The 288,358-nt window shown below is 42.1% G+C and overlaps 7 protein-coding genes and 1 long non-coding RNA gene across 69 annotated transcripts in view; 4 read left to right on the top strand and 4 right to left on the bottom strand.

The window, feature by feature from the left end:
* The window catches only part of LOC139759915 (uncharacterized), a 30,864-nt gene extending 15,758 nt beyond the window's left edge, over nt 1-15,106 (top strand). The window contains exon 2 of the long non-coding RNA XR_011715167.1: nt 14,405-15,106. This is a non-coding gene — a long non-coding RNA (uncharacterized lncRNA). The remainder of the gene's footprint in view (nt 1-14,404) is intronic.
* LOC139759914 (sestrin-2-like) lies at nt 2,275-110,800 on the bottom strand. 10 transcript variants are annotated; one of them, XM_071682529.1, is made up of 11 exons: nt 110,531-110,800; nt 46,673-46,921; nt 43,743-43,891; nt 34,202-34,354; nt 15,234-15,416; nt 14,676-14,825; nt 14,383-14,516; nt 13,404-13,569; nt 9,301-9,491; nt 5,774-5,921; nt 2,275-5,510 (listed from the first exon to the last, which is right to left on the bottom strand). In XM_071682529.1, exons 3-11 carry the CDS (start codon nt 43,770-43,772, stop codon nt 5,424-5,426), a joined length of 1,242 nt encoding a protein of 413 aa, XP_071538630.1. In that variant the 5' UTR covers nt 43,773-43,891; nt 46,673-46,921; nt 110,531-110,800; the 3' UTR covers nt 2,275-5,423. The 10 variants fall into 10 exon arrangements, with proteins under 10 accessions (XP_071538630.1, XP_071538629.1, XP_071538631.1 ...); XM_071682528.1 differs by lacking the exon at nt 46,673-46,921; XM_071682530.1 differs by lacking the exon at nt 46,673-46,921 and having other exon boundaries at nt 14,676-14,822.
* A 9,509-nt stretch (nt 110,801-120,309) lies between these two features.
* Nucleotides 120,310-142,652, top strand: LOC139759903 (centromere protein I-like). The gene is given in 16 exon segments (XM_071682464.1): nt 120,310-120,554; nt 122,495-122,635; nt 124,345-124,445; nt 125,335-125,472; nt 127,331-127,458; nt 128,508-128,691; nt 131,656-131,765; nt 133,136-133,299; nt 133,474-133,634; nt 135,418-135,598; nt 136,444-136,598; nt 138,461-138,585; nt 139,678-139,726; nt 139,728-139,817; nt 140,719-140,895; nt 142,317-142,652. Coding segments are annotated over 16 exon segments (2,037 nt in total). The 5' UTR covers nt 120,310-120,511; the 3' UTR covers nt 142,407-142,652.
* A 2,310-nt stretch (nt 142,653-144,962) lies between these two features.
* Nucleotides 144,963-155,322, bottom strand: LOC139759913 (protein KTI12 homolog). 2 transcript variants are annotated; one of them, XM_071682524.1, is made up of 6 exons: nt 155,260-155,322; nt 150,965-151,098; nt 150,189-150,365; nt 148,875-149,037; nt 147,439-147,537; nt 144,963-145,570 (listed from the first exon to the last, which is right to left on the bottom strand). In XM_071682524.1, the coding sequence occupies exons 1-6, from the start codon at nt 155,305-155,307 to the stop codon at nt 145,445-145,447; spliced, it is 747 nt and encodes a 248-aa protein (XP_071538625.1). In that variant the 5' UTR covers nt 155,308-155,322; the 3' UTR covers nt 144,963-145,444. The 2 variants fall into 2 exon arrangements, with proteins under 2 accessions (XP_071538625.1, XP_071538624.1); XM_071682523.1 differs by lacking the exon at nt 155,260-155,322 and adding an exon at nt 154,039-154,383.
* LOC139759911 (U6 snRNA phosphodiesterase 1) lies at nt 154,991-166,444 on the top strand. The gene is made up of 6 exons (XM_071682522.1): nt 154,991-155,106; nt 155,866-156,174; nt 157,405-157,535; nt 159,404-159,596; nt 162,418-162,577; nt 163,698-166,444. The coding sequence occupies exons 2-6, from the start codon at nt 155,867-155,869 to the stop codon at nt 163,893-163,895; spliced, it is 990 nt and encodes a 329-aa protein (XP_071538623.1). The 5' UTR covers nt 154,991-155,106; nt 155,866; the 3' UTR covers nt 163,896-166,444.
* Nucleotides 166,445-167,596: 1,152 nt separating this feature from the next.
* LOC139759904 (uncharacterized) lies at nt 167,597-172,990 on the bottom strand. The gene is made up of 5 exons (XM_071682465.1): nt 172,861-172,990; nt 171,341-171,540; nt 169,809-170,493; nt 169,352-169,512; nt 167,597-167,837 (listed from the first exon to the last, which is right to left on the bottom strand). The coding sequence occupies exons 2-5, from the start codon at nt 171,530-171,532 to the stop codon at nt 167,703-167,705; spliced, it is 1,173 nt and encodes a 390-aa protein (XP_071538566.1). The 5' UTR covers nt 171,533-171,540; nt 172,861-172,990; the 3' UTR covers nt 167,597-167,702.
* Nucleotides 172,991-173,818: 828 nt separating this feature from the next.
* On the top strand, nt 173,819-213,251 carry MRG15 (MORF-related gene 15). 3 transcript variants are annotated; one of them, XM_071682467.1, is made up of 9 exons: nt 173,819-173,882; nt 177,511-177,625; nt 179,319-179,414; nt 194,841-194,900; nt 205,457-205,739; nt 209,943-210,136; nt 211,498-211,670; nt 211,929-212,013; nt 212,194-213,251. In XM_071682467.1, exons 1-9 carry the CDS (start codon nt 173,834-173,836, stop codon nt 212,276-212,278), a joined length of 1,140 nt encoding a protein of 379 aa, XP_071538568.1. In that variant the 5' UTR covers nt 173,819-173,833; the 3' UTR covers nt 212,279-213,251. The 3 variants fall into 3 exon arrangements, with proteins under 3 accessions (XP_071538568.1, XP_071538567.1, XP_071538569.1); XM_071682466.1 differs by lacking the exon at nt 173,819-173,882 and adding an exon at nt 173,919-174,207; XM_071682468.1 differs by lacking the exons at nt 173,819-173,882; nt 194,841-194,900 and adding an exon at nt 173,924-174,207.
* A 6,128-nt stretch (nt 213,252-219,379) lies between these two features.
* Nucleotides 219,380-274,560, bottom strand: Tm1 (tropomyosin 1). Of its 50 annotated transcripts, none has more exons than XM_071682510.1 (11): nt 274,401-274,560; nt 259,997-260,159; nt 256,972-257,097; nt 235,132-235,265; nt 233,779-233,896; nt 231,577-231,647; nt 231,207-231,282; nt 229,590-229,652; nt 226,625-226,694; nt 223,137-223,260; nt 219,380-221,608 (listed from the first exon to the last, which is right to left on the bottom strand). In XM_071682510.1, the coding sequence occupies exons 2-10, from the start codon at nt 260,108-260,110 to the stop codon at nt 223,178-223,180; spliced, it is 855 nt and encodes a 284-aa protein (XP_071538611.1). In that variant the 5' UTR covers nt 260,111-260,159; nt 274,401-274,560; the 3' UTR covers nt 219,380-221,608; nt 223,137-223,177. The 50 variants fall into 50 exon arrangements, with proteins under 50 accessions (XP_071538611.1, XP_071538606.1, XP_071538608.1 ...); XM_071682505.1 differs by lacking the exon at nt 256,972-257,097 and adding an exon at nt 256,744-256,869; XM_071682507.1 differs by lacking the exon at nt 256,972-257,097 and adding an exon at nt 256,744-256,869 and having other exon boundaries at nt 219,380-220,040.
* Nucleotides 274,561-288,358: the final 13,798 nt, after the last annotated feature.

The raw sequence follows: 288,358 nt of genomic DNA, 5'->3' as shown, positions 1-288,358 counted from the left end.
ATGTAATACAGATTTTTACTGGAATTCACCAGCAAAAAGTTACATTTCACAGCACGAAGTAACCTTAAGTGAGATTGTATCATTGTCAGTAAACAGAAAGGGGTACAATCATGAAGAACTCATACCTCCAGAGGAGTCTTGCATTTTCCAGCTACTTTCTGTATTGCAGCCTTAGAGCTACAAGAGTTCCATAAAAAAAGACCTGGCATTATATAATTGTTATACTGATACATGAGCAATAAATTCTTAAAGCAGCTAATTCAAATAGATTCTGTTGTCTTTCCCCCAATTAAACATCAGTTTTGGATGAAACTATAAGTTTTAACCAAAACTCAGATTCATTCAAAATAGTTTCTTTTCTGGGAAATGAGTTTTCAAATTTTTCTTACAAGGGATTTTACAAAATAATAATTTAACCATGTTAGAGGGCACCAGATTCACTTTAGTTGCTTTTCTGACAGGTGTTTTCAGCAGTATCTTTAACCTAAGTGCATCAAAACCAGCTTAACTTTTTGAAGGCCAGTAAATATACATTATTCCTTGCCCATGGAAATGGGTATCCATTCTCAAGCCGTTGTGTGTAATGTTCAGTCCATTGACATTATGTCAGCCCCTATGTATGTCTTCACTCAAATTCCCTCCAACCCTTGCTTGCCTTTCACCCTCCTGCATGTTCAAGCCCTCAAGCACTTTGTCATGCAAGTCCTCTCTCATTCATTCAGCATGTTCAAACCACTTCAGCATATGCTCTTCAGCTTTCTTAATCATACTCGTCTCATTACCGTACCTTTCACTTGCCCTATTACTACTAACTCGATCAATTTTCCTCACACCTTATACTTCCCCAAATGCATCATTTCCATCACATCCATCCCTTCTCCACACATCCTTACCTGAAGACCATGCCTTGCATCCATGCAACATCGTTAGGATTACTTTACCTTCAGACATATCCATTTTCGTCCTAGGACCATTGCCTCCTCACCCACCCTATGATCATCTCTGCTTCCATGTCCACTTCCAAGTAACTGAAACATCACTTCCTCCAAAGTTTCTCCGTTCAAACTCATATCCCAACTAACCTTTCTCTCTGCATTTTTGATAGGATTATAATAATTAGAGCTTCCTCATCAGGCATATAAGGAGGGGGAAAAAGGTAGACAATGTATATAACAGACAGGAAACAGCTTTTTTTCAAAAACAAAATTAAAAATTTTAAACCACTTTGTGGGCTTCTTTATGAATTTACTCAAAGAAGATTTGTTATTGCTTTTGCATTACTTTAATATTGGACTTCGAAAGTTTCATCCTCCGAACTAAAACAGTGCATTATGAATTTTTTTTCATACTTGATCACCATTCCCTGCGTTTGCAAAGTAGAGCCAGGAACAGACGAAGAAAGGTGCATTCACTTGCATCCATTCTCAAAGTCACAAAGACGTCAGTTATATACACACGTAATTGTACCCAACTCCCTATCTCCTGTTTAACAAAGAGGCATCAGGAATAAACTGAACAATGACCTCATTTCCTCATCCAGTCTCTAGTTTTCATGCTTTATGTACAAAAATCTTTCATAAATGTCAACAACAAAGTACTAGTATTTACCTCTTCATTTAAAGTGAATTCAAATGTACTAGTTTATTACATTCTTAGTATGTCATCTTCTATACACTTCAATGCATTCTTATCTACTTCTTGCCCTCCTGAATGTTCAGAAGACACCCCAAAGGCTACTTCACTCTTAGTCTTCCCTTCTTCCTTGCTTTCTCCTGTTATAACTTTCTCCAGTTCTAACATATTTTAACATGTTCTAGTAATGCCACAAACAAGTCACCCTTTCAGTTTTTTCTCAACCTTGAGAACTAACACCTGGTCCACACATTCCCTACCCCTCCTAAAACCATACTGCTCCTCGTGAATTAGCACAAGACTGTCATCTTGAATACATTTTCCCATACACCTTATCAAGTATACAGTGTTCTGTAATTTGAACATTCATTTGTCTCCTTGTGCTTTTATATGAGGGCACTATACATCCGTGTTGCCAGTCATCAAGCATTTGTATTCAAAATAGTATTTTAATACCTAGGAATGTCATCAACAGACTTGCTTACAAGAAAAATTCTGTACCATTATCTTCATATATATCTTCATGTGAAAAGTTACTGGATATAAAAAAAAAGTTTAGCCAGTTACTTTTGATTAGCTACATCTGACTTTCAAGTGACTTTTTTTTAAAGCAAAGCCAAATGGTGAAATGAAAGAAAAATGTAAGTTCACCTGAGGTTGTAATTCAATACTTTACTAGTCAAGTCCTTGGTGAGGTGGATCAGGAGCCTTACATCACAGGTTTTGTTATCAAACAATACAACAACAGACTTAAGTGGATTTTAAGTAAACTGATAAAAAGGGACTTGAAAATCTTATGCCCACAGCAACAAATTCTGTTCAATACAGTATCTTACGTCAATATCCCACCTTCAACAACACACAATATTACTTTTACATAAACCTCCCATCAGTAAAATTATACTTTTCTAACAAGTTAATAGTAAAAGTCTACATACAAAATCAATGAGCAAAGGCTTACAGTGGATTAAATCATAAATGTAATAAAATGATTCAACTATATTTTGGGTTATATATCAATTAATTAATGAAATATGGCACCTCTGACCTATTTCTTTCCAACATATTATTAGCTAAGCAAGTTTAACATATTCCTAATCTCAACAATGTTTTCAGGACAACCGACTTTAAACTGGTCTTTTACCAACATTTCAACACAACAAATCAAAGAAAATTAAAATATTACTCATATCCTGGTTGATTTCAAGGCTAAGAATTCAAGCTGGTTCACTTTAGTCTTACAAAATATTTCAGTCCCAAGTTTTAAGAACTAAAGATGGACCATTAATAAGACATAAAAGTTACAGACTTCTTCAAAGTATCTGTAATAGAACCACTGCATCAAAAGATATGGTGCACTGATAACAAGAATGGAGCAACAACAACGACAAAAAATATGGGGATACACAAGCAGTAATGTGAGCAATAACCCAGCTGCTTTGCTGCATGCATGGAGCTTCAGATGAGTGGAAATTAAAAATATAATGGATAAAGTGAAAAACAAAATGAAACCCTACTGCATATACTATGCTAATGCAATAATAAATTATATGATATGAAGAATGAATGAATTAAAAAAATAGCCTATAACAGCACTAAAAAGCAGTTTCCGTAATACTAGGCTCAGGAAGTGCTGAAAAAACTCAGCAAAAATCAGCCTAGTATTACAAAATACTTGAGAGCAAATTTAACACTGTCCAAATGTAATTATTATGTATTTATAACTGTAGGCTTCTTTAAGAATATTTGACAAACACACAGCTCCATTATTCAGAAAGTAATATAATGCTCATCACCACTAATAGCACAGAAAATGCCTTCCTGTTTACTACACAATTTTATTTTTTGAGCAAAAATTAAACACTAAGCTGAATCTATTAAAATTAATAATTAAATGGAAATTTTTTAAGCTATGAATACAAGCATACACAGGTTATGTACATGGCACTATCCTATTTGTATTTTTGTCATTGGCTGAAGAAATTGTCACACTTTCATGAAATCTTTCATTGGAGGATGAGTAAGAAAAATGAAAAATGGTTACAAAAATAGAGTATTTAGGTAAAGATTTCTCAGCAAGGTAAAAATCTAAACAATCATGTGATGGTACAGTGAGAAAACAGCTTTTTGGTTGAACCATTTTGTCACAGTATTCCTTTACAAAAATATCTGACATTGCTGGGCTATCAAAACCTAAATCACGACAATTGGTTTAACTGACCTTGTCAAAAAAGCTAGAAAGAAATATTGCTGGAAAGACTTCTTTGAGTATATGACATCTTAGTATAATAACACAAAGTAAATTCTTGGGAGGAATATAATTGATTTGGCACAGTACCCAAAAAATTACTAATAAATTTGTGTTTTAACCACTGTAACCAAGACCTTGCAAAATTAGCACAAAGCATGGCTAATAAAATAAGTTTGACAGCTGTGTTTGAGAATTCAGCTTATTTTGTTGAAATTATGGAACTAGTAACATTTTTATTACCTGTGCTTTAAATGTCTGGCTCCTGATATAACTGGCTTCAGTATGCTCAAAACCACAAGAACAAGTCTTCAAACAAGCTGATGCCTGACACAGGAGAATCAGTTGTCCTGTGTCTTTAGGCCAATATACATATTTTTATACCATTGACGTTTCCCTGTGCACCGTCAGACAGATAACTTTCTTAAGATACCAGCAAATTCAAAATCTTGATCACTGACATGGATATTTCACCATGACTGTGTTGCTAAAAGCCGGATACTGCATTGTCTCTCCCTACAAGGTTTGGTTCCAATAATTATAATACTTTTTATCTTACATAGGAAAAAATTCCCTTTGATTATCAAGTCATACTGTGATTTCAAGATAGTGATGGAATAAAAAATATCAAAAATTGTTAAAGCTCTATAATGGTATAAAGGAATTGATAGGACCTGAGATAGCATGCCAATTCTTTCCCATCAGAATTATAAGTAATATATAAAAATGCAGTTGTACAGTAAGTTACAGATCTCGCTTCTTTCAAAGACAAAATCTAATGTAGACCTATTTACAAAGGTATCAAAACATTGACTGCAGCATAAAAGAAAAAACTAATTTCAACTAAGTTGGTTATACAGCTTATAAAGAACAAGTTGACCCATACAGCAAAATTTCCTGAAATGGTAACCAATAATCTTACCATTTTAAGCACAAAATTGAAAACAGAAAATACATTAAAATTATTCTTCTGGCTCACAGCAAGACACTTCATTAAATGTAACAGCATTTGTCTGTGTATGTAATATATATACATATATATTTTAAGATATATATACATAAGAATATATGCATATACAGTACATATATGGAGTTTGTTGGCAGAGCCAACAATCATTTGAGAAAGACTTTATGGATGCAAACAGGTTTGTAAAGATCATGACCACTTAGCATACATGCTTAAACTTCAGTTTCTATATCTTTTATCAAACATGATTCTCTACTTATATAAAGTAAGTTTTTGTGTTGATTTTAAGTTTAAACTTTCACGTGAAAGGTAAACTTTACTTTCTAAGTGTAGTTTATTTTGCAAGATAAAAATACCAATGTGACTTCAGTTGTTTTCTTCATAACAGGAAAGGAAGACATTTCTTGAAAACCTCAGTACTGAACAATAAAGGAAGTCATTCTTTCCATTTTCAAGATATTTATCTAGGTTATCAATATTTTTCAGTGAAATGCCAAATTACTTCAGTCTTTACAATAAAGATTTTTAGAAATTGAATGGTTGTAAGAGGATGAACATCCCAAGATTGGTACAGTCTCACATTAAGTAATGACCCAGTGCTCGAAGACCATGAAGAAGCTCAGCTTGTAATCGTGCTTCCAACACAAGAATCATTACATGAATCTGAAAGATTAACCAATAGTATTAAATATAATTAACTGTCATTTTTTCATACCCTCTGCTAATAAATGAAAAGGGAAATATTTCAATGTTTACTGCAGGTAATCAACAATGCAAAAAATTCAAGTTTGCCTCAACATGCATATAATATCGTATGCTTTCCTGTCAACAAAATATGACATTTTTGCTTCAAGCCTTGAATACATCATTTCATGTTCTAATCACAAAATTTTCAACCATGCAAAGAGATTTAAGGAAGTACTAACTTTCTCACTCTGCAAGAAGCCCTTCATGATGGTTAATGATGGATCTGCACATGTCAGTTTTTCTGGATAACATGCAACTGTTTTCAAAAACATCTTGAGATTTCTCTCCAGGAGCTGGTTGATTTGGCTGTAGTCATAGTCATCATGTCTGTAAATTATCATGTATCTTTTTCATCATAAAAGATTTGAAAATAGTTTCCAATCAATATATTTCAAACATTAGAAAGTGACTCAGAAGATATAAATAAAAGAATAATTAGCTATATTTAACATATATATATGGGGAGGTGATAACAAGTAGTGGTGATGTGAGAATGAGATGTACTTAGTATTTTGAAGGTTTGTTGAATGTGTTAGATGGTGGAGTGGCAGATATAGGGTGTTTTGGTCGGGGTGGTGTGCGAATGAGAGGGTTAGGGAGAATGATTTGGTAAACAGATAAGAGGTAGTAAAAGCTTTGCGGAAGATGAAAGCTGGCAAAGCAGCGGGTTTGGATGGTACTGCAGTGGAATTTATTAAAAATAAAGGGTGACTGTGTTGTTGACTGTTTGGTAAGGATATTTAATGTGTATGACTCATGGTGAAGTGCCTGAGGATTGGCAGAATGCATGCATGGTGCCATTGTACAAAGGCAAAGGGGATGAAGGTGAGTGCTCAAATTACAGAGGTATACATTTGTTGAGTATACCTGGGAAATTATATGGGAGGGTGTTGATTGAGAGGGTGAAGGCATGTGCAGAGCATCAGATTGGGGAAGAGCAGTGTGGTTTCAGAAGTGGTAGAGGATGTGTGGATCAGGTGTTTGCTTTGAAGAATGTATGTGAGAAATACTTAGAAAAACAAATGGATTTGTATGTAGCATTTATGGATCTGGAGAAGGCATATGATAGAGATGCTCTATGGAAGGTATTAAGAATATATGGTGTGGGAGACAAGTTGTTAGAAGCAGTGAAAAGTTTTCATCGAGGATGTAAGGCATGTGTACATGTAGGAAGAGAGGAAAGTTATTGGTTCTCAGTGAATGTCAGTTTGCAACAGAGGTGCATGATGTCTCCATGGTTAATTTGTTTATGGATGGGGTTGTTAGGGAGGTGAATGCAAGAGTTTTGGAAAGAGGGTCAAGTATGCAGTCTGTTGTGGATGAGAGAGCTTGGGAAAAGAGTCAGTTGTTGTTCGCTGATGATACAGCGCTGGTGGCTGATTCGGGAGAGATACTGCAGAAGCTGGTGACTGAGTTTGGTAAAGTGTGTGAAAGAAGAAAGCTGAGAGTAACTGTGAATAAGAGCAAGGTTATTAGGCACAGTAGGGTTGAGGGACAAGTCAATTGGGAGGTATATCTAACCAGGCAAATGAGCCCATTGTTCATTTGTTCTTGAGAAGACCTCCCTAAGGCTGAAGCAAAAGGATAACGGAGAAAAAAAAATGTACCATAATAACTGCCAAAAATGATAAAAGCAAATGGAAGATACAATTTTGGAGGAAGGAGGCTGCATGTAACAAACATCTTAAAATTCAAAAGAGTGAGATATGTCATAGACAAAAGAGAAGGCTGGGTGGATTATTCATAAATGGACTGTCAGAGATCATTAACTCAACAGCATGGGAGGCTCATTAGGAAACTGGATCATCAAGCAGGAATAAAGGTGGAAACTCCTTCAATGAAGAGTAGAATATCTAATAAGAAGGGAACAAAGAATGCATCACAGGAGCCTCCTTAAATCGGGATGAGGTCACCAGCTGCATGCAATAAGGTTCTGTTATGGGACCTTTACTCTTCTTGATATAAGTAAATGACTCGCCTGAAGGTATGGCCTCTAATCTGAATATGTTTGCAGATGATGCAACTACTACAAGGGAAATGAGAAGTGAGTAGGATTGTGTCAACTGACATGCAAATCCCAACAAATGCCTAAGTTGGTCTGAAATGTGTTTGATGAAATGCAACCCTAGCAAGTGTAAAGTAATGAGGATGAGAAAAGGTCAAAGAATGCCTCAATATGAAAAGTATAATGTCAGGAAATAAGCTTCATGATTTTGTATGTCAAAAGAACTCGGGAACTGACATCATCCCCAACCTATCACTATAAGTACCACATTCAGAGAATATTTAAGGAAACAAAACTGTCTGGTGGCAGATATTAGAATACTTTTCAAGTACAGTATATGGACAGAGAAATCTTTAGCAAGCTGTTCATATCCTACATAAAGCAAAAACTAAAATATGCTTCATAAATTTGATCACCATACCTAGAGAAGCACAAAGAACTATAGAGATGGTCCAGAGGGCAACAAAGATGTTACCAGAATTATAAGAGATGAGTTACATGTAGGAAAAGGCTTGCAACCTTAAATTTGCCTTCCAAGGAAAAGAAGTGCGAGGTGACCAGAAATCGTCCTATAAGTTGTTAAACCAGACTGCTGAAAGAGAAACTGAGCAGTTCATCAAAAGAAATTTGTTGAGTGTATCTGATAAGTTGTATGGTAGAGTAGTGACAGAGGATGAAGGGATGTACATAGCATCACACTGGGGAAAACCTTCAGAGAGTTCCTGATGTAATCATAAATATGTATATCCCTACAAGGAGGAGGAATGATGGAGCAAAAGATGATTTGAAGGCTCGGAGCCTGAAAATGCAGGGGGGTGTGAAGTGTATAAGGAAAGAGTGGACTGGATGTGATTTACAAGGATCACATGCTGTAAGTGGGCAGAACCATGGCATTTAAAGTGGTCGAAGAACCTCGGAAAGGTATGTGGTGTCTCAACTGTGCATAGGGGGCTCTGGTCTCTGTGCATCAATACGTGACAGCTAGAGAGTGGATATGAGTGAGTGAAGCCATTCTTAGTCTGTTCCCAGTGACACCTGGCTAATGGCAAATGTATTAAAAAAAAGTTCCTAACCTAAACCAAGTAATTAATATCAACCAGCCTCAATGGGAGGATAAGCAGCTGGGGGAACTGCAGTCCAAATGACAAGGAGTTGAACCCAGGCAGCCCACACATGCATCATGGTCACTAATGCTAGCCACTACACCGTGCAGGTCCAGTGATCCCAAATACCTTTGAGGACTTGGGTTCCAACCAATCAGGAGAGACTTCATAATTTTCTGGTAGGACCCCATAAATGCAACAAATGTAGGCACAGTATTGTAAGGGAATGGTCTATAACATCTACATGAAGTACATATAAGTAATTAAAGTCTTCTCTGTGATTTTCACATCAATCAAGCTACTAATGTACCACTATAAGACACCAAAATATACAGGTAACTTTTCTTCACTTCATGTGGCATGTAAACAAACATGCTTTTCTAACTAGATTAAGATGGTAAAGGAATATATTAATCTTAAGATATCATTTAAGTATAAGAATATTTAGTAGACCATAAATGGTGATGTCATGTAAATATGGCCAAAGAAAGAATCGTCAAACGAAAAGCTAAATATTTTTCTCATTATAGTGTGTCTTGGATGACGGAAAATCAAATGATAAACTAACCTGAATAATAAATGTGAAAACGTTACTCACCTTATACCATATAGACAATGAAGATAATTCCACACCCCTTGACGAAAGAGAAATGTGTTCACATGAGTCTTGTGACCACAAGTGTAATATGTTAGATTATAGGCAGTTTTGAACTTTTCATCTAAAAGATCACCTACTTCATTGTACAATTCGCTCACAAGTGAGAAACCATGTTCCTCCCATGAACAATCCTGAAAAAAATAATAAGGCTGAAATTGTAAAATTCTTTACCACTGAAAAAAGAAACCTTCAACACATAAGTTAAGCAATTTTCCCCTCATGATGTTTCGTGTAGATCATAATGAAAGACTCCAAATGTAGTGGGTCGTGTCTACTATTTAAACACTCCCTAGTGCAGATTTCAATATGAATTAAATTCTCTGCTAATTCATACATTGTGTAGACAATCAATTCATAGAATACATGGAAAATGGGAAAATGACTCAATTGCCAGCGAGTGGGAGAGCTCAAATGGTAGAGTATCAGCCCGTCCTACAAACCACACTTAATTGTGTGACTCTGCAGCCAGCAAGAGGGAGGGCTCTGGAGGTAGTGGATAGGCCCCTCCCCATACCCCACCCATCTCCAGTAATATCCTATCCCCTATCCTACAGGCAATCCTTTGGGTAATCCTTTGGGTAGTAAGCTGTAGACAGCAGCCAACCAGGGTAGCACTGCAGCCCTGACTCAGGAGAGTTTAAGTGTGCCAAGAACTATCTTGCACTCACCATGTTAGGACTGCTGATATGTATTTCAGTCTTATCAAAACTGGACTACTGGGCTAGCTCTACCATCTCCCTACAAGCACCGTAGACCAACTCGAATCCGCTTATTATTTTCAAATACGTTCTCTTGTCAGCACAATCTTCTTAAATGTAATCAAGGGAGAGCCCAACAAACTTATACCCTTAAGTCCCTGGCATCATGGGAGCTTAGAATCTCTGGGGTCCCACCGTACTCTACTGCCAATGAGAGGGAGGGTTCAAACAGTAGTAGTACCAGCCCCTCCCTTTCCCTCTCTAACAAACCTCCCTCATTTTTATTCACCATTCCAACATTCATGATATTTCTAGCAATCTGTCATCTGTTGACTACCACCTGCATCTGTCTAGTACCTCTTCGAATATCTTACTTATCTCCGAGACCCTAATGCCTTTCTCATATCCAACTATAATCTCCACTAATGATTCCAGTTCACAGGTGGTGTCTACGCTTAGTCCAATATCAACACACTTGTGACATGCACTGTGGAGTCCCCAAACTCAAGAGGTTATCTAGCTCAAGATCCATCACCTAATTACCTCTTTCCCTTTGTTTTGCCAACTGCTTTTCTAATTCTACAAATTTTGTTACTTTCTTCCTACCAATAGGCTGTGACATCTCACCCACAAGCCAAGATCCACCTACCAATCTGCCCTCTTGTCTTTCCCAGTAACAATGACCCAGCATATTTTAAAAGTCAGGTTTTAACTTCCTCTACATCTCACAAATACTTTACTTTGTCTCTTCTTTCATCCTTTCACTGACCTTTTTGCAACTTATTTAAGCCCTGGCCTTAAAGTGAACTTCTGATCATAACTGAAATTTCCAACATAAGAAATATATGGTCAAGTAATAAGAATTAATTAATATACATAAACAAGCTTATCCTGGGGATAGGGGAGAAAGAATACTTCCCACGTATTCCCTGTTTGTCATAGAAGGCGACTAAAAGGGGAGGGAGCAGGTGGCTGGAAATCCTCCCTCTCGTTTTTTTTTTTTTTTTTTTTTTTAATTTTCCAAAAGAAGGAACAAAGAAGGGGGCAAGGTGAGGATATTCCCTCAAAGGCCCAGTCCTCTGTTCTTAGCGCTACCTTGCTAACGTGGGAAATGGCGAATAGTATGAAAGAAAAAGAAAAGATATAAACAAGCTATGGTTGTAATACAAAAAGTGGTGGGTAACTATCTAAAAATGATACTGATTAAGCCAAATTAATCTCACAAAAGTAAGTCAGTACCTTCAGCATATCAATATATTACTATCCTTTACAGCATCCCATTTTTGCAGGCTGGGAACCACCTACACCTACACACCCCACTTAGCCACTTGATTGGATATGTGCCCCCAAGCATTCACAGTACTAAGGCAGAGACAGTATTGGTTAAAATAATTCAAATATCCTCCTATTGATCTTATACAATTAACTCATTCTCTGTTTTCATACATGCTTCAGTTTTGTCAGAGAACTCACTCCAAAGGGGTCCTTGCAATGGGAAGTACAGCCTTAAAACTGCAGCAGCTCATGAAAAAAGGGATCCTATACTAACACTAGAACCCTTCTAAGAAAGTTGGCATTAGTGTACAATACATAAATAGGAAACAAGCAATATCACATTATTTCCCTCATTTTACTGATTTTCTTTCCCTGGAGATATGGGAAAAAGAATACTACCCACGTGTCACAGAAGGTAACTAGGAGGTGCTGATGTGAGGGGCTGGAAATCCTCCACTCCCATATTGACTATTTAAATGGAATAACAGCCAAGCAAGGATTTTTCCAAAAAGGGCTTCTTGGTGCTATATATATATATATATATATATATATATATATATATATATATATTATTTTTTTTTGCTTTGTTGCTGTCTCCCGCGTTTGTGAGGTAGCGCAAGGAAACAGACGAAAGAAATGGCCCAACCCACCCCCATACACATGTATATACATACGTCCACACACGCAAATATACATACCTACACAGCTTTCCATGGTTTACCCCAGACGCTTCACATGCCCTGATTCAATCCACTGACAGCACGTCAACCCCGGTATACCACATCGATCCAATTCACTCTATTCCTTGCCCTCCTTTCACCCTCCTGCATGTTTAGGCCCCGATCACACAAAATCTTTTTCACTCCATCTTTCCACCTCCAATTTGGTCTCCCACTTCTCCTCGTTCCCTCCACCTCCGACACATATATCCTCTTGGTCAATCTTTCCTCACTCATATACACACATATATATATATATATATATATATATATATATAGATATATATATATATATATATATATATATATATATATATATATATATATATATATGAATCAAGGCATGTGAAGCGTCTGGGGTAAACCATGGAAAGCTGTGTAGGTATGTATATTTGCGTGTGTGGACGTATGTATATACATGTGTATGGGGGTGGGTTGGGCCATTTCTTTCGTCTGTTTCCTTGCGCTACCTCGCAAATGCGGGAGACAGCGACAAAGCAAAATATATATATATATATATATATATATATATATATATATATATATCCCTGGGGATAGGGGAGAAAGAATACTTCCCACATATTCCCTGCGTGTCGTAGAAGGCGACTAAAAGGGGAGGGAGCGGGGGGCTGGAAATCCTCCCCTCTCGTTTTTTTTTAATTTTCCAAAAGAAGGAACAGAGAACGAGGCCAGGTGAGGATATTCCCTCAGAGGCCCAGTCCTCTGTTCTTAACGCTACCTTGCTAACGCGGGAAATGGCGAAGTATGAAAGAAAGAAAGAAAGATATATATATATATATATATATATATATATATATATATATATATATATATATATATATATACATATATATATATATATAGGGAATAGGGGAGAAAGAATACTTCCCACGTATTCCCTGCGTGTCGTAGAAGGCGACTAAAAGGGGACGGAGCGGGTGGCTGGAAATCCTCCCCTTTCTTGTTTTTTTTTTTAATTTTCCAAAAGAAGGAACAGAGAAGGGGGTCAGGTGAGGATATTCCCTCTAAGGCCCAGTTCTCTGTTCTTAACGCTACCTCGCTAACGCGGGAAATGGCAAATAGTATGAAAAAAAAAAATATATATATAATATCACTATCATACATTATATATATATATACTTTCTTTTTTTAATGGTGACTGATGGGCAAAACATGCCCCAATCAAAGCCATCTTGGGCGACTGAGAAAAGTGAAAGAAATTCATCAGGATTCCACATGTTTGTACATCAGACTCAAAAAGTAGAAAGGTTATATGAAGAGGAAAAGACAAAAGAAGGAAGAAAATTCCATAACCATCTAGATCTATAGCATACAAAGGCAATGCCCTTACTTGTGATTTCAAAGTGGGGACTGGTGACTTCTCTCCTCTCTTGTGAAAATCTACATACATAAAGTCTGGATCTGGTGATAAATGGCTGTACCGGGTATGGCCAACATATGAACACTCTACTTCTGGAGTTGAAATGTCAGCTGTTTGCTTCTTGAGCTTTTCAAAACTGGAAAAGAATACCAACAGTAATCATTTGCTAAATTTCAAAGTGTACACAGAATTCAAACATCAAGCATCCAAGTAAAACATATTTCTCGTAAAATGATTTAAAAATATATCAGGCAGGTTAAAAGCAAGGATTCATGCACTAGATAGAAAGAACTGGAGGACTGTAGTATGTATGATATGATGTACAATTAATGGGCTGAACCAAAGCTTATAAAGCAGCCAAGGTAAACCTGTGAGTGACTTTTCAATGCCCAGTAGCAGTCCAAACTAATTTATAACAAACCACCAACTCCCCAAGTAACAATAAGTAACTTGCACCTGCTTCACAATTCACCTATCTTTACTTACAGATCCCCCCTACCCAACACTCCAAGTAATGACAAAACATAATACAAACATCATCCTAATTCACATTAAATCCAAATCCACCAGACAACCTCATCTGAAACTACACTCCTTAGGCACATTAGAGTTATCCTTTCTCGTCTGCTTTCTGGACACTACCCACCCAGCATTACATTACCAATTCAAGATATATGAAAGCCCTTCATGCTTAAGATGCAACTTCCACAATGAAGACAATAAATATATATATCCTCAGTTTTCCTGTGCTCATCACACACACACACTGGCCCAAAGAACTTAGAGCTAATACAGAAGGTCCAGAAAATAGCAACAGAGATAGTACCAGAACTAAGATGGAAGGTTACATGCCTTAAATAGGTCCACTTTGAAAAGGAGAAGGGTGAGGGTGACCTGATCACTACCTTTAAGTTTTTAACCAGGCCTTTCACCAAGTGTTTTTATTTACCTTTCTCTCGTTTTTTCTTCAGATACACAATTATAGTCGGACTGAGCAAGTGAAAGAGACCTCATACGTTCAAGAAGAATGTCTACTCCTCCCTCACTAAGTTCTCGACTACTTGGTGACCCTGATGAACAAGCCTGTTTAGAAAAAAAGAATGATGTACTTTAATACAAATTTTACATGATGCATGCAACATAGAAAAAAATGGTGCATTATTTTTAAATTAAAATATCACTTTCATTATACTACTGAACATAGTAGAATGCAAACTAAAACAGAATAAGATATGTAGATACCTGCACATAGGTTGAAGACTGCACTCGCACATCTCCAGAGGCAGCTTCAATCCCACATCCATGCACATACGATGACAAAGCATGGAACTGAGCCAGTATGCAAATAGCATGTGTCAATTCACTAACTGACCAACTGCTCTTCAGCAACTTCTGAAAAAAGGGATATATAAATAAATGCATAAACATTGACTGAAATTTATTCCATACCATATAATAACAAAATAATAAAAAAAAAATTCAACCAACCAAACAATGCTCCTCAACACCAAAGTTAACCTTATTCAGAAAAATATTTAAGACTCATGGCACTAGGTTAAGTCTGAACCAATTAATGAAAAGAATAGCTGAAAATTTTGTGAATATATGTAATGTATTACAAATATATGTGTTGCTTAAATGTGTGCAAAAGTATAAAAATACAGAAGTTATCACACCATGTCTCATCAATTCCTACCTCTGAAAAAAAAATCTAATGACTACAGTTGATTATTTGCTTCTTGAACTGGGACACATAAGGATGTAAAAGTGGGTATGATATGTGAACATGTACACAATTACCTGTACATAGTGTTTATCATAGAGCCAGGGCTGATGTGCTAGTATAAGATTAGTGTGGTGAAGATCTTGCAATTTCTTGGGTGCATACTGAAGGCCCTGTAGCCACTCCTCTGGACCTCCAGCTTCCAAAAAGGCAGTTTTTTGCTCTTCCACCAGGAAGCTGCAGTCATGTCGACTCGCCGCCTAAAAAGAAAAAAAGGGGAGATATGAACACAAGCTTGAAATTCTAATGCAGTTCACAGAAAAATAAAATACTTAGTTTTGATCACATAGTTAAGTACTATATCGCTCCTCTCCTTCATAAAATACATACAGCACTTGGTGTTCCATTATCCAATTTATTTTCAAACAATTTTTAGTCCATCAAAACAATTTGGCATATACAATCAAGGCCTCCTAGGTAAGGTCTTGACGAAACCCAAAGCTAAGGTAATGGTGCATTTAATGTTTCAGAAAAGGCTTAATGTATATCAAATACAGAGGACTTTGGGACGTTGAAACCATGGTGTGATCAAAAGTATGGTAAATTTTATTCAAAGCTTTTATTACATCAATAATGCATGTGTAAAGTATATGATGGCTGTAGTGAATGGTTTTTAGTTAATGGAATGCATCAGAGCATGAAAACATGACTTTTTAATGTTTATATGAACTGAGCAATGGGGCGACTGTACAGCACAGTTGAATCAGACAAGATGGTGGGTAGAATGGTTAAGTTGCATTGTTTGGGCATGTAGGAGAAGGATACTTAAAGGCAATGTATTTAGAGGTGGGCAGTCTTGGTATAATATTATATCAGCATGAATGGAGATAAAACAGTAGTCATATAGTCCTACAACTACTTAGGTTGTGGCAGCTGTTAAGTCTATAAATATGTCAAGAGTATTGAGATGTTTACCCTTGTGTATGGGGATTCAGATTTTGGATTTCATTTCAAAGTTTTATTCTCAAGAAAAAGGGAAGAGATAAAATACTAAGAAGCACTCAAGCTGGGGGCCACAAAGTCATCAAAAACAGGTAATCACTCGATAAGCTATGGCAAAGAAGCCCTCTAACTTCCCAGACTAGAGAAGTACATTGACCTGTAGAGGTTAAGAGGGAAATGGTACAAAGTTTCAAAGTTTCAAGTTCCTCAGAATCACATGTTAATATTTATTTAGGCCAATTCTTCAAACCAAGCTGCAATGTAAAATCTGCATATGCCATAACTGGAAGTAGGTTAAGAGGAGAGTTAGCAATGTCATGATTATTTTTTCTGTGATAATAATAGAATAGAGTTCACAGGAAACCTGAGAAATAAGCAAACTATATGTTTACAACAATATGTAACAAAAGATCGTTCAATAAAATTTAAGTTTTAAGAACTGGAATCCCGTGAGTGTTAAGCTCCCTTCCTGTGGGCAAGAAACAGTAATTACATTTGCATATGCACACATACTCACCTCAAGTACTTCATCTACATATAATGTACATGTCTTAAAGACTGGATGTAATACATTATTACTTCCATTTTTTACCGAGCATCTTCCAACATGGAGATTATATACTGGTTCTTCTAATAGCTTCTAGGAGGGCCTGTAACTCTCCTCTCCTTAACCCGTTCCTTCATCTACCAGTGTTCAAGCTCTTCCTAGAACTTTCACAAAGTCACCATAATCAGGACCTTCACATGAACCTTCCCTACCTCAGGTTCTTCCTGGGATGTCAGGTCCCCTCTACGATTGGTCCACCAACTCCTTAACCTGGTCTGTCTGAGTCTGGGCTTCCAGGCTCAGGAATATGTTTGTAGGTTACAGGGCCATAAACTGCAGGTTTACTGGCTCAAGCCAGGGGCGCTGCCCAAATGTAGGTTTGACTGGATACACTGGGGATGAAATGAGTAATGCGAGGGAAGGATGTATGCAGACCTAACTGGGGATGTACGACGAGAGTATGTCAGTGGCCACACACCCCTGGGAAAAAGTCTGCAACACCAGGAGCACCCAACCATTCGTCACGCCCTCTAAAGTGGCCAAGTACCGCTCTGACTCAAGACTCACCACGCCCCCAACTAGCTAACTACTGCCCAAGACACTCATCACTCCCCAACTGGGTGAGTACTGAACGCTCACTGACCAGACACTCGCCTTTCTATGTCATCTCGCGAGGCACATCGAAAACCATACAGTACCCTCCCTTGGAGGCCAAGGCACATCCCGCTCAACCCCATCAATACGAACCTCGAATATCGAGACCTTACCGTTGGCCTTTTTGAACCCTAATGAACCAAGCCATCATACCATGGGTCTTTTCAGATGTACTAAAGGGTCGTAACGTCGTGCTTATACCATGCCGCTGTGCCCTCGGGTTGCATCGTCATGTTCAAAGGGAGTACCGTCGTGGCCAGGAGGCTAAGAACCCAAAACAAATGTCAATGTACAAACTAGTTTGCTAAAGGTCACGTGATGTCAAGATCAAATCTCAAGTTTACTCTAACGTGGACTCAAACCACCTAACTGCCACTGAAGACATATATCCTTCTGTAAACCCTCAATTTTCTCTTGGGTAAGCCAGCAAGAGGCGGACACAAGACCTTCATTTAGGTCGTTTTAAAAAACTCTTTGACCGTCCACATTCCTGCGGTGACAAGAGAGAGAAGGGCCTTAGCAACACTTATTAGGCCTACGGGACCCAGTACAACCTCTCTCTCTCTCTCTCTCTCTCTCTCTCTCTCTCTCTCTCTCTCTCTCTCTCTCTCTCTCTCTCTCTCTCTAATCTACAGGCGCTTCTCGATAGCCATATCCTGGCTGTTCTCTTTTTTTTTATAACAAAACTCGTCATAGATACTCGTATCTCTCTCTCTCTCTCTCTCTCTCTCTCTCTCTCTCTCTCTCTCTCTCTCTCTCTCTCTCTAATGAACAGAAAATAAATCTTTATCCCTGCCAACGAAAGATCAGACTACGCTTCAGTTTCCAGCCCGAGGGGCGAATGTGAGGTTGTTTGTGAAGAGGTAAAAAGTGGGTGGGGAGGGAAAGGTTGGGTTGGGAAGGTAAAGAGTTAATGACTGGAATACTTGAGGAGTAAGTACGGTGGTAATGAGGAAGGAGGTCGCCTTATCGCTGATGATCGCCCCGGTCTTCCCCAAGATATACTACCAAGAGACTCGGAGCATTCTGGTTGGAAAAAATTATAACGACACAACACCAGTACCACCTTCTACCAAAACCAGCGCCAACCATCACCTGTCACCTATGGCAATCCTCATAACCCACTAATTACCTTCTGTCAACAGAGCACCCCACAACAACCCAGCTCCTCTTTCAGCAAATTCCCCAAAGACTCGTTAACCCCTCGAGCATGACGGTGCGAACCCTTGGGTACGAACACCTGGTCCCCCTAACCTAAACTTTCAAGTGTCTGGTCATTACGGCCATGCCATCAAACACATCGCACCATCGCTTGATGATAGTACTATATACGTTACCATTTTTCCAGTTCAATGCCCATAGACCTCGTGAACCACTTCCCTCTAAACCTGCTCATCTGGCCCATCACCGCAACAGATAACGACCGCCCAGAGACACCCTACCCCAGAGGGTGAAGCACCATTACCTACCCAACATTCCCCTAAAATTCCGATCGAACTCCTTCCACCACAGGTCGAGAGTAACGGTCGTATATACGCTAAAAACTGTGGGACTTCTGCCAAATAGCATTCAGTCCCCACCTGTCGAGTATGGGATGATAACCTCGACCCACAACTTCCTCTCCCAGCCTTAGTAACACTAGATGTGGGACGGCTAAAGAATCAGTGAACACCGAGACGCTTGCTATCATACGGGTCAATCAGCTATAATAATTGCACGAAATGCTCCAGACGCTTAAGAAGTATCCTAACTTTACCCCCCCGGATATACCAAAATATTCTAATTTGCCCCATATGCCAAAGAAGTATTCTAATTTTACTCCCAATACCTTAGAAGTATCCTACCCTTTCCACAAATACTTAAGGATCCTAATCTTACTTGAAAGTATCAATTTTGCCCGACACGGTAACTTTTCCCCCAAATACTTGAGAGGTATTGACTTTACCCCTAACTTTGCTCCAGACACTTGATAAGCAGGCTAATTTTGCCCCCAAAACTTGAAAAGTACCCTAATTTTACCCAATATATTTGAAAAGTATTCTAACCTTATCCCAGATATTTGAGAAGTATCCTAACGTTGTCCCAAAGACTTGAGAGGTATGCCACCTTTCCCTACACTAACAATTCTTTCGTCTGTATATCCCAACACCAATACTTTCTAAATAAAATCTTGAGGACTACATCTTAGGAAACAATTTCACACTACGCATCGACAAGAATAAATATAAAAAACAATAATAACCAATTGGCCACTTCCACTGAGTTTCCAGTTCATACGTACTAAAACACTCAGCTACACACTTCCAAATCAAAGAATAACCTAACAACAACACTTGTAAAATTATATAAACATGAAAAACCCGCACCAGCATACCATAAACTCCACTGGCTCGCACTAATACAGTCCTTTAACAATCCCACAACCACTAAAGCAATTCCAAACGACCTAATTAGGACTATAATAAAATCTTACCGAACCAGTTCAACACTTCAAAACAATCTTCGCCCATCAACGCCATAACCTGAAAATTAAGTAGGGTCAAATGCCTGGCCATCACACCGAAGAGTCGTACCTGGTAAAGTCTTCAGAGAGGTCTTCCCCACAGCCCGGGCTGAGCCCAGGCTGCTGGATTGGGTAGTTAGTAGACCAAGGAAGCCGCAGCCCTCAGGCCCACACTGCTCATAGGGCTGACTGACAGTTAATGTGTCCATGCTGACTTTCATTTGTTACCTCTGAAATTAATTTCCTCTGTAAACAAGTTAGCAATATTCGCCCCCACACACAGCACATTACCCAAGCGTACACCATGTCAGTCTGAGGTACGAGTTCTCGATACATGATAAAAGCAGAAGCACGCACAAAGGTAATTTGCAGTCATATACAACGGGGCACACAAATACAACACTTTTTTTTTTTAATAAACTTTTAGAACATACTACTTGAGCAACAACCTCATCCACCATAACTTCACAATCAAAATAACCCACAGCTTCCTTTCACACGCCCAACCCAACTCGCAAACTGTTCTGACGACTTTCGTAAGCCATAACCCTATCTACACCTAAATACTAACACGGTACTCTATTAGCGATCCTAACAGCCCACAACTTACCCTCTGACAATCCCAACGAGCTAAAACGTCGTCGGTAAGTATCCCAAACCACATCACGTTGCCCCTACGTTCCTCAAGGCTCACAACCTCTCTGTGTCTTCCGGACAAATACAGTATTAAAGAATGGGTTCTTGGCAATGCTCCTCCTCCTCTCAGGGTGATGACCCACGATGATCAAGTCTCTATACTCACCAGCTCCGTCCTTGGCCTGAATAGCTCAAGAGACGGACGAACGTAGGCTTAAAATCAACGGTCTCTGGCCACCCCTCCACATGGGTTGTGACCGTCGGGGAGTGGTGGGGAGGGTTGTGGGTGAAAGCCAAATGAGGGTTAGTGGTGAGATGCCATAGAGAAGTAGCGGGTGGAAGCCACAGGGTGAGGGATGACTACGTAGATGCTCCGTCATACGAAGCGTCGGCCGTATTGATTACTGAACTGCTTAAGCACGGCGGTACGACCCTTGAGCACGACGGTGCAACTCACGTATGAGGAAACATAACCTAACGCCACCTTACGAGTTGTATTGTCGGTGCTCAAAAATGGCAAATTAACTGTACCTCTCCGGTGAATAACGTTGTTACACAGTAAAACTGCAATGAGTGAACAAAACAGTACAGCCTTACCTCTTCAAGTAGTAGGCCACTTGAAGTAGGGGTCTTCTATGTCATAATCTAAGACAACTGTAACAGACTATGACAAACATTATGACAACACATACCTATGTCAGGCTTTATCACAAGCGAATAAGAAGACATGGCGTTCAAATCTGTGATGGGTATAGAGGAAAAATTGGCTGACACCCGATGATAAGTCTGTAAAGCACAGAAACAAAACAGAAATGCATTCAAAAATGAGGGGGAGTAAGTAACTTTATCACAGCCGGAAGAAACACAGGAAATGATGCCGGAATCTGTGAACGAATAAGAACTATAGCGTTCGAATGACATGTTACGTAAAAGCCAGGGTGGACAAGGCCACTGCTATGCTATCCACCCGCCAAGGCAACCAACAACAGGATATACAATGTTATACGCAGGAAGAGATTTCTCATTGTACGAGATACGACAGACAAATGGAATAATAAGAACCTGAGATTTGCCATAAAAGGAAACCTTTAAAACATCATTGTTAAATTCCTTGTTTTTTTTACTGTTACTAAAACTACATTCCACCAGGAAAGTGTAAAAACCAAGTACGTATTAGCAAGAGGTTCTCTGGCTGGCAAGGATCATCCATTCATAAACAAAAAAAGGAGCAAACCAGATCCATGAAACTTTAGACTGCCGAGTAAACAGGTATCTCAATACTGTCCTACGCTCGCTCCTGCCATGGTAGGCTTATCTCTACAGCCAAGCTACGGCACACGCTCCCTCCTCTAAACTTAGCTATACTATCCACCCTACGCTTCGCTATTACGCTCCCTCCTCCAATACTAGCCTCGCTACTGCGCTCCCTCCTCCAAATAGGCTACGCTAATACGCTCCCTCCTCCATAGATAGACTATTCCTCTGCCTATGTTACACTATTAGGCTACGGTATTACGCCCCCTCCTACGATGCTAGGCTATCCTGGCTACTCTAGTACGCTCCCTCCTCCGTTGCTAAGCTATCCTTCTTCCTGTGTTACGGTACCTACGTGCCCATGGATTAATTCAATGACTACTCGGTCGACCGAAATTAATTCTGAAGGGCATGTCGCTTTTCTCACCGTGTCAGATGATGATAATGGAAGGAAAATGGAATTTTCAGCATTGGGTCCTTATCATCATAATACTTCTGGGTAAATAGTGTTTTATCATTCAGAGACTGCTCGAAAACATACCATACCATGAAAATCTGAGAAAATCTGATACAGAAAATGTGAAATTAAATTGTTGTGGGAACAAAAATATTGTGTGTGTGCAGGTTATTGATTAAGTCTCTGCTGGTAACCCAACACGCTTTAAATCTCTTGAGCACAACAGTTGTACGGCCCATAAGCACGACGGTCCGACCTATGGGGGGTAATATCCTGGCCTTTGACCTAATCCTTAAAGCTCAGGTCAGAGGTTAGGCCATTATCCTCAAATATCGTACCTTCGTACACAACAGCCCTACATCTGTGGTACGTGCAGTAAGTACCGTTGTGTTCGAACTGTAGCATAACGCTCAAGAGGCGTACCGGGGAGGTCAAGGCTCGTGCTTTCCACCGGCACCAGGTCGGGCCAGCCATTACATCCCATATGGATGGGTCTGTTACAGGCTGGGGAAAGGTCTAACCCTTAACCCCTATGATGGGATGCAAAACACTAAAGTCGATGGCCAGGAGTCAGGGTCAGGGAAGGGTATTCGGCCCTGAGTGTCCACCCAGGGCCATGGCCCTCAAGCCAGAGGTCACCATCAACGCGGGGGTCCACATTATCAGCACCTCCCCCACACCCTCACCCCTTACCGACCAGGGTCACAGCCTTGAATTGTTTGTTCCTCCTGAAAGTTGACCACTTGAACACGATGACATGGTCCTCGACCACGACAGTACGGCCCTTGAGTACGATGGCCAAAGCCCTGGTACACGAAGGTGCTTTCCTAGGGTAGGATGGTACTACAGCCCTAAAGTACGAAGGTACTGCCCGAGAGCTCGACGGTACGAAACTAAAGAACGAAGGTGAGTTAAGGCCCTAGACCACGACGATCCGGCCCTACAGCAAGATGGTCTGGCCTTTGAGCTTATCCTTAAAGGGTCAGGTAAGTCATAGTGCTAAGATTCAGGTCATCGTACCCAAGGTTTACGCAATCGCAAATCAAAACATTTTAATTGGTCATACTTAAGACGTTAAGGAATGTAAGTGAGCAGAAAGTATCCCTCAAGATCTTTTTGCTCATCATACACTTGACAACAATTATTCTTACGATTATTCATTTGCATAAAAATGTGCTGCATCATGTCTCCACCTTCCTCAACAACTTGGCTAATTCATTGCATTGAAAACGCTGGTTAATATAATATTGATACTCTTCAACTACAGTAAAATTTATCAAGGAAATATTCTTTAGCTGACACGAGTGTCATACTTCGAGTACTTAATAGAACTATATTCATAAATACTATTCAGACAATTTATCATGTGAAATTCCTTTCTGGCTCCCATTCAGGCCAATTATCATAAGTACACCACCTTCACGAGTGTCTTCCAACAAGCCAGTCAGCAGAATATAAACTGATGGATGGTCCTCCTTTTGACATTAATGTGAGGATGATTCTCCCTTACTAAAACATTAGCTTATATAAATTTACTGGCTAGCCTGCCTACCATCACATAACCAAATAGTAAGAATGATCCTTTGACATTACACAATGACTTAAACTGTTTTTATGACCCGTTGCTGTACGTTCATCTCTGAATAATCGCATTAAAGGACAGTATTTGCGGACTCTACTTCCATTTATCTACTTGCTATTTCCGCAGCTGATGTCCGACCGCTGGTCGACCCTGCAGCACCATGTTTTCCCCCTTGTTTAACCGAGTGTGCGTCCCGTTCTTCACCCCTCGCCACCCGTTCCCCCCCGACATAACCCCACACAATCCCCTCATTCACCCCTGCGAGCCCTAAGCTTCGCCATATAACCTTGGCCAATGACACTCTCACCTCGCTCTCCCCTCCGACACCCCCAATGGACCCTCACGTTCACTCGCGGAACCATTAGTGGGGTTCAGGTAGGCTACTATTCTTAGCGAATACTGGCCTAAAAATACCACAAGTGGTCGTCCGACATTCACCGCGGACCCGTTCAGCCCAGAGCCAAGACCTTTTACCAGGCAGCTGCGGTACGAGTCCCAAGAACCGACAACATCGCTGGCCTCCGCCTCACTCAAAGAACACAAGCGCAAGAAATGTCAGGTGTTCCCACAACAACCTTCTATACACTGAACGAATCTACGATCATTTATCTGTGCTACAACAACAAAATTTCCAGGAAACTAACCCAAGTATATACAGTATATCAAAATGTTTGCAGGTCAGGTTTTTCTCGGCGTTCCATCCACCAACAGCCTTACCGTTACCAACTACTGCCACCTACCGGCAGCAACACGCACTACGCCCATAAACACAACAATGGTTTTAATACATATATGCTTATTTTTCCCGTAAAATCAAAAACGTTCACACAAATAATACCTTATCAATCTATTATCCACCATACAAGTACGATTAACGACTGAAATATGTTATACTATGTTAAAATAATACTTTTTTGGGGGGAAAGGTGTCAGTTATACACTTAAAAAACAGACCAAAACAAGGGCGAGATCTTTAAATACGAAGGTACGATCCTTTGAGCAATACAATGGTACGACCCATTGAGCACAGTAATATGACCTTTCAGCACAATAGCACGACCCTTGAGCACGGTGAGGTACGACATTTCAGCACAACGGTACGCCTCTCGAGTATGACGGGAGAGCCAGGTCACAAAGCTCAGGCCAGCAAAGCTAACTTGTACCGCCGTGCTCAAGGAGTCGTCGTGCCTTCAAGTTCATGGGGTCGTATCACTGTGCTCATGGGGTCGTACTTTCGTGCTTTAGGAGTATGCCAACGATTTAGCAAGACAGCTACGCGTCTCCTCCTGGTGGTTACGTGAGCAGTTGTAGGGCGAGTGTGGCCTCGGCCGCCGTATACATTACCTACTCCTTAAAGCTGACATCTGAGCCATGTCCGCCACACACCTGCCTGCCTCATCACACCTGCCACGCCCACATCTGCTTCCTCTGCCAACCTGCCACGCCCACATCGGCCTCCTCTGCACACCTATCACGCCCGTATCTACCTAATCCACACCCAAACCTACTTCCTCCATACACCTGCCACCCCCACATCCACTTCCACTAAACACCTCCTATGCCTACATCTGCCTTCACTACACATCTGAAACATCCACATCTGCCTCCTCTGCACACCTATCACACCCACACCTGTGACCCCCATACATGTCTCCTCTAAATACCTACCGTGCCTAGTGCATATCCACTGAGCCTACACACCTAACAAATCATTCAACACATTTGTCTAGTTCATCTACCAAGTAAACTCGTCACATACCTGCCATAATAAACCTTAGGCTCAACTCATACCTGCCCCACACACACACACACACACACAAACCAGCTAAGCTCCCAGGCAAGGGAAGACTCATGTGCAGGCAGGCGGGGGAGTGGGTCGAGGGGCTGCCCTTTGGTATAGCCCAGGGCACACCTGCCTGCTCTATATCACACCTGCAGGGAAGAATGAAGGGGAGGTGAACTTTGCTAATGAGGGGTACGGTACGTCTGACATCAAGTGGGGTGCAGTAAGTCTCACACTAGTCGGGTTCGGTACGTCTGACATGAGTGGGGTGCACTAAGTGTCCGCTGCAAGTGGGGTACTGTAACGTCTTAATTCACAACGACGAATCGCCACATGGGGAGGGGATCGGAAGGGGAGGATATCCACACCCCTTGCAACAGAGAAAATCGAACCCACAACCTTGCTAACCACCAGCACACGAATTCCCGACCTGGCCGACCAAACCACTTGTCAACAGCGAACTTAACAGTCCACAAGCAAACCATATAAAGTTTACGGCCGCGACCAGATCGTCCCACCTCCCCCGACCATCTCCCCGCCCAGGAACTGTGAAATGCATCCAGACCATTCCGTATTCCACACACTAGCGTTTACGGTCGCCCCTCACACTGCCGTTAAAAACACTGCGAAGAAAACATCCACCACTGTGAAGCGTTGAGAGTTCTCTCCCACAGGAGCGTCACTAATGGTCGTCACAGAAGGAACATTTCTCTCCCACAGGAGCGTCACTAATGGTCGTCACAGAAGGAACATTTCTCTCCCACAGGAGCGTCACTAATGGTCGTCACAGAAGGAACAGTTCCCTGCAACACAAGCGTCACCACTGGTCGCCATAGAACACTATTTTACCCCCGGTAATACACAAACAAAAGAAGGAAAAAAAATATCCTCTCGACCGTTTAATTAAAAATCCATTCCCATTCAATCGCGCTAAAAGCCCAGCCTGGCCGGACCCCCTCTTCTCCGCCTTCCTCTGCAACAAAGAAAGACTTCAACAAAACCGACGCTAAGAATAAAAACCGGGGGAGAGCAGCGTCAACGGAAAATGTGATAACCACGGAATAAAACACGCAGATGCAGGGTGTGGAAAAACCTTTAAAAGAAAACCGCGAAATCAAACCACACAGCCTGAAGGAAAATGGAATCTTAACTAGACTATGGGTAACTATTCAAAATGAATCACACCAGGAACTGGTGTATACAATATCTTATTCTTTCAACACCCTAAAGCCTGTGTATATACAACGCCGCCATGAATCTCACATGTATGACATTTAAGTGACCTGTAACACATGTGAAGGACATACACAAATGAATGATAAAAAAAACCGTAAATATACATTTTTTTTTAGGAACTGAAAGATGACTAAGACTAATAGTCACGTACACATAATGGCGAGTATAATGAGGAAGTGCATATAAAGCAACAAATAAAAACAGTTCCATTAATCACAGTGAGCGACAAGATTTAAAGAGATTTCGTTGCATATCCTCAGCATCGTTAACCCTTATTTAAAACCCTATTTTAAGTGATGAAAATATGTATCTTATATGCATGCATGCATATATATATATATATATATATATATATATATATATATATATATATATATATATATATATATATATATATATATATATATATATTCCTACGAGTCCACGGGGAAATGAAACACGATAAGTTCCCAAGTGCACTTTCGTGTAATAATCATATGCGAACTTACCGTGTTTCATTTCCCCGTGGACTCGTATGAATATACTTGATCACGCGCTCAATTGTGATCCTTTCCAATATATATATATATATATATATATATATATATATATATATATATATATATATATATATATATATATATATATATATGTATGTATGTATGTATTCTTTTCGTTTTGAGTGGCGGGAAGACACATGGGGTTTTTAAACTCTTGTAAATGTGACGGGGGGTGATGACGTGACGCTGCAACACTGCCCAAGAGGGACGATAACAATTCAACATGGACAAAACTGGTGTTACTCTCAAAGGAAGATCACGTGATGCCCGAACTGGTTCGTGGCGGTTCACCTTCACATAGCGGGGGGTGGGGGAGAGGTGGAGCCACAGGACGCCTCACTGGGGGTGTGGGGGGGTGGCGGGGCGCCGGGGGCAGCTTTACGAAAGAAGGGGAGGAATGTCGCTGATGGGGAAGAGGCCGTGGGATATGAATGGGTGGGAGAGCAGGACGGCGGGGGTGGAGGTGCGGAGACAAACGGCGTTAGATATTGAGGGCGGGGGAAGTTGAAGAGGGGGATGAGGGTGATGGGGGGGGGATAGTTACTGTCACTGGATATGGGTAAAAACGACGGGTTGGGGCGGCGTGGGCGCGGAACCTGAGCCATGTGGATGATGGCGTGGTGGTGTGAGTTTCCGGTGTTACAGAAGCGTGGATGTGATGACCGGGTGCTCCACGCCACCTACCGTGGAGGGTGTGGCAAAGGGGAGTGGTGTAAGGTGGGGTGGGGGGCGGCGCGCACCATACGCCCTGGCGTGGTAGGGCGAGGAGGGTGAACACCAACACTCCAGGTGAGTGGCCATCCTGCGAAGAGAAAGTTGCCACCGACCGCCGTAGAACACACACACACACACACACACACACACACACACACACACACACACACACACACACACACACACACGCACGCACGCACGCACGCACGCACGCACGCACAACGTCTGAAGAGTCCGCAAAATGGGTTCGGGTGACCACTGGAGTGCCAAGGGATTCTGGTCCTAGTTCGTGGACGATGCAGAGGTCATGAGAGAATCGGAGAGCGTGGAGGACTGCATCATCTTACAAGGGGACCTACACAAACTCCAAAGCTGGCCAGATGTACGTGGTGGATGGAAATTCAACTTTATCGTCAAGTAATGAGAATGGGATGCGGTGAACGAAAGCCTCGCCATGATTACCACCTAGCAGGAACTAAGTCTTTTGGAGTTGTGTGTGTGAGAGGGACTTGTGCGTTGATAATGTCCCTAGCCTGTCACTAACATACTTCACAGTGGGTAGAGCAAAGGAGAAAAACTGTCCTCTGCCAAATATTGGAATAGTTTTCAAGTGCACTGGATAAGGAAATATTCAGCCAATTGTTCATATCTTACACAAGGCCAAAACTCGAATCAGCTCCTCGAGTTTCATCGCAGCTGTTTGAAGAAAGAACCACATCCATTACTCAGTTGAAATTTAGGTCTCTCTCTCTCTCTCTCTCTCTCTCTCTCTCTCTCTCTCTCTCTCTCTCTCTCTCTCTCTCTCTCTCTCTCTCTCTCTCTTGCGGTCCTGCGGAGCAAACTTTCCATCATGGGGCAAAACTCGGTTCCCGAACACGTGTTCCTGTTGCCAGCGCGCGTGCCCAGTGTACGTGTGTTTTCAACAACCGATCACACACACACACACACACACACACACACACACACACACACACACACACACACACACACTTCCCGACAACCCTGGCCTACATACTCATCGCCTCACCTTTCATATTCTCCTCTCGCTGTACTGGCGACTCCCTGGCGCCACACACATAAATACGAGCGGGAAAAAAATATTTAATGTCAGATGACCCGTGGTCGGGGTTGTTAACCATTCTCAAGGCTGAAGTGTGGCAGGTGGAGGAGGTTCTGATTGGGTAGGGTAGTGGTAGGTGGTCGGGTTCTGATTGGTTACGTTAGTGGCAGGTGGGGGTTCTGATTGATCAGGGTAGTGGCAGGTGGCGGGGTTCTGATTAATCAGGTTAGTGGCGGATGGGGTCCTGACGGTCGGGTAGTCTTCACGAACCCAGCCTCATACAAGAGCGAACATATCCTCCCTCACCTTCCCTACGCCAGTCACATCACAAGTCCTGTACAGCAAGTGTAGACCGCAGGCGATGATGGCTAGTCACCATCCTCTGGCGCCGATGTAAACGTGGTGATGGATTCACACACACACACACACACACACACACACACACACACACACACACACAACGCGCGCGCGCGCGTGTTACATATCACAGCGGTGTGTAGGGAGCGTTGTCATCAACCATCATCGCCGCGCCCTCCCTTTTGGCACGTAACTTCACCCACGTCAGTGCATGCCCCGCGCCTTCTGGCAGCCACGCCTCACCTGACCCACGCCTCACCTGACCCATGCCCTCCCTTGCCAATGCCACGTCAAACCCTATTGCCCTGCTCGCGCCCCCTCCAACAACCCAGCCAGGGTTATACAAAAAACGAACTCCAAGGGTGCCCGGGTTGTTGAGGTCCTCGCCCTAACTCACTACGGCAAAGCCACATCCCTTCACCAAGGCAGGGGGGATGACGTGGGTGAAGTTACGTGCCAAAAGGGAGGGCGCGGCGATGATGGTTGATGACAACGCTCCCTACACACCGCTGTGATATGTAACACGCGCGCGCGCGCGTGTTTGTGTGTGTGTGTGTGTGTGTGTGTGTGTGTGTGTGTGAATCCATCACCACGTTTACATCGGCGCCAGAGGATGGTGACTAGCCATCATCGCCTGCGGTCTACACTTGCTGGTTGACGGAGGTAGGGATGAGGAGAGGGAGGGTTGAGAGGTGTAGGGGAGGACTACGAAGCCTCCCCTGCACCTCCCTACCCTCCCAGGAGACGAAGAGTCGCGATGCAGACACTGCACGTTAAAGCAGACGCTCCAACACGCATGCAACAATTAGGTCAGGGCGGCAGGTGGCGCGAGGCGAAGGAGTGCATCTCGTGCTGGGGGGGCGTCTCCCTGTGTGGGGCGGCCAGGCCTTACACACACACACACACACACACACACACACACACCACTACGCATGTCCCTCCGTGAGGAGTCCTCGACACTCGCCATGCCAGCGATGGTCAGCGACTGCATGCGGTGGTGGTGGTGGTGGTGTGGTGGCGTCGTGTGCGCTAAGCTCACGCGATGGATTCTGACGGTGGTGGCCACACCTGCAGGTAGCCCCCCATAGTTATCTCTCTACACCTCGCCTGGCGCCTACCCTTCCCCACAGCACTACCTGTCAACCTGTTTCTCACCACCACTACCACCCATCCCCTTCCCCCGCTCACACACACACACATACGCACACCCCGTCAAGGGCGCGTGGCCCGACAAGTCGTTCCGGGGTTGTAGGGTACTCGTTGCGATTTAATTAGGCTCGTGGAAGAAGTAGTGGAGCGGAACGGGTTGTAGCCCAGGTCTCCTCCGCTCGACCAAGGGCCCAGCCTGACGTGGCTGGCTGGTGGCGAGTCAGTAATAAGTCCCGAGACTCTGGCTGGAGGGGGGGAGGGTTATGTCTCCAAGGTCATGCCATCATCCATGCTAGGTGTACGTACAGCAAGTCCAGCTCCTGCTCAGGAAGTAAAGCACCTACCTATACACACACACACACGCGCGCGCGGGCCAACGTCACTGCCCACGTAACCTCCATAGTCCCCCCAACCTACGTCATTCGCAACGGGGAAAACTAAGGCAATTCAAAATGCTCCTTACCTTCTCCCATCTCCCCACACGAACATATTGGGACGGAGTTCCAGTGACGCTAGTGTGACCTCTGACCTCTCTAGGGAAGCGTGGAACCTACAGATATAATAATTACGTGCCTCCAGGTGTCACACATGCATCGCCATCACTTGGCCAGGGAGGGAAAGCGACAATAACACGGGGTACACGATATAACTTCACGCCAAATGACGCCCCCGGCCCCCCGCCTGTCACAATGTATACACTGAACACCTGTCTGTCTCTCTGTCTGTCTGTCTGTTTGACCCCCCACCTCCCGCCAGGGAGGGGATGGAAGGCCCATCTAGCCGCCGCTGTACAACCTCTGTCCGCAATGAACCAAGATGACAGACAATCAAAGTGATCGCACTATCTTACACACACACACACACACACACACACACACACACACACACACACACACACATTAAGGAAAGCCCCAAACGATAACAAACAACCCAGCTTACCACAAGGGAGTAAGAGTAATACAAACCTCTCCTAACTTCAGCTTAGGCCAGATTACCTTGATTAATGACGTCTGTATCAAGGACCTAATAAAAACATGGAAGTGAATGCTAATCATTTCGAAAAATCAAAGGGGGGTGGGGGGTTAATTGCTCACAAGCCACAACCGTGAACACAATACCCAGACCCAGCAACAAGTCTCAGATCTCATCAACAAGTTATAAAGTTCTCTCAGGCACATGCCACGGTTTATTGTCAGTCCCTTCGAGTGGCTGAGACATGTCCAGGCTGAGGCTGGGATATGTCCAAGCTGAGGAGGCATGTATGTCCTGGCTGAGACATGTGCTTACACATGATACGAGGAGAAAATCCACCAGCGTCACGCTGCGTTGAACTTTCAGCCGAAGAATGTACTGGGGAAAGCTGGGAGTAACAGTGGCTGAGGATTCCACGAAGAACCTCACCCATACCCACCCCGACACACACACACACACACAACACACACACATACTTAAGAGGAGGCCAACTGTCTCACATATCAAAAGCACACTGACCACCATTGGCCATCTAAGACTACCAACACGCTAGTATGATTTCGAAGTTTTAAATCCTTTTGGTAAGCTAAGGGCTTCGAGAAGCTAGGGGCCCTGACGAGTTAAGGGCTTTGGCAAGCTAAGGGCCTTAGCAAATCGGGTTTAATGGAAGCAGCATTTAATACAGACTCCCCACATAAGTCCTTTTAAGACTCGACGGTCATTCAAAAACTATAAGCAACCGAAGACTGTGGGTTGGGAGACGCCCCTGGCACACGTTTGGCACACTGGTGCTGGAATCTATGATCTCTGTACGTTGTGTAAGACGGTTCACGTTGGAGATGGCAGAATAGGGTTTTGGATTTACGTTGGAGATGGCAGAATAGGGTTTTGGATTCACGTTGGAGATGGCAGAATGGGGTTTTGGATTCACGTTGGAGATGGCAGAATAGGGTTTTGGATTCACGTTGGAGATGGCAGAATAGGGTTATGTTCCACACAGGGAATATTCAACTTGGGTCATAAGGAGGAGCCATGCGATGCCTGTAATATCACTGACACATGCACCAGAAATATCCAATCCCTGATTAATCTTTTAACTCTTTTATAACTTACATGGTTACTGTGATGACCTCCCAGTTCTGTAATATCTATAATACCTCAGCTATGTATTTTACGACGAATGGCTGCCTAAATTCAGTAAAACGTTCTTTGTTTATTTAGTTACTTATTGCGAAATGTCATAAACACATATAACTGAAGCTTAGCCCCTAGTGTGTACTGCCGGGGATCCTAGTGAGGGAGGGTGGGGGAGGGAAGCTGGGGAGGCTATGTTGGAAGGGGGCCGGGGGGAGGGGGGGGTTTGGGCGAGGGGAGGAGGTGGATGAGTCAGGCGGTGCTGGAGGGGCCAAAGGACCTGGAGGGAGGGAGGGTGATAGAGAGGGCCTGTAGTGGCCTAGGAGAGCGGGAGGGAACACACGCATACACACACACACACACACACACACACACACACACACACACACACACAATTGACGTACAGACGTACCTGCGAACGAACCCGCAGACAAAAGAGACGGACGGACGAACGGAAACACGCCGTGATACACAAATAAAGGAAGACGAGAAGAGGAAAACGTACCACATAGGAAGCCAATAACTTCAACATACAGGAATAAATGGCGGGTGATCTGGAGGAATAAGGTGAGGGGGTTAAGACCCCAGGGAGGGAGTGAGGGAGGGTAGGGGGCTGGTGGCACAGCCATGGCACTCACCCAAACCAACAAACCTAGGCCACTGAGCCCTACATCCTGGGGCGGGATGTCAGGAGGCTGTAGGTGGTGTGTGTGTGTGTGTGTGTGTGTGTGTGTGTGTGTGTGTGTGTGTGTGTGTGTGTGTGTTTTGAGCTTGCTTGGTGTCACAAGTGCCTGGCTGGAGGCCACATTTACCCCTCCCCCCAACCCGACCTTGACGTTAGGCAGGTGGGCGGAGGAGGGGCCAGTGCTAGGTGGGAGGAGGGAGTTGGTGTGTGTGTGTGTGTGTGTGTGTGTGTGTGTGTGTGTGTGTGTGTGTGTGAGGGAGGGGCGTCGTCGCAGATGGCATCCTGCTGGTTTAAAACGCCCTTGAGCACGACGGTACGACCCCTCGAGTCCGATGGCCACCGGTTGTCGTGGAGGAGGTGGGTCGTACCGTCGTGCTCATAGTGTGGTGGAGGGAAGGGAAGGAGGGGAACACAACGTACTGTCGTGGTCAAGGGGGCTTGAGAGAGAATAGGAAGGCATGCGGGCTGCGCGCATGACGACCCCGCTCAAAAATGACAAGTGACACTGGCGAGCTGACCCACCGTAAGATAGCATACCCAGCGAAGCCACGGGAGTGATGCCACACGACCCAATCATCGTGGTGTGGTGAGGACTGCCAAATACCATGACCTACCATGACGGTGGCACCATAAGCTACCATGACCAGCCAGGAACATCGCCCGTCCCTGCTGCACCACGGGCGCCGTAAACAGCCACGGGAAAGGAGCTTACCCCTCACGGTACCGTATGATACATTCGTGTGTGTGTGAGTGAGTGTGGAAAGAAGACTCGAGTCCTTACCATGATGGCGATGTACCGACGGTGCAGGTGTGGCAGGGGTCCATCGCCGGAGAGGAGCTCCTGGTGGAGCCTGGAGAAGGACTCGAGGTAGGTGGGGTGGTCCTCAAGCATGTGTTCCACACCCTCGCCCTCACATGCCAGGCCTAGGTGACCCTGCAATCCAGACACAGAAACAACACCACGGGTTAATAACAGTCATGGCCGCCTTGTTCAAACACATCAAAAAAAAAATATCATCAAGAAAATATAAAAGTGTATATCTAATCCTCCTAATTTTACACAAAAAGGTTCCAATCTCGTGGGAGGCTGCTAATTCCTCGGATCAAAGGTATTCTATCTACAGTGTTTTGTAGTCTTTAGGGACAAATACACCGTCATTATCAAGAGCTTGGGTTACGATGACCTATCACCTTCAGTCAGGCTTGATTCCTGGAGTACAAATGATTTCAGCTGTCGTACTTCAAAGGTCAAACGAATCGCGTCGCACTGCATGTCGTCGTAACCAAGGGGTTGGGTCGTCATGATGAAGGGGTTGGGTCGTCATGATGAAAGGGGTTGGGTCGTCATGATGAAGGGATTAGGTCGTCAGGATCAAAGGATTGGGTAGTTGTTCTCAAAGGGGTTGAGTTATCGTACGCCAGAAGCTACGTCATCGTACTCAAGGAGTTAAGTCGTCGTACCAGAAGTTATTAGTTCACAACCCATCTACAAAACTGTGGTTTACCACAATCTACAGTAACACTGGCTTATGATAATCTAGTCTGGTATATCATAATCTACAACACTTGTGGTTTATCAAAACCTACAAAATGTGATTTACCATAATCTACAACGAGCAATCTATCATTCCTAATCATTCATAATTCGTAACAATCTATCATACCTAACAATCTATCATTCCTAACAATCTATCATTCCTAACAGTCTATCACTCCTTTCAATCTATCATTCCTAACAATCTATCATTCCTAACAATCTATCATTCCTAGCACCTGTCATTCCTAGCAATCTAATTCCTTTGCAATGCAAAATTCCAAAAAAAAAATACTTTACTTCTCACACACACGCACACACACAAAAGCTATTCATCATTTCTTTCACTCGTTTCAAAATCATGGGTGTCATGCCATTGGACTACCAACACACAGTAGCCAACCAACTTGGCAAGGATGCCACCAAACGTTCCACTGCTCTAGTTCATCCTCCAATTATAAAATATATATATATATATATATATATATATATATATATATATATATATATATATATATATATATATATATATATATATATAATTCCTAGGAAGGTCAACTGCCAATGGCTACTAATCCCACTCGTAAACAAAGGGAACGTTTATGAAAAACGGGACAACGTTGCAACATTGATGAAAAACGGATCAACGGCAGGAACGTTTATGAAATACAACATAATGTTTATGAAATACAGCATAGCGTTTATGAAATACAACATAGCGTTAATGAAATACAACAGCGTTAACGAAATACAACACAGCGTTAATGAAATACAAAACAGTTTATGAAATACAACATAGCGTTTATGAAATAAGAGACAACCCAGATACGTTTATATATCAATACGAGAAAACCCAGACACGTTTAAATAACATTACGAGACAACGCATCAACGTTTCCCAGACTATTTTTTTCAACGAGTGTACGGTACGTTCCCTCCTCCTGGCAATCTAGGCCAAGAGTTGAGCGGGTTCTACAACACACGAGTAGCCAATAAGAATCCACGTGTGGTAGGTACACAAGGACTGACCAATAAGGAGACCGCATAATTTTTCAAGGTACATGGGAACTGACCAATGAAGAGATCGCATTTTTGTTCTGAGAGAGACAGAGAGAAAACGAAAAAAGATGTTTTTGGCAGTGTTGTGAAGGGGTGATCCAATTAAGTGCTGTGTCACAACCTTACAATACTAATGTGGATTACGTCATACCTTCAAAGGTTGGCAATGTCTGAGTTAACTTGTGAGTCACAAAGACACCACACCCACTGAATAAACTACATTATATAAACCACCTCTACATTTATCTATCCATCTATCTGAGTAGACTACGTTAGGAAGTACCTGTATAGATCTATCTGAATATACAGAATTAAGGAGGTATTTCTATATCTATCTACATGAATATATGACCTTAAGGAAGAATCTATGTCAGTATCTATCTATCCATCTAACAATATCGTCAATTATATCTAGTTCGATGGCCCGCTCCTACCAAATCGCCAATTCGTTTACGCAACACCTTGAAGAGAGAGAGAGAGAGAGAGAGAGAGAGAGAGAGAGAGAGAGAGAGAGAGAGAGAGAGAGAAGCTATCACTGGCTAGGTGTAGATGCAGTTTAGAACAGCTTGCACTTTACGACACATTATCATCAGTGTGGGAATATCATTAGCATAACGAGAGACAAGCGCTCTTCCTGTGACTTTCTGGGCCAACCTTGGATGGCTCTTTATAAGTAAGGGATGATCTACTTTACAAGTTTCAAGTCCTGGGTTTTACTGCTGGTTACGTCCTAAGGTCTAGACAAATCCGGGTTCAACATTCCTTGCGTTCTAATTGCTTTCCTGGCAACGACTTCGACTTCGCCCAAGGTCTCAACCCCCACACCCCCACGCAATGACAAACTAAATCAGGTTTTGAAAAGTTTTCTATATATAAAGCTATTACATGTGGCTTCGTCTCAGATAATAATAATAATAATAATAATAATAATAATAATAATAATAATAATAATAATGATAATAAATCGCTGCTCTAACCAATCTAATTTTTCTTTTGAGATAATTAATTACAGTCAGCACATTATGTGATTACTTCGTTACTCGCTGATAAAGGATGGCTTCCCCTCTTTAACAAATTGCCAAATTATCTAAACAAGGTAATTACTGGGCCAATTATACTCTCTCTCTCTCTCTCTCTCTCTCTCTCTCTCTCTCTCTCTCTCTCTCTCTCTCTCTCTCTCTCTCTCTCTCTCTCTCCTCAGCTAACATTAGCCCTAGTGTAAGGGAGTAATTCAAATTACCACGTCGCATTCGCAGTCCATTTTACGTGGGTAGTGTGAATGACACGGTGAAACACAAATATAGTAATTAAGTCAATCTGTGCACCTTTTTTTTCAGCACGATGGCATGGGGCCTTCAGCACGAAGGGTACGATCCATGAGCACGACGGTACGACCTTTGAGCACGACGGTACGACCCTTGAGCATGACGGTACGATCCTTGAGCACGACGGTATGACCCTTGAGCACGGCGGTAGGATCCTTGAGCACGACGGTACGACCCTTAAGCACGACGGTATGACCTTTGAGCACGACGGTACGATCCTTGAGCACGACGGTACGACCTTTGAGCACGACGGTACGACCCATGAGCACGACGGTACTCGAGGGTCGCAGCACACAGCCGTACCGAGGGATTTAAACGAGGGGCCAGGCCAGGCAGCGCATGACACAAGTCAAGATGACCTTGTGCTCAAGTGATTCTAACAGAGCAGAGTGGACACACACACACACACACACACACACACACACACACACACACACACACACTGCGCATCAAAGGTAATATTGCTTTGTTTACAACCTTCGCAAACCTGTCTTGCACAGAGCCACTTCACTACTGAGTACAGTAATATTACTACCTATAAGTGTTACTTAAAAAACATATCAAAGGAAAATAAAAAGGGGAAAATATATTACCAAAGTTCAACAGAGACATGATGATATTTTTAGCACGTTAACAATATTCGACGTATTCATAATGAAGATAACAGCAGAATATTAAATGAAGGCTACTGGGCTATATTTACTCTCACTGAAGGAAAGAATATTGCAAACAGGAACAGAATAATCATCGAATATTGCACACAGGCACGGAATAACTATTGAATATTGCAAAACGTACAAAATAATTATTGTAAGATAAAGAGAGAAAATATTACTTTATACGTAACGAAATGAATATATTAATCTCAGACATGAGAAGGATAATATGCTGGTAGTCACAGAGCAAGTGTGAAGCGAAGACCCGAACGCTTTCGTGTTAAGTGTGAAGCGAAGACCCGATCGCTTTCGTGTTAAGCGTGAAGCGAAGACCCGATCGCTTTCGTGTTAAGTGTGAAGCGAAGACCCGATCGCTTTCGTGTTAAGTGTGAAGCGAAGACCCGATCGCTTTCGTGTTAATTCACATCTTCAGCCCACATCCGCGCTCGCCCCACGAACACCGGCATATCTAACTTCCATGAAATATATCAATGTTTTTAATAAGAGCCTTTTCCACGGATGCTATTTATCACTGTATCCGGACGCATACACCGCTTTCTGTGGTTCTATATCCTGTAAACATGTTCATTTGTTGTACACTTGGTACACTGTAATACTGTAATCAATTGTAAACATGGTATACAAAGTACTCTATTTACACATGGTCTACAATGTAATCCATTTCACACATGGTCTACAATGTAATCCATTTCACACATGGTAGACAATGTAATCCACTCTACACATGGTATATAATGTAATCCATTGTACACATGGTACACCATGTAATCCATTGTACACATGGTATATAATGTAATCCATTGTACACATGGTATACAAGGTAATCCACAACACAGTAACGTGGTACAATGAAATCCACTATTTAACAAATTATTATTTTCTAATGTTAATGTTAGAGAACACCTTTATCTGTTTACCGCTGGCATTTGCACAGCAGTGAACCGTCAACAGGTCTTTCTTTTCACTGGTATTTCAAGTCTCGCTGTGAATTTCACTGTAGGCCTCTCGCCTTGCACTACACTGCTGAATTAAGCATACACGTCTATTAGGTTTACAGTGATTCTTCAGTCCGGTTTAGCAAGCAAAATAACCATACTTTTTTTCTTCTTCTTTCGTATATATTGTTCTCCGTTTCCCGAATCCGCGAGGGAGCGCCGGGAACAGACGAGGAGGAGGAGACCTCGTTCGCTCACGTCCCATTTCTCTCCAACTTTGTCATGAACGAACAAAGTGAAGTATTATTTCTGAATGGTAATTCACCGCGGGAAACCTCGCTTCACCGAAGGACTTTCACCACAGCTGAAACACACGTGATCCGCGTGTTTACTAAGAATGTATACTATATATATATATATATATATATATATATATATATATATATATATATATATATATATATATATATATATCGAGCGAAATCCCCATTGTGGGATTTCCGTGTTAATCGACCATCTGAGATGCGGTCATTTTTGACAACACTAACTCACCGAAGTTTTCCTGTACCTAATCTGTATCATATCTTTATCGCCGTCTGACTGGGGCATGAACTTCAGATCTTCTGTGATCAATTATACTCATTATTCGAGTCCGAGGGTTGGAATCTTGTGCACGACGGTACGATCCTTGAGCACGAAGAAGGTACGACCCTTGTGCACGACGGTACGATCCTTGAGCACGACGATACGACCCTTGTGCACGACGGTACGATCATAAAGCACGCTGTTATGACCCCTGACACGACAGTACGACCCTTGAGCACGACAGCGCCGCCCTGAACTATGGTGGTCTGGTCTTGGAGGTCTTGATCCTCAAAAGACCTCCAAAAAGGCCAGGCCACCAGTGTCAGGTCAAAAGGCCAGCCCAGCCGGGTCAGGTCAAAGGCTATAGGCCAATCATACACCCCTTTCCCCTTCCAAGGTCGTACAAGCCTACAAGTTTACGTTTCCCAAACGTTTTCGATAAACAAAAATTTTCCTCGAGATATTAAAAAGAATTCCACAATAAAAAATTGATAAAAGATTTTTCTTTTACCTGTTGGGCAATATCACTTTATAGCGTATGGTCCAGACCACCTCGCTCGGACCATGGGGGGGTGTCTGTGTGGTCTGTGGACCTTTGTCTGAGCGTCTGTGTCTATCACCTTTTCAAATGCACTCGTCAGAGCTGCTGTTCACCCCTCCAACTCGAGCAGAAGCCTCCGTCTGCAGACGTGCGCGTGTGTGTGTGTGTGTGTGTGTGTGTGTGTGTCTCTTACAGACCAGCACACAATCTTATCACAGAGATAACGCAATCACGAAACAACATCTTCCTGACCCCCTTTTTTTCCCTCCCCCACCCCACCCCTCTCCCTCCACTCCTCTCAAGACTCCGTTTCCCCGCGGCTCATTAGGTCGCCTTTGATAAAGAGAAAAATAAAAAAATAAAATCATATGTTATTGCGATAACGACCTAAGAGGCTCTCTCTCTCTCTCTCTCTCTCTCTCTCTCTCTCTCTCTCTCTCTCTCTCTCTCTCTCTCTCTCTCTCTCTCTCTTCCTTGCAGATTTCCACGTCTCATCCTGGGACACACACACACCACACACACACACACACTGGCTGCCACCACACACCAGCACCTCGTCACCACCATATCACCATCACAAATACCACAGCTCCCAACCACACCACCACCACCAGCTCATAACAAGAGCAAGCACCAACTGCTCCCTCACCCAACCACACAATATTCACAGACAATAAATTCCAATCCCGCAGACAATGTGGGGGTCCACGCTGAATATAGAGTAGGGGAGGGGACGAAGGAGAGGGGGGTGGAAGGCCATTACTGGGAAGGAGGGAAGAAAGTGGGGGTGGGGGGAGGGGGGGGGAAGATTTGGGGAGTTTACTGACATGGAGGTAGGGGGAGGGAGGGGGGGGGAAGGCGAGGTGAACCCCTGACACACGACGGTGCCATGAAAGGGTCAGGCCAGAAAGTCAAGGGTTGTACCACAGTGCTAGGGGTCAGGTCGTGGAAGGCCAGGGTCGTTGTTCATTCGTTCTCAAGGGTCGTATTAGTCGTGCACAGTGATGGGGGACCCCCCCCCCAGGTCAGAAGCCACTCGTAGGGTCACTATCAGTCGTCCCACTCGTACTCCCGGATTTCAATTCTTAAATACCTTTTTAAAGGATGCCCTTGGCTTTTAGGATTTAAGATATCCTTTAAAGGATGCTTTTATTCATCAGGTAAGATACCCTTTAAAGGATGCTTTTATGCATCAGGATTTAAGATACCTTTTAAAAGAATGCCTTTATATATTAGGATTTAAGATACCCTTTCAAGAATGCCTTTATACATAAGGATTTAAGTACCTTTAAAAGAATGCCTTTATACATCAGGATTTAAGGTACCTTTAAAAGAATGCCTTTATACATCAGGATTTAAGGTATCTTTTAAAGAATGCCTTTATACACGTCAGGATTTAAGGTACCTTTTAAAGGACTCCTTTATATTCGAGGATCGTAAAATATCCTTGAAAGACCATGTTACGTTCTAACGTCTTCCAAACTCCAGAAAATCGATCTAACTGGTAATATAACCTTAAGATTTCTCTTTGTTTATATTTACCGATTTTTCATCAAGTTTTGTTTAATGCTAGGAACTCTGTTTACTGTTTTTATGTAATCATCTTTGGTAAGCTTATTTAACTGTTGTATTTACTGAGTGTTTCTGTTACGTGTTTTCTTTCTTTATCATAACCAATGTGTTTCATTTACGTTTTTCTTACTGTTATAATTAATGAATGGTTGGTTCTTTTAGGCTATCACTAGTACAACACCCGGACCGTGCTTTTAGGTTTTACATAATACCATAACAATCGAGTATTTCTTTTAGTTTTTAGTTAACTACCATAACAACCTATTGGGTTTTAAACCCTTGTCCCTTTTTTGCCCCCTTTTGTTTCATTATCGACTTCGATGCGGCGTTTACATCAACGATACCTGGCTCGTCTATAAATATATGCCTGTCTTCCCCCCCCATCACCACCACGAGGTGCGTCATGCGCATTTACAGCACCAGTCAGCCCAAGGCCTCTGTCACCTGCAATGCGATATACGCCACCAATACTTTAATTAAACGGTCACACTTGCCTAATCTCTCACACGTGTCACGTGGGGGACTTATCACACGTGTCATGCGTCGTCACACGTGTCGCACGTCGTCACACATGTGGGGGGTTGGGTGGTGTCTGGGTGCCTGGTGTCGGGTTGGCTGGTGTCTGGGTGCGCAGTGTGGGGTTGGCTGGTGTCTGGGGGGTTAATATGGGGTTGGCTGGTGTCTGGGTGCGTGGTGTGGGGTTGGCTGGTGTCTGGGTGCGTAGTGTGGTGTTGGCTGGTGTCTGGGGGGTTAATATAGGGTTGGCTGGTGTCTGGGTGCGTGGTGTGGGGTTGGCTGGTGTCTGGGTGCGTGGTGTGGGGTTGGCTGGTGTCTGGGTGCGCAGTGTGGGGTTGGCTGGTGTTTGGGTGGGTAATGTGGGGTTGGCTGGTGTCTGGGTGCGTAGTGTGGTGTTGGCTGGTGTCTGGGTGCGTAGTGTGGTGTTGGCTGGTGTCTGGGGGGTTAATATGGGGTTGGCTGGTGTCTGGGTGCGTGGTGTGGGGTTGGCTGGTGTCTGGGTGCGTGGTGTGGGGTTGGCTGGTGTCTGGGTGCGTGGTGTGGGGTTGGCTGGTGTCTGGGTGCGTAGTGTGGGGTTGGCTGGTGTCTGGGTGCGTGGTGTGGGGTTGGCTGGTGTCTGGGTGCGTAGTGTGGGGTTGGCTGGTCTCTGGGTGCGTAGTGTGGGGTTGGCTGGTGTCTGGGTGCCCTTGTTCCTCATGGGTCGTGCCGTCGTGCCCAAAAGGGTCGTGCTGGACGCGCTAAAAGATGCACGTCGTCCAATCCTTAAGAATGAACTTGAAACTCGTTTTCAAGAGCAGGGCGGACGACACGTCGCTGCTGTGGAGACAGCACATTAAAAATGGACAGACGAAGTGAATAAGCTGTGCCCTGGTCAAGGAGTCGGGCGTATCGGATGGCAAGTGGATAGGATTGTGTGTGTGTGTGTGTGTGTGTGTGTGTGTGCCCCAGACCACTCAGGGACAGCACATAACAACAGTTCGGGTGTGCAGTAAACAATATCAAAGTCATTAACCCACATTACACAAAGGTTTGTTGTTGTCCCAAATTTCTAACTTAAAGATGGAATGGCGACAAATATAATTCAATTCACACATCCATTACTGAATATTCTCCACTTACATTAATTACATTTAAAAATATGTGTAATATGATACTCTAAGAACATTTCTATCTCATTAATATGAAAAATAAAATAATCATTAACAGTCTGTAGTTCCAAAAGAAGTTGCAAAATAACTTAAAAAGAAAAACTTATTTTCTAGGTAAACAGATTACCTAAACAGTCTACGCCTGACCTATTAAATGACTGGTTCCACCTAAGGTCAATAACTGATGACCCCTACTTACTTACTTACTTACTAAGTTAGCATTGTCCCCAAGCTTCCCCCCCCCCCCCCCTTCCTCCCGCCCACCAGAAGCCAAGCAAGGAGAGAGAGAGAGAGAGAGAGAGAGAGAGAGAGAGAGAGAGAGAGAGAGAGAGAGAGAGAGAGACATGGACCTCCCACCTCAAGCTACAGGCCAGAGGAGCTGTACCGTCCTCCAGCCAACCACCAGAGATTAAAAAAACATTCATGTTACCATAGTTACAATGGTAGGTGTAGTAGCCATGGTATATTACTAAGCAGTGGACGCTCTGACCATGGTTAGGTTAGGAGGGCCACAGGCGCAGTATGTAGACTCCCCTTCTGGCTAATGCTGACGAGCCCGGCTGGTGGGGCGGCGCGCGCCTGAAGGAAACGAGAGAGAGAGAAAAAAAAATATTGTGGTTAGTACATGCGATAAAGCCACACCTGTGGCGGAGTAGGGGTGGGGTAAAGGGGGAAGGGATGGTACGTAGTTTGACGAGAGACCTGAGCACCTGCGATGGGGGGAATGAGCACCTGTGTTGCAGAAACACAGAGGCGAACAAGCCCAAACACTTGTCTCTTGATCGAGCATCTGTTTAACCATGTTGGTCAGTACTGCGATACACGACCCTAGGGCACGGGAGTACGACCCTTTAGGTACAACGGGCTACCCCATTAAGGGCCGTGCTGTCGTGCTCGAGAGTCGTAAGCACCGTCGTGCTCATGTCTCAAGGTTATGGGTGAGGGGGAGTGAGGTGAAGTGAGGTGAGGTGAGGTGTTAAGATGCAGGTGTAATCATATCGTCCATGCAAGTTGAAGATGGCTCCGATACGAGCACTTGTAAATGCAGGTGTGAACAGCTGTAAAAGTGAATGTGGGAGGGAAAAAAACACACAAAAAAAAACAGATGTTATTCATACATCAGGTGTGAGTCAGGCCATGTATTCTGTGGGGGAGGTGAAGGCACTGGGGTTCGAACAAGGGTATTGGTGACGACGTGAACTCATGCCCCCCCCCCCCCCCCCTGTACAGTCTGATTCAGGTCAGGGACTGAGGACACACACACACACACACACACACACACACCTGTCACTGCTGGTTTCACTACCAAGATACTTAGCACATTTTTATGCCTCTGTCTGAGGTGTGGGTATGTGACCCACTATTTCTTGAGGAAGGTAAGAGAATTCTGCTTGTTACACACACACACACACACACACACACACACACACACACACAGTGGGTTCGATAATAATTTACTGTTTACGAAATTTGCGTACGTCATGTACATACAATTCAGCCACGGGATTAACTTACAGTTCACCGAGTTTGCGTACGGCATGCAAATACAGTTTTGATACAGGATTTTATTACTAATTACGATAAGTTACCGGATACATGATCACAAATGTTTTAAGAGTTACACTATCATGAAAGATACAAAGTTGATTACTTCAGGGTCTGTGTTGTTAAAGTTTTACAACCTGGAAAAACAGATACAAGGGAATGTCTGACTGACGGTTGTAAATTCCATAAAACAACGTGAACTACATCGGTAGGACTACCTCGTTACAACTCGCTCGACGCACCATCCCCCCCCCCCACCAACCACTACAACCAATCCGATACCATAAACACCCCCACCACTAGCACTACTATACCCATCCCCACCAACCACTACACCCACCTCTACCACTCCTAACAACCACTACAAGCACCCCCAACAACCAGCATAACCCCCAACGTTAGTTACCCCAACCATAATAACTACCCACGATCACCATCCCCACCACCATAACCCCCCACGATCACCATCCCCACCACTATAACCCTCCATGATCACCATCCCCACCACTATAACCCTCCATGATCACCATCCCCACCACTATAACCCCCCACGATCACCATCCCCACCACTACAACCCTCCATGATCACCATCCCCACCACTATAACCCTCCATGATCACCATCCCCACCACTATAACCCTCCATGATCACCATCCCCACCACTATAACCCCCCACGATCACCATCCCCACCACTATAACCCCCCACGATCACCATCCCCACCACTATAACCCCCCACGATCACCATCCCCACCACTATAACCCCCCACGATCACCATCCCCACCACTATAACCCCCCACGATCACCATCCCCACCACTATAACCCCACACGATCACCAACCCCAACACTTTTGATATTCTCTTCTCCTTCCCCCACCCCCCTCCCCATCCATTACCGTAACTACCCCTCCCATCACCACTTCTCTTGGCCTCCTCCTCCTCTTCCATTTTTGGAATCCCCCTCCCCCACTCCCTCCTTCCCTCCCTCCCTCCCTCTCGCCTGGCACCTGACAACTTGTTTTTCAATGACACTTCGACAGATATTTGGCAACCTCGAGGGTCGGACCGCCGTGTCCAAGGGTCGTACCGTCGTGATCAAGAGTCGTCCGTTCAAGGGTCGTACCATCGTGATCAAGGGTCGTACACTCAAGGGTCGTACCGTCGTGCTCAAGGGTCGTACCTTCGTGCTCAAGGGTCGTACCTTCGTGCTCAAGGGTCGTACCTTCGTGCTCAAGGGTCGTTAATCAGAGAAATACATCCCCCCCTCAGCTCACGACCTCAACCTACCCCTCCCCCTCACCAGTACAACCGGTGTGTGTGTGTGTGTGTGTGTGTGTGTGTGTGTGTGTGTGTGTGTGTGTACGATCCCTCCCCCCCCAACCCCACACCCCTGAGTCACCGGCAGAAGATAACGCCGCAGGGGGAAGGGGGGTTAGGGGGGCCCAACTCTAACCCCCCATAACAACGACGAGATACGGTATGCCAGCGGTTTCTGTACCTGTTTTTTTTTTTTTTTCCTTTTTTTCTTAAGACGAGAGACAATCCTTTACAAACGAAGTCAGCGATCACGTCGGGGGTCTGGAGGCTGTAGACACAGGGGCAACGTGCGGGCGTTACAGAAAACCCGATATCCTGATGCCGATTAATGTGAATCGGGTTCTTCAAGAGACGAGTGACTAGTCTTAATTATGGCCTCGTGTGTGTGTGTGTGTGTTGAGGGGATGGGTGGCTGGGGAGTGGAGTGGGGAGAAGATGGCTAGCTGAACGAGGTTCTGGGGAGCAATAAGGACCATGATACAGCTGGCGGAAACCCACCTGGGGTGATAAGGTGATGTGACCTCCACTCCCCGACGTCGCCCGGCCAGTCACGTCTCCTGGCCCCTGGGAGCTGGGGAGCTTCCTGCCCTCCCCACGGGGGAGCTAGGGAGCTTGATGGTGTACTTTCCACAGAGCTGAGTAGCTTACCGGTCCCTTCACGGTGAGCGGGGAGGTTACAGCTCTCTCAAGCAGCAGGGGCGCTTAAATCATCCCCCAGGGGGGAGAACCTGGGGACCTTACTGAACCCTTCGAAAGTCAAAGGAAAAAAAAATCCTTTACTTTTCTCTCTTCCAAAGAGGACAATTCTCCCCCCACGGTCATTAAACCTCTCTCCCTTGAGGTCTGGGTGACGGACATAAGATCCATGAACCAACCCTGCGTTTTGACCTCACGACAAGACAACGACAGGATCGTCCGACCCTGGGACAGGACAGGACAGCCCAAGCACCCCCCCCCCCCAAGCCCCCGGAGAAAATCGTGAACCCCCCCACCCCAAGACAGGAGAGTCCCAAACCCCTAGAGAAAATCCTGACCCTAGGACAGGACAGGTCAACTCCGGGACGAGAGAGAGAGAGGGAAAACCCTATCCCACCCCACCCCCATCTACTTTCACCACACCCTCCTTCACCCCCAGGGACGGTCGGGCCCCCTGAGGGAGTGGACGCAATGCGGGCCTGGTCGATGGTGGACTGAAGCCAACGAAGTCGGGTGGGTTCAGTCGGGTGGGTTCAGTTGGGTGGGTTCAGCCGGGTGGGTGCAGTCGGGTGGGTGCAGTCGGGTAGGTTCAGTCGGGTGGGTTCAGTCGGGTGGGTGCAGTCGGGTGGGTTCAGCTGGGTGAGTTCAGCCGGGTGGGTTCAGGACTATGTGTGTGATTAAAAAAAGGTGTTCACTCTTCATTGAACGAATAAGATACCGACTCACGTTCTCATCTTGTTATAATGAACAAAAAAGGATCAATCAATGTCGGGTTTGATACCACGAAGGAAGGAGAGGTGCGGGTCAGCAATAACGAGAGGATCACGGGTCTATGTCAGGGGTCTGATTCGACCAGGGATCATGACTGGACGACTTATATGGACGAGGCTGATGACAGCGGTAGGTAGGCCACTGGTGTGGTGGTGGTGGTAATGGTGGGATGTGTGGTAGAAAAGTGTGGTGGCTGTGGTAGTGCAGTGGTAAAGTAAGGTACAGAGAGCGCTGAGAGGCTGTTGGAGGAGGAGGAGGAGGAGGAGGAGGGGTTTGGAGGAGGAGGAGGGGTGGGGGATTATTATCTGGGTCCAGTTCCACTCGACGTTGTTGTAGGGGTTTGGGAGTAGTGAACAGCAGTGCGGATGATGCTGGGGGGGAGGGCAGAAGGGCGGAGGGGGGGGGGTTAGAGAGAAGGGAAGGGGTGTACTGGTGACGACCTCGAATTGGTGTGTGTGTGTGTGTGTGTGTGTGTATGAGTGTTGCTGAGAGAGAGAGAGAGAGAGAGAGAGAGAGAGAGAGAGAGAGAGAGAGAGAGAGAGAGAGAGAGAGAGAGAGAGAGAGAGAGAGAGAGGCCCCTAGCGCGGGGCGGGGAGACAGAGGGAGAGAGAGGGGAAGGGAAAGATAGCTGGCGAGGAGGGAATGAGGCGATCTGAACATCTCTGCCCATACACCACTGACACACATTTCCGAATTCATTATTCACTTTATATTTCATTTTCTCGGTCTACATATCCGGCTGAGGTACATACATATGTGGGAGCTGACGTCTACGCTCCCCTTCAACACCAGACCATCGGAAACCGGGTCGCCAGAACCAACTCGAGTACAACGGGACGACCCGCACGAGGTTACGACCCTTGCGCTCGAGTCGTACCGTCATTGCTCGATGGTGGTGTATCCGTCAAGCTGCAGGGTCGTACCATCAAGCTTAAAAGGTCGTAAAGTCAGGCTGTAGGGTCGTCAACGCGTGCTTAAAGGTCGTATCGTCCGGCTGCAGGCTGGGTAGTGCCCTAGTGATCAAGGGTCGTACCTTCGTGCGTACCTTACCCCAAGCGACTCGTAACTTAAAATTCAATTCATATATATATATATATATATATATATATATATATATATATATATATATATATATATATATATATATACCACAATGGTCATGTTTAGTATGTACGTATGTATGTATGTATGTATGTATGTATGTATGTATGTTAGTATGTATGTGCGTGTGTGTGTGTGTGTGTGTGAGAGAGAGAGAGAGAGAGAGAGAGAGAGAGAGAGAGAGAGAGAGAGAGAGAGAGAGAGAGAGAGAGAGAGAGAGAGAGACCATGTATAACACAACCTCAAACCAATAACTTGGAAAGTATCTAGAAATATTTTGAGAGTAAAATTTGAAGGGACATTCGAACAAAAAAAATTATCAAAAGTTCTAGAAATATATATATATATTCATTTATTTTGCCCCCAAAAAATATAAAGAAAGAACGAGAGAGATAGAATAGCTTACGCAAGATACACGGGAGGTTAATTAACCTTACACATCATACGATCAAAATTTTAATATTTAGGGCAGAAAAAAGAGTATGTGATTCTATATATATAAAAAAGAGTCTGCGGTGTGTGTGTGCCAGGAATTGGCATCACACACAGAGCCATTCGAAAGTCCAGCAGGATAGATAAGAAGTTTTCTTATCTTGCTAAGATTACGAGTTTCCAAGCGGGTGAGTACTGATGCCCTATGAAGAACACTGGACGAAAAGGACATTGAGATAGTCCCGGATGAACCCATGGCAAACAAGCTGCGCGCGCAGTGTGTGTGTGTGTGTGTGTGTGTGTGTGTGTGTGTGTGTGTGTGTGTGTGTGTGTGTGTGTAGCGGCAGGCAGCAACAGTGTTGTGAAACAAGCAAGAAAGACGGGCATACACCACTCTCACATCATCCACTGAGAACACGAAAGAGAGAGAGAGAGAGAGAGAGAGAGAGAGAGAGAGAGAGAGAGAGAGAGAGAGAGAGAGAGAGAGAGAAGCGTGAGAGCAGAGACTGCGGGAGGATGGGCGGGGGGGAGGATAATGCGAGCGAGTGAGAGATGGGGTGTGGAGGGGAATGTTGGGGTTGTTGAAGGAGAGTACACGAGGCAGACAAGGTGAGGGGCGCGGGCCAGGCTGAGGGCGTGTGCACCCACCAGTGTCATGTCTGCAGGCACATCATCACCATCATCATCATCATCATCATCATCATCATCATTATCATTATCATCCAAGTCCGAAAGTCAACCCCCAACCCAACCCATACACCAACACCCCTCAAAAAAAAAAATCGCCCCGCGGGGTGACGCCTGTCTCCGTCACACACGTCACGCCCTACCACATCTGTGTGTGTGTGTGTGTGTGTGTGTGTGTGTGTGTGTGTGTGTGTGTATGTGTTGTCCCACCATGACCAGGAACTCCAGGATACATCAATCGTCCTTACAAAGGTCAACCATGCCTACCAGTCACACACACACACACACACACACACACACACACACACACACACACACACACACACACACACACACACACACACCATAAGCGAAGGTTCCTTGGTGAGCCAATAAGGTCACACCACCCCTGGTGCCAGCGTGAGGTCACACAGCTCTCGAGGTCATCCGTGAGGTCACAGCTCTTAAGAGGCCCATCCGTGAGGTCACGACACTGAGGCTGCTGTGTGGTGGTGGGGCTGGTCATAACACTGTCCCATCCTAAGGTCACCCACTCGTATATGTATCGAGGTCAGGACCGGCCAGACCAGTCTAGAGGTCACAAGGGGCTCGAGTGGCGGGTTGGTTCCTGTTTGGTCAGGGAGTCGCGCCATCAACCAGGAAATTCATCGTAAATAAAAAAAGGAAAAAAAAAAAAACACGAGCAGGTTCAGACGAAGGGGTGCATTTGTGATGTGCAACAATCCTTTCAACACATACGTATATGTATCATAATTGTGTGCGTTCATGGACAAATATGTGTGTGTGTGTGTGTGTGTGTGTGTGTGTGTGTGTTATCACTGGCACAATCAGTACACACGAACGCTCATACTACCAACCTGCGAAAACAAATCATACATAAACTTTTCCACCAGACTTCCAAGACGTAAATATGGGAGCTTTTTAAAAACCTGCATCTTGGCTCCAACTGCCTCATTCCCCCGTGATGACGGGGCCCTCCATCACATATGGGACCCGCGCCAACTTGGTCCCCTCCAACACCTGGTGAGATAAGCGTTCTCCAACACCGCCAACACCACCAGCGGTGTCGCTGGCCATGATGGAGGAGGAGGAGGAGGAGGATGAGGTTATAAACAAACAAGGCTATACAGCATCTCCAACACCGTCACCATCGTCAACGACAACATTACAATCATCACCAACACGAGCGCTCCACCCCACCCCAACTACTACCTACCCCCTCATCCTGACGACCACCGCATAACGACCCAAGCCTCTACGACCTCCCACCACGACTAGAGGGAAGAGGGGAGGTCGGGAGCTGGGAGCTGCCAACAAGACCTGACGGTGTTGCTAAGTATCAAATTAACCCCTGTCGAAGCGCGCCGCACACCATGGCACATGACTGGCTCATGGCGCATGACGACATTCTCATAACAATAATCATGTCATCGCCCCTCTCCCCTCCACCCTCCACCTCCAACCACAGTCCCCCGTCTTGGCCCTCCAACAACTCTCTCCACAGTCGTCCTTAAAACTCCTGGTATCGTCCCGCTGTAATGCAACATTCCTCTACAGTTCCTCCCAAGACTCCTTCCGAACTTGAGGTGGACAACGTTCCTCCGTCAGCAGGAAGGCCGCCTTCGTCGAGGCCAAAGTGCCACTCCACCAGAACCCACAACACCACAGATAAAGGGCCCGCCGTGGCTCTGTTGCGTCCTGGTCTAGAGCGTCTGGTGGCGGCGCCGCACCTCGAGCCAGGATGCAGGGAGGGGTGAGTGAGTGGGGAGGACCTTGGAGATGACCCCTAAAATGTCTCGCGAGGTCCGGCAGGCTGTGAGGACAGACCGACCAAGACCAGGCAGGACTGACCACCCTGCCTTGTGTTTAGAGAGTGTCTGGCTCTTTCTTATGAGGGCCTGGTTGGGATAACAAGCCCAATCCTCCAGGTCCGGAGCTGAAGTCCCCACCATCGGCGGGCCGCCCTAGAGCATAGGGCCCGCACCTCCTGAGTTATAGGCATGTTTGATCTCAACAACAACTGCGTTGCGCTGGCAACACGTGCTCCTGGCCCGCTTGGGGAGCAGGCTACATTATTGTGTGTGTGTGTGTGTGTGTGTGTGTGTGTGTGTGTGTGTGTGTGTGTGTGTGTGTGTACAAACTTGTGAGTCAAAGACACGATATACACATACATACACACAAGGTTTAGCGCCAGGAAACCACAAGTGTAAAGCTACCCGTACTTACAGATAGTGAGTAGTCAAACAGACAGTAGAGAAAGTTCAGTAGATAAATGCCCCATGAGTTGAAAATTACCTCCCCGTACAGTGAAGAAAAAAGTACGCCATTAAAGGCATAAGGGAAGACCGTCTTCCATGGATCGAAAAACAAAGTGAAGGTGAGGAGCCCAAACGACACACGTCTCCCGCCCTTTCAAATACTTCGTAAAAGCAGCCAGCGGTTCCCCAGGGTTCAGTCTTTAGGCCACAGTTATCTCTCAGCTGTGTGCACAATAAAAGTCTTGCCAGAAGGTCTCCAACTAAAGGGAACCTGGAAATATTTGCAGATAAGAGAATTGAAGAGCATTTAAGCAGTGTCTGCGACAACATGGAGAGACATCTTGAGACAGGAGAATGAAATGAGGCCAGATAGTGACTAGGCCTAAATGAATCTCCGTGTAATAGGGACTTCAGGAACAGATAAAATGTCTCCAGCCTGTCACAGAATATCAACCAACGAGAAGTGCAATATTCTCAACGTATCAAAATTACCATCATCAAGCACAAATATTAGATGTTCAGGAAAAAAGGTACTTAATGGCAGGTATCTGACCTTGTCGAAACGTGCATTACCGCTCTGACGACACCCTCCTATCTTAGGAGACATACAGACATGCTAGCATAGAGGTCCTAGGAACACCTAGGTAGAGGAGAGCACTAATGAACTCCCTCATGATCCATACGAGATTAGACAGAGAATCTGCCACTACCATACCTTTCGCCCTTCCGAAGCGACAGTGAACCGTGTTCTTCAAAACGAACGAATCAGCTGCTGGAAATGATGGGTCGAGTTGAGAAAGACTGAATAAAAAAAAATCTTACACAGTGACAGGACGCTGGAGGACTGAAACAGGTTACTAGAAGGCACAACGAATGCATACAAACACTGAACATTCGGCAAAAACCACAATGATAAGAAAAATTAGATATGGGAACCCACAAGTGTGTAAGCCCCCTTCTTGAGTTCAAAGAGGTCCTCAGTTACACGTCCACTGCCACGATTTAACGAGTTGTATAACAGAGAAACATCAAGACATGGGCGCCAGGCCCCATCAACAGCGGAACTCACATCCCATACCTTGCCAATAGGTAGTTGCACGAACTAACACACACACACACACACACACCCTGACCATGCCTCACACACATCACATCACTCTTACGAGCCTACATCAACACCAGTGCAATACCAACTGGGAAAACAGAATCTCTTGTGAGAGACACGAGCAGGTAACATGACGAGTACATCTGAATACCTAAAGCCCAGGTCAGTGTGTACAAACCCTTATCTGTCACTCGCCTCACACCGCCACTCGACCGCCTTCTGCCTACATTGTCCTTGTAAACACAAGACACAAATTCCTCGTCGCCACCATTAAATAAAGTGACGCTGACATATCGCCCCCAGGTGGCACCACGGTAGACATAAATATATCTGTTCTAGTACCTCCTACCTTCTGCCAGGAGTCTTATGACATGTAGCGACAGAAAAATAAACACACCTGGCTTAGCCTGCCTGCTGCGTGCGTGTGTGTGTGTGTGTGTGTGTGTGTGTGTGTGTGTACGTGATATGCATACACACAGGAGTAAGATTTGGTACACATATGGAAGGTTAAGAGATGGGATATTCCAGACACAGATATATATATATATATATATATATATATATATATATATATATATATATATATATATATATATATATATATATACAAAATAATGATTACAACAACGGACGTGAACAGTAATTTTATGTAAGGATTTTTTTTGTTCTGCTCGAGAAATGAGCCACTGATATAACCTCCTGACGCCAGAAGTAAATTATGTGTCCAGCAAGTCACTTCCTTGTTCAACAACAACAAAAAAAGTTTAATTCCCTTGACAGTGAAAACATCCCGTGATTAGTCTTAAGTTCACGTGCTTAAATTTCTTCTTACACGAGCTTATGTAAACTTGGCTCTCGGTCCCCCACGGTGTTAGTAAAGGACAAAAGTGCCGAACACCTGACTCAACCAAGACATACAAACGTCAACGCAACACACAAGGGACAGAGCAACGCCTACCACACCTTGAAGCAACGGGGCAAGTGGTATAATCCACGACCCCAGCCTGCGAGCACCCAACCAGAGCAACCACAAGCCAGGCGCAGCTTGGGGCGTCTCCTCCAAGCGGTGGCACTTTACAAAAACAGACAAACACTCAAAAGAAAACTGGCAGGAGGGAGATCCACGCTGGGACACGCTGGACGACGCGTGCCCCAGGCCAGCCAGCCAGCCAACCCGGCCGCCCGCTCGCCCCCGGACACTGGGACACACACACACACACACACACACACACGGGAAAGTCTCCGAGGTTCCCTCAACAAACATGTTTTCAACTTACTGAGGCGCGTAAGCCTTCCGTGGCACCGACCCTCCGCAGAGGATGGAGGGAGGGGAGCTGCCGGCAACCCTGGCAACACATCCTCCCACACTCTCCTCGTCCCTCTCTCATTAACACACTCTCCTCGCCCCTCTCTCATTAACACATTCTCCTCGTCCCTCTCTCATTAACACACTCTCCTCGCCCCTCTCTCATCAACACACTCTCCTCGTCCTCCCACACTCTCCTCGCCGCTCTCTCATCAACACACTCTCCTCGCCCCCCTCTCATTAACACATTCTCCTCGTCCCTCTCTCATTAACACACTCTCCTCCCCCCTTTCATCAACACATTCTCCTCGCCCCTCTCATCAACACATTCTCCTCGTCCCTCTCTCATCAACACACTCTCTTCGCCCCTCTCATCAACATACTCTCCTCGTCCCTCTCTCATCAACACACTCTCCTCGCCCCTTTGAACAACACACTCCCTTCGCCCCTCTCATCAACACACTCCCCTCGCCTCTATCATCAACACACTTTCTAACCAGACGTGCGTGCACCTCCCATCGACGCACCTCTCACACACACTCACACATCTTGCCTCGCCGTCGTCACATCCTCTCAAAACAATTTAGATGGATTAATGAAGTACCTATAACATTATCACTAACACATCCACCGCGTATATCACACACACACACACACACACACACACACACACACAACGTACCCTTTCCACACCCACTCCACACGGCTTCCTCCTCCTCCTCCTCCTCCAACCCGCCCCCTCCACACACCTCTCCAACACAGCCAACCCTTACATATGTACCCTCCCACCTACCGCGTTAGTCTCCCCAACGCACCAGGAAAAAAAAAAAGGAGCCAAGAATTAATCTGTCACCGTCCCAGGGGAGATAGATACCCCAGTGTCGTCAACACCTTCGGGTCAATGGCCGATAGTCAGGACGTACCGAACAAGGTCATTAAGGCCATTAATTCGTTAATTTACCCGACGGCACACCTCTTACGAACTAACTGATATACTTACCTTTTTTCAATCACCGTTAATGTTTGTCATAATAAAAACATATTAATAACCCCGATAATAATCATCTGCTCATTAGTCACCGTTTTGGCCAAACCACAATTATTAATCCTCCTAATTACCTCGTCCATCACATAGTCAGTCGCGTTGAACGGCAATATAGTCACCACCTTACCACTAACTAGAAGCATGCTTGTTTAAGCCCCCTTGATAACGGCGGAGCGACCCTTAAGCACAACAATACGACACTTGAGAACAACGGTACGACACATGACCACATTGGTACGACCCTCGAGCATGGCGGAGCGACCACCGCACGACGGCACGACACCTTGAGCAAGACGACGACAGTATGAGACTTTGACGGGGCGGTGTCACCCTTGAGCACAAGGGGCACGACCCTGAAAGCACGACGGTATGACCCTTGGATACGACAGCCCCGGTCTTCGGATTAGAAGACCTTAAAGGGCGTCAGGCCCAATGCCATCAAATCCAAGGGGCCGTACCGCCGATGTGCTCTGGGGCGGCTATACATACATACATACATACATACATACATACATACATACATACATACAAACTCGAAAAACAACAACAACAACAAAAACAACGACAAAAGTTCTGGCATCACAGGCCTCTAAGTACGCAAGTTACCTACCCTAACCCACTTTACACTAATTCAATTTCATCTCTAATCAAATCTAACCTGACCTAATCTTGCTTAGAATAGCGTATACGGTGGATAGTAATGAATCTACTGGTGATCCAGGGCCCTAGTGGTCACACGTGGAGGGAGATCAGGTAGGAAACTAGACATTAACAGGTAGTTTACGATTGTTTTCATCCACACGACCCCTCAGCAACCCCCACACGCGCCGCCCTACGGCTAGGTAACACACACACAGCCTGGCGAACACCCTGGCGAACCTCCTGGCGAACTCCCTATCTCACGTCCATCCTTTGGGCAGTACGAAGTGTCTTACACTTGTCATGGCACACAAGCGGGAGGTTAGCAGCGAGAGGTGGTCCCGGAGCGGTCTCTTAAGAGCCTTGGGAGCCCACACCCAGCTTCATAGAGGACTCTGAATGGGATCCATAGCCTTCTGTGTTACTGTGTTACGCGAGGAGGACCGGCGCACCTTGTGTATGCTTTGCGCTGGGGGCATTTATAAGACTTCATACGGAACTCTAAAAAAAAAAAAAAAGGGTGAGGGGAGGGTTTATTTAGTGGAATCTGAAGTTGTTTTATTCGTATTGCCAACATGGATATAAGTGGTTTAATTAGATCAGGTGGATTTACTCCCATATGACCTGGCATTGCCGTACGTGGCACCGCTCGAGCTTTTACACAAAGCCTCCAACAGGGATTATGCACAAACCCACCAGTCTTCCCTCCTCTCCTCCTCCACCACTTCCATTAAGCCACATCCCCTCCCAGCTATAAAGGGCATCGTTCCACCGCGCCAGGCCACGCCCTACCATACCAGGCCACGCCTCATCGTACCAAACCACGCCCCACTGTTAAAGGCCACTGATCCACCATATCAGGCCACGCCTCACTGCACCAATCCACGCCCCATTGTTAAAGCCCACGTCCCACCATACCATACCACGCCCCACCGTACCAGGCCATACCTTAACGCACCAAATCACACTGCACTGTAACAGGCCACGCCCTAGCCACAATAGGCCAAGCCCCCGTCGTACCAAGCCACGCCCCACCGTACCAGGCCAAGCCCCACCGCACCAAGCCACGCCTCCACCATACCAAGCCACGCCCCACTGCACCAAACAACGCCCCATCACACCAGGCCACACCAAATCACACCAAGCCACGCCCAACCGCATCAGGCCACGCCCAACCGCACCAGGCCACGCATCATCTCACTAGGCCACGCTCAACCGCACCATGCCACGCCCCACCACATCAGGCCACGCCAAATCACACCAAGCCACGCCACATCACACCAGGCCACGCCCCACCGCACCGGGCCACGCCAAATCACACCAGGCCACGCCAGATCACACCAGACCACGCACCATCACACCAGGCCACGCCCCACCGCACCAGGCCACGCACCATCACACTACGCCACGCACCATAGCACCAGGCCACGCCACATCACACCAGGCCACGACACATCACACCAGGCCACGACACATCACACCAGGCCACGCACCATCACACTACGCCACGCACCATCGCACCAGGCCAAGCCAGATCTTGCTCAGCTCTGCCTCCTCAATCGGTCAAGAAAGCTTCACAACAGGAATTGATTTGTAGGAGTGAAGTATGATCCCTGGCCAAGGTCACACACAGGACAGCACCACAGCAAACAGCAACAGACAGGTCGATCAGTTCCCTCTCTAACTGGTGCAGCAGACAGCAGCAACAGTCGACAACAGACAGTTTCATCCGTTCTCTCTCACTTGTGCAGCAGCAGAGAGCAACAGAAAGTTCGTCACTCAGTTTTGCCCCCCCCCCCCTTTGACCGTTTGTAACAGAATGCAACAGACAAGTCGACGCTCGGTTCTGTTCACGCAGTCAGTCAACATGCCAATCTGATATCATCTCCCTCCCTCCTCCTTGAACCATCACATTCTCTCTCCTTCCCCCCCTCACCCATCAACCCGCTGCTCCTCCCTCCCCCCACCTCATCCTATCCATCCCTCTGCCCACCTCAACCACCACGCACACACTCTCTCTCCTTCTCCCACCACATCCTATCCCCCTTCCCCCCAACTCGCCATATCCTCCCATTCCCCCCACCCCCATCACATCCTCTACCCTCCCCCGTTCCCTCCCCCCCACTCCCCGACTCGCTACATCCTCCCCCCTTCCCCCATATCAACCCAAGAGAACCAGACACTGGCCTGCTGCGCGGTGGGTCCGTGTGCCAGGGTCAGGGGGGACGACGCCCCACGCCACCCCACGCCAGAGCCCGAGCCACCACAACCCAACACCATCCTCGAGGACAGCCGTGCGACCCTCGGGCACGGCGGTACGACCTCTGAGCACGACGGGACGACCTGAGTGAGGCGGGATGACCTTTCAAACACGATGGAACGACAATCTTGGATTCGATGATGGCCGGGCCCCTGACCTAACCCTTCAGCCTACACCACGCTTCTAACCCCTGCTGTGAGGTCAACACACACACACACACACACACACACACACACACACACACACACACACACACACACACACAGACTTCGTCCACTCCTTCGCCTCGAGACAAAACAAACGATTGCAAAAGAACAAACACGTATTCACCAAAATCATTCCCATTTCTTCTCTTCACCTCCCCATTTTGTCGTACAACCTTATCATGAAACGAACTTAATGCCTATTAGCCCAACAGATACGCATGCGTCAGTCCTATGTAAAAAAAAAAAAAAAATGGATACACATGCAGACGAAAACAAAACACAGAGCCAATGGCATACAAGGACACGCCTGTAAACGAAGACACACACACACACACACACACACACACACACACACACACACGAATCCACAAGACATACACCACTTAGGACCTATTGAGGTTCGAATCCACTTCTTCATCTTCCACAATACCAGCTGCAATGGGGCGACAATGGCTCTCTCTCTCTCTCTCTCTCTCTCTCTCTCTCTCTCTCTCTCTCTCTCTCTCTCTCTCTCTCTCTCTCTCTCTCTCTCTCGTGTCTGAGCCAACAGAAGGTCACAAACCACCTCTGCCTCACTCAAAACAACGCCATTATTTTTTTCCCCCCCACCTTCCCCAATTGTGCTAATTTAAGCCAAGTCACAATATACCTCCAGCTGTTTTTCTTTCTCTTTTTTATGTGTGCGCGTTCGTGGATATGTGGGAGAAACGTGAGTTCGCCCACGCAAGCATCTCCTTCGCAGTCCTCTGACCCAATAGGTGGCCAAGGGAGGGATCCCTCAACCCCTCGATATCGCCCAAAGTATTGCCATGTGAAGCGATGGAAAAGACCATGCGTCGGGGGATATGTGCACGACCCTTGTAGTCTACACATTATGGTGTTCCCTCACGGATAGGTCTGCTTGCTGTTAAGCCAGAGGGAGCGGTGGTAAAGGAACACTTCTGCTTTACTATCCCATCTCCATCCATGAGAATTAGTTGAAGATGGTGATTACGATCCTCCAACAGATAACCTCGTCACCACACCAACAGGTTTTCTGTTATCTAGGTTTCCCTCCGCTATCTAGCATCAACCTGGACACGAACACACACACACACACACACACACACACACACACACACACAAACAACCCAGTCTTCCAGGAATGACCTCTTCAGGGACCTGACCAACACCTCCTCCTCCTCCTCCACCACCACCACCTAACCTCAGCCCCTCCCCCCAAAGGGAACTTTCCACGCGGCTCCTGACACCACATGACGACCCCAGCCCGAAGGTGACCCTCCTCCTTAAGTGCGTGGTTCGACGGCAGCTACAGGAGGGAGAGGGAGAGAGGCAGGCAAGTTAGCGCGCAAGCTTCACACGGGTAAGACTTAAGTCCGCCATCCCCTGCATGAGGCCCACGTCTGTCACAACACATGACAGTTTGACAGGGGTAGGGGAATGGGAGGGGTGTTATCCCTCCCACTACAGCCTCCATAACCCGCACCCCTGCCCCTCCCTCCCTCCCTCCACTTCCCCCAACGTATGTATCATTCACACACCCTCCATGTGTCACCGACACTGGGGTTAGAGACGGTTCCCCTCTCTGGATACATAACACCTAGAGCGTCTGAAATATAACTTTAATTCACACGATCTCAGAACCAGAGTCTGTTTATGGCATAAAGCAAGGACTGGGAATAATCCCCGGAAGCTCTCGGGGTATATGCAGGGAGGGAACACACACACACACACACACACACACACACACACACACACACACACACACACACACACACACACACACTACGACCGCTTAAAGCATCAGTCATCACCGCCTGAAACGACCCTATGGAAAGGGGCTCGACGAGAGAAGGGGAGGAGGGAGGGAGTTTGGGGGTTTTTACCTGCGACAATACTTATTATGTAAACATCAACACAATCTCCCGCCCCGCCCTCCCGCGATGCCCCAGACCTCCCGTCCCCCACGAATCCCCAAGACAGTCACCTCTCCCCTCTCTCTCTCTCTCTCTCTCTCTCTCTCTCTCTCTCTCTCTCTCTCTCTCTCTCTCTCTCTCTCTCTCTCTCTCTCCGGAGCGATCCGGTAATATCCAGCTCCCGAGCGAGGCTGATACCGGCCGGCCACTCTCTTCCACCGCCTGATAAAACTCGACCCTTGGAACGCAACAGCCACTGACCCCTGGACTCGGTAGTAGTGACCCTCCTAGAACGGCGGTGCGACTCCCAGACGGGGCGAAAAGGGGGGGTACGACAACTCCCCCCCTTACGTTCTTCGTACACAAGGGGTCGTACCTTGAAGAACCGTGCTTAAACTATGCCCCCACGGTCGTACCGTCGTGCTCAAGGATCGCACCGTCGTGCTCAAAGGACCGTACCTCCGTGCTCAAAGGATCGCACCGCCGTGCTCAAGGATCGCACAGCCGTGCTCAGGAAGGTTCAACTGTGCGAAGGCACCTGCGCGCCTCCTCTGCATGCATGCATGCACTAAATCCGACACCAGTATGACGTCACTAACCTGGACACCCAAGTCATGGCCGGTAACATCTGGATATATATATATATATATATATATATATATATATATATATATATATATATATATATATATATATATATATATATAACGCCTTCGCCAACATCATTCCCACTGACTGGAGAATGAATGTCTGGTCCCAAACACAACTGAATATGATTCCTCAGAAGAATAAACTAGAATAAACCAAAAGGAAAAAAAAATAATCTGGGTTGCATGCATGCCAGACCTCGACACCATCACATCAGATTACGAAACCCATCATCGTCTGCTTCACGTTGATCTGAATATGCTTATCAAAACATCCTAAAATGACGGGTTGCGAAAGACCTTCGGGAGACAAACTCTACCATCAACAAAAGTATATTCTTTTTGCACTTGATGCCATGAAACCCGATGACACTATGACTGGGTTGATTTTGTGCGGGTTGTAAAACGTCAAAATAAACCATCTAAAAACTTAAAAGAACTACTTAAGTACAATTATATATTTTGGCTTCAATGAAAAGGTATCTAAAAACTCTTTGTACGGAATTAAACACTTTTCACTCAAAAAAATACATGAATATTTAGATTAACATTTTCGTGTACGATTTCTCCAGTATTTATATTACTTCTATTGTCATTATAAATGATAATTTGACCCCGAGATTTCTGTATCATGCACCACGATAATAATGTAATTGAAAATGCCATATATTGAGAGTAAAACCTTTTGATAAAGAATATACACAACAAAAAAAATCGTAAGATTTACTTTTACCACAAAATACAGAGAGAAAAATAATAGATTACACTTAATTTTTTTTTTTTTCATCTATTTTCAACGTTTCTCGTTCCCAATCGTCTCACGCGAAGGACTTAAAACTTCTTGAGCGCAATGGTAAGAAACGTGGGTATGTGTGATTACCTGGCCTTTTTCACCCCCAGTCCTTAAGAAGGTCGGATCAGAGACCAGGCCATCACCATCATAACCCTTTTAAGGGAACCATGCAATTCTCCCTATATAACCAACAAGACCTTTAACCAACTTCTCATTCAACTTCCCTTAAAACTTCAAGCTCTCTCTCTCTCTCTCTCTCTCTCTCTCTCTCTCTCTCTCTCTCTCTCTCTCTCTCTCTCTCTCTCTATGACCTTTTATCTTTTATCCTCTTGGCTTCTTAATTTCACATTTCTAGCCCAAGAACTGCTGATGGAAGAGTCTACTCTACCCCAATCTAGCTCTCAGATACACCTCACGTACATTGTGCCTCTCACACAATGACAGACGTACGCCAGTCATACTCTCCGTCTTGGCGTAGGGTAGATTTAGGAGTAAGCTACGCATGGTATTAACCCAGCCTTCCAAACGAGCCCCCCACAGTGAACAAATTAGAGAAAGAATCATTAAGACTTCAGGCATCCTGTTTCCATCACGCCCATGTCACATGTGTTGCAAACATCCGTGCGTTGAAATTATACAACACACACGTTATCCAATAAAGGCGGTGGTGGAACGCCTTTATAATAATAAAAAAAAAGTCTTCTGACTTCAGTGAAGGCAGTCATCCTACATGACTAGCACTCTAAAAACTGGATTCTTAAGAGCAACACCAAACAATGAGAAGACGCCTCTTCCTGCAAATAAAACAAATACAACCTTATCTAAGACTTATCAAACCAGAACCCCCCACCCTCCCACTCTCCTCCCTAAACCTAATTACACAACGAGATTACGAAACATATATGCAATGCCTTCACATTCAACCCCACAAGATGGAAAACAGACCACGCGTCTGGACACGTCATAAAACACAACAAAAAGAAGGGTAATATATGCATCTCCCGTTATTCCCTTACTGACAAAACATTCTGGTGGTGCTAGGCTGGACGCTGAAGGGGGCCCTTCTCCACAACAACTTGTCAGCACATGTAATATACCCAGAACCATCAACCAACAACACACGCTACTCCAACAACCAAGTTTATTTACTTCCGCTTTGCTACGTTGCATAATCCTTTCTCGTCTACCTACCTCAAAAGAGACTGATACAAACACACACACAAAGGAAAATTGCTTTCGTCATAATGCAAGAGGAATGCGTCTCTGGTATGTTAAGCAGGCGGAACGTATACAACGAAAATAACGTAAGGCGGAACCTTGAACAGAAACCTCAGTTCGGGGAATCTGGCAGCCACCACCACCATCATAGACGAATCCTCAGAATAACAAAATAAACAACTTACACAGTCTTGCAGTTACTTGTACAGGTAACTGCGCACTTTATATTTACATCTTTTTTTTTTTTTTGGTCCAGTGTGGCGAGTATAAATGTGAGCTTTCGTTGTAAACATCTCTGTGACCATGAGAAACTGGCTTTACTAAAGCCATGAGATCGGGATATTCCCCTAAGGAATCCCAGGTGCCCCGATCGCCCCTCCCACAACGTCGACTTCGCTTTGGCACGAAGGTTGCCACCCTTGGGTATTGAAGGCCTGGCCTTTCACCTAACCCTTTAAGGTCAAGTACAAAAAAGAAAAACGGGTTCATGCCATCCCATCAAAGATTCTAACCGTTGTGCTCAAGGGCCTTACTGTCCAGCTCAATTCTTTTGAGAATATTCGGAAGACCTAACTGGACGAGAAAAATCAATGGTCGGAGTCTGTTTTACGACATGGGTTTGGTCGCCCCGGCACACATAAGATGCATGACTCAACTCGACCGACCTTCAGACTTAACTTGAGCTATGATAATCTGTTTCATAATTATAAACGGTAATCTTTTAAGTTTCCTCGAAGTTTACGATGATGGTGCATTGTAGACAAAAAAGTGCACTTTTCAGTTTCATCTTCAAGCCTACGTTAAACATGTTCTAGTAAAGAACATATTCACCAAACCTGAAAAAAAATCACTGAAACGAATGATATAGCTATAACCTTTGGCAACACTTCAAATCGTCTTCAAACTCACCCGAGGATCCATGGACTGATTAATTCACAATTTTTGATAAACAACCTCCATGGATAAGTTATCAGATACCAAAGTTCCGTATAACATGTTCCTGCATACTGCAAGCGATAAAAAAAAGTCTGTCAACGAACAACACAACACAGACCAGGCGATGACAAACCTCTTGGTCTGACGGCCTAAAAAGTGGGGATATATAATGGTACAATTACTTAATCAATTGAGTTCTAACAGTACGAATTATGGAAATCAACATGCGATCATCGAAAGCAATTCTCCTACGGTGCATCCGCTCACATTCTGTCTTTGAAGCTTTCTATATTCTTCGCTATATCAAACCCGAACCCAATTCAAACATAAACACACTTACCTCACTTGGAGCTACCCCAGACGGATGACTAGGCATATACCCTGAGTAATACTAACTTAAAGGAAGCAGCAGTCTGCATGCGGTTCATAAAAACGTTACTGCGCATATGAATAACACCAAGGGCATACTAATCCAGTTACTACGTTACACTGAGCTAACATTAACTCGAAACCTGGCAGCGCAGGCTGCCCTATATAGAAACCATTAATCACTAGTTTCGAAGTCAGCATGGGTCCATCTTAGCCCAGGTTATAACGAATGGGCAGCTATATTACACTAAGTCCAGCAAAGCACGGCTACTACGATGCTCAACATGGCTATCACTCACCTCGTAACTATATACATTGTACAAGTTTGCTTGAGAATGGTACAGCGGCTCATCTTCGACCCCATTTTACACTGTGGCGACAAGTATATGAAAATGATACTTTAAAAGTGACAACATATTCACAATGGATACGTAGCGCACATTGCTGTATCCCGAGACTGCATCAAGACTAAATCCACCACTGAGACAATCCCAATCCCACAGCATCTCCAGATTGGACGCTTAACATGAGAATAATAACACAAGCAGATGTAGCACAATCTTATGCTCTATGGTAACACCTGCAGCATATATACGTCACGTTCGGCGACAGGAAGAAGATATACCAACAGAAAAACCATCAACACAAATCAGACCAAATAGTACCACATTGGACTTGGCTCCCGGGGATGGGACTTGCGTCGCCAACTCTCTCGAAGCACATGCTGCCAAACACGCCCTCGCAACCCACCAATCCCAGAGCGACGAACAGTTGACGTCACCAAGAATGTTGCGAGGCTAACCAATTGCGCGCCAGCATTATCGTATGACTCCACGTGCGGATGCTTTTTTTTTTTATATTCTACATATTTTTTTCTAGTGGGAGTTCAAGGACTGCCTACAGTCAATTAACCAAATGAAAATATCGTCAGTTTATTTACTGTAAACAAATACTGTCAAGCCTAATGCATGGACGACTACCAAACATAAACCAACGACTTCTTGAATACTCTCTACCCCCCAAACCAAACTTCAAAATGAAAGACGAAAACAAACCAATTTGGCTGCGATTCTACTGAGGTCGAACAACAGCTTGTTTATATCATATTACGAATGACGAAACACAAGCCAACGCTGGGACAAAGCGAGACGCACAGCTGGCTGGCCACCGTCCCTCCTCACCCCGCCTCTTACACCATATTGATTCAAAGTGGTACCAGTGTTGCAGAGGAACAAAGAACACAAGACCATTGGCTTCCATGGTGCTGCTGCTGCTGCTGCTACTGGCCTGGTGTGTGGTGGAGTAGCGGAGGAGGGAGGGAGGGAACTTTTTTTTTCTCTTACCAGGATACACAAGGCTACGTTCAACATGCAGCCTACTGACTTATTCACCATTCTCTTCTTTCGTCCAACGCTAAGAAAGTTTCTTTGCTTCTACCTTTTTCTAATCAGAGGATATACCTAACAGCATCGAACCAACACTGTAAATCGTAACTTAACACCACAATTATTTCTTAATGACTCATTTGATGCATCAAAAGTGAAGAAGTCGGTGCAAGCAACGACACACACTGGGATGCATTCATCGTTGGCGCTCGTTGCCCGACAGCCCCTTAGTGCGCCTGGCACAGTACTGGACCAGTCGTCGGACGACGACGTGACGACCATGCGACGAGGTCGTCGTCACACACGACTAAAAAGTCACCACCCGATAACGTGGTGACGAGGGAAAAAAATATGAGATCATGGCGCTTTTGAATGACGTACATCGTGTTAACTGCTCCGCTCCTTACCCAAATTAACCAGGCTTAACTCCTGATTCAACACTAGGCTCAACATAAACCCCTGATACAGCACTAGGCTCAACATGAACCCCTGATACAGCACTAGGCTCAACATGAACCCCTGATAAGCACTAGGCTCAACATAAACCCCTGATACAGCACTAGGCTCAACATAAACCCCTGATACAGCACTAAGCTCATACAACACTAGGTCAACATGAACCCCCCTGATAAGCACTAGGTCAAATGAACCCCCTGATACAGCACTAGGCTCTATGAACCCCAAAACAGCATAGGCTCAAATGAACCCTGTCGCACTAGGTCAAAATAACCCCTGTACAGCACTAGGCTCAACATGAACCCCCGTACACACTAGGCTTAACATGAACCTGATATAGCCTAGGTCAACATGAACCCCCGATACAGCACTAGGCTCAATATGAACCCCTGATACAGCACTAGGCTCAACATGAACCCCTGATACAGCACTAGGCTCAACATGAACCCCTGATATAGCACTAGGCTCAACATGAACCCCTGATACAGCACTAGGCTCAATATGAACCCCTGATACAGCACTAGGCTCAACATGAACCCCTGATACAGCACTAGGCTCAACATGAACCCCTGATACAGCACTAGGCTCAATATGAACCCCTGATATAGCACTAGGCTCAACATAAACCCCTGATACAGCACTAGGCTCAATATGAACCCCTGATATAGCACTAGGCTCAACATAAACCCCTGATACAGCACTAGGCTCAATATGAACCCCTGATACAGCACTAAGCTCAACATAAACCCCTGATACAGCACTAGGCTCAACATGAACCCCTGATACAGCACTAGGCTCAATATGAACCCCTGATACAGCACTAGGCTCAACATGAACCCCTGATACAGCACTAGGCTCAACATGAACCCCTGATACAGCACTAGGCTCAATATGAACCCCTGATACAGCACTAGGCTCAATATGAACCCCTGATACAGCACTAGGCTCAATATGAACCCCTGATACAGCACTAAGCTCAACATAAACCCCTGATACAGCACTAGGCTCAACATGAACCCCTGATATAGCACTAGGCTCAACATAAACCCCTGATACAGCACTAGGCTCAATATGAACCCCTGATACAGCACTAGGCTCAACATGAACCCCTGATACAGCACTAGGCTCAACATGAACCCCTGATACAGCACTAAGCTCAACATAAACCCCTGATACAGCACTAAGCTCAACATAAACCCCTGATACAGCACTAAGCTCAACATAAACCCCTGATACAGCACTAGGCTCAACATGAACCCCTGATACAGCACTAGGCTCAATATGAACCCCTGATACAGCACTAGGCTCAACATGAACCCCTGATACAGCACTAGGCTCAATATGAACCCCTGATACAGCACTAAGCTCAACATAAACCCCTGATACAGCACTAGGCTCAACATGAACCCCTGATACAGCACTAGGCTCAATATGAACCCCTGATACAGCACTAGGCTCAACATGAACCCCTGATACAGCACTAGGCTCAATATGAACCCCTGATACAGCACTAGGCTCAATATGAACCCCTGATACAGCACTAGGCTCAACATGAACCCCTGATACAGCACTAGGCTCAATATGAACCCCTGATACAGCACTAAGCTCAACATAAACCCCTGATACAGCACTAGGCTCAACATGAACCCCTGATATAGCACTAGGCTCAACATGAACCCCTGATACAGCACTAGGCTCAACATGAACCCCTGATATAGCACTAGGCTCAACATGAACCCCTGATACAGCACTAGGCTCAACATGAACCCCTGATACAGCACTAGGCTCAATATGAACCCCTGATACAGCACTAGGCTCAATATGAACCCCTGATACAGCACTAGGCTCAATATGAACCCCTGATACAGCACTAAGCTCAACATAAACCCCTGATACAGCACTAGGCTCAACATGAACCCCTGATATAGCACTAGGCTCAACATGAACCCCTGATACAGCACTAGGCTCAACATGAACCCCTGATATAGCACTAGGCTCAACATGAACCCCTGATATAGCACTAGGCTCAACATAAACCCCTGATACAGCACTAGGCTCAACATGAACCCCTGATACAGCACTAGGCTCAACATAAACCCCTGATACAGCACTAGGCTCAACATAAACCCCTGATACAGCACTAAGCTCAACATAAACCCCTGATACAGCACTAGGCTCAATATGAACCCCTGATACAGCACTAGGCTCAATATGAACCCCTGATACAGCACCAGGCTCAATATGAACCCCTGATACAGCACTAGGCTCAACATGAACCCCTGATACAGCACTAGGCTCAACATGAACCCCTGATACAGCACTAGGCTCAATATGAACCCCTGATACAGCACTAGGCTCAATATGAACCCCTGATACAGCACTAGGCTCAACATGAACCCCTGATACAGCACTAGGCTCAATATGAACCCCTAATACAGCACTAGGCTCAACATGAACCCCTGATACAGCACTAGGCTCAACATGAACCCCTGATACAGCACTAGGCTCAACATGAACCCCTGATACAGCACTAGGCTCAACATGAACCCCTGATACAGCACTAGGCTCAATATGAACCCCTGATACAGCACTAGGCTCAACATGAACCCCTGATACAGCACTAGGCTCAACATAAACCCCTGATACAGCACTAGGCTCAACATAAACCCCTGATACAGCACTAGGCTCAATATGAACCCCTGATACAGCACTAAGCTCAACATAAACCCCTGATACAGCACTAGGCTCAATATGAACCCCTGATACAGCACTAGGCTCAACATGAACCCCTGATACAGCACTAAGCTCAACATAAACCCCTGATACAGCACTAGGCTCAATATGAACCCCTGATACAGCACTAAGCTCAACATAAACCCCTGATACAGCACTAAGCTCAACATAAACCCCTGATACAGCACTAGGCTCAACATGAACCCCTGATATAGCACTAGGCTCAACATGAACCCCTGATACAGCACTAGGCTCAATATGAACCCCTGATACAGCACTAGGCTCAACATGAACCCCTGATATAGCACTAGGCTCAACATGAACCCCTGATACAGCACTAGGCTCAATATGAACCCCTAATACAGCACTAGGCTCAATATGAACCCCTGATACAGCACTAGGCTCAATATGAACCCCTGATACAGCACTAGGCTCAACATGAACCCCTGATACAGCACTAGGCTTAACATGAACCACTGATATAGCACTAGGCTCAACATGAACCCCTGATACAGCACTAGGCTCAATATGAACCCCTGATACAGCACTAGGCTCAGTCCTGATGGATGGTTAACAAGGTGAGCCGTTGCTGTAACTGGTGGTTGGTGGCTTATGGTCCTCAAACGGTGATGCGGGTGCCTGCTAGTGTACCGAGTGGGTGCGGGTGATTGATTGGCTGGGAGGGGGGTTGGCTGGTCGTGTGAACAGCTAGCTACTAGCGCCACCTTCCCCCCCTCAAGTAACTAGTGTAAAGTGAAGCAAGTATAGTGTGTGTGTGTGTGTGTGTGTGTGTGTGTGTGTGTGTGTGTGTGTGTGTGTTGTTCCATCCCTACCACCACCACCCACAACTACACCACATACCATCAATATCACCACCACCACACAGCACCACAGTCCTCCTCCTTCCTCCATCCTCCTACAGGAGGAGAGGGAGGAGGACGACGTCGACCAGCACTGCCAACGCCAGGTGATAAAGAGACTGACCCAGATCTCTGTGGCACCACTGCTGACTGCTTCACGACCCCTACTGGTGTTATCACAATGAGATAACCCAACTGCTCCTTACTGACGGTCTAACGTTAAACCCCATGAGCAATACGGGCCGATTCTCCCCACCCCAGAGGACAAGAGCACATCAACACCATACACCAGGGTGATTTACCCCCCCTCCTCCCAATCTTAGGCCTACACAAGGAGGGGACCAGCAGCAACAAGCTGATCTACATCCTAAAACCACACACACACACACACACACACACACACACACACACAAGATGACCATGACCTCTGCAAATGAAGGACGACCCTCCTTACCCCATCTTTAAAATGAGGGATAAGATAAGAGTGATATAGGGGGAGGGATCAAAACTATTCATGTCAGAAACCTAAAGCGTTTACGAATATCACAAAATTATCAACGTCATTTATGTTACATATACGTATAATCAGGGAGATGGAAAGACTGAGATTAAAGCCAGGGAGATGGAGGGAGAACGTCTTCCCGTTACCGAGATGGAGAGAAAGTTATTCTACTGCTAGACAGAGGAGAGCTTGGGTGTTAAGGACAGAAAGATGGAGTCAATCACCAATCCCAGTCCTGTCGCAGTTTTAGGCTGGAGTTCCCCCTCGGTAAGGGGTGCCAATGAGGCAGGCCACAGTCACTGAGTCACATATAAACAGGCCCGAAGCCCCCAGGATATAAAGCTAACGAGATCCACTCACACGATTAGTTCTCGTTCATGACGGTCCGTTTATGGTATACGCGAGAGGGTAATGTCAACAGGCACTTCACATTTTGTAAACACCGACTGAAAACAAGGGGTTCCTGGTGATGATAAATGTCGTCATGCGCGCATCTGTAAGGAATGATGTCTTAACATTCTGCCATTTTATCGCCTACGAGTCATATTCAAATATTTTGAGCGAGATAAGATACAAGCCGGACTGGGTTTGTGGGAGGGAGCGGCCGGTGGCGGTGTTTCTGTAAACACAAGACACAAGTCTTTGTCATTCAGCGATTTTTTTTTTACTTTTTTTTGGGGAGGGGGGGAGAATAACAAGACATACTCGTCACACTGATTATGAACGGAAAGTTACGACCCTTGAGGAAGGAGGTACGACCGTTGAGCACAACGGTGCGAGCCTTAAACACGACGGTACGATCCTTGAACACGACGGTACGACCCTTAAACACGACGGTACGACCCTTGATCACGACGGTGCGACCCTTGAACACGACGGTACGACCCTTGAACACGACGGGACGACCCTTGATCACGACGGCAAAGGCCATCTCAGGTCGAAGAACTACACTGTGAGTAGAAGAGGGTAGAATCTAATTCCATTTGGCTCCACAGGTGTTTGGTAGACCTGACTCTCACAGGAGAGGTTTATGCGAAGAAGGAAAGACTTGAGTGGAAGAATGGAAATCCAAAACATAGCCGCGCGAGGGAAATGGTAGACATAACGGTCACTTCTCGAATGGCTGGTCTCCACAGAGAAACTGCATGAAGCAACAGGCAAAAACAGTCACTTGGGCCCAGAGTTGGGTACGTGATATGAGGCACAGTGCTGGCTGGCTCAAATGCGTTGTCACGTCGCGACTAATCGCTTACGAGACCCACGTGATGTACCTACTGGTCGGTACTCACTTCGTGGATAAATGTTTTATTTTTTCTCTAACGAAAGGAAAAATGGATTGTTTTCTCAGCGCATCCTAAAGAGTTATCAGACAAGTAGTTATCTCTCCTCCTCCTCTACTACTACTACTACTACCACTGCTATCATTATTATCATTATTATTTATATTCAGTTATTTCTAACGTAGGATTGGACAAAGACATATGCGTACTTTAATACAAGCAACCGCAGACGAAAGCAATGGCATCCAGAGTACTAAATAGGTCCTGATTGTAGTGAAGACGTGGCGGCAAGTCTCGGCCCTCGCGGCTGCTGCTGAACCATCGCTTACAGAACCTACAGCCCCAGGGACACACACTCCCACGTCTTGAGCACGTCAGTATGACTCGAAGACGCCAAGGCATCTCACCCACACATCGTGCCGCCGTCGTGTTCAGCGGTCGGATCATCGGGCTCTGAAAAGTTCCTGGACGCAAACATGGCCTACCAACTGACGCAAAGCCAAAGCGATAATAAATATAAAAAGACGAGGAACTCGGCCTCAACCTAGACGCAAGGACATTCCCTGCTGGCGAAGTGGACCGGACGGTGACCCTCTGGCACTTGTGTATTTACCTACAAAGCCAAATCAAACAGAGGTTAACATAAGCTCTTCATTATCTCTGAACTGTCCACCTCACAACATCAAGATTATTCCCAAGTCTTCAGGGGGAACGACCACACACGACTAAATCCGACTGTACTCTCTCTATGAAATGTGATCAAGGAAGATGGACGACTGCCCACGATGTGGCCATGGGCAGTGGACGACTAACCCACGATGTGACCTTTGACAAAGTCACAGCAACCCACGCTGTGGCCAAGGGCAGTGGACGACTAACCCACGCTGTGGCCAGGGGCAGTGGACGACTAACCCACGATGTGGCCAGGGGCAGTGGACGACTAACCCACAATGTGGCCAGGGGCAGTGGATGACTTACCCAGATGACTTGCCCACGGTGTGGCCTTTGACAAATTCACAGCAACCCACGATGTGGCCAAGGGCAGTGGACGACTGACCCACGATGGGGCTTACAGACAAGCACCAACATTTAAATCGAATCAACTGTACCCCGGCGATGTGGTCTATGAACGACCACGCATGTCTAAATGTAACTTAACTGTACACCAGGGGATGTGGCAGGGAACAACGAACGCCCACGCACGGCCAATGCGAAGACCACGCACGAACAACGGGTATTCGTAAACTAGTCACCGTTAACGCATGGCACACCCAACTGCCCTTCGGAGAGGCATGGAAGTTGAAGCCAGTATCATGACCATGAGGGGGGTGTACATTTCCCAGAAATGCCGCTTCGTCCACATGAGCGTTACAAATAAACCCAGGAAGCCACTGTTGTGATGCAAAGCAAGAGATGGGGGCGTTCAGACGACCAACAGCAAATTTGGTATTCCGAGACTCAACTCCGTCGAGTCTTTGCCTTCACGTTTTCTGCTCTGGAGGCCAGAGATGTTTAGAGAGATCTGGCGAGGCCATACGACACAACACAAGGCCACCACACCACACACACACACACACACACACACACACACACACACACACTGCACAAGCAATAATATTAGAACCCTGTGTGCTCAGCTTCTTTCTACAACGCTTAATCTTAAGCTTTACAGCTTCACTACCTCTCACGACCCGTAAAACCCTTATCAACTCGGGGACCCCCCCCCCCCCCCCATCTTCCCTTTACCCTAATAATGAGGGTCATACAAGCCTCATTACTTTTATAACGATGGTAAGTAAGTCAAGCCTCATTTTATATTTATAGACCTCACTCATTATAGTCACTTTATCATACGGTTTTACCCGCCCAGTGTTTATCTCCTGCAACAGAGGCACATCAACACCAGACTATCTAAAGAGTCGTTGTACACCGACGAAGGTTTGATAGACATCGTGCGTTGTTTGGGGCACCGTCTGTATCAGTGATGCATTGGCGGGGTTTGCCTTGGCGAGCTACGGCCCGCATGTCAACACCACGGCACCTGCATTTTCTGGGACTCAAGAAAAAGGAGAATGATTTTTTTTAAATCGCTTTATCTAAAATGGTGATCACAGCTCACATCACTGTGATGGGTGGGGCAAAGTGAGGATGTGGACTGGTGTGGCTGAGTGTAGCGCTCGTGGCAACTGGGTGTAGTGCTGGTGGGACTGAGTGTACCGGTGGTGGGAACTGGGTGTACATTCTACCCCTCTACAAACTCCTTCCTCGCTCCCTACCACCCCCAATACCTTCCCTTTCCTCCACTTACTTTACAACACGTACATGTACAGCAACACCTTCCTCCCTCACTGTACACACACACACACACACACACACTTCAACAATCTACTTAACCCCCTTCTCATTCGATCACAACGTCTCCATCTACTCCACCACTCCTCCAACCATACACCAACAGTGAGCAGAAACGTCTCCTCAATCAACTTCCTTGAAACGACCGTCTCCTTATCCACCTCCCCACCGTCAGCACAACTCCCTCTACCGCACCTCACACCACCCGACAATCATCCCCCCCCTCCCTCGCTAACGCAACCACAATCATCCCGTGAACGGCCAATGGAAGACATCGTCTCCTATTTCAGCCTTACTGAGTCTGCTGTCCTTGGCAGGCACAGCAACAAGGAGACGCACCACACCAAATGGACGAAACAGGAAACCAAACCAATCCAATACTGGGAAATCGAGAAGGTCGCTAATCTAACTCGAAAAGACATAAGGGAGAACGTATGTTTCAAACGTTCGGAAAACAAGTGACGTTCGCAGAGGTTCGTGCTAGTCTTCAGAAAGTAGGGTTTAGTGCTATAAAATAAAATAGTACAGCGTTCAAGAGACTTAATCAGCCCCTTGAGTACGGCGGTGCGACCCTAAGATACACACGACCGAGCTTAAACCTCACACTAAAGGGCGGTACCGCCGTGTTTAAAGGGCTTGCTACCAATGCGCTTAAGGGTCGTATTGTCACGCTCAAGCTGTCTCTAGCCTTCGAGGAAGACTTTTGTCAGTGGCTGTTGCAACCCTGGGCATTAAAATCAAAAACACTGCTCGCACAAAGGTGGCCCACATCTGCCACAACCCCAACCATAACAACAGGTGAAGCAGAGAAACACAGCTGATTGGACCCAACAAGATATTTAAGGGACGAAACGAGCCTGATTCAAACAAAGCCGAAGGCCGGCCATCCAGCCCAGGCAAAATACGTGCGAATACAACTTACAACCTGACACAGACTCGCAATTTACAATCAAAAGTAGAACTACAACATTCAGTCCAACAACCTATCTATCTATCTATCAATCTAGACAGATAGATGGATAGATAGAGATAGACAGACATAGATAGATAGATATAAAAATATAAATGTCTGTTTCTGAACTATATGTTTACTTTCAACTACTCAAATGTACACTACTTTCTTCAACGTGAAAAAAGAATGCAACTTTTGGTATTGTACGTTTTACCATGCAGGCGTAAAAAGTCCATCTTGTTTGTCTGTTTGTTTGCATGCGCATCCATCCATCGCGCGTGAACAGTGTTTCTTTAAAGTGGCCCAAAACATGGCGAAAGAAACTCCCGCCTCCTGTATACCAGATTGTGTCTGGTATACGTTCTGTACAGAAAGACACGTCCTTGGTCACCGGTATCTAACCGCTCTTATTATAGTATAATCCACATCCGTACAGTACATTATGCTTGTCCCTCACGAAAGCAAGACACGTTCATTCCACGGTCCGGTGAGAACCAGCACATTATGCCCGTACGTTTTGCATTTCGTCCACTCATGTCCTCATATACATTTGGCATCCGGTCAGTCCTGCCCTCAAGTTCCAAGACGCGTTCTGAACGCGTAGACAACCGTCGGTGGCGTCTTCCATTTATATATTATATTTCAACACTTGAGAACGACGGTACGACCCTTGGGCACGACGGTACACGACCCTCGAGCACGACGGTGCGACCCTTGAGCACGACGGTAAAACCCTTGAGCACGAAGGTATGACCCTTTGAGCATGACGGTACGACCCTTGAGCACGACGGTACATGACCCTTGAGCACGACGGTAGGACCCTTGAGCACGACGGTAAGACCCTTGAACACGAAGGTATGACCCTTTGAGCATGACGGTACGACCCTTGAGCACGAAGGTACACGACCCTTGAGCACGACGGTACGACCCTTGAGCACGAAGATATGACCCTTGAGCAAGACGGTACGACCCTGGAGCACAACTGTACACGACTCTTGAGCACGACGGTACACGACCCTTGAGCACGATGGTACACGACCCTTGAGCACGAAGGTACACGACCCTTGAGCATAAGCTTCACTCGTAAGGCCTTCGAAGTGAAAATCTAACACACTAATCCTCTGCCGTGTTCAGCTTGAACACTGTGTTCAACTTGGGTCGCTCTACTAGGAGACAAAGGGCAACACGAGTGTGTAACCAGGCGAGCAAATCAAGGTAATTCCTGATCTAAGAAGGAAATTCTACGAAAGCTAACCAAACGACCTTCTTAAATCATTCAGCTTAAGAGACATGAGAAGGTCGAGAGGTGACGGGACACAAGTATTTGAAGAAAAAAAAACATCATCGAAGCCTCGCTCACACCTACATGCATCTCTTAAAAGTCTAGGTCTGTAGGTTTTCACTTCAATACGAACGCCAGGGCGGTCGATTTACCCCGAACAAGGCAAAGTAATTTTTTTTTTTTTTTTTTAGTTCTTCAACACGACTGTCAAACACAAGAAACGATTCAGTAATAACAATAGTTGAAATGTAACACCCCGAGATAGATTTCGTAATGGCTACGAACAAGCACTACGCTTTGAGTCTTCCTGGCATTTCAAGCACTACGCTTCGAGTCTTACGGGTGTGGCAAGCGCTACGCTTCGAGTCTAACTGGCATGGCAAACACTACGCTTCGAGTCCTATGAGTGGCGTTAAGCTCCACTCCTGTCACCGTAAACTCTGCAAGCAATCTCTTCCCATTAACCTACACGTTTCTCCACATTTACCCCCACGTCTCTCCCCATTAACTCCCACGTCTCTCCCCATTAACCCCCAAGTCTCCCCACTAACCCCCACGTCTCTCCCTATTAACCCCACGTTTCTCCCCATTAACCCCCAGGTTTCTCCCCACTAACCCCCGCATTTCTCCCATGTCTCTCCCCATTAACCTCCACGTCTCTCCCCATTAACCTCCACATTTCTCCCCATCAACCCCCACGTTTCTGATCCCTTGCCACAAGCAGGGTGGGAGGGAGACAACCCCAAAAATGGCCTCTGGCTGTCTGCATTCCTCTAGTACGAGAGGCCAAGACTCCGGCAGCTGGGGTGTGTGTGGGGTGTGGGGTGAGGAGAAGGTGGGTCAGTGGCCTCCACACGTTACTCATAGCAGTCATGCGGGCGTGCTGACCAACCCCCCCCCCCCCCTCACCCCATCAGTTGATCAACCCCCTCCTCCCCCCCCCCCTTGAACCAGCTGATCCTCCCCCCACCCCTCCTTCCTCCCCCCCCCCCCCACCCCACATCACGACCTCCACATCTGCGTCCTACACACCACACCAAGAGTTCGCCCTTTAGGCCCGTGTGACCTTTCTGGTATACTGAAGGTCATTGAACTGTTTCCCCTACGACGCAAGAGAAAAAAAAAAGTTTCATTCTTTTAATTGGCATAGTCGAATAAAGCCCCATAGTCGAATAACGTCCAAGATGGGCGTCTGCCACATCGAATAACTCCCCGCAGTCGAATAAGCGCCCAAGATGGGCGTCTAACATAGAGGGAAAACGAGAATTTTTCTCTCGCCTGAGACCTGTATTTACTTCCTGGCCACTGCGACGCGCGGGAAAGTCTCCAGTGCCATGGTGAGTCTACAACACGAGCTGATGTCTTGAAAGCTGAGCTGATTTCAAGCTGTGACGTGAGGCGAGATGATCATCTGCTCTCCCGAACTCACGAGTGTGAGGTGACGTGACGACACACAAGTGAGGAGGAGGAGGACTCCCGGCTAAAGTGAACGACGCAGGAGGACGGCTGAGCTAAATGATGCCAGCTTACGGCACACGATAACACAGTCCACTAACGCCAGCTTACGGCATGTGGCAGTCGAGTTCAATAATGCCAGCTTACGGCACATGATAATAGAGTTCACTAACGCCAGCTTACAGCATGTGGCAGTCGAGTTCAATAATGCCAGCTTACGGCACATGATAATAGAGTTCACTAACGCCAGCTTACGGCATGTGAACGATGAATCTTCCAACTGTGTCAGTTTATCTGACGTTCAGAACACAAGTCCCGCTTATCCTTGTACCCTAGAGCACGACGGTACGACCCTTGAGCACGACGGTACGACCCTTGAGCACGACGGTTCTATCCTTGAGCACGACGGTACGACCATTAAGCACGACGGTACGACTCTTGAGCACGACGGTACTATCCTTGAGCACGACGGCACGACCCTTAAGCACGACGGTACGACCCTTGAGCACGACGGTACTATCCTTGAGTACGACGGTACGACCCTTGAGCACGACGGCACGACCCTTGAGCACAGCGGTACGACCCTTGAGCACGACGGTACTATCCTTGAGCACGACGGTACGACCCTTGAGCACGACGGTACGACCCTTGAGCACGACGGTACGACCCTTGGGGTTATGATCACCAACCATTTCATAACCCCAAGGCTCGTATCGTCGTGCACTAAGGACTGTACCGTCGTGTACTCAAAGGGGGGGGGGGTAGTTAAAGCTAACAAGATGGCAGGAAAAAAAAAATATGAGATCCGTCGAATATTCATACACGTCCAAAAGATATTCCACCCACGCGCGCGCGATAAATGGGGATCAGGACGTCACGGTGGTGGGGTACACACACTGGGCAAGCAGCGGCAATTCCCCTCCCTCACCACGGGATCACCCGGACTCTCAAACTCCTCAGCTCCTCAGCCGAACCGACCGGATAGTAACGCCTTGCAACCGCAAACTCCCTAACAGAGACAGTTCTGCCAAGCCATCGCCTAGAATCGCAGCGAATGTCAACAAAGGCGTCACATCTGCACTCCTCTTGCCCTGACAAACACCTGCTGTGTTACAGATCATCACACGCGATCGTCTGACGAAGGGCGGCCACACTACCAACGCCACCGCTCCTGATGCAGGTCCTGAGAGGTCCTTGGGTTTTTTTTTTCAGCATGGTATTTAGGTCAGCCTACTAAAAGCGTTCGTTAATAATAAGGCTATGACGACGCGGAGGCCTGGTTTGGCCTGTCCCTCACCCATGCCAGAGACTCTATCACGGCTGCCAACCACCATCCTTACAGGCTCATAATAATGGGCGACTAATGTGTCACAAAGCTGCCACCATGACACCCTTCACTCTGCATACATTTTGGGGGAAAATGTAAACCGTAATTTGGCTCCGATACCTGTTTGCAGCCCCCCCCCCCCCTTTTTTTTATATACAAAACTACGCCAAGTTTCTCGAATGGCAGACTGACAGAGGCGTCGACAACACACACACATGAGCTACTGGTTCCAGTTGAATCTAACAAGCGCATCACAAAGGGGGGCGAAGAGATCCAGGCTGTAATGCAAGCACGGTAAGATGTCTGCATTGCAATACTACCAGTTGCATCGAGAGGTTAACAGCACAGCAGAAAGACGAGCAACGAAATGTAAGGTTATCCAAGTGCCAAGTAAACTAGTTCATGCTTAACAAAAGACAACACGAGGCATGATAATATTTTACGTAGTATTTTCTTCACCTGTCAAGACACCCCCCCAGGACAAAAACATCCCCAGAGTTTATCCCCTCACCCTGAGGGGCCCTCCCGAGGTATGAGGGAGGACAGCACTCATTCTGTAAATTCAGACACCGAGGCAAATAAACGCCAATCGATATCCAGAGGCCAGGAGGTGTTGACTAAATGCCCAACATAATGTTTCCTGGGTCAATGCCTAGTTGTGTGGTGCTGGCTTCTCCTCCCACCACTCCCCGATACCACACTGTCTTATTCTCTCATCCCCCCCCCCCACCACCCTCCTTCACTCCACTCACTCCCTATCCTCACTGCATCCATTCCTCTACCACTCCCGTCCTCTCATTCCCTCCTTGCCTTTCTCTTCCCCTAAGACCACAAACTTAATTTCCCGCGTTCCTTCTTGCCCCTAAACTTCATTTTTCTTAACCCCCCCCCCCCTCTCTCTCTCTCTCTCTCTCTCTCTCTCTCTCTCTCTCTCTCTCTCTCTCTCTCTCATAATGACGTCACGTCGGACGCAATCAGGTCGAACATTATCTGTCTCTCACAAGGCTGCAAACTTTTCAACCACATCCAGCCGAACATACACATATATGCACCGACCACACTGCAAGACCGGCCAGCCATCCGACCAACCAGATCACCGCAACCCAACCAGCCCGGCAGCTAACCATCGACCATACCATCCACACAGCAGCACCACCAACCAACACACACAGCGTGGCCGACCAGCATGGCAGCTGAGGGGGCCCCAATGAGAGGGGGAGGTCAGAGTGTGAGTGCACTTGTCCTTGGCCCCACACTTGTTTGTTTACACCAGCAGTCAGTCAGCTGGCGCGTTATTTATGCAACTTATGCATCGTGTTGACCAGCGTACACACAGTGTGCGCACGCGGCTAACTGTCCATGTACGCAGTGTGAACCACGCTTTGCGGGGGTAACTGTGCGTAACGTATACACCGCGACCAAGGCTGTGTAAACAGTGCAGATTACCCCCCCCCCCCCAAGGAGCGTGTGCCTTCTGTGAATCAAGTCCCAGTGTGTGTGTGTGTGTGTGTGTGTGTGTGTACCGGTGCCGCGGGAGGGTACACATGCCAGGGTACACACATTGTACCACAACTCGACGACCCGTCGTTCCCCCCAACCCCTAACCCCCCCGTGCGCAGTACAAACCTCATCGGCAGAAAGGCAAAGATAATGTGGAGAGCCTCCCTCCTTCCCACACACACACACACACACACACACACACACACACACAAGCACAAAAACCATGACAGTGAACCTTAGATGCGTAGGGTGGTTCCTGGAGAGGCTGGGAAAACACGGTCTTATCTCGTACACATCTCCCGTCATGAAGAACCAATTACTATCCCTCCACTACTGGCCATGTCCCTCTCTCTCTCTCTCTCCTTCTCCCTCGTCATCCGTCAAAGTGAAACAACGCGAGACTACACGAGAGGCTGTGTAGGAATGGCCTCATTACCGACTCCTAAGTCGTAAGAATTATAATAAACCAATTCACTAACTACGCACGCAATCCTGTTTATCAGTTATCATGCCTATCCACACACACACACACACCCTGTACCACGGATAAAATCTTAGTATAAGCCACATACAACCACGGGAAACATTATTACCTGCTTCGCCAACCATACAGGCACATCCAAAAATGGAATTTTACATAATCCCATTAAATCAACGAGAGGGAAAAACACATTCCAAGGGAAATGGTTGCAAAGACCTCCATCACACGACGAGACAGCTGATGTGATGACAAAAACTTGTACATAAAACCACCACAGGTGACGCACACCACAGGTGACGCACACCACAGGTGACGCACGCCAAAGTTCCCGTGTGTGGCCGGACAGCAGGAACTTCACTCACAAAAAATCACTGGCCGGGCGAGAGAATAATACGCGCTACAGGGAAAAAATAAACTAAAATCATATCGTTCCAAATATCACAAAAATACTAGTACGAGAACTAAAAGAAAAAAAATGCCAAACAGTAAAACAAAACAAATATCACACAAAAACACCAGCAGTACAAAATAACACATCAGTAAAGCTAAACAAATATCGCAAAAAAAAAACCTACGAGTCCAACAAAAAACGTAAAACAAAAATATCACAAAAGGAAAACTACGAGTCCAAAAAAAACGTAAAACAAAAATATCGCAAAAGGAAAACTACGAGTCTAAAAAAAATCGAAAAAGAAAAATATCGCAAAAAACTACAAGTAAAAAAAACAAACAAAAATATCGCAAAAAACTACTACGAGTCAAAAAAATTCGTAAAACAAAAAACATCGCAATAAAAAAAAACTACTACGAGTCCATCTCGACGAGTACAAAAAAAAAAATGTTCACTTAGGAGTCTACCTAACCACATAAGGAGACGAGACGATGTGGCGGCTTTCCCTTCGGCAGCGTCTGGTGTCGTCGCCCAAACCCAACAACACTCCTGACATACAGTATCCTGGTATTTGATTTATACAGGAGGGAGAGGTATGTGTGGGGGGGAAGCCCTTTGACATGGTTCTCAGGTCCTCGTAAACAGACAACATTGCCAAGTCGGGGACAACGCCCTCTCAAAATGCCTCCGATGGTACTCCCGCCCAACTGTCAACAACAAATAACAACTTGTGTACGATCCAAAACCTCTCCTTTTAAATGTTTGTTTACCTTTAATCCCCTTTGGCTGGCAAGGTGCGGTCCTTGGGGACGGGGTAGCTAGGCCCCTGGACCACACCGGTGCGATACAGAAGGAAGACGGTACGGCCTTTGAGCAGGACGGTACAGTCCTTAATCATGACGGTACGTACGGCCCTTGAGCAAGACCGTATCAGAACAAAGGGGCAGGCCATCTTACCCCAGGATCGTACCGTCATACACAAGGATCGTACAGTCGTGCTCAAGGACAAATGACAATGTTTCTGTTAGGTTAATACAAGGCGACAACCAAGTCCATCCCTGAGGCGGCTCTGGTGCGCGTGTGCCATTGTTTCTCACAACACTTAATTAGCGCTCAATCAAGCGTTGTTCAGCTCTAATTGGTGATGATAAGTGGTAGGGAGTTTTTACATTTGGTAATGTGCAGTTCAAATGCTCTCTGTCTACTTGACAATGATCACCAGTCAAGAGCTATTCGTGTGCCTTACGACGTTCCTTCGAGTGTTGTTCATCTACCTGACAGAGTAATCAGTCAAGTGCTGTTCGTGTGTGTCATCAAAAATGATCGCTGTTATGCAAGTCAATACAATCGCTCTCAAACTGCTAACCGACCCATTATCGGGGTTTCAAATCACTTGTTGACAGGGGAGAGAGAGATATGCGGTGTGTCTCCTATGTGTGGTCTGTGTTGAAAGTAGTGCATGGACAATCGCATTATACCAGCGGCTTCAAATGCGCTTGGCCGGCTCCCCCCTTGCGGCACGCCGCACCCTCCAACCTCCATACTGCCACCATCCCGTGTGTGGTGTTTCCCGTAGGTGTGAGGCGGGCACGTGTCTCTCTCCACCGTCAGCAGTGGACGTGTCCAGGCTGGCGGTCACGGGCGGCAGTGAAAGGACAATATTTACAATACCGCGATAACGACGCGCTGATAACAATGAACTTGTTTACGGCCCGGTCGTACCACTGGTCGCGACTGGCTCCACCAGCGTCCTATTTTCTTTCCCTCGACCCCCCAATCCACCCCCCTCACACACGCACACACACACACACACACATCCCCAAGAGCAAAGGTCCACAACAGTGATTATTATTTGTGTTACTGGGAGAGAGTTTTACACAAGCGCTGCGCCATCTCCTAATCTTGTCTGTTTGTTCAAAGTCTTTACTCATATGCACACACACACACACACACACACACACACACACACACGCCTAAGCCAGGTACATTTGTGTGTGTGTGTGTGTGTGTGTCTGCACGCGCGCGAGGTCATGGTCTAGGACCACTTGATACACGATCAAGTCTCAGCTGCCACCAATAAAACAATTGGGGCTTAAAACTTCTCCTCACTAAGATATAATAAACCTTCTATTTCTAGCGAAAGTTATACATATATAATGGTACTCAGCATTTTGTTATTGTCTGGTACCCAAGTACTGCCATGTTCCTCATGATGTAATATCTCTACACCACCTTCCCCCTGATTCACTCATCTTTCCCTCCTCATGTCAGCAATGTCCCCTCCTCAATGGCGTTCGTGAACAGAGAGGCGCCCCATCACCACTCACGCCAGCGGATCGACACCCACCATCACTAATGAGTGTCCATGAGGACGACTTGGGTCGCAGCCGCCGCCGTCGTCTTAAATCTATCTCTCGAACTCCCGCCGAGGTCCTTCTCCAACCTTACCACCCCCCGTCTCCTTGCCCAAGTTCAACCTCGACGGCCGCTCTTACACAACCACTTACTTGCCAGACGGACAAAAAAAAAAAAAAAAAAAGAAGTGGGCGATTCATCTCAAAATAAATTCATGTTCCTGAGTCGCATAACCCGGAGTAAATAAGTCTTCTTCCTACCCTCTGAAGGGCGGTATGAACTTGGGGGGGCAGGCCCCACGGTGGTGCTGTTGGGGGTCTTACATGCTTGTTTTGCAGTCGAGACGAGGCGCTGCAGAGCCCTGAGGAGGAGGTGGTGGTGGTGGTGGTGGGGAGGGACGGTGGGATTACGACGAAGGTTCAAAATGCCGTGTGGGTCATCAGAGCCGATGAGCCACCAGGATTGGCAAAGAGGTGAGGGAAAGAAGGAGAGTGTGGCATGACTTTAACACACACACACACACACACACACACACACACACACACACACACACACACACACCCGACGCCAGCCCTCCTGTGTGTGTGTGTGTGTGTGTGTGTGTGTGTGTGTGTGTGTGTGTGTTGCTGGTTGGTTGGCAAGGAGGGAAGGCGACACATGTCTCGACTGTGACGCAAGACGAACCTGCCTGCGTAACAACATAACAGGTAAAAATAAGGAAGAGCAAAATGCGACGCTAAAGTTCATTCCCTGAACACGACGGTGCGACCAGAACAGGTCAGCACGATCCCTGAACACGACGGTGCGACCAGAACAGGTCAGCACGATCCCTGAACACGGCGGTGCGACCAGAACAGGTCAGCACGATCCCTGAACACGACGGTGCGACCAGAACAGGTCAGCACGATTCTTGAACACGACGGTGCGATCCTTGAGCACGACGGTACGAACACCTGAGCATGACGGTGCGACTAGAGCATGAGAGCACGAACCTTGAGTAAGGCGGTACGACCAGTCAGCTACGATGTTACGAGTGGAGCAAGACGGTACGACCCATGAGTACAATGGAACTACCCTTATACGATGACGTGACCCTTGAGCACGACAGCACGACGCAAGTTCTACGACACGAACTTTTAAAGCACGAAGAGACCATTTGTAACGACAGCCTGACCTTTGACCGGGCTCTTAGGCGGTCAGGTCTTCGGCCAAGCCATCACAGTACCTAAGGGTCGTCCCGTTGAGTCTTTGAAAGATTTGTTCTCCCTGATCACACACACACACACACACACACACACACACACACACACACACACACACACCATCCCGGCGCCAGTGCTGAGGTCCTCTGGCGCCATCGAGAGCTTCTGGACGGCGCCCCAGCAAGGTGCGTGTGCCATCTGTCCCGATGACCTGGTGCAGCAATGCCAAACAAACAAGACAGTGCATTCACTCCAGGCAGGCACGCGCCCGGCCCCTCCGACATGGCAAATACAACGCACTCGAATGTCTCCTCCAGAGGAACGGAAAGCTGATTACACTGTTGCCTCGAAGTCTTTTCGCTAGAAACAATGGTGCGACCCTTGAGCACGACGGTGACCTCTGAGCACTAAGGGTGTGACCCTTGAGCACGACGGTGACCTCTGAGCACTAAGGGTGTGACCCTTGAGCATGACAGTGTGACCTTTGAGCATTACGGTGCGACCTCCGACCGTGCAAGCCTTGAGCACGACGGTGCGAGCCTTGAGAACTACGATGCTAGCCTTGAGTACGTCGGTGCGAGCCTTGAGCTAAAACGGTGCGAGCCTTGGGATCGATGGCCTAGCCTTTGACAAGATCCACAAGAAACACGCAAAAAAAAAAAAAGACGGGCTATCATACCCTTGAATCGTATCGTCGTACTAAGGGCCGTACCACCGTGCTCAAGGATCGTGCCGTCGGGCTCGAGGATGATACAGTCATACTCAAGGATGGTACAGTCATACACAAAGATGATAAAGTCATACTCAAGGATGGTACAGTCATACTCAAGGATGATAAAGTCATACTCAAGGATGGTACAGTCATACTCAAGGATGATAAAGTCATACTCAAGGATGGTACAGTCATACTCAAGGATGATAAAGTCATACTCAAGGATGGTACAGCCATACTCGAGGATGATAAAATGCTCAAACCCGACGGGTAGTCAGGTTATACAAGAGCCGGGCGAGGTGGGGGGAGGAGAAGGAGGAGGTGAGAAGACATGTACGCCACCATAACATATACCTGTACTTCAGGGTATCAGTGACGCGTTGGCTAGGGTGGAGGGACCTGCGAGTCACGCCATGGGGCTGAGGCTGTCAACAATCCAGCCAACCCAACAGCCAAACCCTCTGACGCACTTCGGTGTCAACTTCCGACATTACGGGCATGGTTCCTGTGTGTGTGTGTGTGTGTGTGTGTGTGTGTGTGTGTGTGTGTGATCTTCCCCCACAACTGGAGTGATGAACGACGGCACGTCACACTACATATTACCACACCTACAGACAGCCATGGTTACTGAGAGATGTCCAATATAGAAAGTCTTTTTCTAAACACTCTGGCAACCGCAGGCACCCAGGCGGTGCGAGGCTAACCCCCTGAAGTAAAACCCCCTGAAGCAACTAAACGCTAAAACTGTAAATCATTTACACACGAATAGTAAATAACGTACCCACGTCGCTTAGGGTGTGATGGCGGGAATAATGATATCGAAGGAGAACTTCACGAAATATGTCATTTACAATGTCTTTCCAAAACTTCATAAAGGGGTGTGTTGCTGCAGACAACATATCTTGATGTAAAATTAATAATCTTCCTCTCTCTTCATACGTAAATCAACTCGATGATTGACGAGACATAGGAATCATCATCGGTAAATTGGCCGGGATCATTATAATCATTAGGGCTTCATGCTATTAATTCACTTACTGTCATGGTAATCATCATCACGAGGTGGAGCCACACACACACACACACACACATACAACGTTCGCCCAGCCCAGTCCGTTGTTTTGGTATGGTCTAGCAAATGCAAATGCTTTTCTCTGAAGAGCGAGGTGTCGCTACTAGAACTAGTGGGGTGACGGACCGGTTATTGCGTCACGCGCCACGCAACATGTTGTGTGGCGTGCGATGCGTCACACAAGGTCCTGTTATTGACGTCACAGCGCGCGCAAACACACACACACACACACACACACACACACACACACACACACACACACACACACACACACACACAGACAACACACACACACACAGACACACACACACACCACAACCCCTCCTTGAGTACGAAAGTGCGACCCATCGGCGACAGAGGCTACACACACACACACACACACACACACACACACACACACACACACACACACACACACACCAACAGACTGTGTGTGTGTGTGTGTGTGTGTGTGTGTGTGTGTGTGTGTGTGTGTGTGTGTGTGTGTGTGGCAAGACCCCCCAAACACCTATTCCTAGAAGGGAGGGTGTAAGTTGCCCCTCCCCCAAATCCCCACCAACACCCGGCCTCCTCTCATGTCACTTGTGTGGGAGGGAAAGGAGGGGAAGGGAGGAGAGAGGGGGAAGAGAATCAACACCGGCGTCTTACATTTACATAACAACGTAATAGTAATTTTACAACGAAGTAACTGTTTTCGTGGAGGATTGTCCAATGGCTGGACACACAAGATGGGGTGTGTGTGTGTGTGTGTGTGGACTGGATTCTCTCTCTCTCTCTCTCTCTCTCTCTCTCTCTCTCTCTCTCTCTCTCTCTCTCTCTCTCTCTCTCTCTCTCTCTCTCTCCCTGCCCACTTCCCAGTAGCGAGGATCTTGTGCGCGTCATACCCCCGGTGCATGCCATGCCCTTGCCTGACCGCCACAGCCCCAACAGTCTGGGCGGCCTGCGACGCACCCTGGCCTCAACAACGACCAGAGAGAGAGAGAGAGAGAGAGAGAGAGAGAGAGAGAGAGAGAGAGAGAGAGAGAGAGAGTTTGCTTTACTCAACCGCCCACAAGTGGCGTATGGCGGGTGCGAGGGAGTGGTTCTCACTTACAATATGAACCCTGACGTAACTCTGTGTGTGTGTGTGTGTGTGTGTGTGTGTGTGTGTGTGTGTGTGTGTGTGTAATTACCTATCTACAAGGGTAGGGTTTTATAAACCTGGGGCGCCTCCCCTGTGTGTGTGTGTGTGTGTGTGTGTGTGTGTGGAGGGTTTCATAATCCTGGGGCGCCTCTCTCACCTCCTTCTCTTGAACTTTCTCTACTATCACACAAGTTACTTAAACTTCTGCATCCTGCCCAAAAGATTTTCGGAGTTACATCACCACCACCACCACCACCCACCCATTCATCCACAAGTCTTGTGCTGGAGCTGCACTTCATTGCCTCTTTACGAACGAGTCTCTTGCCTAATTTCATGTTTCTGGGCTGCGTGCACGATGAACCCTTCACCCTTTCTTCTGACGACCTGTTGACTGACGTCATCATCACACGGGATTCATAGGCTAAGAAAGATCGTGATCCGTGATCAGGTCACCCTCTGCTCTTCTATCTTCCTCAGTGGGCAAACTTAAGGTCCTGTGACATTTCCTTATCATCAGTTGGGGGACCATCTCAAGTTTCCCCTCCTCAGTACACTTCTCCTAATTCTTTGTGCTTCCTTAAGTCCAATGATCAAACTGGAGAAGCGTATTAATCTGGTTTTGCGTAATTTTGCGTAATTTTTGCGTAATTACTACTCTGCATTGTATGGACAGGTAAACATTCGTAGGGTACCCATCTCTTGAAGAAGAACGTCCATTTTATTCCATTCATCGACAACTCTTATACAACAGAAGTACTTCACATCCTCAGTATTTCTGCTGGGTTGTGCCCTCTGTGTTGTGTCCTCTGGGTTGTGTCCTCTGGGTTGTGTCCTCTGGGTTGTGCCCTCTGTGTTGTGTCCTCTGGGTTGTGCCCTCTGGGTTGTGCCCTCTGTGTTGTGTCCTCTGGGTTGTGCCCTCTGGGTTGTGCCCTCTGTGTTGTGTCCTCTGGGTTGTGCCCTCTGTGTTGTGTCCTCTGGGTTGTGCCCTCTGGGTTGTGCCCTCTGGGTTGTGCCCTCTGTGTTGTGTCCTCTGGGTTGTGCCCTCTGGGTTGTGCCCTCTGGGTTGTGCCCTCTGTGTTGTGTCCTCTGGGTTGTGCCCTCTGGGTTGTGCCCTGTGTTGTGCCCTCTGGGTTGTGCCCTCTGTGTTGTGCTCTCTGGGTTGTGTCCTCTGGGTTGTGCCCTCTGGGTTGTGCCCTCTGGTTGTTCTATCCCTACATCTACTGGAGAACTATTCACTATCTACGTCATCAATGTTTGAAAAAATCGCGGTGATCAGGTCATCCCTCACTTTTCTCTCTTCCAAATTGGGCAAATGAAAGGCCTTTAGCCTTTTGATTTGCAAATCAGCTTTCTTAATTTTAGTATCATTTTTGCTGCATTCCTCCTGACCTTTTCTACTGAACTGCTTGCTGAATATATCTTTATCCATGAAACTTGAAAGCAATTCTTATACCTGCAAGCAGACATTCGGTCACTCTTTATTCTCCTGACAAGCGACAAGCACGGGACCGTGTGTCCAACTCCCAAGTCTCTCTCTCTCTCTCTCTCTCTCTCTCTCTCTCTCTCTCTCTCTCTCTCTCTCTCTCTCTCTCTCTCTCCTCATCCAACCCGAGCGTACACTACCTCAGGCAGGCAGACAAGCTCCGAGCTGTGAGTCTGCGGTGTGTGTAGTCCAGCTGCAGCGGACCTTCCCAGAAGCCCTCATTAGCGTACGAGTCCTGGGCCCCACAGTCTTGGGGCGGGTGTCCCTCCTCCCCAACCCCCTCCAGCACCGGTGTTGAAATGGTTTTTTTTTTTTTACCTCCCCCTTCCCGGGATAGCCCCCGCCCCCCACCCACCCTTCTGCCCCTAGGGCAGGGAAGTTTTGGTTTTCACGGTTTCGTAATCGCCTTTATCTAACGCTGGTTCTCGAGAGCACGGTTTTCCTCTCCTGGGATCCGTTGCGTGTCTTGGCGGTCGGCTGGGAGGGAGTGGAGTTCCCTCCTCTGTCCTTTTAACAGGAAAATGAAAGTAGGAAAAGATTCTTAACATTACACTGCACGTTTTCTGGGTCTTTTGAGGGGTGACTGATGATTTTTCCTTCTCTGGCTTTTCAATGAATCTAGGAAAGGTTCTGGTGCTGTTCATGGTGCCGAGTCTAGACCAAGGGCCCTGTTGTAAGCTTAATCTTCCAAAATCACGACGAGTTTTCACACCCTAAAGATCTTGGTTGTCTTACAGGAATAATAAATCCAACTTCACACCTCATAAAACACGAGTGCGGACCCTGGTGCACGGCGGTACGACCTACAACTATGCTGCCACGTCCCCCCAGATCTTGAAGGGTTGGATATGACAGGTCAAAGGTCGTACAGTTCCGGGTCTGTGGGTCAGTCGCGAAGACCATTACGACCTTGAGTGAGCAGCAAATACTCCGTTTACTCCAACGCGTCCACCCTCAAGACCCAAACATCACCAACAGCTTCGATTTCAAAGCTCAATTCCAGAGAATGTCACATAACCACGATCAAGTTTTGGCGACGTGTACCTGTAAGATGACGCATCAGTACTACCAACTCAAAGCCTCAAGTCTTCATGCTTATTTACTCAACATACTGAGTGAAGATGGAACACCAAGGACAAGAAAGGTTGGCTACATGCAGCATCTGGTCCACTGGCGACATCTGAAATGCTGGCAGCATTTTGTCCCTACAGTTTTTGATATTCCGGTGCAAGCAATATGTCTTTCAAATGCTTGTGGCGTTTTTTCTTCTTTCGCTAGTGGTTACCATGAGGACTGGAGGTATTTTTCTTTTCCGACGTACTGTGTAGTAATCCAGAGTATTGGATTACCCGGGTAATTTCCTTCTCTTAACATGACGGGACGAGTTCAGGTGTGACTGAACAGAAGTTGAGTGTACGTGTTCGACTCCAGGATGTTTGAACGGAGGTTGAGAAAGCATGTCATGCTCTCTCAACATCCGCTCAAATTCCGTGGAGTCGATCGCATGTTTTCCCAACCTCTTAAAATTTCGTGAGGTCGACCACATGCTTTCTCAAGCTCAGTCCAAGGTTCGTGAGGTCGATCATCGACCTCACCAACTTTGAACAGAGGTTGAGAAAGCATGTTATCGACCCCACGAAGTATGTGGGACTTGGTGATGACTGAATGTAACTAGAAGATACAGACTGCAGGCAGTATCATCAGCGTCATCCATCCCTCCAACGCTTTGGTGCGTACCGTAACAGCGTGGGTGAGCAGCAGACGGTAGAATGCAACGGTGGGTGTGGTAGGGATGGGGGCCAGGGTGAAGGGGGAGAGGGGACGCTACAATGGGATGGAAGGCTTGAGGAAGGGAGTGAGGAGGAGGGGAGAGAGTGGGTGGGATGGGTGAGGGAGGCCCGGGTGTGGCCTGGTCCCCCTATGTCCCCAGGGGACACTACAGAAGTCCCACCCTCGCTTCATATCTACGTCTCCGACCAACCTGTGGGCCAGATGTCTCCCCTCACGCCTGTCCTGCCTCTCTACACCCTTCCCTCTACACCTTACCATACTCGTCCCTTCCTCCTACACTATGCCCTACTCGTTCCTTCCCCCTACACTATGCCCTACTCGTCCCTTCCCCCTACATTATGCCCGACTCGTTCCTTCCCCCTACATTATGCCCTACTCGTCCCATCTTACTATACACGTGCCTTCCTTCTCTACTCTCCAACAGTAGTGCCTCTCCCCTATCTCCCAGTGCTTCACCTGTTACCGTCCCAGTGTGTGGTTCTCTCCCCACTCCGCTGGCAAAGTCCTGTCCCTCCCCCACTCCCCTCCTCACTCCGTGCACCGTCCCGTGGGGAGGGGCGTGTCCTCTACGCCGTCATCTCCTCCTCCTTCCTCCAGCTACCCAGGACCTCTCGCTCTCTCCTCTCCTGCGCTGCTTTACCCCACGTTTTCTCTGACGCATCAAATTGCTTTACATCTCCCTCCCCATCTAATGGGCTCTGGTGGCAGCATCTGCTCCCCAGACCTGTTTTGTTGAATACTCTAGCACCATCTCCTCACCTGCTCCTCAAGTCTCGAGACCCCCGACCCCCCGCCCTACACCTGCTCCCTAAGTCCCAAGACACCATCCCACATCTGCTTCCTTGGTCCTAAGACCCCCCCCCCCCCTACCCGTTCCCTTTGTCCCGAAACTTCACCACACTTACTCTGAAGCAGAGACCCTACACCTGCTCCCTTAGTCACGATGCTCCATACCTGTTCCTTGTGTTTCGAAACCCCACACCTGTTCCCTCAGTCTCGAAACCCCACACACCATTCCTCTTACCGCTAGTCTCTCAAACCAAACAATTCCCACTTTTTTTTTTCATTTTCTATTCCCGCGAGACTTCACGCCAGTGCTGGCCCCAAACGTACACCTGATCCACACAGTACAACACTGAAAATCGTATATCAATTCTTCTAAAGCACTGTTGACACACAAGAACCCACACCTGTTTACATGAACCTTGAACGAGGCGATGACCTCACCCAACCACACACACCTGGTCAGCTTGACACATCACTCAAAGATGTAGTCATCGAACCCATCAACTTCACATGACCTCACTTGACCCCCAGCCCTTCTCCTTTACACCTTAAGACCCCACACTTAACCCTCTGCATTACATGACTTCACATGACCACCTGGCATTTCTTCCTTTACAGCCAACGACCTCCCATATGCCCTTCCACGCAATTTGACTAGATATAACCGTAATTACTAACCTGTCATGAACCCAAACTGTTTGCCCTAATATAATCGTTAACTTCACCCTATTTCTCCACGATAGGTAACTACCTTTTCTAACCCAATACCTTATCTTCTTGAGAGAAAATTTACATTCTTCCTTGACTTCCACAACCTTACCTGAACTCTCGCCTCTTGACCTGACCCAATACGACCCCACACACCCATTCTTTGGCCTATGTCCCAAAATAACCCATAATCTCGACCCAGTGACCATACACGACCTGACCTCTACTGTGACCCTGCACAAATACCTTCTCGCCCTCTCGTCTATCCTCACATTTAAGTAAGGTCGTCGTAATGTGACCCCACGTGGCCTCGCATTTCTATATATGTTAGTGCCAGTGACCTCTGCTTGGCTCGTTAATCCTTCGTTACTCCATTACTGTAACATTAGCCGACCCAGCAGTTGCTGCCTCTCCAGTAATCAGCAGACACATGAGCTGCCCGCCCCGTCTGGTTGCCCCAGCCGTCGGCAAGGAATGCACCGCACCACACATTCGCCACCCTCGCTGCAACACACACTAAAAAAATCTAAATCTCATTCGTGTCTCTCTCTCCATTCGAACATGACCAAGTCGACGTCCCATCTTAACCTTCAAAGTGCAAGAGGATATCCTAAGGACAAATACAGGTTAACCCACTCTTATGTTGATGTACCTCATGCATATGCGTGTCTAAAGCGTGGAAATATCCCACCCCCGAAGCCATTTCTGTAAATATATGTAATATATCGGCTGTGTATCCTCAGCCAAATGTCTGCCTGAGTTCAATAAACCATCCTTTATTTATTTTACGAAACGTGACCTAAGGTAACCTTAAGAGCCTCGCCCCAACCTGGAATTCTCCGCCACACCCTGACATGGATGACCTCACCCTCGGGTCGCACGCCGCCCAACCCCAGACATTCCGCTCCATTCATGCTCGCACGATGCTCTAGTTTTTTGCACTGCGGAGGAGGCAGAGCAGGAATGCTGGCGTGAGACAATGTGGGCAGCTGTGGCCATGCCCTTCGTCAGTCTGCCACACACACACACACACACACACACACACACACACACACACACACACACACACACACACACACACACAGGCATATACACCTAACACAAGAGACAGTGACATGATATCCAACACACCAGGTCAGGTCAGGTCAGGTCAGGTCAGGTATCTGGGTAAGGACAGGTAAATGAAGCAAGGGTTAAGTCCATATAAACCTCATCTAAACCCGATGAACTCTCTGGGGTATTCGCTTAATATGTCTTACTCAATGGGGGGGTGTCGTGTACCGTCGGGCTCAATGGGATGTCGTGTATCGTCGAGCTCAATGGAGTGTCGTGTACCGTCGGGCTCAATGGGGTGTCGTGTACCGTCGAGCTCAATGGGGTGTCGTGTACCGTTGAGCTCAATGGGGTGTCGTGTACCGTCGGGCTCAATGGGGTGTCGTGTACCGTTGAACTCATTGGGGTGTGTACCGTCGGGCTCAATGGGGTGTCGTGTACCGTCGGGCTCAATGGGGTGTCGTGTACCGTCGGGCTCAATGGGGTGTCGTGTACCGTCGGGCTCAATGGGGTGTCGTGTACCGTCGGGCTCAATAGGTGTCGCGCGGAGGTCAACTTAAAGCCATAAAAAGTTCTCTGCATACCGGCGTGGGTTGGGGGTTTTGAGGATCCTGTGAGAGAGAGAGAGAGAGAGAGAGAGAGAGAGAGAGAGAGAGAGAGAGAGAGAGAGAGAGAGAGAGAGAGAGAGAGAACCTAGCATCATGTGACGCCGTCACCTAAGGCCTTGGACACGGCATCTCTCTCCCTCATATCAACCAAGGCAAAACACACCCGAGTCTGTTGTTTATAGACACACACACACACACACACACACACACACACACACACACACACACACACAATACCTCCCTCCCCGCCCCAACGAGTGTAAAACTCCCCACCCCACTCATCCACCCTCCTTCCTTCCTCCTCCTCCACTCTCCCCATACAGTAAAAATAGGTATATTACATACAAACACACACCTGCCTCCCCCGCCCCCTCCTCTCGTCTATACCTGCCTCCCCCCTCTCTGTCTACCTGACCCCTCCCCCCCCTTTTTCTCCTGACCCTGTGTGTTACGCCCGTGTTCGTTCACCGTCCGCACACTCTCGCCAAACCAGCAACACGCTGCTTCCTCTCTGCTTTGCTGAACCAGCTGGCAACGGAGTCTCATTACCAGCGGTGTGTTACTGAGGGAGGGAAGGAGAGAGAGAGAGAGAGAGAGAGAGAGAGAGAGAGAGAGAGAGAGAGAGAGAGAGAGAGAGAGAGAGAGAGAGAGAGAGAGAGAGAGAGAATGTCCCTCAGAAGTGCTAAGAGCGACACTCCCATGCCACAAGCAGGGGAAACTCGACCATCTGCGACAACCTTCCTCCCGTCATCACGGCTACTAATTCCCGGCCACCTGATTGGTAGGGCGAACAGCGTTCCCACAACCTGGGGGTAGGGGGGCAGGGGGGGCCCTCCCTCGGGGGGCCCTCCCTGTTTCCCACCCACCCCACTTCTAACACCACCCCCTCCCCTCTCCTCTCCCCCCATTGATAATGATGATCCTAAAAGGGGCGCTGTGTGTCCCCTTAGTGACCTAGTGGTAAGGGGGTGTAGCGGGGGTGGTGGAGCGCTCTGCCCCTCCCTCCCTCCCCCCTTACAGACCATTCACGAAGAAAACAGCGGGAGGGGTGCCAACGCTAGCGATGACGACACCCCCCCCCCTCCCCCCAATGAATAACGACGGAAATGATGAATGATGACGTACATGAAGAGTGCTGAATGATGACGACGACACTGATGAACGATAAAGATGAATGATGGCTCAAGGCTATGACCCTGAACACACTGGGTGGGAGGGAGTCGTGCGCACGCATGATACACGAGTACCTACAATGATGAGTGGGCCAGCGCGTAGCGCTCAACGCAGGAAACTGCATCATATATATATATATATATATATATATATATATATATATATATATATATATATACTTGAGAAGCAAATGGGGAGAGGGTGTGGATCGTGTGTTTCGTGTTGTCAAGCGTTACGTGTGTGAGATGCAGAGATTGCTGACTGTGTATGTATGTATGTATGTATGTATGTGTGTGTGTGTGTGTGTGTGTGTGTGTGTGTGTGTGTGTGTGTGTGTGTGTGTGTGTGTGAGAGAGAGAGAGAGAGAGAGAGAGAGAGAGAGAGAGAGAGAGAGAGAGAGAGAGAGAGAGAGAGAGATTCCATCCCCACAATCTTAGAAAGCGAGGCATCCAACACAGTAACGGTTACCATAGCAACCACTATCACCAACAGCATCCTGCATCAGCCACCTGCCTCTACCACCAACTACACCAACTGTCTCTACCGCCACCCACACCACCTGTCTCTACCGCCACCCACACCACCTGTCTCTACCGCCACCCACACCACCTGTCTCTACCGCCACCCACACCACCTGTCTCTACCGCCACCCACACCACCTGTCTCTACCGCCACCTGAGACCTCTTTCATCATCTGCACCACCACCACGTGTTTCTATCATCACCTGCACCATCTGTCTTTGTCTATCACCGCTAACACCACCTTCCTCAATCACCACCTGCCTCTCCATCATCACCTACATATGTCTGTCTGTCTGTCACCATCTACTCCAGTCTCTCTTCTGTCACTTAAGCCAACCGCACCTGCCTATCGCCACTCAACTGCATTGACACCACTAGTTAACCTCTTATAGCCTGGGTCTCCTTGTCTCTATCTCATAATATCTGCTTAACCTCTCTCTCTCTCTCTCTCTCTCTCTCTCTCTCTCTCTCTCTCTCTCTCTCTCTCTCTCTCTCTCTCTCTCTCAAACCAGAACTAGAAGTAGAACTTGAGGAATTATTAGACAACCCCTGAAAAATTACAAAAACAAAAAAAAAATGAAAAAAAAATCGAACGAATAAGAATGTATGAGAATTACCTTGGCTTCGCCAGCCAAGAATGAGAGCAGTACCTACCCTACCCCAGCCGCGGTTGTGCTGGCAACCCAAGCGCTAGGCCAGAACAGTATACCTGCCGTACCCTAATGGCAGTGGCACTGGTACCCAAGCGCCAGACCAGTACAGTATCTGTGGTACCTCACACGAGGAGGTACTGGTTGGTACCTAAGAACCAGAGGGATACCAAAACCCCACCACATCCCAAGCAGTGGGGTCTAGGAGGCAAGCGTCGCCTCGTCGTCCGGCCAACGGCCTATGGCGTTCGGCCATCACGAAAGCGGACAACTTGCCATAAATCGCGGCTGCTGCCGGCAGAAGAGAGAGAGAGAGAGGCCCCGGGAGACACACCATCACTCATCCCCAGAACTCCGCCATACAACCATTACCATCCATCTCCCGTCCCAGGGCCCCCCACCTCACCTCACTCCCGCCTTAGCAACAGCGGCAGCGGAGAGGAGCAGCAGACGACGACGACGAGGACGACAACGATGAAGCGGGGCGGAAGGACGACGATTTACGACAACCTGGATGGGACGGGGGGTGGAAGGCGGTGACCCCGAGTTCAATTACGACGAAGAGGAAGGAGACGACAGGAAATACCAAGAAAAGAAAATGCAATCTCGAGACACCAGGAACAGCAAAACAGAAGGAATAAACAAGGTAATAACATGACGCCGTTACCGAGGGAGCGAGAAATGATTTCTAAGTTTTCACTAAAAAACATGAAAACGAAAGATACTACCGTACCAGATGGAATAAATGACAATGACAATAATACAATCTTAACGATGAACAAGACGTAAAGTAACTTAAAAACGTGGATACATAAACTGGTACAAATAAATACATGTATGGCCTAAAAACACAGTCCATCCGTTTATTTATTCATTTGTCATTGTGTGGGGTGAAGGGTTATTACGAAATTCTCCAAAACTCACTTAGGACTCAAAAACAATGTTCAATGAAATATTTACACGAATTACAGAAGTGGAGTTCATTGCTGAATGATAAAAATAAAGCCAAAACCGGCGCGTCAACCAGTAAACAAGAAAAGGGCGACGGAGATTTAACAAACTGCTTTAAGGAATCTGGATGAAGGCAAGCGACTGGCGCATACGAAATGAGCGCAAGGTGTTCTTAAGCACCACCACCAGCAGCGCCAGCGCGACCTATTTCCTGAGGAGGAAACGGCGACTCGGCGCTGGCATACGGCTCCTGTACCGAACAACGTTGCCAACATTCCAACGTCTAAATCCTTACACCTCACAGATAAACAGTGACTTGCTGGTCTCATCCTCGCCCTGAAACGATGCCTCAACCTCAAATCGAAACAAGACAAGAGCAAAGCTGCTGTTTTTCGTAGCGTTCATTCCTCGCCCCCCCAAAACGTAAACACAGGATCTCTCATCCTTGGCGAGAAAATATTAATAGGCTGAACACAAGCACACAAAGGCACACGAGTATTGTCACTGTGTTGATGATATCTTGCCATCTCAAGGCACACACTCTGAAAGCTTTACATTCATGGAGTGACGAGACAGCTTCTCTTACCAGTTCTTAAGTACAGGATGCACTTGCATGGAAGGAAGCGTACTGTCCCAAGAGATATAGCCGCACGACGAGGCTATTCTTTTCACGCCTACCCAAACTCTCACACTCATGTTGCCATCCAACCTGAACTTTCAAACTTTCCATAGTTTTTGCATTCTGATAACCTATTTGGCAACTTATTTCCACTCGTAAGTTTAAAATCCAATGCTTCCCTACGTCCTTAATATATCTAAATGTATCTACTTTAAAGCAGGTATTTTTGCCGATATCTTCAGCTCCCTCAGCTACTTTGAAACTTCGATCGCATCAAAAAAACCTTGTTCTACCTCTCTCTGGGAAACGCAGTTTTAGTGTCCATATCTTCCCCTCGCATATTCAAAACGTCAAGATGCATTTCTGGGATCACCTTTCAGATTAGCCCTTCAACGTTTTTTCGTAAAGCTTCCTTAGGTTTAAGTCGTATCAAGTGAGTGTAAGGACTTTACAACGAATCCAACCTCAGAAAGACGTTGGGGAATATAGGAAGATTCTTCTGATGGTCCCATTTTCTGTCCTCCGTAGTCTTTCTAGCAACCCTTAATACGGTGTTCAAAACTGCATTGTGTAAACAAGGTGTGGGTGATGAGATGTAACTCCCCTATAAACATTTACACTCGAACTGCTTAAGCCAAGTAACCTATTCGCTTTATTTCGGACGCTTATACTCACAGTGCCACGGGTCATACGAGTCCCACCTTATCAACAATACTTTCTCACACACATTTCTCAATACGTGTTGTTAAGCACGAGACGCCTATCTCCTCTCCCAGTATGGTATTAACTTTACATTTGTCAGTACCGACTGTCAATTCTCCTCATCGTAAACCATAAGCACGATTAAAACTTATGGACAAGATATTGCCTCTATCCGAAATGTTAACTCGCATCTCTACGCTTCTAATTCTCGGAGGTTTAACTCTTAAAGTAGACAGCCGAGTCGTCCACGAGAAATTGGACATATGTAGCAGTCTTTTTCTTTTTACGATCGACGGGTAATAACGATAGACGGGTAATAACACGACCATCATTCATATCAGGGAGATTCAAGATCCGTTTTCTATGTCCCAGTCAAGTGGTCTACATATGCATTTTAAATCCGATGTTTGGATGCATCAATACGTATGGGGGTTTTACCCCTGCACCTTGAAAGGGGCTCAAATCTTCCACGGTGATTCTGATCCGATTATACCTTCCCTTACTGGCAGAGTCCCTGGCCTCAGAACGGCCTTGAAGGCCAATGTGTGGCAGCTTAAGTCCTTGCCCGGATTCTGAAGTACTTACATCCAAAATCCGGGGCTTCTAGGAGCTAGTCATCCCAGGGACAGCCACACCCCTTCAACCCCGCTCATCAGAAGGGCTATATCCCAGGGAAAGGCCTCTCCAGACCCGCATCGCTCATCCCGGGGACTGTATCCCAGATGCTGCCCCTCAAAGCCCGCCCCGCTCATCGCAAGGACTTAAGCCAAGGACATCTTAGATCAAAGATACCAGAAAGCCCTTGACGCTGATCCTCATCTGATACCGATTTAGAATCTAGATCTACAGCTAGTAATAGCACATGGGCTCCACTGAATAGCAGACTATCTCACTGGAAGGGAACAAAGAACACAGGTGCATCCTGGAAGTGGGGCTTGGGTTTGTTTACAAGCGGCATGCTGCAAGGCTTCGTATTGGCCCCCATTGTTATTCATGTATACATATGACTTGCCTGATGGACTGGAATCGTCGTATCTTAAAACATGTTTGCGGACGGTGCTAAGATCTTGAGGGATATAAAAGAATGCTGATGACTGCATCAGCCTTCAGGAGGACGTGGACATACTCCTAAGACAAACAGATGATGAGATTCAATCCAAGTAAGCGCAAGGTGATGAGCATGGAAAAGAGTGAAAGAAGGCCTCGGTGTGATTATCACATAATGAGAAATAAATCACATGAATCCAGATGTGAAAGAGATCTGTGCCTATCGCCTGAGCTACACAGTGTGAGAACTGTGAAAGAGGCAAACTGCCTACTGGCAAATATATGATTCACATTCGTATATATATATATATATATATATATATATATATATATATATATATATATATATATATATATATATATATATAATATCAAAACTGGATTATGCCTCACCGCACCTTAAGGAGCACAAAGATCTGACTGAAAGGGTAAAAAGGAGCAACTAAAGAGGTATCTAAATTAACAGAACTGAGCTACGAGAGGCTGAGGCCGCCACAGACAGGAGAGAGAAGGGGGAGAGGGTTATGAAACACTAGTGCTACGGTGGTCGATGGCTGGAACAAACTAACCAATGAGACAAGGAATGCTAGCAGTTCACAAAGGTTCAAAAGGCTACTTTGATGACACAGAAAGTTCAGGAGACAGGGCCCCATGAGTATAAAACACACACACACACACACACACACACACACACTGGTATACACACGCCACCGAGACAACACTTCTGGCGCTAGCATGAGGGGTATGATGCAACGGTCTGGTGTCCTTTCAAAATAAATGGGAGTGACAGTCTCAATTTATATTTGCACCACCAAAGAAGTGCTTTACGTCTTCTAATATAACTGTGTGAGGAATGTGATGAAACTTTCCTCGGGTCGACGTCTTTGTCACAACCTTAGATTGCAGCTTTTATAATCTGATACTTTTGCCAAGAAAATGTATCAATATGATGAATCTACTACATGTAGCCATTTAATGCTCTAATAGTTTACAAGAAAGAAAAATGTATGAGGCTTGTATCGGTGGAAAAACTCGACCCCCCCCCCCCCCTCTCTCTCTCTCCTCTTATGTCTTCTCAAAAGCCCACACAACAGGTAATACGTGAGGGGCATTACATCATCATCATCCCTTCGTTTGTCTGTCCATATTGTGGACACATTCTCATAAGCACGGAAATTGAAGAAACATCTTAGAAACTTCATATATCATTAAGGGTAACCCTTCTTTTCTTGGGGGGGGGGGGAGGCATGCAGCTACATAAATCTGTATATCTAATATCTAGATTAACAAATGCTATAACTTAGGAATGCTAAATGATAGTCCTTACAAATCTATAAACATGCATATGTTACACAAAAAATAAAACAAATACGGCAATTTAATAAGCCTACTACCTGTTGTCTTTCCATATTTAACTCGTGGGGGGAGGTGGGGAGGATAAGAATAGGCGACGCAAGTGCCCCTGCCTGGACTAAATTAGAAAACGACCCTTTGAAAACAACCCGATGGCCAAGTCGAGAGCATACCCACCATAGCAACGGGGACACGTGCCTGCATCCTAACTCGTCTGTCAGAGGTATGTGGGACAAGAACCATCACCGTTTAAAAAAAATGAAATAATGATAATGGCCATTCATCATCATCATCATCTTAACGCTAACTCACTCCATATGACCGTCTCGCTTTAAGTAGCCGTCCATCTGCAATGTATAACACTGAAGACCTGATGGTACATCAACTCATCTCAACGTCAGTAAATCTATATCTTTGAAGACGTTTATTATCGTGTTTATTTCTCCGACCTTCTTTCAAGCCTCCTAAGATGTTTTTACTCTAGGACCACCAGTTTAAACATTTCCAGCAATGTAGCAACTGGAGATATAAAAAGGATCATAGCCTACACCCACACAAGTTTCATATCTGCTCCCTGCCTGTCTCCTGTTCGCTCGCTACCACATCTGGTCGTACATCTTCTCTAGTAACCGGACTTTTGGGGACATGCTGCGTGGCTGCTACAAGACAACGCAGTTAAGCACAGGACCAGAAACAAGACTAACGAGAAGCTGAGGAATTTACTTTGATTGGGTATCTGCGCGTCTCGGAGGTAATCTGCGGATGTTTACGAAAAGCAGTCCAAATCTCAAGCAAAACAGGCTCTCATTACTTCGTCAATGCAAGCGTAGTAACGGAGGGATGGGGAGAGGTTGGTGAGAGAATCATTATCCTGAAAATCTGAATCCCAATGGACATTGAAGAAAGTAAATTGCTTACAGACCCATGACAGCGACATTTCTCGAATATCCTACTGCATTTTTTTTTTTTCCGACAAGATAAAATTAAATCTATGATCACTAGTTATTTCTATCATTACCCTGTATCACAAGGACACCTCTACGCTTCAGGATGACAAGAATTTAGGAAGGAATTCAGACACAAGACACGTTGATCACAGGGTCCACTGATCACTGTCATGGCTCGCTCCTGGCAAAAGTAGAAAATAACAACGCACTACGTGTGTTACATATTGCAACCGTCGGCCATAATACATACCTACGTTGCCTATGTCATTTCACCCATGTTTCTGGTACTTAAATGTAGATATTCTAGTCTACTCCTGATTTATTCCTTTTTTACTTCAGCTAAATATAATGGTTATCGTTTCCTTTTATCCCTATACGAGTTTAACTCCACAACATAACACAGCAGAAACTTAAAATTCCCCATACATCTCCCTCAAAAGAACGAACCAGACTCATAAACTTATGATATACTTCCTTATCTTTCAAAAGCCGAATAAAAATGGTAACAATGCTGTTCGTACAGTAATGCAGTTTCAAGAAATTTTCATGCTAAAATTTTATATAATAGTTTCTATCGTCCCCCAAATCCCTCAGTCGCAAGAATGATTTGAACAGTTCGCTTAATATACTGCTGCCTGTGACTGGCAAGTTCATCCCCAAATACTAATCGCAACGACATAAAAACTAACGTTGTCCTTTCTGCTGTAAATTCTATCTCTACGCAAAAACATAATGAATAGGTACACATAGTACATAAAAATCGCCAGTGAAAAATCAGTCTTTACCGTGCTGACCCAAACCCCAATAACCGCGTTTACGGTAAGATTCGTCTACCTGACAGTGCTTCGCTTCAAACATACGACTGACATCATTTGTGCCTCCTTACCTATACGAAAAATTTACGTCTTCCTCTGATATATCTGTCGTTATCTACTCCTCCTGCCTGATGTTTTCCTCATTCAAACAGCCTCATATGAGCCCAATGGTCTGGTGCTGTTTGCATTCATTTGTATTTATACACCTCCCCATCTACAACATCGAAATCAAAGACTGGTATTCGGAGCTTATTCAATAATGAAATCCATTCTTTTTTTTCTTTCTACGTTCCTAAAGAAAACTGTTTGGCCGTCCCTTATCAATCAACACGACGGTACGACCCTTGAGCACACAGAGTCCCGTCACATACTAGGCTGCCACACACCAAGGATCGTACCGTCGTGCTCAGGGGGTTCAGAGCTGACAAACAGCAGTAACCGCGGGTTAGCAACACGTTGCTTATGATTCCCTCGGACCACGAAGGTACATAAGCGCATTTAAGATCATTCTTTTTTCTCGTATTATAAAGTCTTTTTCTCTACAACAGACTTCAAAATACTGATTACCGAGTGTATCTGCTGATCAATGTTATCGAAAATATTAACAAACTTCAATGCAATGGTGATAATCATGGGGTGATTATATAATACTGAGGATTCCAACGGAAGCCTCGCTTCATAAGAACACAAAGACCAAGTGACACACACATTTCCGTCTCTCTAATATCATTCTGATGTACATTCCCAATTTAATGATACTCATGTCTCAATAAATCGTAAAAGGATCATATATACACCCCTACAAACAACACATATATGCACCCACACTCTTGCAAATGTGCAACTTCACTTAACTCATACTTTCCCTTCCAACTTATTTCTAATACATAATAAATTCGATTTAATCTTTTTCTGTGGGTCTTTCTTAGTAGCACACGACACTGACCATATACATAATTACACAAAGCCATATAACATTGTCAACGTCCGTAAAGAGAAGCCAAAAAAAATCTCCATTCAGTCATTGTAGCAAAACTAATCAAAACTACTGCATTTACAGCAACAGGGCAGAAACATATCAGAATCTTCGGGAAACCATCACAAACGAAAAAAAAAAATGGTATGGCTTATTAAAGTACTGAAAGCTGCAACAAAAGCTATGTACTTAGGGACCAACTATAATACAGTAAGTTACGAGTACCAAAAAAAAATATATTATGCAACTACCAAACGAAGTGAAACGACACGGGGTACGAACAGAGGAGTACAATAATCCTTTGAAAGTTCCCTCCCGTTATGTCGATTCTACTCTAGGCTGGTGCGGCGAGCGGGCGAGGGTAGGCCTAAAACTCCCACACCGGCGCACGCACCGCCCCTTAGCCTAGTTCAGTCAATAGCGGCTCGCGACCCGTTCTTCCTTTCATAACGTTCGCTACTGCCACTCCCCTTAGGTTTAGACACAAAGAAAAATGTGACAGGAACAGATGGTCTCGTTCCGCTTAAACGCTTTCCCTGTCAGAAAGTAAGTCTTCGTCAATGAACTACCTACGATCATGAGCTACTGAGCGTACGATCCTTACGCACCACGGTACGACCCTTGAGTATGACGATGGCCTGCTCTTTAACCTGACCCTTAGAGCTTGGGGCCAAAGGATAGGCCATTACACCCAAGCGTCGTGCCATCATGCTCACAGGTCGCAACGCTGAGCTCAAGGATCATACCATCGTGCTCAAGGCGTTGATCTGAAAACGCGCTCTAAAATAGTAGCTGCGCGGTGCACAGTGGGTTCCACAGCGCCACCTAGTTGAATAAGGACGCAGCCATCACCACCGTCCGTCCCCCAGCAATGACAAAGAATAGAGGCTCAACGCCACATAGGATTCGTTGCCTCAACCGACAGACAGGGACGTCAGAAAGTTTTTGAGAAGCATTTTCTCCGTACATAAGCGAGTAAGGAATGTTTATTACACAAGGCAGAGGGAAGGAGGATATGGAGCAAATCAAGAACAGGTACCAAAAAATGTAGGGCGAGAGCACTTTCGGCAGCACAGCAGTAAGGAGAAACATTCTCAGGCCTGTGAAACATACGTATAATGTATAAAAGTACATAGTGGCTAGTGGAAAGAGGAAGTAAACTTTAAAGATCGCACTGGCGTCATTAAACCAAACATAATGGATGAAAAACGATGCAAAATTCAGAAAGGAACAAAATCACTCTTAGGTTTCCCCAAAACATAGAAGGGTACAAACGACCTATAGAGAAAGGGGCGGTACATCCCTCTGGTTAATCAATGATTAAGAAAAAATAGTTTTATTTATGTATCTGATAGTGTGGGTGAAGGTCAGTGAACAGAATTCAGGTGGGTACACTAGGTACAACACGAGGAAAAACTATCCAATTCAAGAGGTGCTGGTAAATCGATCTTTCAGACAAGTGTACCTTTGAGAAAACGACTGACAGAGTCATCCTTACAGATGGGACTTATAAGTCTAATAGATTCATTTACAATGAATTAAAAAAAGAAGTTGATAAAGTATGGCATTTCCCCCTCCCACAAGACTCGCCATTTTGAAACTCCTTTGTCACATGAAGACTGGTCATGTAGCGTTGACAAATAATGACTTACTGGAGACTTGTTCCAATAAGTGACACCTGTAAATCCAATATAGCATTACGATAGAACATAAACTAACGAAATGCTGAAAATAAAGGAGACTGAGACATATACAAACTAGGAACTGACAACGGAAGAAATAAAAGTATTGGGAAAGCTTTACTCAATAATGTTGATGTTAACAGACTGGTTTCAGGTTTAAGTATCCTTTACAGGAAGCCAAAATATATACTTCTATGCACATGAAATCAATTTTAAGGTATCATTTCATGCAAAAGGCGCTAAATAACAATCAGGTTCAAGATCTTTACAAATTTCAAAAAACTGATCATACGACTACACATACAAAACTCTCAGTCAAAAGTATACTCCTTACCTTACCTTTTCATGGTTTCGGAGGTCTTTTACCCTACCTTGGTCTACTATTACAGTTATGTTGTTCCTTACTCATTCGTGCTGTTAAGAGAACGATGCCTTGGCTGTATGATATACTTTCCTACGCTTCTTTTGTGAGGGTATTATCAACCTCTTAGAACATTCGCAGAATCTACAGGTTCGTACAAATAAGGCAACTGTCAGCATATCTCTGACTCTTCAGAAGCAAGAAACCCATAATTAACAAGAAATGTCTCAGAGGTTCGCTTTATTTAGCCCGAATCCGGAAATGCCGACGCTAGAAACATTATTCAAGAAGCGGAAATTACCTAATACTCGTTCTTCATATGGAGACGCCAAGCTAACAAGGATATAGCAAATGAAGAATTTCTCAGAGACACCTTTTGAATAATGTACAATTGTTTTTCAGAAAACGCGTCAAAGGGAGTGTACCTATTCCTGCTGTTGACGACGAAATTTTCTAAAATCAGTGCAGAGAGAAACTGGAAATTAACGCACAATCAAAATCTGCACAAAGACATGTTTACGAATGAAGTTTGCGTTTTTCTGACGTGGGTGACCAATGGCTATAAGGACTACCGTACCATGGGTGGTGGACGATCGAATGCACCGAGGCTTTATGAGACTCATGGACATGAATGACAATGTGCCGGGATACGACAGCACTGAACATCCCAAATCCAGGCCATACATACCACAGCTGTCATTCCACACAAGACGAAAGGTGCACTGGACCGCATCCTAGCCACGAATCTATTAAAACATGCACGGCACATCTCCCACCTCCCGTAAATTCAGTCCTTGAAGTAGAACTAATGCATGCTATTTCATTTGTTCTACGATTAACAAAAAGACCTTCAGCTTATCCCCGTCAAAATAATTCAGATATATTCTGGGTGTGGGTCGTGCACATGCACTGATTCGAGTGACAGTCGCATATACACCCATGTGACTAACACAGTCTGGGTGTGGGAGCCATCAACCACCACAGCAGCAGCAGTCTCCACTATCAACGCTCCTTCGAACATCACTCACGTGATGATGACTCTCCAGTGTGAGAGTATGCCAAAAAGATAAGATCTATGTCCTTTACTTAGAGATAAGAAGTTTCAGGGTTCTCAGAAATGGTCTCCATGTTTCGAGGAGCACCTAATGACCCCGGGCACCCACGTAAACCTGTCGCACGACCGCACCACTAGACCGCAGTACCCACCGGTACTTTGTCTACGTATCCTCTTTTTTTACGCCATCGCCCACAGGACGGAGATGACGATAAACTCGCCGCTCTTGTGGCAAAAATACAAATCAGTATAGCCTGAGCATTGGTTATGTTATACGACGGGGATCAAAAGGCTTTTACTTTATAACGAAAGTCAACCGTCATTTCTCTTTTTTTGAAGAAAGTATTGAGAGGAAAGTCAACCCGTCATTTCTTTTTTTCAAGCCAGTACTGGGAGGGATCCTGAATGCTGGACCGGTCTAATATTCCTAGTTCTGAGGTACAACACTCCAAGACTCGGAACTATGCAAAGCCTTCAAATCGGACCGTCATGTTATTGCAGTATGCCTTTGGGTGAAAACAAAAAGGTCACCACATACGAATTTTCTTCACTATCATGCGTCCAATGAGACGTAGAACAAAATATATTCTATGGTAGAGACATCACCATGTACTTATCAATAATCATACATGTAATTGACATTCTGTATTAGATCAAGATTCATAATGCTATTCTCATGACATAAAAAAAGAGACGTTCAACAGGAATTACTTGTAAAGCCAGCCTGGGATCGCCGCTTGCCAACAATGGCTGAGTCTAAAAGGATAAACCTCTGTTTTGTTTTGGTTTTTTTCTAGGAAAATACTTTCCAGAACAGAAAACTGCTGTGATCTGATATCACCTTTCAAAGTGGTTGATACTACAGGTGAAAAGTGTATTAAGACTTCTCAGTTCGCACCGACACTGCCAAAAACATGAACTAAAAGTTACGACTTAAAACACTCGAAGAGGCAAAGTACTTCAACAGGATTATCAATATACAGAATAATTTACCCATTAGAGTAGTTGAAAGCAGTACCACAGATACGTTTAAGCATATACTTAATAAATATTTGGCTTCAAATCCACGACTGACATTATTTGCACCTTAACAACACAATAAGTATACAGGCCTTCCTCTTCGAAAAAATATGCATGTCTCTACACCTACCACATTCATCAATGTGTGTTTGTTCACTATTACAAAAACTATCGTTGTAACTCAATGGTCTGTTGCTATGTGAATTGTTTTCACTTCCGTGGTAGCGTGAATTCAGTTGTTTCCAGATCCGTGTATAATAGTGTACACATGGAAAATCCTGGAAGGTATTGTACTCAACGTGCTCTTAAAAATAGTTCTCTACTGGCACAATAGACTGAAATTTCATGTGATAGGGATGCACCGAGTACAATGGGAGAAAATAACGTAAACATTCGGGGTCCAACTTTGACGCAGTGCCTGTATCCACAAGAAACAGAATGGACCATTCAGTGGACGGGCATACACAAGCACCTGCAAACTGTATCAGTCAACTGCAACCAGGATGTCATAGTTACGTTCGCCTACGGGCTGCGGCCTCCAATAGCCTGACTGAATACGGGAGCGAGAGAACTCGGCCACAACCAAACTGTTTATTGACGGCCTCTAAAACCAAGGTAATGGTACACAAAAATCTAATTTTTCTTTGTTACGATAACTACCCACTTATATTTTACAGTGTAATAAAATTTGCGCCATTTTTGGTCCTTAAAGTAATAAATAAAGTAAAGCAAAATCAAAGTTTGGGACTTCCTACTTTTTGGAAGTTGAAATTAAGTATTTTCCATTGGCTTTACATGTGTTTTGCACGATTCTGGCCTTCATTTCTACCACAAATCCCTATCTCTTAGGATTAGTCACCCCTTCCTCCATCTCATCTAACTATATGGGGGATTTCCAGTGGGAACTGGAGTTTTGAGTGGAGGAAATCGCAAAAGGAGAAATTTGCGACAAAAATCGTCGGAATCGTTCAAGACATCAAAAACCTTCGGAAAACCAGATATCCGAAAAGGCAATAATACCAAAAGTATTTCCAAATTTCGAATCTGTTCTCTGTTGTTCTCTGTTCACATACACAAGGTTTTTATATCAAAAGGGTCTTCAAACCTCTCGCAGATTGCACTGCCATGTTTGTTCAAATGACGTAACATTGAAGGCCTGTACTAAAACACAAAGAAACTATACAGCACCAATGACGTTCAAAAGCTAATCGCGAGACAGTGCTAACATAAGGTAAAGGAACTGATGACTCATAAAGCATCAGCAATTATTCCTCAAGACTTACTTATCCCGTCTATTTAAATAGCTCTGGAACATTTCTGTCATGGTGTTACTCACGGATGCCTTATATCGTCGATTTGAATAGTACAAAAACAATTGTCATGCTTATTCAAGGAGCTACGTGAGATTTCTTATCTTGCTGATTTCAATGGTATAATTACTTGTTTTGATGGTATGAACGCTTCTCACGGCTGATTAAAGTGGTTCTTGAGAACGATTCGTATACCTTTTACAATTCTTAGTGCTTCTTCTGTAAACAGATAAGCTGGCAAGTCTCATCGACAACAATGTTATAAAAGCTTAAAGAGGCGCTAAGCTCAACTGTGATATGAGTAAGGTTAACAAGAAATAAAACCGTGATGGACTGAAGTCAGTCAGATACATTCTCGTATGTCACACTTGTTCCCCACCACGTATATCATTAACCCACGAATAACAGTATTTGCTGGAATTCTCATAAAATTTCATCAGCATCAGGTCAAGAGAATTTGGAAAGTCAGCTAGTTGCTGGTCACCAAATATCGAACTGTTCGAAGAGTCGACTGAGTAACCTAACCAGTTGTCGGCGGTGTAACCGGACACTAGATCTGCGAACTGACTCATGGTTTAAACAGAGGCTACGTGACCTGCTGTCAGTCGTGTTTGCTACTGTTTCTACCAACACAATCCCCATTAAATTGACTTTCTCATGGTTTCATCTTTTTAAAATCATGGAGGGAGGTAGCCTGCTTCTATCCTTTTCCTTATTTGATCCATTCTTAGTTCCGTCTCTTCCCATATTGATCTGTTATCTAATCAACGTGAAATCAGACCCACTCATTAACACTTTAAAAAGAAATCTGCGGTTACGTGGTGACAAGCTTTCTGAACATTTGTACATAGTAACAGTGGCAAAGCAATATCAACATATCCTTTGCTTCATTGCCTGTATCTTGAGTTACAGTTTCATGAACAAGGGCAACGTGACTTACGATGATGGGGTCAGCGTCTTCTTCACTATCCTCGAATTCACGGTTGACCCAAGGTCCAATGGGAGACATTTAATTCTTGTGATGCACAATTATCAGTTCAGTCCTTCGAAAAACACTGTCTTTATATGGTCCTTTAAGTGCTTTTAAGCCAAGTGCCAACAAAGAGGGTCATGTCATTTTCCTACAAATCAAATTGTAGTTCGGTACGAACAGATGAACCCAGTTCAACACTGTTCCGAACAGCACACTCTCGGCAGCCAAGTATGCACTGTTGTCTGAGCGATAATTTTGGTGTATATAAACCCCGCGCGCACGAGCACTTCAACAGTTGCCAGCTATAAGATTTCATGTGGAAAAAATTTTCAACAGCTGGCTTTCCAATAATTTCCCTCGAATGAGAGAATTTTACGTGATACTTCACTCCTTTATATTTCCAACTTTCTTCATAAAGATAAGGGCCATTTAAACTGTAGGAAAATTCGTTTGTTTAGGCAATGATTCTTCGTGTGTTGCATCATACGAACAAAGGGCGCTCATTTCAACTGCTAACTCTTCCAACAATATTTTCCTGAGAGACAACACATAGATTTAATTCTTTCCATCTATGAAAATCTACGTAGATGTGTCATTGGATTTTCGAAAATCTGACAGCATCCATAATTAGCCGAACATTTTTGACACGAACGAATTCGTGCGGCAAGAGTGGAATATTCCTACGAGCAGGGGCCGGGCGGCTGAATGCATGACTTTGTGAATTGCATCAGCACTGAACTATCCCAATCCATTAGTTTCTATAACTTTCCTCAATGAAGATGGTTAACTCTCCTTCCTGAACATAAGAATAGACCTTATTACATATCACGATTCTCTCCTCTCCGTCATCGGGCTGTGAATAACTCCATGGCAAAGCCAAACTTGAGGTTTATCATTAAAATCATCAGTTTCGAAATGAATTTGGCCGACCAGTCGACAAAGTATGTGAAGCTAAACGATTCTGATTCGACAGGAGAATATCTTATGACTCTATATCAGTTCTTATACCGTATCGTGCTCTGCTTGTTCAAGTGTTTTACAACCCCTAAGATAACCATGTTATAGGAAGAGAACGTACCCTGTGTCCTCTCTGTCTACAGCAAACGTCTGGCTAATAATTGTCTTAGAAGGTGGAAACGTTTCACATTCAACTCATCCTCAAGGGCAGACGGCTCATCGACTTTTTTTTTCTTAGAATTCGCAAAGCTAGGAGACAAAGACTGTCTTGAAATGTTCAGGGATTTGGAAATAAGCCAAAACAGTCCTACTGAGATGTAATGTAACGTCATCTATAATAGGATTTTGACAGGAAAGATTGGGTCATGCAGAAAAGAACAACAATGTTAAAATCAACCAACGTGAAGCTACCTCGTACACAGAAACCAAAAGATGTTCATTTAATACAAAATGCAGTGCGCTGTATTGGGTACAGAGATACGTAACTAACTGAACTGACTGAGAATTTCAAATTCAGGTATTTGATAGCATGCGACAGTGGTTGTTCGATCGATCTTTGGTAAAAAAAAGTTTGACTTTTTGGAACCATACTGTTGCCATAATCATTGTTTTCCTTTCAATCATATATATATATATATATATATATATATATATATATATATATCATATATATATATATATATATATATATATATATATATATATATATATATATATATATATATATATATATATATATATATATATATATATATATATATATATATATATATTTTTTTTTTTTTCAAACTATTCGCCATTTCCCGCATTAGCGAGGTAGCGTTAAGAACAGAGGACTGGGCCTTTGAGGGAATACCCTCACCTGGCCCAATTCTCTGTTCCTTCTTTTGGAAAATTAAAAAAAAACCAAGAGGGGAGGATTTCCAGCCCCCCGCTCCCTCCCCTTTTAGTCGCCTTCTACGACATGCAGGGAATACGTGGGAAGTATTCTTAATCCCCTATCCCCAGGGATATATATATATATATATATATATAAAGACTGCTGTGGAGAGAATATTTTCACATCTCACAGGAGATAAAACGAGATACTCCAGGCTTTCGTGTTTATGTCAACAACTCTTCGAGGACACTGGGACAAAGTCACCCAAAGTAGGTAGACCAGAGAGAATGGACTTGACCCAATAGGCAGACGATTAAAGGAATACAGACTCAGAAAGAGACAAGTGAGCTGATGTGATGAAATATCTAGGATATCTGTTCAGTTGAGGACAGTTCACCTCAAAAACCTTTTTGGACAATATACCCTTCTACCCAAGGCTGCAAAAAAATGAATCAGCATCATTGTTCAAAACCCCGAGTGGAAGGGCAAGCTATTCAAGTCTTTCAAGGTGACTTATCCTCACCTGAACAGGGGTTGTAAAACATTTCATCATAACAGATCACCGGATCCTTCCTTAATGTTTTATTCTACTTATTTGACCATCGGGTCGTGTCTTCCTGGTCTACTTACTGTAGGTAACTTTTGTCACACTATCCCCGACGAGGTAATGACGTTTTCGTCCACGAAGACGTCAAAACTAAGTGCAGACAAAAAGAACCAAAATGCAATATACTAATCGCTGTTGGGTGGGGGCGGTCATCTGTCCGTCGACATATTTGCAACCATCGAAGTCGCGACAGATTACAGTCCACGTCACACACACACACACCGAGTTAAAGCTCGGATGCAGGAATATACACTTGATTTCAGGTGTTTGCATCTTTTAACCTCCTTGTGTTCGAGGTAGCCAGGCGCGTGTTCAAGGTTCGAATCCTCCCATGGTGTAAATACATGTGTGTGTGGGGGTGGGGGTGAAATTATCTATTTGTGACTACGGGGTGAGTGTTTTACATTTCTGGCGCTAAATTTCTTCACCACATATACCTCTCGTACAGACTTCTTAACTTTTGACTACTGTCAGCATGAGCTACGTGTCTTGGCTTCTTCTGTCTCTCCAATATTGCAGTAAACAAGAAAAATATCTCATTCTCGCAAATTCTAATCCAACTTCTTGCTGTGGTTTATATTTGAGACATATTTCTGTAACAAGTGGTCAAGCTGACAGATCGTGATCCCAGAAAGAAATTTAGTTATCTCATGTAACTCCTTTCGTTTAGTAGGGGCAGCTGGAGAGGCTCCGTTTCGCTGCTCATAACTCAGCCCTCTTAATTCTGGCACCATTTTCGTCCTGTGTTGCTGGACCTACTCAAACAGCGCAATATCTTCCACGTGTGGCGTATGCTTTCCCTTGGGTCAAATTATGTCATAAGTATATTCATGAACATCTGTCCTGGCGCTTGGAGGCACTACTGACGCCAGCCAAGATGTGTGGGAGTCTGTGTATTTGCACACACAGGGAAGGGAGTGTAACCCATGGGGCCAAAAGCAGTTATCATTTTCTACAGCACAGTTTCTCTACCTTTTTGTTATACTTTCAAATTCCATTATTTCTCAGTTTGTTCCATTTATTTGCTGTTACAAAAATAGTTCTCATTCTTTCCTGACTTCTACTTTTTTTATTGTGTGTGTCCTCTGATTGCTCTCCTCGCCCTTATTCAATATATTACCATGTTCTTGCCCCAACCATGGATAAGTTTATGTTAACGTTTTCTTTCTTTAGCTTAGCCTTTATTGGTTTTTCAATAAATCAACATTTTCTGGATAGAGATAAAAGTCAAGACATCTATTTTGATTTCAGTATATGCTATCAATTATTTATACCTCTTTAGCCACGCATTTGACACACCATAAACATAGTTCATTTCTTTTACAGCTCTATTGATGTGAACTTCAAGTTGCAGTCTGGTGTGTTGTCAACAACCGGTCTCTCTCACACGTAGATTCTGAGCGAGTTGTGGGTGCAAGTATATATATACACACACACGCACGCATCTATATACATGGTTCAAATATACTTCAAAAAGAATTTGTTGCGTGCGATAGCGTTGGCAGAATCATTCTTGGTTCAAACACCTCGCCAACCCTCAGGGTCCGGGCTGCGAACCCAACACATTAGACAAACATTCCAACCGACACGACAGCCATAATTATACTCTCTCATACGCATTCTTGTATCCATTACTCCTTTATTTGCTCCTCTTTATTCATAATCATGCACATTCCTAGAGTGTTTGTAGAGTACATTCATAAGGAGCGGATTTTGATAACTCGATTCTACCTTACAGTGTAACAAATTAACCTGGAGCTTAATCGCATACCGTTGACCAAAGGCATCAGCAACGCAGGCGCGGACGGGGAAGGCTGTTCACCCGTCTCGGGGCCAACTTTCTAGATTAAATTTAGGTGTCTGACTGGACAACTCTGACGCTAAAAGACGTCTGCATATCTGCTTGTTGTTTTATATAATGACCGTCGTATTAAGAAAGCTAGATTCTCACGGAACAAGTTCGCTCTACATTTCGAGGTAGTTTGATCTCACAGGACCAGACCACAGACGGATTTGGATGATGCAAGAACTAGAAGAATTTCAGTATCCTGCTTGCCACATATTGTTTTCTTTTTTTGACTTAAGTGGATGCACCGTCACGCGATGCTGAGACAAGTTTTTCTCCGTAACTGATCAAAAAAGCAACGAGGCTTGTGTTGATGAGGTACGAATAATCATTACGGTTTAAAAGGCCAGGCTGGAGGAACAGCTGGGGTTGTCGGGTGGGTGTACTGGGAGCGTGACTCAGACCATGTCGGTCTGAGGAAGGTTGTACAGCGGAAGGTGTATTGCCCGCACCCCCAGGTCACGTACTGGTAGCTCCGGCAGAGAAAAGTGGAGAGGCTCTGAAATATTGCCCAAACTCGACCTCGACCGTTTCATGTCTTGCATACCATACCACCGTTCCCCGTTATTTCTACCGTATTCCCCTTCAGCAGGACGGTACGATTCTGTAGATAGATCATGGCCTGGACTTTGACACGGTCCTTAAAAAAAGGATGTGTGACACCTTACGTTTTGGTTGACATCACCACAGAGTTTACGGGTATGTTGGCCTCTTGAGTCCGGCATCTGTCAAAACCGACTTGGGTCGCAAACCCTCTCATGGCCCCAGCTCCCTTTCTAGCCTTTCCAGCCTTCTAATGAGCCTACCCTCTCATGGGACCAACTCCAACTCCCCCTTCTAGCCCTCTCTTGGATCCAGCCTACTTCCCAGCCCTCTCCTGGCCTAACCCCCACTCCCAGCCTTCTTCTAAACCCAACCGTCGGTTAGGCTCAGCTTCCCTCCCAGCCCTCTCCTCCTCCCTTGAAGTGGGTGGCAATAATGTTAGCCAAAGCATCAAGGACGGAGAGAGAGAGAGAGAGAGAGAGAGAGAGAGAGAGAGAGAGAGAGAGAGAGAGAGAGAGAGAGAGAGAGAGCCCTGTTCCAATACAGGCAAGCTTGGCGTGTTTGTTCACACCAGTGGAAGAATACCTCGCCACGAAAGAGAAAGAGAACGTTGTAGCCTCCCCGCAAGCAATGCACTCGATAACCTGGGTGAACCTTATCAACCAGAACAGCCAGGCTACTGGAGATCGTCATGTCAACATCGATATAGCTATCACTACGAACACAGACGCACTTACAGTTAAGTGCAACGTAGTTCACGGATGCTGCCGGTAGCCTAGCTAGCACTGCTCTTCGGAGTATGTGTCACCGTAGACCACAACTGCGGCGATTCTCTTGGCATGTCACTCGGTTTATGGTCGTGTAAGAGGTCGTGTGAAAGACCAGGAGTATTGTAGTTGTCCATCTGGGTAGCACGCTCAAGATTCCCATGAACTGCGGGCCCCGTGTTGGTGACCCTCTGCGACACCAGCGCTCCAGTGAGACCTCGCCCTCAAAGTGCGCGCGCACACACACACACACACACACACACACCTGGCTTAGGCTGGTGTGTGTAGTGTGTGTGCCTACATACATAGGAGGAAAAACATGGTACATACACACAAGATTAAGCGACGGGGAAACTCGAGTGTGGAAGCGAGAGTGAGTCACAGGGCAGTGAGTGAGCAAAGGTTCTGGAGGCACTGAAAAATATGTGGAAGGAGAGATCATGATCTGGGAGGGTGAAAATTGGCATTTTTTTTTTTTTTTAAGGTATAGCAGTCCTGACAACGTTGTGCGGATGCGAGGCATATGGGTAAGGAGAAAGGGGGAGAACAAAATGGGGATGGAAGGATGGAGTGAAAATTATTTCGAGTGATCGGGACCTGAACGAGCAGGAGAGTGAGAGGTGCACGAGATGCAGTGCATGGAACAATATGGTATACAGGGGTCGAAGTGCTGTCGATGAAATGAACAAGGACATATGGAGCTGCTGGGGGAAACCACGGAAAGGTCCGTGGGGCCTAGTTGTGGATAGAGGGCTGCGGTTTTGGTGCATTGCACATAGCATTACCTCGCAAATGCGGGAAACTGCGGTATGAGAAAAAATAAATAAATAAATGATATATATATATATATATATATATATATATATATATATATATATATATATATATATATATATAATTTGATTATTCTGTTCCGAGAGCTGATGTGCGATCCTTATTCCACATCCCATGTCAGTCCTAATTATGGCTATTGATACGTTCGACCTCAAATCGCCAGATGACTCACGCATCGGCAGCTCGACCGTTTCGTTTCTTGTTCGTAATGTTGTCCTATCGATATAGCCACGAACATCAATATTTGTCCTTCCATTAGAATCATATTTGTCATTATTCACTCTGAAAGAACAAGTATATGAAGGGCTAGTATCAGTACAATACACAAAGTCATCGTGTGGTATATTGTTATATTGTTATCTCAGCATTGCTCTTATCTCTTCTTATCTTGCCCTTTGTTGTCGATCTCCTTATATCAGTCTCAAGGTTTCAGAGTTACTCTCGCTTTTAACACTGGATACAGTTCAATGTGTATCCATTATCATACCGAGGGTACGGGTGCACCAGATAAATTATGTAAGCCTTTAATTTTTCTACTTTACCCGATATATATATATATATTTTTTTTTTTTCTTTTTTCATACTATTTGCCATTTCCCGCGATAGCGAGGTGCGTTAAGAACAGAGAACTGGGCCTTAGAGGGAATATCCTCACCTGACCCCCTTCTTTGTTCCTTCTTTTGGAAAATTAAAAAAAAACAAGAAAGGGGAGGATTTCCAGCCACCCGCTCCCTCCCCTTTTAGTCGCCTTCTACGACACGCAGGGAATACGTGGGAAGTATTCTTTCTCCCCTATCCCCAGGGATATCTCCCCTATCCCCAGGGATAATATATATATATATATATATATATATATATATATATATATATATATATATATATATATATATATATACATATATATATATATATATATATTGTTTTCTGATATATATATATATATATATATATATATATATATATATATATATATATCAGAAAACAATATATAAAAGATTTATTGAGCCAATTTATTGCAAGCTGTGGAACATCATCCAAGAGGTTCGATCTACCGCTAGGTAGCTCACATATCACGAGTGTGCTGGTTCTCTCTTCCTTGTAAGTCTTCGACCTTCACTACAGAATTTTACTTATATACCCAACAATACGACACCATCCATCCCATAAGCAGGTGGCACAGCACATTTCAGTATACACCGTGGATAAATGATTTCTTTCCCTATTGGCTACTTCGTTATTTTCGTACTTTTTTTTGATTAACTGGTTACTTAGACGTGACGATGATATACCAGTATGAAAAACATAGAAACTACGTCCTCACATGATATGTAACCATATAGCATGCAATAAGCAGACGCTCATTGTCCTAACAAACGCTTATATGGCCCACCACACAACTGCCAACTCCGGGGCTCACTTTGTACCTGCCTTACACGGTAGTCCACATGAATTTTCCCCCGATGGCTGAAGCAAAATCAATGGGACGAGGCTTCAGAGAAATGTCGACAGAGGCAAGAAGAGTAAGATGTAAGAAGCTCCCCAGAATGAGACTATTGGTAGTAAAAATTCAATATAATATGATCTAGGAATTTATCCAAAACCCTACAAATTTGTTAAATGTCAATTAAAGGAATAAATAAAGAAATGCATGCTATTTTCACTTTTCCAGAGAGGGTACAAGTGACCCCTTGCCTATCTCTTGCTGACGCCCATGTTGCAATTGTATATTTGGGCTTCGCTGGAATTCTGGCTGTAAAATATCAGTCTATTTCTTTATTATTTTACCTTTGAAGTATTCATAGGTATAATGCCTGACGCTTGTCCTGCCTGGTCTATGCGTTCATCTAGGTCTCTGAAAGCATCACGAGTTTGTATGAAAATGTAAACATTACTTGTGAGAAGTCTAATGTTTGGCACTTATTGTGGCGTAATAGAACTTTCATCATACAGTTGCACGCCCTCTTCCATATTCGTCTCTTGTGGTTACTATTTGTCTATAACGGGGAGAGAGCTTTTAAAACACTCACGTCGTCTCTCAAACTTGTACATACGTACTGTCTTTACTCATATGTATGTGTGTTACACATGACCTACGCTATGCGGCTAAGCTATGCTACGTACCCATAACACATAACGGAACAATCCAACTTTTACTCACAAGTCCTCACGTGTCAGTCATACTCAGAAAGAGTATTCCGATGATAACTTGGGTGAAGGGTACATGACTGGTGGAGGCAAGTGTAGGGAGTACAGTGGGTACAGTCCATCATCGTTGGAGGGTGACACGCAGCTGAGTCCAGAGATCCGGAATGGTTCTCGTCCCGGCAGAAAAGGAGTGATGGTAGGAACGCTTATCGTAGACTACAAGGCAAGTTAACGTAAGACGTACACATATACAGGGTATCAGAACTCGTTTGGGTACGCACTATAATTAGTGAAAATACCACATTATGCGTACAATGTACAAGGATGTGAGTTACGTAAATTGGCATGTACAATATATACACAAACAAAACATATACACACTTATCATTAGAGTGTATTTGGAATGGGACACAAAGTTGGGTGTCAAAAAATTTACGAACCTGTAGGCCTTGAGGTCGGCAATCATTTATTTTGGGACATTTGCTTATACATTGTCCTAACTTGTGGGCATCTCATGCACTTGGAATGTTGTAGATTATGGTTTCTTGCGACCTGCCAGCTGTATTCTGACAATTGCAACTTCACCCTCAAGTTCAGGTCGAGCGCTAATACTAAAGCTACCTGGTCTTTCAGCATCTCTCAGCAGGCAAATTGATTCGAAAGTTTATTCTAAATGGAAAAGAGAACCCCATCCATAACTCGGTGTGATATCTGCATCACAGCAATACCATTTGCAACTGCTTGTGCAGGTATATGCAGTCCTGTGTGAGGTATGATTCAACTGATGATATATAGAATGCCACAATGCACAATTAAAGGAACTACTTGAAACACCCATCAATGTTACTCCCCTTAAGGAGTTAGCAATAGATTCAGAATGGAAGAAGAAAAACATAATGGGAAATGAGTACTTAAATGACGTGTACAATCAAGACAAGATTTAGATGAGACCTCCCTTAAAAGTCATGTAGGAAAACATTAGCATGAATCCATACCAGTGGGGCCTGGTGTAAAATCAGTCATTTTCAGCACTGTGTTGTGATCAGTGTGAACTATACATTTAATTATTTAACAATATATACCAAGAACACTTCAATAGTCTTTTATAGTTAGTTACGTTATATTATCCCGCACCTAATAATGGAAAAAACTAATTTGAAACTGTATGGCATCTATACCAAGATGTTAGCAGGGGACGATGGTTGTTTCTCTTCTTAACAATAGCATATGTAGAGATGGACTTGAGTGTCTCTTCTCGGTAGTAACTGCATCACACCAGCTGAATCAAATTCAAAACATTGGTGAATGTAGTCTATGTATCTCGTAATTTACACCGCTTTGCCAGCCAAGGTGGATATTACAGTTGAGCATGTCTTTCACACGTGAAGGAGCTGTAGAATTTCTACTAAAGAGTGAGTTGATAGTAGTTTGTGCAAGTTAGTTTCAAGGGGAAATAGTTATGATCCCTGACAATTGGAGTGGTCTAAACGTAAACAAATAAGAGTGTTCAAATAATAATACAAAAATGAGGGTTTTGATTTTCGTAAGTGTCGCGGTTGAATTCCAATTTAGAGGCACCACAGTCAAAACCTGGATTTGGATGAAACGCATTTTGACAGACTTTATAATGTAGATTGTATAGCTATTCGGATGTAGCTTGTGGTGTATTACTACTCAGTGTCACAAGGTTAGGTAGTCACAGAGTGAGCAGGGCTATGAAGGTCAGGGAAATTATGTGGTAGAGAAGAGGAAAATTTATGAAATTTAGCATTTTTTAACCAAATGCAGCCAAATTTAGTACAGCATACCTTACTCGGCAAAAGTCTAATATAGCTCTGCATCACTAAAAACTTTGTATATCATCTGATTTTCTGCATTATGGGCGGAGTGTTTAGAGATCACAGTAACAGTTGGAGTATGATACTGAACAGTATCAAATAAGTTGATATTGTGGTAGTATGTCAGGGAAATTGAGGGGCTAATTAAAGTAAAAGATTTATGATATTAATTAGTGTTAGATTGGCATTAGGAACAAGTACACTTGGCAGCTTATTATGTAATGAATCAGTTTTATATTTCAAATTATTGATCATACCCTTCTCAAGCTTTCTTTATTGTCTAAAAGACATCATCCATGTATTCGACCAACTTTGAAGTCTGTTGGTTATGGTGCAGGTTGATGGTCATTGTGTTTTTGGATTAGTATAGGAATAAGACAAATACTGTTTAACTCATTTTTGAGTGTTTGGTATTTCAACAGGCAGCACCTCAGAAATAAATTAGAAATGTAAAGTACCAGCCCTTGATACGCTCGCCAGCCTATCAGTGAGGGCCACGTTAACTCGAGCCAAGTCATGAGCGGTCATCTATTTATGTCTGGCACAACAGTGGTGCTATACCCCAACTGAAGTTGATGCCCAGAAATATCAGTCATGATATAATACCTTTATAGCTGAATTTTTTTGTATTTGGTATTGATTCATTAATTGTTATTTGTTTGTCACAGTACTGCTGTTAGAGCTACATATGTTTTGGCTTTACGTACTTACAAGTTCTAAGGACGAGCTTTTGCCATTCGGCAGGGCTTGATTAATGATAATCTTTTTCCGTACAACCACACACATTGTGTGTGTGTGTGTGTGTCAATCCTGGGGTTATTTGGGACTGCTTATAGCCACTTTATCAAGGCAACTTTTGAGTGTTTCTGTGTTCATCCCTTTCAGATTTCGTATTTTACTTGAAAGTACATTGAATAGCCTTTCCATTTTTCTTGCCAGGATCTTGTAAATTTTTGTTCGATATCTTCGCGGTATGTTCCAAGGTATTAGTGAAAACTCATTACTTTGCTTTTTCCTCATGGGGATGCTTTTACACTTAGTACTTGGTATGTTCCAAGGTATTATTAGAGACTCATTTACTCTCTCTTTCTTTGATTCTTCCATAAAGGGATGCTTTTAATCCTAGTATTTTGTATGTTCCAAGGTATTAATGCAAACTCACTCATTCTATTCTTTTCCTTACTGAAATGCTTTTAAACCTAGTGCGTTTGATAACCATTGTTTGTTACCATGTGTATGAAAGTTTGAAATATTAATGAAAAAATTTGGTACATTTTCAGACTTCTTTTGCCAGTAATGAAATAATGTTATATTCAGACTGTTTTTGGCATCATCTGGGCTCTTGTGACTAAAGTACATGGTGAATAGTAGGTGACATAGTATTTGCAACAGACTAAACCCCCACACAAGTACATTTGTCATCTCATTACAAACATCCTTTTGCTCAATTTACTTTGTTACTTTTGATATAGTTACATCCACTTATATTTTGTTTTTATTTGTCTCTTTTCCAGATGCTGGACGTCGCTCTCGGGATATTAATTCTAGTGACCTGAAGTTGGCAGTGCAAGAGCTTCAAGAAGCAGCTGTTAGTGGCCTAAGCAGTCAGCATATTGTGACTCTGTCTAATAAAGTCATTTTTAGAAATTCCTATGGTATGATCTCTGTATCATATTTACTTTCTGGCAATTACTCTCTAATGTACAGAACAATATCTTGATCTCAAGTTGAAATTTATACTTTACCATAGAGGAGTATGTCGTCAGCATGGATATTGCATTTTAAGTATGTAGGATCTTGCGATGTGTTGAATTAGTGTTTGTGATACTGTAGAGATGGTTCCAGTATGCAGACAAGAAAGTGTAATGCATATACATTTGGGGAGATGTAAGCTTCAGATGGGTGTATGTCTGGTAGGGTGGAGTTTAAGATTGGGTTGGGCTGGCAGTTATTTAGTGCTTTTTGAGTCGGTATAGGATGTACTGTATGTATATTGTCAGAATGGAGAAATAAAAGTGTTGGCAAGCAAGAAGGTGAATGGGGAACAATTCAAGGACTGTGAAAGGAGGGTGACAGAAAGTTTAGGTGAAGGTGCAGTAAATGTAGGGAAGCAGTCGTGTGTGAATGAGGTTTTTAAAATACTTTGAGAAAGAATGTTAAAGGGTGTAGATCTAATATTGGATACAAGTTTGTAAGATATAAGAATAAAAGCGGAAATGCATGGTGGACAGATGAGATTAGAAATGCTGTGGAAGAGAAGAAAAAGGCATATGGTAATGTAGCAGTGGAAGGTCATCATAGGAGGTGAGAAGAATATAAGATGTGTAAGCAAAATGATAGAAGCTGATAGAGGAAAGCAAAGAAAGAGTAGCTGAAGATTTTGGAGGAATGTTGAGTGAAAAGTTTAGGGAAAATAGGGTATTGTACTGAAAGGAGATGAAAAAAGAAAGAGGAAGTACGAGTGGCATTGTAAATATGAGAAGTAAGGAGAGGGAGCTGCTGAATCAAAAGGAGGAAGTGGAAGGAAGATGGAAAGAGTATTTATAAGAACTGATGAACATGGGATATTGTGAGGCAGCAGTTGTTACATCCATTGGTGTGGAAGATGGAGGGAATAGGATACAAGTGTTAGGGCAATAGACAGAAGTGGACAGGAGCATTAGCTAGAAGATGTTAGGAACATAAGGTAGGAGCTTTAGGTAGAAGTAGCTTGTAGGAACATTATGTAGGATTCTCTGCAAACACTGTGCTAGATTTGTCCTCTGCCAGTGGCCTGTAAAGAGTGAGGCACTAAAGGCAAAAAAGCTGCCTTGGAGTTCATTGGTTCTGGAGACTATTGCAGTGGTCATCCCTCTGAGGGAGTTCCAGGAGGGAAGAGGCAAAGATGTCTAGAATTCCAACTATCAGCCGTTGATTCTCTTGTGCCCGTTTAACATTTTCCGACTCCCTGAATGTCATTTAGGTCTAGAATTTAGAGTGAGGTGAATTTACTAATGTGATATCTAATTAAACTAACAGTGCTGTACGAACCCTGTTTCAGTTTTATTACAATTTAGTTGTGTAATACAGTTGAATGGGTCATGTTTTACATTCATATCAAGTACAATGTAACTTGTTCAGATGCCCATACAAATTAATCATTATCTTGGGAATATATTTATTGCACTCCAATTTTTTGGAAGCCACAGGAAAACTTGGCAAAATATCATTTGGAAATAGTTAATCTCACCATTAAAAAGATGAAATGTAGAGCATATCTAGAATTTGAAAACTCTGTTTATAAGGACGTATAGAAATAATTCTGTAAGTTGATAACAGTCCCTTCTATTGGTAATATAATGATAGCATTTTCATTGGTCAACAGATGTGGTCACTCGTCGGAAATTACTGTTCTCCTTGATGCCAGAAGGCCATGATTTTCCGTACCAGATCATACCTCTTGCTGTCTCTTCAATAACTGTAATTGTAAGTTTATGAATCAATCATAGGAGAGGTTTGTGAGTTCTGAATTACCTATCTGTCTGTATAAAGAGTGCTGTAGATGAAGATGGAATATTGGGTACTTAGACATGGCAGTGTTGAATGCTTAGTAGTTTTCTGACAATATGAAAGTCATAGGTACATAAGTGTGGTAGAGTTTTTTAGAAAGCATGGTGTAGCCATTCTTTATTTATAGAATTTAAACTGATTTGCTCAAATTAAATATCAGAGTAAGTACATTGGTGGTAGATTTCAAAAAGAATGTAGAATGATAGGACTTGATTAGAGTGAGAAATGTGGATGTTAGATATTGAGTAAGGGAAGAAATGGTATTAATGTGCTGGACATAAAGGAAGAGTGGGTTTTGGAAGGGTGACTAAAAAGCTGTACATGTATGAGGTGAAAAGAATAAGAGGTAGTGAGCAGTTGAACATGATGTAGAAGACTTGCATAAAGAGTAATATGGGAGCTCTGATATGGTTAGGGCATTTAAGGAGAGGGAAACTAGGAATAATGACTAATGAGAGTGTAAACGATTTAGGTGTTTAGGAGAAAACGGAAGGGGAAAACTGAGAGTGAGGTTGAAGGATGGAGAGAGGAATTATAAGGCTTAGAAGGGTATCAGGAGGAAGATGTCTTTAGAGTTAAGAAAGGACATATCTGCATGAAGTGAACCCTTTGTGAACCATCCATCTGGTTAGTTGGAGACTTCATATTCATTACCAGCATTATGATAAGAGTTATTTAAGAATCAGTGAAATGGTTATTAGGGGAACTTCTTCCAAGTAGACAAGACATAAGGGTAAAGCTATCAATATGATATATCACACCAGCCTTTTTAGGATACTCATGATTTGCTGTGTTATATCTGCAGCCAGTGAGCCCTGCATGGCAGGGTGCAGTTCTGGCTTGGATTGGGGGACTGCTTGAATATGGGATCATCTCCAGTCATAATCGATATCTTCACCTGTGTTATACAGCAGTTTTCAACCTGGCATCACACATGAACCTGGTTAGTCATTTAATACATTTTGATTGTTTTGTTGCTTTCCCGTGTCATGTAAGTATCCTTGTATTAATTAAGTTTATTGATTTACTTTAGAGAGATAATGGTGCTGCAGTTTCTTCACATACAGTGTCCACAAAAAACCTTGTCCACACCCCATATATTTTGAATGCTACACACAGCTCAGATTTATTGTGGGTGCAAGTATATGACTTTCTTGGGTAAAATCATCATACCTCTGGTAGCAAAGACTAGTGTCCCTAATAGTGTGAACTCCATCATCCCTCCTCAGTTTACTTCAGACCATCTTGAGGGAAGTATGTTCTTTCTTTACTCCTCTTGGCTGCCAATCAATTTGGGAAATTTGCTTCTGGACGCTGTAATTCTTCCACTTGTGGTGTCATCTTTCTAAGTAGGAGAAAGCCCAAATTCTTGCTTGGAAGCAAAAAAATGTAGCTGCACATGGAATTCCTAGTTGCAGTGGGCTCTCAGAATGCATGATCAGGCAACTTCTTGTTAGTTCTCATGTCCTCCCTGATAATGTCGCCCCACCATCAAAACCTATCCCTGGTCACCTAAGGAAGAATTCTAGATCTACAGATAATCTTCTAAGGTGATAAGTATTGAAGCACCTTGCACTTCAACCACCAAACTCAAGAAAGGTGTACCAGAGCTTGTAAGAAACATCCCTCAAAGAACCATTCATTATCACCTGCAAAAGGCCTTCCACATTCCCTTCTGCAAGCCAGCTGCTACACCCCAACTTAAGAAGGAAATGAAGTGCAAACAACTTGGGTTTGCAGAGAAGTACAAGGACTGGAGTGAGTAACAGTGGAGTACATTTTCCAATGAAAGTTCCCTTAAGTGTGTGCAGTCGCAACAAGGGAGGATGAGGAAGTTGGGGGGACCCAGCCGGTATGACTATTCCACAGTGAAGACGGTGAAACACCCAGATAGTGTGATAGTTGTGCAATGGGTTGGGAAATATTGTACTTTTTGCCTGAAAACACTACAGTGAATGGAGAGTAGTACGTTAAGGTGCTAAAGGACCATCTGCTTTCTTTTTATGAGGTTTATGGCTGTGACCACATCATGCCAGATAGTGCTCCATGCTATAAGGCTAGAAAGGTAATGAACTAGTTTTCAGAAAAAAATTATTCAACTGCTAGAGTGGCCTGAGAACCCCACAGACTTTAACCCAATCAAGAAGTGCTGGAAGCAGATGAAAGTCAAGCTTGCTTCCTGCAACACTTCATCAGTGCCTTGCCTAATTCTAGAGATCAAGACCCTATGGACCCAAAACATGGACCATAGAATACTTCAGGAACCTTATCAGTTCCATGCCCAGAGATCTGCTGATGGTAATCAAAGCTAAGGGAGAATTAAAAAAGTAATGAAATGTAAGAGTGACATCACTTTGAAAATATATTTGGGGCAGACAAGATTTATAGCATGCACTGTAGTTTAGAGATTTTTCGAGTTCAATAGCAAAGTCTTTTTCATTATTGATTTTTTTCTCTTACATATATGTGATATCCTTCATCAGAAAGGTAGCACCAGAAATAAATGAAGAAATTACCTCATTCACTCACAATCACTTCACACACTCTTGAGCACACACACCCTATCTTTCACCGTGTGACTCTTTTTAACTTACATGGTTCCATCCGTTTCCACAGCCATTTCGAGTTCACTAAAGCATTCAGCTTATAGGTCCTCCCCATTTTAGCTCACACTCAAATAGAAGATATGCATTGATTTTTAAATTTGTTTTGCAAAGAATTTTGTATGAATGAATTTTTATAGAAGAATGTCTTAAACAGGGTCATTAAAACTCATTAATGAATACCTTGCAATTTTACAGTGTGCCTTGGCCTGCAAAGTGCTGTATTACTTAACAGTGCGTGAAGATGTGACAAGGAAACATACACAATCACTATTGAGACTGAAATTGAAGCCGGGGTTTTATTCTCATGCCTCACAACTCCTCAGGTAAGCTTTAATATGCTTTGGAAGGCACTTAGACATTATTGTACCCCACTAAGAGGTGGGAGGCTCTTTCTTCTCCTCCTTTTACTACTAGCTACATGTAAATGATGTAAGTATGATCACCAGAATTAAGAAATAGTGTTGTGTTCATGTGAAGTAACCAGACTTCAAGAAATAAGTTTGAAAAAATGAATAAATGTAATTTGACCAACTGAAAAAATAGATAAAAGTAATTTGACCAACTGCAATACCCCAGGGAGAACAAGAAATTTTCTTGCCTAATACATGAAAGCAAAATTATTTTATGTAGCTCTTCACACAAGCCTCTTTTCCATGCTCATTTTGCCATCCTCTTCTTGCCCATAACATTTCCTCTTTTCCTTCACCCTTGCCTTCATCCAACGGTGATCAGACATCCCAACAGCTGCCCCTCACAACACATTTACATCCAAGGGTTTTTTTTGCACACCAGTCAATTAAAACATAATCCATCATTGTCTGACCGCTATCTTTCCCTCTCACCCACGTATTCATTCTTTTTATATGTCCAAACCATACGCATATACCCTAGACTAGGCTAGGTACCCGAATTCTTGATCATCCCTTAGTGGAGGGTTAACAGGTGAGTTGACTGTGGACCAGCTGCTATGAACATATGTGGGTTCAACTCTGGGTGGCTTGTGAATCCATCATGGTCAGCAATACTAATCACTACACCTCAGAGGTCCATGTTTCTTTGCTGCTTTTCACAAGAGGGGTCTTTATACAAAGTCTTTTGCGATCCATATGGTATGCATGTAAAAAGTGATTCTCTGGAACATGTTCATTCTTATATGATTTTCATAGAATATGGATACAGTATTTGCAGTGTCATTGTTGTTGCTCACAGTTCAGACATCCTTTCACAGATTAATAGCTAAAGGGATCTCATACCTGCCTGTTAGTACAGCTTACATTTGTATTTTTCCTTCCATTTGAATAATTTATTTCTGTTATGCTTCTCTTTTGAGATCACTCATTGTAAGATTTGCTTCTGTGTTTTCTTTTTGCAGACTTTATTCCCTATTCCGCCCAGATTTGGTTGTTGGTCAGCTTGCTCAGAAGAGGATTTCACCCAGCAGTCCTGCAAACCTTAAACGGGTTCTGTTAGCAGCCAGGGTTCGGTTGCAAGAAATAGATGAAAGTACTGTTTTGCAAGATTTCAACTTTATTTGGCATGACAGGAAAGCAGAAAGGGTTGGTATCACAAGTACAGTATATGGTTTTATATAGATCAGGGCTATCCAGCTAGTAGTCTGTGAGTGGTCACCTATCACCTGTGAATGTGCTTCCGGTAAGAAAATAAAGATGATAATGGAAAGAAAAGAGTTTGAGTGGACAGGGCTTGAACATGCAGGAGAGTGAAAGGCATGCTCAGGATAGAGTGAATTGGAATGATGTATCATACAGGGGTCTACGCTCTGTCACTGGACTGAGCCAGGGCATCTGAAGCATCTAGGTGAAACCTTGGAAAGGCTTGGGGTCTGGTTATGGATAGGCAGTCAAGGATTTGGTGCAAGAGACTGGATGTAAGCAAATGAGGCAGCATGTTGTCAGTGGACTGAACCAGGGCATATGGAGGAGCTAGGTGAAGTCACAGAAAGGTCTTTGGGGCCTGGTTTTGGATAGGAAGCTGTGGTTTAGGTGCATTACACATGACAGCTAGAAAATGGATGTGAGTGAATGAGGCCTACCAACTACTACCTAGTAGTAGTTGGTAGGCAGCCATCGACCAGAGGTATATTACTGATACTACCCACCTGGGTTTAAGGAGGGTTAGCTGCATAGTGAGCCAGCATTTCATTGGTTGTGAATTGCATTTATCTGACCCAGGTAGCTGTTTTTTTTCTGCCTTGCCTACATGTGGACTGCTGGCATTCTGTCCACAAACATACAAAATCTTTCCCCCTACCACACACAACACTTGACAACACAACTTACACAGCTCATTCGTCATAACTCTAGATTTCCTTTGGTGAGTACTATGTGCTAGCCCTGCATTTTGGCAAAATGGTAGAAGCAATAGATAAAAGTAGTAGGTAGAAACATTAGGTAGGACTGTTAGGTAGAAACATCATGTGGAGGTGGTAGGTAGGAAAATTAGGTAGAAGTAGTCAGCCAGCTTAATACTGGCCCTCTGCCAGTGGTCTGTTAAGGGTGAGGCATTAAAGGCTAAGAAGCAGCACTGGAGTTCACTAGTTATGGAGACTCTATTACCATGGCCACCCCCTTGAAGGAGTTCCTGAAGGGAACAGGCATCAGAGATATAGATAAATAGATGGTGAATTGAGCCTTTTCTGTTCCTGTTGCTCCCTCTATAATGCAGGAAATGGTGAACAAATATGAAAGAAAAAGAAGAAAAGAAAAGAAAAAAGATTTTGTGATATGAAAATCTTGTTGTCATAGGCTAGTATTAATGATGCATGTGTTCAGAAAATTAGTTACATTGTTGAGGCAGTCCTGTACATTTAGAAATAGAAGTGGGATGTCTGATCCTGTCTTGCCAAAGACAATTGTGAAAGATCTGTCATGGTTTTGAAAAAGAGGAAGTCATGTATGTGTGTGAAAGAAGTGGTGAAATGAGTGAGCCTAGAAAAGAGGTCTTTGTGCAGAGATACAAAGAAAGGTTGAATGAATGATGGCAAAGGATGATGAGAGTAGAGGAAACAAGGGGAGTGAAAGAGTGGAAGACATTTATGGAAGCAACGCTTATATATTCTGTGAAGTGTGGGGCATGCAACAAGTGGGATGTGGACATATGAGTAAAGGTATTTAAAGAAAGGGTGAGATATTGCATTGCTAATAAAAAAAGAAGTTGCATGGATGATATCTATAGGGAAGGAGTGTGTGACTGGGAGGAGTACAAGAGAAAGTGGCAGGAGGTCAGTAGAAAGGTACAAGAGGTTAAAAAGAGGGTAGAGAGAATTAGTCATAGGATGAGAGAATGAGAAAAGATTGAGAAGAAGGGCAACTGTTAGTGAAGAATAACTGGGAGTGACTATGAGGAGAGCACATGGGGAAAAGGTAACCAGTTAACAAGAGGTGAAAGAAAGAGGAAACGAGTATTTGAAGGACTGTTGAATGTGATGGTTGATAGATTTAAGTGAAAAATGTTTAGAGAGAGTAAACTGAGTGTGGCATTTATGGATCCTGAGAAAGCATATGATATTATTGATAAAGAGGTCTTGTGGAAGGAGCTTTGAATATATAGGTTAAATGTGAGGTTACTAAAATCAATAAGTTTTTACTAGGAGAGTACGGCATGTGTATGAGTGGGAAAAGACATGGATAAGTAGACCTTGTTAAAGAAAGGTATACAAAAAGAGTCTCTTTTGCTGTGGCCACCTCCTTGAGGGAGTTCTTGGAGTGAATTGGCATCAAAGAAATAGATAGATAGATAGATATGTCTGCTTCAGATGGTGAGAAGGTGTATACCAGAATTTTAGAGTAAGAGGCGTTCTTACTGTATGCTAGGGGTGGAGAACATGGTGGTTGAATCAGTTATTGTTGGTAGATCACACAGCTATAGTGTCAGATTCCAGAGACACATTTCAGAAGCTGATGACATTGTGTGGAAGTACATGAAAACAGAGAGGTGAGCATAAATGTGAACAGAGGTAATGTAATTAGATGTTGCAAGTGGTTAAGACAGGATAATTTAAGTGCAAGTTTGAATGGGGAGGATCTAGTGGAGTGGAGTGCATTAGGTACCTAGGAGTGGACTTGGCAGCAAAAGGAACCATGTAAGCTGGAGAGAGTCATAGGCTGGGAAAGGGGGCTAAGATCATAGGTGCATCAACCCTTCTCATCAAAACTTCTCAGTTTTCACTCCAGTATAACCCTTTCATTTTCAGATTATATAAAAGCACTCGTATCTTTACAAAATGAGAAATAAATAGCATTAAAGTCAATTCAGCCATATAAAGTCCACGTTGTGCCATCAGTATTATATGTAACAGTGAACACTGTTGCCACCAGACTTGTTTTATGATTTTTCTACAACATTTATTAATGGAATGATTATTATTTTCGCATTATTCTCATCTCTCATACTACTACATCTCAGGGATAGTCTCTCATTCTTCAGAGCAATGTTTACTTCATCTAAAAATAGTAAATTTCAGTTAATATTATTGCCAGATTATAAATTTTCTCCTTTAGGTAAATCCACATCAGCGAAAAACAGCAATCCCTCAACCAATCACAATTTTGTATACAGATAAATTAGAGGAGAAGAAGAGAAAAGTCATATTTGTCACTCAGTATCGAAGGTCAGTGTTGTTTTTATTATTTCTTGTTAATGATTGTTGGGTATGGCTGTGGATGGTAGCCTTTCATTATGGTACATTATACATGACAGCTCAAAGAGTGAATGTATGCAAATGAGGTTATTGTGTGTTTGTTCCTGACACAAAATTGTTAGGATGAGAGAACCAGTTGTGCATCGAAAAGTAAAAATGAACCTGTTAACTCTTATCTTAATGTTCTGAATATAGGCCAAGGCAGTTAGTCTACCTCAGAGAATTTTTATTGGTATTCTGCAGTCTTCACTTCTTCAACCTCTGACTGTAGCTAAGGTTAGGCCAGCATTCCAGTCCAATAAGAAATACCTGTATCCTTATCAAATGCTTGTATCATGTATATCATGTGAGAAAATGACCCTATTTCTTCATCTTTTCATGTTGCTACCTCACTGATGTGGGAATTGGTGAATAAGTATGAAAAAAATCCATGGTAAGAGATAGTGCTAAGGAACATTAAAATGACCAAAATCTCAGGTTGTGGCAGTCCTTGTCAGGTTTATGTAGTATGTATTACAGTAATGGAAAGTAATTTGGATCTACAGATCTTGATGCAGAGATGAGCATTCAACCACTCAGAGGTTTTGAGTTAGAATTCATTTGTGTTAGGATATGTAGATGAAAGCCTAGAATGTCCTCATATATCAAATGATAATAGACTACAATTTGTATCAGGTAGTTGCTTTGCTTACTGATTGTATGGTGATAGACAGTGAGGCATGATGCACTGCTACTAGTGAGATCAGTATGGTGGATTAAACTTATTACCATACTGGCCACTTGTGAGTTTCTTGTTATGGTTATTTGGTCTCATCATGAGAATACATTTACTGTTAAGGTTATCTAGTTTTGGCCCTATGTAGTTTCATGATACATACACCCATACTTGACTTAATTAGATGGTGCACTAATTGGATGTTCAGAGGAAGAATAATGAAGTTTGAAAATTTAGAGCTGGATGAGAATATGTGTAAATGTAAGAGGAACTGGCTGCTTGTGGATTTAGGGAAACTATGGGTATGGTGGGAAGATAGATTGAGAAAGTACCCTGGCTGGGTAAGGTCAGTAGGATATTGTTTACTTCAGTAGGATATTGTTTACTTTGTGTAAATCTGATTGCTATATCATGATAATGATGCTGGACCAAGGTAATTCTTCCTTGAGTGTTGCCAGACCACAAAGAGTAGGAAACAAAACAAATGTTGATTATATTCAACTCATTTATAAATAATGCCTAGGTCACTTACTTTTGTAGTGGTAAGTAACATGGTATAAAATAGATATGTTGAAATTTTTACAAGGTATTTTCTACTAAAATACAAGACAGTCATCCTTTTTAGATTTCCAGAACTTGTACGTGGGATTGAGGACTGTAAGTCATGGCAGTGGCCCAATAACCCAGTAGCAAACCTCAGCAACCCAATCATTATTCCCCTCTTTCGACCACATGAAAAACATGTTTTGGTGGGAATCACAAATTGGCTTGAGTTTGCTCTTCGAACAGGTAAGAATTAATCATATTTGCTTGTCTACAACTAACAAACTTCTACTTCTTATAGAGTGAGGTGACTCATGCAGAACTACCACCAGATTTAACATTGTATATATTGAGCAGTTCTTTCAACAGCAGTTTAAATTTTACTTCAAAGCAATGAATTGATGGTAACCCTGCCAACAGAGGTGCTGGATGGTATTGGTAACCCTAGCAAGGAGCGATGCGAGAAGCTGCTGGATGCATCTTATGATCTAGTTAGAGCTACTGGCACTCCCATTCCGGTTATCAACCACTTTGTGACTGAGTTGATGACTAAGTGGAATGAGAAAGCACATTTTCAGAAAGTAAGTTAAATCATGCCATGTCGACCAAAATGCAACTTTATCTTTGACTAGTGTTTTTTATATTTAAAGCAGGGTGTACATTGATTCCCTAGTATATGTAACCAATACACTGTCTCGCATAATCCATTAGTATGGTGTATTATTGTATATGAATAAATGTGAACACTCTTTATGCTTACAGTCCTTTGGACTGTATACTCCGTCAGTCTGTCCTTTCATATCACATACATCATGATCTTTTCTCCTTCATTCATATTTCCTTAAACATTTCTGCACCCTGTCCTTCCCTTTCTGTCACTCCTTTGTTGCATTTATAAGTCTGTGGATGTGAAGGGCTGTTGAGCATTTGTTTCAGCACAGACCTTGTTTAGTTTTTGATGACTGTTTTGTTAAGGGATTGTGGTTGGTTTGGGGCTAATTTTTTAGTAGTTTTTCTTGAATGTATTCTTCTGGAGAGGGAATGATGTAGTTTTGGTTAGAAATTCTTCATATGGGAAGGGGCAGGATCAGCATAGATCTTGGGGCAGATTAGAATCTAAAAACCATTAATGAATCTAACCACTGGAAAAAATACAGCAAAGTGGCATACCTTCTTTGACATTTGGACCACAGAACAGCATCCAACTCAGGAGCACCATAAAGAAAATTCATGAATCCTATAACAATTCAGCCTTCACACATGAAGTACTTCTATGCCAAAATAACATCTCTTATCTCAAAGAACACACAAACATATTCATTAAACACTACTTAAAAATTAGCTGAAAACCAACCATAGCCTTAAACAGAACATTAAAAATTTCACATAGCCCACCCTGGAACTACTGCTCTTTTATCCTTCACCCTCACTGACGTTCAGAACTCAATTATGACATTAAAGACCTCCTTTGCATCTCTTATAACACATTAAATGTCCATATAAAACACTGGCTTAAATGCAATACAGGCATTCACAGATATCTTTGACTATTTTTCAACTATACCTGACTACACAGCAAAGTCTTAAATGTTTGGAACTTGCCAACATAGTACCCATCCCAAAACCTTCCAGACCCCATAACTCCCCCTAGTCCTTTCACCATGTATGACTACTGTCATCAGTTATCAGACGTCTGAACAAATTGATCCACAATATAATCAACCAAGATGTCCCTCTCTCACCCACACCCTACAGCTTTAATCTCAATCACTCTGCTGCTACACTGCACACAGACCTTACATAACATATCCTAGAATGGTTCAGTTAACCATGTCCCTCCTCTCCTACTCTACTAACAACATTAGATATCAACAAAGCATTAGACATTGTTGCCTGAAGCATTTTTAGCACAACAGAAACTTGACCCCAACCTTAAAAAAAGGACAAAAAGTGGTTATCCAGTTTCATAGTTGGCTGACACACCAAAGCCTTTTACAAAGGTTTCACCTCCAAAACTCAAATTCTTCTGTTGAATTCCTCAAGGGGCAATTCTTTCTCCAACCCTCCTCAATCTCCTCCTACATGACCTCCCAACACACACAGACCACATTGCAAAAGTCTTTTTAAAGATAGATGAACAACCCATACACTGCCAGAGCAATAACAAACATGCAGTTATTATTCAGAGAATTGGAACATTAGCTGAAAATAATGGACATAAATGGCTGAGGTTTGCTGAAAATGACTCTCTTACAAACTGATTATGCATTTATCACCTTTACTATTCAGTTCCCAGATCTCATACTTGTTTTTATCCAACAGGGGATATAGGAATTATTAATTGATACTTCTTTCACTTGACAGGTGCTTGCACTTCTAGAGGCAGTATCATTTACTTCACCAGAGTTCATCTCAGAGACTTTACTTAAATTTGTTGCCAGACTGATAACTACAGCACCACTGTTCACTTGGTGCAGGATTGTGGAAGCTTTGACCAACACTGCCTGCTCCTGGGCAGTTGTGGCACAGCAGGAGACCAACACTGGTATAATTTGATGACAAGTATCTTTTACAAGTTCAGATTGAAAAATCTACTTGGTAACCTAAATGCTTACAGACTTTTCTTAGGCTCTCCTGCAGAACTGTATTACATAGTCACTCACTGGGATTGTTCATGTACATTTAAGAGCAAAAGAAATAAAATGTAGTTTTGATTCAGTGAGACTGATATATTAAGTGTGTAATCTGGTAGGATTGTTAGTCATACTTGATAGGGAAGATTTATATGTTTAAAGGTGACTGCCAACCATCAATTGTCAGCCACCAGAGAATATTAGAGTCTTGGGATAGAATAAACTGGATTGTTATGGTGTTAGGGGTGACTTGCTGTCACTTAGCTGAATTAGGGGATATGAAGTGGTCATGGTAAACCAGAGTAGTCTGGTCCTTATTTCAGTACATTTCACATGACAGCAAAGGATTGATGTGTGCAAATGAGATTGTTTTTATTTGTTCCTGACACCTTGTTATGAGGTTGCTTTTCATTTGTTCCTGACATGACCTTGCTAAGTTGAGGGAAGCAGTTGGGTATATGTATATAGAAATAAGAATTGATATGTGTGTTGTTTGACTCAGTTTTTAGAATATGCTAATCAGTTATGACTGTGTTTCCGCTGTCCCACATCAAACTTAAAAGGTTGTAACCCGTACTGAGTTACATCTCTTCCAGAGGTACTTGCTTGTTGAATATTGTGGGTGTATCATTGAAATGAGGAATGTTGAGGTATGACTTTTAACATAGGGGAAGTATCATGCCTTTCAGAAGAGGAAACTTTTTTCATGTATAGTGATATGGGAAATGTTTAATATTGAATATAATTTTTATTGCAGATTACCTTGATTGGCCACAACAAGCCATCATGGAAAGTTCAATTGTTGGCCTTTGGTTTTTGACCCACAGGCTGGAACGGTTCTTCATCATTGCTTTGGTTGATTTTAATTATCATCCAATGATCGTAAATCAAATTCTTGATTACTACACAAAGGTAGGCTTCATTTACCTTTATTTGTTATAATGATAAATTCTGCCTTTTCTCCTAACCTATGGGAACATAAAAATTCAAAGTTCTGTTCATGTCTAGCTAAACTGAGTAGTTCTATAATGCATGTTCTCATCATAAACAGTGTATAGTATAAACATGGTGTGCCAAAATGATTTGGACATATGGAGAGGATAAGCAAAGAAAGACAGGGTCTATTTGCTAGAAGAGGAGGGAGGAAGGGAATGGGGAAAATAAAAAGATGAAAAGGAGGTAGTTAAGTGGCTTCTGGGTATTGGGGCCTGATCATTTAGAAGGACAAGAGGTATGCATGGAATAGTATGAAGTAGATCAGTGTGGTTTATGGGAGAGATACTGAAAGTGAAATGAACTAGGGGATATGAGGTGGTCAAAGTAAACCATTGAATGGTCTATGGGATTAGGCTTTGGATAATAGGTTAAGATTTCAGTATTTTATACATGACAGCCAGAGAGTAAATATGTGCAAATAAGACCACTGTTCACATGTTCCTTACACTACCCCTCCAAGACAAGAGAAGCCGTTCTGCATAAAAAATATTATGCATATCCCTGGATAGGTGTTACCAAACTTCATTTAAAAATGGTTACTTCCTGAGTGAAAGGTTACCTTCAATGAGACTGTAGCATGTTAGATGGACAGGAGTCCAGTCTTGTCAAGGATTTTCTCACTCCAGAGGGTCCATCACTTCCATGCTCCTGCATAGAGTGCAGCCTTGAGTTTGAAGGAGACCATAAAAGGGGTCCTGGGATCTTTGGCACACGTGAAGTGTGCCAAATTAGGAGTGGATGAGAATCTAGTTGAGTTTCTTTAGAAATAGGTTGACAGTGTTGTTGATTGGTTAGTTAAGATATTCAACATTTGTATGGCTCAAATTACAGTGCCTGAGGACTGTTCGAATGCCCTTTATAGAGACAAGGGTGACAAAACTTAATGTTTTAAATTCAGAGGTATATTTCTGCTGTGTGTGCCTGGTAAGGTGTATATGGAGACAGAGGGTGGTGACATGCACAGAACATTTGATTAAGAGAGTATGTGAAAGGGGAAAAATTTAGCGTGAATTTGAACTAAAGTAAGAGGATGAAATGCAGCAAGGAAATGAGTTGGGATGTTTTGAAAGGAAGTCTGAATTGGGAAGATTTGGAGGACGTGGAGTACTTTAGATTCCTTGGAGTGGAGCAGGTGGTAGATGCAACCTTAGAGGCTGAATTGAGTCATAAGGTGGGATAAGGTTATGGGTGCACTGAGGAGTATGTGGAAGGAGATGTCACTGTTTATTAGGGTAAAGGGGAGTAGGGTGAGTAGTCCCAAAGCTGTTGTATGGCTACATGTCTTGCACCCTAAATGCGAAAGAATGGAAGAGGGTGGATGGGCTGGATACAAAATGCTTGAAAACAATGTGTGGTGTGAGATGGATTGATCTCATAAGTAATGAGAGTTTAATAGGAAGTCACATGAGAGATTGACCAAGAGGATATACATGCTAGAATTGTGGGGAGCAAGGGTGTTTGTAGGATGGGATGAAGGAGGCTTTGAATTATCGAGACTTGAATATATGGGTAAAAGATACCAATAAGATGGAGTGCATTGGAATTATATTTTGTAGAGGGGGTGATATGCTTCCAGTGGGCTGAAACAGGGCATAAGAAGTGCTCTAGGGAAACCTTGAAAAGGTTGATGGGGCCTGGTTAGGGACATGGGGCTCTGGTTTTTATGCATCATAAGTGACAGAGTGTAGATGTGAGTAAATGAGGACATTTTTCATCTTTTCTTGATGGTACCTCACTGCACAGAAAATGTTGAACTAAAGTGAAAGAATTTTTTTCAGGTTAATATGTATGCTGAAGTTCTAGAGCTTCCGATAGTATTCTTTCCTCCAACAACCTTTACTTTGGCTGTTTTAGCCATGAGTGATCTGGGGTCTACCCACCGTTTGGGGAAATTGTTATCCAGGTAAGTGACTATGATACATGCACCTTTACATTGTGTTTATAGTCCATGGTTTTTTGGTTATTTGTAAATAAACTACATCTGAATCTAAATTAATATAATTGTTTTAAAGCTGAAAATTCTTAAATTTGAAATATAGCACTGACTAGAGAGTACAAGGTAGACTTTAGGTAAACTTTTTATGCCATCATATATCATTTGTTCCATATATATTTACATCCTTGATATTGGAGGATTACATGATGAAGAAAAGAAATGCAAAAGAAGTTTACATGTCCTGAAAAGTGTGCTGAATGTGGAAAACTAGAGGAAATTGGTGTTGAGTTTAATAATAAGCTTATAGAAGTGTTTGCCATTTTCCTTGGCTTTATTCTATATGCATTTTGTTTAGATTTTCCATCAGATTTCTCATTATACATATAGCTTAAAGGACTGGAGCTATTAATATGAAATTGGTACCCAAGTCTGTGCTTGGTATTTTTGAAAAGGGCATCCACACAGGAGTTGGAAACATGGATTCTTAACCCCTTTGGGACTGGCCATTGGTAAAGAAGCTATCTTCCATAGATGGAGGAAGAGTAGCAAACTTCAAAATATTAAGAACATGGAACTATTTAGCCAAGTACAGAATGACATTATATGTGATGTCACAGTATTCAGATATGGATCTTCCCTCAGTGAACATTTAGAATATTTCTTTAATATAGACATAATTACTATCTCTGGGGATAGGGGATTAAGAGTACTTCCCACGTATTCCCTGCGTGTCGTAGAAGGCGACTAAAAGGGGAGGGAGCGGGGGGCTGGAAATCCTCCCCTCTCGTTTTTTTTTTTTTTTTTAATTTTCCAAAAGAAGGAACAGAGAATTGGGCCAGGTGAGGGTATTCCCTCAAAGGCCCAGTCCTCTGTTCTTAACGCTACCTCGCTAATGCGGGAAATGGCGAATAGTTTGAAAGAAAGAAAAGAAAAATTACTAGATCTCCTTAGATTATTTGAACAAAATTCTGTTAATGATTATCAAAATACTGTAGGCAGTATAACAAGCTGTGATGCTCTGATTCATGAATTAATATATATAATTTCTGGAATTCTCAGCATGCAGACTGCTATGCAGCGGGTGAAGAGCATGAAAACTGTGGGACCAAAAGAAGGCAATACGTGAAGAATGCTTAAGCATGGCAGAAAACATTAACCAGGCTCTTATCTTCTTTATGAGTGGGATTTATACTTCTAAGGTAAGTAAGAAGCATTTGGTGTTTTTCAGGATTATTAAATGCAGACTTCTTGGCTTATTCAGCCATAAAGTGAGCTCTAATTGTAATGTAGTCATCTCAAAAATACATGCAAGTTGTCAGTGCTTAAAGTGCTTCATGCTCTCAACTGCACAGAATTCATGAACAAATGCTTTATGTTCATTATAAAAGCATCATGTGTTCACTCACCATGGTCATAAAATTTCCTTGATATTTTCTGTTTGCATAGTGTCGGATATGAGTATTTCCATGTGTTTTGGTTTTTTCTCATTCAATAAGGCAACATTTAATAAGTATCACATTTATCATAAATGGATCGTATTTGCTAAAGATTTCCATGTCCACTTTTAAAGCTCATAGTCTGCTGTAAATGACTTCTTTGCAGATTAAATGTATTGTTTCCATATAATTGAACCATATTTATTTACAGTGTACTTTACTTACAATAGAAGCTCCATATTCACAGTAATGAGAAAAAGGGAGAGGAATGAATGAGAACGAGAAACACAAAATGAGAATGAAGCAAGTGACAGTGCAGTAATTGCTTGAGAACTCATCAAAGCCTTGTACTCTTTAAGGTGCAAAAACTCCATCCCTTTCATCAAGCTCCTTCCCTGATGTACCTGAGCCTAAGCTGAGTTTCGACAGCATTCCAATGAGGGCCTGTCCTCGATGTGGAATTTAGTTAAAGACTGGAGAAAAAATATAAAAGTAATGGAGATGGAAGGAGGGTGCAGAACATGTGCAAGAAAATTTTAACACATTGTTAGAGGGAAGATTGCTCTACTCACATTGTATGACTCTTAACCATGAATTATGGACATTGAAACTTTTGGTATACTATTTCTCATTTTATTTACATTATCTTTGTTTCACATTTCAGGCCTTAACTTCAAAATGGGAAAAAGTGTTGGATCCATTTTATCCCTTCCACTCCCTCAAAAACATATTAAAAAGAGAAAATGCTCAAAGTTTTGCTTCAATTACTCAGGCATTTGCCTATCTTCCTTTCTTTGCTAAGTTTTTAGCAGATAGTGAAGAGGAGTGGAGTTCAGTGCAAGTAAGTTTATATCTGCAGATTTTTTTTAAAAGAATCACTTTTCATGTAATATCATCAGTCATATTGTTGAATAGTAAACCTGTTGATATATATGTATGTTTGGTTAACAGTTAATGGCAATCTGGCCTTTGCTTTTTGTCCACTTTTAGTCTTAACACTTGTAGCATGTCAGATAATAACAAAAGAGTGACTTCTTTCACCTAAGAAAGTAATATTGTAAGAGTGAAACTGCAGTTAAATTTTCTTCATTATGCCAGAGTGGAGGGTAGAGACACTCTTTAACTACTCTACTCCATCCTTGTGTCATGACAGCTGTTTCATCTTTATTTAAGCAGCCTGAAATTTATTACCACAATTTCAAGAGTATTTTGGATAGTTGTGGGAGGAGGGTTGCATATGGGTTCCTCCACTGAGCTTATGCGCAGGAACCCTCCAGGTATAAGAGAGGAAAGTACTATGCAGTTTCTGTAGCTGTTGCCATCATTACCAAATATTTTTCTATATTCAGAAAGTCAAAATACACTATGGCCTCACTGCTTCAACTGAAATGGGGCTGAGGGTTGGCTGAAATCATGAAAATTATGAAATACCAAAAATATTTTGGAAATCCAAAATTCTAACCAAATATAAAATTTCATCGCCCTATTTCAACCTACAGGTGTGAAACATGGCCTGAAATATGACTAGCTACTCAGTAGAAATAATGCTGACAAGAAAAAGTTGCAAAAATTGTGCTGGCATTGCAGGTGCATGTGATAATTTATTGGTAAGATATGGCACCTCCATGATGTGCCAATCTTATACCACAAGTGTTTATCCTAGGTGTTGATTCACAACACAGTTTTCAACATTTTGTAACCTTTTCCCATAAGTGCTGTTGCTGGTTTAACATGAGGGTTTTTGTTAAATTTACATTATGCTGTGTCTAGCTCTCCTGTCACTTGGATGCAAGGCCTTATGACATGTATTTTTTCTTATATGTTGTCTTTTCCTAGTGCTACCTCGCGCACATGCGGGGGGAGGGGGTTGTCATTTCATGTGTGGCGGGGTGGCGATGGGAATGAATAAGGGCAGACTATGAATTATGTACATGTGTATATATGTATATGTCTGTGTGTGTATATATATGTATACGTTGAGACGTATAGGTATGTATTTGTGCATGTTTGGATCTGCCGTATACTGTTGGAAGTAGAGTTAATGATGATAGATAGATGGATTATTTATAGCTAAATTATTGGTTTTTACACAAAAAAATTGTAGATTGGGAAGAATTTAGTGATTTCTTAAAATTTGTTGCCTCTCACAGTTCAGTGCTCTGGTATTATGAATATTGTACACTGAAATTAAGGTTCATGCTCAGGTATTTTTGCTTCACATTTTTAATTTTCTATTACTGATATTGTATAATCTTTCCACAGAAAGAAGTGCGTGACAAGGTACTTGATGAGCTACAGGAAGCTGGACTAACAGGGATTGGGGAGTGTGTAAAAGCATACATGAAGCAATGAGCGTCATCCACATAGACACCTTTTTAAAAAACAGCAGACCTGTGTTATTTATACTTGTATCAGAAATACTTCCAGTTCAGTTAATATTTTAGACTGATACAGAATTCATCACACAGGAGTGCTATATACTAAATTCAGTTTTAAGAATTACTTTACTTTTTAAGAAAAGACACTTTTATGGGACCCTGTAGTGTTAAATATTTACTCCTCATTAGTTTAAAGTTTCACATAATAGCTCATGATAAATACAGAAAAATGTTTGCTACAAGATCTCATCATAAAGGAATTTATAGTAAGATTCCATGGGAAAACTCAAGAATTTGCTGTTAATAACTTGGCAAAACAGATTACAGTCTCACAAGAGAACTTCTTTCTCCAAAAGAGTCCTTCTTGTCACTGTTACTACATGTAGCACAACATTGTAGCTACAAGAGCTTCTTGATTTATTATTAATGCTGGAGATGGGTTAGAAAGATGAATGCTCATGTACTCATATCTCCTGCATGTCTTAGAAGGCAATTTAAAGGGACAGGAGTTGGGGAGCTGGAAATCCTCCCCACCTGTATTATTGTCCAAGAGAACAATCCAGGTGAATTTCCTTTGCAGCTGTTGTTCCTGATGCTACTTTGCTCATGTGGGAAACAGTATATATGATCGAAAGAAAAGAGGAGATGGAGTGAGTATTTTCAAGGGCTGTTTAAAATTTTAGATGATAGGGTGGCTGATGAATGTTATTTGGGAAGAATGCAAAGCAAGATATTCATGGTGGCAACGTGGTTTAGTGAAACGTGGTACATGCCATGTTTAAGTCGAAATGTGGAAAAGTGGCTAGAACGGATGGGATTGGAGTTAAATTTTTCAAGAAAGAGGTGACGGTATTGCTGATTGGCTAGTTAGGAATGTCCATCTAGTGCATAATGGTCCCAGAATAGAACTATGTGGCACTCCTATGGATACCTTAACCCATTTGGAGAAAGCTTCCCTAACAAATGTCCTTAGTTTCTTTCCTATCAAAGGAGTTTCCACCCTTCGTGCCAAATGGTCCAACTTAATCAGCCTCCCATGAAGTCCAGTGTCTGATGATTTGCACAGTCCAGATATAAACTCTCCATCAAGCCTTCCCTTTTGCCTATGACTGAGCTCACTCTCTCATAGACTTCTAAGAGGTTTGTTTCTCATGATCTTTCCTTAAAATGCATTGTCTCTCACTTAAGCAATTTCTCCTCAGCATAGAGTCATCTACTTGCTTTCTATGTATCTTTAGATCCTTACATACAACACTCATTAGTGAAACACTTGTTCCAGGTCTCCTTTCTTAAGGAAATGTGTATCAGTTGCCCTTTTTCATTCCCTTAACAGCATTCCTCATTCCAGTGACATTTGGGACAGTAATTCAAATGGTTTATCTATCGTATCTTGAGTACATATGGTGAAATTTCATCGAGGCCATGGGCATTGTACAGGTCAAGACCTTTTAGCATTCTATTAATATCTTATTTAGATTTTTTTTATACTTTTTTGCTGTTTCCTGCGTTTGTTAGATAGCACCAAGAACAAACGAAAAGACCTCATTCACTCGCATGCATTCTGTAGCTGTAATGTGCAATATCTCAATGATTTCTAAATCTTCCATCCCTTTCCATGTCACTGATGTGGCTATAGTATCTTTAATTGGAAAACACATGTCCAAACCATTTTAGCATACTCACATCAGCTTTCTCATACATACTCCTCTTAGTAATACACTTCTATCTAAACCTATTGTTTCTTATTTGATCCTCTTCACTCTACATATGGTTGCCAAATGTTTTCATTTCTAACACATCCACCCTTCTTCATACTGTTTTCTCTAAGGCCCATGCCTCACATCCATACACCATTGGAATTATTGTACCATTAACATCCCCAACACTTGCCCTCAGAGGGAGTGACATATTTCTGCAATCACTCTTCAATGTGCTTGGGGGACCTTAGACCCCTCCATCCACTCTCTGGCTTACTTTAATTTCCATGGTTCCATCTGCTGCCATATTCAAAGTAAGGTATCTAAGGTACTGCACTCTGTATTTTCTCCACTCAAACACACTTAATTTGCTCTATCCCTTGCATGCCTCACATCCTTCTGTATGTTCAGCCCTGAATTTTCAAAGCTTCTCTCACTCCATCCTTCCACCTCCTTCTTGGTTTCCTCCTTTCTTGTTCTCCCCACTTCTGACAGTCATCCTCTTGTCACTCATCCTCTCTGTACGTCCAAGCTATATCATCACACTCTCCAGTTTTTCATAAATACTCCCGTCATACATACTCAAACTTTTGTTGGTCTTTATTTGCTGTTTGTTACATCTAAAGCATGTAATGTACTTTGATGTTATTTTGCCCCTGCATTACCAATACTGAATATTTTAGAATCAAAATAAAACAGATATACTTCATGGTCTTGATATAATGAAAACTTCATAAACAGATATACTTCATGGTAATAACATAATGAAAACTTCATTAAGACACTAATTTGGGGTATCTTAGGCTAGTCTCAAAGCAATTAAAAAGTCAAAGCTTATTTCTCATTTATTTATGAATACCCCTGGACTCTTCTGAAACATGTTTTGGTGTTACCCATGAACCTTTTTTTTTTTTTCAGGGGCTCATCTATCCCAGAGATATGCTATGGTCAGTAGCAGGGATAGATGAACTCCTATGGAGAGAAGTTCTTTGATGAGACTGTGTTCCCTTTCGTCAACTGACGGTCACAAAGCCTTGCCAAAGGTAAAGTTTCACTTGTGTAACCTCAAGCAGGCAGATTCTGGGAACACTGGTAAGGTTTAATAAACAACTAATAAATTGCAAAATATGTTTACACTCATGTACTTTTATTTTTTTTCCATAAAGAGTAGGGTAACCAAGAGGAGGTATTATTATTCAGGCAGCTAAACATCTGGCTATACTATGTAACTTTCCAGACCCTCATTTTCATTTCATGCCTAGTGATTTAAGAATAAGCCCCCTAAGCTGATGGTCATCTCTGCTGTACCTGTTGATCACCCTAAAGTAGTGTTGACGTACTGAACAAACAAGGACCTAAGTTTCATACTATCTTCAACAGGATGCATCTTGGTGTAGGAGATAAACTGCCTTCTAGCACGGGTTAATTCTGCCAAAGTTACCTGCAAGAAAGGATAAAATTATCAAAGTCAAACCTGGATAAAAGCAACAAAATGCAGAATTATATTATCTAATTCTCCAATACACTTCATGTATGCTTATGTATACAAAAATAAAAGTACTTTGAATCATGGAAATGAAGAATGTAAACATGATAAAAACATCTGAAGATAGGTGAGAACACTACAAGGAAAGAGTATGGATAAACTTTAAGGAATGAGACATGAAAGAAAGTATGAGAGCCATATCTCTTCAGAAATATGCAGAGATGTGCTATGAAAGACCAACATACACTAAACTGATTTATAGAGAAGAATAGACCTATATACAGAGATATAATTGATAAATCACTTCCAGATAAAATACTACAACTATGAATCTTATAACAACCTTTTAGTAATTAAGGTACTGTTTTCTGTAATTTTACAAATCTCTTATTCAGAAAATCTGATCCTTGTGCTCATGACCTCGAAACTCATACTTGAGCCTATGTATTACTTCTCATGAATACGTGCAAGCACAAATACAATGATACTGATCATTCAACATATCCAAATTGGATCATGAGAAACTGGCTTTTCTTCCCATTTAGATTTTCTCCTGAATCTGTTTACTAAACAAACATATGCATAACTTCATGATATCAGGAACAATCTGGCCCTAGCCTGCTGCAATTTGTTCTGTGCAATGTTTTAGTATCATTTTATAGTAAACACTCTTTGTAAGCTAAACTCAAACATTAGGCACCATAGCCTACACCACATTTTTGAAGATTACCAAGGTAGACTGACTCACAGTGTTGGTTTTTTGCAATCTAGTGATGGCAAGTGGGTCAAATAGCTAGGCAGCACATTATAGACAGCTTTATAGTATCTCCCTGAAAAGTTCGTGTATCAATGCCACAGCAGCCATACTTTGCCATCCTCAAACTGGCATTGAAGAAATGTCACTAAATGACTGGTGATTAAACTGGCGAATATTATAAACTCTAGCATACTACATTTCATAACTGAGTTATGTTTCGTATTGACTTTTGGTGAACCCTTCAGCATGTACTTATTTTTCACATAAAACATTTCATAAATGGTATGGATTTTTATTTATTTTTTATTTTATCTATTGTACTTGATCATCATTTCCTGCATCAGCAAGGTAGCAGCAGGAAACAGATGAAGAAAGATCCATCCATATACACACATATATACATACATGTACAAATACATGTGTAATGCACTGAAACCACAGCTCCCTATCCACATCCAGGCCCCACAGCCCTTTCCATGGTTTACCCCAGGACCTTTCACGTGCCTTGGTTCAGTCCACTGAGAGCACGTCGACCCCACTACACTACATTGTTCCAATTCACTCTATTTTGTGCTTGCCTTTCACCCTCATGCATGTTCAGGCCCTGATCACTCTAAATCTTTTTACTCCATCCTTCCACATCCAATTGGTCTCCTGGTTCTCCTTGTACCCTCCACTTCTGACCCATATATCCTCTTTGTCAACCTTTCCTCACATTTATTCCATATGTTCAAACCATTTTAACATGCCCTCTTTTGCTCTCTCAACCACACTTTTTATTACCACACATCTCTCATACCCTTATATTACTTACCCAATCAAACTACCTCACACCACATGTTGTCTTCAAACTTTTCATTTCCAACAGTAGTAATATATAAGAAATCACAAATTACATCTGTAATGTGTCTAAAATACATCTATTACTCAGTGCTTGCACTATTGATAATAAACATTCTTAATCCCCTAAGACTTCCATGAAATATCAAGGATATGTTTATAATACATATAATTCACACAACTACACTGACATGATACTGCTTACATGATGTCTTAAGTAACTTACCTTACGTCCCAGAGATAATAACTCATCAACTCCTGGAACTCTGATTTTATCTCCAGTTACTACAGTCTTCTGGGCTGATATTATGCAGTTTGTTACATCCTGAAAATAACTTTAAATCAATATTTCAGCAGAACACAATCAATAGATCTTATACAAGTTCCATGATAAAATATGTCCTACATCTCATCTCTAATCAACCTTTTACCTGTGCAATCACTCTTACATGACCATCCTCTGTATGGAAAAAATATCAGAAAGTCTTTTTCCTTACAAAAATATTATAAATGTAAAGAAAAAATTAAAATATAGGATACTTTTCTCTACACTGGTGTGGTAAGATTATGAATTTATCAAAATGAGGCAGGTGAGCAGCTAATGTTGAATATTTTTTTCATAAGCATGATTTCTCCTTTTTTTCACACCAGAAATCTTTTGTCACATTAGCTCACCATTTCCCATGCAGCAAGGAAGTGCCAGAAACAAAGAACAGCCTCATTTGCTCACATTCCCTCCCTAGATGTTATGTATAATGCACTGAAACTAGAACCCAACAAACACATTTCCATGGTTTTCCGAGACCATTTAATATACAAAGGTTTAGCACAATGACAGCCCATCACCCACAATTTTCCACACTACTCCATACTATGCCCTCCTCCAGGTTCAGAAAAAAAAAATCACTCAATTCCAGTTCATCCTCAATCTCCTTTTCCTCTTTGTTCCCTCCACTTCATTTCCTGTTCCCTCTTAGTCATTTTCTCCTCCAAATGACCAAACAATTTCTGCACACTCTCTTTAGCTCTTACAATCACCTCTCCCTCTCACCCTAATATGTGAAAAGAACTTATTTTTATGGTAAGACTTTATCATAATCATTTGTTTATCAAGAACTTACATGACAGTAAAAGCTCTATCTACCTATATCTTTGATGCCCGTTCCCTCTGGGGGTGGCCACTGCAAAAGTCTCCATGTATCCCTGTCTTTACATGCCTCCACATATGCACCATTCAAAAGCAATAGTAAAAACACATCAATATTAATGCACAATAAAGCAGACACCTGCACATCAGCTAGAAAACTAGCAAAAATGGGAATCAGCCAATAACCAAAATAATACAAAATAAATATGAAAACTGAATAGCACAATGGAATTGGAAAACATTAAGTACTACAGTATCATTCTTTTATATCTGTTTAGTTTTCCACTTTAAGAAGGCAGTGCCGGGAACAGACAAAACAATGGCTTCATTTGCTTACATCAACTTTCTCATTAACATGAACTGAAACCAAAGCTCACATACCTCACAAATGAATAGCATCAAAAAACAAAGCACAATGGGCTGAGATCATAAAATGTACTATTACATATAACAATAAGGATATGCAGTACTTAATACATCTCTCATGAATTACTCATGTGAACATATTACACTACCTGTGTAGTACGATCTAGTTCAAAGAGGAAATTAGTAGATGACAGTGGCTGAGTTTGTGTGGACTGGTTGGGAGGAGGGGGCTTGCACAGGTACAAAGCATCATAAAGAGATTCGAATGGAGGAACATCTTCCGGTAAGACAGAGAACATTGGAGAATCCCATCTGTTGAAAGTTAATCTGATTATTCGTACAAATAAGGGTAAAAGATGTTAATCTTTCAATACTACACAAAATAATACCTGTCAGCCAACAGGTGTGTGTGTGTGTGTAATTAATTATTGTGGGACCCCATCTCTTGGACGTTTTCTGCTATCATGCAACCTTTTAAACTTTTGGGTCCTGTATGCATCCACCACATCCTCTTGCAGTTTATTTCATTCATCCACCACTCTTATACTACAAAAGTACTTTTTTAGATATTTTCTAATGTCATCCTTGCTGAATTTCATTTTATGTCCTTGTTCAGTTATTTACTTAATTTCATATCATGACCTTGTTCTATCCCTGATTCTGGTACAATCTTTTTTGCTCTCCCCTGCACCTTCTCTATTAGCTCTTTGTGGTGACCAAACCTGAGAAGCATATTCTACTTTGGCCTTATGGAGGATGTGAACACTTAATAGTTCCTAATTCATATACTTGAATATTATTCTTCTAAGCACTGTACGAACCTCATAAAGATAAAAGAGACTCCTGGCCAGGAAATAGGAAATTAAAAATTTCATCTTTTTAATTTATAACTGCCCCATACCTTGAAACTGAGGTGCAAAATTCAATGCATAAATATCTGTCCAGTGGCACTGCCCAACATACATAAATATCCACCTGGATATCTATTGTTAGTTGCTATTCCAATACACTCCATTAACAATATATCATTTTCATTCATACAGCCTAGTTCCAAATTAGGTTTTATCAGCATGCTTCCCTTGGATACACTAAAAAGATTCTACCATCAACATCAAGTGACTGTACTCCAGAAGTGTGAAAAGTCATCATGACTCACTGATCTGTAACTTTGATGAATTAATATATTACTATTGCATTTTGCTGGGAACTACAAATAGCTATCAAGACTGGACCATTTTCATTGTAAGGAGCAAAGGAAAGATTGATAATAACAGGCACATAACTACTGAATGAAATTAATTATTTGGAATGTTGATCTTAGCAAATGAAAGTTTCAGAGCAAGGTATATACAAAGACACAATATAAAATGCGACAAAATAGTGTATACATCATTAGCTTAAATCTAAATACTCCATACATTTTATTTTTCTCAAGACAGGGATAAAAGCAGAAGATACTTTACCTATTGCTACTATTGGGTGTCTCATATCTCATCACAAGTCCATCAAACACCTCCCTCGTATACTGTTCCATTTCTAATCTAGTCTGATTCCATGTCCATGCCTGCTCAATGGGGACCAAACAATGAACTAAGCACTGAGTAGTTTTATTCTGCTTTGATGCACAGTACAGTTCATACCTAGAAAAAGGAAGCTTATTTATGGTACTGTTTCTCTTTGTGTCTTCCTATAACTGCAAAATTCAAAGTTTGATAAAATCTTTTCCCTAACAAAGACAGTGCCTTCTGAGCACACAGATAAGGATATAAGACAGAGAGTAATCAGATGTTTTGCAGATGACATGAGAATCTGTAAGGAAACAGAATGTAGATCAAGAAAACCATCAAGGAGATCTAGATAATATCTACAGATGGGCAGATGAAAACTACCTGGAATTTAATGAAGAGAAATTTGAACACAGTTATGTTATAGCTCCATTCAGGGATACTAATTGTCTACTACAGCACCATAAATAACTATATTCTTGGTGGAGAGAAAGAATAAGTAACACATCATCACAAAATTCAAGAAGTTTTACATTTACTACTGTCTAAAAATCTATGATTTACGGATCAGGATCATAACGTTATGGAAAAGGTGGGGTCATTTAGTTTAAAACCAGGATAAAGTAGTAAAACCATATTTCTTTGATGTGCATTGATTTATATTGGGTACTTTAGTTTTATGCCTAGGTGATGCTAAATTAGAGAAAGTAACTCTTCAAAAACAAGAATCCAACCTGTATCCTTTGATGTAGTTTGATGCATCCAGAATAACTACGTCATCTTTATTCAATAATCGTAAGACATCAGCTTTGAGAGCTCCACGGATATCTTTTTCCCACCTTGAATCACTGAAGATTGCATTCTTTTCCTGTATAGAAAGAATATAGTTATTATCATTAATCCCTCTTTCACTGAAAGTGAAATTGAATTTGTACAACACATAGCTGTCACAGCAAATTACCACAGGAGAGCCATAAACAGCTATCTTGTAAATCAAAAATTGAGATTTATCACATGAAAAACAAACACTCAGCAGCCATGGAAAAATAGCAAAACAAAATATGTCTCACTGGACTCTGCACATGGAGGAAAAAAATTGACCTCCATAATTTGATTTTTATGATAATCTGGCTATTGCCTACAAAGTCAAAATACAAAAAATATCTGCCTTAATTCAGTAAAGTGCTGAATTATGATGTGAACCTGGTAAATCAAACGATGTGGGAAAGCCCACAGCATGGGAGGGGGGGGTATGTCAACCGAACCCCTTATACCTCAGAACCACTCCAAACCAATTGAAAAATCCCAAGGTTCATTACTTGAAGTACACAGATGCATACACAGCTGGTTTCACATCTTCCCTTTACATTGCCTTGCCTTCCTGCCATATAATCCTATTCTTCTGGGCTCCTGCAGCACTCAGGGAGCTGGCCACATTCACCAAATGGGTCTACAGGTCAAGAAGTGCAGTGATATTGTGTTTATGTTTGTGGGATAATTGCAGGACAAGTGAGGAGTACATATTCAGTTTCTTCAGTAAAGGAGCTGCATCTTGGATGTGCTTAGTCTTGTGATGTGACATGTTGAATAAATGTTTGTAATGTAGGAGAGATGGGTGGTGTACTGAGCATTGGCTATAAAGTGTAACTTATGCATGTCTAGGGAGTGTAGTCTGGTGGAGTTTAATCAATAAATGGAGGTCATCACATGACTAACTTTTTCTGCTTCTCATTAAACATCCCACTGACTTAATTTACCATCAGCAGCCTACAGGGGTCTCTTTTATTGCCAAGCAGGTAGAGAAGAAAATTTAGCACTCCTTCAGGCACCATTGTAGGAGTGCATCCTCTCAGCTCATAAATATATATGACCCCCTTGAAAATGTTGTAACTTGTTGGATAATCTTAGCAATGAGGAAGAACACTTAACATATCATAATCATTAGCTAATATAGAAAGTGAAGAAATAAGTGGTTCAGAGACTGATATTAGTGGGAGTATGAAGGGAGATAAGCAAAGGACTCCTCACACTCTGTCTTTGTCTTATCATATGGAGCAGTAGATGACGTAATAATCACCATATTTTTGTGGATTTAATCCTTGGGTGATTGAAGGACTTAGGTAACAGATGACAGGTAAAAGCTGGAATACTTCCACACATTCTTAATATACAGTATCATTTATAATATTGTGAATAGTTTTATCATTCTGTGTGCATAGTGTATATTTCTATATACTGCATATATGTGTTTTTCACCATCAATGTTGTGCCCATGTAAGAAATATGAGTAGCGTACATAAACAAAGAAAACCTCCAGGAGCTTTCCTCTTATCTTGAGATAAGGAAGGAATACCTGGGCATATGAGCCAACACCCCTCTTATCTTAAGGTAAGGAAGGAATACCCAAACATGCCAATCACACCCCATCCCCCCACTTGTTTTAGCTAGTGTAGCATAACATTTCTAAATATATTCATGTTATTTACCACAACTGATGTGACTGTTTATGAAATCAGAGTGAAAAGCATGACACCAAATGACAAGATCTCCATGTCCACACTTCTTATCTTGAGCAGTCAGATGTATCAGTCACATTTTACTCTCTCACTTACTCAGCACTCCATTCTCTGTTGTGATTTATACAAAAATATAAGAATATAGAATCCAGAAACAATTATCCATAATCAATAATCAAAAATTATATAAATTACAAACAAGGTGGTAATAAATGATCTGGTGAGAAGATGGAAGAATGGGATTACAAGGGGTAGATAGCAAGATGGTAGGTACCAAACGTGAGCAAAACTATTCTTGTACAAAATGTGCAGATGAACAAAAATGATAAGCATATAAAATGACATTTTTATAATCTACAATTAATCATAAGCAATATGCATATGAAAACTGTGAGGGGTAAAATTAAAAACAGTTCATGCATTACGTACGAAAACCTTAAGAGATAAATTAGGTGACATTACTGGAGGTTATGAATATCAAAAAAAAAAATGTGGGATTAATATAAAAATGAAAGTTCACTTGTAGAAAATTAAACTTTTGGGAACCTTACCTAACTTCCCCTTGCCATCAAGATATGTACCAGAAATATATCAATAACAGGTCTGATGGAAATCCTGCTTCAAGGAAGGTCAGATGATGTGAACAGCCTTTTGGTCTGTGGTCTGTAAGCTGACATTCATCAACAGTTGGCACCCTGCTCATTCAAAAGTTTATCTTATATATTCTGACTAGAATAATAAAAATTACAATAAACCTTGGCTGCAAGGAAGGTTAAATAGGATCCTTTTAATTTCTTACAAGCATTTCACCTATCTAACATAATCATATACCATATTCTTGTGATATCTCCAACCCTAACCACTATTGTTGTATCTAAGAGCAGAATAAAAATAATAATTCAAATCACACTCAAGGAATTTTATTCTATTTCCTACTTATTATACTACTATTGCTAGTTTTGATGCGTAGCTAAACTAGTAAATAACCAAGTCAGGTAAGGCTCCCATCGGCTTTCTGATTTCCACATTTCACCCGATTTTAGCTCACGTTTTCCCTCGTCTTCGTAGGTCTCACGAGTATTATGATCATAAGGAAAAAATCTCTTAATTACAAAGCGCTGATATAAATCTCTTCTACTAAGTGCAAGAAAGGTGTTAGTAACATATTCCGTAGAAGGCATTAATATGAAAAACCCTGTCAATAATATTCTTGAGTCAGTTTTCGGAAAGATGGGCTAGCTACGGTCGGCCCATTGGCCATGGTTGCCCTCCCTTACTTTCTTATTTCTCACCTTACTGAGCAAATCATTTTCACTGACGACTGAAACTGTCTTGCATTTTTCTTTTTCCAAAAACTTTTTTATCTCTAGAGTTCGTTTTGTCTTCCCACTGGAGGGGAATCCAGATATAACTATCAGGGGCATTTCTTGTTTCTTCTGGCTGTTGTGTGTGGCTGTCTTACGTCCTTTATATTGTCCTTAAGAAATAAAGTATTTTTTTTCTTATTCCATCGACTTTCTCGTTTAAGTTAACCCGAAACTTCCGCCACTCACTTGTCACTCAAGTATTTTACGCATATTTTCTCTACCATCCCAAAGCCTGCCAGCTGGAGCTGTTCTCAGCCCTATGGGTGACAATATCAGGATTTTAAACAATATACTTTAGTTAATTTTTCAGACATATTATTACGTGTAACAATATCACAATAACGTCAATACCACTTAAATTATTTAATACGGATTCCAATTGCTGTAAGAAATATACAATCTTATACTTCAACCTTATTAACCAAAAAGTATAGAATTATCTAATTTTTTACAATCATTTCAGACATTCCCGTAATTCAATCTTAGGGTACTGTGCATGAAATACTGTAAATTACAGAGATACTGAGTGTAAAATTCTACTCTCACTTTAGATTGAAGTTTTCTCACTTATATGCATATGTCAAGAAACAAACATAATTATATATGTATATTCTATGTGTCCGTCTAATAGCTAGTTCATTGGCGAATTAGTACTGTTGCAGACAGAGGAGTATATAGATATCTGACCGTCTGCTACTACTGACAGTTCTTGTTAACGTTCATACTGTACCATAGCCAATAAATGGGTATGTCTCTATTCTTATGTCATTTACTACTATCCTTCATAAGCTATTACCTCCCAATTTTCCTTCTTTTAGTGCTTCTGCTTCCGGCCATTTTGTTATGTTATTCTTACTCGTACTGTGCCATGCACATTCATAGATAACAGCAGTCCACTTCCCCTTGACATTGGCTTTGGTGCGACGCATTGGTGTGTTTATAAAAGCCACGCAACCAGATCTACCACCATAGGAAAAAACATTCCTCAGACAAGTAAGAGTTATACTTTCCCTCTAGCGTTCTAGACATTTATCTTCTCTTCAACTTTAAAAACACCGTTATAGCATATTTCAAGACTCCTCATTCCCAAGATACAATTTTCATAATGAAGACACCGTACTCACACCTCACATGCCCTGTACTAACCCAGCAAAGTGGATGTGGCAAACTATCTGAGCGCTGCAGAAGTCCCATAGATAGGGCTTTGAGACAGGAAGTTGAGTATAAGTTAAATGTATGCTGTTGAATTATATATTGTTCTGATCTTCATACCTAATCTAACCAAGATATCCTTAAAATGCATTGAATCCATATATCATGAATCCTTGGCAAGGGTAAATACGGACATATCAGGAACTGGGCTGAATAGGAAGTGGTAACATATCGACCACTTTGTTGCATAGGCTGCAGATTCCACCGAGTGGAATTCTACGTAGTACATACAGATCTCACTAGAATTCACCTTGAATGTTTATCATTGTAAAGAATCCTTCAAAATATTAAATTGATATTCCATGCAAGATGACTGTGTGTATTCTTTCCCTTTATCTCAATAGATATTTTTCTTCAATAAGACAAATGTGCTTGTCAAGTTTAGAAAAAATAATGTTGATCTTATACAGTAATTAGTTTCGTCTCATAATTATTACATGGAATATACATATATGATATATGGAGAATTATGATGCGCAAGATATCCGGGTCTTGCTGACTTCGCTTACACGAACGCTTAAAACTTTGTTTACTTGACAGAATGGCGACAGGAGGGAGGGGTGCCTTGTCTCTTCTTGAATATTACGGATCCGATAGTGATGGAGATTCCGGTTACACAAGTGAAGACGAGAAAAAGAGAAAACATGAGTTCAGTAGTCCTCATGAACGGAAGAGAAAAAGGCGCAGAGCCGAAGACGAGGAGGAAATGCTCGTGGACACCCCTTCCTCGTCATGTCATGCACACCACACAAGACCAACAGCTTCCTCAGAATCTGTGATGGGCGAGGGGCGACAGCGATTGAGCGACCACACCATGGATACTACCTCAAATCAACTTCCTCGTAGTCGGTGAGAAGGAGATGGGGAAATTATAATAGTCCTATGTACATTTGTAATAATGCTAATCATAGTAGTTAGAAATTAATATTCTGTCTTCTTTTTAATTGCGTACCAGGAGATTTTTCCCCACCATAGTAGCAAGATCGTAAGCTTAGCAGGGGAAAATGAGGGTAGGTTTGGGTGATGTAGGCTAATGATTGGGTGCCCAGCAGTTAAATCAGAATATGATTACTTGATGCTGGCTGGAGCTAGCTGCAACACTGGTCTGTACTGTGCTGTTGGAAGTGAGCTAAGGTAACCTCTAGATATATGGTTGGGCTTGGTTGTTTACCTGTAATAATGGAATAAACTTAAAGTGGAACGAATTATCAAGAAACCATTGGTTGCAAAGTGACTGGTGCTGTAGGTTAAGGTTAGGGATGCTGTGTTGTGGAAAAAGTCTAGCTTAGCTCTGCATCATGGCTAACTTTTGATACTGAGTGATTTTGTTCTGCATTGTTACTGTAGTAGTAGGAGGAGGAACTAGAGAGTACAGTAACATCTGTTGACCAATATGTTTTTGTTATAGGATATTAAGTATGGTGATGGAAATGAGATTTATGTATTTCATAGAAAATATTGGGCTCATTATAGCTAAAGTAAAGAAAATACTTGTAAAAGATCAGTAGAACGTATAAAAAACCTCACCTACTAACCAGAACTAGAAATTTACCAACATGGAATTCGTTAGCTACTAGGGAATCATGTGTCTGCTTAGTGTAAACTTAATTGATATCCAGTGCCATTTGCAAAGTGCTTGATGATGAGTTTGGTATAATTCATTTAATAAAGGTAGTGGCTACATACCTACATTGTTATGTTATTCGAATGCTCTAAGAGGCTTTGGGTACTCCCATGTATTCACATTGTTTTCCAGTTGTGTGCTAAGGTTATCTAATGAACAGAAAGTGCTTAGAGCCACATTCCATTTTATGTCTTTTTTTTCCTTTCTTCAGGAAAAAGTTACACATACTTATCCGTTTGAGAGCTACATTAGCATTCAGTCCTTTGGCAGTTGTATGGGGCATTGCATTTGGGTCTAGGACACTTTTGAGTTGTGGACATAAGGTCATCAGCTAAAGCGAGGAATCTGCACTTGCCACCAGCCCATGACTCCTTGAAAAGGTATATGTGGTTGATAGACTGAGACTGCCCTTTCCAGTATGCAAGTGTATGAAAACCCATTTTTTCTTTTTGCAGAAGTATACCTCTCCCAGGTGAACTGTTATTGACCAGAGAGGATCATGTGGATGATCCAAGGCAGCATCAGGGACGAATCAGATCATTTCCCCATGAACGGGGTAATTGGGCATCTTTGTTATATGTTCCTTGTAAGTTGGTCTACTCTACTGTTTTGTTTCAGCTCATTTCGTACACTAGTAAGTTTTTGTTGTGTTTCAGTCTTTGGTACCATTAGATTACCTCTCACCTCTTCAAGAAAGACATTTGCTTTATCCTTGTATGATCTGCTTTTGTGTAAGTACCACTTGTAGGTGTACAGCTGTATAGGCCATGGATAAGTAGTGATTTGGCTGATATAGTAGGAGCCCCATAAGATTTTAAAGTACTGAATATAAGATCTTCAAACTTTGATGAAGCATGGAATGGTGTGACAGTGCCATTCAACATTGTTGGTAGGTGGTCTGGCTCTTAGTTTGCATTCTCATAGGAAATACCTTTAGACCAAAACATTGCACTCTGCACCCATCTGCCTCATATGCTGTTTGCCTTTATTGATTGCATCATCAGCCATACTACAATATCTTTTTTCTTCTATTCTACTTGGCCAAACCATTGTAACTGTTAATGGACTGCATACATTCATTAGTACCATTATATTACCTCTTACCTCTTCAAGGGAGACATTTGTCTTAACTAATTTTCAGAAAAGCCAAAGTTGTCTTGTGTTTTATCTTGTCATTATTTGCTTTACCTAATTGCCAATATGTGACTTTCCCAATAACCTAACTCCTTTTGCTTGGAAATTAACTCTTCATCTGTTATTATACCCAAAATCAATCTTCCCAGTCACCAGGCATTTGTAGATACTATAGATGTCTCATTTGTTATCTGAACCACATATGGAGTAATCTCATTTCCACCTTGTAGAAAGGTGGAGGCTTGGGTGGAGGGAGTGTGCAGTGTTTTTCCACCCTTGTTTTCTTTTGGTAATTGAGCATTTTTAATATTTCTGCTTACTAGTTTAATTTGTACGTGAGGGAGGCATGTAAGGATAGGGATAAGTAGAGGCTCTTTTGCCATGGCCACCCCCCTTGATGGAAGTTCCTGCAGGGAATGGGCATCAGAGATATAGATAGTTATGTATAGATGGTACTGATACATGCCTCTGGTCAGTAAAGGAAGCATGTTTCCCCTCACATGCATTTGAGATAATTCAATAGCAATTATCATGAGGTTTATTAGCAACGGGCACCCTCATCCATGACAAGAATAGCCCCTTAAGGGACATTTTATTATAACTCAGGGTTTATCAATAGATTTTGTAATTTTTAAGTGACTCGTACTTTTATTCATCATATGTCTGTTATTCCCACTTGCTTGTTTTATTTCTGAATTTAATATGATTTTATGCTTTGTTACTTCCATTTGAGAGATGTCAATGCAAATTTAGATTGTGATTTTAGATGATTGAGTCTATATAGCATGAACGACAAGTTCATGATCAGTAAGGGAAACCTGTATATTTGTAACCTTTTAAGAGTTAAAAGACTTTCAGTCATATATCTTTTTAATGATTTCTGTACTCCACATATTGTACTTTTATATTGCATCTTCATTTTGTAGTCCCTATATTTTCCTCATTCTAAGTGTACTACATATTTTATCTTTCTCTACTAACCTTTTTTCCCCTTTCTGGACTTGGAACCCATTTAATTATTAAAGATGAAATATTTTTGTTATGTATGGATAAGTTGTGTTTACATATGGTATGTATGTCCTGATATATGGTATGCAGATCTATGTAAGCACTGTATGACTTGCTTTCATTGCATGTTCTCTTTTAAGAACTTTGTATTGAAATAAGAATGCAGGATATTGTATATATACTGTCATCTGTTAGATCCTAGACTGATGTTTCAAATATGCATTCAGGGATCACATATTTTATGAACACAACAAATCTGAATATTCAGAGTTCAGTTTTCATTAATATAAGTTCTAAAAAATTGATCCACAGTACATTTAGGTGTATATGGGGCAAGTTTTGCATCCTTTATGGCTTCGCTGGTTGCAACGTGTCAAGAACAAAATGTGGTCCTTACTCCGTCGTCAGATCTTCACATTTCCTTAACACGAACGCTAATACTTCACCTACATTGGATTTATCCATTAACAGAAGACCTTAGAGCAAGAGTAAGCCAAATTTCTAAGTAAGTGACAATTTTTCATTATTATCTGTATTTAGTAGTCTCCTTAAGGCAACTAGACGCTGACTAGTAAGCCCAATCGCTCCTGATGAATATCTTTTTTTAAGGTTATTTAGTCATAACATGAAATGGTGAAAAAAAATTTTGTCCCATAAATATTCCTTAGATAATGGCAGGAATGCAGACTAACTGCCACAGAAGTTCTGTCCACAGCTCATGCTGATATAGTGTTACAACCTCCTTTGTGTCAAAATTGATTATTTTTTTTATTTTCAGTTTAAAATGATATGAAAGACTCACTGAAGGTACCAAATTTGTTTTTCAAGATATTCATTGACTTTCAGCTTTTTTTTTTAACGTGGTTCAGAGTTGACCATTATGTTCATGAACAGTTCATTGAAAAAAAAAGGGGGTGCATTTTAGTATGTGTTTCAGTGAAGCTTTGAAAACATAACTGTCTCCTTGTGACATTTCTTGACTCAGGTCTGCAAGCTGTACAGCAGCAAGTTGAGGACGATTGAAGTTTTGATTTTTCCATTTTTTACTTTTCCATTTTTTTGCCTTTAGTAATAAAATAATACTGTGCATATTGTACAAGAAGTGGTGTAACTAATGCTTTTATTATTGTATTTATTATACTTTGTCGCTGTCTCCTGCGTTAGTGAGGTAGCGCAAGGAAACAGACGAAAGAATGGCTCATCCCATCCACATACACATGCATATATATACACATCCACACACGCACATATACGTACCTATACATTTCAATGTATATATATATATATATTTTTTTTTTTTTTTTTTTTATACTTTGTCGCTGTCTCCCGCGTTTGCGAGGTAGCGCAAGGAAACAGACGAAAGAAATGGCCCAACCCCCCCCATACACATGTACATACACACGTCCACACACGCAAATATACATACCTACACAGCTTTCCATGGTTTACCCCAGACGCTTCACATGCCTTGATTCAATCCACTGACAGCACGTCAACCCCTGTATGCCACATCGCTCCAATTCACTCTATTCCTTGCCCTCCTTTCACCCTCCTGCATGTTCAGGCCCCGATCACACAAAATCCTTTTCACTCCATCTTTCCACCTCCAATTTGGTCTCCCTCTTCTCCTCGTTCCCTCCACCTCCGACACATATATCCTCTTGGTCAATCTTTCCTCACTCATTCTCTCCATGTGCCCAAACCATTTCAAAACACCCTCTTCTGCTCTCTCAACCACGCTCTTTTTATTTCCACACATCTCTCTTACCCTTACGTTACTTACTCGATCAAACCACCTCACACCACACATTGTCCTCAAACATCTCATTTCCAGCACATCCATCCTCCTACGCACAACTCTATCCATAGCCCACGCCTCGCAGCCATACAACATTGTTGGAACTACTATTCCTTCAAACATACCCATTTTTGCTTTCCGGGATAATGTTCTCGACTTCCACACATTTTTCAAGGCTCCCAAAATTTTCGCCCCCTCCCCCACCCTATGATCAACTTCCGCTTCCATGGTTCCATCCGCTGACAGATCCACTCCCAGATATCTAAAACACTTCACTTCCTCCAGCCTCTCACCATTCAAACTCACCTCCCAATTGACTTGACCCTCAACCCTACTGTACCTAATAACCTTGCTCTTATTGACATTTACTCTTAACTTTCTTCTTCCACACACTTTACCAAACTCCGTCACCAGCTTCTGCAGTTTCTCACATGAATCCGCCATATATATATATATATATATATATATATATATATATATATATATATATATATATATATCCCTGGGGATAGGGGAGAAAGAATACTTCCCAAGTATTCCCTGCGTGTCGTAGGAGGCGACTAAAAGGGAAGGGAGCGGGGGGCTGGAAATCCTCCCCTCTTTTTATTTTTATTTTTTTTTTTTTTTCTCAAAGAAGGAACAGAGAAGGGGGTCAGATGAGGATATTCCCTCAAAGGCCCAGTCCTCTGTTCTTAACGCTACCTCGCTAACTCGGGAAATGGCGAATAGTATGAAAGAAAGAAAGAAATGTACACAGACCTATACATATTTACACATGTACATAATTCATACTTGCTGCCTTCATTCATACCCGTTGCCACCCCACATATGAAATGAAATGCTTTATAATATTTCATTATGGAATCATGGTTAATGTTGGGGAGGTGCAGCATTTAATGTAAGATTGGTATATGCAGCAATGGATATTGTGTTTCTCTTGATTTATATGCCATGAAACCCCAACTAATATTAATAAAAATGTCCCTTACAACATTAGACCATTCATTTGGTAGGCAGAGATGCTTCAGCATACTTTGTGATCATCATACATATTTCAGGCTTTGTGGGATTTGTGTAATCAGACTGATTTCTGCTCTTTGAGTGGAAGATGAAAAAATGCTTACACCTGCCACCCAGCTAACATAACAAAGTGCATGCTGTTATCTTACCTGCCTTTTCTCAACTTAGTACTTTATGCTATCCAGGCTTTTAAGTTCAGTGGTCTTGGTTGAGGGTGAATAATTGTTATAGATTGTAGGGAATTATTTGCAGGGCAGTAATTAGCTGATAAAACTAAGTTAATAAGAATTCTGAATGCTTTTAACGGGATAACTGGACATATCTTTTTTAGGGTCCATCTGGTGTGATAGTACATAACTGTTTTGTATTCATCATTCAGACTTCCTTTTTATAGTGCAAACTCATTCTTCTTTCAAAACTGAATTTATGAACATTCATTAGAAATGTTTTAACTAAGCCACATTTTCACAGGTTTTAGTTGCTTTTAGTGATTTCATCTGTATTCCAGATTTTCACTGTGGTTACATGGCTTGAACATTTATGTAAATGATGAGGGAACTCGAACATTTTTGGGACTGCGAGTTTGCCAGGGTCGCAGTGAATTAGAGGATATAATCTCAGAGGTGGATAAGTGTTTAGCAGAATACAGACTGCCACCTTTCTATAAAGTGAGTTGATGATGGCATGCCTTTTATCAGTTTTACCAAACAGTACAGTGGTTGTTGTTCCAGTGTTATATTGAATCATCAGTGTTCTATGCAGATAAAGTTGCGTATGTTAGGGAAGCATTGTGAAGGGTGATACTCTGACTCACAGTCCATCATAGTCACCCACATACACTGCCTAAAGGCTGCTCTGACTGCATTTGTATGTCCTCTATACATACAGTATTGTCTGTCTGTAGTTGTAGCCCAGTAGTAGTTGGAAGGATTATTTTGATGTTAGGAATTAAGTTAAGATAGTTCTTAATGTAAATGGATCAGTTTTGGTGTTTTCAGTTTACAAAATGGGTAGCTTAGGTATTTTGAATGACCTTGAAATTTTTAGGATATATGCATCTAGTTAAAGACATGTTGGGTAAATAAGTTTTGTATATATCTCCTCATATCAAAGTTAAGCTAGCATATGAATTTGTATAATGTTTTGACTAATGAAATTATGCCATGAAATTTATGTACCCCTCTTGAAGGTCAAAGCAGGCTATTATTGCCCAGTTTCAAGTAATGCGTGTCAATTTCTAGAGTGCATATGAAAAATATTTCAGTAGAGCAAATTTCAAAATGGTGGCCTCCACTAAGCCTAACAAAAACAATATACCATGAAGCTTGTGTTATTTTACATATGAATTCTATGATAATTCAGGAAAAATGAAGATGAATTTCATAGACTCTACTCCTATAATACAGTATTTTCATATGTTTTATGTTATTTCCATGGACCTTTGGATATGAGAATATCCAACTGTTGATACAAGTAGTATAATACCAAAGCTGTTGTTTCATGGAGTCTTCCAGCTTGCATTTGTATTGCTGTTCAGTAGTCTCCTGATGATTTGAAATTAAAACAGCTTAATTACATATTATACCTGACAACAAAGCCCCACAGACTAAAATCTATTTGCATTGCTTTCATTCAGTACTCATTTGTCTTTACATTGTAATAATTTTTCATCCAATCCATCAGATGTATTAAGTTAGAAGCACTTATTATGAATTTTAAGTTTTCATATATTCGAATAATTTCAGGATCATAAGAAAATAATTTGTTAATATTTCAAAATAATTACAGGATGGCTCATATCATGCTAGTATTGCTTGGAGCACTGGTGATGTGTCTGAAGACCTACGTCGCTTGCTTCCTCAGCTGGAGAATATTTGCAGCCAGTACTTTTCAGTGGAGACTGATATACGCACTTTTGATGTTGATTATTTGCATTTTAAGACTGGTAATAGGATTCATACCATACACCTGAAACCTGGAAATTAGTAATCATATTTTAGAAACTGGTTGAATTCAGTCGTCTCCTTTTACAAGTATGTACAAATGATAACATGTATGTTTAGATTATCCAACATTTGTATTAAATTTTTTCAGGTGCAAGTGGTTAGATGTATTTATTAAATTTGGAATATAAGGACCAAGTATGAATATGTCTTCATAGCTGTCTGTTGGATGATAAAGTTATAAAATGCCAAATATGAACAAATATGAGGATGCTTTACCAAAGTACGAATCATCAGGGAATACCTTGAGCTACCCTGACCGTGTCAGTGGCATAATTAGGAGGTATAATGTGATAGTAACACCACATCTTTGCTTCTGCTGTAGGAAGTGGGAGACCCATTTAAGGTATTGGTGCAATAGTAATGTTTGGCAGGCTGCTGGTGCTTGTTGAACTTCCCCATGGCCTACTCAAGCAGTTACAGAAAGAAGGGAATTCTTCTGAGCTAAAGTGTTTGTTCAGGTAAAGAAACTCTATATCAAAAGATGTAGATGAAGGAACACCACATTTACTGTAACAAACTGAAGTAATGAAAAAGTTGGTGTTGATTTATAAATAATAGCCATTTCAATTTAAAATGAGTTAAAAGGTATTTTAACTAAGATGGCATTTTTACTATTGGTGACTGGAGGCTCTAGATCATTTGTTATAACAAAATCTAAGAATTGTGAAAAAGTATATACTGCACTCATATCTTAATTTTAAGAACTTGCAATTAACGGGTTTTTATGTGATTGCAATGTATACTTTTATGAAGAATGGCAGACTTTGTTAATATAACTATGACTGTATCATGTTATTAGTTCTTTTGACCTTTGTTAATCCATTGTCTTCAATATATCATTGAATGTAAGATAGTAAAATGGAGACTTTGGCCTAAATAGGTCTCCTTAAGTGAATGGTATAAAGACTGTGGATGCTACAAGGTGGCATTACCCAAATGTGGTTATATTTTTTATATAAACCACAGCAGTAGAATTGTACGTACCTAAGTAAACTTTGCCAGTTTTGTCTATTGTGGCATATTCTCTTGTGCCATCCATAAGACTTTTTAGAACTGGTTTAGACTCTGTTTAGTGGTTGAATTATTCCTTTGGGTACTGTTCATCTGCTTGGAGCCTGGATATGAATATCATAAGATATGGCATTTCAGCAAGGTGGATGTGACAAAAAATTGAAGTTGGCATAGGCAGTGGTTTTAGTTCAGTGAAATTTATAAGGAGCATTAGATGTGCAACAGTACTTTTCCTTTTTGTTTCCTCAGGTATATACCCATTGGATATTAACATAGAGGTTTGTTCATGTGAGCTGTTGGGTATAATTCATTTTTATTTGAATAGTAGCAGGTTGCCTCTGCATTTATCAGTCAGTTTTACTACACTTCATGTTTTGTTTGAAACAGGGCTAGGCTTGCAGCCTTGTCTTCATTTCCATGGTGATATTTACCTTTTAAAATTCTTTCTGCAGACTTAAAATTGGTTTTTGTCATATATATCTGGATAATCATTAACACAAGTTGCTTATAGAAACACTGGTAAGATGGTTGATGCTAGTTGCTTGTAGCACTAGTTTGAAGTAGGGTTGTCAGAAGAATTATTAAAACCACCCCATCCCATGGATGGTTCTGATTCTCTAGTAACACTGCGTTGATCTTGTGATGTGAGTATTCCAAACTAAAGGAGTTGCACAAGCATCAGTATCAAACTTTTCTTTCCTTTTTCTGTCCTCTGCACTATACCTAATGAGGTCACCTCACCTGTTAGGAGTACCCCTTAATCATTTCACAGATTTTATTCATTCCTCATCGCATGGGCAAGAAAGAGTTTCACTTAAGAGTGTTAACCAAACCAATATGCCGGAGTATTTGGCAGGTGTTGATGTTTGGTCTCCCATTAGTATATGGAGAAATCTACTTTAATGGAATTGTTTGAAAAGATTCTACATGTGGCTGCCTACTTGTGTGGGAAGTAACATATTTGTAGAAGTGGAAAATTAAATGTGACATTTGTTGACATAGGAATAGTTGGATATCATCGCACTTCACATTTTTCCCCAACTCATTTTTATACAGAATGGTAAAAATAGCATATCTAGTACTATTGTCAAATCTGTAAAGTGCTGTCATCTACATATATATATCTATGAAATTTATGCAACATAACTCAAAGTATCATGAATTATTTTTTTCATGATTTAAGGAAAATGAAAAGTTATATGTATAGTTCAAGTCACATATGATATTTGGGTTCTTAATATATTCTAGAATGTTTAAGTTTTCCAGCTGAGGAAAATAATATTTTTTTCATTCACCCACAAACATGTATACCAGGGACTCTGTTACAACAATCACTTCTGAAATCAATATGTTGTTAAAAATTTTTAATATCTATACTATTTAATGAAGCATATGCCAGCTGTTTTTAACTCTGCATGTACTAGATTTGATGAGCAATTATTATTAGTTCATGAAAGTGTTTGAAATTAGCAGGTTCTTACAGCAAGAAAATAACATGAAATAAATCTTCAAAGTTAAGATTTTTTTGAACACCCATGATATTAAAAGTAACGTTTATGATTATATCCTCGCCCTCTTGATCAGAAATATTTTAAAAAACCTATGCCCCTAGCATGGATTGAACCAGGGCATGTGAAGCATCTGGGGTAAACCATGGAAAATTTTGTGGGGCCTGGATGTGGAAAGGGAGCTGTGGTTTCGGTGCATTATACATGACAGCTAGAGACTGAGTGTGAACGAATGTGGCCTTTGTTGTCTTTTCCTAGCGCTACCTCATGTGCGTGCGGGGGAGGGGGGTTGTCATTTCATGTGTGGTGGGGTGGCGAAGGAAATGAATAAAGGCAGCAAGTATGAATAATGCACATGTGTATATATGTATATTTCTGTGTATGTATATATGTGTACGTTGAAATGTATTGGCATGTATATGTACGTGTGTGGACATGTATGTATATACATGTGTATGTTGGTGGGTTAGGCCATTCTTTTGTCTGTTTCCTTGCACTACCTTGCTAATGCGAGAGACCAACAAAGTATAATAAATATACATATAGAAAACTTGTAAAGGTATTACTCATTTATGATCACAGAGAAGTATGCTGCATGGATTGCAGAAAACAGACTGGTTGTATTTGATTACTGATGAAACCATTACATGGAGTACACAAAACCTGCCCTTTCAGCGTAACTGCTAAATCCAACATTTTGGTTTTAAACATTTGAACAAATCAAGTATGATGGCTCCTGCCCCTCTTAGTCACCTTCTACTACATGCAGGGAATACATGGTCAATATTCTTTGTCCCTTATCCCCAGGGATAAAATTGCTGCAAAAATTTAAGTGTCATTTTGTGAATTTCTAACCTAATGCTTGGTTTTCACTATCTCAAAATGTTGTTCTGTGAACTGTTGTTTTGCAGGAACCCCCTGTATAGTGAAGAGAGCTTTGCAGTATTGGGGCCTGATATTCAGGATGATAAGAGTAGTGGATGGAACTGGAAAAAATGGATCAAAATGAAATAAGGGTTGCAGTAGCAAAATGCTGTCAGTGGGCTGAAACATGCCATACGATGCAGTCAGAGGAACTATGGAATAGTCTGTGGGACTTAGCTGAGAATGGTAGGCTCTGGTTTCTGAGCTTTTTACATGACATGAGTAAATGAATACTATGAAATGTTACTGGATTTATTCATATGAACCATGATCAATATAAATAATGATTCAATTAAAGATGATGTAATACAGAATGACATGGATCTAACTTTATTATTCCTATATTAAAGTTCATTATCATTTGGATTCCACCTTGACAGCAACATCTCCTGAATGTTAAGCTGCTTTAGGCACTCTACTCTTTCAATCTTGTCATCGGTTAGACTTCTTGGTCGCAGAACAAAGCATATCAAAGGAGTCTGCAAACATGAAAAAACAATTAAGCTTAGACATACAATAACAATAAGGATACAATAAATTGTCAAATCATGAGAGAAAAATGAAAAAAATAATGGGGAAGACTGACGCATTGAAATGTCTGCAAAAAGTCCGTGTTACAAGTCTCATGATTTTGCTACCTCGATATTTGATTTATTCTAAATACTAAAAATGTCAAGTAAGATATAATTAACATATCAACAAGGAAGTCTAATTAGAAGCAAATGATAAAGAAATAAAAGGAGTAATTTTATAATTTCCTTGATTGGTAGCAGTAATGACTGACACCAATTATGGACAGAGTTCTGTGAATGCAAGTATAAAGACAGCTAAAGAAGATATAAAATCTTAGATTATGCAAAAATGCTAAGCTTTCACCTCAGTCTCTAACAAAATACTTGACTATGTAATTTACATACCATTTCACCCTTTAGATTTTCCTGATCTACACATTCTCTAACACTCCTGATACCACAATGTTTCTCCCCAATTTGATCCTCTCCCTGTCAATTACCACACCCATTCAACTCACCAAGTACACTCAACAAACTTGTAACTCTGTACTTTGAACACTCAACTTTGTCCCCTTTGCCTTTATACAGTGGCACTATACATGTTCTCAGGTTGAATGCATAGACGAAGGAGTCAACATAACATTTTTTTATAGCCGTTTCTAACATTTTGATATAGGGTATTTACATAAAATATTTAAAACAGACTTTTATGGTCAAAAACAAAGTGGGTAGCAAGCTAACAACCTCCTTCATAGGTTGCTGGCCATCAAACCTATCAAATAACAATGCATTGTAGAACTGTTAAATGTCTGTGAATTCTAAGCATCCAGTAATTGTTCTGAGAGCCTTGTTTGGTGTAGTTTTTAGTTTTGTTTGTTTCTGTCAGGGTGGATGACCAGGCAAGTGAGGCATAGTCTGAGGCAAAGCAAATCCCTCTGTTTTTTATAAATACTTTTTACAAATTCATCAAAACAAACACCTGGTCCATACATCCCCTACCACTCCTGAAGCCACATTTTTCCTCCCCAGTCTAATGCTGTGTTCATTTCACTACTCACTCAGTTAGCACTCTCCCATAAAACTTGCAAAATCCCTCATGAGCACTTCAGTAAAATCTGCTCCCCTTTAAATGTCAAAAATGTGTGAGTAATATTCAAACATTTGCTCAAGAATTCTGCACAATGATTCGGTTATCATTTAGCTGGAGCAGTACTCCTTTGCTTTTATTATGAAACTATGCCCTAAAAGTAAAGGGGATTGAATTTGTAAGCACACAAGAGAAAAGGCAGCAAAGAAAAGTTAAAAATATGGAGGAAGGAACAGACAATGAAAGGACCAAAAGGATACTATAAGGCACATAAAAGGGAAAAAGCAATTTCAGAAATATACTGCCATGTGTGAATGTGTGGAGACCATCAAGTGGTGCTCTAATAATGAAGTGGCTTAAGAAAAGACCCATCAGTGAAATAAATATAACTAACCTTATTAACATGATTATTGAGTCGTTCAGTTACCGAAACATTCGTCCATGACAGTTCACGCCAAGAAAGCCTGTCATCACGAGTAAGTGTATCTGACCATACACACTGTATCATGATGGTGTACTGTGAGTGGTAAAATGGTGGACCCACAGGGTACAGAGCTGGAAAGATATCATTATAAAATTGGAATGAAGTTACAATATATCCTAAGATCCTGAAGTAAAACTTCAACCATAAAACATGATCAATAAGGCAGAGTATACTGTATAACCCAATCTTAAAGCCAGTGAACCCTACATCTTGAATTTTCAAATTATCTTCATGTGGCCTGTATGACCTATCCTGCTAAAGGTTTATATTTTCATTTTGTCTAATAGACTAGGTGGGATTAAACCTTACTGTGAATCTATTATTTTTCAGAAGAATCAAAGACTAAATATTTCTGAGTATCACTCACCCCAGTCTGCCCCAAACTTCAGTCCAGACTTAACCACCCAGCCTTTGGTTCTGTAGTGATGATAAACTGCATATTTAACAGGGAACTTGGGATCAGCCTTTGAAAATGAATTCCACATTTGATCTATTGTCATCTCATGATCTTTTTCTTTTTCACTTGCAGGTGAAATTCTTTTGCGGTTCTGTTTTTCAGGAACTGTCTTTTTCTGGGTCACAACTAAGCATCCTAGGGCATAAGAGAGAAAAAGTGCCTCTTCAGGTAAAAGTTTAAGATAACTTTCATAGGTACAGCCATCTGATGATGACTCTCCTCGGTCACTATTGAGAACTAAAACGGTCCTGGAGCATTTCTCAATCTCTGGGTCCAAAACTTTAATTCTGTTATCAGTATTTATAATAACTACACTATCGTTACTGTCACACTGTTCTTTTAAAGATACTTCCTTTTCAATTTTTGAGCATCCAGGCTCTGTTTCTGATTCTGTGTATCTATGCTCTTGCTCTGACTGTAAATCATTATTGTTCTCAGGCACAACTTCCATATCAGGAATACTACTGTCCATATGCTGATCTTTTAACCATGATCCACCTTTTAAACCATCTACCTGAACCAGCTTCCATTTTTTCTTTTGCGGATATCTACAGTCATCATCAGTATTGACAATCCTTCCGTGCCCAAAGTATCCCTGGAATGTAGAAATGTGGAAAATAAATATAGACAAAATACATAACTTATGAAGAAGGGTAATGAATATCTAAAACGTAATTACTAAGTGGACCAATAACTTCCAATATAAAAAATGCAAATCTCAAACAACATAAAATGAAAGACACTGGATCTAGTCAGTCTTTTTTTTTGTTAGATGAGACGGCACAGGCAGCTGAGGTCCTAATCAAGGCCATCCCATTAATGCTGTTCTTAATTTCCTTTTAAATGTTAAATTCTCTTAAAAGACCATCATCTATCACCCCAATTATTAATTAAATTGCTACATAACAATGAATTAAGAAGTGTCATGATGAATCAATGAAACAATATCATCCACACTGAATGCTGAAGTTCAAGTTCTTCCTTTCCCCTATACTACTCATGATGGTTTTGTATATGCCTTGACATGAAAAATGGTGGTACAATGGAACATTCATTACAATAAACAAAGATGGTGAATAAGACCTTTCTGAGCAAGGCAGATCTAAATAAAATCTCAATCTTTTATCAAGTTCTTACTGTGCAGCATTGTTCATTTAAATCTGCACCATAGAGACAAAGGATGGACTGTGCAGAGTGATATCTGGACAGAACAAGTTTACTGTCATCATTATTCTGATACTAAAGCCCACCTAACCATTGTAATCTATAAGAATTTTCCTTGTACATATGTACAGTATCAACAGAAGACAACTGTCGTACAGTTTAAAAAAAAAAAAAGTATACAGTACATAAGTGAATACCAAGGCAAACAGACATTAATACTGATTATCAAGCAAAAAATTCACATTATTATTAGATGCTTTCCTAAAGCTTTAACTTACATTATGCCACAGTGAGGCAGCATGCTCTGGGTCAGGTACAGTGATGACACCATCCTTATATCTTGCAAAATAATAATGCCAAGCAGCAGGTGATACTGGCAACCCAGTGAGAGATGCAATTGGAACAGGTAGTGGATTACCTAACTCCTCATGCACACGAGGCTTTTTTCGTGGTGGTGGAAGAGATGCCATCGGGAAACCTGGGGAAATCACAGCGCTATATCAAAGTGCTAACAGGTGATATTCTAACCCTTATAACTTTATATAATCTGTGATTCTTAACATTACTTCTTATATGAAAACAATGAACACAATGTCACTGTCTTATACCTCAGTTCTCACCTGTGTAAGCAGATAAGCACAGAGCCTATCAGTTCATTCATACACATTCTCAACTTGTGTTGACAACATTCAAATAAAACATGGACATCCACACTAATATGAGTGCTTCTTAATTTTTCATTCTACAAAAGAAGATGATCCAAGAAGTAAGACTAGCATCCCATTAATATTACGTTCACGCATAAAACGTCACACTTAAAAAAATCACTGCTGTGGCATTCTCATCAGAAATAGCCCTAGCCATGGACCTAGTTCACTCACTTGATCCACTTCTCTTTCTTGCAGTCTCCCTACTCCCCTCTCAACCTTACTGTGTACTTTTTTTATTATTACCCACAATATACCACTCAAAGTTCATAAATAAACACCTTCGAGATTTGAGGGCACTAAATCCCTAAAATTAAAGTAAACCAGATGGGGTGGTATGCTCTGATCCACTGTATGGATGTGACAATCATCTAAGTTCCACCAAGTTATTACTTAGAATTAGTCTAACATTTGTGAATGGTTGTAATTTTGGGTTACATAACTGATTATCATTCCTGTGGACTATCATTGACAAAAAATTTGTGAAATGATGCTGATGAAGGAACATTTGTTGCTTTGAACCGAAAAAAAAACATAAAATGCTCCAAATTATGCACTGCAAGTATTCCAATAATCACGGCAAACATGTAAAGCAACTAAATCAATAGTGACCATTTTCCAGTGCTGAAGTGATGAATTCCCAGTGCACACTTAGTCGTCTCTTGAATTACTTGTACCAACGATTGGTAATCTACTGAAATACATTTCTTCAATTACTTCTGTGAAGCCCTTCAAGTCCACAAGGGAAGAAGTGCTACTGGCACCCCCAGGGGACTGTCCCCTTAACCATAGTACATAATTACGATACCCTCCTGAAATTATGGTACTATAGGTCCAAAAGTGAAAGACTTAAAGAACACTGATTACACCACAGAATCTTCCAGGAAAGGCAATGGCTAAGATGACAAACAATTCATCTAATTATAAAAAAGTAATACTAAAAGCACCTGCCCCATAACTTAAGAAATTTCCAAAATGTTCAAACTTTAAATATATCAACTCTAAACAGATTCATGGCGTTTGAAATCGTTATATATACGCATTTAATCAGAATAAATTGCTTTCAACTCAAATAACAGAGCCTTTCCTACCTCGGTCCTCCCACAGTGTGTTTACGTCCTGACGTCCACTCTGCTCGGTTCATCTTCCTTGCTTCACATATGTCAAAATGGTCGAACTCTTGTCAAAACAATAAAGAAGTTTTCTGGAAATTGCATAATACGGTGGGGTGCTAATGCATATAGTGCCAGTTTTATATGATTTGCGTATCAAATTTTCATGCTAACGCCAATCAATAGGAAGATTATGAATAAAATCATCTCTAGTAACTATTTTTGAACGCAAGGGGAAGACTAACTCTTTAGTCGAGCTTCATATGAATCACTCAGCAACGCATTTGAAGCAGTGAAGTTTATTTAAAGGCAAAAGGATTAATTCATAGTGATATGCTGGTTTTAGCCATGCAAACAAGTCCAATGAGACAACGATACCCCATGTTTGATGGTATATGGCAATAAATTATCGATCTGCATATATGAAAAAATAGTATCATACAATCACACACACAAGCATTATATATATATATATATATATATATATATATATATATATATATATATATATATATATATATCTTCAGAGTTGCCCTGCAACAGAGTGTAGCGCAGCCTTGAAGCTGCATGAACCTCTACCTAAGAGTCCTGCTGGTTTTATATTTCCAGGACTACTTTTGAAGGGGGTTCCAGGGGTTGTATCACACACACACACACACATACACACACACACACACACATATATATATATATATATATATATATATATATATATATATATATCACAAACGAGAATAATGTAAAACAAACACGAAATTTCAGGAATTTGAGCCTGACATGGTCCAATGCTATAGTTATTTTCAAAAATATATTGGCTATAGTGTCTACTTCCACCCCTGGGGTAGGTGATGGAATAGTTCAGCCGGAATTCTACCCGAAAAGCGTTGCACATAATGGCCTTGGGAGCGTCCGCTTATTTTACCCAGAAAATCATACATGTGGGTCCATATTTATGAAACTACCTGTATTTCTGCTAGATCTCCTGACGACATTCAGTTCAAGTGAGAAGGAAAAATATAATATCCTCACAGTGTAACGATCCATAATACTCATTTTTCTATTAATGAGTCAGCCTCAGTCATATATAAATATAATTGCATTGTTTGTGCCATTAAAGTAGATCTGCTGGTGTTTAGTGTGGATGATGAGGAGGGAACGGTGGTGTAGTGGCGGCAGTGCACCTCTGGCTGGCGAGTGGTACTGTGAGCGGCTCGGGTTCTAAAACTTGTGGTTGCCAGGTTGTTTTACACACAGTCGACATGCCGGACACTATTCCTCCTGTGCCCAACACAGAGAAACCTCCATTCAAAACCAAATTCAGTGAATGTAAGTGCCACCTCCTCCATGCCTTTTTAATCTGTTCATTTCTTGCTCAGAGCTCTGCCATCGGGAGAGATTAGCCCTCTGTTTGTAGTTCTTATTTGAACCTCATGGGTCAAGGGGATTACATTGTGATGGATGTGTCGCCAGTCAGAGTTAAGGGGGTCATGTAGGAAACCCAGCACACGGAATTATAAGATGTGTTGGGTTCGAGTAGGTTTTTAAGGATTTAGCTCAGGGATCTGGGTTGTGCTGAAGCTTGGATGCATAGAAAATCCTCCCCAGGAGCTGTTCTCTGCCACCTCGTCGTTTTCACTGATAATTACATGGTTTCTTCCAGTTAACTGTTTGAATTTCAATGTACAGTCATATTTTTATGGTGAATTGCCCCCAGGTTTATCTTATCTTCCTATAGATTATATTATTGCTGGTGAGGCAACAAATGAGGCAGATAGATTGTTCCAAATTTGGACTTTGTTGTAGATTTAAAGTATTTATTAAAAGTCTTGTTTAGCTCCACATATTCTCTTAGTTTTGGATATTGAAAGACTTTGTTCTGCAGTGTTGGAATTTAGAGAGTACAATTAACTTTTGCAGATAATGATTTGGGTCATTTTATTTTACTGAATGATAGTGAATTAGGCATTGATATTGAGGGAAGATCGTATTGATTAATGTGAACATAGGGTAGAGGCTTTTAGAATGTCAGTAGACCCTTAGGAAACCTCACCTCTTAGTTAAAATGTATAGCTATTAGAAATATATGTATAGCTATTACAAGTATACCAGCAGTGAATTGATCTGTTACTGGGGATTGCATTCTGCTCATTGTGTGGTTTAAGTGTTGGCATTTTCTCAGATATACATAACCCTCACTACTGTCGTCACATTTGATATTTTACAGTTAGATGTTATGCACTGATTCATGTAACTACTGTTATTTTTTCTAAACAACATAATACTATTTCAGAATGAATTTGATTAATTATGTGTCAGGGAGTTCCCAGAGGAAATGGGCTTTTGAAATATAGAAAGACAGGTTGGTACAGTATTTCAACTATCATTTTGGCTACCAGGTGAGTTTTTAAAGGTTGTTTCGATCTTGTACTAATGCCTCACCAATTTTTACATTAATTTAATCCCACAGTTTTCTAAAATTTTCTTCAAAACTTGACTTGGATTGTGGAGCGCAGTCAGTCAGTGACTGAGTAAGCTCTGATGAGTTGAATAGCTGGAACCCTGGCTACAGAAGCTCTTCCTAATTCAATATTGATAGCGAATTGTGATGTGGAGTAAAATTAAGATTATACTGAATATTTGCCGACATCTATCTAATCTTGTATGTGCTAATTTTGATTTGATACCCATGGTTGTTTGAACCGATCCTTACTGAAATGAGATTCAGTACATCTCTATATCCATCAGAGAATACCAATTTTCATTTGTTGCATCACCTTAATACGTGTGGTAATTTATCAGATTACCCTTGCATCAGAACTGGTGTTGGATTTTGAGTGATTTTGTTCTGCAGTGTTAGTGTAGTGCTCAAAGGCTTAAAGTTGCTAGTGCTGTGCAAGAAGCACACATGTGCATGCATAGTGTGGATACAGTCTGTGGTCATGAAGTGCTACAGTATTTTGTGATGCAGTCTACTGTATATTGCACATGTTTTGCCCCGTTTATCATGCTACCAAAGCGTCTTTTAAGTTCTGTTACCAGTGATGCTGAGAAGTGTAAGGCCATCACTACTGAGGTTAAGATGGATGTGCTCAAACATTACAAGAGACATGATTGAACAGCTTATGTCAAGCATGTCCTTGGACTTAGTGAATCTACTTTATGGACTATTCATGACATTGCACAGATCTTGGAGAGTGTCAAGAGTGGAACATTAATCAGTGTGTCATGGACCTAATATTCCCAAAGTTTACTTGGCTATGGAGAGAATGGAATGAATGTTGAGCTCATGGATTGAACTCCAAACTTGTGAAAATGTTCCTGTCACCATGCTTGTGATATAAACAGAGGCCTGGGGTATATATGATGACTTGGCAGCAATTATTTCTCATAAACTCAGAGACAGTACCTGTCAGTTTGGAAGTCCTTTCAGTCTTGTTTAGAATGATCAGAAGAATCACATGTGAATGAAACATTATGTTCAGAACTTTTCTCATGATTCTTTCATGATGAGAATAAAGCTAGTACAGTAGCAATATTACCTTTTATTTTTGGATTAGGCTTAACCCAAATCCAAAGTTCTTGGCCAAAGCTGAGATGGTTAGATGTGGAATCAACCCTTCTACATTTATTCTGTGAAGATGCCTCTTTTGAAGCATCATTATCACATACATTCCTTCAAGACTCATATGAAATATTTTGATTCTACCAAAAATTACTGAGGAGAGTATACGTCCATGATGCCTCTTTCAGCATATAACTTGATAGTGGATCATCTAACTTGACATTACTCAGCTTGGACTGTCTGTCAGTCTCATGGTTTTAGGTAGGTGTTATGTATCTTAGCCTTTTTATGGAATCTCTCACTAGAAGATTTAGCAAGAGGGATTTTTGTCATTCATCTAACACCTTTGTGAGATGTTGTCATCTAACATTTTTGTTAATGTAATATTAGCATGGATTTAGCCGACCTCCCTTTATAAGTGTAGGTATATTCTACCGCCTTCACAAGACAGTGATTCTGAAGTGAGTCAGTTTTTCTGCAGTATCTCTTGTTTTTTTTCCCACCAAGGCTTTTAACTTTGATTTTTTTTCTAGCCCTTGGAAGTCTCTCTGAACAAAATATTAGGTAAAAGTTTTGTGCCAGAATATGATGATTTTGCCTTTACAGCTTATCAGGCTGCTCGTAGTACTGCCTTGTTTGGGCTGAAGACAAGCATGTGAAGGGAGAAAAATTAGTTGAGATGTCACCAAGTCTTACCATCTTGGACTACTTTTCTGATGATGTTTTCATATTCTAGTTGGGAAGCATGACTGATTAGTCATTGAAAACATCACAAGTTATGACTCATAATCATTAACAGTATTGGGCTGTATATTTTTTTTTTTCTTTCCAAAAGAAGGAACAGAGAAGGGGGCCAGGTGAGGATATTCCCTCAAAGGCCCAGTCCTCTGTTCTTAACGCTACCTCACTAATGCGGGAAATGGCGAATAGTATGAAAGAAAATTTTTGATGGAAGTGCACAGGATAATTCATATGCTTCGAGTGAGAAAGTACCATAATACAGTCATACTGATTTTCATAGAAAATTTTATTTTGGATGAAATTATTTCTTTTTTTCTTTATTGCAGCTGAGAAAGTGTTATGTTTCCATGGGCCTCTCATCTACGAGGCCAAATGCCTCAAAGTACAGGTGAAGGATAAACAAGTCAAATACTTCATACACTATGCAGGGTGGAACAAAAAGTATGTATACCATTGCACCAAATTACTATCTAATTTGTTTTATGTTATTAGATAGCGATTTTTGTTACTGTACGGAAAAAGAATGGATTTTTTTACCTACATTAACCCATCTCTAAGAAAGGAAGAGTTAGTCAGAAGTTTACTTGAATAGACAGATTTTATAATTTTACAGTACCCCATACATTACAGTAATAAGGATAGCATTGTAGAAGGTACATTAAAAGATTATTGGTTGGCTTATAGAATTGAAGCCAGTGCGGTTGATTAGTCCACAATAAAACTCACCATGGAAGAAATCCAGTTCTGCACTTGATACTCTTCTTTATTTTATGAGTTGTAGTTAATTTTTTTATAAAGTTGCTTATAAGTGGCATATGTGATTGAGGGATCCATTTTTCATTGTATTTGCAACGAGTTGTTTCTTCCTAGGTATGAAGTCCGTTTGTCATTGCTGTTGTGTTTTGATTACATAGCTAATAGGAATGTTAGCCAGCAGCTTTTCCAGGTAGATAGTACTAATTGTATCCTCACTACAAAACAAATAGAAATCATACTGCTGTGCACATGTCTGTTTTAGCATTTGAGTCCATGTGTTCCTCCTGATAGAATTCTTATAGTTTGTCTAATTGCTGCACTGAATTGAAAGTGTGAATGTTAATTTCTTACAAATTAGAGATTTGCATGTGATATAATGGCCATAAACAGATTTTTAAAAGAATTAGTAGTGTTGAACTTACATTTTTCAGTGTGGTATCTGTATTGTGTAATCAATTTCTCACTATTTTCAGTGGTTTACATTAAACTTCACAGATTGGTTACAAGCAAATTGAAGATATGCATGACACTGTGGTGGCTGTAAACTGATTTGACCTTGATTTTGAACATAACCTTTTTTAGTTACATTGCTAAGTACAGCACCTGATTTATGTAATGAACACCCCTCATAGCTATCATTGAAACTCATCTGATTTGTTAAGTATATATTGAAGATATGCATATGACATTAGGGAAGCTGTTAGTGAATTTTGCTTAAAATTATGATCTGTTGAACTTGGTAATATTCCAATTGTTTTACTAAGAATTGTGCATTAATTGTGTGAATAACCTCTTACAGTCGTAATTGCATAAACTGAAACTTTTCATGTTTTTTTACTTAATTTTGAAGCTTTACAGATGGCCCTAATGGATAAAAAAAAACTTATTTTCAACAAAGATTATCATGTGTAGAGCTTAAATACACTTCTCGGACCTGTATTGTCACAATTGAACCAAAATTATGGATGCTTTTATATTAATCAGTCTGGTTCTATGATCCATTAACTTTGTACAGGTATCTACTTGCCACCAACTACATTCCCTACATTCTGTGTTTCCAATCACCAGTTCAAATGTGGATGAACCTGAAACTAATGAAACTGACCTGTTATTCTGAACACAGAAGAGAAAGTCAAATATACTGTGTGGTTTTTCTGTAATTGACTAAATGTAGTTTTGATATTAGATTTTTATGTATTACTTTGAAATGCTTTACTGTGTATACTGTATCTTTTATCCCAACTTGTACCGAGTTAGCAGAATTCTCCTTTTTCTTTTAGAAGTTTACCACTAAATGCTTTATTTGCATAAATTTCCTGTAAATGGTAGAAATTTAAATATATATTGATTTTGAAAAACTGATTACATTCACTTTCAGCTGGGATGAGTGGGTTCCGGAGAGTCGTGTTCTGAAACTCAATGATGCAAACATCAGCCGACAAAAGGACCTTCAAAAGGCTCATGAGGCTTCTTTGTAAGAATGATATAAAGTACTTCTCATGTTTTATGATGATATCTTTTAGTAGAAAACATTTCCAGCAGCTTTGCGCATTGTAAGATATTGCTAGTTGAAACCAGGCTTGTGTAAAAGGTAGTGAGGATAACTGAAAGCAAACGTCATTTGTTTGTTTTTTAAAACATTTTTGAGAAAGTTTTCCGTAGAAGAAGAAGAATTATGATTATTTTCCTAATGAAGACGTTGTTGAACTACTTTTTTTTTTTTTTTTTTTTTTTCAAGTAAATTTCCAATTCATGCTTTCAGTTTTCCTTGCTATCTTTTACTTGCTGTGGACAACGCCCTTAAACCATTCCTGCTTAAAGATATAGCCAGTTTAACCTGATCTTGCTCGAACATGTCTAGCATAACGTTATTGTGCCCTCAGAACTGAATAAAACATGTTTAGGTTATCATACAGTAGATTTATGCTCATTGTCTTGTTACAAAAGTATATTGCTTGAGGGATTAAAGAAAAAATGGCATTGGGAATGTAGATATGTTATTTGTTTTAGATTGTTTATGTAGAGACAGAATATTTCAATTGCTGTTTGCTGGGAATAAGTGGAATTTGAGAATGTTTGTGTGTAGATATGTTGTGTTTTGGGAAGAATGGAACAGAAGATGGTGATATTATCAAGCAGTGTGGAGGTATCAGCAGAAGATGGAAATCAGGGGTAGAATTCAGAATTCACAAACCAATATTGAGGGTTTGTAAAAGGTAATATATTGAAATGGTAGTGTTGATATAAAAGATGGAAGTAGTACAGTCAGACATTTGCATCCTGAATATCTATAGATGAGAAAAAATGTGCAGTCATAAGGCACACCCTTTGGCACTGATGAAAGGATTCTTTCAATACTTTTTAGAATTCCACATGACACAGTTTCAGTTGTATATGTAATCAGTTACAACACTTTCTTTAAGTATTAGAATTGAATTCCTGCATTACTTTAAACATTTAACACAAGATTTTTTGTGTTTAATTTTCAGATAATGAGCCTTGTTTTCACATAGCTTAAACAACTTCTTAAACTTGGTTTAGTTGCAAACTAGAAGCTATGATTGCACAGAAATGTTTTTCATCTGGTCCCAACCTGTTGTGGCTTGTCCTGTAACCTGTTGCCACCTCGCTTCACCTCAGCCCGTCCCAATGAACCCAGCTTAATGCGACCCAATCTTGTCCCACTTAACCTAATCCTTCATCCATCCCCTGCCCTTTCATTACACCTACTAAACCCCATTTTACTTCATCCTATCCGAGCTTTCCACCAGAACTTCTGGATTTAATTGTGGCTTCTTTTTTCACTGTTGAGTGGTGTATATTATTACTTTGTCTTGCTATGTAGCAGAGTAATAGCAAAGTAAAGGATTTTGGTTAGGGGATTAGTCAAATACTGAATGGAAAGGAATCATGACAGGCTGGATCAAAGCACAAAACTTGGTACAAAACTTTACAGTAATCAAAACCATATTAGAAAGGGAAGCACCTCAATCATGAAATCGAAATTAAAGTTCAGTAGTGAAAGGAAGCACTCTAAAATCTCAAAAACTATTTGGGAGATTTTTCTGAAAAACTCTTTTGTTTTGTTTAAGTGTGAGAACAAGTTTATTCCCTCAGTCATATACGTTGAGTGCATAACATGAAAAATTCCAACACCTGGCAAGAACAGTTAACAGACATCAGATTTTTTTTAATACCTGTGCTTAATTGGGCCTTTGTGGAAAATTCCTCACTGGGCTTTTGTTTTTGTTTTTAGAGTTGATATTTCAACAAGAAGGATTTCTAGCCCCCTGATCCTGGTCTTCACACCACCATCCGCAACATGCAGGAGTTACATGGGCAGCATTCTTTCTGCCATGTCCTTAGGGAAACAAATACAATTGAAACAGAAGTCCTTAAAGTGCTTCAAAGTTTTGGTAAATGACCTTTCATCTGCATTTTTTTTTTTTTTTTTTTGCATATGATAGCTCTTGTTCTTTTTTTTTTCATTAGACAAAATTGAAGATAATTTGGCTGTGGTATCTTCATACCATGGAGGCTAGGTTTCAGACTCAGGGCCGCAAAGGAATGTGTAATCAAAGGGAGAGGCAAAAACTTTGCTGCTGTATGCTAAACCCCTTTGAATGCAGTTATGCAGCAATTTCAAGATAATTTCTTATCATTCTGGGCTGCCTATTCAAGAAAAAATTGAGTCTACAGGCACAGGGAAGGTTGCTTGTTTTGGAGTTAAGAAAAAATGAGATGAGTAATGTAGCATCCAATCCACTTTAGGATCTTGTGCCATATATGGGTATCTCCTAGCTTGTTAATCATTGAAATGATCCATCAAATGAGCTGACAGAGGGTGTTCTGTTTGCAGTGTTACATATTAGTCTTTTTTTAGCACATAAAATCTTATCAATAAGCTGATATGTATGCCACTTTTGGTTCAATACAAAAGAATTCTTGTCCCAGCTCCTTAAAGACTTCAGATTGATATATTCCAGCAAGTTTTTGTTGAATATGAATAATTCAGAAATCATTTTAATTCACAGTTATAAGGTAGACTAAGTGACTTTAAACAGCTTTTGATTCACATTAATATAAGATTTATTTTATAGTAAACTGCCTCTCCTGTCATAGCGAAATAGTTTCAGGAACAAATGAACAATAGCCTCATTTACAAAAATTTACTCTAACTGTCTTGTGTAATGAACTGGTATCTAAGCCTATCATTATAACCAAGCTCCACAGGTTACATGATTTTTCTTGATCACTTCATTTGCCCTTGTTCAGCTCGTTGACAACTTGCTATTTCCATATACCTCTTCAGTCTAGTTGAGTCTATCCACATGCTTATCATCCTCCTGAATGATCAGGCCATGATAACCTTGAGCTTCCTTCACTCCATGCTTCCAGCTGTTAGATCTTTTGCTCCCACCAGTTCTGACTAGTTGTTCTTTGCCTACATTCTCCAAATGTCTGCATCTTTCCAGCACTCCCTCTACAAATCAAACTGTACCTACTTCTTTTATGTTAGCTGAGATGGCATGGGCAACTGAGGGCCTAATCAAGGCCATCTCATTAACGCTATATATATATATATATATATATATATATATATATATATATCTTTTTTTTCTTTTAAACTATTTGCCATTTCCCGCGTTAGCGAGGTAGCGTTAAGAACAGAGGACTGGGCCTTTTTTGGAATATTCTCACCTGGCCCCTTCTGTTCCTTCTTTTGGAAAAAAAAAAAAAAAAAAAAAAAAAATGAGAGGGGAGGATTTCCAGCCCCCCGCTCCCTCCCCTTTTAGTCGCCTTCTACTACACGCAGGGAATACGTGGGAAGTATTCTTAATCCCCTATCCCCAGGGGGAATATATATATATATATTTTCTTTTTTTTCTTTCAAACTATTCGCCATTTCCCGCATTAGCGAGGTAGCGTTAAGAACAGAGGACTGAGCCTTTGAGGGACTACCCTCACCTGGCCCAATTCTCTGTTCCTTCTTTTGGAAAATTAAAAAAAAAAAAAAAAAAAACGAGAGGGGAGGATTTCCAGCCCCCCGCTCCTTCCCCTTTTAGTCGCCTTCTACGACACGCAGGGAATACGTGGGAAGTATTCTTGCTCCCCTATCCCCAGGGATATATATATATATATATATATATATATATATTATCCCTGGGGATAGGGGATTAAGAATACTTCCCACGTATTCCCTGCGTGTCGTAGAAGGCGACTAAAAGGGGAGGGAGCAGGGGGCTGGAAATCCTCCCCTCTCGTTTTTTTTTTTTTCCAAAAGAAGGAACAGAGGGGGCCAGGTGAGGATATTCCAAAAAAGGCCCAGTCCTCTGTTCTTAACGCTACCTCGCTAACGCGGGAAATGGCGAATAGTTTAAAAGAAAGAAAGAAAATATATATATATATATATTTATTTATTTATTTATTTATTATACTTTGTCGCTGTCTCCCGCGTTAGCGAGGTAGCGCAAGGAAACAGACGAAAGAAATGGCCCAACCCACCCACAAACACATGTATATACATACACGTCCACACACAGCACACATACATACCTATACATCTCAACGTATACATATATATATATTTTTTTTTTATTATACTTTGTCGCTGTCTCCTGCGTTTGTGAGGTAGCGCAAGGAAACAGACGAAAGAAATGGCCCAACCCCCCCCCCCCCCATACACATGTATATACATACGTCCACACACGCAAATATACATACCTACACAGCTTTCCATAGCTTACCCCAGACGCTTCACATGCCTTGATTCAATCCACTGACAGCACGTCAACCCCGGTATACCACATCGCTCCAATTCACTCTATTCCTTGCCCTCCATTCACCCTCCTGCATGTTCAGGCCCCGATCACACAAAATCTTTTTCACTCCATCTTTCCACCTCCAATTTGGTCTCCCTCTTCTCCTTGTTCCCTCCACCTCCGACACATATATCCTCTTGGTCAATCTTTCCTCACTCATTCTCTCCATGTGACCAAACCATTTCAAAACACCCTCTTCTGCTCTCTCAACCACACTCTTTTTATTTCCACACATCTCTCTTACCCTTACGTTACTTACTCGATCAAACCACCTCACACCACACATTGTCCTCAAACATCTCATTTCCAGCAAATCCATCCTCCTGCGCACAACTCTATCCATAGCCCACGCCTCGCAACCATACAACATTGTTGGAACCACTATTCCTTCAAACATACCCATTTTTGCTTTCCGAGATAATGTTCTCAACTTCCACACATTCTTCAAGGCTCCCAGGATTTTCGCCCCCTCCCCCACCCTATGATCCACTTCCGCTTCCATGGTTCCAACCGCTGCCAGATCCATTCCCAGATATCTAAAACACTTTACTTCCTCCAGTTTTTCTCCATTCAAACTTACCTCCCAATTGACTTGACCCTCAACCCTACTGTACCTAATAACCTTGCTCTTATTCACATTTACTCTTAACTCTCTTCTTTCACACACTTTACCAAACTCAGTCACCAGCTTCTGCAGTTTCTCACATGAATCAGCCACCAGCACTGTATCATCAGTGAACAACAACTGACTCACTTCCCAAGCTCTCTCATCCCCAACAGACTTCATACTTGCCCCTCTTTCCAAAACTCTTGCATTCACCTCCCTAACAACCCCATCCATAAACAATTTAAACAACCATGGAGACATCACACACCCCTGCCGCAAACCTACATTCACTGAGAACCAATCACTTTCCTCTCTTCCTACACGTACACATGCCTTACATCCTCGATAAAAACTTTTCACTGCTTCTAACAACTTGCCTCCCACACCATATATTCTTAATACCTTCCACAGAGCATCTCTATCAACTCTATCATATATATATATATGTATATATCATATATCATATATGTATATATATATATATATATATATATATATATATATATATATATATATATACATAAATGCCCACATATGTACATATTCATACCTGCTTACCTTCATCCATTCCTGTCACTACCCTGCTCCACAGGAAAGCAGCATCATTATCTCCAAAACTTAAAACTTTGTATATATACCATTAATAAAAAAAAGTGTATTTTATTGATAGAACAATGAAAAAGATAGTTATAGGAAAAATGTATATATTTATTTCAGCCTGGGAATAGCTTGGTACTTTGGCTAGTCTTGAATATTATTGGAGAAATACTGTACTTGCAAATACTACACACAACTAAGCTAAGGGAAGTAGAAGTTTGCTGCAGCAGTATGATGATGGATATTGTTGTAAGTAGGTTTAGCAATGTGTTTTACTCTCTGTTAGACAAGAAAATGAAAGTTATTGACATTATGTCACTCCTTGTCTAAAACATTTCTCCAGTTTCCTGTATCCTGTGCACACCTTTTACCCTCCTTCATGTTCTGGCCTTTAGCACTTAAAACCTTATTCACTCCATCCTTCCATCTGTGGTTCAATATCTCCCTTCTTGTTCCCTCCACTTATGAAACATAAATAATTTTTGTCAACTTCTCACTCATCATCTCTGTATGTCCAAACCAGTTTAGCACACCCTCTTCAGCCATCTCAATCACATTTTTCTTATTGCAGTGCTTACGTCTTACCCTTTCATCACTTATTTGATCGACTCGTCACACACCATGTATTGTCCTCATTCATTTCATTTGAATGATGAAAATTTGGAATAAGTGAAGTGTTTTAGTGGAGTGACAGTGAACTGGAACCATAGATGCAGAAAGGGGGTGAGCAGGTCCTGGGAGCTTTGAGAAAGTGTGTGGAGAGAGGTTATCTGGTAGGGCAAAAATGGATATGTTTGAAGTTATAGTAGTTCCAGTGATGTATGGATATGAGGCATGGTTTGTGGAGGAGGTTGTGCAGAGTGGGGTGGATATGTTAGAAATGAAATGTTTGAGGACAGTATGTAGTGTGAGTAGGATTGATCAATTAAGTATTAAAAGGGTAAGAGAGGGGTGGTGCAATAGAAAGAATCTGGGTGAGAGAGCTGAAAAGGGTGTGATGAAATGGTTAGGACACATGAAGAAAGTGAGTGAGGAGAGGTAGACACATAGGATATATGTTTCAGAAGTTATGGGAACAAGGAGAAGGGGGATACCAAATTGGAGATGGAAGAGTGGAGTGAAAAAGATTTTGAGTGATTTGGGCATGAACATGCAAGGAGGGTGAAAGGCATGCATGGGATAGTGAACTGGGACAATATGGTATACAGGGTGGTATGTATTTCCAGTGGACTGAATCAGGGCATGTGAAGCAGCTTAGGGGAAACCATAGAGTGTACTGTTGAGCCGGGTTGTAAATAGAGGGCTGCTTTGGTTTCAGCACATTGCACATGACATCTAGAGAATGGATGTGAGCGAATGCGGGCTTTCTTCTGTTCCTAGCACTACCTTATTAATGCAGGAAATAGCAACAAATATTGATACAAAAATTTCCAACACATTCACCCTCTTTTGTACATTCTCCATGCCTTGCATCCATACAACATCCTTAGGGCCACTATACCTTCGAATTTACTTATCTGTACCCTCCCAGATATTGATCTTCACAGATTCTTCACTGCAAACCTCACCAACTTTATGACTCGTTTTGGGTGCTGTGTCCACTTTCAGGTATCTATAACACTTCACTTTCATGTTTTCCTCATTCAGGCTCACATGCAGCTAACCTGTTTCTTTGCACTGCTAAACCTAATAACCTTGCGTTTATTTCACATTTGCTCTCATATTTTTCCTTTTACACACACTTTCAAACTCAGGCACCAACTTCTACAGTTTCTCACTCGAATCTGCCTCCAATGCCATGTCATCAGTACTGACTACTCTTAGGTCCCCCACCTCACCCTTTACAGACTGCCTACCTGTTGTAAATATAGGGGTAACAGTGTAGTACTGATGAATGATATAATAAAAACCTATCTGTTGTGAATATAGATATAGTACTAATGAATAATACTATAAAAATCTGGCGAAGTGAAACAAAAGAAAATTGAAGTTGAACTAGAACATTGTGACATTCTGTGTTAACAGGTAAAATGTCAATGGAGGATCAGTAGCATATATACATGTTAGTTTATTTTGCAGTCTATTGGCAAAGCCATGAAACTTGAAATCTTGCACTATCATAACAACAAAAACAGTAAATATTGTGACCCATAGACCAACCAAAACCCTGCAAGAGGAATTAGTGTTATAGTGGAAGAATTAGAAGGTATTTTGGAAAACATAGAGAAACTTGAACTAACAGTTATATGGACTGGAGACTTCAACTTCCATTTTTAGAATAAGAAGAGGGGCAACAACAGATGTAGACTTGAACGTAACATCAAGAATACTGGATCAGCAGAAGAGAGGGAACAGCTAAAAACGTTAATGAATACATGTAAGACATTCAACCTTGTATGAGTTAATCATTTTTCATCAAGAGAGCAAAGAAAATTAAATTATGTTTTTACAAATGATATGGAAATATTCACTGACACTGAAGCTCATAAAGCTATATTTAATCATAGTATCCTAAAATTTACTACCATACAACTTGCTCTCTATGACAGAAAATGTTCAAGAAATGGGGTCCCATGATTGTAAAACTCTCACCTTGTATAGTAGAAATAAGTGATTACAAATAGGTAATGACATGCCACCTTTAAGTATTAAAAACAGATTGATGATCTAGACAGTGAGAAGTTCTTCAAGAGGACATAACATGAAATTGAGAGTTGTTTAGGTAGTGAGAGGAAGTATTTTTTATAGCATTACAGTAGTAAATGAATGGGAGGAAATGACTGAAGACATTGTTAATGTGGGACTGTACAGAAATGTAAGAAGTTGTATGATAGAGACTGCTCAAGAGACGGAGTCCCATGAGTGTAAAGCTCCCCTTCAGTCTTTACAGTATAGATAGGTGAAAGAAGAAATGAGCAGTTACTCACACACACACACACACACACACACACACACACACACACATTGATACATTGATTTGGAGCTGTCTATCCAGGAGGTACTAAGGCAAGCTGAGAAGCTCAAAAACAAGGTGGAATTCAGTTGAGTTTTCATTAAGCCTGATGGAAAAAGACAAAGAGTACATCCAGAAGGCAAAAATGGAAGATGTCATATAAGGCAAGAGGACAGACTACCTTTGCCACTGCTGCAAAGAGGTCAGGAATATTCAGCAATAGTAATGGTGGACTGAAAGTGTTATATACAAATATTTATAGGGCAACCAGAGGAGAACATGAAAGGAAGTGAGATTTTTTCAAGATGTAAAAAAGTACTTTTATAGTACAATAGTAGATGAATGAAATAGAATGACTGATGACATGGTTACTGCAGACAGCATACATAAGTGTATGAAGCCCCACAAGAGTGAAACTCCCTCCATATACAGTACAAATGAATAAGTACAAATAGTGCCATTGTACAAAGGCAAAGGGGATAAGAGTGAGTGCTCAAATTACAGAGGTATAAGTTTGTTGAGTATTCCTGGTAAATTATATGGGAGGGTATTGATTGAGAGGGTGAAGGCATGTACAGAGCATCAGATTGGGGAAGAGCAGTGCGGTTTCAGAAGTGGTAGAGGATGTGTGGATCAGGTGTTTGCTTTGAAGAATGTATGTGAGAAATACTTAGAAAAGCAAATGGATTTGTATGTAGCATTTATGGATCTGGAGAAGGCATATGATAGAGTTGATAGAGATGCTCTGTGGAAGGTATTAAGAATATATGGTGTGGGAGGCAAGTTGTTAGAAGCAGTGAAAAGTTTTTATCGAGGATGTAAGGCATGTGTACGTGTAGGAAGAGAGGAAAGTGATTGGTTCTCAGTGAATGTAGGTTTGCGGCAGGGGTGTGTGATGTCTCCATGGTTGTTTAATTTGTTTATGGATGGGGTTGTAAGGGAGGTAAATGCAAGAGTCCTGGAAAGAGGGGCAAGTATGAAGTCTGTTGGGGATGAGAGAGCTTGGGAAGTGAGTCAGTTGTTGTTCGCTGATGATACAGCGCTGGTGGCTGATTCATGTGAGAAACTGCAGAAGCTGGTGACTGAGTTTGGTAAAGTGTGTGGAAGAAGAAAGTTGAGAGTAAATGTGAATAAGAGCAAGGTTATTAGGTACAGTAGGGGTGAGGGTCAAGTCAATTGGGAGGTGAGTTTGAATGGAGAAAAACTGGAGGAAGTGAAGTGTTTTAGATATCTGGGAGTGGATCTGTCAGCGGATGGAACCATGGAAGCGGAAGTGGATCATAGGGTGGGGGAGGGGGCGAAAATTTTGGGAGCCTTGAAAAATGTGTGGAAGTCGAGAACATTATCTCGGAAAGCAAAAATGGGTATGTTTGAGGGAATAGTGGTTCCAACAATGTTGTATGGTTGCGAGGCGTGGGCTATGGATAGAGATGTGCGCAGGAGGATGGATGTGCTGGAAATGAGATGTTTGAGGACAATGTGTGGTGTGAGGTGGTTTGATCGAGTAAGTAACGTAAGGGTAAGAGAGATGTGTGGAAATAAAAAGAGCGTGGTTGAGAGAGCAGAAGAGGGTGTTTTGAAATGGTTTGGGCACATGGAGAGAATGAGTGAGGAGAGATTGACCAAGAGGATATATGTGTCGGAGGTGGAGGGAACGAGGAGAAGAGGGAGACCAAATTGGAGGTGGAAAGATGGAGTGAAAAAGATTTTGTGTGATCGGGGCCTGAACATGCAGGAGGGTGAAAGGAGGGCAAGAAATAGAGTGAATTGGAGTCATGTGGTATACAGGGGTTGACGTGAGGTAACTACACACACACACACTCACCCACTTTACCTAACCTTCCTCTCCCAGGATCCCTTTCTCTGGGGCTCCTGCAGCCTCATGAACCTGCCATGTCCACTGGATGGGACATCAGGTCAAGAAGTGTGGTGTTTTGTACATGTATTTGTGAAATGAGTGTAAGACATAAGAGTTGTTAGTGTTGTATGTTTTGAGTATGGAAGATGCATGTTTGGCTAGAGGGGAATTGTGATATATTGAGTTAGTGTTTGTAATGTTAGAGAGATGGGTGTTAGTAAGACTGTAGATGAACAAGTGCAGCTCATATTTGTCTGAGGAATGTAGTTACAATGCATATATGTCTGATAGAGGGGAGTTTGATCCTTTAGCTGTGATGATTGATTCAACATACAGATCACTGCAGTTCACTGTCATGAGTGACAAAAGTTGATGGTGAATAAAAAAACTTTAAACAGCGTTTGCGGTTGGCCAGCACTTCCCTGCTCAGAAAGTGGCCTTAGGAACCAAGATGGTCGTCCTTGCTTCCCATGCTTTAATATAAACCCCCAAGACATATCAGTGACTAATTCAAAACTTCAAGCATTTCATATATTGATTTATTGAATTTTCTCTTTTTTACCTTTGTTTGATATGTGATTCAGGTAAGTTGTGGATGTTATGTGGATGCTGCTAGTGCCTTGTAGATGCTGCATCAACTTGTGCCATGTTAAAGGTCTCAACCAAAACAGTGACTTAGTCATTAGGTGATGCCGCCATTGCCACCAGCACAGTGATTCATTCATTGTTTAGTCTTGTAATTCAGGTAAGTTATGCTCATTATAATGTCAAGATATGCTATATAAATGTATGTTGTGATTTATAATCTGTGAATAACAATATCCAGTGATGATATACGATGTTTCTGATGAGCATTCACGGGCTGCCAATGAGAGGGTTCCAAGCATCCAGTTGAATAAAGCTCTTTACTTTTTTTGATTTTTCGTACAGTTTGCTCATTATTGAGTGTGTCTCTATGGATAATGATGCATAGATAATGTGATGATAATGTGTGATAATTTTGACAAGTGCTTATGTGCAAGCAACACAATTATGATGCATTGATAGAGTATGTCATGTTATTATAAGATGATTTTGAAAAACAGGGCTCATTAGCATCCCTTTAAATCAGGCACTTTTAGAAATAGAAAATAATTCTATTTCATACCCTTTACTATTTGTTCATTGTTACGAGTGCAAAGAGCAAGAAATCTGTTGCACTTGAGGAAGTTTTTGCCTTTCTGCAGGCTTCAGAAAATAGTTGTTTTTCATATTTCTTCATTTGATTTTCTTGCTGCTATCATTTTATTTTTCAGTGCAAGCTCCGGAAACTTTATGGTTTAGCTTTTATGTAAGATTAGGAAAAAAGATCATTTACTGTTTTCATATTTTACTGGACTCCTTTGGAATACAGCTGGAAATCAATTCCATGGTCAAAAGACAAAGACTGGGTTGGGAGAGCAGAAGTCATTATTGTGTGCTTTGTATGCTTTGTTGGTGTCATGTTGGAAGAGGGGTGATCAGTAAGATTAGGCTGGTGAAATGTAAAGTTGTGGTAAGCTTCATATTCCTAATTGGGGTTGATGGAAGATGTGTAGGGCTGTTACAGAGAACTGAGTATAGGTTGAACCTCTTCAGTCAGGCAACCTTGTGACCTAGCCATTACCAGACCACAGAAAACACCGGAAAACAAAAATTGATATATTCCCGACCCTAGTCTTGCCAGCTCATTCCACATACATATTGCTGTGTTATCAAAGGTAGAACAAAGCTTGAAATAGGAAGTGATACAACCATTGATGCTTCCAAACAAGGTTTTTATTGTTGCATCATTTTACATCAGAAGTATCCCCAGACGGAGACTACTCAGTATCTTGGGCATGGGTTTTTCATGGCATACAACGCTCATACAGGGTAGATTTGTTAGCATTATGCACTTGTTCTGGGACTGAGTTTTCCACTGCCTCTAACTGTGCAAATTTATCCATGAACTTTGTCGCAGCTTTGTGACGAGTAGTTGTCGTCATGAATTACCATAGGTTGGTAGTTGGCTTTGGTCAACTCTTGTTGCTATTATTGTTTAATTGTTATCATTGAGGCTGTCAGCCCATGCTGCATCAGTCCAGTCAAGCAGCTGGCTCATACTCTCTGTCTAACCCTATACCTATTGCTGTTGGTTGTTTGATAGAGAATTGGAGTTTTTATCGATTCTGTTAATACTACCTTACACTACATGCTTTCTTTTCTCCGCACACACTATCTGCTAAAGTTCTATGTCTCCACTTAAACTTGTGTAACCATCCTTGCAGATATTCTGTCATAGTCTAGCTTTAATTCTCTGTGAAAAACTTTGGCCTGCTTGATAAGCATCTCTCCAGAAATGCTTACATCTTCAATACATCAGAGCTTAAACTACTTTTACAATTGCACTGTCTAATTCTGTTCTCCTGGCACCTTTCCAAGTTTTCCAGAACTTTAAACTTTTCTGGCTTTCATTTTCAGCAAAAAAGATGAGTATAAGAAATTAACATGACTTGATTAGCTTGGCTGCAGTGTAAACAGATTTTGGCACCTTAGTGCTGCTAACAGCACTTCCTTAGTGGCAGATCCACAAACTAATGGCAGTAGATGGGAGTTACCGGACCACAGAACGCCGGATTAGAGAGGTATAACCTGTAGTATATTGAGCAGATTGAGTTCTTTTTTCATTGGAATTCTCTTGTTTTGATAGTGTAGGTGTTGAATGTTTATGGTCTTTACAAAGCTGGTTATTGTTTTTGAGTGCTCTGTTTTGTGTGGTTTGCAGCTTTTTTGTATTTGTTTTTGACATATAAGTTATAATTTAGGGTGGAGTAGATGAATTGTTTGTAGATGCTTTACTGTGGGATTATTATTCTTGTCCAAAACTGGTGCTGGTGAGTGATATTAGGGCATTTAGCATGTGTATAATCTTTGTGTTTTTATTTGTGGTATGGGGGTTAATGTTATGTGTTTTGGTATCTAGAATCGATGGATTTTTTGTCGAGTAGTGGATGTGCAGGTTGAATTCATGCCTGTACATACATACAAACATTAGAGATGATTATGTGCTAGTAAACAAGTTATCTGACTGAATCATTCAAATGAAAAGTTTGTAGAAAGAGGAAGAAATTTTCATATCAGTTAGTGGTACAGGCAGACATAAGACTGAGGATTACTTCTTTGGTTTGAAAATTACCAGAGTTGAAGAGAACAGAGCATACACATCAGAGATATCTTCTTGAATTAGGCAAGGGTAAACAGAAGAGTCCCACAGAGCACATCTTAGGACTGCTGATTTTTGTGGTCCTGGAAAAGACTTAAAAGAGGGACTAGAATCTTACCTGAATACATATTCAGTAGATACAAAATTATAAGAAAAGTAAAAAGGTTTGAAGACTTATAAAACCATTAAAAAACAAGAAGAGTATTAATTTGTGATCATATTGATTGCTTGAATTCACCCAAACTCAATGCAAGTTGGTAAAGATAGGCAGAATAAAATGAGGCCTAAATATCTTATATTATGACTTCAGTCTTGAAGGAGTCAGTATGTGAAAGGAACTTGGGGACTGACATATTAATAGTCCACTGTATCCTAAACCATTGTTAAGGAGGTGAAGTATTTACTTGCCAGTACAAACATTACCTTTAGGTACATGGAAATGTACAAAAAGTATATATTACACACAAACTAAAGTATGCACAACCAGTTTGGTCTCCTCATTTGAGGATTATAGATCTTTTAACAAAGATGTATCAGAAGTAAGGGAACTATGCCACAGGGAAAGGCTAGCAGCCATTCAAATTGCACATGTTGGGTTACAGAAGGCAGAGGGAGACATAATGCAAACATAAAAGTTTCAAGATGGATTTGAAGTAGTGAAAAATGAGAAGTTCTGGAAATTTAGAAATTACTTGTTGATGAAAGGACTTATCACGAAATAAGTAAGAATCATTTTGTAAAACAAGCAAAAAAATTTTTTTTTTTTTAGTAAGAATTGTGATTACCTGAAATTTGGTAAGAGGGGAAGCTGTAAATGCAGACATTATAAGTGAGGAAATTGTAAATGCAGACATTATAAATGAGACATGTCTCATGGTACTGAGGACACTTTAAGAGATGAGGTTTGATGAGTGTAAAACTCCCTTTCCATATATCACATAGTCTTCAAATATACACAAATACATGCAGTTTACAGTACTTGGCAATGATATGGTTATGATAGACTTCCAGCTTACTCCATAAGGAGTTCAGAGTTACAGGAAGATACTTAGTGTTCATATACACCCATCTGAGATGCATACAACACCAAAGGTTATGCATTCAGAAACACAGAAATTTTATTGGACTCCATATGAAATTTCCTACAGAGAGGCTGCACGAAAGACTGTGAAAGGAAGGAAAAATTTCCACATAAATTGCAGTAAAGACCAGATTTTTGAGTGTTCAGTAGTGTTGGTAGATTCTTCAAATTAACCACAACTGTCATGTCTGATAGAGATGTGTACATTGTTTTTGTGTGTAATTTATACCGTTTGCTTGTAAAACTCATACCATATATATATATAGTATTCTTTTAGTACTGACGGATTGTTTACAGAATGCTCACGGTGCAATTTAGGTCATAACTTCAGGCAAGATATGGTCTTACTTTTTGTCAGATCATAATTTTTAATGTTTTTACCGAAATCCGTGTACAGTTTTCTAATACTGCTGGCAGATTGTTATCATATTTTGATAGCACAAATGTAGCCATGGAATTAGGCATTGTTACATAATTGACAGTCTGTACTTCTTGTCAAGTTGCTGATTTTTTTCAGCTCGTTTCACTAAAGATTATGTTGTGTACTTGTTATTTTCGTAGTGCTGGCAGATTGTCAGCAGTGTCAATGTGGCTGCAGCTTCAGGGAAAGTTATGTAACATGCAATCCTTGTAATTGATGCTCATCATGTTTCGAACACTTGCTGAATATATGTGTTTTAGTATCAAGAGTATAACACAAATAATCGTTGAAAAGTACAGTAATGCAAAACAATATTTACTAGAATTTTCCATTGGCAGAGTGTTGGCAGAGGCTGGCAGGGTGAGGCAGAGCGTGGCAGAAGCTGCGTCAGTAATGATGTTAGTATCATTTCAAACGAACCCTCTTCTTTTTTAACTAAATAGTAGCAGGGGAAATGCACGTAACAGCTGCAACACGCTCTAGATTATGCACTGACACTGTGCCCTATATTCGTACAAAGCTTGCCGTGCACTTTATGGGAAATGTAATGACATGAGATTTGTTCTGCTCTGCGTTTGAAAACCTAGAGGTCATATCTCTAAGAAAAACATAACTTAAGAGGTAATTCCACTAATGTGAATAAGGAATCAATAATGAGAGGGTTTCAGAAATATAGGTACAGAGGCATATTTAGCTGAATTTCATTTGTTCGAAAACTATAAGAACAGCAATGAGATAAGGAAGGAGAGAAAATAGATAAACAAGCATCAATGGGAAGGAGGGAAGGGGTTATATTCAGCTTGTTTATGGAGCATATGTCTTTTTAATGGGATTTGTAAAGAATTGCCAAAGAAGATTGGATGAAACTTTCCAAAAGTTGGAACAATATTCTTTTTGAGGTCAAACATAGTGTTTGTAAAGGTAAAGCACTTTGGTGTGTTTTATATTTAACCGTAGAAAGTTGATGTAGGTATAAGGGGTAGTTATTGTATTTATAAAGATAGAAAGCTGCACAAAGTTGTTTCCAAGGGGTAAATAGTTCTTGAATTTTAGGTGTATTAAATGTTACAGGGTACCAGTTTTCCCACTTTTTTTGGTCGTGAGATCAAATATGACAGATAAAGTTATATGAGGAAATCCGCTGGAGGATGGATTGAGGCTTGCTGAGCAGAGTGATTCATGTAAAGATGAGTCTCATCTGTGAAGAGTTTGAGTGGGTTTTGAATATGGAAAGGCTATTGTTAAGTAAGAGTAATGTACTCAGAAACAGAATAGTATGAAGAACATTAATGGAAGAACAGTGAGCTCACTTTACCTCTGCACAGGTATCGGTATAAAAGATGAGATCAAGGAGATGAGAAAGAGCAAATTTAAATTTAAAGTAAATGTTTAATGAAAAAATTATTAATGCTTTGATTGCTACAAAAAGAGAATTTTTTTCCCCCCTTTTTGATTATTTTGAGATCATAGTAGATAAAGAAAGTGACATTAAGGTAGTCACTTTGGATATGGATGGGTTTCAACTGAGCAGAGTGATTCCCGTAAAGGTTGATGTCCTTTGCATTTCAGTCTGTTATTGTTTGGTTACCAAGAAAAGGTCATGGTAATGAAAATGATGAAAAGCCTTGCAGAGTTGGAATTTGAAGTGATTTAGGAAATGCCTGTAATAGAATGATAGCGAAAAACACTGGGTTGGTATTGCGTAGGGTTTCGATAAAAACCTCTTATCTTATCAGAATTAATGTTAAAAACATGTAGTGTTCCCAAGAAAGATGTAATGTATGCAAGATAGAAAACCTATTTGCATGAATTTTCTGTTTGTTAGATTGATTATTGAAGGTAACAAATGAGGCATCGGCTGTTGCATTACAAACAATATATTTGTTAAATCTTTCCACTGATGGTTTTCTAAGGTTTACTATTCAGGTCACAGAAATTCAGCTTGAGTACTGGTATTAACAAAAATCTTAACATAAATGTAGAACAGAAAAAAGCCATTCATGGCATTAGTATGAATGTCGTGTAAATTGTTAATTTCTTATTGTATGGATTTGGCCCATTGTTTCAAGTTCTGCTTTGATTTTCTTTTACTAGATATATTAGTATGAGGAGCATATAGAAGTAAATACTAGAGTAGAACACAGAGATAGACACTAAGGCTCTGCTACTGTATTTGTAAATTTTCATTGCTATAAATGAAATTACCCCACCTTCCATGGATTAGGGAGGTATGGATTTGTTTCTCTAATCCCCTGAGAGTTTTTTTAATGTCATATTCCAAGAGCATCAGGAATGGATAGGAGATTATGCATGCCACAAATCTGGAAAGATGTTTTCTTAATAACAGTTAAACAAATTTACTTAAAAATACAACCTCTTGAATGGATTAAGCTTATGAGGCAATATTTTTTGGGTGATTGGTTAGACATCACATCACAAAAATATGAGAAAATGGATATCGTGAGTATCCTCTGACATTGTTCAGGACAAATTTTTGGCATTCCAAGGGCCTCTTATGATGTTTATGACATCAAATGTCTCAAATTTTGCTTTTATTGTGTTGGAAATAATACCATCTTAAAGAATTCTTGGTTGTGAAAGAAAAGGTGTAGCTGGAATACCTGGACATAAGTAGCTAAAGGAGCTTTGTTTTTAAGCCACTGTAGTTCCAGGAATTCTAACAGAGATCCAGTTCCTCTTAGCACCTGTAGAAGGTAGCACCTCTTATGATATTGTTTAATCTACTGTGAGTTACTGTGCTAAGTTTTAGTCGAGTCTGTAATGATTTTTTGAAGATCCTGTTATGTACAATATGAATTAGGAGAATTAGAGTAGTGCCTTTGTAATGTAATTTGTAGAATTACATTTAATCTTACATTGTCCTTTTAAAACAAGGGATATTTTCCATAGTATTTGTATTTTTTTTTTTTTCAATAATCTTCAACCTTCCATTCTCTCCCAGTATTTAGTGTTTACCTCTATATTTACATCAACACTTCAAGCTTAATCTGTTTTTACTGTTATTACTGTATTTTGTATATCATCTTTCACAAGAATTTTAAGAAGGTTGATAAATTTTGATTTCCGTCTCATGATTTTTTTTTGGTTTAGATATGTACCCCAAATGGAAGGTGTATGTGAGGACCTACTTGGCTGCTAGGGATGTGAACATGGTGGAGTGTTTAGAGGTTTCTTGGATAGAGATTTATGGGGAAGATTGTTTGGGTCACTCAGTTGGAGAGGGAACGTGGTATAGGAACATTTGGCAGGAGCATTAGGTAGTAGTAGTCAATATTTGTACCCCGAATGGAAGGTGTATGTGAGGACTTAATTGCCTGCTAGGGATGAGAACATGGTGGAGTGTTTAGAGGTTTCTTGGATAGAGATTTATAGGGAAGATTGTTTGGGTCACAAAATTGGAGAGGGGACCTGGTGTAGGAACAGGAGCATTAGGTAGTTGTAGTCATTATGAATATTCGGTAGGAGCCTCTGCAAACACTGCTAGACTTGCCCTTTGCTGGTGGCCTGTTGAGAGTGAGGCTTAAAGGAAAAGAAACGGCACCAAAGTTCACTAGCTGTGGAGACGCTGTTGCTGTGCCCACCCCTTTGAGGGGGTTCCAGAAGGGAACAGGCATCGGAGATATAGATTAATAGATAGACATGGTGTTTGAATACAGGGAGGTAGATGGATTGATATTTGCATCTGAGGTTTACTAGGGAAAGGGTTATCCTGGAACTTAGTAAAGCATTGAAAAAATATATCATGCATGGCTCATGATGTGAAGTAACCCCCACTGAGTATGTTGGATAATGAGAGGATGAATTGGTTACAAGTTGCATTTGATTTTTGTAAGATTTTTTTTATGAGGGTAGGTTTGGCACTTTTGGTCCAGATGAATGAAGTATCATAATTTACATAAAGCTTTTACCATTAATGCTGTTTTCATGTATGAAGATGAATAATTACTGCCTGAAATTAACTATGACAGTCTTTGTTATTTTGTCAATATTTTTCAAGGAAGTTTAAAAACTTGTTTATCTTCTGTGACATTATTCAGGATATATTTTTGGCTCTCCATTACCATTAGGTACATCAGTCTTTTACTGTTCGTGCTGCTTTCACATATGAAGATGAAAAGTAACAGCTTGAAATTAACTGAGAGTCTTTCATTACATTATGGTTTGATTAATGCCTTTTGAGATGTTTTCGTGTCAATATTTTTTAAGGAAATTTAAAAACTTGTGTAGATGTATTAAAACTGTCCATGTCTGGAAATCATAGCAGAATGATGTTATGGCTTCTGTAGTACTAGACTGCACTGGGGATAATTCACAGGAATATGTGTGAATTTTAATAGTTTTTATTTTTATTTTCCTTTTTTTTATGCCCTGTCCTTCCCACCATAATGAACTACAATCAAGAAAAACGAAAGAGTGGCATACACACACTGCCCAGCTGTACAAAGCCAGCACCTGCTGTCCACAGCCAAAACAGACTGTTGCATGGTTTAACTTGACTGCTCTTTAGTAAACTGCCTTGATCTAGTTCATTCAGTCCCAGGTAGAATTCTTGTACTCCTGAATGTTTAGGTCCCAGTACCCTAAAGCCTCCATCATTTCATCCTTCCATCTTTATCTTGATCATTCCCTCTTCAAAATCCCTCTGCTTCTTACATATAAATCCTTTTGATCAATCTCGGTGCTCATCCCCTATATATGTCTGAACCGTTTCAGCATCCCATGGGCAGCTTTCTCAATCAGACTTTGCTTACTACTACACATGCTTTTATTCTTTCGTTGGTCAACCCGCATCATATCACATATAGTCCTCAGACATTTTATTTCCACCATCTCCACTCTCTTTTCTTTTGCATTCAAAACCCAGGACTTATATCCATACAACATTGTTTTAACTACTAAACATTCAAACATACCTATTTTTTTCCTAGCAGTGACTTTTCCTTTCACCTGTTCAATAATGCATCAAGGACATTCACCCCTTCTTTCATCCTATGGCTCATTTTAGCACCTATGGTTCCATCCACTGCCTTGACCATTGACCACTCCTAGGTACTTCAGGCATTCCACTTCCTCTAGGTCCTTCCCATTCAAGCTTATACTCTTATCATCATTTCTTATTTCTGTGCCTTTATACCTCATGAAAGTGTTGCACTTCCTCCGTGCCCTTCCCATTCAAGATTATATTCTTATCATCATTTCTTACCTTTGTACCTCATTGCCTTATTTGTGTTCACATATACTCATGACTTTCTGTTTTTCAACATTCTCCCAAACTCTGTCACCAATTTCTGGAGTCTGCCATCAGGGCTTTTTCATCAGCATATAGCAACTAATTCACTCCTCTTGCCCTCTCGACCCCAGGATACCATAGAAATATCAGTAGAGATTAGATGTTGCATGGCAAAAGGGGATAGTCATTGAAGCAAGGGGAGTGGGTGAGAAATGGGAGATATTTAGGGAAGCAGTGCTGATATGTCTGTGACATGTGGAAAATGAGAGGTGGGCAGGTGAGAAAGGGTAATGAGTGGTGGGATGACAAAGTTGCTGGTGAAAGAAAAAATGAGGTTTATGGGTCTTACTTACTGGAAGGAATGGCTAGAGCTCAAGAGGAAGGTGCAAGGGTTGAAAAAAAAGGTATATGAGAGTTTGGGTAAGTGAGTATCAGTGAACGTCAGGGAGGCTAACAATGTGAGACAAACAAATGAATAAATGGGAACAGTGGAGGAGTGGAAACACATAGTGATGAGGTGAGGTGGTGACTATATGTCAGTATTTACTATATGTCAATGTTTACAGATGTTTACAGTTTTTTAAATGTTATTCTTTATTCAGAGTTTGCATATATGATATTTGAGGCTACATTTTTATTTGTAGGCAAGTTGCAGGTGGTATTCATAAGGATATTTTATACCCTCTTATGAACATGTATAAGACAAAAGTTATGGAGATTGTAAGTAATGTAGTGTGTAGTGTTGATTTATGTTTGATAATCTGTCAGATTACACAGCAAGTGAGTCGAAATTTAACGCTCATGTTGTTTAACTCCTGTTTTGATTGTGATGTTGATTTATAAGTCATTTATCTATAGTCTACTGTGTAACTATTATACTTATTTTCCTTTTTATGCTGATATTGGCAGTAGGGTATAGAAATAGCTTTTGAGTAGTGTTTTTATGTTTGTGGTTATGGGAGTGAGTTCTTATGAGGATCTTATTGATTTCTTATTGTGATGAGTTACAGGTATGATAGGGAGATTGAAACACCTGACCTACTGTCAGCTCAGCTACTTTATTTCCTATATGCAAATGCTGTCAGATTGAGGATGTCCAAGACCTAAACCTCCCAGATTTATTCTGCATTTCACTAATGTGAAAGATTTGATATTTAGCTACAGGCATCAGTTTTGGATTTAGGATGTTTACAGTGAGAGGTGCAGAAACTATAACCATATCGAGTTGACAGGTGGCTGAGACCCATAATGGTTTGCAATGTGTTTATCGGCAGTCAGAAGTGTTGGGCAACAAACAAAATACCCAGTGAGTGCTGCATACTATCCCTGCTTCAAGCAAAATCTTGTCTTAAGTATCTAGTTAGTTAGGTAGGTTGATACATATGGTAAAAAAGCGCTATCTTTCCAGATGGGTCCATGAGTTTTGAAATGATTAATATGACTTGTTGTCTAGGTAGGATTTGTAAGTGTGAACGTGAGATGGATTTCCTTATGATTATGGAATCCTCACTTCATGGTTACTTCCACTGAAATATGAAATCAGTATAACATTTATTATAGCAAATGACAGGTAATGTCTAGTTATTTTCATTGGAGTATGGAATCATAATATCATTTATTGTAGTAAATGACAGGAAATTTCACTAGCAATTGATATACTGCAATATCAAGAAACCAGGGCAACCAGAATAAGACCAAACCAATGTACATTTCTCAAAATCTATCATCTGTGGCGTCATATTGTTTTACTCAAAAAGTGATAAGGTACTTATTACACTGTGAGTACTTTGTGCAAGTAAAATTACATACATGTATATCACACCTATTTATATTGTATGGAGAGGGCATTTACACTTGTAGGGCCCCTTCTATTAAACATTTTCTTTTGATGAGAGCAAGTGAGATGTTTTAGATAGGGAGTGGACATGGCAGCAAATGGAATCTTTATCTTTCCTACAATGAAATACTAATGTCTGCTTATTGCTCTGATATATTTGTAATCATTGTGATTGTGAAAAAATTTTCATAACAGCAAAAACTGTAAAAGTTTGTAAAATACCAGTAGCACCAGTCAGACACAGTATTTTCTAGTTCAGGTGGGTGATGGCATCTTTGCCTCCACTCTTATAAAAAAAATCTCCAACTTCATCTTGGTCAACTTTTGATGCTAAAAACTTCATTGTCCATAAAATTACCCTCAACTACTTCTAAAGACAGATCATCATCGTAAAAAAATTCAGGACTGTCTGCGTTGTCCTATAAATCTAGCTAAACACAGCTCAGATTCTGAGAAAACTCAAGAAAATGTTTTCTCATTGTCATGGCTGGAGGATGACTGACTGTAGGGAGATATTATTTTGCACTGCCACCTCAGCTACCATCCAGGCTCAGTGCATGGCCTTGAAATTGAAGTGCAAGACTAGGTGTAATATCCTTCTTGAGGCATCACTCAGTTTGCATACTTATTTGTCTGGTGGAAAAGTAAGGGATTGCTAAGAATCAACCAATGCCAACTGGCTCAGAATCTGAAAGCTTCTGCAAAATTGTTTGAAATTGCATCCTAGTCATGTTCACATATCCTGGAATACTAATACCATGGTACACAAAAATATACAGAGGAAAACTACTGCTTACACCTGCATAGTTGTGAATTTTAACTAGATAAACAGAGAGAGTGCTAGAAATAGGTTTTTCACAAATTGCATAATTGCATGTAGTGATCCTGCATAAAGTGAGGTATGGGTATGTACAGGGTGCTATAAGGAATATTTTTAGTTGTAATGATTTGATTCATCTCCCACAATCACTGTCAGAATTTATTTAGATTTGTATCCTAAAAGAAGCAAGCACATCCTTGGTTTTACTTGAATACTACTGCCATTTTCAAGAGCTCTTGGAATTAGTTGACAGGCTAAAGTAAGTTAATCTATTTTAGTGTGTGATAGTTTTACCATAATTAGATAGTTTGATATAATATTGTTTCATGGTATACATTATTAATTGTATTGATGACAATGTTTTAATTGCATTGCTAGAGAAAAATTAGTCATTTACAGGTTATTTTACTTAAGTATTATCTTTATATATCTATCTATCTATATCTTTGATGCCTGTTCCAACTGGAACTCCCTCAAGGGAATGGCCATGGCATTAGCGTCTCCATAACTAGTGGATTCCAGTGCCATGTCGTAGCCTTTAGTGCCTCACCCTTAACAGGCCACTGGCAGAGGGCAACTCTAGTGCAGTGTTTGCAGAGGCTCCTACCTGATATTCCTACTGACTACTAATACCTGATGTGTCTACCTAATGCTCTGCCTACTACTTCTACATATTGTTTCTACCTAATGCTCCTGCCTGAATGTTCTTACCTACTACTGCCATGTACTGCTCCAAACGTTTTGCCAAAAGGCAAGGCTAGCACATAGAACTCACCACGAGAAGATCTAGAGTTACGAAGAATGAGCTGTGCGAGTTAAGTGCTGTCAGGTGTTATGTGTAATAAGGAGAGATTCTCTGTTTGTAGACAGAAAGCTAGTAGTCCACCTGTGGGTGAGGCAGAAAGGAAAGACAGCTACCCGGGTCAGAGAAGCACAGCTTGACAACCAGTGAAATGCTGGCTCGGTATGCAACTGTCACTAACCTTCTCGATACCCATATGATGATGCACAGAGGGACGATTACTTCAAGACATGACAGCCACAATTGGTGCTTACAAGTTTTAACTAGTGAAATATTATAAAATACACCAGTAAACATGTTTTAATCACTTTACAAACAGTTTTCTAGGCACATGTAATTGCATAGTGGAGGGCAGGCGTATTTGATAGGAGCTAGAATTTTTTTGTAAAGGGTTAGTGCAAGCACGTTCTGGTGCGGCCACAGGGAGGGAACTGATGCATTTATGGCAAGCACTGTGTAGGATTGCCATATATCTCAAAATAGAGTTGAACTACCATGAGAAAGCAGGCTTCAAGGAATGACTCACCAAAATTAGTAGGTCAGTTGGAATTCATCAATTTTAGGTGAATTTTTTGTTTTAGTGATGTGCCTGTTGCTTCAGATGCCAGTTGGATGAGACTAGACATTGACGTGACAGTCATGTCATGGTGCTCAAGGATGTTAACATCCTGTGCATTTCTCTTTATATCTCTCATGGTCTGTGTTTTTCTCCATCACCCTTAATACTCTGTGTATGTGATCACCTGCCAATTTTTTTTTTCTAAATCTCCCTCTTCATTTCTGTCAGTAGATTCAGTGTTGTGTGTGTGTGTGTGTGTGTGTGTGTGTGTGTGTGTGTGTGTGTGTGTGTGTGTGTTCCAGTCCTTTTCTCTAACTGAACAGCTCCTGATATTACTCCTTCTGCACTTCTTTGCCCTTTATTATTCATAGATTCTTTATGTGCTGTAGTCTTTAGATGAATAGCTGCCAGTATTGCACCTCCCTACCTATCATTGCCAATAGATTTTGTGTGCACTTTTGTCCTTTCATCTTACTTGAACAGTACTTGTAGGAAAGACCCATCAGGCTTTCTTTGCTTTACAATGGCTTCAACATCTTTCTTCTAGTTTTTTTTTATCTGAATCCTCACCGATAAACTGTATTTATGACTCCCTTCATTATCCTTGAAATGTTTCCATAGTTTTTTACTCCTGCTCTAGTTATTTAACCTTTTGGTCTTGCTCCTTGAAAATTATCCACATCCCCAAATGTTTGTTCTCTGGTGTTTTCATCTTCTATATTCTCCATGTTGTGTGTGTGTAATTACGTATTTATACTGTACAGGGAGGGAGTTTTACAATCAGGGGGCTCCAGCTCTTGAATATTCTCTGCTATTGTATGTCACCTTTAAGTTATGTATGGTGTCAGCATTAACCATGTCATGTCTTTATATTCCATTCATCCAATATTTACCTATCATAAACTACATCTTTATATCTTTTTGAAGAAGTTTCTTACTTAATTTCATGCTATGTCTGTTGGTTGCTCTGTCCCTACATCTCTCAAAAACCTCACTTTCCATATCATTGACCTGTTGTAAAAGTTTTGATTATGATGAGTGTTTGTATGTGTTTGTAGTTACCTGTTTGTACTGTATGGGGAGAGAGTCTACATTCATGGGGCCCCCATACCCTGAAATTTCTGTGCCATCAACTAGCCTTTTAAACTTTTGTATATTGCCAGCATTCACTGTCATTGGTTTGTGTATGTGCATGGAAAAATGATAATAATAATAGTAATTATTATTCATATTGTTATTATCATCATTATTATAATAAAGATTATAATTAATGGTTTATTGAATTCAGGCAGCCATTTAGCTGAAACCACACAGTTGCGATAGTACTGAACTGGGAGGTCTTAATGGTAACTAGTTAACTAATCATGAAAGAGCTTAAGATCAAGGTAGGGCTGGATACTTACACAATTTGAATAAGCATGTGTCTGTGTGTATGGAGTTTGTATCATTTGTTGACAGTTTTCAACATTTTGAACTTTAGCGTGCATTGATAGTTTGTTTTTACTAAAGTACACTTTTTATCCCAGGTGCACACTGGTTATGCATAGGGGGAAAAAAATTAAATTTTATCAAAATAAGCAAGAATAGATGGTCATTATGTATGTGTATCCTTCACTAGCAGAGTATAAATTTAGCAGTGTATTTCAGGATTCAGAAACTATTTTTATATGCTTTTTATCAAACAGAAAAAATAAGAAATCTAAGAAGGAAAAAAAGAAAATCACAAAGGAAGTAGGTAAGGATGGTGGGCCTGGCAGTGGAGTCTGTGGAACAGGTGGTACTTCAGGGAACACAAGTGGTGGTGGTGGTGGTGATGATTCCAGATCCTCCACACCAAGTACAGATCGCTCTAGTAGTGGACCAGGCAAGCGATCTGCAGCTTCAACCCCAACCACACCCGCCTCTGCCAAAGGAGATGACTCAGAAAACCGGAAGAAGCGCTCAAGAATGGACAATACTGTTGATACTGTAAGTCATTATAGATTGAAATTTTAAAGCATTTATATTTTGAACATGACAGCACTTAAAGTATGTAAGGTATACATTCTAGCTAAACAACACCTGGACTCATACATGGCAAGCAAAAATCACTATTAACACAATAACATTTTTAAAAACAAGTAGTCCTAAGTAGGCCAGCCAGTGAGAGCCCAAAAAATAAACACAACAGCCACTTCAATTATTATCCATCTTGTACCTCCATCATTGTTCTTGCCTCATAAATCTGGTTAAATGCCTGAAAGCCACCAGAATTAATCTTGTCATTTACAAAAGCAGGTGAGAAATGCAAACATTGTTTTAAGTGAATTCAGGTGGAGCAACTTCACAAGCCGTGTTGGAGGAGGAGGAGTAGTTCTGCCATGTTGAAAATCACATTGAGTGTGTCTGACAGATTGCCCAATCTGTGTTTTCTCAAGAATTTTAATAGAGATTTAAAGGATGATAAGACTTTTTAAGATTTTTGTAGATCTTTGCAGTATGCATGCTGTAGATCAGGGTACTCATGATATGATGTAGTCGAGCTGTCAGGTAGTGAATGAGCAGTGAAGATTGGAATGATGAGGTTTGAGACTGAACAGTCTGTGTTGTAAGTAAGAGGATTTACTACCATGTCAACAACTGTGAGAGCAGACAATTATTTTAATGCTTTCTTGGTCATTGGTAAGTAAAATGCATTTATTTTTTTAAAGATGGCAAAATATTCTGGGTGACATTATACTTTAGAAAAGCAAATGGATTTGTATGTAGCATTTATGGATCTGGAGAAGGCATATGATAGAGTTGATAGAGATGCTCTGTGGAAGGTATTAAGAATATATGGTGTGGGAGGCAAGTTGTTAGAAGCAGTGAAAAGTTTTTATCGAGGATGTAAGGCATGTGTACGTGTAGGAAGAGAGGAAAGTGATTGGTTCTCAGTGAATGTAGGTTTGCGGCAGGGGTGTGTGATGTCTCCATGGTTGTTTAATTTGTTTATGGATGGGGTTGTTAGGGAGGTGAATGCAAGAGTTTTGGAAAGAGGGGCAAGTATGAAGTCTGTTGGGGATGAGAGAGCTTGGGAAGTGAGTCAGTTGTTGTTCGCTGATGATACAGCGCTGGTGGCTGATTCATGTGAGAAACTGCAGAAGCTGGTGACCGAGTTTGGTAAAGTGTGTGAAAGAAGAAAGTTAAGAGTAAATGTGAATAAGAGCAAGGTTATTAGGTACAGTAGGGTTGAGGGTCAAGTCAATTGGGAGGTAAGTTTGAATGGAGCAAAACTGGAGGAAGTAAAGTGTTTTAGATATCTGGGAGTGGATCTGGCAGCGGATGGAACCATGGAAGCGGAAGTGGATCATAGGGTGGGGGAGGGGGCGAAAATCCTGGGAGCCTGGAAGAATGTGTGGAAGTCGAGAACATTATCTTGGAAAGCAAAAATGGGTATGTTTGAAGGAATAGTGGTTCCAACAATGTTGTATGGTTGCGAGGCGTGGGCTATGGATAGAGTTGTGCGCAAGAGGATGGATGTGCTGGAAATGAGATGTTTGAGGACAGTGTGTGGTGTGAGGTGGTTTGATAGAGTAAGTGACGTAAGGGTAAGAGAGATGTGTGGAAATAAAAAGAGCGTGGTTGAGAGAGCAGAAGAGGGTGTTTTGAAATGGTTTGGGCACATGGAGAGAATGAGTGAGGAAAGATTGACCAAGAGGATATATGTGTCGGAGGTGGAGGGAACGAGGAGAAGTGGGAGACCAAATTGGAGGTGGAAAGATGGAGTGAAAAAGATTTTGTGTGATCGGGGCCTGAATATGCAGGAGGGTGAAAGGAGGGCAAGGAATAGAGTGAATTGGATCGATGTGGTATTCTGGGGTGGACGTGCTGTCAGTGGATTGAATCAGGGCATGTGAAGCGTCTGGGGTAAACCATGGAAAGCTGTGTAGGTATGTGTATTTGCATGTGTGGACGTATGTATATACATGTGTATGGGGGTGGGTTGGGCCATTTCTTTCGTCTGTTTCCTTGCGCTACCTCGCAAACGCGGAAGACAGCGACAAAGAAAAAAAAAGAAAAAAAATTATACTTTAAACTCATGTTAAGTTGCAGTGGAACTAGGTTTCTTGGAGGGGTCTTGTGTTAGTCGTATATAATTACTATACTTATTTTTACTGATTTATTTTGTACAGGAGACAGTTCTACATTTGTGAGCCTGTCCCCTGAACTTTCTATGTTATCAAGTAGCCTTTTAAACCTTTGTAACTACCATTAATCACAGTCTCATTGATTAGTTTATTACAACTATCAACCATCCTAACACTAGACCAATACTTCTTAAGATCCTTTGTACCCAGCTCCTTTTTTTTTTAAGGCCTCTGAATACTTTGGTGCTGCATCTCTTAAGGAACTGTTCCCTATCAGTATCATTGTGCTTATTTAGAAACTTGAAGACTGTTATCAGGACTCCCCTCATTTCACTTTCCTCCATAGTGGACAGTTTTGTAGCCCTCATCCTCTCATTGTACTTACTTAATTACTTAATTGAGTTACAATCATAGTTGCTCATCTCTGTACCCTTAGAGCCAAATCTTTGTACTTCTTTGCATGCAGTGATGAGACTTGTGAGGCATAACCCAGTTTTAATCTGATATATATAGGGAATAATTCTATGAATATGTCTTTGTCCATATATTTAAATGAAATTTGTATTTTGCCTGAAGACAGTTTGCCTCTTTCTTGATTCTAATTTGCAGCATTGGCAATAGATTGGTCATAGTGTTGACCCTTAGATATCTTTTACATGCAGATTCCTGTACTTTATTTCCTGAGAAGGCATTCTTTCACTTTGTCCCTGAGAAGGCATTCTTTTACTTTGTCCCATGATCATAATCCTATTTTAATCTTGCACATTTATCCAACCATCTTTGGGGTTTGTCTAGGTTCCCCTGTAGGCTGATGCTATCATCATCTTTATTTCTCTCATGACCTTGGCATTGTCTGCAAACATGTTTAGATATGATACCAGTCCACCAGGCAGATCGTTTGAATATGCTAAGTATAGCAGTGGGCTTAACACTAAGCCCTGTGACATTGTACTCGTAACCCCAGCCTACTCAAGATATACCTCTTACTTGTGTTCTTTGTTCCCTTCCAGTGTGTTAGTCTTCTATCCAGTGAAGGAGCCCACCCCTTATTCCTGTCTGTAGATCTATCTTTTTAATCTGCCTTTGATGAGGAACAGTGTCAAAGGTTTCCTGCCCATCCATGAACATACAAGCTACCCATCCCTCTTTGATATATGATGGAACTCACACTGTTGTAGAAGCCTAGAAGATTGGTTATGCATGACCTCCTTTCCCTAAAACTGTGTCTGCCAGTTAGAGTGTCTGTCGTTTGCAAGTGATCAGTTGTTTGCTCTCTGATTATTTTTTCCAGTATTTTGCAAATCACACTTGTTAGTGAGACTGGCCTGTAGTTCAATGCAGTTTCCCAGTCCTCTATCTTAGATATAGACACAACATTTACATATACATGCTTTCATATATAAAATACTTTCATTACTTAATCACTTATTTTCACTGACAGAACATTATCTACGTAAATAATCAAAAGATAACCTCATTTTCATCAAATCATATACATTGGTGTTGGAGATATTTTGTTATATATTCAGAAAATAGCTACAATAATTGGCGTATATAGATATGGCCTCCTACCATGATGATGCATTTACAGTCTCTTTATTGATTTTAAGGTGTCAGTGATGCATGAAATTTTTTCCAAGTGTGTTGTTAAGTTGCTAGTGACATCTATGAATAAAAGATGGAATTATGCATGAACTGTGAGAATTCAAGTGAGTGCAGGAACCATTAAACCTCATATGAGTCTATGGTGACTCCTCATATGATGCACAGAGCAGTGTAAGGGTTGATAAAGTATGGTTTGGTAACTTTGTGGCAAATTAAGATTTATATACATGGTTATCATATTTTCTGAAGATGGTAAAATTATACATGGTTCTCCCATATAACCATTACTGTACATTTTACACAAATTCCTCTTTGCCAACATAGGGCATGTGAATGCATGTATAACTCTTGTGCAATTTTGAATAAAGTAAACAATTTATTACCCAGTTTTGTGTGATTGGAGAAACAATGAAAATATTGTTTCTGTGGTTAACCAGTTGTAATGCTCATGTTTCAGGAAGATCAGTTTATGACTTCAGTTGAAGTACGGATTAAATTACCTGATGAACTGAAACCAGCTTTGGTAGATGACTGGGACCTCATCAACAGACAACGCAAACTTCCCATCATCCCAGCACGAGTTACTGTAGACACCATCCTTGCTGACTATATTCGTGCCAAAACAAATACCAAAAATAACACCCCAAACAAGTATGATGTGAAGAACTTTAGAATTTCTTTCCTGTTTTAAGTCTTGTACATTGTATTTAATAACACTTGTAAAGTTGATGTTATTGTACCAGAGAAAACTGTTAAATGAAATTATCACACTAAAAATTGTGGCTGTTTGAGGAGTGCATGGATATGAGGCAGGAGCAGGAAAAGAAATGGAATTATTAGATGATATAGCATGGATGGGATGGATAAAAGATAGATGACAGTGAGGGAATATAGTTGAATGAGTCAAAGTAAAGGAGGGGATGTGGGAGGCCAAGGAAAAAGAGAAGGGGTAGACTGAGGGATTGTATGGGTGAGAGGGATGTCAGCAAGCAGACATGTTCAGTGATCATCAGATTATATGTGCAGTAAATTTCTAGTTAACCTTGTGTGTCTTATGTAAGTGCATCTTGTCATAGAGAATTACAGTAATGGGAAAAATAAGTTCCTTGACATCCTTAAACATCAAAAAATATTGATACCATCATAATACACTAATTTTGCTAAGCATGTTACCTTCTGGGATTAGTTACGGACACTCATATCACATTCAACGAAATGAAGATGTAAGAGATAGATAGAATTATACTTTTGGATTATACTTGAAGGAATGTAGAATATAAAGTATAAAAGGAATGATATGCCAATTAATAACTGGTGTATACTATGCAGTGTAAGAGTTAGATAGAATTATACTTTTGGATTATACTTGAAGGAATGTAGAATATAAAGTATAAAAGGAATGATATGCCAATTAATAACTGGTGTATACTATGCAGTGTAAGAGATAGATAGAATTATACTTTTGGATTATACTTGAAGGAATGTAGAATATAGAGTATAAAAGGAATGATATGCCAGTTAGTGACTGGTGTATACCATGCAGGGTAATAGCATTAAAATGAATTTCTTGTCTTGTATCAGAGACATTACTGTTCATGCTCAGGGCCCAAGACTTAAGTTTGCCCATTGCAGCTGCATGTAAGAAATGAAAGATGACTATATATCATACTGCAGCAATGTTGGTATGAAATTTGTAGTAATGAACAGTCTCCAAAATCAGCTAAACACCAGGGAAGCTTGGCATCGGGCTAGAAAAAAATGGTAGAGCTAAACCCCAGAAACCGTCTGTGTTAAGGTTAAAAGCTGATTCATACTGTGAAAGTGGTCAAAGAAAAGCAGCTTCACTTAAAGGACAAACCATTTCTTCTCTAACATTATTATTTTGATGTGTGACTGTGACTAGTAAATTTACAGGAACTTACTCGTGTGAACTGATAACTGATATGTAAGTCAGTTGATGTGTGAAATCTTACACACAATATTATTAATAGAATTGTATTATTTTCCATCAGAGAAAGTGCTGTTCAGGAAGTTGTAGCTGGTTTAAGAGAATATTTCAACGTCATGCTTGGTACACAACTTCTCTACAAATTTGAACGACCACAGTATGCTGAGATCCTACAAGAAAATAAGGACAAACAGGCCAGTGATATTTATGGCTTCATCCATCTCATCAGATTGTTTGGTAAGGATTTTATCTTGTGATAGGGTTGATATTGGTAAAAAACTACAGTATGGTATGTGTGGAAGATTTGCCATGTACTGTCATTTATTCATTCCAGCCCTTGACAGAGGCTTGGGGTATTAATGCAAGGCCGAAGTATACTTTTTCTTAACTGTGAATTAAGTCTCAGAAAGCAGAAGCCTTTTTTTTCGTGTTTTATCATAATCCATCCTTATTTTTCCCCCTCCATAGAACCTTATATCTTATAATCTTATACAGTGCGCTTGGGACAGATGTTGGCATACACCCAGTTGGATGAAAAGAGTGTTACACTGCTAAATTTCCACCTACAGGATTTTCTCAGGTACACAATATATTCTTGGTGTTTTGTAAGAGTTGTCAGTCATCCAATATCTACTTTTATTCTTATTGAGTTGTATACTGCTATATTTTACCATTTTTCTGATGGTATTTTTGCAGATGACTAGAGAATTTTGGATATTGTGTGCAGCATTTTCTTTCTCCTGTTAATTTTCCTTTGCAGATTTACTGTCAAGAACATGGAGACATATTACAGCATCCAGGACTATGGGGTGGCCCCTCCAGAGTACCATCGCAAAGCAATGTAACAGTGATGTAGGATGTGATCCTTGCAGAGCTGGTACTGTTAATTCATTCAACTGATAATCAGCAGGACATATTCAGCCAAGAATTCATGTGACCTGTGAATCTGTTGAGAGTTGGTTTTCTTGAAAACTGCACGTGATTTTTTTCTTTTTTATAGTGAGAGGGTAGCAGCAAAATATCTAACCTATTGCACCAGTACCTGTGTTTGAAAAGAATGAATTGTGGCAGATATTTGACTGTTAGAAAATGAACTGGTCTTTTTTGTCTTTATTTCCCTATGATTTAAGTATTATATGGAGATTCTTGAAAGTGTACAAAAATAAGAAACTTTAAGTAGATAAAAGCTGCACTGGTGATGAGACTTGAGCCTAACCAAAGCAGATGTGACAGTCTTTTTCTATACTAAAAGTGTTGATTTGAAGTATTTGGCTGAGGAAAATGGCCTTGTGTGAAAAAATACCCCCCAAAAATATTGTACAAATAATTGATTTCAGGTGAAAATAACTTGCAGTTAGGACATGTGAAAGTGTGAGTTTGCCTAGTTGCAGTGCAACTTTTAAAACTCTTATTATGATGATATTCAAGAAATAGGTCCCTATATGTCCCTTTATATTAAATTTTAGAGGTACTTAGGGATCAGTCCTTTGAATCTTTATAATACAGACCTAAGGATATAAGTTCCTTAAGTGATAAAGCTCATCTTTGATGGTTAGACTGATGTGGGAGTATCAGACTGCCTAGATGATGAGAGTTATAGTTAAACTACAGGGACATTATTTGCATAATTAGTTTCTTTGAACAAGGAAACTTTTCATCAAGGGACCTGTAGGCATTGTCATAAATTGGTATGTGATTCTCCATTTGTAGATGTAATGGTACTTGCATTTCACATGTAAGATGACAATTTTATTTTTCAGAAATTTTATATTGTTTTTTATAGAATATGGTACTTGAAAAATAAAATGAATATTCATAGGCAGTCTTTGTAGACTTTCATACAGTTTGTTCAGAGTGTCTTTATAATGTGAGAGCAAGTCTTGGGTGTAAAAGTTAGATCTAAACATGTTTTTATTGAAGTTGCTGTATTCATTTAGGGAAAAGTTTTGCTTGCACTTCAATTAGAAAATGTTTAACACATGCTAGTGTGGGATTACTTTGAACCTAACAGCAAAATGGGAAGGTCAGTGATAGAAGGAAGCAAGAGATAATGAAACTTCTTCCGACAACATATTTACATCCCTGGACGTGTTTGCATGGGAAACCATGTTTAGCAGGTATACTACCTTTAAAGGACTAAAAGTCAGAATTTATATAAATATACCTTTACGTGAATAGTAGACAGTGATAGGTGTTGTAATAGGTAACCAAAAGTGAGAGTCTGGGTCAGAAATCATTTGTTTTTATCTCTGCTGACAGTGCATATGACCACAGATGTGTATCCCCGTAATATACCAGTTTTAAGGGTTTGAATATGCGTGAAATGCGGTAGGATTGATAGATGGTAAAAGGATTAAGCAGATGGACATACTTTTGAAAGAGGAATTTAGTTCTCGTAGATATACATGAAGATTAACAGATGCAGTCTGAAAAAAATCATACATTTTAAAACAAGGCTCTCTTGCATCAGGTTTTACTTGTGGAACAAATCCTTGTACTTGCTTATGGTAGGGATATCATAATGTGTATTTAGCAGCATGGTACAGGCCTGAAAGTCACCTGTATTTTCACTTGGAAGTAAGAAAATGTGCTTACAAGCAAGATTTCAAGACTTACTGGCAGGGCCAAACCCACCGTCTGGACATTTGTTTGGGCTTCCATTCCTCCTTGAAGAGCTGGGTCAAGTTGCCATAAGGGGACATAGTAAGATGACTGATAATCTGATGAAATGTGAGGAGTTAAAAACCCATCCCTTCACACAGCTGTAGAGAAGAGTGTTATGGACAGCCTGTTGTTTTTAAAATGTTTGGACAAGTGTTCTTTGGTAAACTGAAGTGAGTAGATTGCTTACTTCATCCTCAGGAAACTAACTTTCAGTCATTGAGGATGAATAAACCAAACTCGGATAAAGTAACATTACTGCAAACAGTTGTTGGACAAGTCAGGATTATTCTGCAAATGTACAAGAATGAACACCTCATATATCCTGGAAGTTGTCTAAGAGGAGTATTTCAGGTTAGTAGTATATTTCCATCCATTTTACCCATTTATTAAAGTATGCTTCATATATCTCAGTTTAGCACTTTAACTGTAGATATAAATTGTGTTAAAGCAACACAATTTAGCATCATGACATCTTAGATTTTTAATAGAACTGAGGGATTCACAGGACATGAACATTTAGTTGTTATAACTATCAGGAGAAAGCAGTAGAAGCTTAACCCAAAGATGAAAACATAGAATCATCTGAATTTAAACCCATTTATAGATCTTAGGTATCAGTTAACTCCAGTTTTGTATTCTATCCCATTGCAAGTGGTTGGGTTAGTGATCTAAATGATTATGATGGATTACATAACAGCTAGGATCAGTACAAAGAACAGGCTGCTTTGCTTGAGCACAAACATGCTGATGCAAAGCTTGTTCTGTTTTTTTTTTTTTTTTTCATGTGATAAGGCTTTGTCTTAAGCTGATTAGGTTCTTCCTTATGCTGGTAAGAATTCTTATATGTTAGCTTTTTAAGTAGCCATATTTATTCCTACCACTAAGAATCTCTACCTTCTGAGTGTAGAAAGGCTGAAGTATGAGTAGAAAGGCAAATTTGTCTACTGTTGATGGGGGCCTGTTGTAAATAGCAGCCTCTATGTAATGTAGCCATAAGCATTGCAGTAATGTTAGTGCTTTCGTTAGCTTACTGATTGGACGTTACAGAATTAAGTAGCCCTTTGATTTGTCGCATTAATTGTTAACAACCTGTAAAAGGTAATAGCAGGGGCATCCCTTGATGGTGATAGACTTGGGAATTTTCCCCTATTATTTGCTGATGAACATTTGTACACAGATGTGCACATTTGCATGCTAGCATCACATCAAACTTGCTGTAATGATGGTATAAGATTTACCATTTGGCATATGCATATTTTAGAGCAAACATTTATGAAAAAGCTAGTTAAAAAATTACAAGACCAAAACCAGCATTACAGATTAATGATTACCATTACTGTAAGCATTTACATGCAACTGACTGCTGGGTGCAAGTTCCTTGGGGTGCCAGGAGGACTCACCCTGTGTACAATGGTGGTAAAGTTATTCCTGGCAGAGGCTTAAATTCAAATTTAAGTAGGTTCACAAAGAAAAGCCGAGATTTAAAAGTTACCTTAGACATCAATGACAATGGAGCCATACTTGTGACTCTGATATTTTGTTCCCAGTTACCTCCCATTTCATCCAAGTCAGGTTGGCTTAGAAGTTCAGGGCGTTGTTGGCTGTGTAACAAATTAAACATTTCACCACTTTGTGCCTGTACCTATTAGTATGAAATTATATCCGAACGTAAACAATTTAACCCCATAACTTATGGGTTCAGTTTTCTTTCCAACCCTGTAAACATCAGATTTTCAGATTATTCAGAAAAGTATTTAACTTCATGATTTCCAAGATATTCATCTAATAATGAAAGAAATAATTTCAGAAATAAACTTTTCCCTTACGATCACTCTGATAAGGTTGTAGATGCTTTGTATATGTTTCAGCACTACTCTGTAAAGTACTTGAGAGTTATGCAAGTTGCCGTTGCATGTTTCGTCATTTATTTTATACAGACAAATTGACTTCTGATTATTGTTAAGTTTTTTCATGAAATAAATATTTTCTTGTTATCAAGATTTCAAAGTAGGTAGGGAACTTCTCTGCCATTGTATAGCATATTTTTTCCAAAGTGAAGTTGAAAATAATGGAATGACAAAGTTCCCGTTGTCTATGAAAATATCACATACGAAACTCAGAGGGACAAATAACCAACATGATTACATAAATTATGTAAATATTCAGATTTTTTTTCTTGTTTGCTGTTTCCTGTAATAGCGATGGAGTGCCAAGAACAGATGGGCAAGGACTGCATTCACTCATAACCATTTTCTAGTTGTCATATGCAATGCAACAAAGAAACAGACTCCTATTCACGCAACAGACCTTTCCATGGATTCCCTCAGCTCCATCATATGCCATTCTGTCCATTAACAGCACATCACTCCCAGTACATCACATTGCTCCAGTTTTCTCTATCCTGTCAATGTCCTTCATACCTCTGCATGTTCAGGCCCTGAGCACTCAAAAATTTTCACTCCCGTCTCGTCTCTCCTTTCCCTTGTCCCCACTACTTCTGACATATACCCTTTTCTCATCACTTTCCAAGTGAAAAAAAACATTTCAGTACTCCCTTTAGTTCTTTCAACCACATTCTCATCACCTCACCTCTCTCTTACCCTTTTAGTATTTACTTGAACAAACCAACTCACACCAAATATTGTCCTCAAACATCTCATTTCCAACATATCCATCCTATGTCATTGGGTGTTATACCTTCAAACATTTTTCCCTCCCAGGTAACTTTCCACGTATTTCTCATTGCTCCCAGAACCTTTGGCTCCTCACCTGCCATCTGACTCGTTTCTGCTTCCAGGGTTCCATTCACTGCCTTGTCCATTCCAAGGTGTCTAAAACACTTTGCTTCCACCCAATTTTCTCCATTCAGTCACACCTCTACTAGCCTGTCCCTCTGCCCAGCTGAACTTTTTATTCATATTTATTCTTTCAGTGTCATCTTTCTGCACACTTTCCCAAATTCAGACACCAACTGTAGTTTCTTACTCGAATCTGTCCCCAGTTTTATGTCATTAGGAAACAACTGACTTGCTTCCTGCCCCCTCACATCCTGCGTACTCACCTTCTCTCAAAGATCTTTGCATTTACCTAACTCATGAACCTATCCATAAACATTAAAAATCCATGGTAACATCACACACCCCTGCCGCAGAACAGTCTTCACCTGGAACCAATCACTCTCCTTTCTTCTTGCTCACATACTTGCCTTAAAGTCTTGATAAAAAGTTTCATCCCATGCCATATATTCATGAGACCTTTCACAAGACATTCACAAGGCATCTGTCACCCCATTATGTATTCTCACTTTCCCCAGATTTTTAAATGCCACACACAAATCCTTGTTTGTTTCTCGAAGATTTTTGACATATCCTTTAAAGCAAACACCTTTTTCTCACACACACTGTGTAAGAAATGCTTAAGGCTCTTTAAAGGTACATTACAACCTAGAGTCATTTGTTGGTAGTAGTTGGATGGTAGTCAATGTCCAGGGAAGTATAGTACCAGTATCACCCATGTAGGTTTCAGGAGGGTTTAGTGATGTATTTGTAGTGAGCCAGCACTTTAGTGGTTGTCAAGTTGCACTCTGACCTAAGTAGCTGTCTTTTCTTTCTGCCTCACTAACACGTGGATTACTGGCATTCTGTCCACAGACATACAATATCTCCTTGTATGAGTATTGTCAAGTGTTGCATATATGTAACACTTGACAACACTCAACTAATGCAGCTCATTCTTTGTAACGCTAAATTTTCCTGCAGTGAGTACTGTGCACTAGCCCTGCCTTTTGGCAAAATGGTAAAAATAGTAGATAGAAACATTAGGTAGTAGTAAATAGGAATAGGTAGGAGCCTCTGCACACTGCACTGGAATTGCCCTCTGCTACTGGCTTGTTTAAGGGTGAGGCACTAAAGGCTAAGGAGCAGCATGAGTTCACTAGTTGTAGAGACCCTGGCCACCCCCTTGAGGGAGTTTAGTCATCAACCTTTCCTTTTCACACCTGTCAGTTTACTTATGTTCCATGCATTAGCTTATTCACCAACCAATACCTGTGTACCTTTCCTTAACTCACATACTTCGTGACAATAACTCTCAACTAGCTTAAGCTTTTTTTTTTTTTTTTTTATTTATACCAGGGCTCCTATACCCCATGGTTGTACCCTCCATTGTCTTATCAACCCTTTTGCATTCAGATCCCCTAGCACTATGAAATGATCCCTTGCAGAACTGCAAATTGCATAGCTCTTCCCACAATGCTTTCATCTTCACTTCTCTCATCTGATGCATAAGCACTGTCATCCAATCTTAATGGTCTGCTTTAGTTCAAACATATTAATGGTAAATTCTGTTCCTTGCATTCTTTAACAGACCCACAGCTCATTCCATGTAACAAGTGCCACCCCTTCCTTTGCTTGGGTTATTGCTAGCATAACTTTACCTCCCAGAAGACTCTTATCCTTTATCTCTCAACTTTGTTTCACTTGCAACCATAATATCCACATTTCTCTTACTGACATGAGACAATTACTTTTTTCCTAATCATGCATTTCCTGCCAGAGTGATGGTGCATCAGGAACCGATGACAGCCTTTGAGAATTATGTGACTCATCCTCATAACCTTTCCATCCTTTCTTAAGTTGTCAGACTTAAACTCTTCACAGGATCATGTTCAACTGGACTGATTAAAATCACAGGAGCAAGTAAGTTAATACAGCCATTTTTCCAAGATCGTTTAATAATTTCTGAAATTGCATTATCATTGTTTGATAAATACAGTAATAGCTACAATTTTTAAGACATTACGGTTGTACACAGTTGAAATAATCATGATATTGTATTTCAAATCAAACAGGTTTTATGTTTAAATTCTAGAAAAGTAGTGCTGTTGCTCATTCATATTAATTTCACATTCTTACTATTGCATGGAATATTTGAATACATTTCAACACAAATTATTTAATTGTTGGATATTGAAAATTAAAGTGTACTTTTAAGATGAACTCTTAGTTCTGTGAATGCAAGGTAACACATTACAGTTTTAATACTAATAATTTAACTGACATGAACATGCATCTATCTCTAAGTGGTTTACTGTAGAAAGATTAGTTATGTCTATAGTGTTAATCTTTCGTAAAAATGAGAAAATGAACTACTCATATATTTAAGGAAAAATTTATCTCTTTCTATTCAATTTCCAACCAAAATACATTAAAGTCTATCAGAGCTCCTTAAATTTTGAAAAATCACCACAGGAGATAAAAGGAAAAACATTGAATACAAACAAACTTTGTTTACAAAATTTATTACACGTTAAACAGTGTACAATCATTCTGTAAGTATAAGATCCAGATTAAAAAGTTGAATAATATTAACATATATTACTGATAATCCACATAAAGTAAATGCATGATGCATAAGAACTGATTGCAACTCGAGTAAAGAAGGTGAACCTATGCACCCTTACATACGGTAACAGAGCAAGAGAGACACGGGCCGAGCCTAGACCCTTTAGCTTCGATAACGCTCACGATCACACTAGCTGTGGGCATTATAGAAGCTTGTGTTCTGGTGGGGACATTCAAAGCTTCAATACAACCCAGAGTTTGCCTCACAGGGTGAGGTGTGGGCTTTATTGAGGCTTTGTTCCCCTAGGACTCGGCCTTAACACAGCGGACGTTAGCATGGCAGGCCAGGCGGTGGTGTTGGTGATGATGGTGTGGGGCGCGTCTCGGCCGTCAGTCAAGTCAGTCCGCAGGGGCGTGAGTGTGCTGTGGGTGGGGACGGAGTGCACCACCCCGCCCACACACCCACAGACACGTACACCCATCCAAGCACCGTGTTGGCGCCCACCAGTTTGCCACACTTAGAATCCTGACAATTCTGAGAACGCCTGGTCCATCTCATCCGCAATGTTCTTATATTTTTCTTTCTCATTAACAAGTTCATCTGTAATAGATGGGTGAGAGATTTTACAGGCATTCCGCTGGCTGGTGGTGGCGGCAGTGGTCCTAGGATCATCTTAGGGCCACTCGCTCTGAGTGGTCGTTATTCATGGTCGTATCGGGATGAGAGCGTAAACAACAAAACAAATCTATCTGATAATAAATATTTATTTCTTTATGTTATTAAGCCATGGAATACAAGAAACCTAGCTTTTTGAATTAACTTCAAAATCAAGGTTCCTGAATAATTTTAGTTAAATAACATTAATATTACCTCAATGGCAGACTTAACGTTATCGAATGATTTGGTGATGATATTGACTCAATTGAAGGTCAAATGCAACACATAAAAAGAAGGAAAAGTAAAAAGAATTCTTATAAACTGAATTACATAAGCTTATGAAAAAAAAAAAAAAAGGTTACAGGCCAGCTGAGGGCATAGGGAGAGAGATGGCAGAACAGTTTGGAGCAGATAGTGTTTAGTAGCCAGACAGTTCGCTGAAAGTCTGGTCCAGCTCGTCGGTAATGGACTTGTACTTCTCCTTTTCGTTAACCAGTTCGTCTGCAAAGTAGAGATTAACAAACACAGGTCAGTTAACACGGCTAAAGAAGAGAGTTAGTTCCCAGAAGCTGAAGGCGACTGAGGTGAGAAGGAAGTTGAGGAAGTTGCGCGCCGCCGCCGCGTGTTAACACAAACTACTACTATCATATCCATGACCGTGAGCGGCGCCCTAGTAGTAGCTAGTTTCTGGCTTGTGGATTGAGCTCCACCCACTTATTCACACTCTCCCAAGGAGATTAATAATCTACTCACTCTATTTACAACAGTATCAAATCAAATAAGAGGAATTTGTAAGTATAAAATTGTACATGTTATCCACAAATATGAAAGCTACTTCCTGAACAGCATTACAAAATCAGGGCAAGGTGTTACAACAAGGGGGCTACAAGTTATTATGAAGACCAGTGGTTGGCAGTATTATTATGGGAGGCAACCAGCCCCCTCCCCAACATAGTAGGCTGGAGAAGGGGTTGCGAGGCTAGGGTGGTGGTGAGGCCAAGCCATTCTACACCTTCCTTTACTACTTCTACTACTGCAGGCACTGTTTAACAAAAGGCCAGTACCAACAGCAGAAACATTTCTTGGGCATGACAGTACATGCTATGCCTTTTCATACCCAGTCTTGTGTTCCTAGTGCTGGCACTGCTGCACCATAATTGTGTGATGATCTCTGGCAGAAGTAGAAGCAGAAGTGAGGGTAGATGGGTGGGCTATAGTCCAGGCAATAGCACAAGTAAGGCAGCCGTGCCCTCACCAACTAGTGACTAGCGGTAGTAAAGGGGTAACAAGTAGATGACAGGTAGTAGAGCAACGATCACGGTGGTAGTGATGGTCATGTTGGTTGTGGTGGCGGTTAAGAGCAGAGAAGTTGTTATGGACTAGTGGTAGTAGTAGTGGTAGTTTAGTAGATTCATCAGGATGGACAGCTCAATAGCCAGACATTTCGGTGAACGTCTGATCCAGTTCGTCGGTAATGGACTTGTACCTCTCCTTCTGAATGACAAGTTCGTCTGAAAGGGAGAGAGCGGGAGAGACTTTGGTTAGTACGGAAAAAACAATAAATTAATCATTAAGCGCCACGGCGATTCTCAACAGAATGAGGATGTAGTGTTTAATGCAAACTGAACTAAGCACACACACCTGTTGGTACTGTTGAGAATCGCACAAGTACTGTAGTGTTAGCACCATTCGATTATTAGTGTAGACAGATTCATTCAACATTAATTTCAAAATACACCCTCAAGAATATTTTTGCTCAGCCAAACATGCCAACTCTTGGATTCAAAAGTCTCTGAGATGATAATGCAAAGATATTCTTAAGGTACTTGCTATTAACATGCCACATAAAAACAATGTCAAAAGCTGGTATACCCCAGATGCCATCAGCAGTAAGGGCCTTCCCATGTCTTGCTCAGTTTGGACCAGAAGAAGCAAGACTGTTCCGCAAATTACAGCTGCTTTGGTTTCTACTTTATGTACTAAGCAAGTTGCCACATCTTCCCTTGTTGCACCACCGGCTACATAAGCACTAATCCTAACTACCCAGTCTTTACAGTTAACCATATAACTGCTTCAGTCACAAAAATATGTCTGTCTGGGCAACTGTTCCTGTTGTATTACATACGCTCCTGAGATTTCCCACCACACATTTCACGGCCAAGTTCTGAGAAGGTGCTGGAGGGGCAAGTACGGGTGCCATAACTCCTCTTGGGGCATATTAGCTCAGTTACCATTCAGGCATGAAAGAGGGAGTTCCCAAGTGCACTTTCATGTAATGATCACATCATCAGGGGAGATACAAGAAATAAATATAAGTCAGCTGATATACAATGAAGGGATGTAGCTAGGACGCCATTTGGCATCCATTTTAGCTAGGACACCAAATAACTACGTCTCTTCGTTGTACATCAGATGACTTGTATTTCTTTCTTGTATCTCCCCTGACGATGTGATCATTACACAAAATTATATAATTCTGAAAACGAGTGGTGGCAATGATGTTTAGCTACCTATAATATTAGTGGCATTGTAATATATCCGATTTTGCAATGCTAAATTTGCTTTTATATAATTTATCTCCCATTCTGTAAAAGTAAAAACATTTTCCACTAAAAACACTTGTAATGCAGGCATGGCCAATCGACTTAATTGAGATTTTTACAAGTTAACAATAAAAACTCTGATCCTATTTGCCAAGTTACTAAGAATTGTATCAGCATTTGTAAGAAGCTGATTTTGCATACAGACTGTACGAGATGTGCTGTACTTATTTCAGTAATAACTGAAGGATGAGAACAGGCAAATTCTTTTTATCATTACAAAGATATCCTTTTAAGTGCTAAGTGGTCAATAATAACTAGAGAAGGTAAAGTCCTTATATTTTGAAGCTGCTTTCAGAAAACAAGCAAAAAGTCTCAGAAAATGAAGTTTTACTTAAGTAAGAGTTCTATAAGAAATCCCTTTTCCTCTCCTGGATTGTAGCTTGAATAGAGCATGTGACTGGGTAGCAAGAGAGTTTGTGATGGTTTTGATGCCAACCTGTGACTTTCTGCTTCCTCCAGCGGGTCCTTGGATAATGTTTACATATTCTGGATGTCCTGTAGGGTGGCCTCCATGTCTGCTTGGAGCATCCTACTCTTATCTTTCTCGGCTACTAGATCGTCTGCAAACAAAAAACAAAACACACACACACATGCAAGGTTAAGGAGATAAAACAAAACTACTAAAATTAGGTAGTAAAAAAAACAAAATACAATTCATTTACGGTAAATAAAAAATACTAAAATACCAAAAGGGGCTCAATGTAACCTAAAGCACACCAAGACATAAATGCAAACCATGCTAAACATCCTCTAATAACTAATCATGACTCATAAAGAAACTCCCAGCCTGGTCTCACTCAGGTATGGACATCAGTAGATGGGACTGAGTGGTGCAAAATGCATAACTTTGGTTAATTTTCACTTATAAAGCTTTGGTCTAGACACCAAATGGTGAAACAATCTATCAATTGTGGTTTTCATGATCTTGAAAATTCCAAAAAACTTGGTATGTTCCTTCAGAGAGACGAAGCTGAGTTAAAGCATTAACTAAGCTTATTCTGAAGTACAAGTCTTCCAAAAGGCTTTTCCCTTAATCATATACGAGTTACCTTTATTAACCAAAGTTTATCATAACCACTCGTAGTTAAGCAAAAGGTCAGATGTAGGTCAGTATGCTCACGAAAAAAGGTCAAGTCAGGTCAAATCAGAGGAGTAGGGTAAACAACTGTAATATGGTGAGCCCATCTGCTGTGGAAGGTGAAAGGGTGAGTTGAGAGGAGCAGGAGGAATACTTGGTAAGGGGAAGCAACACGATGATTCACAACCCTCAATCTAATACCACATACCAAATCTGATACAACAACCATTTTCACTTAAGCATTTTATTCCTTTCCAAGCTTATCATAAAACACACTGGTTGGGTTGATCTTGGTATAAGGTATGGTCATGTGAAGTGAATTCAGAGTGTAACTGTATTCAGAAGGCAAGTAGCAACTTATTCCACCAAAAAAGTTTGGCTTTTTGCGCGTCCAGTCCAGAAATCGAAGTCCAAAACAGGGCTCAAACTTCTGTTTCCTTGGCACCAATTAAGATCTGAAGAGTGAGTAGGAGTTTCATCATTTGACACTATCAGGTAATGAGGGATGAATAACCTGTGTAAGGAACATGCAAAGGGTCGGGGATGATGCACCCAGTTGGTTAGGAGACAGCATCAACTCTCCTACCCAAGCTTTAAGGTTCTGGACACTTGACCAGTGCCGAACTTCACCTTAAGGCAGGTTGTGGTTGCTACTGTTTTCTGCCTATCCATGAGAGGCTTATTTTTAGGAGTAAAATTTATCTCGAGCATCAGGATTGTTAAGATGTAAATGATCCAATGTTATGGACATGAAATTTCCAAAATTGTAACTTGAATTGGGAAAGTTTAGCATAGGAACATAACATAGGATCTAACACCATACTGTTGCAGGTATTGGTGTATGTGTGGTATGTTGCCACACCAAAATGCAGGGACATGATCTAACAAGAACACTTTTGAGATCAGGACCACTGACTGTGTTGATGTTGAGGATGATTGCATAGAGGATGGGTAGGTAAGTAAATGGGCAGGGATGTAGTCAGGGTTGTGGCCAGCACTGCAATAAAATGTTATGACAGCTGGTAAGTGCTTATGGGGCACTAGCCAGCTCAAGGATATAGAGAGAGAGGTGTAGGTTATAAAACATTATTTAAGGAATTATAAAGGGGAAAAACTGGAGAAGGGGCAGGTCTTGTTAGGTCGTCCTGCCGTTGTCAAGAGTTAACATGGTCTTCTCAGTCACCTGGGGGGGGGGAACACCCTCTCCTCTACCATGCCTACCCATCCAACCACAAAATTACTTGCATAAGTTGGTAGGTGGCAGGCAATGGTAGAAGTAATAGGCACCACAGGGGTTGCTTTTGGCCATGTGGTAGACATGGAGAGGGACAACAAGATGTCGGGTGATGGTAGACAATGTCCTGAGGAAAGGCTCAGTTCACTGGCTACTACTAGGCACGGTCAGCGCCGGGAGTTAACAACTAACCTAGAGTAGTCTAAGCTGCAGCACGGCTAGCTAACACCTCAACACAAAAGATTCTCCTTCAACTTTGGCAGGTGTTTTTTTTTAACTAAGCAATGCAAAACTGGGTTTTTGAAAGATAACACAATAAAATTATCCATTAACATTTCAAAATAAATAAAATAGACTGTGCAATAATTACAAGATTTGAAGAGGAAAATAATATTTAATTTAAAGATCATTAACAAGGAAAAAATAATAAACTTACAATTAAACACTGAGAACAAAAAGGGGGAGGGTAGCAAGGACTGTTTAACTGTATTAGTTTGAGGACTGTAATGTGCAGCGAATCACGACAAAGACTATACACAAAGTTAGTACGGCGGCCCGGCCACTGACACTGCTATAAGGAGCAACAGTCCTAAGTTGCTTGCTAAGTGAAATAACAAGAAGCAAAAACAGAAATATATATTTATTTAAAAGCTTGTTCCCTTGTTGCAGAAGATGCGTAGATATTATTTGCACTTGCGATGATGCGCGAGGAAATAAAGAACCAATAAATGGAATGCCAATTCTAAAAAAAGAAAAAAAAGGGAGAGAAGCCAATGAGAGATGTGAGATACTTTACTAGACAGTACAGTGCCATTTAAGAGGAAGAATTTGGCTGTACGGTTTTGTTGAGTGTAGACGTGATAGCAGTGCCATAGTCGATGATGAATGTTGTCAATGGTGATTCTTAGTGTTAATGTTAAATGTTATAACTCCACTAGAAATTTTCATTTCGAACTATAGTTTGAAAGGAAAGCTAACTTTTACTCTGAAAGCTGATCGAAAGGGGGTTTCTGATTAGTGATCTGCGGCGAATGGGTCAAAGACTATGTTTATACAGCCTTTTATGCTGCAAAAGAGCTTCTTAATATCACATACTACAAAACATGACACTTATAATTTACAACTTTGCTGCAAAAGGCATAAGAAAGCCTTTTCAAGTAGTATGGGCCATAATGGGCATATGTTAAATGAGAATGAAAACTCAAGGCCAAAAGGGTGGAGACCGTTTGAATTGACAATAATGCTAAAGACTTCACAAAACGATGGTATACTTTTAGGACAGGATCACTGAAAATACAACAGACAGTTTGCGGTTACAGGATTATACATAATATACATTAGAGTCCAAATTCCAATATACTGTAACTACCAGTCAATTACAACTGTGACATCAGACGAATGTTAAATGTGGGAATGACAGAACAGACGAGGGTACAGTAGTGTTCAAGTGTTTATACAACTACATTTCTTTTTGTAAGCACACGTGTGCACAAACTAATGTCGATAACACATATATACGTATACACTAGAAAGTGGTAAGCACTCCATGTGGATTTGTGAGTGGAGTCGTTGTGTGTGTAAGTCTGTGTGTCAAGTGTATACGAAGACATACCTTCGAGCCTGTCGACCTCCTTCTGGAGCTTCTGCACAGACCTCTCAGCGAACTCAGCACGAGCCTCAGCCTAGGGTAGTGGGTCAACAGTTTAATATGTATGATAAAAATCCAGTCTCCAATGTATTGCACATAATTTTCAGGTATGTTCTTAAACCAAAATATTTCAGCATCACACACATGCTGCCAAGAGAATATCAAGCAGATGAACATTTTGGAAATTAAGCTAGAAACTACTCACCTTTTGACAGTCAACTCTGCAATCAACTTGATGATGCATTAGCTGGATTGTTGCCCTTCCCACCAACATGCCTGGGATACATATACCCATTATGATGTCTAATGCAAAGTTTAGAATTTTCTAGTCACCAAGAAAACCAAACGGTAGAGCAGAAGAGGTAGAAGCAAAACATGTCTGACCAGTAAGACATATGCTTAAGCAAGAGTAAATAAAGCATAATATACAGCACTTCAAGTGAAGAAAATCCCCATTCACACCTTTACAGACATCAAAATATCAGCCAGGCTGAAGAGAGGGATAACTCTAGAATTAACAGACTGAGCTAAATGAATGGCTCAATAGAATCAGGCCTGTTTAATTACAGGATCAATCAAAAGATTTTTCATAATATTCATGGTACGTAAGAATGAACACTAAGTAAGAGCACAAAAATTTTATTTTCCTATCTGTAATTCACGCAGCAACTGGGGGACTATCACAAAAATCTGATAAACAACCCTACTAATACCTTTTCCCTCAATTTTGTAGAACTAGGGAAGGTGGATTTGCCTTGACTGAACTTATCACCCTTAGCAGTAAAAAATATCTATAATAACTACAGTATTCATTCATGCTCTGCCTATAATGGCAACTATTTCCTTTAAAGCTTAAAAAGAAGTGTCAAAAATGCATACTGGAGAAAAGTTCCACCAAAGAACATCCCATACATGCTTAATTTTGGTAGTTGTTATTGGTAAAGTGTCACTGGCTACCCATGTAACTTTCCCTCCATGCAAGAGCAATGTACTGCAAAACAGCAGCTAGGTGTTGTGCAGAAAATTCCACTAGCTGGAAAAGAAAAGGCTGACCTAGCTTCAAATCTGCCAAATTATTGACTATTTTTTCCAAAATATGACCAATCAGCATTGCTGAGATTGCTTAATCAAAATAATGTACTTCACTGAAAACCAGTAATATAAAGTTCAACAAATCATAACCATGTAACTTTAGTTCAAATTTGAAGCAGACATGCCTTAAAATATAGAAGTTCTGGCTATCTGAAGAAATCTCAACTCTTGGCAGTAGTAGCCATCATGGATGCTGGCTGGGGTTGCAAGACAGTTTTGAAGAGAGCCCTCTACAGGACCATATTTACCAAGTTTGATTAAAATTAGCAAAGTTGTTTCATAATGAGAGATTTTTATGTGAATTTTTGACAAAATTAGCCATCTGTGCATAATCAGCAAAATTATATATTTAACATAAAATCCTACATCGTATGTTAAACAACTCATAATAATTCAGCTACAGTTAAAATGTTCAACTAATTCAGATTTAAAAGAAAAGTCTGTGGCTCTTTGGGGAAATTTCTATTTCTAAGCATCTATAAAGTGAAGAGTTATTGCACAGATTAATGTTAGAAACATTGGCAATCTTGAATTGTGTTCAGGGTCAGAATACACAGTTTTCAAAACAGACCATCCCTGATAAGATAAAATCAAATGGGTCTTTTGGTTTCACAGGAGAAAATGACCATGATGGTTGGAGGTAACCACAGTTTTAAAAGCTGACTACCCACACAAATGCTAGTCTAAATCAGCCCTGTAATTTCAGAGAGGACTAGTGTTAAAAGTTAAGGGGTTGGCAACAGACAATATTGGGATTACCAAGACAAATTTTGAAAAGGGGCCACTAAAAGACCATCTCCATCAAGTATGGTTCAAATTAGCTTCATAACATCAGAGAGGAAGATTAAAATGTAAGAAGGCAGGGGATGGATGATCTTCAATAAGCAACTATCTTGGAAGATGGTTGGGATCATTGAACTCAATTCTGAGAAAGGGGCCATCCCTGCAAAGTATGGTTCAAACTGGTCCAGTAGTTTCTGTGAAGACTGCATTTTAGTAGCAATGGCCATCCTGGATAATGGCTGGGGATCATCTAATACTATTATGAGAATAGTGTTAAAGTCTGGTTCAAACTGGCTCAAAAGCTTCAAAGAAGAATAAAATGTGAAAAGTAAACAGACATATGATGCATGAACATGGAAAGAGATGGATGACATGGGGGTCACCAAACACAATTTGGTTATGGGCTCACCCTAGAGCCATCCCTACAGAGACTGGTTTACATAAGGACTGAAATGTTTCAAGTTATTGGATGCACTATTAACAGCAGCTATCCTGGTTGGGGGGACAAGGTCATCAAATGCAGTTTTGAGAGGGGACTACCAAAGGACTATCCCTGCCAAGTTTGGTTTATAATGGCCAAGCAATTTCAAAAGACTGAAATATGAAAAGTTAATGGACAAGCCATGGATGACAGGTGATGGAAAAAGCTCACACTGCCTTAAGCCAAGTGAGCTATAAAATGGCTCTGCTGGAAGTGAACACCAAAGCACAGAAAGAGCAGTTATGAAATAGTCAAGTTGCCATCAATTACCTCAGATCTGAACAGAAAACTCTCAACTCAGATTCGATCATCTTATTTTCATCTACACAATCATGAACATTAAATGCAGACCCAAGACATTTAAACAATATCTTTATATATTCTAGCACTTAGCAGTGGTGCAGTTTTCACGAGGGGTTTAGAAAGGTGCAATAAATATTAGCATTTAGTTACTTGTCTATGTCAGAAGAAGGCAAAAAGTATTGTTAAGCTATGTGAAAAGTACTTAGTGAAGCCTGTGTGGAAGCGTGTCAAGCGTGTACTGAAGGTGCTGAAATGGATAGAATCATATACCTCTCTCATACGGTGGGTCAGCTCCTTGATCTGCTCCTCAAAGTTATCCTCCCTCTGTGCAGCCTAAAACAACAACAGTAACAAGAGAGAGAGTTAACAGGGAGCACTTGAAGTAAAAGCACCTACCATCAGGATACACATACATACACAGCCAAGCACCTGGGATCTTCACCAGCCACAGCTCCGAGGATCACCTGCCTACCCACAGAAAGATCCAACAAACAACTGTATACAGTAACCCTGCAGCAAAAAATAACAATCCTGGGACACCATCAGATGGCTGACAGACAGAAAGAAAAGGTATATCTAAGATGCCCCACCCATTCACTTACCTCATGTCACTGCCAACAAGATACAGCTGCAATCCGCAGGCGTACAACTCTGCACTATTCCAAAGATTTCTACCATGTTTTTCTTTAAACCCATAAGGTGACAAAACAATGTTGACAGGATAAGAGAAAAAGATTCCCAACAGACCAATGCACCATACATTTTGCTTTAAGCCATAAGTACTACTACAACATTACCTCTCTCAAGCTCTGCGTCAAACTTCTCAGCTGCAACTCCAGCTTGTCTTCTTTCTGCGCAGACTGTTGTGTTCACACACAGGAAATATATCTAAGTTAGTTTACACTAAACTGGTTATGGCTACTAAAACAATAACTGCTGACCAAATCAGATGTGAGTAGTCTATGCGCACACACACACACACACGCACAGTAAGATATTCTAATGCTCGAATGTGTGATAAACTTCGAACCTTTTTATTTTTTTTGAGTTCAATCAAAAAGAAATTTTAAACGTTCCAGGTTCTAAATTCACACCATCCAACAATAGTAATCACTTGTATTGCTATATCTTAGTCAATATTTTATTGGAAGTCAATATTTCAATTCCAATAACAACCTGCAACGGGTTAGTAGTTTGAGAACAATTTTTTTTCTTCTAAGTATTAGGAACACCAGAAAACCTCTGATAGTTAATGGCAAGTGCAATGACTACACTCAATACACATCAAGAACAAGATGACAACAAATCAAAATCATTGTCCTAAGTGGGTGGTTGCATCATTACCGCCTTCAGCTTGTTTGTAAGGGTCTTGATCTGCTCCTTGTATGCCTCCTCACGCTGGTTGGCCTGTTGGGGGAATGTGGGATTAACAATAATTCTATGGGCCTAATTAGGGATCTATCACGGCAAGACACCACGGGAGACGGTCACTGCTCTTAATACCTGTTAAAAAAAAGGTGACATTTTTTTCATGTGAACTCGAAAAATAGTACCCAAATTAGCCAACAAGAAAAATGAAGTGGTGCGTGCAGCTTTCTTACATTGCCATAGCTTCTTGACAGAACTTGTGTAAGATTAAATCACAAATGCTATCAGATTTACAATTAATTGAAACTACCATTATCAAATTAAACAATTATTCATTCTGCTGCTCAAGTAACAAGATTTCTAAAGTTATCATAATCTGGAGACCTAAACGAATGGCAAAAAAGAATTGCACGGCATGGAAAAGATTTTTCTTCCCCCCCCCCCCTCCTCCAATCAATAGGACAGCTAAGTCTCCCTCATCGACTGACAATGTTTGAACGATGTCACAGATGGTCTTACCTTCTCCTCAGACACCTCAAGAGACTTCAAGTTGTTGCCAACGACACGCAGCTCCTCCTCAAGCTCGACGATCTTCCTGTAAAAGCAAGAGATGGCATCAGTCACGGTCCCAATGCCTGTAATGTGCAAAGCACAAACACCCCACTCTAATGAATCATATAAAACCAGTAAACTCAAATACTAAAAAAGAATGGACTTCCACAAAATAACAATGAAACCTGCGAAAAATGGAAACTTCATCATACTTAAACTTGTCAAAATTTAACATTCTTAAATTTACAAATAACACAAATTCAAAATGAGCGTTTACGTAAAGATGTTATTTATGGTACAACAAACAGCTGTGATGACATAATACAATGGTACTCACCCCTCAGCGGCTTCTGCCCTTTCTTCTGCCCTTTCCAGGTCATTCTCCAACATGACGCACTTGCGGGCCAACTACGGGTCACCCAGGGTCACGCAGCACCAAGATAAACAATCAAACAAAGGCACTACTATTACTCGTGTGTCATGCAGTGACGTCAACGCTAAATGGTGTTGTAAAGTGCTGACGGCCGGGTGCATATTGGGAATAAGCAAGTAGCACAATCCAGCTCATCAAAATACCCCCGAATTTTCTAATGTGTCTCACTTGATTGGTCCCAATATACACAATTACAGTACCATAATACTGAAGCCTGTCAGCCTGTGAGGCCGTGCACAGTGGCATAAATTGTCATGCAAATAAAAATCCCTTACTAATAAAGAAAGGAAAACTAATCGGAAGTGTTAAACAAACCAAGCAAAATAATATGAACAAAAAAAAAAAATACAATGTACACATCAAAATAACAACTATGCGATAACAAGTCCCTGTGGAGAGAAGACTAATCAATCAATGCTGGCTAAGTGCTTATGGTGAGGGTGCGGCAGACTTGAAACCTGCAACACACCTCTATCTTAAGCCCGTCATGATTGGCTCACTTAGTTCCGGTGTATGCGTCTGCAGATGTATGTCTGTTGTGTGGTTCAAAATCACAAGAGTTCACCGATGTTTACACTGAAAACAGCTGTGCAGCTGCACGTTTTTAAGTGATACAGAACGTAAGTTGGTGGTACCTGCACACAACAAAACATACATTCGTTAACGCGATATCACTGTCTACTTCTAGTAACCCTCACATGAGACTATAGCAATGACATTAATACTAAGTATTCCTGCTGGTAACGTCAAATGATGGCACAACACGTAGGAGCGTGCGTTGAAAAATGTCACCCCCCAAAAAAATGTTGTAACATGCACATCTCAGTTCTACACAACACACATCATGAGGTCTGAGGCCTCGGGTGAGAGAAAATATCCCGTGCTGAACCACCTAAAACCTGACACTTACGATTCACCAGTCTCGGCACGCTCCTCAGCACGCTCAAGGTCAGCCTCAACCATGGCCAGCTTACGGGCAACCTGTAGACGTGGGTGGGAGTAAAAGTCAGTGAAAAGAAAGGCGGCGGAAGGGATGCCTGAGTTACTGAGAGGATGTATCCAGTAAGAGACACCGCCAATCTCTTCAAGGGTGCAGCAATTACGTGTAAATGCGGAGTTAATGGTGGAAAAAAACTACAACTATCTTCTCATCTGTAGTAAAGCTTTAGCTGTTTAAGTAGAATTCGGAAGTAATTTACACACGACTAATATGATGTATTTTTACAGATGACTGATAAATGTTTTTTCTATGATGAATTTTAAATAAAAACTGATGCTAGGGATCGCAGAATAACATCTGCTTAAAGCAGAATCCGTTGTTAATCATGCTTCCTCAGAACTACTAAGATAAACACGCATCAAACTCAACGTTTCAAGTTCACAGAAGACTGTGAGTGACTGCCGACAGTTAGTAAGAGTAAAGACATGGCTAAGAAGACACATTTTCTACAATATTATGGATGAGTTAACACAGGATGACCTAAGGGAAGAGTTGGGCAGCACACTCCTGAAACAGACGAGATACAGTCGTGAGACAAAACGAGTTAGTAAAAACTACTGGCGGCCGGCACTGTTGGGCGCCTAGCTTCACGCGACTGTTAGAGACGTGTGACAACATTGTCAAGCATGGCTCCTGCCATCATGCGGCAATCACCTCGTCGTATTTCCTGTCTGCCTCCTCAGCCAAGAAGCGGGCCTCTTTGAGCTGGTTCTCGAGGGCGTCCATACGCTCCTCATCGGACAGGGAGCGATTCTCCAGCACCTTGCGCATGCTGTAGGGAAGGAACAAGCCGGCGGGTTAGCTGGAGGGTGAACCCACCCGACGCCAGACATCCATGGTAGTATACTGCTACTGCTGTCGGACCCCAAACTTCAACAGCCACTGAAACACCTAAGAAAATAGGATTATTTCTTCACTGGCCATGTCAACGGTGCCATGTTGTAGGAAGGAGGCTGTAACAGTTCGCTTGAATTGTTTCTTTAATTAAACTTGCAGTAACCTTCACTTGGGCAACTGTCCTCGTTCCTGCTTACGTGGCACCCGTATTTGGCTGTGATATAAGTGGTTTCCCAACACCTGTGACACAGGGCATTAAGAAGGCGTACCTCTTCGTATTTCTTATCTGCCTCCTCGGCTATATGTTTAGCCTGTGCCAGCTGAGTCTCCAAGATGCCCACACGATCATCTTCCATGTTTGCTCGGTTTTCCAGACATTTGCGGGCCCTGGTGACCGTGTTGGGAAGTGACAGCAGAGGTTGATCGTGAACAGTTGTTTTCATGGGATCATGGTGAAAGTGGAGGTTCGGTTTTTGGTAGGACATCCAACATAAGCGGCAGGAAGATAACATGGGGGAAATATGGTTTGATTAAAATGAGGGCTATATATTAATAAGTCTTTATAAACTAAAAAAAGACAGTTAAGATCCCAATGGAACATGCACATGTGTGTGTGTGTGTGTGTGTGTGTGTGTGTGTGTGTGTGTGTGTTGTAAAGCGGGAAAATATCACCTGAAGATTCGGCGCTAACGTTTTCCTATCTTTGGCTAGGCTAGGCTTAACTTAGACCAGGCTCGTACTCTCGCCTAACCAAACACAGTCTAGAAACACGGGTGTGGACCGAACCTTCATGTGATCAAAAGAGTATATCTAAGAAAAATACTTTTCAGGCTATGCCAAATGATAGGCTAATGGAAAAATTTAACCCTGTACTTTGCTGAAGTGCCAGTATGTATGTAAGTATGCGTATGTGCATGGATTGTGGTCATGGATGTCTCCATAACCAGATCATTCAAAATCTGATAAAAAAAAGTCAACTGATATTGATGACTGTTTAAATACGCCCTGATATAACTGCTGAAACCATTAATGGAAGAATGCAGATGAATACATACGGCGGTGAAGGGCTTGGCAGTATGGTTTGTGGTGAGCGGGCATGTGCGACCCCGGCGTTAAGAAACTTACCTGGAGTGGCCTCGTCAACCCTGGTCGGGGACAAGTAACCACAAGGGGGCGCGTGGCACCACCAAGCTTACTACACCATTCCAACACTATGCCTTTTGATTGTTTGCCTGCTTTGTTTTCTGACTCTCATTCTCTCCCCTGTTCTACTTTTTTTCTAATAATTGTCCATCGCTATGAAGAATATGATATGACGCGGTTTTGTCGTATGTAAGGTGTGCAGTAAGGGCTGGGGACGAGTTGGCCCGACCTCTCCCCCAGCACCGCCGACCCACGCCCCCACAACCACACACCACCTACTGCGGAAAAAGAAAGAGGACAGCAGTTGTAGGTGTGGGCGGGGGCGTGGTTGAGTGGCAAACTGAGCGGGTCAGAGTGCCTCCTGCACCGCCTGCTCAGCCTGGAGGGCGGCGAAGAGACGCTCCACTTCGGCCCCAATATCGGCGATGCGGGAGAGGAGGTGCTGGGCACGCTGGTCCTGCTCGTCAGGAGATACTGACCGCTCTGATTCGTCGGCGGCCTGGGAAGCTTCAGCCAGCTTAGTGGTGGCGGTGTTCAGACGCTCCTCAGAGCGCTCCAAGTCCTCCTCCAGCAGCTGGATGCGACGGTTAAGTGCGGCCACCTCACCCTCAGCCTGTATAGAGAAAAAACGGCGACCAATCAGAGCACCGCCTTCAACACCACTGCGTTAGTTTTCTGTTGCTGATCACTTGCACACAATAAGCAACTGCTTGTCTATATGTGCAATATTCTAACAGACATACACCACTCATAACTCTTGAAAAAATTCTTTGAAAGGCCACTTTCATCCATGCTTTACATGACCACTTTCATTTTTTTCTCCACTTTCTAAATAGCTTTTACACACTGAATTAGTAATGGCAGAATGGAGTGAATCAGTTTTACGTATTGATGATGTTCAGTTTAACATGATGAACTTAACCAAAAAAATAAAGCATAAAACGAAATGAATAACGAAAACAACTGAGTAACAAAAATAATAATGAAACCAATTATAAAAGTTAGTGATTCAGGGTATGCTTTGGGGTGGGGGGGTTTACCTGCAGCTTCAAGAGGAGGTACACCTTGTCACATGCGTGGGGTATTCAGAGTCTGTATGAAGAAAGGGTTACATGGGGGAGTGGGGGGGGGGGGGGGATTTTTAACTGCCAATTCGGTAAGCAAATGGCCATTTATTGCAATAATTAGTTCACAAGAAATAAATATGAATTAAAGTTCCATATATAACCAATACAGAACGACAATACATATAAGTAGTTTAAGAGAAAACAAAGATATCCACTGCAAATAAAAAAAAGATAATTAATGCAAATGACAGACGATCACAAAAATTTAACCCATTGCTTGGCAACATAACTAGGAATGTGCGTTTAATTTAGTTTGCTATAAAAGACACAAGAGCAGCAAAGCATGAAGCACTATTGTTGCCCCTCCAATCCCCTAACCGGACAGCTAGAACATCAACAATCATAACGGATTTTCCCACGCCGATCATGCTATCCCATCACCTCCATAATTCTAACTATAAAAAACTCAAACCAGTGACATCTTGAGAAACCTGCAGGTCTTCACAAATATAAACAAGCAAGTGGTTTCTTCTTTGTTCTAGTGGCGATAGCGGTTATCATCCGGCCCACAGTGACCTCTGGTCGCCAGGATCAGTAAGTTCTAGACGACATGGGAAGGTCCACGCCGTCTGGAACTCAAACAATGCCACCTGTTACCCTGACACTACACCCTCACTTTCTACCCTACACTAATTACAGCATGAGGCAGCTCTCTACGTTCACCGTCTCAAAACCCATTTCACAATCTACTCATAAGCACAAATTGACTTCTCTGAGGTTTACTGCATTTCAATAATATTAAGTCAGGGGCAAATGGGCTGGGAGTCAGGGAGGGGGATGTGGAGGAGTCTTTCGGCCAGTGAGTCATCCAATGGCTACCCTTGGTTGGCCTTATAAGGTAGCAGTCTTCTCATTGATTCCCCAAGCCGTTCCCGAACACTGTCTACAATAAGAGATAAATGAATGGTGGAGGGAAACAGGCACTGCTATGGTGTACTCTCATGCAAGATAAAAACAAAAAAAAATATTCCCTATAGCTGTCCGTCGGGGACTATCTGGATTTATGAAGGGGCAACAAGCCTTCAAGCTTTATAATAAAAAAAAAAAAAAAAATCATTAGGTGTTTTTTTCAAGTATCTGAGGGACAGATGTTCCAAGAACATGGTAAAAAAATGAGCCAAGCAGCATACCCACGTTAAAGCGGGTACCGATGGTTGCTCTGTTACTGCACTCTGGTCTTACAAATGGTACAAGCCTAATATGACATCACATGACAGTTTCTTTCATAAGATGGACACAATCTGTTGATAGTTCTCCTACAGGATGGACACTACAGTGGCATACAGCTTAGTTACAAAATTCTTCACGTTATTTTTCTTCCATTTCAGTATTTCCAACTACAGTTGGTATTGCAGAGTGGCTTCGGAAAAGCTCTTTATTCGTTCGACCGACATATGTGTCACAAGCTAAGGTAGGCGGTTGACCCTTGGCAACAAGTGAAAGCTTTGCATAGACAGAAAGATGATGTTAGAGAAACAAGACGAAGGTAAGGCATTGCAGTGTGTCCTGCTACCACACATATATAATCATGTTCCAGCAAAAACACATGATAAAGAGCATCCGCTGTCACGCTCTCTAACACATACGGTCCGACCGACTCTGCTACTTGCTCTTTATGTGGCAGTCTGTTCTTAAACCTTATCTTTACCAATCAACGTGTCTTACTCTACTTCCACAGAAAATTTCCAGATTTGAATAAATGGGAAACAGTCTACTGAAGCGTCAAGATTTCCCTTACATGCATTGCTGTGGAAAGACGCGTATGTCCAGTGGATGCGGGTGACGAACAGCACAGCACGAATGCAGGGGCTGTGTAGAGATTGACAGACAAATGAGCACGAACATTATGCGATGAAGTTTCAGTACGTGTGTATGTGACTGTGTGTGTCCTACCAGCCAGGGCAGCAGCAACAGCGCCACCACCGTCATGATGTTGTTGATGCTGCCGCCGCCCCGGCCAGCCTGGCTGTGACCGCCCCAATGGCTGGGTAGTGGCCGGGTGCTGGGCACGCACACGCCATGTCCATGTTTGGCCGCATCCCCCATCCCGCCCGCTCATGCCTCCTCCCTCCCTCCCATGAGACCCGGCCCAGCCACACACCAACTCCCCCTTAAGACCTAACCCACCCTCCACATCCCTTATAACAGGAGCTCCACTCCGAATGTTAACCATGGCACTTTTCGTCTTGGGTACGCTTAACCATGGACACAAATTCCATAAAACAGCCGATACAACTCGGGTATCCATGAATTCAAACGCTCGTTTTAACTTATGCGCCTGATCAAACCTCACTAATGCATTATATATATATATATATATATATATATATATATATATATATACACACTATGTTTGGAGGAGGCAAAGACTGACTAGCTGTGGGATGAGCTGGCGGGCAAAGCCTGGTTGAGGTAACGGGAGGGTGACGCTCCCTGACGGATGCGCTCTAGAACTTCAGATAACTTTTTATGCGATACTAAACTCCCATAGGAAGACCCTCTAATCGCTGCTTCATCAGAGTCTGATGAAACACTACCTCACTAAGAACATATTCAAAACACGAGCTTCACCATGAATGTTAAAATCAAGATTCAAAACCCAAGAAAACACACTCTCCTATCTCAAAGGGCAGACAATACTGACTAATTTCTGAAGAGACCCCCACCATGATCAGTAGGTGAACCAACACAAGGGGTCAAACGCAACCCGGCTGTCATGCCACCCTTGCCTGGGGAACTCGCCTACTGGCCTCATACTTGTCATTTGGGAGACCCCAGTCATTGTTATCATTGTGCGTGTGTGTGTGGTGGGGAAGGGGTGTACCGGTGGGTGAGTGCTCCCTACAAGCCAAACTCTAGAGGTCGACGGCCTTGCAAACAAGCCTCGCCTGGCTCCATCTTCCACATGTCATCCATGCTTCCAATTGAAAAAAAAAAAAATACTGGCATGTATGTTTGTTACTTTTATTACAGTTGTACAGATTACGGTGTTCGATGACATGACTATCCCAGCTTTTCATTCCCCCACCTCAGGTGGTTTGACTTCCCATCGGTCAGTTATCCCTTCTACAAGGCAAGGCTTCATGACCGTACTTCAAACTTTTTACCTCCACTGTCTCATTAAAACTTTCTGCGTATCAGATCAAGTTACTGTGCACTATAAATAAACGTTACTGCAGTAACTACAGGGAATCTCCCCAAGGAGGGTTTGGGTGTGGTGGTGGGGAGCGTGTGTGGCAGGTGGTGAGCAGGGCGACATCCGGCCGCGGCTGTGTAGACCAGCCATCACATCGCTTACCACACTCGACGAAGCAGTCTTATTCCTCCCCCCTTTACTGTTGAGGATACACTAATATCATTTGACAAAAGCACAAAATTATCATATAGAGCGTTTCAAGCACGGTATAATCTTTCTACTACATAACATTAAGTTCTGGTATACAATAAAATACGTTAAAGCCACAGTGCTTAAAGAGCAAAGGGTGGTGAATGCCCACCAGGTTAGTGTTGTTTTTAACTGGTTACATCAACGCCTGGACAAATCAAATTACTGAGAAAAGATGATACTCAGCTGTCTAACCTGAAGACCGGGCCAGTGGCCGGTGGTGTAAATCCCACCGGACATGTCAAGTGCCCAGTTGTTGTTCCATGAGATAACACCCATTCTTGAAAAGTAACCATGAGTCCCAATCACACGACACTACACAAGTGGCTTTATATTCAACTCTTGGTCACCTGCATGTGCCATTACCGGTCAGCTGTAAAGCTGTTTACGACTAACGAATCGTATTTCCTTGAAAAATAATAGCCATATGACGTGCTTACATGGTCAGTGTAATCAGCTGTATCTACCACGCATATCTTATACTGTTTACGGTAACACATGCCAGGTGAAAGGGGGGAGGGGAGGAAGCGGGCACATGACAGTCTCGGATCAAGCTCGTCCTGACATTTGAGCCAGAGCGGTTCTTCTCCAGCTGATATCAACACTGTGCCGGTGCAAGATGGCCGAGGTAAGCAGCAGCAGCGCCGATGCGAGTCTCCGTTAGTTTGGACACAAACGCAGGGGGGATGGGGGAGCAGGCCGGCTGGTGGCGCACAGGGAGTGACCACGAACCCTCTCCCCTGGGGACTTTCATCAGCGGTGTAAACATGCAACTAGCCGTACGGACAAAGGCACTGGATGACCACAACAGTGTGTCGACAGCTGATCACCAAAATAGCCTCCTTCATCAGGTAAGTTCTGGAGAGACTTGAGAACACGACAAATAGAGACACCTGGGTGTCCAGGCCAGTTCCCATGGCCTTCCGAGAGTGGAGCGCCGCTGGGCTGTGGATTGACCCCTTGAGCACGACAGTCTAATCTTTGAGGGAGACGCTCTGCGATTCTTGGGTATAATGGCCAGGCCTTTGACAAGGCCCTTAGATCTGCGCTCGCCATCAAACCCTTGAGTGATGGTATCATGCTCAAAGCTGTTCATCCCTCTAGTTACACCAGTCATGCACAACTCCAGCATCAAAACTATGGTGTACGGGTATCTAACTCCATGCCAAGTTTAAATAACATATTGCGTATCTACCATTAGCAACCATGAAAGTCACAACGCCAGCCTGTTATCACTTTTATCTTATCTGCAAAGAAGAAAAAGATTTGACTAAATATTGACTATCTTCAAGCAACACGTATCAACAGTGAACTTCCAAGGGGAGAGGCAGAGACGTGGTGGCGAGCATGGTTGGAGGAGGAGGGGGAAGGCAGCAAGGGCCGCACAGAGGATAGCCTGTGTCTCACCGGGTCTAGCCTTACATCAACATACTCATGGCCCCAATACCATTTCAACACCAACTTCAGTATGTTTGCTTCGTTTAAGCTAAGACATCGCACATGCTTGGTCATTAACACTGAAATTTATCCGCCAAACTCATTCTTTTCAATGCGTAAACGTATAACAAAAAAAAAAAAAAAACTAAAAACTCACAACTAAACATTCGCAAGTAAAAAACCAGCCGCCATATCGGAGTAGTTATATAATAAACAAACTCTAGGCTAGCTGAAAGCGGCTTCAAATCAAGTAAGGTTAATTGCTTGTTTAACAGAGGAGCAACAAGGAACTGGGGATTAAAAGGAACTATAATCATTCTAAAGGCCAGGGACAACACACGAATATCCCTAGACGTTGGTAAGCAGGTAAGGCCGTGTGTTAACACTGTGACGTGAGTTGCACAATAGATGCTCGGCACAAGATCCTGGGTACTACTGCATGATGTTGAGTCAAGCTAGGTTCGCGGGTTGCACACACACACACACACACACACACACACATGCGGCGCTGGTAATGAATCGCCTCCACAGCAGGAGCGGCAAGACGGGGTTTAGCCTAACCCCAGCTCCTTAACACAGCTTCCCAACACTAAACAAAGCACTCTCTTTCGACTAAAGTGAGCTCATCGCCCTGACTAGACGCCAGAAAGTGTAAAAGTCAACAAAAGAAAAACAAAGTGAACGCACTCAATTCCTTAACGGATGTAAAAGACTATGATTTCTAAAGCTAAATATATGAGACAGGAAGTCATCTCTAACTGGATGAATCATGTTTCACACACAATGTATATATTCCAGCCCGGAAAGTGTAATTATAAACGGGTTGACGTGCATAGCTAGGCAATAACCAATTTCATAGGCAGGGTCTGCAATCAATGGTGGTCTGCGAACCGTCTAGCTGTTTATCAAACCAAAAATAATAACTCGTGGTCTGTGGCTTCTTCCAAACCATGCTGACTAAAGGTTTTAATTAAATGCTCACTGGTGAGTAGAGAATAACGAAGGGAGAACGATGCCTACGCCTGCCGCTGTGCAAGAATAGCTTCCTTTTGTTTCAGTCGCCACACATCCAGCGTTAGCAGATCCTAGTCAATAATACGCGTCTGAGTGACTGGAATTCCTCTTTATTCACAATAACAGCATCTTTCTCGTGAAGCCTTTAAAGTCAGCCAGAGGTGCAAGCTTCGACAACACCCTGACAGTCAACTATGCCATCAGCATAAGACTCGCCATAGTTCAATGTCTATCTAATCTATATAATATCTTATCGTGGAGAAGCGCTTCCACTCTCCCTCCAGCCTCTAGTGCAGACTTCCTCTGTATCCCAGTAGTTCTCTTCAAAACTCCAATAATAAACACAATGGCACGTCAAATCATGTAAGAATCAAATTAAAAAATCACACTATTCCACCAAGTCCTTATGATAGCTGTACAATCACGGAACACCAACGATAACGAAAATACTCTGGCTAATTAACAATAAAAATAAAACTACAAAATGAGTCAGCTCCATGTAGGTGAATGTATATCACAAACATCAGGGTACAGAATGATTTCATTAAATACCTTCCCGTGTGAGTGCAAGCGGGTGTCGGTAAACCACCGTACGGCTGACGTAATTCCTGAGCATTTTCGTTGACTAATTTCAATGATATGACGGATGAAAAGATGAAGCAAATACCTGTCTCTCCCCTTACTTATAAAGACGAGGAATGTGAGGCAAATTTAAAGGAAAGACGCTATTTCAGTGTGTAACTCTAATTTTAAACTAATGAACTGATTCTGGAATCTACAGAGCAGAAAAATGTCAAATCCTTGAAACCAAAATGCACATAAACCCCTACCTCTATTGTCAGCATTCGATGCATCTCAAAGGTTTCGTTCAGCTTCAAAGTATTCAATCTGGATCAGTTTTCCTCAAAAGGTCCCCATTACCACAACGTAGTTAAGGTGTCACACATACACAGTTCACTGTTTTTCAAGATATCCACATGTCTCCTAAAATTAATATATTCGGCTTTCAAACACACACACATACACATTCATACACGTTTATTATTTCTCGAGTTAGCGAGGTTAGCGCCAGGAACAGGCGAAGAAATGTCCTCATTCGCTCCTTTTCACTCTCTAGCTGTAATGAATGATGCACAAAAATCAAAGCCCCCTAACCAAAACCATGCCCTATATATCTTATATATATACTAAAACAGTTCACTTGGGTAACTATTTACAGGGATACAAAATTTGCTAGATGTCGGTACTAGCAGGAAAATGCTCGAATGACGTGTTGTGGGGGAGCGTGCTGTGCTATGGCTGACCTGGCCCAACGCCCACTCCACCCACTATACGGAGCTTCCCGCCCATATCCGCACTCTACTCCGCCTGAACACCTACACGCGGAAGTGTACGTGGCCGCCACGCCTACACGAGGAAACATGGTCACTAAACACGCACATTAGCTAGCACGAACACACCTACGTAAGAATCATACATACCCAGAAACAGGATTTCACCTCCTCCTGGACTCAGTACCACCACTCAAACAAATCAGTGGTTGGAAAGCTGGAAAATGTTTGCCATGAACCCTGAAAGCCTCAAATGTATACCAAGTGACAGCTGCGGTATCAACTTCCTATGTCGTGATAGGCACGGTTATATGACTTTTTGTGTGATCACGAGCCATAAATAGAGGGTGGGGGACGCACAAATGGGGAAGGGAGGAGGGGGGAGACCGCATTGATGTACAACGGTGAAAGGAAGCTTTTTTATTTCTTCCTTCCTTTCCTTTTCCAAATGGCCTCATTTTACTGCTATCTACAAACATACTTAAAAACATCAGGGTGGCAAACCATGAAACTATTTGGAAGGCTAGGTCTATTGTGTCATTTTCATGAAAATGTTTATTCTGAGGCACATCTCACTTGGCTGGCTGATAAAGAGTAGCCCTAGACATACAAGCGCAATTAAATGAGAATTTGCCAGGTCCTAACAGCAACATGATGAGGGAAATAGTGAGTATTACTTTCATCCTTGGGCGTGGGTAAAGCATGTTGGTCGTCAAGGGCTCACCAACCGTCGACGTCACTCCCTTTCTGTCTCTGCATCTCATTAGCGTCCTCTCTCTCCCTCTTCGATACATCTCCATGTCGCAAACATGACACAGCTGTTCTCATCCCTCCCCACCACGATATACACATTTTTTTAATAAAAAAAAAACATGAAAAAGGAGTGTAAGAACTATATTCGTTGTTGGCAACCCCCTTGCCAAGTGTTCAACACTGATAATAAATCTGGATTCCCCCCTGTACAAGTGTGCAACTGATGAGAAGCAATGAACGCCAACCGACTCTAGATGGAGGAGCAAGGGAACCTGAGTTGTAAGTATTGGTGGAGGGGCAGGGGAGCATCGGACTGAGCGTTGGTGGTGGGTCAGCAGCTCGGGGTCCAGCCACCGTCTGGCGCCTGGCTGACTCGGTCGCCATCACTATAGACAATTTTGGTGACGTCAGCCCCCCCCCCCCCCTCCTAACCACACATGACGTGATGACTGGGCAATGTTCAGCACTTCCGCCACATCTGGGAGCGGATGGTCCCTTGTGTGACGACGTGCTACACTCATGTTACTGGTACTGCAAGGCGGAGCACACATAGAGGGGAAGGGCGGGGCCACGCAATCATATTCACATGCATACGTACAAAAAGACACAGGACGGATGGGAGATCTGAGGGACAATAATGTAATCAACAACTTGAAACTCCTGCCTCATCACATCAATGATGCTTTCTTACTGCTACTGGTGGTTAAAATGGTGTTGGATAATGTAGTAAGCGAAATCAAAACCTTGTACGAAATATACTGGTCTAGTTAACTGTACTCTACACAAAATATTCATATCCAAGGCAGCGCGCGCTGAGAACGTTTTCATTGCACTCCGCACTGAATTCCATGACTGCGCCATGAACACTGGTTGAGAAACAAGTACAAAGCCTAGTCCCTATGCAAGTTCAGGGTTTACCCTACGTTCGTAGCCTCATGGCTGTCATAACAGACAGACAGAGTACTTACAAGATCATGATACTGGTCTGCGTACTCATATATATATATATATATATATATATATATATATATATATATATATATATATATATATAGAGAGAGAGAGAGAGAGAGAGAGAGAGAGAGAGAGAGAGAGAGAGAGAGGTTGAGAGTAAATGGTAAGCGTGAGTACAAGTTCCCACCCTCTACAATTCAATTCCACGACCTGCAGTATAAAGTTTCTGTGGAAAACGTATTATATAACTATGTTTATATGCAACCCCTCGCAAAGACTCATGAGTATCATGAGTACCAAGCTTTGAAATTACTTCAGAAATAGGCATATATCCACCGAACTAACCACTGGATTAACGAAATTACGACCGACGTACAACTCATAAACCAAGACCTGAAGCAGCATTATCTGCATTATTACACTAAGCTATTGTGTACCAACTTCATATAATTTTAACATACTAAAATGATATAATCTGTAGTATTGCCTAAGTTGTCGTTACTATGAAACAGGTTAAAACGACCCAGTATTATCAGCAACATGGTTCATCATTTGGTATCTGCAGACTCTGAACCTTCATTTACTGCTCTGTACACAGAATAACGATGAAATGTGGGTTAAGAGTGGCAGGTGTAACTGGGAGGTGGGGAGGAGGGGAGCGGAGGAAGGGGTAGTGAACCATAGCGGCCTTGGTTCTCAGGTGAGCCCAGCACAGGTAGGTCTTCTCGGGCACACGGCTACAGCACTGATGAAAGCAGGATAATGCTCACATAATTACCGCCAGAGTTCTATTTCCTAGCATAAACATGATAAACTGTGGTGTCTCATAAAGCTGGTGCCCCCAGTACTATCATAAGTCACAGGATTAATGTTTACCCAGACCAAGGCAAGGTAATGGTGTGGATTTTCAGAAGGGACAGTAACCCACTTACAAACTTTCGCCTTCAAAATAACAAATGCCCAAGGCCTAAATTATGGCTACAAGTTCATAGCGCGATACATGTTAAGTTCATACTAAATCTGTTTACATACTAATCACAGGTTCCATTTCTACCAAGTTATCGAGACGAATGTACAACTGCAATATATTTGTTTAATACTATACAGTATACAAACGTTCATTTCAGCATTAAAAAAATCAAGTTCACCTAACAAATACCTTGAATTATCCCTAACGTTTAGAAATAAAAAGTACATTACACAAGTTTAGTTTTTTCCAGAAAATGATTCATTAAAAAGAATAAGCTTAATAAAGTGTGCAAACTGACAGCGAACAATTAATGGCACCAAATTAACAAACAATAAAGAATAGCGCACCCTCTCGTAGGATTTGTCTGAAAATGACCCAAACACGTTGTCCTTTAGAGTTTAAATGCCAAAGCTGTGAGGGGTGGTTACAAGGGAGGGCAGACAAGCAGCGCAGACCCCAACTTTCCCACGCACCGTCCACCGTTTCCCACGATGCACCTGCCGCAGCAGAGATCCCCACCACTGCTTCCTTCCACATTCAGTATATATCTGCATGCTTGGACTAAGACGGAACAAGACAGAAAACACAAGCGAAACATTAACGAGAACTGTCCTTCCAGGACCTTCCTTAATCAAATCCGGGCAATAGACCTTGGCCAATACAACCAGCGCCACAAAACACATTCATGAAGAACAATGTACAATGACGCGCGCGGCAGGAATATATTCCAGTGTTGCCAGATTGCTTGTACGACACAATACACGACAAATACGTCCCTCAACTTGAACATGCTGTAATATGAACGCAACTGCAAGGGTTATGGTATCATGAGTAACCAAGTCTACGCTTGTCGCTGATAGTCCTCGAATTATTCAAAATCGTTCTCGATTCTGAACAGGCTACCGTGAAGTTAACAAAAGACTCATTGGCTTTAATAGAAAAAATATCAAATTATATGTATGTATATATAAATCTTAATTCTTTGCAAATTATGCACTAAATAATGATCACTTAATTCACAACGCTGAACGGAGGGCAATAACTCAATCAGAGCTTTGCCAGTAAAGGTAATTATGAGTCAACATATCTTCAGTCCAATACATATTACTAAGCTGGTAGTAGCGAGTGGCAGTAATAAGGGGTAATGGACTAGCGAGTGGGGTAACGGGCGGCCACAGGGTCGGAACTATACGGAAACGAGGTCAGGCTTAGGGCGTGACCTCGGAGCTGAAAACAGAGGAAGGCAACTTCTGATCTCCTTCCCACCTGTTGCACTGCCCTAATGGTGTCCTGCATTCCTTATCTACTCTTACTACATGCCCCTACAGAACACCTACATCCATCCTTCTAAAGCCTCTAACAATATCTTACTGCAATTATAGCTTAAGCACTTTGGATCTCATCTACTTAAGCAACTCTAACAAAACCTGCGTATTGAAAAAAAAAACTAACTACACAAATAAACTGCGGGTTCAGCGTTGTACATTCGTGCCAGAAGTTAACTAAGAAAACAGCTTCACCCTCACGTTAATGGGGTCAACATGCTGCCCAACGAATGTTCCAGACGTGACTGTGGGTGGTGCTGGGGAAGAGTTCGATAGCGTTCCCTGGTTATATCACCTTGCTGTAGCTGAGAACATACCATAATGAAACAAGAAAACAGTCAATCCATTGTGACGTCAGAGTAAGGCAAGGCCAACAACCCAACCAATACCTCCCTTCATCATCTCACTTCAGCACGCCCCACTTTCCCTCTTACTTACCCAGACACCTGTTCACTCATCACCCACCATATTCATTCTCCTAAGTTTCCTACATCAGTACTAGTTACATACGAGCTAAGGATCCAGAAATGGCATAACTTAACACTAAACAGACGCTCATACTTTAAATACGAGTAAATACGAGGAGAGAGTCCTTCATCTAGGGCGCCGGTGAGGAGCTGTGTTGGACCCTATGTGCCACATACCAGAATAAAGAGTAATATTCCTGCCATGGCAACGACACCAAAACATTTTCCAGGACGGGATAGGGGATAGTCGCAAGAGCAAGCTTTCCCCAGACTTCCGTCACATGTATCACTCCCCAGATACGACTGGTTTAGAAGTGTACTCTCCCTTTCTCCCGCACACAACTAGCAATTACTGAGGTGTCACACCCTGCTGCACTCTTAACCTCTACACATGGAAACACACGATCGAACTATCTACTAAAGAACACTTTAAACACCCAACCTTTTCTGATACGTCTACGTCAAAACATATCCAGCGCCGCCCTTGTAATAATAACGATAATAATTATATAATTAACAATGCTGTTTACGGTGTAAAGGCAGGTGAACTTGCCACAGCATGGGAAGGTGAAGAGGTGGTAGAGACAAGGTCGCCCGAGGTGGGGTACCACGCCGGGGTAACCTTGCCTCCAGTCCCCATACCTTCACCCCCAACCTACCCCATCCCGCCCTAGCACCCACGCCTTCACCAGATACCTTCTACCATCTACGGATTCATACAAAATGTTGTTAACCTTCTTCTGTACGAGCTAACCATGCAAACGTTAAAAAGTATGTTATCTAATACCCACCGCTGCTGTGGCCGCCTTAGTGTAGTTAGTACTGGCATGGCGGCCTTAATGTTGTACTGTCATGGCGGCCTCAAGAATGGTACTGGTGTAACGACCTTAGTGTGGTACTGGTGACGGCGGTACGAGCAAAGTGTAGGTGTGAAGGGCTTGGCTAGGTTTGTATGAAGGGATTAGACAAGCACTGGCCTGAGGGGTTAGACAATGTGACAATCTTCGGAACATTTGGTGCGACCGATCACTTTAACCAGGTGTTTATGAAGCAGCCTTTTCCGTGATGTCCTTGGCCATGCGGTTGTAGCCAGCATGTAGCTTAAACGCTTTAGCTAGGTCTGCCTTGATGGCTTTAGCCAAGCGACGGTGTGGCGGCCTTGGCGAGGTATGGTGGCTTCACTCAGGTGGTGGAGACAACAGGTGAACCTGTGGCATACTCATGTCCTCCCCACCACCACAGCGGTCTCGCGGGTCATGCAGTCACTACCATATGGTAGCTCAAGACTTACAAAACTGTCATAAGTATCTTTTTACCTCCCCCTCTCTCTCTGTAACGCGAATGGCTATGACTTGCAACTGATCCAGCGGTAAAAACCGTCTTTTGATGTAGTCATACTTCTCTTCAGAGGAATCAAAAGTGGAAGGCAATAACTGTGCGAGCTGAGAAATAACTAATACTCTGTTACTTGCCGACTTCGAGCTTTGTTACCAGTGTGCGTTAACATAACATTAAAATGATCGATCATGTTCCTGCCTCAGCTTGGTCATGGATACTTCAGGGCTAGATATAACAAAGGCACAACAAATACAAAATTATTCACGCCGCATGGACGAATACTGTTTTCCTGTGTGATATATATCTGCCATCAATTCTTAAGAATCCTTGTCCATATATCTCGCACAAGACTGTATAATACGTCATGAATGGAAGTTATAGTAATAGATTTAAAATTCAAGTTTATAAACAATCATACAATTGTTAATACGCAAAACTCCAGGAAGAGGTATCGAACAAAAATATCTCAAGCGAAAACATCAAATTACACCAAATTGCAACGGTTATTTCGACTTCTTTAAGGCTAATTCCTAGAAACAGTGCTGATGAGCAGACTCTGAACAAGGAGCATCAGTAATCCTGCATCAGCACCTCAACCAGGATCTGCCGGCCACGTTCTCGTTGCATTCACGACAACGGCTCCAGTTTTCTGTTTATGTAGCGTCGACAGTGGTATGCGGGAGTGGCAAGACTTGCACTCTCAACTATGCAACCAACATTATGGCTACCGAAGTCTCTCTATACACTGGTTTCAGTATGAAGGATTTTTTGTCATCTATAGATACAACTTATGAAGAGTGGAAGAGAGCTGTTGCTGTGGCTAAGCGAACACCTGCCGGAATAATAAACAGGTAATACACACCTGGCAACCAAGCTTCATCAATACACTGCCTCCACTTCAAAAACCCTTAACATTTACGATTTCAACACCTTTTTATTGTCATCTACTCTAAACATACATACTGGAAACTAATTTGGGATTCACTATTAATATAATATGATTTATCCAACGTTAACGAATCACCGTAATGCAACGCTAGTAGGCAAAGCAATGTTTACAACATGTCTATTTTCCCACACAATGGCTGGAAAATAAGGTAAACTTAAGATTACGACTAGAGGAATGAGGGAGGCTGGTGGTGTGTGGGGGGGAGACCGGTGCTGCTGGTAATATCGAGCGGCGAACACACCCACTCCCTCCCGTCTTGCCAACCCAAGCTACCGTTTAAGCTAACAGCTTTCAATTCATTCCAGTAATCCTTCCTTAAAATAATAACGTTAAAGGTGATGAAGGAACAACGGGGTCCCTGAAAGGAAAACCTAAAGGAACAAAGTAAAATGCCTCCGGATCCGACACTTACGGCTTCTCTCCTCTGAACTTCTATTTGAAGTTTCCTGGATATTTCCTCGTTTTCATCCTTAAGGCGCTCTGTATCTTCCTTGGCCTGGCGCATTTTCTTTTTAAGAACCTCCATCAGGTCTGCTCCTTTGCCAATGGTTGTCATCTTCACAGAACTATAACAAAATACTGTCACTTCGTCCAACTCTGCAATCACACTGACTCGCCAAGTTACCGTGCTGGACCTCTCTACTCGGCCGCTCAACCTTGTGGAAACTCCGCCCACCGAACTAGTACCTTCCACACCCTGATAACCCCAGTCGTTTATTTGGCCTTAGATCACTTTCTTATTATCTAAAAATAATATTAATGTTAATAGGAGGTCTTGAATCATTCATAGATACAAAATACAGTATACATATTTGGAATAATGATATGTTTGACCTCAAAAGACGAGTAAAAGTTTGAATCCCTCCGCGTTGTCTGTCAGATGGAGCCCACCTGAGTCATTTTGTTCACCTTTACTTTAAGTGTTATTCCATGCCAACCACGTTACTTATTGTAAACGAGAATGTGGTAATGTAAATATTCAAGGACAAAAGTTAAAAGAATAATAGAGAAGACTATATTAGAAAAATAATTCCTCTACAGGAAAGCCGGTATAAAGGATCCATAGGCGCCAATTACAAAAACATTACCAGTTAGGTGGAGGACCAGCTTCCTTGTTTTACCCAAAATAACGATACAGTGAATCAATCACGATTAATATGACTGTCTACATTAATATCGTTCTTAAACGTAAGCATATCGCATTTATTTCAACCCCCCTGAACATACATCTCCATTTTCTAAATTCCTACATAGCAACTCTATGGTAGATGCAGTAGCTACACAAAGACAAAATTGTTAACATTATACTAGCCAAAATCCGTGACTAATATGTTTGCGTAACATACGGTCAGGTGAAAAATCCCATGCCAACATCCTCCCAGAGAAAGTCTTCCCCAGGACGTCTGCCTTATTTGGACTCATCTAAGAGACCAGCAAACCGGATAAAGTCATCGTCGTAATATTGATACTTGGGTTGATTTTCAACTTTTGAAATCGGCTTTTATAATCGCCTCAATGTTTACATACGACTAATGGGCGATAATACATACTGCTTGTATGTTATAAGAAAAATAACGCTCATCTCTACAGTCAACGTCTTCGTACACTTGAGTGACGTCATCGGTCCGGCGCCCATACCCAGCTGGAGAGTGTGGGTGCCATAGTCTATCTTAATCTTGATTAACTCTCTTACCACCAGTTATCTGATGTCAAGCAGCGAAAAACAATTTGTGTAAATTGAAGGCTTTTACCATGAATTTCGTACGCAGCTGGGATATGGAAAATCAAACTTTATTTGACAGATTAATGTTGACTGCGCATGCGCTACAGGGACGACAGGTACTTTGCCCCCTTCCATTTGTATTTTCAGCTCGTTAACTGTAACTGTTCGTTCTCATACTGATAAAATAGTGTATAGAGTGCCATTCAATCATAAAGTTAACGAAAATGTTGACAAAACAAATCTATATGTCCATAAATACACGTAAAGGAGACCATGTCATAGCCAAAGTTTTATCGCCCTAAGACAGAACCTTGACACAATATTTCCACACCGGGATGAGTGACCCAATACATCACCAACTTCAGCTACCATCAATTATCACAGCCATTCTTTTAAACTACTCTAGAATTGTGTCTAATCTCGATGAATTACACGGTCACTAACCACAAGGCTTCATTATTTGATTCAAAATGGTGTGAGGGCACCTGCAGGCGGGTGGGTGTGTACCCACATGCCAGCTCGCTGACTCATGCCTCACAGATTAGTCGTAAACTCTTTTATCTCGCCTTCCGCAAAGGCCAGGATGGGCTTCAGTATAAAAAAAAGAATAAGGAATATCATTGTGTCAAAAAATTCATCAACATAAAAAGATGAAATGGTTTATTTCCTTTCAAGAAATCCACAAGCTTATTTCATTCGTATCTCTTGGACCATCGTGGGAGGTACAGCGGTGAGATGAGGAACAGTCTCAAACTCGCTGGTGGTTCATTCCAGTTAGGCAAAAAGTTGAATACACCGGTGACACCAGACAGATGGTAAAGGCGTTAGAGAGACTGAAGGATGGTTAAATAAGTGGCAGGACGGGAAGGAGGCGAGGTTCTTCCGGGAAGTACCTCTCCCTGCACATATTTCCGCTAACCCAAGTGTAGTTTCAACTAACAGGCTCTATAACCATTTTTATATTTCCTCCATATCATAATCATATTCAACTTTTGAACATCAAAACCAGTTCATTAATTATTCACATTACATTAACTCATCGAGCAGTGTAAATGTTAATGGTACAAAATTCAAGAGTTCAGAAATGAATCCAAGGAAATGAGCACGTCATGTTATAAATATATGTATATAACGATGTCGTGACTCAAGAAGTCTCACGTCACAGGCGAGAAAGGTTTATTGAGGTGGTGTCGACAACTCTACGGGCTGCGGTCTCCTCATTGCACGATGCCATATGTCAAGTCCACATGTATTAATACTAACATCATCATCAATTCTGTTTAGTCATTGGCCTGCTGCATAGTTTAAGTCTTTTCATCAACACTTACTACAAGAACTCAGATAATAGATCATATTCCCAAAACAGAGCATACAAAATGGAATGTATGTCTGGGTTTGGCATGACTTATGATTAAATGTAGACTCTGGCAGTGACGGGACCACAGCCTGACTGTTGCCAACACCGTTCTGGACAATGTTAATACTAACCCTTTTCAACTGCACATTCATGATGTTATGCAGTTCATTCTTTATTATGCTGAACTTCATCATCGTATTGGAACTGAAAATCGAAGATCCGAACGCAAATCCTGGATAGTCTGAACATCTTCGCTTGTATCTCTCAGCTACCACTTCGGTTGCTACGCTTTGGCATCTTAGTTTTGCTAGTTCCTCAAGTTCTTTATCACCGTCTGCGTCATCTTGGACGGTAACACCTGAGTTCGCATTGCTGTCTGGGTCAGCTGATGTGACACTAATATTACCAACACTACCGACGGGGATCCCGTCATTCACTGATGTTCTATTTCCACCACTGCTATCAACATTTTCCATTTCTTCCGCATCTTCTGAGTCACAAGTGGGGCTAGCAATCCCATTTTGCATTGTATTATTATTAACACTGTCTACTGGGGAGGAATGAGAGCAGTTTGAGCTACGCGTTACACTACCAGAGGAGGAGTCCATGTTTCCAACACTGTTTACAATCTGAGACAGGGCGACGCCAGCGCCAACTGGTGGCAGTGCGCCAAGTTCGGCCAGCCAAAAGCGGGATGTTCAAACTCACGCGCACCTCGCCATCGCGGCTAACAACACTGATCACTTGCACACATATGTTACACTTGTGATAGAACAGGCACCAGTACTGGAAGTGTGTGCCAAACGAGATGAAGAAGAAAGTACGTGTTAAATCACGTGATGGCGTCAGCAGCGGGTGTGGCACCAGCCGGATCGTTCGGTCGCTACTGAGGAGGCTGGCGCCAGCCTACCCCCTGTGCCATTTATGGCTCCTGGCCACGCATGTGCCCTCATACCCACAATACTATTTTTAGACTGTGCCTAGTGTTAAAGCGAAGGCGAAATTTGTTGCGGTCCTCAAATTCTCAGGTGTTAAAGTCTTGGAAATACGTTGCCAACCTACGCGGTATCTTGGTTATAGGTAATAGAGCACTTAACTACTGTATCGTTATATTACTGAACAGAATATTTTAGAAAATCGATTTCGAACATCCTTTGTAGTTGATCTAATTGGTTAAAAAAAACATTTTCACAGATATATTATATTGCAAAAATATTTTGTACACTGCATAACTGTGAATTCCTTTTCCTCTAACTTATGATTTCCTTTTTCATTCTTATCTTTTGTCCATCCTGTAACTAGTTTTTTCCTCACTCGTTTGGTCCATCTTATACAATAGTATTACGGCAAACCAGAGTACAGTCGTCTGTTGTGACCTACTTTAAGGTAGGTCAGAACAGACCAAAACAGAAGCAACACTTACCCATCGAGGTCACCCTTGGGCCGAGGTCTATGCTCGCGAGTTCCTCAGTCTCTGGCTGGCTCCTGGTGCTGTTGGCTCGGCAGGTTTCTACCAGTTAGTTACTTGGAGCACAAAGACTATAGCACACCACTATAGCCGGAATGTTATAATCTTTGGTATTGTGAATGATCTTGTGTCTTTTGATTAATAACGGACAATGATTATATGAAAGCAGAAATAATAGCAGCAAATTTATAAATGAATTAATAGGCTCTGACCCAGGGAAGTTGCCATGCAATTGTTATGTAAAGCCAAAAGGCTAAAGAAACATGAAATACAATGAAAAAAAATTGATAAGTATTAATACACGTAAATGGCTGTTATCTTGAATGCACCATTAGTAACTGAAAAAGAAAGAAGCTTGTCAATGAAAGATATATTTTTGGAAAAGCACAGGCAGCGGCGCCACTCGCTGGAGGTGGTGCTTGTGCCATGGTGACGGTGGCGCTGTATAGTGGAGCTGTACAAGGTGACAGTGGTGCTGTATTATGATGAAGGTGGCGCTGTAGAATGGGTTTGTGGAGCTATGACGATGAGGAGGTTAATGGTGGAAGCGTTGTACATTGGAGTCGCATAACCATATGAGAGTAATGGTGGTGCTGTGCTGTCGTGATGGTGGCTATGTACAGTAGTTTTGCCACATGGTATGATGATGGTGATGATAGACCATGATGGTGATGATACACTTTTAGCGTGCGCGTACTGATGAATTTTAAAAGGTTTATCATGATGGTGACTGTTTACCTCGGGACAAATGTCATAAGTTTAATTAAGCGGAGATGATTGAATATGTATTTCATTATTAACATTTCAAACAACATCACTGAATCTTCACCTGTGGCCGGCGGTGGTGATCACGGCGACTCTGATCCGAAGGGAAGAAAAGATTATAAAAATTGGGCGTTGGTCTTGATGATCGTTGTTCGTTACGCGGACCCTGGCGCGACCGTTGGCTGCTGCGTTAGTTAGGATGAGTATAAAATTACCCAAATTTCCACACTCATTTTTTTTTCCTCTTTAAATGAAGAGCGTCTCGGCGAAAAGAACCAAATACATATTTATTCTAAGCGGCACCAAGACGTCTCCAAGTTAGGGTTTAGTAGTGCTCGTTTAGTCTACGAAGACAAAATGAAACAAGCTAAATGGAAAAACTAAAAGGATAGGTCACACTAAATAATAGAAAAAATAACTAAAAATTTGTGGCTTATTCTCAAAGTAGCCAGTGTTTGTTGTCTAGAAATTACAGAAAAATGTTTGTTCACTACAGTAAAATGAATGGAGGGTTCTGTCTACGAGACAATAAAATCTGTGGAACATTAACTATGGAGGGGATCATGTACTTCACTACGAGTTGCACAGGGGGACAAACTGGTGAACTAGGGTCTGTAAGGGGACCATACTGTGGACTGGGAATGTACAGAGACCATGTGAAGTAGGGAACTGTACAGGGACATGTGGCGACCTAAGAACTATACAGGGACGACCATGTGAACTAGGGAGCGTGCAGGGAGAATGTGAACTTGGGACTGTGCAGGGATCATGTTGTGAACTAGGGACTGTACAGAGACCATGTTGTGAACTAGGGACTGTACAGGGACCATGAGGAGTTGTGGAGGGATGAACGTGATTTACTACGTAATTCACGTATAGGATTCATATTACAAATTAGGGATTTTACATGAAAAAGTACATGAGGTGTGAATGCTATGGGGGGGGGGGGGGATCACGTGATATTCTACATGTTAAATAGGGTATTGGAACATACTACTGTCTGATGTGCTTGTGCCTACCAACATTGATCTGAGTGACGATACGGGGTGAATTATGGACAGATTAAAAAGATTTATGTGAATAAAGACCAAAATATGCTTATTTATCAGATATAAGAGAATTTATTTATTGCTTGTGATTTAACGTAAAGCAGTGAGCGATGCTGCTTGGTAAAAAATATTAACAGGCTTTTCAAATGGTGGGCGTGTGTCATAAAATGTCTTTGTGGCCTGTTGACGAAAAATTGGGTCTGGTGGGAAACTTCAACTTGGGAAGAGTTGGCTGGTGTCTGTTTGTGCATAATAATTGAGAAATGGCCCTCTAGCCACTGAGGTTATGGGTTAAAGTTAGTATAACCGAATAGATGATAAGGCCAGGGTCTTTTGCTTCTTATTAAACCAGGTGACTGGTTGACTCGCGTCGATGGTGGTGGTTGGTGGTGGTGGTGGTGACGGCAGCCAGTACCCTAACCGGGTACTGCCCACTTCGAAAGGACAGTCGCGGAAGAAAGCGCATTTGCATAAAGAATTCTTTAGGTTCTGGGCACTAAGGCTTTTGGGTAAGGATAGAATCCTCTTTCCACACGGCTGTGCATGATGGAGGCTAAATGGGCTGTTGTAGAGATCATGCTCAGCCGTACGCGATACTGTCATTAGTAGCTCGTGGACGGGCAAGCTGATAGGATGAGGGCAGGAGCCCGAGCCACGAAGCTGGGTCCCACCCACTTACGTTAGAGAGGGCCTTGTCCTTTTCCTCCAGTTGGGTGTTAGCCTTCAGCAACGATTCCTGCACCTGGTCAAGGTCGTTCTCAAGTTGTTGCATCCTCTTCTGAAGGTTGTGAACCTCCTCCTCGGCCTAGTCAAGTTTGCACACACAAAAAAAGAAAAGAAAGAAAAGAGCGTGAATAAGCGTTGGACATCAGCAGCGGCGGCAGCATCCGACAGCGGCCCTACTTACATTCTGCAAAGCCTTTTCCTTCTCCTCAAGCTTATTATTAGCCTGGGCGAGCTGCTCCTGAACCTGGTCGAGTTCATTCTCCACCTGCTGCATCTTCTTCTGCAAGATGCGAATCTCCTCCTCAGTCTAGGAGAAAAGTGAGACAAGTGAGTACTTGGTGACACCACAGCGTGTCGACAGACTTACGTTGGACAGAGCCTTATCCTTCTCGACGGCGTTGGTATTAGCCAGGAGCAACGCCTCCTGAACCTGATCAAAATCGTTCTCCAACTGTTGTAGTTTCTTCTGCAGCTTGTTCACCTCGTCCTCAGCCTAGGAGAAACTTTAAGGTTAATGGGCGTAGAATTACGCCCAAGCATTACACTTACGTTAGAGAGAGCCTTGTCCTTATCCTCCAGCTGGTTATTAGCGGTGAGAAGCGACTCTTGAACCTGATCCAAGTCATTCTCCAGCTGTTGCATCTTCTTCTGTAGTTTGTTCACTTCGTCCTCAGCCTATAGCAGCATTAGCAGTTAAGTGGAGGAGGTGAGTAGGACAGAAAGGAAACCTTGGTAAGTTATTTAATCAGCGTCCAAGGAGAGCAGCCGGGGCGGCTTCGTTATGTAGCCGCCCCACCAGGTGTAGCTACTTGTGTATCTGTAGCTACATCTGCCTACTTCACCAAGGATACCTGTATGGTAGTAAAGATTTAAGAGCAAAAGGTTCAACCCATGTTGAAAGGGATCCTCGAGAGCCTTTGTTATAGAAAAAATCCCCCCCCAACACACACACACCATCGATCTGCTCCGGCTCGTGACAAGTCAATAAGCAAGAGGATGGACTGATAGTTGGTGGACATAACATATGGCTCCGAGTTTAGGAAAGTGAACTCCTTGAGCACCATAATAAGGCTGGGTATGGAGGTAAGTCTTTAACCTAACCCATACGGATCAGTTAAAGGCCAGGTCATGATACTCAAGGGTCGAAACGTCGTGCTCAATGGGGACAATAAACCAATTTCTCGAAAAAGAAACAAATAAAAAATAGTGCAAATCTATTATTTAGGTAAAGGCCAAAAGCGGGTTTCCTGTAGATAAATTCCCCTCAATAAAATTCAAACTTTTCGAGAAATGGAAGGTAAAAACAGGAATTGTTGGGTGAAAGATTTGAAAATTTGTCGAGGCTCCTTGAAAAAAGAAGATAAGGGAGTTATCTTTATTTGCAATACTGTCAATTATTGGGTATTTGAAGAACGTCCATAACAACCTGATTTGGACAGTTTATTACAGATACATAGGTTTCAGGAGATATAGTTTTGTGGGACACAAGCTAGGCTAGGAATGGTGTAAGCTAAGCTATACAGGTCAGTGACAACAAAGACCGTTAGCAGAACATGCAGCCACAGAACCTTCGTCTCTAAAATATGCATATTTTGCAGTTATCATTTTTATGAAAAGACAAGCAATCGTCTACTTTAATACAGCTTTATCCTGATACAAATCAAAGACGAAGGGATCGCTGGTAGGGGGTTGCGATGGTTCAAAACTAACATTTCTCACCTGTCATCTAGTAGAGACTATCTCGCCAGATCACCAGCTGGCAGCGTCCAGAATTGGGCCAATAATCAGAGGAACTTAGAATGAAGCAATACTTTACAGTACATCAAAACCATTATGCTATCATGTACTCGGATAAATGCACGCCAGACGCTGCCATTACCTAGTGATCTGCCGATTGAACTGTGTTCCCATCGAATAAACTCGATCTGAATCTTGACGAGAACATTGCAAAGAAGAGAAGACCATTCGCCATAGTGGGTTGTTCTGCTCTTTCTTTACAGTCATTCTCCGCAAGCTACAGAGCCTGGTTCATCAGATGCATAGAAAAAAACTAAATCTGGGGGTACAGATGAATTACCAAATGACGTTACTGTGTCCCGTATACAAATCACAATATCTTTTCTAATAAGATGTTGTACATATAAAACTTGACACAATAACAGAAAAATTCTGGGACAAATATCTTTTGGGCTGGACAACCTAAACTACGGCAAACAAATGCTAACATTGTCAACAAGCAGGCGGGAGCTAAACTATCAAATACTTTACTACTTACGCCTTACTAGATAAAACTCCGTTAACATTACTGAGAAACAAACTTTAGATATAAAAGTGAGTAACACTTATTACTATTTACTTTGAAAGTTCAAGCAATAGTGTCTGATCTATTTGCAATATGATATGCATTCAAGGTAATGATATCTAGTACCATTATTTCTAGGCTTAACTAAACAAATGCTCTGGAATAATAAAACTACAAACTTTTAAACAATATTTCATATGAGTGATTTCAGCAAAGAATAAGAACAAAAGTTACATCCTCCCTCCTACCTCCCCAAAACTGATTAAACAAAACCCTGGAAATTGTATCATGGTGAATTGGGTTCACAGTCCTCCTCTGCTGCAACCAGCTTATAAAGTCTAAAGCTTGATTTCAGTTTCGTAATGATTTCGTAGAGGTTGTCACCTACAAGTTCTCACCTTCAAGGAGGTTGAGCCTAACGTCTAAGAAGGCTAATCTATCATCTTACCATATATATATATATATATATATATATATATATATATATATATATATATATATATATATATATATATACAATTGAAAGTGATAACATTTCAGCATGCTTAATCGTCTGTCCCACGTCCGTCCCTTGTCGTGTGTCTTCCCCCGGACTGTCCACAAAGATCTATCCTAACCACCTGCCTTGTGATTAAACCTTTGAATTCGACAACTGAGCCTTTTGAATACGGAGATTTAACCCTTTGATTACGACTACACACGCTTGATCATGACGACTAAAGTTGCCGCACTCAAGGGTCGTCATCGGACTCACTCAAGATGTTATCGTAATCAGGGGTTAAGCCGTCGAACTCAAGGCTTGCACGTCAATTCCCACAGGCAGTGGCAGCAGACAGGAGGAGCAAGAAGGAGGGATAAGCCCCTGAGAGAGAGAGAGAGGAGTGCTATCGGGAGAGGATGTTACCTTCTCAGCCCTGATGTTGGCCTCCTTGTTCTGCTGCTCCAAGGTGTCCGCCCGGTCCATGGCGTTGTCCTTCTCCAGCTTCATCGCCTGCATCTTCTTCTTGATGGCGTCCATGGCTGCGGTTTTTTATGAGTTTCCCAACCAACGAAAAGAACTGAGAACGCTGTAAGAGAAGGGAAAGGAAGTTAGATCTTTCAGATACATTAGGTAAAGAAGATGTGTACATGATATGAATCATAGACAACGGAATAGATATACATGGTCATCCTACATCAAACTGTAGGGAAACTTGGTAATTCATGACATTCGCGTTGTGTATAACTATCAAGAGGTGGTTGAATAAGTGGGTTATATATATATATATATATATATATATATATATATATATATATATATATACATATATATATATATATATATATATATATATATATATATATATATATATATATATATATATATATATATATAACCATTCAACACAATATGTTACTGATAGTATTAAACAAAATGCCTACTTCCCCCACAATGTCTTTTATTAAGTAATTGAAGGGATGATGGAAAATCACTTACAGCCCATTTAAAAAGTAGAGCGTGATCAAGAAGTCATACATTGGAAAGTATGAGTACAGATAGTTGGATGTTTGAACAGATGTGTATTAACTGAGTCCGAATGTAATACAGAGAAAACACGAAAAAAACATAGTGCTACGCTATCTCTAAACAACCAAACACCGACGCAATTGCATAAAAGTAAAACGAGAAGGTCACAATACAAGCTTGAAATCTTACACAGAGTTTATCATAAACAAAGTAATTTACTCAAGGAGGAGGAGGAGGAGTCACAAAGCTTGTGTTTATCTTACGCTAGAGCAACATCCCCGTGATGCATTGCTCGGTACCAAACTGATAACTGACAAGAGCGAAAAGTCTGATGGGAATACTTTTCAACTGTTGAGTGGAAAAGATTGATGGGAGATGAGCCTTCTCCGTGAGAGCAACCTGAATGCTCGCAATTAAGGGTCTTTAAATTGTTTGTTTTCCGTGCGTATATGTCACACAGCTGTCACATGTGTGCTAGAGAAAGTGGCAGACCAAGAGGGATTGCATTGCTTCTGGGAATTCAAGTGTTCAAGATATGATTAGATCTAACAATGATGCAGTGAGGTGCACACACAGAAATACATTATATATATATATATATATATATATATATATATATATATATATATATATATATATATATATATATATATATATTATCACTGGGGATAGGGGAGGAAGAATACCTCCCACGTATTCCCTGCGTGTCGTAGGAGGCAACTAAAAGGAGAGGGAGCGGGAGGCTGGAAATCCTCCCCTCTCGTTTTTTAATTTTCCAAAAGAGGAACAAGGGGGCCAAGTGAGGATATTTCCTCAAAGGCTCAGTCCTCTGTTCTTAACGCTACCTCGCTAATGCGGAAAATGGCGAATAGTTTGAAATATATATATATATATATATATATATATATATATATATATATATATATATATATATATATATAAGCCGAGACAGAATCGGCTGTGCCCAGTACTCGGACCTTGACTGGATGGAGTGTGAAATCAGTCAACAATGTTTACAACCTACACCACTGCATATATATATATATATATATATATATATATATATATATATATATATATATATATATATATATATGTGTGTGTGTGTGTGTGTGTGTGTGTGTAATCGTTACGAGTATTTGTATTTACATTACAAAGTTAGAAAAGCCGTATTTTGGAGAGTAAATTTATCATTGCCTCTTATCATAACATCTTAATACAATCTAAGTCACATTCTCAGAAGAATGATATAATGGTAGAAAACTGCTCAAAAGACGCTTTTGCAGAAGAAATAGACAACACGCGTCTGCGATAAGTGGACACGCCACAGGTGTCTTGTCGCTTTGATACTCAACCTCTTGAGCAAGACGGTACGATCCTTGAGCACAGCCATAAGACCCTTGAACAAGACGGTATGGACCTTTGGCATCTGTTTCCCCAGTGGGTGTTGATAGCCGAAGAACTAAAGTTCCCTACGTTAACTATATATCGAAAGACCCATGGGTTGGAAATTTAAACAGGTCTAACACGGATGTACTTTGTTAACAATATATAGTATTACGTTCCTGTGCAGACAGAGTGGGAAGATATGCTCAAACTGAACTTAATACAGCCCGTTTGCTCCAGGGCTGAGGCCATAACAATACACACGTACTTAAACTGGGTAGAATGATACAATGGATGACGGGACTGAGGCTTCGAGGGTAAGTGCATGACCTTTGACTTCGCCAACACACGGAGTACAATGGCTGTTTAACAATTATACTGTGAACTTCTACCAATGGATTCCAGCAAAACCTTATCGTGTTTGTCAATGATGGTGTGAGGCCGTGCCATGTGGAGGGTCAGGGCTCAGGTCAAGGCTCGGGCTGCTGTCGCACTTTAGACTAACCTCCTATACACGATGTTACGATCCTTGAGCATGACATTATGATCATTGAACACGACAGCACAGTCCAGTGGCATGCATAATGGTCTGGCTTTTGACTTAACTCTTAAGGGTCGGGTCAAAGGCCAGTTATCATACCCATGGTCACTGGTTGTGCTTAACGATTTGCACTGTCGTGGTCAAGAGGTTAAATTACACTACTCTCATGCATCTAATGCTGGACGAGGTGTACAAAACAGATACATCTTTGTTATTTACTTACTGTAATATAACTAGGGAAACTAAAATTAGATTCATTTATCATTTCTCCTTCGACCGTGAGTATACTAATGTTGAATGGATAAACTGCTAACGATATTATAGTAAATGAAGTCATGATATCCGCGTCGACCCGCATCCTCCTATTTGTTTACCTTAGAGAGCGAGAGCGAAAAAAAAAAGTTATCGGGCAGGACGGCCAATGGGAGCGCATTACGTCACTGTGGGGTCCTTGTGTCTTCTTTAAAAACTAGTTCACATCTAGGAGACGACCGCTTTATTTATTTTCTTAACTTGTATCTATTCATCGCGTTTCGTATGTTTATCTTATTATTCATGGCATCTCTTTTTTGGCTTACATTGTAAGCGTATTTGTGTTGAGGGGATAATGTGTTGAAGGCTATGTTATGGTAAGGATCGTAAACATGGTGTTGCAGGACCTATGCTATGGGACGAGTGTGTGTGTGTGTGTGTGGCGGATACGATGTATTTTGGAGAAGGTGGTGAGGGTGTGATATGCTGTGGGCGGGGGTGCAGCATGCGAGGCATGTTAGGAAGAGTGCGGGCGAGTGGCCGAGGGATAATTGTGAGCGTCCGTCATGCTCAAGAGGTGATAAAAACACGCTAGTATGTGGCCAAGGTTCTACCATGCCCGCCTCAGGGTAAAAGTGCCAAAGAGGGCAGTGTAAATTAGACTCGGTACCAAACTTAAACTTGTAAGTCTATAACAGGTTTCACACAACTATGTACATTTGTGGAAATGTCTTTTACTGTCTGTGGGTGTTGCTGCCAAATGTCTACACGCATTACCTGAAGGTGAGGGAACGTACGCAAATATATGGGCAAGTCAGACCGGTAACTCCCCTGCTGGTAAGGTTCGCCTGTATACAGACCCGTGCGAATGTAGCTCCATATCACGTGCAAACGTACAAATGTGTAAATAAACTGCACGTGCAAACGTACTCAGTCATCTATGTACACATTTACATTTATACCCATATGGTCATGTACAAATATGCGATTATAACTAAGGGTATATTCGCACGAGCACAGGAGGGCCTATATGTTCACATATGTAAGTGTGCACATGTTCATGATGTCAAGCAGGCAATAGGGACGAATGACTGACACTGTCGAGGGGAGTTTCGGCCATCTTGACCAAGTACTGTCTCTAGATTTACAGTCTACACCAGCAGTACCGGCACCGGGAGGCATGTGTTATGACCTATCATGTGCGACCCTCACCCATCCACACCCTCATCCAGGTACCGACTCACACCCAAGAAGCACCTCACACCCAGGAACCACCTCACACCTAGGTACCACCTCACATCCAAGAACCTCCACACACTCAGGTAACACCCCCACACCCAGGAACCACCTCACACCCAGGTACCACTCCTCACACGCAGGTACCATCTCACATCCAGGTACCACCCCACACCCAGGTACCGCTCCAGGCCCCGCCCCTCACCCCACCTCCAGGCACTCGACAGTAACCTGAGACGTACGTGTGTGTGTGTGTGTGTGTGTGTGTGTGTGTGTGTGTGTGTGTGTGGAGGGGGTAAGGCTGGGAGAGGCAGGAGGGAGGCAAGGTGGTGTCTTGGTACAACGTGTGTAAAGTCTTCCCTGATCATGACGACGCTGTTGATCGTCACACATCTCACGGTTCTGTATAACAATGTCTCTTCCTAGTGTTCCTTCGATCTCGGCAAGAGCAAGGCGGTGTGTGTGTGTGTGTGTGTGTGTGTGTGTGTGTGTGTGTGTGTGGGTCTCGTCGGGAAAACACACACACACACACACACACACACACACACCTCGAGCTATTACAGTCCACTGGCTTCGTTTGTGGGTCACGTTGTGCACTTGGACTACGGGGAACACAACTTAACAATGTCTGGTAAGTGTCAGTAAGGCTTACTTACCGTGGGAGCTACGATAAAACAACCAGCGATGAAGCTGTTAAATATCTGAGTTTCACCAAGGTGTTCTTCACCATGTATATATATATATATATATATATATATATATATATATATATATATATATATATATATATATATATATATATATATATATATATATTCAAATATTTTTTCTAGTTCACTTAAGTCTCACGTGTGGACCCGAGGGACGGGAAGGAGATCCTTGCAGGGGGTGTTGGCTGTTGACTGAACAGCAGTGCTCCCGCCCCCAACTCTCGCTACGGTTTCCCCTCGGAGTGACGTCACGCGGTTGCCAGGACGCGCAGGGGAGGGGAGGGGAGGGATGGGGAGGAGAGGGAGGGAGGAGGAGGGGGAGAGACCCCACGGTTTTACGGGTCGGATACACTACCACCAGCCTGACAACAGGTGTTTCTTTTAAACCAAACTGTCACAGGTGTTGAGGATATTTCTTCTTTTTTTTTTATAGCCGCGAGATGGCTCAAGATTCTTACGTACAGGTGTTCCGGTAGATAGTATTCCTCAAACACTCTAAGTCCACCAGAAGACTTAACACACCCTCACACCCCTCCAAGTCCACCACAAGACTTAACAACCCCCACCCCACACCTCTCTTGAGTACGACGACTTCAACTCTTCCCTGCGACAAAAGTCCCCTTCAGTATATGATGACTTGAGTCATCGTACTCAAGTTTTTTTTTTCTGAAGTCTGGGAGGGTGGAGGGTGTGTGGTTCAGAGTTCAGCACTGATATCAGTCACGTCAAGCGCGTTCAGATCCAGAGCGGCACGTGTTCAGAACAAGTTCTCACACACCTTCAGGAGGTGTTGTCTGAGGCGAAGGTGGCGGTCGACTGGACGGACCAGGGCCAACTACCACCACGGCGCCCCCCTGCTCCGTGACGTCATACCATCGAGGGGCACTTATAGAGGGCGCGAGAGGAAGGGGAGATGGGGGGGGGGGAGGGGGAGGGGGGACGGTGGTCCAACAGAGGCCCCCTGGGAAGTATTTTTAAACGACACCCACCTCCCTCACTACGTCAGGTACTGGATCTGAGCCAAAACAGTCCAGAAATTGGGGTTAATGGTGAATCAAGAGATTAGGTCACACATGCGTATGTAGGCTGGGGTGATTACTTGATGGAGGGCCCACTGGCGACGCTACCGTACCTAGCTTAACCAATCATAACCACTCATAGCCATGCATTGCGACCTATACCGAACATTCCTAAAAAGATCCATAATCTTGATAGTAAAGTCTTTTCATTTCTCAAGTCTCAAGGAAGAAGTGAGACCATTTTTCCCCAATGGACGTACCATCGTGCTCAAGGATCATTACCTGTCGTGCTCAAGGATCATTACCGTCGTGCTCAAGGGGGTGATGTTAAAACCCGGTAAAACGACTGAAGCCTAATTTCCTCATTCCATAATGTTCCCCACTATGTAAAAAGAAATTCTACCCAGTGGGAAGAACCAGGAAACTCATATCGCCGTATAAGTCCTGATGTTACATAAAGGCTTCAGTTCAGGAATTAATTTTCTCAAGACAGGAATTAGTTTCTAGAGCTACAGACTAACTTTTACCCACGTATGTGAAATAGTCTGAGGCCGTTTCTTCCACTGTTTAGATTAACATTTCCCTCTGTGTACACAATGTTTATGAAGATGGATGAGCCCAAATATCCACTATACTAAGCTAAACTTTTCGTGTATTTGATGTAATATTTCTCACTATTTAGAGCAACTCATTACAGTAATACTCAGATATTGCATTGAGAAATAACTCCTATACTGATAAGCAACTTTTATCAATGTACAAATGAATTATAAGGTCAGGTAATTCCCCTCCCCTCCCAATTCTACCGTGTAGGGGAAAAGGAGTCACTTCCTCACCCGTCTCTATCACCTCCCTTGATATATCGAAAGCCTCTGACAGGATGTGCAAATGAGGGTCTGATCTACCCTTGGAGCTTCCTTCTTTTTGATTGACTCCCTCACTGTGTGTTCTCTCATATTTACCTTCCTCTCTTCCTTATAACCTTTGATGGAGAAATGACTCCTTTGTTTATTCCGTTTCCAACGCATTTCCTTTTTCGTCAGCTATTTCCTTTCATCAAAAGGTAACCACAGGCGATCACACGCTGACATTCAACACTACAGTTCCTCCACTTCCCCTCGAGTCCACTCCATCTCCTCTTCGTCGACGAGCGTCTTGTCTCGTCACGAATACCTCATGTGAACTCATATTTGGTCAGGATTTCCTAGTATGCCAGTCGCAACCTAGTTACGTTGAGTGGCTCTTAAACCCGGGTTCTTCTCGTTTCTCTCAGACTTTCCCGTCTCCTTTGAATTTTCTTATTATATCACAACCCTAAGCAGATACTATATCTGGTATTACAGTAGCGTTTAATATATCTTGGATATCCTACATTACACAAATATTTAAGTATGCCTCTGTGAAACTAGGAATTCCATTCAAATGCAGAGAAATTCTTCCACCTTGAACAGCTGCTCTGATTCTACAAAGGATTAATTCTTTTTATGGGGTATTAATCCCACATCTATAGGGGATCTAACACTACGGACTTGGCAGAATCAAGTTCAAAGTAATCTAGCTCACCGACCGTCCCATTCTGGTCTTAGAACTTGACCCACTTGCCTTACACCTCATTGTTGATTCTCTTTCCTGTTGATTTTATTTTAGTTAACCGTCTGCTTATGCGCCCCCGCCATTAAGCTAGACCATGTGACACTAGGCAATCCACTGCGTCAGATTATTACTGTGTGCCCGTTGGCAATTGAAGTGGAGCGGTTCTTTCCCTACACCGCTAAGCTTTGGTTCACTGTACCTCACTGCTTCACATATTCACCGTGTGCCCATTGGCAGCTCAAGAATGGGCCGTTGTGGTGTCTGTTTCTTTTCCTACACAGCTAAGCTTTGGTACACTCTCCCTTCTCACGTCTTTCCTAATGCCTACGACCCGACGCTTCGTAAAAGTGTTTTTTCCTCTTCCCTTAAAACTCTTAAACTATTCTACCTTTTTTCACTCTATTTCCCTATTTCTATCCCATTTTTTTTTAAGACTTCGTTTACGGCCTGGCCTCGATGGAGGGCTTCCGTCCGTGACCAGAGCCTACAGTGTTAAAATACAGAGTAGTGAAAGGGAGTGAGGGAAAGAGGGTATGGGGGAGAAGGCGAGGGGGTGAGGTGATGGTGAGGGTGGCAGGTGTCACAGCCCCCTCGGTAGGTAGTCACGCAGCCTGACCAAGGTCGCCGGAAGTTACCACCGCCGCTCGTGTCATAAGATTGTAATAACGAAAGCCATCATCACCGGTTTACCCCCCGAACGTTACCCCACGACTGCCAGATGTTACCTCATGTTCTCCGAATGTTACCCCTGGACCCCCTACATGATAACCTCAAGATATCTGAATGTTGTTACAGGGCTGTTCATCAAATGTTGCCAAAGAATCGTCGAATGTTACCACAGGTGCCACGAATGTTACTTCTAGAACCAGTGAATGTCACCCTAGGATATGTGAATGTTACTCCTAGTAACAGTGAATGTTACTCCCAGGACAACTGAAAGTTACTCCCTCCCTCCCGTCCCCAAGACAATCCCTGGCCATATCTTACTCCAGGTCGAAGATAATACTTCACAGACGCCAAAACATTACCTAAAGATTCTAGAATCTTATTTGAACATAAATCAATATACCCATAGATCCTTACGTTATTCGTATCCTTCAGAATCGTACCTGACGTCACGAACTAAGTTCCAGGATAAGAAAAATATAGGAAATACTCCAAAATATCTGCAATTTTACTCTGCCGTGGGATGTGCATCTTCCTACATCACAACAATGGCGACTACCTCACATAGAATTTGGTCCTGAGACTCATCGAGTACCTCTCCCGACAGAGGGTTTACGTCTCTAAGAACAATTTCCTCTTAAAAGCTCAAAATGTTGTCCTTAAGTATGTAAGTGCAAGGCTTCTGAATGTAATCGTAAGTATGTAAGAGCAAAGCTTCAAAATGCTACGGTAAATATGTAAGTGTAAAGTTTCAGGTTGTTGCCATATGGCGCAAAGAATTGACTTTGTAAGAATAATGACTTGAAGCCAACATGGACGACGGCGGTGAGACCTTCCCACACACTACGACAATGTCCTCATATTCCTCGGGTTGCACAGTGCTGGACACCGGAGGTTAGTGGTCATTACTACTTCACGTCAAGATGACGCTGGTCACGTCAACGTGACGCATAAGACGAGACACCCAAGACTTCCTCGTCTCCTCCCCATCGGATCTTGTCGTCCCCCTGTGATACACGACACGACCGACGAAAGTCCACGACAAATAACTTATCTGAACGACTTGTCCCAGGGGAAGCGTGCGATTCGGCCTTATTTGGCATTCAGTAGTGGAGAGAGAGAGAGAGAGAGAGAGAGAGAGAGAGAGAGAGAGAGAGAGAGAGAGAGAGAGAGAGAGAGAGAGAGAGAGAGAGAGAGAGAGAGAAGGCAGGTGGAGGCGGACGTGCCAGATGGCAGCGTGAGGAGTGCCATGTATAGTGCCAGAAGAGATGAAGTTGCCCGTTGGGCACCACACACACACACACACACACACACACACACCGCCCTCATTACCACCCTACCGCCAGGCCACGATGACCCCCTGTTTGTGCTCCCCTTCCCCAGCCCCAATATCGCCTGCAGCAGTGTCCCCAGCAGTGCCTGAAGCCGCTTACCTCCAGCATATAACTGGAGTTGCCATTACCTCACTTTCTCCTCAATGGACTAAAGAAATCTATCTTCGCTGATGTATCAAGGGTTCGCCCGCAGACCAGCTTGGCCCAGCACCCCCCCTCCCCCCTTCTGCGTGAGGTACCCGCTACAGTAAAACTTCTCAAAATAGGTCAGCCCAGGCCTGCTCTCCTTCTGCGGCGACGTCATGGGAGCCGGCGAGGTAAGGTGGTGGCCAGAAATACCCAGCGAACAGCAGAGGGCCTCAGCCAGCACCTCACCGACGGCCCCCTCAAGCCCCACTCCACCGACGGCACCTCAGCTCCACTCCACCCACCACACACCTCACCAACGGCCCTCTACCCCACCACACCCACCATACACCTCACTGACGGCCCTCTGCCCCACCATACACCTCACCGACGGCCCTCTGCCCCACCTTACACCTCATCGACGGCCCTCTGCCCCACCATATACCTCATCGACGGCCCTCTACCCCACCACACCCAACATATACCCGCGGCCCCCGCCCAATGCCCCACCTTATCCACCACACACCCCGGACCAACCTTCTGCCCCGCCTCACACCTCGTGGTCCCACCACTCACAGAAGACCCTGGTCCTTTACTGGTCAGCGCGCCGGGAATGCCATGGTTGTGACGTGTAGGGGGGTTGGGACTGGAGGGGAACACGGTAGTTGTGCTTGAGGGGGCACCTTGGGTGAGAGGGTGTGGTGTGTGTGTGTGTGTGTGTGCTTGAGTAGAGGAGGTGGGGGGAAGCTGGACATCACCTAACAGAGTTGTGGTCACTAGGCCGGTGGGGGGGGGCCTCGCCTGGGGTGGAGGAGGGGCCTGCCACACCCCCTCCCTCCACCTCCAGGCCACTGCAACATATAATGTTGCTCATTGGCTGTGGTGGGTGGGTGGCTGGCGATTAACAAGTGATGCTAATAAACGATGTATTTACTGCTACGTTTTTGTTTTTTGACTGAATTATAATGAATGATAATAATGATAATAACAATAATAATAATAATGATAATGATAGAAATAATAGTGATTATTATTATTATTATTATTATTATTATTATTATTATTATTATTATTATTATCATTATTGTTATTATCATCATTATTATTATTATTATCATTATCATTATTATTATTATTATTATCATTATTATTATATTATTATTATTATCATTATCAATATTATTATTATTATTATTATTATTATTATTATTATTATTATTATTATCATTATTATTATTATAATCATTATTATCATTATTCATGTTCTTTTCATTTTCATTTTACTGTCATTATCACAATTATAATCATCATCATTTTCATTGTTACTATAATTATCATATTTCATTTTTCCATCATTATCATTATTCCCAACATAACCACTCCCTTCTGTGGCTTCTCTTACAGACATTCATCACGGCCCATTTCACCTCATCCCCTTTTCTCTACACCCCAGAATCTTGTGTGTCGACGTTTGCTGCACTTCCTGGGTTCCATTGGCACCACCTCCTTTGTGAGTGAGCTTCTCCTCATTACGACCGTCTCAGAGATGACAAGATCATTTCGTTTGTTCATCCGTACCGTGTGTGTGTGTGTGTGTGTGTGTGTGTGTGTGTGTGTGTGCCGATGTGTCTCCGTCATCAGTCACTAACGCACGTCCTTACTGACGATGATTCACACACACACACACACACACACACACACACGCACGCGGAATGTTGCCATGTATACCTTTCAAACCTCCACGTTGATGCCAGGGTGTCAGAAACTAACACGGTATACGACGGCAAATTCACAGGAATAACGGAGGTTCATTGTGTCTATCAACCTGTTTGAGGTGTCGCCAGGAAACGCCACCATCGGATAACAGTGATGGGAAGGGCACACAAGCATTCACTGCTGGCAAACAGTGACTGCATGACGGTACCAGTGATCTAATGACTGTGAGATAAACCACAGTGATAACCTGGGCTACATCATCGGTAACTCCCACAGCAGTCTTTGCCTCTGAATCGTTGAGGTGACCTACTTTTAGTGGGATGCTGAAGCGCTTATCAGTAAAGGTCAGCATATGAAGTTACATGAACGTGTAAGGGAACTAATAACTTTATATATATATATATATATATATATATATATATATATATATATATATATATATATATATATATATATATATATATATATATTGTATCTAGCTATTTCATAGAAATGTTATTAGCGTGGGCGTGGTGGCATAGTCCGTAGGGCGGCCATGGTGGCAAAGTTCTTAGCGTGGGCGTGATGACACAGTCCGTAGGGTAGGCGTGGTGGTATAGTCCTCATCGTGGGCGTGATGGCATAGTCCTTTGGGTGGGTGTCATGGTATAGTCCTTAGGATGGGCGTGATGGCATAGTCCTTTGGGTGGGTGTCATGGTATAGTCCTTAGGATGGGCGTGATGGCATAGTCCTTAACGTGGGCGTGATGGCATAGTCAGTAGAGTGGCCGTAGACCTAGCCCTTGGTGTGGGCGTGATGACGTGCCTCCCGTAGAGTGGGCGTTGACCTAACCCTTGACGTGGGCGTGATTTCATATGGCCGAGGTGTGGGCGTGTAACAAAAGACGGTTTATTCCTGGCGGAGTTGCGCGCGCAATTTCCCCTCTCTCTCACGTCCGCTATTTTGGTCATTGCGCCTACCCAGTCGCGCTCACTGCGCACGCGCACGTGTTCACGCCCCGCCCGGCTATCTTTAACTCTTTGAGCACGATGGCACGACCCTTGAGCACAACTGTACCACCAATGAGCACCGCAGTACGACCATTTAGGTATAATAATATGGTCCTTCGACTTGACTCAAAAGGGTCGTACCGTCGTGCTCACGTATCGGTGCCGTCGTGCTTGAAGGTCGTACCGTCGTGCTCAAAAGGTCGTACAGTCGTGCTCCAGGATCGGTACCCTCGTAATCAAGGGTCGTACTCTAACTAACCCACCGTCTAACAACACATGTACATTTCTATCACTCACAAATGATGAGAACAATCTAACATCCTTATGAAATCAATGATTTACACCATCTTTTCTTAATCTACTTTACGATTCACATTTCCATCCATAATTTAGTCCAAATCTAAACCTCAAGTAAGGAATATCGTTGACAGCACAATCAACCTTGAATATTCCGCATTTGGAGTTTCCTTCTATTTCTCACTTCCGTGTGTGTGTGGAGGGAGAAAGATGGAATACTGGCTTTTCGTATGACCTTATAAAGTATGTGTAAGTAAATCTTGCTCCCTCATCTCTTTCACTGGTGGTATTTTCAGCCATGAGTTACCTTCGTAGGGAATGTCCCTGGCATGAGAGGAACTTTAACATGCCTTATCTGCGCCAGCACACACACACACACACACACACACACACACACACACACACACACTCATACACACTCATACAAAAGAAATACATAAGTTCACAGATTCGTATGCTAATCAAGAAGATCCCAAGAACGTAGAATATGCTCCAGGGTCTTTTTCACAGGAGAGACATATTTACATAGCGTTCATTTAAACGCAAAGAGTTCCTATTGATGATGAATAAAGAATCTCATCATAAATGAAATATTTAGCTTGAGATATACCTTGAGATATTCCTAGAGATATTCATCGTGATATATACCTTTTGATACTCCCAAGACTAAAACGTACTTAAAAATAAAGCTTCCATCTCAAGACGGAAGCGGCCCCAGAAAACCATACCTTCTTCCCAAGAGTAAAACTCTCCTATGAATATGAATGACCCTCATCTCCACACACACACACACACACACACCTGGGATTGTTAAAATGTCTTTCGAGACTGGTAGATATTCCTGGAACTTCCCTGAGAGCGAAATGTCCTTCTAGTAGACCCCTATTTCCCTAGGAATATTCCTCATAATGAGATATCCCACTTGATATCCCTATGGGTGAAGAAGGGTCTTTCGTGTATGTTCTACCCTTGAAAAATCCCATTATTTAGAAGTGTTTATACCTTCCTCAAAGAATAAGGAGTCTATATATGATGCCTTCTCCTTAAAACTCACAAACGTATCCAGAAAACTATCGTTTTAAAGATTATATTTGGCTACCTAAGTCTCCCCTCACTAAGCTAGTATCCCCTCTCCCCTCCTCTCCTCTCCCATGACTGACAAACATTCCAGTTATCCTTTAAGAATGAAAGGCTCCCCTCTACCCCCCTCTCTTTCCCCTCCCTCGGCCGGATCCCGCTGCCGGAGGTGCGGTGCAGGCGTCGTGCAGGTGATGCTGGCCGGTATCGCACACCTGGGGCAGGGGACGGGGTCCGATGGAGGGAGGGAGGAGGGAGGAGGGAGGTAGGTAGGAGGCAGATCGAGTGTCGCCGGACCACATGAGTCAGGCAACACCGACTGCCGCACTTATATACACACGGTATACCGGCATGATCACCACCTAGTATTCCTTGTCCCTCCTTGTGCTCCGGCTGACCTCAGGTGCCCCAGAGATATGCCCAGGTCAAGTGGGAGAGTGTCACCTGTGTTGCACACTAAGGTGAAGCGGCACTGGTGCCACTCGCGTGTCACTGCACACGTCAACAAGGTAATAAAGTACAGTGCTACAAGCCAGCGGTGCCTGGCTCCCACCACCACACACGGACACTGGAGGCGCCGCTGCCGCCCGGAGGGAACGTTTTCCTTGGGTTAGGTTAGTTGGGGTCCTGGGGATGACGACCCTGGCTGCTCGCTACTCTCCCGGGCGTGAGGGCGGGTCATGCTCACGCCCACCTACTCCCGATGGCTTCTTGAGCACTTTTAAGAAAACTTATAATAAATCCTGAACTTGTGGAGCCGAGGTTACGGCGGCAACGGAGGAAGCACATATTACTAGGAGCAGCACTTAGGCGCGAGAGGCACACAGAAGACACACAACACACGGGGCAGGAGCGTACCTAGGACCGTGGGCCTGCCTTGGGGAGTGCCGGGAGGAGACTGACGATGGCTTGCTCCCACGGCTCCTAACTTAGCTTCGAGCAGTCCGGGTGCGGCGCCAAGATCGCCTTACTTTGCCTCAAACGGGCACTACTGCCACGCTCCCGAACTCACAAGCCAAGATTTGACAGGAAGCAATATTCGCGTCGCCAGACATAAACTGGCACGTAAAAATAGTAGTATGCGCAACGGTGGCACATGGACGAAGCGCACCTCAAACCTAGCCTACACCGACGCACCTGAACAGCCTCATTTACCTTCATTACCTTCCCAGTCACTCAGCGTCATTACCGACATCGTTAGCATACCTAAATCTATGTATGGAGTAAAGAGAAAGCTCAAGTAAGGTTTACAAAGATGTTTGATATCGTTTCAAGGAACAAGAAACAAGCGTAGTAGTTGTAAGGTTCCTGTGTGGACGAGTACCCGTGGCACGCCTCACTCAGGGACGTGCCCGGTTCGCCGCGCTATTCTCGCTCGCTAACACACATACTCGTCAAAAGCCTCAGGTTTCTGTAAAAATCATAAAACAACAAGAAATCTGGCTACAAAGAATATGCATCAAGAATGCCCTTGCCACTGCCTGCCACTAAGTACAACTTCCGCACTTGAACTGAATGAACAAAGTGAATACTTTGCTGTTGTTCATAACTTGCTCACGTTCACTGGAGTTGATCTGATAAATATATATAGATATAACTCGAGTCTCAGATTCCACTCACTCCAGTTATTTACACAAGAGGAAGACAGGAACATTTACTCAGTTCAACTGCCTAACATGGCGAAGAACAGCTGCTCGGACATATAATAAATCTCTGAAGTATTCAAAATTGACTTTTCACGTTGCTCTTCTGTCTCACTTTAGCTCGTAAGTTAAAGAGCTCTTTAATAATGTTTATTTAGATAATTCAGCTGATATTCTGAGTCACAGCCTCTCAATGAATGTATGAGTAGAGTTAGTTTAAGAGGTCCCTGGACACGACGAAACCCAAGCCTCGCATATCGGTAAGGAGCGGCGCCACAGTCGTAAGCCAGCAGTTATATAGGTCTTATGATCGAAACTTATCGCGCGGTGTTAGCTTATGTCATACTTAATTGTTCTCATTAAAGTAGGCTCACATCGCCTTGTACCAGTAGTCCATATTACGTACTACTGTGTCGTTGGTCTTCGCTACTCTCTTATGTCTTGGGGTCACACTACAACGTTTCGTCGTTGATCCAAACCACTACGTATGTTTTTATGGGTAGAAGTGTACGTAGACCTCCTGTAATTACCCTTGCTCTTTGATTATATTCCAAACAAATCGACATATCTATAGTACCCTGGAAGAAACCTTTAAACGCAAAAGTAACGGGGAATTTTCATAAATCAACACTTAAATGAATTAGTAATCAGCTGTAGGAATAGTGAAATCTTTTGCTGTAGTTTTATGGACCAAGAAGCCACGAGCCACCTGCTTTATTGTGAAAACTTTCAGCAATAAAAATGTTAAGCGATGTTATGATGACAAAGATCAATGAGAGCATGTTGTACCTGACAAAACTCACTCCTTTATTTATTCTGAAGATCGTATCATGACTTAGAAATATGCGGAAATGAGGTATGCTATTTTCGCCCATTAATTTTGTTGGTGCCATCTCTCTAGTATCAGTTAAAAAAGTTAAGACTACCGGTTAAATCTCTTCCCATATATCTATTGCATATGTTGAGGTGTGGCCATACATTCGACGGCACAAAAAATCAAGAAAAAAGAAAACACTCCACTGTTTAGTACATCGATTTGTTTGAACACAGTGAAGCGTGCAGCCTATTCATAGGGTGAGCTGCGTGGTTCCATTCTCTATGCCATCCCAACATTTCCCGTCATGTTATTTTCATGTTACTTTCGAGTCTATCATGCCGACTACCTACGCTAATCAATCGTAAATTAAATGCAATAAGCGTTATCGAATGATCCAGGAAGATATGGATTCTAAATCCAAATGACTTGATAAAATAAAGTTGAATAGGACGAAGAGTTATCAGTTATGTATTGGTTGCATGCAGCCTTACATTACATAGAATTCATGGCTGTTTTCACATACTAAGCTACAGATGTTTCCCCGCTAGTCCTACAGGTTCTCACAGCATCACTGCATATGTGAGAGCAAACATGCTATGAATAGAGGAGTAAATTGACCCATAGCAGGCCACAGTGTGATGTATAAACAGCCATAAGAATATAAAAAAGAAAGATCTTATCCCATATTTCTTGAGTCGTTGTCTCTTACCTTCACTTCCCTTTCCTCATTTTTTTCCTCTTCTGTGTACAGTCCTTTCCTACTCCTCACAGTGAGTATAAGCGAGTCCCAAATGGTATAATCTTCGCACCGCTCGAACTACTGAGCACAAAGGAAGGGGAGATGAACAGCTCGGATGACCGTGGGCCGACTGCACATGGCAAGTTTTTCTGGTTCAGGTTCCCTGGTGTCCTCTTTACACATTTCAGATGATCATTAGCAGCAATTATCTTCTGATTATCTTTTGTTAGTCTTTAAATGCCATTTATATCCTGGCATTAGACAGATAACGAATTCATCGACCAGCCCCTGGGGAAAGATGAACAGCTTGGTTGACTGCAGACCGAGAGCAGCGACCAGGATTTGAGCCCGGCAGCCCGTGAATGCTTCAGGATCAGCGACAATAATCACTACACAATTGTTGCACTATGTTATGGCGAACTGTTCTGTTTTGGTTATCCTCAGTGTGCACGGATTTTGTGATAATGTTTTGCGGTAATGTTTACCAAATGTTTCCAGTCACAAGAGCGATGAGTTATATCTTTTCAGTTTCAAGATTTTAATGCGTTTATTCGCAGTTGTAAATGTCCAGCGTACTTACTTCCTCATCGTATCTGCCGTCCGCTATTTTGAAAGTTTCTACCATGTCAACACGTATTCGGTAGCAACTTAGGAATGCTTACCAAAACAACACGAGTCACTAAAACTCCCTCCACAGGCAGTAAAAATAAGTCACTACAAATACATAATCACACTGATACCATCATGAATATATAGATACTAAGATCACTTTGCCTTTCCCAAGCGACATCAACGACGAATGAAATTCAAGTGGTGTCAAGCGCATCAGCACGTCTAAGAGACGTCTTAGTAAGTGATTAATGAAAAACTGACAATTCTAGATATAGTATGTCACGGTTTAGCAATCTGCAAGGCCTCTGTGATGGAGATGTAAACACCGTTAAAATCAACCTTTATCTGGCAGATCACTAGCCTCTCCTATCTCAGAGTCCGTCAACGACAAAAGTATTCTCCTTAAGGCCGGACCATTTGGTCATATCGCATGAAAAGACCAGAGGACATATGATATGAAATTATTAAAGAAACTTGTACGAAAGGATGAGAAGGGGCAATGGATGGTAGGTATAAATTCAATACGAAAATATTTCCGACAGCATATAGCTTAAAAATGTGATATGTTAATGGAGAACATTCAAAAGATTAGCGGATAGGCTTGACCAGCGGCGGATACTTCAAGGATACGCCAAGACTCATTTCTATAGCATTGCCAAGGATTCGCTGGCGTCAGTTTCGATGCTACAATGAATATGGAAATGCAAGCGTTGCTCATCCATCTTGGCTCTGCTGAATGATTGTAATCATACATAATGTTTGTATCATTAGGAATGAGAAGAAGACGAGAGTATATGATCTCACTCAGTTCGTAAGGTATTTGAATGTTGTAGCCACTGGGCAGAGAAACATTATTTTTAACTTGATGTTGGCAAGTCAGGAGATGAATCAAGGCTAATTTTACGACGTAGACAAATCATATGTAAAAGATTTAAAAAAAGAAAGATATAATGGGTTTCAATGTATTCAAGAGTTTATTATGAGATGCATTTTCTCATACATTTGACAGAGGAAATAAATGTAAAGTTCTAGTTTAATGGAACCTTAGAAATAGGTTTGGAATACGAGTGATTTTGTTTTGCAGTGGTAGCACAATGCTGGGAGAACAGGATAAGCGTGGCGGATCGTGATTCAGAACTTTAATCTTTATCATCCGATAATAGATAAGCCAATGTTGGTAAGGGCATAAAGATAAGGGAAATGTGGGGATGGCAGACGTACAGGTAGGAGAGATATTCCTAGAAATCAACAAGTATGAAAACCTCATCCATGCATCCCATGGGAGCTGTGACTTATCCCAATTCTTAATGTTGTGAAAGATATTTATACGAAACTGGTCTCTTGCTTACCTCGGAATGGTGAAAAACATTTGCAAGAAGTGGTTCATTTGATATTCTGTTCGCTGGGACGCTTTTGCAGGCATAATATACTCAAACCACCCCAGCAACAGGATCGTATTAAGGATATGAAATTACGACAGTGGTAAAATGACGTACATATTAATGTTAGAGGTCATCGTCAAAGGGTTGCCAAGTGTCGCCGTTGACACTTCACAGTCCAGATCACTCACGCCACCAAAACATGTCTTTTCTCCTGTCACTCTTCTATATGCCAAAAAACCCCGGTCGGTGGTCTAGGGTATAAGCCTACGATTATTATATATGAAAATTCAGTATATGTATCCTTTTAAAGATGAATAAGAGACAGTAGAGTGTGTTTTCCTTGGAGTTCATATGTGCCTAGATTTTGTCTCGCATTATATGTATTTACTGTACCGCTGCAGAGGTCAGGTGGCTGGCGCGATGGTGACTGGTGGTGGGTCCTGTTGCGACGAGGTTGAAAAATACTCTTGTTGGGGAAGAATTATCCCATAGTCACAGGAGCCTCAGGATCGAGGTGGATGCTGCAAGTGGAGTGTTTTTACTCCCCTTTATGTAACTGCAAACAAATGAGCCCTGAAACTCTCTATGTATGCGTACTACGTATGCTTTTTGCTTACGCTTTTCTTGTTATACTAAACCATTTATGCTATTTCTCCCTTCCTGACGGGACAGGGACCCTCTGGGTCTTAGGCTATATCGGGCCCCACTTGTCACCCTCCTATTGATGTATTGTACCCACTGTACGCTCTGTGCTTGCCTCCACCTGCCCTTAGCTATGTATCCTTCACCCACACTATCAGTGAAATACGTTTTCTATGTATTGTACTCGTATGCTCGGACAAATAAAGATCTTTAGAATACATATATGTAGCATTTCCCGCGTCAACGAGGCAGCGCCAGGAACACACGAAGATATGGCCACATTTGCTCACATTCACACACTCTAGTTGTCGTGTAAAATGTAACGAAACAAGAGCCCCCTGTCCACAACCAGGCCCTAAAGACTTCTCTGTGGTTTGCTACGGCTGCTTCATAAGCCAAGGTTCAACCCACTGACAGCACGTCGACCCTTGTCTATTACATCTCTCCAATTCGCTTTATCCTTTACACACACACACACACACACACACACACACACACACACACACACAATGATTTTGTTTTAACATACGTAAATTCTTTGATAAAACTTCTCAATCATTTCGTAAATTTCCTAATGTTATCTGCAAGGGTTGAGAAGGTGCGTGGGCGGTCAGTCACCTGTACAAATATACATATAATGCACGTTAAAACATTGTATTATTTGGTAATGTGATAAGCGAAGAAGACAAGGAGAAGATAGTGTGAGTCAGGGTCGAGGGAGATGCCTGGCGGGTCAGCCTCGGTTTGCGGTGTAAACATCGCTTATGAGGACAGTTGCTCTTTGTAAAGAGAGAGAGAGAGAGAGAGAGAGAGAGAGAGAGAGAGAGAGAGAGAGAGAGAGAGAGAGAGAGAGAGAGAGAGAGAGAAATCTCTTTATCAATCTTATCCTCTTCATTTCTATGAACTTAAAAGTACATAGACAGAGCATTTCAGTGACAGCGTTTGTGAAGGAAGGATACCAGGCCTAATGGGTTGGTGGAAGCAAGTATACAGTGTACGAAGGGGATAATCAATTCATCGCCATGTGTGACGACAGGTGGGCCCGAGGGTATGAATACAACATACACATTTCAAGCGTGGGGTCACTGTACACAAACATGGTCTGAGGCCAGTGGTGTGAGATTCAGGCCTTACGCAATTCTTAACCAATACGCAATCATATCAGATGTTCCAGGGACAAGTCAGACACATGCCTATGTTGCTGCCGTATGTGTCCATCGCCTAATGGTGTGGGGGGTCACCAAGCCGTCAGGGATCGTCTGCTGCGTGCAAGTCAAATACTCTAAACCGCAACCGTTCTCTGAATCGACCGTTATAAAGAATGCTGGAACTATTGCTATATGTCGCAACCTAGCTTCCCCGTCAACTTACAGCAGCGCCGGAGTTTAAACGGGCCTCATTCTTCCTTTTACCCGAGTCATATTTACCTTCAGTGTACATATATTAAAGTATGATAATATCTACTAGTTACTCCCCTGCTTAAATTAAGGTATTAGACGAGGAGGTTATAATGATAACTGGTCACCCCCAGTTGCCGCCGTCTCTGGGCACATGACATCACATTAATTTTCGTATGTGAACTGGCGGTTTTGTTCTTGTAACTGCCCATGTTAGAAAAGTGCCAAATAAACGACATTACAAGTGCGCCAACCCTCCAACACGACCCCCTGAGCAATGTAGCAATTCGACCCCCTGCGCTATGCAGCAATACGACCCCCTCCTCTGTAGTACCAACACGACTCCACCAGACTGTGCACCAACACGACCCCTGCGCTGCGCACCAACACGACCCTCACTATCACTATGCACCAACACGACCCTCCCTATCACTGCAACCAACACGACCCCTTGCGCTGCTCGCCAACACGACCCTCCCTATCACTTCGCGCTAACACGACCCTATCACTGCGCACCACCAGAATGACCCCAGCGGTGCTACACCAATAGGACCCCTTACGCTGCGCACCACCAAATTCACAAGAACAGTGATTCCAAACATTGCTTCAAGCTAGTATCAAGTAACAACGCAGGAAACAAGAAAAAAAAAAAAACCCCAGCTGATAGCTTTGCCCTCCTAGCAACAAACTACTAGCGAATGTACAGTACCATCTAATAGGTATGAGATATAAGAGTATAGGTGACAACTGATAACGGGGATTACAATTCTCTCTCTCTCTCTCTCTCTCTCTCTCTCTCTCTCTCTCTCTCTCTCTCTCTCTCTCTCTCTCGTCCATATATATATATATATATATATATATATATATATATATATATATATATATATATATACATATATATTCGTGGTGCCTTCCACCTTATCCCTATAACATACGTATTGCCATATATATATATATATATATATATATATATATATATATATATATAACCAGGTCTGGCACTGCTAAAATAAGGCATCAAGAATTACCCAGACGCTAACTCGAATCATTACATCATCTGCCAGGATAGAGGCGGGGCGGCGGCGGGGACCATGGGGTCTCTCATCCTCCCCACCACCAGACGCGTTGGGGAGGTGAGGGGGAGGGGGAGAAGAGAGGATCGGTCGTCTGGAGAGGGAGATGGGTGGTACTTATTAGTCGTGGGGTTATGAGGAAATAGGTGAGTGTGTGGGTCGTGGGTATAAATATATATGGAGATGTGTGTGTGTGTGTGTGTGTGTGAGAGAGAGAGAGAGAGAGAGAGAGAGAGAGAGAGAGAGAGAGAGAGAGAGAGAGAGAGAGAGAGAGAGAGAGATCATCAGGATGGTGAGGGTGGAGAGATGGAGGGAAGCGTGAAGGAGAACTGATCCTGGTTGAGGGCCAGCGGGAGAGTGGAAGGAATACCTGAGTTGAGTGGCAGTGTGAGGAGGGAGGGGCGTGATGAGGGGAGCGGAAGGGTGAGGGGGAGTGGTAAAGTAAGGGAGGGTATAGCCAGGTTTTGGGGTTGGGGTTGTTGGGACGCAGGGTCTGGGAAGGGTGGGGTATTGGGGTAGACTAGAGGGGTATGATGGGGATTTGGATAGACTAGAGGGGTGTGGTGTGGTATTGGAGTAGACGAGAGCGGTGTGGTGGTGGTGTGGTAAGCTGGACCGGAGGTTGAGAGGTTGGGTGGGTCGAGTCATAGGATTAAATCTGTGTGGGGTGTTGTGATCATGGAACTGGGGTTGGGGTAGATGTAAGGTCGATGAAACTGTGATAAATGAGGGGTAAAGGGGCTGAAGCTAGGGTTAGATTAAGGGTAGGAGGATGGTGTTTGAGTTAGGTTAGGGGCAGGGTGTTCTGGAGCAGGGGTTGGGGAGGGGGAAGGGTGGTCTGGAGCTGGGGTTGGGGTGGGGAAAGGGTGGTCTGGAGCTGGGGTTGGGGCGGGGGAAGAGTGGTCTGCAGCTGGGATTGGGATGTAGATAGCAAGAGGAAGCTTGGGTTGAAATAGGTGGGTTGGGGTGGAGGTATGGTGTGTTTAGAGGTGGAAGGGGATAGGGGGACCATTAACCCCTGATCCAAACAGCCCCTTTGGCCCTAACAGCCCTTGACACCTGGCTCCACTGACCCTACCGTCACTCTGACCCGTAGCAACACCTTTCCTTTGACCTCTAGTCCCACCGGCCCCATGACCTCTGGTCCCTCCAGCCACTTGGTTTAGCAGTTCCTCCTCCTCTCTTCTCCACACTACCGTAGCCTACCCTCCCCCAACCAGTCTTCTACTCCCCTTCCATATCTCTGAACCTCCTTATAGTCTTTCTAGACAAGACCTCTTTTCCGTGGTCCCGATGACCATCCTCCGGGTCTCCGCTGCCCCCATGAATGTGTCCTGGGCTCCCTGGCACATCACCCGTGGCCCCTCATACGTCCGCTCTGGGTCTCCGTTGCCTCGCTCATCACGGCGCGCCACAGGTTGCGTGGGACTTCAATCAGACCCGATGTTCTGGACATGGATGTAGCAAGTGTATATCCAGTTTTGGGCATGTGCGTCCGGTGTTGAGCAGATGTAGAGCAGGTGCGTCCGGTGTTGGACAGGGGTAGGGTAGGTGTGTATGGTGTTGGACAGGTGTAGAGGACAGGTGTTCCGGTGTTAGACAGGTGTAGGGTAGGTGTGTATGGTTTTGGCCAGGTGTATCCATTTTTGAGCACGTGTGTCCGGTGTTGAGTAGGTGTATGACAGGTGTTTCCGGTGTTGGGCCACTGTAAGGCATCTCTCTCTCTCTCTCTCTCTCTCTCTCTCTCTCTCTCTCTCTCTCTCTCTCTCTCTCTCTTTCTCTCTCTCTCTCTCTCTCTCTCTCTCTCTCTCTCTCTCTCTCTCTCTCTCTCTCTCTCTCTTTCTGTGTGTGTGTGTGTGTGTGTGTGTGTGTGTGTGTGTGTGTGTGCCAACGTTGCCGCAACATCTGTGTCAGTGGGTCGACTGTCCAGCCAACCCTTTCCTAACCCCAATGAGCTCGACGATATGACCTTGGATAACATTCCTCACCTTTGACCTGACCCTCCAGGGTCAGGTCAAATGCCACGTCACCACACCTCCAAAAGGCTCGTACGCGCTGGGCCAAGCAAGTCATCAGCACCACAGTGAGACCTGCACAACACTGCCCATATATTAATATTTGTATACGTAATTTTTCTGCATTAAAAGCATTGTATAGACACATCTGACCCCTGACCTATATAAGAGCCGTGTCCGTATCCTCGGGTTGAATGTCAAACTACGCGTCAAATGTCATCATAAGTACGGGTCATATATATATATATATATATATATATATATATATATATATATATATATATATATATATATATATATATATATACATAAACTCGTTAAATCTGTTATATGTCACATTATTCATATGTTACATTATTCTATTTGTTCCATTATTTCGGTACATCCACTTTTAAAGCAGACATCGCATTCCACCTCACAGCTGGCAATAAATGGATTATAATCGGGAGAGACTCTACAATTCACTCACGTTAATCGCACTTACAGATTTCTCGCTGGCGTTTGTTTAGCTTCTTATCTTCATGGTCTTATCGACCGATCCCGCAGGTTCGCTCAGATGTAAAACTGTCTTGATTTAATTTTCTTTTTCCGTAAAAACTTCCCGTGCGATCATGTGCACACGGAGGAGGACGAACCCAAGCACGTGTCTTGTAGTACTGCTGCTGCGCATGATGCATGAACGTGTGGTATTTGATTTGATGTATTGAGCACGACCGTACGATGGTTCTTGAGCACGACGGTACGATGGTTCTTGAGCACGATGGTACGATGGTTCTTGAGCACGATGGTACGATGGTTCTTGAGCACGATGGTACGATGGTTCTTGAGCAAGATGGTGCGGTTCTTGAGCACGACGGTACGATCCTTGAGCACGATGGTACGATTCTTCTTGAGCACGATCCTTGAACACGACGGTACGATCCTTGAGCACGACGGTGCGATCCTTGCACACGATCCTTGAGTAAGACGACCTTGCTTTTGACTTTTCCTTTAAGGACGAGGTCAAAGTCCAGGTTATTACACTCGAGTGTCGTACTGTCGTCTTCAAAGGTCGTACCGTCGTGCTCTAGGGTCGTCCTGCTGTACCCAAGACCCTAACAATGTGAGTATAATACAGTATACCGCAGTAATATAAGGTATACGATTTGCTACGCAGTTTAAAAACAAAGAGCTGGCTAGTGTGTTCCTTGTTATTCAGTCATGCAGGGTTGAATGCTGCTTCATACGCGTCAGCAGCGTCCACAAGGTCTTCGGGCATGAGGTCTGAGTATACAATTGATGTACGTGAGATGGAAGCAAGTAGAGGACTCAAGGCGTAATAGAATACAGTCCTAAGCATTTATATCCTCTGCTTATAGAATGAAATACTTGTGGACAGTGTAGTACTAGACGTTGTATTTACTACACGCTGTATCTTTCTATGATTCTAATTCAAGACTCGACGTTGGGTGTTGGACACGCAATCATATGTGTTCACTTCGACACGGATTTCAAGTTAATTGTACGTGAGAACACGTTAGTTACATTTAATTTTTCTCTATAGACTGATAGTCGATTCGTATAGTTGACTCATACCACCACACTTTCGATTCTGAAACCACATTCGAATTCCTTACACGTTCGAATTCCAGTGTTTAGTTTGGAGATGAACCATCGAACAATGGCAATGTCCCCGAACATTCCTACTCAGGGTCAAATTGCGAAGTAGTGTTAACCACAGAGATAGCAGATTGTGAGCTTATCTAGTGCTGACCTGGTTGTGTCGCTAGGCGCGATGACTTCCTCTAAGCTTCTGTTGACACAATCACAAGAGAAGGGACTAGGTGTGTGTGCAGCCAGCGACCGTCCGTCTTTGAACGTGATCTCGTTCTTTTTAAAACGTAAATAACGTGCGCTCATGACTCTGCCTCGTAAAGACGTTGTCGAAAGATCAAAGACGTCATTTTCACCACACAAACTCCATCATCTGGGCAACACATTGAAGAAGGATCGCTCTTACACCAGTTTCTCTCGGGGAGTAATAGAGAGAACAATATATTCTACGAACATTCGTGGATTTAGCATCTGTTACGTGTTTGACAGGGTCTACCAGCGGGTGGTGTTGTAAGAGAAGTATCCAACAGTGTCTTCAGACTCGGCAAGAACAATTACTATCGCGAAGGCAGTGTTGAAGCTGGCTGTGTGTAATGTCTGTGTGAGCCATGCAACCCACTGGGATTAATGACAAAGCAGTTATCATACCTAGACTGAGTTAGAGGTTGGCAGTATACGTACATCAGGAGCGGAGGGGGACAGGGAGAAGACGGAGAGGGAAATAGAGACTAGAAGGATAGAGATCGAAAAGGTCTTGAGTGCTCGGGGCTTGACTATGTAGAAAGGTGTGAGACGTGCAATTCTTTTAAGAGCTTATCTATATCTATATCTATATGGAGGTGAAATCGCAGTTCAGTAGGAGTTAAGGTAATTCTGCTTAACATGTAATTTTTCTATATATCCGTCTCTACATGTTTCACAATCCGCCTCATCAGTTGCAAACAATTCATAAAGTTTTTAAATCACAATACCACCACAAAAATCCCAGTACCACCTGATGAGGTGGACTGTTTCCACGAAACATCATCTCTGACTAGTGTGATCAATATATCAACTACATCTATCTATCTATCTATCTATCTATCTATATCTTCAATACATCTGTTCACATTCTCAAACTCTGACCTCTCGCATGGGGCAGGTCTGTGTACCCTGTCTGTGTACCCTAGAGCGGGGCTGGTGTACTCTGGGGTGGGGGCTGGTATTCTCTGGGGTGGGACAGGGGTACTCTGGGGTGGGGGCAGGTGTTCCTTGGGGGTGAGGCTGGTATACCCTGGGGCACAGCCGGTTTACCTTGTGGCGGGGCTCATGTATCCAGCGTAAGAGTTGGTTTACCTAAGGGCAAGGCAAGACTGACCTTGCGTTACAGCATAGATGTACCTCAGGTGTACCTTGGGTGTAGCTCAAGTGTAGTTCGGGTGTAGCACGGGTGTATCTTAGGTGTAGCACGTGTGAAGTTCAGGTGTAGCTCGGGCTGGATCCACCGTACACCTCCTGATCTGGTCAAGTGTACTCAGCAGAGAAAAGCTTAGCCTTTGGTTCAGTTAGAGTTCTTACGGGTATTGTTAGTATACCCAAAGGCTGAGGTTGGTGTACCTCGGAGTTAGGCTGGTGTAACCCCGGTGCTAAGTGTGTGCACTACAGAGGGCTGGTATGCCCAGGAGGTGAGCTGGTGTACTGTAGGGCAGGGTTGGTGCACCCTAGAGCTGGACTGGTGTACCGTAGGGCAAGACTGATGTACCCTAGAGCTAGTGTATCTGGGGCTATCCTGGTGTATCGTATGGTGGGGTTAGTCAGGTGTACCAGGAGAGCTGGGCTGGTGTACCGTAGGCAAGGGTAAGGCAGGTAAGGAGGGAGAAGGAAGAAGGCAACACGGGACGGATTGGCGGTTAGTTAGGGGTGGATGGCAAAGGGAGGGAGAGAGGTAGGGAGGGCTTGAGGTCGTGGCCTCGAGGGTCAGGTGTGCCGGCTTGGTGCCAACTGACCCACTACACTGCCCATGACCCAGCCACACTCTCTTACACCAGCGAGCCACACTGCCACTTCCTCTCAAACCCACCCTACACCACAAATTCAATGCCAATAATTACAGCTAGTAATGAGGATGGGACATAGTGGGGGAAGCAGGAAATAAGCTGAGGGAATGTCTGTGTCAGAGGGACTCGGGGAGTCGACATTTGTCCTTAATCTGTCGCCAGTTAAGCTATGGAAAGCTCCTCCTCCTATTGTCCTTCCTTCATCACCTAACCTTCCTATATCTAAGGATCAGGTCGATAAACACCTGCGGAGCTAAAGATATCAAGGGATTGGGGGTCTCTTCAGCGAGTGTAGAAGTCCCTCTCGTGCAGTACAAGGAGGAAATTACAAATAAGTGAATCATACGTTGGATATAGATGCAAGCCACCAGTCCGGCGTCTCACCGCTGACGTGGGACGGAGTAAATGGTAATGGAAGGAGCGTTTGGCAGGTCCTGGTCCCTGACACTAGCTATCCTCACCGTGTGTATTTCGGTGACATTGTCACGTTGGCGGTTGGGTGTTTACGCTGACGTCTCTCACTCCCTCAGGAGGAGATTGCTGCAACACTCCCTCAGGGGTAGAACGCTCCGACTCTCCCTCAGGGGGATATTGCTGCAAGTTATCGTATTTCCCTTAACGTCAACGACTTACCTTATTCTTCCTGTGAATTGAGGTCAATCCAAGATAACTCTCGTAATCTTACAAGTGCAGATGTAGGATTTGGTCAATGGTGAGTGGAGGAAAGAGGAGGAGAAGGAGGATGAATCATAAACTCACCATCGTAATGATAAAAGGCTCAAATCAAGGGTACAATGTAGGTATACAAATTGTGTCTTAAGAGGACTTAGAGGTTTGGAGTTATTTGGATCATGAGTTGAATCACAA

This window comes from Panulirus ornatus, chromosome 34, assembly GCF_036320965.1.
Source record: "Panulirus ornatus isolate Po-2019 chromosome 34, ASM3632096v1, whole genome shotgun sequence".
In the NCBI taxonomy this organism is placed as follows: domain Eukaryota; kingdom Metazoa; phylum Arthropoda; class Malacostraca; order Decapoda; family Palinuridae; genus Panulirus; species Panulirus ornatus.
Note: the sequence above shows the minus strand (reverse complement) of the source record. Positions and strands in the feature narration are given on the sequence as shown.

Bases quoted from the DNA above. Each gene is read 5' to 3' on its own strand.
- LOC139759914 (XM_071682525.1), bottom strand. From the start codon at position 110,599: ATGTCTCCCATTGGACCTTGGGTCAACCGTGAATTCGAGGATAGTGAA. The intron at 14,826-15,233 runs GTAATTGTGTAC...CCCTTTTTTCAG, and splicing joins ATGATAAACACTATGTACAG to AAGTTGCTGAAGAGCAGTTG. The intron at 5,922-9,300 runs GTGAGTAACGTT...GATAATTTACAG, and splicing joins CATTGTCTATATGGTATAAG to ACATGATGACTATGACTACA.
- LOC139759913 (XM_071682523.1), bottom strand. From the start codon at position 154,170: ATGCCCCTGATAGTTATATCTGGATTCCCCTCCAGTGGGAAGACAAAA. The intron at 150,366-150,964 runs GTTGGATTCTTG...TCCTTTTTCTAG, and splicing joins AACTACATCAAAGGATACAG to GTATGAACTGTACTGTGCAT. The intron at 145,571-147,438 runs GTAAGTTACTTA...CCTTTCTTGCAG, and splicing joins TATTATCTCTGGGACGTAAG to GTAACTTTGGCAGAATTAAC.
- LOC139759911 (XM_071682522.1), top strand. From the start codon at position 155,867: ATGGCGACAGGAGGGAGGGGTGCCTTGTCTCTTCTTGAATATTACGGA. The intron at 157,536-159,403 runs GTAAGTTGGTCT...ATTGATCCACAG, and splicing joins ATCTTTGTTATATGTTCCTT to TACATTTAGGTGTATATGGG. The intron at 162,578-163,697 runs GTGAGTTGATGA...AAATAATTACAG, and splicing joins GACTGCCACCTTTCTATAAA to GATGGCTCATATCATGCTAG.
- LOC139759904 (XM_071682465.1), bottom strand. From the start codon at position 171,532: ATGGCATCTCTTCCACCACCACGAAAAAAGCCTCGTGTGCATGAGGAG. The intron at 170,494-171,340 runs GTAAGTTAAAGC...TCTACATTCCAG, and splicing joins CTGCCTCACTGTGGCATAAT to GGATACTTTGGGCACGGAAG. The intron at 167,838-169,351 runs GTTAGTTATATT...TCATGTTTGCAG, and splicing joins TCAATAATCATGTTAATAAG to ACTCCTTTGATATGCTTTGT.
- MRG15 (XM_071682466.1), top strand. From the start codon at position 174,141: ATGCCGGACACTATTCCTCCTGTGCCCAACACAGAGAAACCTCCATTC. The intron at 177,626-179,318 runs GTATGTATACCA...ATTCACTTTCAG, and splicing joins TATGCAGGGTGGAACAAAAA to CTGGGATGAGTGGGTTCCGG. The intron at 205,740-209,942 runs GTAAGTCATTAT...CTCATGTTTCAG, and splicing joins TGGACAATACTGTTGATACT to GAAGATCAGTTTATGACTTC.
- Tm1 (XM_071682469.1), bottom strand. From the start codon at position 253,390: ATGGACTCCTCCTCTGGTAGTGTAACGCGTAGCTCAAACTGCTCTCAT. The intron at 235,266-252,913 runs GTTAGTATTAAC...TTCTCTATACAG, and splicing joins TGAATGTGCAGTTGAAAAGG to GCTGAGGGTGAGGTGGCCGC. The intron at 226,695-230,663 runs GTAATGATGCAA...CCACTACCCTAG, and splicing joins TTACAAACAAGCTGAAGGCG to GCTGAGGCTCGTGCTGAGTT.